Raw genomic sequence first — 288,358 nt, forward strand, 5'->3', positions numbered from 1 at the left:
TCCAGGACAACGCTGGGTTTTGGTCTGCAAAGGCTCATGGAAACACCTGCTCTCTCTCTGCTCTCTCTCCCAGTTTAATCCCTTTATAAAATTTAATCTGCCTTTAAATTCTACTGCTGCCCTTTTGGAAGGATGAACCCATTTTCCAAGTGGTAGTTGCATTGCCTGTCTGCCAAGGGCAGGCATTTGTCACTGCATAAGAGTGACATCAAGATATTAAAAAATTGTTTGGAGGGCTATCACATATCTTTTTTTTTTTTTTTTAGTGGACACAGTTGTTGTGGTAGTGATGGGCTAGAGCTGTTCTGGAGCAGCTGTACCCTGGAGGGGGAGCAGATCTGTGGTGGATCCTGGGTGACTCCTAAAGGCTTGATTTTGCTGTTGGATCTGAGAAGTTTATGAGCTCGAGCCCCAGCCAAGAAGCTGCTGCTGCAATCAGGATAGTTCTAGTGGGCACTGTTAGCCCTTGCAGCCCTTTTGGGTGCCCAGGTGGGTTGCCCAGCAGCTCCCCAACAACTACTGTATGTGGATTGGGATTTTTCTGTGCCACTGCCTTCACTAGGACACGCTGTGGGTTGCAGCAGAGAAGCAGGAAGCCTCCAGTCCTGCTAAGAAGCATGGCTACAAGGAAGAGCATTTTCTTTTTCAGCAATTGTTTTCCTGCTCTGATATCAGCCTCTTTACTTCCAAGTATCCAGGGTTTGCAAATAAATCAGTCCTTGGACTTGGAACTCTGCGGTGTCTCAGGCCACAGGGACTTGTTTTGCAGGGGAGCTCCATGTCAGGAGATGTGTTACTGGCATCACTCTTTGTGGTCAGCCAAGTGGCCCAGCCCACTGGTGAGCACAGGTATTGCCCTGCTCCTCACCCAGGCAGGGTTTGATTGGGGTATAGAAATCTGCCCACACAGAGAGGTGCACAGAGGTCAGTGAAATCTTGCATTTCACCTTTCACTAGTCAATAACTAATATATGTAGCTCTCCCCAGCACAGGCTCTCCTGCCAGGCCCTTGGCTGCCGTCACCTGCTATTGTTGCCTCTTGTTCCTGATCCTGAGGTGGAAATCAAGGAACCATGATTTGCAGCAGAGCCACATGTCCTTCTGTAGGGCAGGTAGATGTTTGCAGGCAAGGGTTGTGTCTCCTTAGGGATGGTGTCAGAGTCTGACTCTCACTTGGCCAGACCCAGAGTGGGGAGGTGCATCCAGCCCTGTTACAAAGCCGTCATTATGAAGACCTTTCACTTCCCCAGTTAGTCCTCAAATTAAATGAAATCAGAATAACTTAGAGAACAGCTCTTGTTTTGGGTGCCTGCTCCAGCTCTCAAACACATGAGGTATATCCTCAGGCTCTTGAGCAGACCTGATGGCTCTTTGCTGGGGCTCAGGGAAGTGCTCTGATTTCAGTGGGTGTCTCCGGCTGCCCACGGGTACATCACCCCTGAGATCTGTCATTTGATGCTCTTCTTTGGTGTGTGCTAGAAATAACGAAACCACAAAGAGTGTTGATGTTCCCTCTTGCCTGCTCCTGCCCTGCCCAGCCATAATGCTTATCTCAGATCCATTTATGCTGCTGTTACTTACAGTTTCATTCTGCCTCTAAAGATTCTACTACATTTCGTTCAAATTCCTCCTTACAAGCTCCCTCTGTGGTGCCCTCTGATCTCCTCTGGCATTCAATAGGCAAAGCTGAGCTATGACCTCTGCATTTACAATAACTATTTTTCTATTTCCCCCTCCAGCTTTCTGACTGCCCTCCCCACTTTCCATCTTTGCAACTGCAGGTTTTCTGTCTTGCAGATGGAAGCTTGCACAAGCTCTTCTCAGCTCCTACTAGTTCTTCACTGTTCATGCTTGGCCTTTTGCAGTAGTTGCCATGCAGTACTGATATAAAAATAATAAAGAATTTTTCTTGCCCATCCTTAAGGGAAAGCAGACATATGGTCTGAAATTGCCTTGTGCCAGCACAAAAAAGCACATCTTTGAGTGGGTGAATTCACTGCTGAAAATTCCTGGTGGGTCTGCGTGGCTCCGTAAGGGGTGGATGGGACCTGACGAGGTGAGTGGGAGGATGTAGGTGGTGAAAGCCTCAAGAGCACATCCCTGGTGGAAAGGGCCAGGTGAAGGATATGTTCTCCATCTGTTCAACTGAAAACTTTACACCACTCCTAGGAATACACCAATTGATCCTTGAGACTGGGCTGGGCTGGCAGATCAAGAGAAGGTCATTTGACATTGCTCCAGGCAGGAGATCTTGTAATATTCTCAGTGTGCAATTTTGCATGCTCTGGCTTTGGGTTTTTGTGTTAAACTCGGTGTCTGTGACATCCAACACATCGCTGGGATTTGTGCTTTCCAGGCCAGGGCCAAGGGGCCATGAGGACAAGCCCAGCAGGATGCACTGGGGGAAGAGCAGGGAAAGAGAATCCCACAGCTCCCAATGGATGGTAGTTTGAGCCTCTTCTCACTTTTGAATACCTCTATCCAGCTGGCCTTTTAACTGATTTCACAGCAAACCATCTCCCAGTCCCCCCCCATTAGTTCAGGATGGCCTTCCTGAGGTGCTGATGGCTATGAAACCAGGCATCTCTGGGGCCACTCATAAATTGAACCTGTTCAGGTGCCTCATTTTTCCCTTTCACCCCCCTGGGCCTCATGTCTTGGCAAGCCAGCTGCAGAAAATAAAGCCTAGAGGAAAAGAAAGGCAGTGGCTTTATGAGGGCAGGTGTCCTGGGAGGATTCCAGCCACTCTCCTACAAGATGATGGAACACACAGAAATGATGCCCAGGGGTTTGGAGGGATGGGGGCTCAGTTTTGGCCTCCCCAGACTGTCCCTTCAGCAATACCTTATTTCTGCTTTGCCAAAGCTTTTGGAGCTTGGACTCATCCACACAGTCTCTACAGGGGAGATCTGAGTGTTTGCAGAATCAAATTAGTTTCTTTGGATTTCATGGCTAACTTGGGCCAGCTGGTGTTCAGGTGAGGAAATCCATCAGGCACAGCTGATACTTGACTCTAGCAATTGCAGCAACAAAATTATAGTGAAGAACTACATTCTTCCCTTCAAAGGGGCTTGCTGGTTACTCTGAATAAAAGGCTGGATAAAGGTTCAGTTTTGAAAATTTGTTAAATTTTGAAAAAAATATCATGTGCTAAAGGGATCATGACCAGACCTGGAGTTACTGCTCACCTGCAGTCAGTAGAAGGGGTCAGTGCCCAGGGAGAGGCTGCAGGAGAGCAATGGGCACAGGCTGCTGGGGTGGATTTGGAGGCCAGTGGGGCACAAGGACTCTGCCCTTGGCCCTAATGCCATGCCACAGTGGGTAGGGGAAAGCAGAAAGCAGCCCCCAGCTGTGGTGCCAGCAGTGATGGGCACCAGCTGGCCAAGGGAGTGCATGGCTTGAAGGGGACAGTGCTTCCCAGGAGTAGCTCTGCTTCAGGAGGAACCTTGGGAGCGGCCAGTGCCACGAGCCACCAGCTCTGCTGGTTCAGTGTGGTTGCAACGAATTGAGAGATAACTCACAAGTCTTGCAGCATAATTACAGTTGCCTAATGATTTCCTTCATTTCATTTCTCACAAGCATCTCCCTCTAACACCTCTGTGTCCTGCAGCACAGCTTGCTTTGCCTCTGTGGGCCACTGGCAGGCAGGTTTTGGCTGCAGAAGCTGATGCAGGAGGGTTTCCTGGTACATCCCAAGAACAGACAAAGCACAGCAGTGTTTAGTTGCAGTTTTGCTCGTCTTTACTTGCTTGACATCCTAATATCCAAGTATGAAGATCACTGCCACTGCTACTCCAAGCACGTGGTGTCGTAAGGGGAGGGTGAAACCAGAGGGGATCTGCTGGGTCATTTAGTCCAACTATTCTGAGCAGCCACGTCATATAATCCCCTCCACAAATTTCCCAGTCTCCCAGCAGCCCCCACCAGTTAATACCCATTTGTTTGTGTGCCAACATTATCTGTGGTTTAAAAGCTGTTTTCTCTCCCCAGTATTTCCCAACAGTTTCCTCCTCATCTTCCTCTGTCCCCTCTGTTCTAACTAAGGAGAAGGATCGTGCACCCTCCCAGGCTGATCCTGTCTGGCATCCTCCGCCTTCATCCCAGCCATGGACGGTTACTGCACCAGCACCATGGCCAAGTCTTGGCATCCATCCTGCCCCTGGTTTGCTGCCCACAGCCATGCCACGTGGATGGCTTCTCATTCCTTCCCAGTCGACTGGGATCCTCATGTCTTAAGCCAACCACAGGCCAATGTATGTCACAGCAAAACCCACTGCTGCTGGTTCTGACTCTCCTCTTGTGCAGGTCCCAGCTCTGCTGAGTGGGGGTTACACCCCCAACCCTTCTGGTCCCCTTGGCCAGCACATTACCCAGTTTGCAGCTCATTTATTAATCCTCACCTGATCTGGTTCCACTGATGATGACTCTCACGGTGTGGTCAGATACCTGTCTGAAAAAGATATTTGATCTGTTGCATTGCCTGGCCTAGAAAAGTCTCTGGCTGTATAAAGAGAAATTTGCATTTTTAACCCTGTGTCTTTCCTCTCCAGGACTGTGACTGTTGTTTCCTCCAGGACCCCAGATGCTGCAGGATACCCCAAACAACAAACAGCTTGCAGAGTAAAGCCAAATAAAATGCCCCCAAACCAACGTGCAGAGAGGGAGAAAGTGACTGTGGGTTCCTGATAGGGCCAACCTGGCAGAACCCTTGCTTAAATCAGCAGCTGATTGTGGGCAATGGCTTTGGCAGGAACGTGTTTGCTCCATGTTACTGATGTGCTGCCCTGCCACTGGTATTCCCCTTCCTGGGAACCCCTCGGGCACTCTTTGTTCAGGGCTCATAAAACCCTCTATGGTCCTGTGAGTGTTGACTCTCAGAAAGCTGGTGCCAGAGAGGAGCACAAATTATCTGCTCTGCATTTCAGACAGCTGAACTCAGTGGCAGATTGTCCACACAGTCAGTTTAAATCCTTGGCTGCGATGAGACTCCAATGCTGATTTTTGAATCGCCTGCTCCAGCTGCTTCGCCATGAGCATCACTTTAGTGATGCTTAAAGAGGCTGTTTGCAAAGGTACCCCTCTAAATCTACCAAAAAATGCTCTCAGTACCTGCAGGAAGCTGATCCTAGTTCAAACCTACTCCCTTTTTTTTTGTATAACAGTGAGAAAACACTCCAGCCTGCAGTGATAGCCCCATCCCTTAGAGTGCTCACAACATCTAGGGGGGAAAATGATGTATTGGGGTACCCAGGATTAGCAACAGGATTCATGGTCTTCAAAACACTTGGGATGATTCAGCATTGGAGGCTGAGGGATGGAGATGTGAAAGTGCTGTGGATCATGGCAGGTGAAGCAGGATGACAGCAAATCTCACCTGGGGACAGTGCAGGAGGCTGCTGGTGGGGTGGCACTGACAGAAGCTCAGTGCCAGGAGCTCAGGCACAAAGGCACTGAAGAAGATGCCATAGAAAATTAGGGTTGATTTGGTGGACATCCGAGCTGAAGCACTAAGTCCTACAGGGGACATACAGGATGCAGCCACCTGGCACCACTGCCAAAGAGAACATCTGGAAAGCAGCCAGAGAAAGGCTGTGCAGAACAAGAGCAAAGAGTCCTGTGGCTGCTGGTGAGCTGACCCAGCACCACACAGGATGGGCATCGCCAGCCACTTGGACTCAAATCAAACCAGTGAAAACTCATTGGATCCAGGCGTCATCCCTGCCTGGTCCCTGCCAAATCCTGCCCTGCACAGGTTTCACCCAGCCGGGCAGCCAGAGACGGCGGAGGGTAGAGCAAAGACATAAATAAAAAGGTTAATGTTTTCCACCCGTCTCTCCCAGCTGCCATGCAGATTGCAGCTGTTTCTCCCCAGTCACGCTGGCCGCAATACTCGTTGGGTTGGTATTTAATTGCCTCTCCCTAACGACGCATTAGGCAGGGTGTAATTTGCCAGCGCTGGTCAAACAATACAGATAAACCCGGTTTGCACACAAAGGCAGCGGAGCGGGGAAACTCCGCTGTCTGACTCTGCTCCCCTTTGGAACTGGTGGCTCCAGACATGGGCGGGATGCGAAAGCAACAGACGTCTTGGCCTTCGGGAGGAGGAAGGAAAATGTCAAATAACAGGAGACACCCGCTTGCGCTGTGGTGAGCTGGGGTGAGGCTGTGAGTGCCCACAACGTCACCAGGGTTGGGCTGCCATGCGCCAGCGCAGGGGCTGCCCACATGTTGTTGCAGCTCAACACATCCCTTTTCCTGGGTTTCCTTTTCTTTTTCCTGAATTTCAGGTGTCAGGATATTTTAAGACTTCTCTCTCTGCTATTTTTTAACTTCAGTAGTGTGGGCACATATATGGAAGATGACAACTCCACTCCTGCTCAGGAATCACCCAGCTGGATATAAAAAACACAAGAGGTTTTTAACTTAGGAGGTAGAAGAGCTGCCATAACACCTCTGGTGGCTCTCAGTGTTTCTCAGGACTTCGGTTTCGGCAGAAGTAGGTAAAAAAGGAACAAAAAAGGGAAAGCTTCACCCCCACCCACATCTTACCCTGGCTCTGCAGCACCACAATGCTCAGAGCATTCCTGCCTTCCCCATCTCCACTCACACCCCAGGCTCTGACCAGTAGAGATTTCACCCAGATGCTATGAAAAAATGAGAAGGAGAGAGTTAAAAATTAGCCTGTCCTTGCAATGCAAGTGCTGAAAAAGCAAAACACGCCCTTCCTTGTGCTGGCCCAGGGCACAGACCAGTGTTTATGAGCACATCTAATACAGTCATATATAAAACAAAAAGATAAATGAGCAATCCCCAATACTGATACAGACAGAAGGGCAGTTATATAGATCATGGGTGGATATTAGTGTTCCTTAAATATTTACCCAAAATACACTCTTAGTCACAGTTGCTGTTAGATGACTGCAAATTGCCAGCGAGCAGTGAGCTTTAAAATCCTCAGAAATGAAGTATTCCCACTAAAATTAATTGGGGAATCACCTTTTCTTGGGCACTCCAGTATTTTTAGGACAGTGAAGGTGTGATCCTGCCTGGGCAGCAGGTACTTCTGTGGATCACCCTCTTCGTGCTTGGATTTGCAGGAGCCCAACCGCCCTGCCTCACCCTGCAGAGGGAAGTCTTGTTCGGGATGGCACCAGGCTCCCTCATCCCATCCCCGGACCGCTCAGCATCCACATGCCACACACACAGTAAAACCAGCTGCTTCGTCACCGAGTTGCACATTAACGCCCACACCTACAACGTGGGATGATTTACGAGGAGCTGCCAGATAACCCCGTCCCGGTGCCCGACGTCCTGGCACCTGGTACCTGACGTGCGCCCGGGCACAGGCGCCACCGCCGCCTGCTCGGACACAGGCTGGGAGGAAGCGAACAAACAACAAAAAAAAGGGGCTGTTTGTTTGAAGGTCTCTGGAACAGGAGGAAATCAAGGGCGCGTCAAAATGGAAAAGCACAAAGACAGCAGGGAAATGGGGTTTATTTATAAACTTCGAGAAGACGGCTGTGAACAATGGGGTGGGGTGGTTTCTATCCCATCCAGAGATGGAAGAGGAGTCTGGGTCTCTCAGCCACCAGCACAGGATGGGCTTGCTGGAGAGACCTGGCTGAGCACTCAGCCTGTAGGGTTGGGGGTTCTCCAGAATGTGGCTCCACGGCCCGTGCAGAGCCGTATCCCTGGCAGGCAGGCAGGCATGGCATGCTTCCTGGCTTCCTCCAAAGCTCCACTGCACCCAAATATCTGTGTTGGCAATGGCAAAGGACTGCACAGCACCCATGGTGCATGTATTCCTGTGGGGTAGTTGGGAGCCCCCATCAGCGGGCAGGTTTGGGGTAGGTCCTGTTCCTGCGCAGCAGCAGCTCTGAGCATGTTTCGGAGCAGGTGATGCAACAGCAAATCTCACTCCTGCTCATTGGCTGTCCCGTTTGTCCAGGCTGTCCAGGAGCAGTTTGTCACTTTTACTGCACAGCCTCATTTTAATGATTTTTCTCTTGTCTACAGGGAGAGCCCAGGTGAGCCGTGGCCAGGGGCAAGTCACACTCTGGTGTTGTTTCCCAAGCTGGAGAGGGGAGTGGGCAGAGGTTTGGCAGGGCCGCTGGAGCAGCTCTTGTTCACTACACTCCCAGCCAAGGGGCTCTTCACCTCTCTGCAAATCCTGTGTGATACTTTAAAACAATCCCAGGAGAGGCAGCCAGCCTGGGTTGCAGCATGCTCTCCTGTGCAGAGTTTAAGCTGTGGTGGGTGGTAAATTGGAGAGCCCCAGCGAATGAATTTGATGATCGTCTCAGACCTGCCTTATCCCTTCCTTCCTGGTGAGATACATCAGTATCTTTTTCAGTCAAAACATTTTTTGAGAGGCACCCTCCTGGACTGTTTAAGCTGGGATTGTCCCTCCCTGTTTTCCTCACTGCTGCTTAGCCCTTGGCCCAGAGCCAAAGCAGGCGCCGAAACTGAGCCTTCTGCCCTGGGCTCCTGGGGACACAGTCCTGGCAGTGCCAGGTCTGTATCTGGTCAAGAGTTCAAGAGCTCTACTGCCTTTGCTTTAGGGGCAGGAAGGTACAGCAAGAACCCAGTAAACCCATTACCCAGGTGTTTAGGGTCGCATGGGTGAAGTCGAGTGCACGGATAAGAGCCCTGCAGAACGAGGCCCATGCAAAGAAAGTTTCTCACTACAGTTCCCTGTTGTCCAGGGCACTTTCATACACATATAAAGTTAAATCTGTGTAACAGAAAAATTATCCTGTGGACTCTTCTTGCTTTTAAAATTATTTCAGGGTTTTTTGTTTGTTTTTTTTGTTTGTTTGTTTGTTTTTTAAGTGATGATTGCACAAGCTTCATTTCCTCAGCAGAGGTGGCTGAGGAAGGTAGAAGTTCTGGGAAAGATGACATGAAAATGGAAATGACAAAGATGTTTTCACTGAGAACTTCAGAAGTTTTAATGCATACACACAGGGATCTGCATATCTATGTGTACACCCACCTGCCCCCATAACCACATGCTTCTGTTTACCCTTGTGATGTTAAATGCTCCTTCTGAAAACTGCACTGGATGGAGTGGTACACGGCATTAATGAGACTGGCAAGGTAACTCACAGAGACAGGAACCAGACATTGCACCAACAGCAGAGTAATAGGATGAAGGGGAACCATCAGTAACTTGACATTATCCCTGCTGCCCAGCAAGTGCAGCACTGAGCATCACTGGTTCTCCAACAGCCGCCAGAGGAAGCTGAAGCATGGGAATAGCCATACTAGCCCTAGCCACAGCACTTCAGCTAACACAGGAGCTAAGAGGTGCTGTCATTCCTTTAGGACTGGGGGAATTGTATTGTATAATCTTAAAATCAATCCATAACTGCATCTATCAAGTTAGAGGCAGCTGCCAAAAATGGCACACACACACAAGCACTCATGTTCCTCAAAAAGACTGTCTGGCTTTGTGCAGGAAAAGCTATTTAATCCATATGCTTGGGCACAGGCTGACACACCAAACCTTCTCTTCTTACAGGAGTATGCCCCTTTCAATCTGAATTTTCCAGACATTAAGACATTTGTAGGCTACAGAGACATGGGCATTAAGGCAGGCAGAGCTGCATTAGTGGTTTGTCTGGCAGGGGAAAATCTCATTGCTGACCCACAGACCTGAAGAGTTTGCCCTTTTATAGCCTGGCTAAAACCAGGTTGGTTCTGGCTGCCTCCACCTGCCTGTGCCTCAAAGCAGCTGAGACAGGAGGACAGTGTGCCCAGCGCTCCTCCTGCAGCAGCTCAGCTTCAGCTCCAGAGTCCCTATCAGCCAAGAGGTGATGGTGGTGGGAGCTGGGCACAGCAGCTCCTGCTCTGATGCTTCTCAGCCACCGCGCTGCAGCCGGGGGTGCCCAGGGCTGCAGCACACATGCTGTCAGGTTAGAGGGTTTGGTGCCCAGGTGGGAATTGCAGCTGCCATTCCTGACAGCTCTATCGCAGATCTCAGACTTCTGTTCAAAGATATTTATTTATGGTAAGAACCGATTCTCCTCTCTCAAAAACTGCCAGAGCCCGGATTATCCTGCAGGAGTAATCAGTAGCTTCTCCTTCAAGCCCCTACACAGGCACAGAGAGGCTGCGGGTGAGAAGCATCAGTATCCTGCCCAACCAAGCAGGATAAGGGCTTAAACTTGCCTCTCACAGCATCCCCTCATATCATCAGGAACAAGTCAAAGCACTGCAGATGCTCAAGATCACAAGTTCACGTTAAAACACCATGGCATTTCACGATCTTGCTGCTGCGTTGGCCCACGGAGATGAGAATGGTGCCCTTGGCATTGCATACGGATCCTGCACCACTTTAACACCCTCTGCAGGTGTCCAGGGCTCTGGTGAGGCAGGTGCTGCGCTGTGTGTGGTGCAGATGGCAGGTGTGGGGATGCCGAGGGAGCACAGCACCGTGTTCCCGATCACCCAGACACCACTCCGGTTCTTTCTCGTCAGATCGATCTCTCAAAGTAAACGCGTTTTTTTCCAACTGTCCAGTAATTCAGTGGTATTGACAGCCTTGATTAGATATAAATGACAGCAGGACTAAATGGGGGCAGCAGCGTTCCTCTGCTTCAGGGGCAGCACCTGGGGTGCACCGGGATTAAAGGCCGAATCCTGATCTCGAAGGGGGCAAATGAAAGGTGTGTGGCTTTGGCAAAACTCACCCTGAAATGGCACTGGCAGCACATGATGAGCCTCCATGAGCTGTGTCGTGCTGATGTCCAGGGTTCAGGGAGGCTGGAAGCGCTGCCTGGAAGCCCCATCCCTCCAGGAGAACCTTTGAGCGGCTCACACGAACCTTCCACGGGTTGAAAATAACCTCTCAGATGAGATTATTTTCACACAGACAGAGGTGTTGGCCCCCTGTGTAAAACATAGTGATCTCTCCAGCCAAACTGCTGCCTGTGCAGCACTGTCACTGTGTTCACACCAGCACTCACGTGGGTTAAATTGAAGGCAGAGGCTGACAGCAAAGTGTACATTGCTTTCAAACTTAAAATGCCCAATGTAAGAAAATCATCAAGAATGGAAAAATATACAGAGTTGGAAGGGACCCACAAGGATTATTGGGCCCAGCTCCCTTGTCACCCCTTGTTTGCACAAAGCTCATTTTCAATGAAGGACACTGTTATTCCTTGAAATATTCGTGAGAGGCTCAGTAGCCCCAGTGAGTGGCTGGTACCACAGGTATCCTGGTGCTGGCAGGATAGAACAGGTAACACTGACAAAGCACCTTCACCCTCATCCTGAGAAGGCATTTGGGGCATCTCTAGTACCATAAAGCAACTGGAAAGGCAGAATTCAAGCCACATGGAGTAAGTCATTAGCCCCAAACATAAGAAAATCACTCCAATACTCAAATATTCTCCTTAAATTAAACAGACAGTGGCAAAGCAAATTCTGCCCAACATTCCTCCTTCAGGTCATTTGTGAATTTGGCCCCATTAAATAAATCCAGGAAGAACCAGCTGCTCCAGCTGAAGGTGAATGATCACATGTAGGTGACATGCCAGCCAGGAGATCAGCGCTTAAATGGATGTGGTTACTTATTAGATGTAAACACTGTTGAATAAATCTAAATAAACTCTAATTATTTATACAGCATATTCCTAATGTTGGTTGAATGCTGCCAACTTTAAAATAAAACTGCGTAAATGTTTTAATGCCTCTGTAGATATAATTAGCATGTGTAATATGTATATACAAATATACATAATATATGTAATTATAGGTATTGGTGTTTGAGAGAGCTGTCTAGCCAGATGGAAAGAGTAAGTACTGCAAACACTGTGCCACTGCCTGCTAGAGAGGGGAGAATGCTTAAACTCCCTGGAATATGAAACTGATAGTTGGTATGTGGGGAAGGGAGTTATTGTTGCCCCATGTTCCCTGTCTGCTGAGTGAATTTAACAGCCAACTTCTCCTTCTTGTCCATCCATCTGAAAAAGAATTGGGGCTGGAAGTGTCTGACATCCAAGGGTAAAGCACTGTATATAAACCACAGCTCCTACAGTGTGTTCAGGGTTTCCTGTAGGTCCTTTTTGGCACCCAGCAAAGGTGCAACTCAGGAGATGAGGCAGGTTTGGTCCTCCTTCAGGTAAGCTGGGCTGAGAAACTCCCCTGCTGCTACTGCTTTTCTTTCTCCACCCCAAACACCTGGCAGGTGGTGGACAAGAAGCAGCAAGGCAGACATCCTCCACTTCATGACCCATCTGGGCTTCAGGCTATAGCGTGGCCATGGCAAGAGCTGGTCCTCGTGGCTGGTCTTGCTGACAGGGAGGTACCACACATTTACTTGTGCAGCACTGGCTGGGATTTCTCTTCATTTGAGTTTGCTATCTGGGCTTTGGAGTCCAGGGAGCAGGGTTCCATGACAAAGGAGCCTTCAGGCAGACAGAGGGGCATGGTGACAGCCTCCAACACACAGAGCATGGTGCAACAAGTCCATCCCACCACCCCAGCTTAGAGCGAGATTTCTTTACAAGTATTTCACAAGCAAGGTACCTTCTCAGGCAGGCACAGCTTGGGACTGAGTGTACACAAGTTCAGTGAAGTTTTGAAAGTTTGCAGAGCCTCTGTTATTGCTGTTGGAACAGAGGAAAAAGGAATGAGCCACCAGATGCTTTACTACACCATGTGGCCGTCACTGCAGGGACTCGAAGTGTCCCCAAGCCTCAGTGCCATTGTTCCAAGTGCCAGCTTGTGAGACATGCTGAGGCAGGTCCCTGCACTGCCATTAACACTCAGGGACCCTTAACATGCCATGTTTATTACGGGTCAATTAGCTGCTCTCAACATCTTGGATACAGAAAATCAGCCATCTGCAGCAACCTTCCCTTTCCCGTCCCTGTGAGGGCATGGAGGAGAGGGAAAGAGCTGGGCTGCTGGGATGTTCACTGGGAAAATCAGTCCCTGCAAGGCATTCAAGCACAACAGCCACTCAACACGCTGATGTTGGGGGCTGCTTTTCCCCCTGCAGCTCAGGGGTTATTTGTCTCTCAATGCATCAAGCCGAAAGAACAACAAGCAACTTGCTCTTCTACAGTTCTCCCTGGCATCTCAAACATGCTCAGCTCCTTGAGAAAAGCCAGGCCATTAAATCAAGCACCTCATTTTAGGCAATGTTTGAACTTTCTGTACCTTTGGGAGGAGAGGGATGAGTGCTGTGTCTGGTAAGGAGGTCAGAGAGCAGCCAGCAGCTGACATGCCAAAGGTCAAATCCAGCACCAACTGGCAATGTCTGCCAGGGCTGGGAGCTCTCAGAGCTGTGCCCAGGACCACGTCATCACCCCAGAGAATTTCAGTCATTCCTTACAGAGTTTAACTGCTCACTGCCCTCATCACCCAGGGCACACGTTTTGTTTTTATAACATTTGCAAATTAAAAATTTGCAAAAGCTACAGTAGCGTCCAGAGACAGGTGGCTGTACCGAGCTACCACTGCAAATGCAAAAGGAAACACACCTGGAAATTTAAGACACTGAAGTAGGTGGGACAGAAAGGTGCAGGGGTACCAGTGGATATTGTATATCTCCTCCTGGAGAGACAGGGAGCCCTGGGAAGGGCCTTCAGCAGACCCTCCTCTCCTGTCTGGGGGAAGTGAAGGGCTGGGCAGCTCTGGCACAGGGGGAATGAAACCTCTCAAATGAAATGATCCCCACATCCCTCCAGTATTCTGCCTGGGATTGGCACGAAGCACTCCAACTAAATGTGGGAAGACAAGGACACAAAGGCAGTGGGAGATGTGCCCTTCCTTGTGTGTCCCTGTCCCACACAGTGATGGCAGCCACGTGCCAGGTACAGCAAATATTTCCAGGTGAGGTGCTCACGCCTGGCACAGGCAGCCAAAGCCAACATGTCCCCTTTCTCCGGTCCCAAAGCCCTCCACAACAAAAGCTCCCACAGGAGCTTGGCGAGATATTGCTCAGCACAGAACACATGCATTTCTGGGGTGAAATTTAAGTGCAAGAGTAGGTTGGAGTTCCTGAAAAATGAGGCTGAAGAAGAGCTTTGCCACCACTGAAGCCAGAGCTCAGCCCAGCTCTCAGCTCTGTGGTGCAAACACCCCGGCTCCAGGGGGTTGGTGGAAGATGTCCAGGATCTGGCCTTGAGTGCCAGCCCTTGGCTGCAACACCTTGAACCACACACACCTCCTCAAATCCCCACTCCCCCACAGAAATTCCAGCAGCACCTTCAGGATAAAAAAAAATGGAGTCAGTCTGAAAAGACACTTGCTAGAGATGCCGTGGTCCAGGAAGCCCTTGTGCACACACCAGCAGCCAGTTTGCCCCTATTTTATTTTTTTCTCCCTTTTTCACTGTTGATACACAGCCATTCTCACACAGGGGTGAAGGACAATGTGTTTTTCACTTAACTTCTTTGGCTGGAGAATGTAGGAGAGACTAAAAAGCAGAAACTGAACAGCAGAGAGCAGCCCCGGCAGCATCAGCATTGGAAGGGCAGGTGGATGCAGCAGGATTTGTCCCACATTTCCATTGCTCTGGACTGCAGGGATGCTGTCTGAGCTCACACATGTCTCCTGGAGTCCAGGCAGCCTGGCATGGCTGGCAGAGCAGGGTGGGCAGCAGGCAGGAGGTGGGCAGTGAACCCCAGCCCCGTGTTTGCTGGCTGCCAGACTGTTCTTTCCCTCTTTCCCTCTCCATTAAAATAAACCTTAAAATAAAACAAGTCAGGAGCTGCTGGCAGCAAAGGGACAGGCATGGTGAGGAGTGGAGCTGGCTCAGCCAGCACCGAGCAGCAGCTACTGAGGCTCCTTTGGGCACATGCAGGACTCAGCTGCCCTCCAGAGTGGCCAAACAAATGCAGTGCCAAGAGGGACACAGTCTGTGCTCACCCAGGCTGCACCCCCAGTGATGGTCCCTCCCCTGGCCAGAGCTTCAGCAGGAGAGGGAGGAGGAGCCGCACACAGGGGCAAATGGCACCTTCACCTCCTCGGTGCCTGTGCCCTCTGGCACTGGGGAGTGTCACCACATTTGGGTCATGCCTCTTCACAGGATGTGACAGTGACCCCCTGTGCTTACCCCACTGTGTGGCCAGACCCAGTATCAAACGCAACCTGTGACTCTGCCAGGATGAAGTCTCTGCCGTGGCACAGCTAGATTTAAAGGTACAGCTGAGGAACTGCATTGATGTCACACCTCAGTATAAGATTCTAGAGGGAAAAACATCTGAATCTGTTGCATGTGAGCTCAAGCCTTTGGTTTTCTCTCCCTACATTTGATCCAGTGCAAACATCAGGGTTAGGAAGGAGAAACTAGAGAAGTCAGGCAAGACAGGCCAAAAAGCAAGTTCTGCTAAATACATGCTCCAGGTACTTCCAGACACCTTTATGGGCTTCATTAACAGGCAGGTCCCCAGTAAGAAACACTGACAACACCTCCCACTCTTTTGAAAGCAAAACAATTGGAGACAATTCAGAGCATCTGTCCCTTTGACAACAAACAGGAGAGATACAATAAGATTTAATAATATGCTATATTTATAGTATATATTATAAATAATATATACAATATATTATGGAAAATATAGCATACATCATCTCTGTCCTCCCCCTTTCTCTGATTTTCCATGCACAACAGTTAACAGCACCAACAGCTCAGACTTTTCCTTTTCTTTGACCGATACAGAAAAACAACTGTAACAACTCAGAACAAAGGTCCAACTTGCCCAGCAGCCTGTTTCCCACAAAGATGAAGGGAAGACAGTCGGAGAAAGGTGTCAAACACAGTGATTGCTTTCCAAGACCTTGCCCTCAGCCCCCAGCTACGTGCAGTTCAGGGACTGAGGCTGAGACCAGGATGCCAAGTGTGGTCTGGCAGAATTTATCTGCTGCAGAGCAAGAAGACACAGGCAGGCCAGCAGTAGCAAAGCACACCATTCCCTTTTAAAGAGACATGAAAATTTACTACAAACTGCCAAAACTGGTGTGATTGAACTTGCAAAGCAGCAGGTTTTTCTAGTAGTTCCTTCACTGCAGATCCTCCTAGAGACACAGCTGCTGTGACTTCTGGTTCTCTGCTCACATACCCACACTTCACCCAAGGGAGAAGAGCAGCAAGGCTCTGCCTCAACCCCAAGACACCTGAAGCTCTGCTTCTTCTCAGTCAGGCCTGTCCCCCTGCACAGCTTCCACTGGGGACTCCTGTCACTTCTGCCCCCACCACCCAGAAACGCTCAGAGCTATGAGCCTGTGGGTAAGGTTGCTAGAGAGAAAATAGTGAATATAAGGATATTCTTCTGCTCAGTGGAGTCAGTTTGCAAGTGCAAAAACTTAACCAACATTCTTAGCCAGTTGCAAAAATGCCACTAGGATGGAGGGGAGCAGAGGAGTCTTGCTTCCCAGACAAATCCTGCTCCATTGCTGGATTTTGAAATGAATCAATATAGAAAATAAGTCCAACAGCCAGATGTCTGCTTTCATCTTGCTGTGCTGGAACTGGAATAAAGCCCACAAAATCTCCAAAATACCTTCTTTGAAAGCGCTTTGTTAGTGGCTTTGCAACTGCGAGGAACGATGGCAGCAAACATGAAGGTCTGATGCCACCTAAAGGCCGCTTGAATTTTCACCTCTCAGAGGCTCTGTTGGTGACTCAACCACAATTTCAGAGTGCTCAACAGTCTACAGTCACTCAAACGGCAGGGCAGGAAAATATTGGTCAAAACGGCCTGTTACAGCCCCAACCATGACATTATTCTGTCTTCTTGTGAAACCTAAAGCCTGATACCTCATAGTGCAAATTTTGCAAAATCTGGTTTGCTGTGTAACGTCTCCAGAACAGGTGAGAGTCTGTAAAAGATGATGGCAGGTGATCACCTGGATCACAACACAGATTTTAGTATGGCTGTACATAGGTGAAAGTGGGGTAGAAAGATGTACAGCTTTACAAATCCTTTTCCTTTTTAATGTTCTCAGGTAGTAGTTTGAATGGAATTCTTCATAGCAATCACTGCTTCTCTGTATTGCTCCCTCTTGGGCTAAGTAGCCTGATGACAATAATTATTTCCTATCAGGTCAATGATCCATTTTGAAGCTCGTCTTTCCAAGGGCTCCTACTTTTAAAGACTTAAGCCTTAATCTGTTATGCCTGCTACGAACATCTACTTTATTTCCATGCTTTGGCTTGTGACACTATGAAAGAGTAAGATTTAAGTGAAAATGAAGGGTCTGATGTGGTTTGTAGACTCTTGGGAATAAAGAGAGTTCAAAGAAGAAAACCATAGACACACTTGGCCTTACAGTGTTGATACAGTGTCTACTTTGACATTAGTGCAGCACTGAGCAGACTGCAGATGCTCCTGGAGACAAAGATAGTTAGAAAATTACTTAAATCTTGGATAAGATTTATTTAAAATGCTAGACCAAAATTGTCCTCCCACATGGGGACCGAGTTCATGAAACTGTCACCAGACTCGGAGGGCTGAATTTTGACTTGCTTGTAAACAGAAACAAAAGGCTGATTTGTGGAAGGATAGGGAAAATAAACATTTGTGAAGTCCTTAAAGACATTTCACAGAGTTAGATACAGCTACAAAAACATTACACCGCAACTTCTGTGGCCTCAGAGGCTCTGACATATACCATATGCTGGCAGGGCATAACAGATATCTTCAAATAACTGTGTATAAAACCCTTCCCTACAGGAAAACTTTGTTTTCATTATTGGAAAGAAAGAAAGAAAGAAAAAAGGTATATTCTGCAAGCTATTTCCCTGTTCTGTACTTACACAGCACTCAAACCACCCCAGTCACACGTCCTGGGCCATCACACGTCAGCCCACGATGCTGCAGAGCAGAAGAGGCAGCCCAAGTCACCTGGGGCTCAAAACAACTGCCTGCCAGTGCCGTGTTTTTTACCCCAGGCCTGTCCTCTTTCACCTCCAGGATCTGTGACAGAGAGAACAACTGTTTAACAACAAGATCAGGTTATTTTCTTGCACAGCTTTCAGGGTAAGCACAAGCAAGGAGCCATCTTCAGAATAAATTCTTGAGAAGCAACGTGCATAACCAGAGCATCTTCTCTACAAGAGAGAGATGTAAGAGGACTGTATAAAAAAAAAGGCTGCTATATGAAATCCATCTATTTAAAATACTGTTTATTTGTGATTTAACATTAATTAGCATTACATCTATGAGCAATTTCAGATAACATTTATATATTTTCCACAGGACACAAGAGTTGGCTGGCTCATTCTTTATGCCAAAGCAAGTAAATAGAGGCATTAGCAAAAGGTGCAAATAGTTCACGGTTGCATTTTAAAAAATATTTATGCACATTGCATTCATTTAGATATATCTTTAAAAAAGTTATGAAAAGCGTAGTTCACAGGTTACTGTTTCTACATATGTTGTAATACAACACAAATAATGTAGAACATAAAAAACAAAGTAAGCAACTGAAAGTTTCCACTATGATTAAAAACACTGATTCCAGTATTTAGTGATAGCTAGAAAATTGTTTCCAGGATCCATTCCAACATCGCATTATCACACTTACACGGTCAAAGCTAACCAGCCCCGAACATGCTATAATCAACATTTTTGCATGCCAAACCACTCTCCAGCCATATTTAACAACTATATATGGTATAATATTTCAACTGGCAATTTGGGAATCACATGGATGTTAAAAATGTACGTCCTATTGCGATGACTGATTTACAGACATTTGACACAGCGAAGAAACCCCTATGTTAATTTCTATGTTTAGTTTGTATTTACAATACAGTAAAAGTACTAAAATGACAATACAAGTAAAAATGAGTAAGTGGCAGTACCACCCTTACCCATGGCACTAGGCTCTGATTTGCTCTGGGTTCATCCAAAGGACAACACAGATTCACAAGACCCTTTTACAATTTGAATGAAACAGAATTAAAAACCCACAGTGTTGCACTCTGTATGAATCCATACAAATTATTTAAAACATCTAATATGGAAATGTCACTCTGCTGATTTAATAAAAATATCCCGCAATCCATATCATATATTTAAAAAAAATAATCACCGAACTTTTACTTTCTTTGTCTCCTCCTATTTTCCTACTATTTCACTTTCCCTTTTAACAGTTTTGTTTCCTTCATTTGGTTATGTTAAGAGATTATTTTTCTTCATTCATTAGCTATACCATGAGAGAAAAAAAGAACAACCCATGACTAATTTTTAAACATGAATCCAGTTCAATTTTATATGCTTTTATCTTTTGATTTCTAAGTCCCTGGATTCCTGAATTATATTTAAGTATATTCTAAACCAAGCATTCTTAAATACACTCTAACTATTAAATGCTTGGTTCACATGCTTATAATACCTTTATACTGAATGGTATACAAACATTTGAACATATAAAATCTTCTTTTTGTTTTGCCAGTTAAACTAAATTATCAATGTTAAGTGTATAAAATCCCCCTTCTTGAAAAATAAGGGTTTCCCCCGCCCCAACTGATAGAATAAAAAAGAAGTCTTCAAAAATTATATTTCACTAAAATGAAATATTTGGCAAAAAAGTTATTGAATAATGGAATTCTTTAGACATTTTGTATAATTCCAAATAAACTTTCTCTTACACAGTTTTTCCCCTAATATTATGTGCCAGTGTATAATATTTCTATGTGAGCTAATCTTAAAAAAGATTTAAAGGTGTGCTGTTAATATGTACCCACTCAAACAGGGGTACAGAAACATAAAATATATGGTCAAAAATCACAATACAAAAATGTATGATCTGGTTTCCAAATGAGACAGCAGTTCTAAAAAGTCATATGATCACTCAACAGTAACTTTAATAAAGACTCTTAAACTGTACTGAAAATTTTAAGGTCTGCAAAATACTCCAAGCAGAACTTGCTGCTGCATACTGTGATGGTATTTGACCTTGCTATGATGGTAATTGAGCACCTGCCAGTGTAGTTCTACATGAAACTAAGCAATGTTTCCAGCCCTCATAGCAATTTTGGACACAGTTAAGTGAGAGATGAATTAACTTTCAATTAACATGAAAAGTTTTTTTTTGTTTCTTTGTTTTTTGTTTTTTTCTTAAAGCAAAACCTCTTCCAGTTTCTTTTTGTTTAGGTTAAAAGTCCAGTTACTGCACACCCCTAACACTACGCTGTTAATGGAAAACTTAAACGTTTAAAATGTGCAATGTCTCCCCACAACAGAACTGCACTTATGCTTCTACCTTCTCCTTCTTTTTACTCTTTTTCAGGAAGGATGGGGTGCGGAATTTCTTCTTCTTCTTTGATGGGGATTTGGAAGGTGACCCTTCAGGGGACAGGGCCTCTTCTATCTTTTCAGAGCTTTTGATGGTAATCTCTACGCTCTCCACAGTACTTGTGGTTAACTGACTGACCCTCTTGGTGAGATCCTCTTCCACGTCATGTGCATCTTCCTTCCCGTTCACCACCACGACCGGCATCTCCACAGATAATAGGTTTGCATTCTGGGTATAGAAATCCTCATGGTTTTCTGAAAGAGCAAATGATTTTCCAATTATTTTATGTACACCACTTTGCAAAAAAACCCGCAGTATAGAAACAAATTCCGCGAGTCTGGACTCTGATCCAAAGAACGAAACCCAGAGTGCTCAGATGGGGGTTTTTCCCCTTTATCCACACTCTTCGTTGTTGTAAGCAGAGAATACTGTGAAAATGTCATCAAAGGAAAATGGGCTGAAAAGTCTAACCTTATCTCTGCCAGGTGCATATGCAGATCAAACTGTAGAGAGTATGTACAAATACAGTCTACATAGCATGCATGTCTCAAGCACACTTAAAATTACACGTTACTGCAAGAGACTAATTCCATACAGAAGTCTTTGGAGAACTTCCCTTTCAAAATGCCTACTTAGACTTTGCTGGGAAAGTCTTAGGCAAAAAACCTAATCTTAACATTTTCAATAAAATAAAAGAATAATATCTATTTCCTTCACCTGATTAATATATAAGTTTCTGCATGCCCTGTGTTGTTTTCTGTTTATGAGAATTATGTATTAGAAAAGACTGGGAAAAATAGATGTCTGGATAAAGTCCCTCCCAGACTTTGTAAAAGTGGGCTCTTTCTGGCTCAGTTGACTTCATGCAAGTGTAAGAATGCAGCAGAAGAGTGGATGACTTGGATTATTGGAGCCACTGGCATTGTACAGAAATTGCATGGAATACCTTCTAATTTTTCTGGGACATTTTGCGGGGATTGAGTTTGTGACTGAATTTGTGACACAGATGAACCGTCATCTGAGAATAATTCCTGTTCAGCATCTGCAGGACAAGACTGGAGTTAGTAGCCATGCAAAAGTGAAAGTCAAGCAAGAGTGTCAGTGCTACAAGATTTACAGCTCTGCTATAGCATTGCCTTGCTCAGGCTGACAACTTCACCAAGTTACAATACACAGTTAAAACACTACAGAATTGTGGATTTACATGTTTTATCTGCTAAAAATCATTATATGTTAGTTTTTTAATAGAAAGCATAAAAAAGGGTGGCAGGGTTGCATTTCAAGTGCCATGCCCCATGGTCACTGTCTGCTGTTACAATAAGCTATTGTACTATGTCCTTAATGTGACATGTAACAACATTGGTTTATTACACAGAATTAGTGAAGAAGAAATCACAGTGTTATTGTAAAAAAAAACATATAAAAGATCAACACTGAATTAGTAATTCTCTATGAAACAGTAGTATTGGTAGTATTGGAAAAAGATGTAAAAAGTGAAAGTAGATGAGTCTTGCACACTGGGAGAAAAGACGAAAAATGAAAGAAGCCAAGACCAAACATCTCAGTAAACTTTAGCTCAGTTGGGCACATCTAACTTTAATATCAACTCTGAGGGAGAGGTTGGACTAAGATGACCTTCACAGACTCTCCAACCTGAAGTCATTCTATGATTCTGACAAGAAAATTCATCATGTTAAAGTGTATTTCTGTCAACCCCGTTTCTGTGCAAACCTTTCATTGCTTCATTTTACCACTAACTAAAGCAAAAGAACAAACAACATTTAAAAAAAGAACTCTACCACCTCAAGGAACGGTTAGTTCTCAAGTAGCTGTATGTGCTAATAATTAACATGTATTCCATTTTTACAGCAGGTATTTTCCCACTCATTATTAAAATGTAAACCCCAACCATTTAAACCACAGCACTGACCTTCCAGCCCTTGCTGCTTGCGCTCAATTGTTTTCTTGTACTCTTCCAGCTCCTTCTCAGTGAGATGGCTGAACGGGTTGGGTGGTGCCGGTGGCGCGTGCTCATCATCAAATTGCATTGGCTGGAAAAGAGAACACCACAGAATTTAACAGTTAAAAAAATAAGCAAGAAGCAAGATGTACAGGGATAACGTCTCTTTTTTCGCCCAAAGTTTGTGACTCCAGACTCACAGGGAATACAGAATTAAAACACAGATGCATCCAGACAAAAGGCATTCTCATAATAATGAATACTGACTGCTGAGCTGTAAAAAAATTACCCTTTTGCAGCAGTTGGGTAACTAGTTGGGGATTTTTTTTCGTTTGGGTGCTTTGTTCTCTTTTTTAAGCATGGGGGCACAGCTTCAGAGTAGAGATCTGCCTCAAGAGCTTACACTTCAGGGCCTCTACACAGAAGTGAAACTCCTTTCACACAGCTGATCCTAACAGGGATTCAAAAATGAGGTTTCCCTATTTTCTACAGATGCCCAAGTGCTATGATTTTTTTTTTTTTGCAGGAAAGTAACTGCGCTCATGCTCCTGTTTAGGAATCTAAGTGGAAGATCTCCAAGATGAATCTTACAAAGACAAATTTTAAATTTATTCTTGTGTTGAAAGAAAACTCATTTGCAAAATATTCTTTTTGTCTGAAATAAATAAGAAAACTCAGTATTATCTCAAAACAATAGTTGAAACCAAAATGAGAAAATAGGATGTACTAACTCATGGATAGTTGAAAACTCCTAGATTTATAGGTTTCCAATTACAATTCACCACAGTTTGTTGGATAACCTTATTAGGGATATCTGTATTGCTTGGAAGTAAGTATATTCTATTCAAGAAAAGATTAGTGTGGACAGGCAAGAACCTGGAAAACCTCCCTCCCAGTAAGAAGCCTGTTTCTAATGAAAGCTGTGTCTTCTACATGGCCACATCCCACCTTTTAAACTCAGGTATTTCTGGGCCTCAATCACTACCTGTAACAGCAGTTCCACAGACTAATGAAGATTATTTTTGGCCCCATGCATTGCAAAGTTCATCCTCTCTCACTTAGACAGGGTCCTCCTTCATTAATATTAATAATGGCAAACTTAACGTGCATGTCTCAGTTTGAAACTACCATTTCTAACCTCTAAAATGAAACACAAATAAAATGTATCACACCTCTGAAATCTGGTACGAAAACAATCAGTTCTAACAAATTGTTTAAAAAGAAAATGGCCCAAACTGACATTTGAAAGACAGGCAGCCAAACAGCCCGAACAGCTGTAAATTAGTGAATTATGTTGTACTCACTGAACTTGGCTTTTTATCCACAACAATCCCCGCGAGCAGCTGAGATTGTGGTCCTGCTGTCTTCAGGTCATATCGGTTTTGCTCCCTTATCTATATAGAGAAAGTAAACCTGGTTAGAAACAGGTATTTCTCTTTAACAAATCCTATGCCTTGCAAAGCCACTAACACAGTGAACGGCTGGAGGATCAAGCTGTATGCTGCTGCTGCACCTAAAAACTAAGAACTCTTCTTCCATCTCTAAATACACAGCATATGTTATTTAGTTTTTGCAGTACTCCCAAATATCCACCATAGTCCCAGCTCCTGCACTGCATCATGTATGCCAATATTTAGAAATAAGCTCCATGGAATAGTCTCTGAACCTGTCCTCCCCACCTCATAAATGACACGTGTTCAGCTACTGGAGAGAACTCTGTGGTCATAAAGACTGGTAAAGTTTTTCCTTCTGTGAATAGCTTATTTTGTTCCCTAAACTGATAGCCCTAGCTTCAAATTGTCACTGCTTAAGAGACTGACAGATTGGATATGACTACCAATACAGATGATATAAAAAAATTCTACAGCAGAAAATTAGGAATAAACTATCTATGAGTTTATGATAGAATAAACTATCACTATGAGACAGTAACATGCATGAATTTAAAAATCACTGCCTGGGACACATATTATTAATCTCTAGATGATTAGAGGGTGCCTTTCCAGTTCTGAGGAAAGGATTTATTCCTTCTAACTCCAGTCCCCAAGGATACTGATGTAGTGCTTTCCAAAAAAGAAAAAAATATGTAATCAAATGAAAAATGTCCCGAATATCTGGTAATATAATTATGCTGAGGGTGGAGTATTTGGTCAGTCTGATAGTCAGTGTCTTACATGCTGGAAGGGAAAAGCAGTGAGATATTTCTGTTTACAGAGAGGTCCAAAAATAATCCCTCATTTTCTTTTTTCTACTGCCATTAGAAAGAGAACTGGATCACAAAACTCCAGCCTAATAAGCACGAGGCAAATTAAAACAGAGCAGAGCAAGATTAGAGTCCAAGATTGAATCACGCTGTAGATGACGTACAGCAACTCGGTTCATGTTGACACCTAATTATCCACTAAATATAACACTAAATAGCAGGGACTACCCTTTCCAATCTATCATTTCCAGAGTTAATACTCATCATAAATCATCCTTCAGACTATTGCACTCAAAATTTAAATACACACATATTACGTATGTATCCACAGACTTCACGTATGTCACACATTTAAATACATGCTTTTTAGTGCCAAAAATCACATACAGTGTAAGAAACTTCTTAATAAAATCAAAACATCTGAAAATGTTATTTTATTGCTCTGCTGAATCATTACTTGAACATATAATTTTACTTGGAAATGTTACAGTTTTCAGTATATTACACTTCTTTTACCTTATTTCTCTTTTCCAACACTTCACTTGGGTTTGTGTTTAGAGGGACAAATTGGTTTGGATCTTCAATTTTGATTGGCGTTCCTCCACTAGTCTTGGAGGAGTCGTCAGCTTTCATCCACTTAAAGGGGGAGAAAAAAAAAAAAAGAAAGAAGCTAAAACCCCCAGCATGATGGAGAGGAACAATTCTCAGTGTTGCCTTACTGCTAAAGAAGAGATATAAAGCAAGGACTTTCTGCCTTTATTCTCAGTTCCACATGACACCCACAAAGTAATCCTAACTCCTTACAGGTTTATGTGTTTGCCTAAGAGGATTTAAGTTGCCTTGAACATTTACAATTAAGACTACTTTTTTGTAAACACTGAAATACATTTCTGAAAAAAAGTTACTGTGTGCTAATGACACTGTATTTAGGAAGGATCACATCTCCTAGTAACTGGCACAGAGATCCAGAGCCCTTGTTCATGCAATCAACTTCCACCTCTGCACATTCTGACTGCATTTTTTTCCCCCTTCATGAGCCGAGTTTCCTTCTAAACTTAAGTTTAGAAACCTGCCAGCAGGAGGAGCTGATGCTTTTGCAGTTGTACTGTGCAACTCGGAGCAGCCAATAGCAAATAACACACTTTGTAGTCCCAGGAAAGCCACCTCTCTGCAGGCTGAAAACTTAAGTGGAAGCATCTTGGTGAGCTGCAGGAGGCGGGGAAAAAATCTTGATCATCATTCAAAGCTGTAGCATGAACAGACTCCTTCAAAGCTGTTTTCAGTAGGCTCACAAACAGCAAAGGGGCAGCTAGAGATGGATTAGAGCTTGTGTCTCCCTTGTGTAAAACGAGAACCACCCTTGGGTGGTTTAAAACCTTACTATGTTTGTTGGTTAACTAACGGCACAAAAAGATCCAGCAGAAAACCCGTTTTCTACTTCAGGAATCAGAACAGTTAGTAACAACAGAGAAATAACTGTTAAATTTTATCATAAACTGTTACTCTTCCAAACAATTAACCTCCCCCTCTCACCAAACAGAGGGCACCCTTAGTACTAATGTCATTAAGTCTTTGAAAAGCCTATTTTAATTTGCTCAATAAACTTGTTTGCTAATCCTGTTAAAGATTTTCTCATTAAAACTCTGCATAATTTACTTTCAAATAGGGCAAAAATGAAGTGGCTGCCCAAAATCTCTACCTACCGTGATCTTAGTCCTGGGACTGGTTTCCCCGTTCCAGGACTCCTCAGGCACATTAACTTTCAAGTATGTGTTTGGAGAGTTCAACCATCTTGTCTTTTCTCTCTGTTGCTTCTGTGCAAGGAATTTCAGGGGGGAAAGTGGGACTGTATCATCTTCAAAGGAAAAGGCAGTCACAGTGGCTGGGATCTCAACATCACTCTTATGTCTGGGTTTTTCCCTGACTAGTGGTTGCCTATAGGCATAGCCAGTTCTGTATCCCTACAGAGAAGTAAAAGAGAAAGATCACTTAAAAAAATAAATAAAAGGAATTATTTATTAAAAATCAGAAAAAAGGTATCCAAAGTAGTAATGGATTTTTTGTGCTGCCCTATATGCATTAAACAGGTCCACGGAGTTATCTTCAGAGACCCGGTTAGTGGTGTTGTCCAGTATTAATTCATACTATTTACGTTCAAGAGACCCATTTACAGAAGCCACAATTTCCCTGGGCAACCTGTTCCAGTGCCTCACCACTTTCACAGTAAGGAATTTCTTTCCAACATCTAATCTAAAGCAGCCAGTTTAAAACCACTGCCCCTTGTCCTGTCACTATCTGCAAATATAAGAAGTCCCTCTCCCTCCTTTTTATAAGCCCCTTTAAGGTACTGAAAGGCCTCAGTGAGTTTTTCCTGGAGCCTTCTCTTCTCCTAATACTGAAGTTAATAACAAAATATACAGAGGGAATCTGCCATGTCTATTTACTAGGTGGTAATTACAATATATTTTTACTATTAAGCTACTACAGTGTAAAGAGCAAATCATGTTTTCAAGATGGCTGGACAAAATAAAAGTTCAAAGCATTATAAATTCCTATCAAGAAAAAATACCACTGTCAGAAATGGTGACATATGACAAACTAAACCAATTAGAAGAGATTTTACATACACAAAGTTACTCTGTCTTCTTTTTAAAAATCACAAAGAAACCAGAAAAAAACTGTTTGCTTTCCAGAAGCTAATCCTGCACTCGAAAGCTTACAGGGACCATAGGGACAGTGCCATCCATGTGCTCTCACCAGGTTGTCCAGCATCCGCATGAGGGCTTCAAATTCTTGCTCCCCAACTTTCCATTTATGTTGGGAAGCCATATTAACTCCACCTCCTCCCATCGCTGCCACGGCGTGCGTGGAAGGCTTGAACTTCTGCAGATCCAGCAGTAGGAGATTGTCTATCCCACCTGCTCCAGCTAATGCATGAACCTGGGGACATCAACGATTATTTCATTTGTGATAAAGCCTTTGTATTCTCTGCTTTTCTGAATTCGCAGCACAAGCATGCTGAAATACAAGCTGCAGTTACTTCTCAGGCTAGTTTTCTACTGTGCAAAAAATGTGTTAAAATATATAGCAAGTGACTGTTATGGCAAGGATTAGATAGATCATCTGCTAATAATTGCACTTTTAAAGGAGTAGATTCAAACACTTCCTTTCAGAGTACCTTGAAAGGGTCCTTCTGCATCACAAGATTAAAAATTTTTCATTTTTGTATCTGTTTCAAAATGCACCAGTGACTGAACTCAAAATGAATGGCAAGGCAAGGGAGGAAAAGAAAGAAGTGTGAGACTGCCATTTGCACCTACAAATGCCCCCTTGGGAGGACAGGATCAGTGCTGAACAAGTGAAAGCAAAGCAATGAAGTTTCTGGGGATGGGCTTAAAAGTTATGGAAGGTGAGAACACTTTCAGCTGTCTCTCTCCACAGGTCACAGATAACATCTCGATACCTAACCAGGTAGTTAGACAAAATGGAAACAAATGATTTTGGGGCTTAAGTTATTTTTAACTTAAATGCCACCCCCTACCGTTGCTCTGAAGACTCTTTAATTTGGTTTTACAAATCTCTGATCATAGAGAGAAGCTTCTTGTCACAACATACAGCTTCAACAGACGAGCCAGTTCCGAGAGACCCTCAGTCACACTTCCACGTGCAGCCAGTGCCACCAAATCTATCATCCCCCAGATTCTCTGCACGAAGCTCACTCTGCACAGCATGGAACAAAACCTGTACCCTTCAGAGTGTAACACCACTGTGTGTGAGTGACTGTGTCACTCCTCCCAGAATGAGCATTTGTGCCGTTCCCTCTGTGTTTTCCCGATTATTCCAATTTCTCTGACTTTGGACTGGCATACATGATTACTGGATTTCACAACCCCAAATACTGTGTAGAAGAAATCTTGTCATCTGGGATGTAACCTGCAACTCTGAAGCATAAGTGTTTGAAATTAAATACAGATAAATTCTCTCTCACCTGTGTTTCACAGGCCAGCTGCACATTGAAAATATAGTGGAATGCTTCTTCCAGTGTCTCTCCCAGTGCTACCACACCATGGTTTCTCAACACTAATACCTAGTAAATGAAGACACTAATGTTAAATGGTAGAAACTGGCACAGGACATGAAAATCGTTTATGAAGAGCATGAAGGAGGTTGAATACCTTGCAACTGGGTCCAAGAACTTTTTGAAGCTGAATTCTCTCTTCCTGTTCATCAAGAGATCCCTGGTAGTTGTAATAAGCAACATCTCCCAGAATCAGAGCCTCTTGTGATATGGGAAGGATGCCACATTTCATAGAGGAAACCTGTTTCATGGAAATGAAGTGCTGATAATTAGGAATAAAAGAAACTTAAAACTCACATCTCAACCACCCAAGCCTTAGTAGGATGTACTGTTGTATCTTTGCTACAAGAGAGACAAACTCTCCACGGTGAAAGCTTAGAATCAATCCCTCCCCATCAGACTAGTTTCCAATAGGGTGACAGAGGTGTTCCCACCCCGCCTAGGAACAGATTCATTAGAAGAAAATACAAATTAACCCAACTGAGTTAGTTTTTGTGAATTTTTATCTATGTTTAATTCTCAGCATAAGCTTACTCGATGTTTTTTTTTTCCTTCTTTCCCATATTTATAATTTCAAAAAGGTAGTATAAAAGAAATCATTCATCCCTTTTTTTTTTGTCTGTGGTCAAGGAATGCATATATTTTTATAGATAAATAAATTCATATTATTGTATTTCAAACCAATTCTTTCAAGCTTCCTTACATTTTTATCACTATTATGCAGACCACTTTAAATTTATGTTAATTACGACACTTTAATAGTGACGTAAATCCAAACTGAACATACCTACTAATTAAACCACTTAAAAAATGGAGCTTCATAATGCAAATGATGATGTATGCAGCATAATATATTGTCTGGGATGCTGTAAATGAAGCACATGTAAACTATATACTTTACAACCCCCACAACCTGGCCATAATAATATCTAAGCATCACTTCATTCCTATCCCATCTCACTGCGGTGGCCCAGCCCTCTTTATTTGATAACCTCAGACCCTTCTTCACCAGTGTAGAGTCGGTATTAAAAACAAAAGTAAAACTGCCACGAGAGGTGATTCAGATTCAGAAATACACTTCCAAGTTCATGAGGTAAAGCTGTTTTCTTTTACTCTTTATCCAGGGGGAAGACTTACAGCCGCCGTCGCAGGGGTGTGTATGTGTATCACACATCTGACGTCGGGGCGTGTGGAGTAGATGGCCACGTGTGGACTGAATCCCACGCTGTCAATACTGAGGGCTGTACTTCCCTGGTCCACTACATCTCCCAGGATGTTTACCTTAACCTGAAAAAGCCAAACAAACAAATAATATTCAGACAGTTTGCGACAACTACCCTCCCTTTCTTATTTAGTAGCACGTTCCCCTCTACGTATTTGGGGCTCAGAGCACAAAAAAAAGTAGGAGAACAGCCATGAATCTGTGTGTCAATAAACCATCCTGCTGTACAAGCCCTTGATAGTTGTTGGAAGTCCAGCCATAGAAGAAGTAAAGGCAAGACTCTGATACAACATATATTCCACTTCCGTCTAGCTGACCCTTCCTGGTTTCTGACTATTCAAAAATTAATTTGGTTAACATTTCCTACATTTTAAATATGAAGAAAATTGAGCCTCTTGAGAAATGTCCAGTAAGAACATTAAATGCATAAGGAATTTTCAGTTTCATGGGAACATTAATCAACAGGGTCATATCTCAAGATATTTTGTTTTGTTATGTAATGCTATCAATTTCTATCTGGTACCCTTTTCACCTGGAGGTAGTTTATTTACAGATATCTACTGTCATGAAGACCGTGTGGCAGGTTCTGCACCAAAAGATGTGTGATTTAGCAGCTACCATTGCCCAAATAACAGCCTGTAACTTCACCCAGCTCATTTGTTGGGCCCGGGGAAGATATTTGACTTTATTTCCCCACTTAAAACGATAAGAGCTAATTCTACTAACACTTCTTCAGTGGAGTAATTCCATATGTATTATCACACTGTCAGGTTACAAAAGGTTACTGCTACACTGAGGCTATTTGCTGAGCTTCATCAGACAGGAGAAACAAAACTTCACTGCTCTACATTGAAGTTGAAGACAAAGCAACAGAAAGTAAAGCTAAACCCAAGAAGGAACGCTGAGAACAAAGGATGCTAGTATCTAAACAGTTAATCAGCTTTTCATCTAGTGGGTAAATATTAAAAAAAACAAATAACAGGATGATTATAGATTAGAAGTCCATTTTAGCAGCCACAAAAGTATTTTAGGAAACAGGTGGAGCTTCACTGGTTATTAGAGCAGGTGAATCACGTACCAAATTAGAAGCTGAAGCTTCAGAAAAGGACAGACCTCTTGGAATGATTAGAATATGGTCATGTTCTTTGCTTACTCTTACCTGCAAAGGAGGAAGAAAACAGATTACTGATCTAATTAAAACTATTCAGGGGAAAAATAATTTGAGTAAGTAAGATTCTAAATAAAAAATTTTATTCTCTAAAATACTTACTGTGATATACGTATTTGGCAAATGTGCCCACCCAAACAAGTCAGCCAATCTATATAAACTGGCTAACTTGCAACGAGTAAGTTTTTCTCCCTTAACAAACGAGGAGGTATCTATCCCAGGTAGGTCATTGATGGGTGTAATCATTCCATGGCCTGAAAAACAGACAAAAAAAGATGATGGCCACTTGGACAATTAAATGACTTCTATCTGTGCCATTGATCTTCCAGCTGCAGTGCATTTAAGTTGTTAGCCTAGCAGTACCAGCGATTACCAGACTGGAACTTCACTGCTGGGATTTCTAGGGTTGTAATTGAAACACCTGTTATTTTAAGACAGTAGAAGCCATACCTGAATTTAAGTGTTCCTCTCTTTTCAAACATAAGAGAGGTGAAATAAAGGTTTTCCTGAGCTCTCTCCTGAATCAATATCCTATATAGGACTGGAAATGTGCTTTAAGACATTAATCACTAATGAAGTATTTTTACACATTACTTTGGTTTTTTTTTTGTTACAGGACAACACATTCCTTAGGGACTTCTGATACCAATATAACTACTCTGAAGATATATCTCAGTACCTTAATTCAGTCCTAACAAAGAAATTAGGATTAGTGAAAGAGTTCTCAAACCCTTTAAAGGAAGGGATCACCTCTTAACAGAGAAATCACAAAGATCAATTCATCTCTTTGACTTGTGACTACACAGACATACCCTCTTCCCCTCCGTGAATGGATGATATCCTTTGGACAGCTTAAAACCTTTGTTTACAGGGAGAGTTATGACCAGAAGAAGTAAAAGCCATTTTGGTTTTCAACAAAAAGAGTATGCACTCTGAGATCAGTCACCACTGTCTCTGGGTAAATGCAGCAGAGACAAGAGCTGGACACACCATCTCAGTAACCAACCAGAGATGAGAAGATGAGACTGTTTGGGCTCTCTGCTGTTCTCTTCCACTTGTTTTGTTAAATGAACTCTGAAGGACCATTTTAGGACCAATTCTCAAAAAATTATGAATGCTAACAGCTGCCACTGTACTTCAGGCTTCTAAGCTCCTGTACGATGTCCACCCACAGAACCTAAATTGACTTGAGTGTTTCAGTGCTTCATGACTTGGAAAGAAGAACTTGGGTGTTAAATGAAAGATCCCAGTGACATCTCTATAACTAGAGTGCAGACTACAAGCTGTTTTTAACTGTGGGAGTTTGTGTAATGACTCAGTTTGCCAGGGTATTCTTCCCCTCCCTTGTTTTTTTTTTTTTTTTTTTTAGTAACAATTAGCATGCAAGAGTAGAAAAATAAACAATCTGAATGGCAATGTACTTCACATCTCAGTTTATGCCTATGGTAAAACTGCTAATAATAACAGGGCACAACATTTTGTTCCCTAACCCAGTTCAACTTTTATTAGCAAATTATAGAATTGAGTGTGAGGATCCCAACCATTTTGTACATCATTATACAGATTAAAGAACCTGGGAGAAAGAAGCCCAGAAAGGTAAGTTAAGGCCACCATCTGTACTACTTCACAGCTGAGGCAAGCTCTGAGAGAATTTGTATTCAAAGAAAGTGGAGATCCCAACATTGCCAGTGACAATGAAAAAAAAAAAAAAGGGAAAAGTGCAATTATATGTATGATTCACTTACTGAGTGAAGCTGAGGAAAAACCTGTAAAAGTGCTCGCTGTAATGTATTCAGCAATCTGCTGTAAAGCAAGCAGTCCAGTGGGGTTATTGCCCTTCTTCATCTGTTCTTGAATAAGGCATTCCAGATCTTCTCTAAAAGCCTGTAGAAACATTTGAGAATCATCAAGGAAACCTGGCTTTGATAACCATATTTCTATTATAGGTGGGGCTGGTAGTTTTGTCTCTTATTATTGTTACATGAAACTTCCCCTTAGACTTTGTTTTTAGCTGCTTATAACTTTGCCAGACTTTACCCACCCGACCTAAACTTTGTATGCTGGGTATTGGCAATTTGGGGGGCAGAAAGGAGAATTTTGGTCACAGAGGATTAACAACTATTTCCCAGTACAAGACAAGATAAAATGTATTTTTGTAAATGACAAAAAACATTTTTATCAATAATTAAAGTGTTGTCCATATTTTGGAAGAGGTACTTGAAATTTGACCAGGACATGCGGCTTTCAGTACTGTTTTTTAATAATGTAATTCCTGTGTAAATCCATCCAAATTTGATAAAGTTATAAACAACTGGAAAACTGGAGCTCATCCATGCTCAAGGAGTATCACAGACATGCAGAAACTAAAAGGAATGCTGGGATGCTATCTCCTCTCTCTTTCCTTCTCCCAAGGGGAAAAACCCTCCCTTCTTTTCCTGAATAAAATGTCTGCAAGCCCAAGAGATATACCCTTGCGGAACATATCTTGAAAAAGGTTTTCATAGTATCAAATTAAAATACTATGCACTGTGGACAAAGCCTGTTCCTTTGAGATGATAGGCAGTTTATCCCCTATCTGCAGCAAATGCCTGTCCTAGGGCTACTGCAATCCTGACATTTCTAGACTAAGTAAATTCTGTTCCTTCAAACTTCCATTATAGGTTACATTTTCTACCCCTCTCATTATTTCTTGGCAGCATCTTCCAGCTTTTGTCCAAACTAGCAGTACCCAAAGCTGCACACAACACGAGCTGAGGTGTACTGTGAACACTCCTGGCAGTTCATTCCAAAAAGGCATTTGGTGTCTTTACCAGCAGCTGGCTCCCATTATAACTCCAGGCTATTCCCTGTATGTAATTGCTCCTTGCAGTCTGCCTTGCTTAGCAGAGTACTTGCTCTCAATTAAAAAAAGAAAATAGTTCTGTATGACAAATGTGATTTCCTCACTGAATTTTAATTTAGGCCTTCAAAACGCCCACTTTGTTGGGCAAAATCCACCAATCTCATGACAGGCTGTTCATCAACAGGTTTTGACTCTGCAAGAGAGAGTGCTACTGGACTCATAAAAAGCATCCTCAAGACTCTACTTGATATGGCCTCTCAGTTGGACAGTTGAGCTTCCATAACTGCACTTGAATTATCAAGTTTTCAGACACCTGTGCTCTCTTTAGAATAATTTTGCCAGGATTGTGTGCACCTGAGACTTGCCAGACACGTAAAGCCTCTGAAGATTTCCACTGACTGACTGTGCAGTGACCTGTTCCATGGATCTCTCAACACAGACCAGACTATGCTCATGGTGTTTCCTAAACAGCTGAACAACCTCTTGCCAGCCTGAAGGTGCACAGGCAAAGTCAGATTTTTCTCTTCAGTGGCTCATGGAGGTAAGATCTATGCAGCAGGAGAAAGGAGCAGATGAGAGAAAGGAAAGGAGAAACAGGAAATCAAGTGAGGAAAGGAACCTAACTGAGAGAAAAGTGGAAGTATGGGAGGTGCATCAGCAGGGAGAGCCTGTAAGGACCTGACGGGAGGCAGTTATGGGGAGGCAGCTGCCAGAAAAGCAAAGAAGTACTTGTATAAAACAGCAAGTGGTTGGAGAAAACATCCTGACTTCCATCCTTCATCTATGAGCAGATGACGTGAAACCCACTCCCTTCAATCTGATTCAGCTCTGAGGACGGCCATCATCCTCGTGTTCCAATGGCAATGCAGATGCCTGGACCACTGGAAGTTAAGACAAGCAGGGGACTTGTCTTGGCCCCTGCTGCACCTAGAAAATACTCTTTAGGCACAGATATCTTGCCCTCATGCCTCATTTGGCACACAGTGGCTTATTCTCACCAGAAAAAGCAAGTTAGTATTTTTTTTCTCTTCTCGTGGCTCAGCATGTGGCCCTGTCCCTTTTGTGAAGGCTGCAAATACTCTGCTGAGCTGACAATTATTATTTATCTGACAACATTTTCTGTGGGCAGATAATTACTGTAAATCCAAGCGCTTCACAAACATTACCTAATTTCCAGAATGTGCCTTTAAGATGCAGCAAGGCCCCATTATTTCCACAGAATGCCAGTGAGGAGGTCAAGGTAATGATGTTCATCCCTCAAGTTCATTCTGAGAGGCCCAGAGCCCCATTTGCAGAGCACTGGGCAGTAAGTAGCTTCTCACATACATCAAGCTCAACTCTCACTGAAAATTCAAGTGCAGCACTGAGTGGCTAATGCACTGCTGTTCCTCAGGGTATCAAGTGGGATACAAGGAAAATCACAGTCTGAAAAATGGGAAACAGATGATTTGGCATCACTCATGCCTGAGGTCGGCTAGTACCTGAATATGAGCATCTCTCACCAAAGTGGTTCTGAATGAAAAACCACCAAAATGGTTTTGAATGAAAATCAGATGTGCATGATTTATACAGTCCCCTGTAGAAGACAAGGATTTTTCACATAAATAGAAGGTGCATTTTGTTGGTCAAACAGCTCAGAGGGCATAGAAAAAGGAGCTAAGGTTCAACCTCTGTTTTATCAGAAGCGAAAAAAATGTAGAACAACAGAGGTACTTCCTTGGCTCTTGGCACATCACATCCCTCATGTTACAGAACACTTAAAACAGACATTCAGGCACCAGCCATAGTGCCACCTCCCTCCTCTACTGATGGTTCACCATGAGATGATGGCTTTATGTGACTTTCTACTTCTGTTCCTGTGGTCTATTAAGATTGCAGAGATGACTGGACAATATATTTCATCAAGAAACTACACTTATTTTCATATTCTGCCATTCCAAGATATTCGGTTACTTCTCAATTATTACTGAAAGAGGCCCCCTGCAAGAAACTCTGCCATTTCACACTCTGCAAGGCTGAAATGTTCTTTCAGCCTTGTTTACAATATGTATATAAGGGAACTGCACATTTGTAGTCTCCTGGGGGCCGTGTGGAAGACAGAATTCGAGAAATTCATGGAAGCATTTGCTTGGGAGGAGATGGAGATAAACAGTTATCTCTATTATATTAAATCACTCCCACTTCAATTCAACAAGGACTATAAAAAAGACCTGCAAAAACATTCACAGTAAATTCTTACCAGTTATATTTAGACTTCTTTTATAACCTGTACAAGTAATATTGCAGAAAGAAAGGTAGTATAACTGGTAGTATTTTGGGCAATTTTTGACAGAAAGATAGTTTATTTCTCATAGTATTTTTAATTCTTCTGCTTTTTGCTCATGTTGTTTTCAGTCCTCTGAGCTTAGTTTTGCTCTTGGATGCCAACAGTAGTATGTTACACACTTGCTGAGACTACTGCAAATGAGGATTTAGTGTTGTATCAACAATTTTGTTAAACCAAACAAGCAGCATCCCTTAAAGATAATTTTAGAAATAATAGAAGATAAGTAAGAGACAGGAAAGTAGGAAATATGGAGGTTTGGGATGAGCTGTAAAACAGAGGTGAGAATATGGACAAAGTGCATAGAATCAAGTATGTAATTAATCCACATGCCACTGAGTAGTGATGTTTTCTAGCAGCCTTCAGCATGTCACACACGACTCATGCACACTCCTCCATGGACATTTATGAATATTTCTGTACCTTTCATTTGCTGCTGCAAACCTTTAAAACCTACAGAGGTCTGTATGTCCTTAAGTAACTTTCCCAAGAGTGCTCACACAACCTTCCTCCATTTCTGCTAATGGGCACGGAGCCTGGAGACCAAGTGGTTTGGCTTTGCTTTAATTTTTAAGACCGTGATAGGTACATATGTGACATTACGCTGCAACTCCCCACAAGTGATCAAGTAAAAGTCATACTTGAGAGAGATGTTTTCAAAAAGATGGCAAACATGCTGCTCTGGCATAAAGCAGATATTTTTCAAGCAGAAAGGTCACTGGTAATTTCAGATGTAGTATTTGACAAGAAAATGCTGACGAAGTAAAACTGTACTGTCAGATGAATGAAAAACTCTGTTATTCAGCTGTAAGCTCAGCATTGCTCAGTCAAGAGAAAGTTTCAGCTCTGGGATTTAAACAGCTCTTTGGGGTTTTTGCTTGTTTGTTTTAAACCACTACAACTTTAGATACAAGTTAGTACAGTAAGAGCAGTGACTTCTCACAGCAGGGCACCCGAAGTGAAGCAGCCCAGCACTTCATGGCTGTCCACGATCCCATCATCAACAGAGCTGCAACACTTCTGGACTTGGACAACCTTTGTGCCCACACCAGTGCCACAGCTGGATAACCCGTCCTGCCATAGCTGAGAATCTCTTCCTGTTTGCACAAGCATCCTTCTGCCTTCAGTGAGTTCATCTGCCCAGCCAAGCACCTGTGTCCCCCCTCGTTTGTGCTGAAACAGCTCCCCAAGCACCCCACTGAAAGTCTGCATAGGGAGCAGTCTGTGGTATGACAACTGGGCCCAGAACAGCTACCAGAAAAGAGGTAAAGCAACTTTTCAGACAAGGTACACAACTGGGAGGATGCTGAGTAGAGCTTTTATTCACCTGGCAGCAGCAGACACCCAAGCGAGCAGCCTGGCCTGGGTATGCTGCAGGATGCTGCTCTGCTCCCATCTCACCTTCTCAATGTCACTCCACCACCTTGATTGGAGACATGAATTTACCCACAACTCAACAGTAAAAATAAACAGGGCAGCTCAGCCTGCTCCTAAAACTGTTTCTAGAACTCCACTCTTTCCGAAACTGCGGTCAGCTCTTTTAAACCACCTTAGGCAGCCTTACACAGTACTGCAGCTGGCAGAACAGCCACAGCTTTTCTTGATGGAGTCATTAGTAGCACGATTAGGTCAAGGACTTTCTAATACCATAAAATTACTTCTCCAGAAATATTTCCAATCATCTTCCAAATACACATCATAAACTCAGGCAGTTTAGATGCAAGAATCTTACAATTTAGATCTGTAACAGCTCTCTGAATCTCAAGTTAGAAGCCTTGGTTCTCACTCAATTACTGCCATTTTCTTTCAGAAGAAAAGTCAAAGTGTGAGCTGACAGTGTAAATTTGGGCTTTTAAGAATCAAAGCAACATTTGCATGTACCAGTTGACAACCAGTATTTTTCAGTCAACACATGCAGAAAAACTGGAATAACCAACCTGTTAGAATAGCCTATTTTACATGGATACACACGTAAATATAGCACAGAATAATGATGCTGCTAAAGAATTTGGTATAAATCTCTTCATCTTGGTAGGCAGCTCTCTGAGGATATTAAGAAGTACACAGGCTCATAAATATTTTTACCATCTATTTTGTTTCTTGTTTGTTGGCCACTGATTTCTCCATGTATCCACTCAAAAGAAGTAGAAAAAAAAATAGTAAGAAAAACCCCAGTGGTATACAGGTCATCTACAAATAGTCCACATCATTGCAAACCTTTAAGGAGAGAAAGCACGTGCTCACATCACGACTAATTACAGTAATGTCCAAACAGTCTCATGTCATTCTACAGGAAAGTAGCTTAAAAAAGATCCGTGAGGCCCCTACATTTCATAGAAGAGCTTAAAAGCTGCAGAACGATATAAGAAACCCCTTCACCCATTTTCACTTTTGCCCATTTTAGTCAGAGTTTATATATCTTAGAGCCATTTTTAAAAAAGTGAACAGCTCCACTTATCTATGCTACATACAAATGCGCCCACACAGAGTCTCTAAGCTAAATCTCAACCATTGAAGAAAAGTTTCAAAACTTAACTGGTATTTTGTTCTCGAGAGCGAAGAGACGTTAATTTTAACTCCTGTGCTGTAAACACAGCTGCCTGTGGAGAGGAAGACCTTCACCCAAACAGCCGATACAGCTCATAACAGGCTGCTTCAAGACTGGAGTTTAGATACAAACAGCCAGTGCCCTAAGTGGAAAAGGGTGGAGTTGGCCACAAAAAAACCGCCAGTGAGTTAAGGCTGGCGGGGAGAAGATAAGAGTCACAAAAAGCGTTTGTTAATGCCACGGAAAAGAAAAAGGGGGAGGGGGCTTCTCTGTTAAGACAGGAAGAAATAGCCTCAGTAATAACTACTGGGAATTAGCTAAAGTTGTAATAATCTGTTCACCTGCAGTGAAGCACGAGGGTACCTGGGCTGGATTTAGTGACTCAACCAACAGCAAGGCTGTCCCCAAACAGAGCTCAGCCTGTGCCAGTTTTTCCGGCTCTTCTAACCTGGTACACACTGACTTTCCTCTGTGAGCTGAAGCAGCGTGTTTACTCCTGAGATAAGCAGCCTAGAGATACCCTATGATTACAGCAAAACCCAAAGCACTGAGCTCCTTTGCAAAGCCCACCTCCAGCACACCCAGCTGCCGACGTCCCAGCTCGAGCCGTCCCCGCGCTCACACAGCTGCTGCTGTGAGTGGGGGTCTGGGTCCCTCCCTCGTGTCTTCTCATGGACTAAAGCCACACCACTCATCTTGCTGGATGGAATATAACCACTGAAATTTAAAATGCTGGAAGACATGAAATTTCAGCTCCTCAGGGGTCTCATGTTTCTGAGCATAATTAAGTGGTGTTTTCAGTAAGTGCAGGAGTAGGGAGCACATGTGGTGTCAATGCACCAGGAGGAATGGCAGGCAGAGCTCTTGCAGGGCACTTTGGATGACGTCCTCCTGCAGCCAGGGAGGAAACTCATCAATCAGAACCTTCCAGGATTTCCTAGGCACTGTTCAAAGTGTGTACTAAACCAAAGGATTATTTAACAGCCCAAAATAATAATAAAAGGACTTAAAAATTAATTGAGCTTAGAAAATACGTTAATTGATATTCTTTACTTGTACTGCAGTGGAAATCCCTCTTCCTGCCCTCATCAGACCAAGCTGATGCCTTAATTGGACAGAATCTACAAGACTAGCAAATGAAAGAAAAAGAATGGATTTTGTTACAGTGGCTTTTATATATCCTTATTACTTACCTAGGAAAATAATTCAGATCACAGTGCTATTTACAAATAATAACTTCAACTACACAGAGGATCATAGAAGAGTCAGCACCCAAAGGAAGATAGATCTGATATTTTTTAATGATTTCAATAATCTAAAGAATGTGGCACCAGAAGTACAATGACTCTGTAGACATCCCCCAAGATGACAAGAACCCAAACCCAAGCAATTAACAACCAGCAGGAACAGAGAGGCATGGATGTAAGGGAAAAAAGTATCATTTTGGATACTGTTGGCATTTGTATCAAATGGAAACCACAGTTCAAACTAAATGGAAAGCAGCAACATGGAAATAAGAGAGGAGTGAAAGGTACCCCATTTTTAAGGTAAGGAAGCAGGGAAATACAATAGCACTTGTGCAGGACATGAGTGTGATTTTTGACCATGAACCATCGCAGCTACAGAAATGGAAGTTAGGCAGTGGAATTTCTTGGGTCCTCACAGACATCTAGTGGATGGCCCTGGTTTAAGACAACATCACCCTGAGCACAAATTCCCTCTCACTTAAATTGCTGTCACAGCTCAGAGAGGATCTTTAAGGGACATTTTTTAGTATGCCTTAAATGCTGAGCTGAGCTCCTGTCTCCCAGTGAACAAAACACTGCACAGGTTGTATGACAAAAGCATGCAATTAAATAAGCTATTGAAACGAGAGGAGAGTCGTGACTCCCCAGCAGGAAATCGGGAAGATGTCAGAGAAGACAAAAGCCAGAGGAAGGAGCTGCAAGGCAAGAGGGCTGCCCAGTGAGGAGGCCCCCAGGTGAAGTACAAGCTTGTAAGCCCTTTGTGGCCAAAGAGTGGGGCTTCTGAAGGATCTGAAGGGCTTTTGAACTTGTGAGAAAAGAGCAGTAGAAGCCAAAACATATGAGGAACTGAAAGGACTTTGATATTTTTAAGAAAATAAACTGTCCCAAAAGGGAGTGGTATTACAAAAATACTGGATGTTCACTTGATACAAATAAAGTAAGCTAAACAACTGCAAAAGCTGGGGAAAAAATAAATCAAACCATCCTTCATCTCTGTCCTGATAGTTTGAAAATAACATAGCCAGAAAAAAAAAATTCAAGTGTGGGTGGGATTGCTTGTTTTTGAGGAGAAAAATCTGCCTGCATGCTGCATGCTAAGGCAGACCTCTGAATAGATGAGTTGCTAAGCTGGATAGTTATCTCCCCACTTTTTTGGGCAAGACCGGCTAGTGTGGGAGGCAGGGGGGTGTCTGTGCATGTGCAAGGCAGGAAGGAAGAGAGGCACAGGAGAGAAGGACATTTTTAACCTCAGCATAAACCCCCCCCCTTATTTTGCAATCCTGGTGGATAGACCTGATCCAGGCCCTTCATGTGATGGCAGCATCAAGCCAGAATCACTCTGAACAGCCTGCAGAGCCGTGGTGGGTTGGTAGACACTCACTGTATCCCACATGGAATTAAAGCAGAGCGTGATGAGATCCTGCCAACACACTGCTCAACTTCAGAAAAAAACCCACCATCCAAGCTCCAAATAGCTGTGCAAAAATAGCAAGTGCACATTCAGTGGGTCTCAACAAGCCACTCAACATTTTCATTTTGGTGAATTCAAAACAAACTGGGCATTTAAATTCCAATCACCAGGCATTTTTATGTTTACATAAAACAGCTGTTCAACTCACAACTTCATACACAAATTTTACTACTCCAACTTCTTATGTCAGTAAAATAACGAAGTATATCTCATAAAACAGTTTATGTATAAGAATGCATCCTCTCTCACTTCCACCCTGACCTGTAGCTTTCTTTCAAATACAGCAATATAAAGGGGATGTATGGTACTCCTCAGTGCAGTTTAAGCCATGATCCTAATTTCCTGTCAGGTTACACACACTGTCCTGTTAGCTAAAGCCTGTAGTTGGGTTTCCTGCTGGTGAGATAGCTGTTTCACAGGGTCTCACTGCACTGGAAGCAGCGTGGCACTGCCGCCTGCCTGCAGAAACACACACCACCTTCCCTGGCTCTGGGAGGGCTGTGGAGATTTTCTCCCTTCTCTATGTTCATTCAGCTCCTCAACGCTGAACAGACTGTTCAGTCTTCACACACACCATGACTGCACAACCACTGCCTTTCCTTTTTTTTTTTTCTAAAGTCTTTGTCTTTTAAGAGTTTCTGGTTGCTATGGTGAGGGCACCAGAGAAATGCTAGAAGGAAATGAAGGCCAGAAGGACTTGCATACCATAACTGAAATAAGGGTTCTGATGGTGCAGCAAATACATGTTGACTCTTTGAAAGACATAGTTAATCTGTATAACAAGCAACATATGACTGTTTAGCATACAGACAAAACTGTTTTTAATTGTGGAGTTAAGCTGGAAAATATTTTAAAAATACCCAAAACAACCAACCCATCTTTTCAAATTTTGGATATATTATAGAGCAAGTACTTTGGACCCAATAAGCAATAAAATTAGTCCACTGCAGAAATGCAGCACCTTTCCTTTAGAAATAACAACACGCTACCTAAACCTCCTCAAACTGAAGACATCACCAAAATAAACCTAAATGGCTTTATCCCAAAGACTGGCCAGCAGTATCTCTGGATGCTTTCAGGCTGCTCAGACCCAGCTGACATTAATTTCTTTCCACCTTTCTAACAGACACAGAACAGCAAACATGTGGTGCTATCAGATTCTCTGGGCTGTCAGATGTCCATGGGCTACACGCAGCATTAGGCAAAACACGTCTGAGAACTCACTGATAATGTCAGGACATTCTCTGTGGGCAACGGTCATAAAACTCCTATGATTTGTTTAAGGCTTATTATGAACAGACTCTAAGACATTAGCAAACATCAGAGGTAATGGAAATAGCTTTTCAGTAGCTTTTAAATTATTTAATTTAGGAAAGGGAAACTGTACATCAGAGAGGAGTAGTCAGCTTGCACACTAGTATGTGACCAAACGGCACATCAGAGAGATGCAGCAGTTTGATGTCTGAAGATGTCTGGTTAGGGCTGTAGCCCTTACAATAACATGCACTGAACAAAATATACCGTGGTTCCTGAAATATATTCTCTAATTTATTTTCTTGCTACAGGATTTAGATTTTCCTACTTGAAAGGAAGAAAAAAGCTTGTTAGTAAAACCAGATTAAATCAGTACCTAAACTTCCTGCTATATGACAGTGATTAACCCTTTATGTTTGCACCTTTGCTCAGAGAAAGTGCATGTTCAAAGCTCACCTCAAGTCCATACATGCTTGTGTATTTTTAAGACAGTTAACCATCTTTGCTACATACACCTCATATTTACTAATACTTGCCAGAAGATGAGTCAGTGACTATTTCTCTGATCTGAATCCATATGTCAAGACTTGGTGAAGATAAGAACACATATATCTAAGACTGGGTGAAGATTCACCAGCAAGCAAGCTCTTCTTTAAAATGTGCCTGACAAACTCTCTTCCTCTTCAAATGATACCCTCCTTGTCAACTGGAATAATCCAGAAAAGCAACAAAGTTCTACGAAAATGTCTAATGCGATGTAATTCTGCAGCTATAGAACAAAAACACTATTCAGAACACTCATCAATCAATCCTGAACCTGTGTTACACAGACTGATAACGGGAAAAATACTTTCTGGACATTTTGTGATGAATTTTAAATTCAGGAGATCAAGGTCATTGTTTTCAGTCCTGAGTCTCAAGAACAGGACGGCCCACGGCAGCGGGAACCTGGAAGAAACACTGCCCCTTCCATCCCTAAATCAGAAAATCAGTTGTGAAATGTGCTTGATGGACATTTGGTCACAGATACTGTAGAAAAATGCCTTTATTTCCTCACACATGAAATCACAGCAGGGTTCATCTAAATTTTCTATATCAAGGGAGAAAGATACTTGAAGGAAGATACTTGAGGGGAAATTGCAGCTCAGACAACTCCTCTTCATGCCTGATCACACACTCAGCTCCCACGTTCCTGTTTTTCCCTGAGCCAAGCAGGCAGCAGGCCCCTGGCTTATTTGGACAACTGCTCCCTTACACAACAAAAACTTGCAACTTATTGGCAGCTCCAAGCAGACACTTTCCAAAAAGTGCTGGGCTCAGCTTCTTTTGCAGCAGGACACCACCAGCAGCACAGCAGCTCTTTGTCCCTTGACCTTCTATTAAAACAGTTACCTAAACTCAGGGGTTGCCCCCCTTGATACCCCTTCCTAAAATCTGCACACTGACACTGCATCTATTGAAAAAAAACACCACAGAGGCTGCAGCAAAGGAACATTAATTACATCTGGCAGACTTGGCAAAAGGTACCCCAAAATGTTAATGAAATGGTTACGCTCATCAGATTCAATACTGCCATCAAAAGGACCAAAAAACAACACACATACAAACCCAAACAAGATCTCTCTAACTTATTTTTACCTCTTAGGCTAAAGATTTAGTCTTTGCTGTGGGTCCCGGCTATTCATGATGTGAATATTTTAATAGGAAGGGGGAGACTCTGATCACATTTTACAACTGAGTGTTTAACATAAAATTATCATGATTTAAGCATTATGCAATACCTCCTTAGAATATTTTCTTTATAAAAGAGCCTTGCACCAATTGACTTGAAAAATAATAAATTCCTTAGTCAACAGGTTCACATTATACTCAAAGCAACACACAGATCCAAGAGACACTCCAGGACAACACTTTAGCAAACAATCCTGTTATTCATGGATGACTATAACAGAGTGATTACTAACAGCTGCTTGCAATCTTATTACATATGGAAAAGCTTCAAAAAAAGTTACAGAAGCAGCACCCCACCTTACAGAGGAACTGAAGGGAGAAGGATCTGTAAAGCTACTTAACCCCTTCTCAGTCCCTATTATTCTCATTACTCAACACCCCCACAGGCTCACCCTCACACAGGCCTTGCTCGCCACCTATGGCTTCAAAATACTTGAGGCAACAGTATTACTTTCCAGTGTGTTCATCAAGTTAAGCCCAAAGAATACAGGCATTAAAATATAAATTAAAACTACTACGAGTGTGGCTCAATAGATGTAATAGAATTGTATGTAGCCTACACTAGTACTGAACTCACACAACCAGTAGATGAGCGCTAATATGGCCGAGTACAGGTAGGATTACCCCCAAGGACATAAAAAGAACATATAGTCTAGCTTTTAAATAAACTTAACCCAATTACAGATGTTAATTAAAGCATTCTTGATGCAAAGGTTAGGTTAATATTCAAACCCAGAATGCAGAACACCAAGTAATGACCTAATTTGTTTCTATTTGACCGGTGACTCCTTCACTCTCTTCCCTGCCCCTAAGTTCTAATTAAGTACCCTGCAACCAGCCACATCTTTTTGTAATACTGTAATGAAGCATAAGAATATAAAAGCACCCGGAGAAAAAACAACACAATAAAGGCTGCTTGTTCACAGACAAAACACTATGCAAACAAAATGCTGGATAATCTCTTTAGTGACTCTTCTTAGGCGATGGTCCAGAGATATTCTATCTAGCCGTGACACAGATTTCTTTTTCTAAGTCTCCAAAAATAACACCCTTTCCTTTTTTATTCCCCCTTAATGGCACTCACAGGGCTCTGCAGTATCTGAGTGACCCTCTTCCTTTGCTCCATCATGTTGAAGTCCTGTCTCAGGTCAGGGGACATGTTTCTCTCCCGGAGATACTCTGGGTCATTCTCGTTGATGCGATCAAAGTACCGCTCTTTGTGAGGCATCGTGGCCGAGGGAGGAGTAGTGACCACCACCTGACTGGCATCAGTACTCATGCTTCAGCAGTGCAGAGGGCAGGCTTCACCTGAAACACATGAAAAAGAGGCAAGAACAGTTAACAATTCAAAGGAGAAAACTGCATGCAACTTCCAAGTCTGGACACAACTAATGCTCTTTTTCGCGTCCGCAGAACACCATCTGAAATGAAAGGAGAACAAGCGAACAGCAGTCAGAATAATCAGAAAGCTAAAGAAAAATTCTAGAAAAGTGTTTAAAAGTCATTAATAAGTTCTCTGATAATGCATAACCATCTCTATTCAAGTTAAAATGAAACCCCAACAGCACACAATTAAGAATGAAATTTGAAATGACCATTATATATTTTATGACAAACTTTCCTGTATCATTTTAGACTGCACTTATCACCCCACAAGGTTTTTATATAGCTCTCCTTCCTGAGCTGTTCAAGCAAACACACCCAGAAGACAAGGCCTCTGTTTAATATCTGCTCAGAGCTCATCTCCCAACTTGAAGACATTCCTCAATTACAGCATTTCCAAAGCATCTCATAATCGCAGCTTCAATACAAGGCATCAGGCTGCTCAAAGACCACCAGGAAATTTCTGCAAGAGCTCCAGCTGGTGTCTGTACTTTCAGGAGACACTCGGAGACAACTGCAGAGAAGGTCGTACCTTGGGTTACACAGCACTGAGGCTACAACCACAGCAAATAGCTGAGTTTTAGCTTTTCTCCTTTTGTGAGCAACTGTATGCCAAGATTCTCACTGAAGCTCATTACCTTAAGAAAAAAAAAAACCCACCCCAAAAACTTTCATGTCTTGGTAGAAGGCTCAAAATCTTATTAAAAACCTGATAAGCATTTTTAAACACAAACAGAACTGGATCAAAAGCAAAGGAGAAGACACCTGTATTTTCATACAAAGATTAAGACTCAGAAGCACACTCAGGAACACCATTCCTCAAAGGGCTACTGAAGAAGGATGCTTTCTCAGGTCTAAGGAACAAAGAGAAGCAAGATTTGAAGGACGAGATAGTGCATTATGAAAACGCACATTTTAACATGCAAATATCTACATTCAATAATATATGTAACACAAAAATATCTGCAGGCAAATATATTTGGTATGCAGATAATTCACATCTTCAGAGGAAAAAAGCCAAAGTGTCACACAGTGTGGTTTGACATCATGGTGTCAGTGGTTTAAAGTGTCCTTGCTCTGTGCCACAGTTCCTCCACCCATCCCTCGTTCAGGTCACTGCAAACACTGTTTGGGGTGTTCTGCGAACAGTGGAGCATCTGAACTGCATCAACTATAACCTCATGTATTTTCCAGATGAAACACTGGGAAGCCCTGTCAAAACCAGCTGCAGCAGCCCAAGCCCTCCTCCTGCCTGCAGCAAGTCCTGTCGGTCCCTGTGCTGCACCCTCTGCCGCGCAGCCACACCGGGAACGAGGCTGGCAGGAGGATGCAAATTGGTTTTCAGCCAGTTTCCCACACTGATTCCCAAACAGCTTCGCTGACACAATGCAAGGGAGAGTGCAAGGATGAAATCCTGGGGCACTGCAGCCCTGTGACCAAGTATGAAACCCCAGACAGAAAGCAAGACAGATACCACCTACGGAGCTGGGAAAGCATCAGCAGCTAAGAGCCAAGAAAACCACATCTACAATTTTCTTGTAAATTTGGAACTGAGATGAAATACAACAGTTTCTACAGGTTGTAATTGGTTTTGTTCTTTCTACCCTCTTTTTTTGTTTTGTTTTTGAGAGAGAGAGACACACACACACACATGATCTGGGATGCAATGTTATCCAGCTGCACACACATAGCTCCCTAGAGGTAACTGGCATGCTGGATGAACATACCATGTTCTGGGATGTATAATTCACATTCTGGAGGCAAGCTCCATGAACTCTGATGGCTTCATTCCAGGGACTGTGGAAACACATCGGTGAGTTTTTCATTTGCTGCTCGGGTGCAACGCGAGTTCACTCAGCATTTGCTGACTGACTGCTGGGAAGCCTGGTATGTGTGATCAGTTTGGGGATGCTGGGGAGAAAACAAGGGGCTTGCTTCAAGGAAGTGAGGCTTTGGGAAAAATCTAGTAGAAGTATAAAAGGAGCTTAAGTTTTTCTAAAGAATTAACTATTGTCTTCCCCAAGTGGGAGCACTGAAGCAGAAGGATAAGCCTCCTGGGTTAGTGCCTGGGAATATGATCACTGCTCAGCTTAAAGAGGATACCTTATAAATTTAACCATGTATTAGGTCTCCACTGCTCTAATCTGATTGTACCTCCCCCTTTCTTTCCCCACCCAAATTGATGAGGTTTAAGATGAGAAAGAAAAAAAAGCATCAGGAGAAAACACATGACCTTGAGCTCTCTCGCCAAATGCCACAAGGTATGAAGAATTGGAGACCAGACCTGTCAGTCTACCCTGTTCTCCATTTGTGTTGGGCTATGAACCTCCACCTGAGCCAGAACAGACACTTTCCAGCGCCTGCAGATAACTGAAAGCAGTCTAGAAAAGCAGATAGCAAGAATCTCGCTTGAACCGGTGACTAGCTGTGACTCTTGCTCTTTTCTTCCTTCTCAGGAGTTGTCTTACATGATTGGTTTTTTTCCCTAAAATGCTCCTGAGTCCCCTCACCCCCAAGTAGCAGACTTGCTCAGCTGCTGATACACTCAGTTGACTGGATCAACTACACGCATGTCTGAACTTCAAAACAAGTTTATTGTAATTATTATAGGTTTACAGGACATAATTAGTTCAAGTCCGTTACTTTACAATTCATTCTTACAATGACAGAAAAGCCCATTCATCTGTAAAAATGGCACAAATGTGGCTAGCAAAACCTAAAATCCACAAAAGAGATTTTTCTAATTGCTTTGGACTTTATTTTTTTCCTCTTTCCTTTCAGCCTGGTTTGTTACCTCTAGCCATTAAGACTATAACATTAAAGCCCTTGTACCACAAAACCCCCTCCATTACTGAACATAATATGGGTATTGGGTCCAGTTGTTCTTATTGGGTCTGGTTCAATGCCTGCTCTGTTGGACCCAGGCTGACTCTCATATAACCCCTACTGTATCCAGGAAAATTTTCAAACAAATCAGCCATTCTTTTATTATTTATTTGCATCATCCATTGATTTCTTTTTAAGAAAGAGGACATTTGTTAAAAATGTGATTGGCTTTTGGGGATCAAAAAATCAGTACCTCCCCTTCTCAGCACAGAACTGGCAATGACATAAAAGTAAGTATTTACAGAAAACCCAGATTCCAAAATCTATGAATGGTGATAGAGCATCCTCTCCCCCTCCTCCTTTTTTTTTTTTTTCTTTTTTTTTTTTTTTTCCAAGATACTTTTGCCTAGAGGAAAAAATCAGCTTTGCTGCAAGGCTACTTTTGGCTTCCACCCCTTCCAATGATGTGTTTATGAATTACAGAAAGTGAGGTCCCACCTTCCTGAGCAGTACTAGCTAATGTTTCTTCTGCATGCTCCAGAGTGGTTCCAGAGACTGGGACACAAGTAGGAATGAGAGACCCTATAGCAACATGACACTTGATCTTTACTGGTCAGAAAGGACAAACATACACAGAGAAATCAAACAAACTAGGATCTGACTCTATCCTGGTGAGAGACATCACTCTCGCTCAGCTGAAACACACATTTTAGCCCACATTTTGGCCTAACATGCACATGCTGACATGCTAAAAAGAGATTCAAAGCATCTGGAAGAGCAATTTCCCCACCCATGGTTCAACTGCTCCAACAGGGGCAAGAGAAACCAAGAAGGGTAAGTCAGCAGGGATAAAGTTTTGTTACACAGAATCCTCATCTCTGCTGAAAATACTTTTAGGGATCTGTGAAAGGAAGAGACTCACAAGCTCTTGCTACAAAGTAACTTGTTAATCTAACCCTGCTTTCCCCTTCTAGTTCTGCCCTCCCAGTTCAGGCTGAACTCAATTCTGATACAAAAGAAAACAGGTCGTGTCCTCCCGTGCTTTGATGCCTTTTATAGCTCATGGGTTTGGCCTCCATATCCTGTTCTGTATTTTATACTCGTAACTGGGCTAGAGAGAAAGTAGAACATTCACTCCCCCACCCCATCAGGAAGCTGTGTATCTCTCTACTTAGGAGTAAACTCTATTTAACAAAAAGCTTCCAATTTATTCCAGGAACTTGGAACTGTTGATTTCAAGTTGCAACATTACATCCTGAGCATCCCTATCTGACTATTTGTAAAGTCTAAGTAACGTTCTGTGCTGCTTTTGTTGCAAATAACTATTTTGAATGTCAAGTCACAAAAAAAAAAAAGCTCAAAGATAATAATGAGGTCAGAGAAACAAGGAGCACTAAAGAAAAAAAGTGCAAGAGACGAAATTCAAGGAAAATTTATCTTGCCAAAGAACTCCCCAGAAAGCACTGACTTGATATATTTATATCTTTCATAATGTACTGAATGTATATAAAAATAAATACCACCACAAGACAGAGTAACAGAAAAGGGACCAAATCATTACATCACCTAGCAACGGAACATTAACCTACCTTTTATGCTGATTTTTTATGGCTGGTTTCAGACATCTCCATTTTCTCTATGCAGTACAATCCATCTTATTGAGAGTTCCCAGCCCTGCAAACCTGCAGTGTGTGTGCTGCATCGTTAACCGGAGCAGCTGATCTCAGGTCTGAGCACTCGAGTGAGACTACGCTGCATGTGAGCAGCTCCTTCTTAAGGAGCACGTTGTGCCATCCTGCTCTCGCTATTTCTCCTCTGCTTGTTTTTAAGGAACAGTCTGCTCTTTCTTCCCCCCACCCTCCAGTATCTTGTCTGCCAGGAGACTTGTTGGAAGCCAACGGGGTGTCTCTTGATCTCAGCTCCAGCCTCCCTATGAAACAGGCAGGTTCCAGTCTGAATCAAAGACTTGGCTTTACAGAACACCTCCAGCTGCGTAAGGAAGCTGGCAGAAACACACACACTTAAGGAATATGAAGGAATGCTTATCGGGGACAGGGAAATATGCAGGAGAATGGACTGAGAAAAACATCACCACTGCTATTTTCTTGCATTAGAAAGTCAACTGTTCATCCTCCCTCCCATAAATTTTAGTAATGGCATAGAATTGAACATCTTTCAGGGCAAAAAACATAATTAATTTTTTAAGTCACCTGATCAGTACATCAAATACCATAAATATCTGACATGGAGCTGACAGATTTTTTTTTTTTTTAATTCTTTTTCTTTTATTTATGTTATAATGGGTTTGGGTTTCATTTATATATCTGTGGTAGTTTTAATCTAGGCCTTCCTCTGTGACCAGTTTGTAACCAAGGAAGTGGCCATGTTCCCTGTATTCCATATGATTTTTACATAAACCAGGGTATAAATAAGAAGGGAGGAGAGGCACTCGCTCTCTAGATTAAAACTACCACAAGGTCTTACTTTACACACTGTTCAGACATTAGCATTTTCTAAATGCAATTTGTGGAATTGAAAATAAATAGATAGGTAGCATTTGTTCAAAATTATATTAACTGATCTTACTATTACACAGTGAATCTGTATGCTGGCACTAAAGCCAAACTACACCCTTGAATTGATGCGATATAGTATTTGCATTAAAAACATAAAGTAGTAACACCTTCTTCCAACCTTCCCAGCCATTCAATCTTTCTCCCTTTATGACATCATCATATTCATGCCAGCAAGTTCTTCCAAGGTCAGATGGTGGAATGGGTAGGAAAAACTACTCTATGGCTGAGTTTCAGAGGGTTTTTGCCTTTGTTGTTGTTTGTTTGTTTTTCTTGTTTGTTTGGTTTGGTCTGGTTTTTTTAAAAATTTTTTTAAAGTGGATTTATTTTTCAGCTGTATCAGCTCCCCTGCCAGTTAACTGCATATCTACACAAATGTTTGTTCTGAAACAAAGATAATGATGATACAGAGGTGTCTAATACCACTTCTTCCAGTAGCAATGCAGCCATAAACAATTTGTCATACTACAGCCCAAGCTGGTTACTAATCAAATATTCCAATCCAGTGCTGCATATTTAATTTGAGCCCTTATGCTTTTAAACAGAGCAGGATAATAATTTTATTCATCTCTTTTCAGACACCACATTAGAGAGACTATATGGTGGCAAGATACATTTTTCCTAAGAAATAAGAACTTGAGCATATTTGAACACAGTTTTTGTGTTGCTGTGTTAAGTCTAAGGCATTATTTTTGCCCAATTCTGTAGTGCCATGTTAAAGTCAACGTGAATATTCAAGCTGTGTGACCCATGCTTTACTCGGTATAAACTGGAACCGAGCCAGATACTCTCTATTGTCAAGAAGTGAGAACTAAGTGAGTTGCTGAAAACCATCCAGAATATGAGGGCTACACCTCTACCTTTAACTGAAGATGTGACATTTCTTCCCCATTACAGTCTCCTCATAATGCACCCAGACTGTAGCAGGTGCAGTCTGCACCTCTACATTTGCAGGCCAGCCTGCCAACATTTTTCAGCACAAGCAGTGGGGGAATAAACCTCCCAAGCCTAGAATGATGGTTTGATGTATCCAATATGCTCTACCACATGGCCTTAAATGCTATTTGCATGTGTTGAGTCTCATAAATGAACTTGCCTGCTTAACCCTGTAGCCCCAAACCACTTCATTCATTCACATTTTAGTATTCCTTCATTGCTGCGTGAGCTTTTCACGATGGAGAGAAGCCTTGATGAGTGAGTTACACAGTTACCCTTTTCTAAGAGACAGTGTGATAAAAGACAAAACTGTTCTCAAAAGCACAGCCTCTAGAATCCAGATCCAAGGTCCACCCTGCCTACTATGGAACATCTTGTGCCAAGGGAAGGCTGTTTCCATCGCTGTGTGACACTTGAGCAGTCAGCAGCGTAAGGGCTTCCTTGCTGCACTCCATAAAATGCTTCCTTCTTGTTAAGGTTGTGCGGGCAGCAAGAACATTTTGAGATTATGCTGTTCTGTACACAGAACATTAAAGTCAGAACAAACCCCATCACACAAGCAAACTGGTTACTGAGAAGTATCAGAGGAGGAATCTGGACTTTGTTGGTGAAATGATTCACACAGGTGACTCCTGTATCACAGCAGGAAGGGGTGGATGAACTATGAGAAAGCACTGAAATGTCAGTGGTAAAGGGGGATTCGTGTCACGTGCTGATTATTCACTATAAATCCTCTGTACTTCTGGACACAGTTTGCCACACCAGTCCTCTATAACTGTATGATAGAAGCAAGTGAACTAATAATCTGCAACTTTGAAGAGACACAATAGATTGTGTCACTAAAACCTTGCTTTAAGAGAAGGATGTTAGTCACCCAGAAATATCACATTGGTTTGTTTTGTCCCTTTGCCTAAACTTGTTCCTTGAAAAGAAATTTTTTCTCTTTGATGGTTTTATTTCCTCCTTTTAATTTTTTATTTGTTATTTTTAATAACTACCTGGTTCACTGAAATCTACCAGAAACAGTTTGAAAGCTGATTTATATTTTGCTCACATGCAAATTTTGTTTACTCATGTAAGTGTTTGCCTTTATTTTGAAACAACATTAAGCTGCACTTTGGAGTGCTGATATTTATTTGTCACCTCTGCTTGGGTATACAGGGTGACTGGTCCTATGAAACAGTGTGGATTATTTCTAAGGCAATAAAAAAAAAATCATCTCCTTCAATTGAATAAAACCAACAGAACAGTTAATACATTAAATTATTAAACTGTAAAATAGTTTCTATACTAGACTTGAAAAGCATGTCAGTCCTACCTCACACCCACTTTTCCTCTGTTTTTCTCTCATCTTCGATGTTATACTGAAGTTCATGAAAAAGCACAGTAAAAATTAGTTCTATGATGAGAATGTAAATTTCTCCTGGTTTAAGCTATTTTCATACAGGGCATTAAATTCAAATTTCATGCACAGGATATGAGATCACTCAAAAATATCTGAACACTGAGCTTAAATAATCTCCTTCTATCCAAAGGCAAGACTGCTGTTTGGGAATCATGTCCTCACTGTAACAGAAAGCTAAGGACATGTACTAGAGCTGCCAGGGAAAAGAAAACCTCCCCTATGACATATGCAAAAAGCTGCTCTCACACACTGAATGACAACAATGGAAATTAAGTTACTTCCCCTCCTCTTAACATTTTTCATTTCACTACGATTTTGCTCCAGGGTAAAAATTCATCTGCCATTCACAGAAAACCCTCTCCCCTCTCCAGTGCTCCAGAGGATTTGGTAAGGACCAGAGCAGCACGAACTGCTGCAGATTTTCAAGCTGCAGGTGTTCTGAAGCTGTTCTGAATGCAGAAGACCTGTGGCAGAGGACCACAGGAAGGCCCAGGCCCTCCCAAGCTGCTCCCATCAGCACAGCCCATTTCAGCCCTGACCCATAGGGCAGCACTGGTGGACTCTCCCAGACTGGCAGTGCATTTTGGCTCTTGCTGACCCTGCTTTGTACCCTTCTTTTACAGAGAACACCATCTACCCACTCACGTCAAACCCATTTGAATGCCTGGATACAAAAATAACAAATATTATTAGCAAATATTGACACACTTCAAAGAACTGGGAATTAATGTCCTGTATTTACCCGTTCCCGACAGCAACTAGGGCAGAGCTAGTATCAATAAGGGATACAAGCAAACTGTACTTACAGAACAGAAATAAGATTGTTTATTTGTGTTTGACCTTTTCTTAAGTCATGGAACCCCTCAAAATAAAGTCAGGGAGCTTTAACCCCTAATGTGTATTTCAATTTTAATAAAAACCAGAAATTAGGACATAAGACACATATATCAGTTTTCATGAGGAATAACTGCTTCTTCCTTTTGGTTTTAAGAATTCTGATGAAATGCAAATGTTGCAGCACCAAAATAAGCTTTGACTTTTGGTTCTCACGACCCTGTGCCTATTCATGCCCCAAGAGGACCCAGAAGATTACAAATGAGAGGGGAATAAAAAGGGAGGACAGTATTTTGAATTCATCTATATTCAGAGATACCTGGAACCCTGACAATGAAAAAGCATGGCAGTGTTTTCCAAAATATTGCAACTTTAAGACAATAAAAAGAGCTTTTTTATTTTTAAAGACTCATCTCTGCTTATCCACGTAATCACTCATGCTTAAGTCACCTAAAAATATTTCACGAGTCAGTAGACAACAGAGAGCTGAATTAAAAGATTACGTTCTGGTGGCACTTATCCGTATTAAGCTGTGAAAGTACGTAAACACAAAACCCGCACACAGACAATGGCTGAAAAATCTCCCTGAACCTTTCAAAAAGATGAAACCTGGGTCCCTCCGTAGTATCAACTAAGAACTTCTCTGTGAGAAAAAACACGCAGCTGGAAAAGCTGACTGCAGTCAAAACCTTTCGTGTTTTGCAACACTGTTTCTTTTGCAAAGCCTCCAGCTTCCTCTGGTGACTCTTTTCTTGGGGTGTCCCTGAACTGCACAGATGAGGGGGAGACAATTACACTTTTCATGCAGATCTACACAGTCATGGGGTAGAAGAAGCAAGCTTTTTATGTAAATATTTTTTTTAAACCCCACTGACTCATACCAACCTGGAGAGCACTATCTGGAGTAATAGGGGTTACTCTCGGCAATCTTCAAGAGCCCTCCTCGGTCACTGGTACAAGGTGTGACCTTAGAGAGCCGGGAAAACTTATCGATGCCAAGGCACATGAAAAGCCTTCGTGATTTATGGCAGTTTGATTATCCTGAGAAATGTCATGGCCAAAGCAGCTGCCTCCTGGGTTTTGCTGGAGGGTCAGAGGCTGCGACGGTGGGCAAACCAGATGATCGACACGGGGCAACTGCTGGACTGTACAGACATTTACACGAACAACCCATCTCGTGAATGGCAGCACGCAGCCAAACCTTTTTATAGCCCAAACCCTTGCAGGTCCTCTCTCTTCACACCAAATCCTGACCTTTACCAGCACCGACAGCTCCGTGTAGACCCCATTTAAGACCACCACCATGCACTGACCATACAGACTTGCAGCTCAACGCCCTCTGTAACTCATAAGTGAGGAATGGGAAACCTGGCCAACAGCTAATCTCAGTAGGATATTTGTAACTGGGAGCTTGGGGAAAAGATGAAATTGTGCCAGGTCTTCGATCATAAAGTCTTCAGGACAAATTGTATCTTTATTTATATTATCACCACACCCTGCACAATTCCCCCTAGTTCATCTTGGGACCTCTGAATCATGCTGACATAAATTTTAAATAAAGAGCAATAACACAAGTCACATTAATACACCAATATCAGCTTGACCACATCAAAATAAATTGGCTAGCTTCTCAAAAAGGGAATTTTAACATTTTACTGACTTATATGTCATTCTCACATTAAACAGAAAACAACAGCATTTAAAAAAAGCTGATTTATGATAGTTATAGTCAAAAACTCTGAATATTTTAGATAACACAATCACATATATTGATTTCAAATATGAACAAGAGGCTTAGTGGAAATGTTATAGCTGTCCTAAGGTTTTTAACTGGAATTTAAAAATAGTAATTTTAGGGATTGATGCCAGCCAAGTCCAGGCCTGACTGTGCAGGAGGCACATTGCCACTGATTTGCCATGAGAAGTATGGGAAAAACCCTAGGCAACTCGAAAAAAAAGCTACACCTTTACTTTAGTTAATGCTCCAAAAAGCAAGCTCAGATTGAGGTGCAGATGGAAAGCTCTGTTGATAGGATTTTAACAGCTTCCATCAGCCATGGGATGGTATAAGGGACAAAAAACTGTAAACCACTATTCCCAAATTATTTTGAGAAGTGTCTTCTGTCACCCCATTCAAGACTCCAAAGGATCTTGCTTTTTTTCCCCCATTATCAGACTTAATTTTGCCTCAATATATGGAAAAATTTTCCTCCTCCTTGGTCCATTTACAAACAGGAATGTTCATGAATGCTAAAACATAACACAAAAAAAGTCAACAAGCATGCAGAATTTGATTTAGGTTATGGGGGCATCCCTAATACCTACAAAATTATTGTCTCCAGAGGACTTAAGTTAAACACACCTTATGCTTCAGTTTTTCGTGTTTTCCTGGCTGACTCAAGGCGATCCTGCCCCTCCCAACTCATGTTTCAGCTCCCCACCTCTCAAAACACTGTTCCCCCCTAGCTGTGCTAGCACACCTCTCCAGGAAGCTTGAGTCTACACTGGTTACACAAAGGGATCAGGGTTAAAAATAAGCTGGGCAAGAAGGGCAGGGGAAAGTGTGGAGCAGAGAAGAGCCACAAGGGCCTGGCTGCCCTCACCGAAAGTTCAAAAGGCAGCTACTTTATCAGCTGTGTTCAAAGCATGTTGCTTTAATTACCCTTCCCAGGGAAATCCCTGGGATTTATGGTGGTGCAGAAATACTTTTTCTGTGTATAGTCACATGGCTAATATTGTCATCATCTTGCTGGAAAATAATAATAAAAAAACCCCAAACAACTAATTACCTAACTAGTAAATACAAAAAACTTCATTTGCTTTCAATGCTTAACCTATATAATTATGTACATCAATCTCAGCTGACTTGGCCTGAATTTGACCTGCTTCTTGTCTCTGCCACCTTTTGCTCGTGGTACTAGAAAAATAAATTGAATTTCAAGAGCCAAAGGTCTTCTACACCTTCAGGAATGGAAAGCTACTCCACTGAATTTCAAGCAAGCCTGTCTGAAGGCAGAGGGTTATTTTGGACTTAACCACAGCACTGAACAGAGAAGCAGAGAGCAGTGCCCAGAGCAGTAGCCAGCACATCCCTGAACGAGTGCTGAAGATTTACTAACAAAAGCTTTGGTAAGACGCACATCGTGGGGTATGGTGAGTCAGCATCAGGCACAGTAGTAAGAGTAGTATTTTAAAAGTGAAAAGCAGAATATAGAAATATTTCATAATTAGGGTACTATTATTTTCCAGTGCAAGCAAGCAATTATCTACTGTTATCCCATAATTCTCCTTCTCCGTCGTTACTCATAAGCACTGGAAACTTGGATAAAATAAAAGACACTCCGCAGCAAACAACTCTGGTATCACCAGACCATGGATGAATCCCGGCATGCTTTGCAAAATCATGGGGACTTGCAAACATCTGTGATGGTTGTTTCTAGAGTGTAAAACCAGCTGAGATTGAACACCTGTCCTAGGGATTCACCCTCTCTTTTGTCCTAAGCAGTTCATGAAGTGTATTTTCACATCTAAGAAGAACAGAACTTCCTGGCAGCCAAGGCAGCACAGACACCATCCACCAGAGACTGTTTCAGAAGACACTTTATACGACTGCACTGGCACACAAATGAAGAAAAGCTTGTTCATGGTTTCCCCTCAAACCATGGACTTGAACAAGCTGCAGCACCAGTGGCTCAGAATCCCAGTTGTAAAGACCTCAGTTATAATTTTGAAGGCACATACAGCCTTTGATCAGGCACACATGCAGCAGGAAGGATTCCTCCTTAAGTCCTTTCCCAAACAATTCTTCCAGTTTTGACTTCTACTGTTTTTCGTTTGTAATTCCAAGAACATTCTGAAGCCAACAGATATATTACATGGATCTGTCTCCTAGATAAAACTAAAAACATGCGAGTTGTTTTATTTGAATCTCCAAAGCTCATTTGTAAACCTGGTCTGAAAATGCTATTTGTTTGTTTGCATTTCAACTTATTTATATTTATATCGAATGCAAATATCAGACATGTTACCCATGGCCTGGAGTTCAGAGCCTGAGCCCAGAGAGATGTGGGGGCAAATTTTTCTCTCAACTATAACATTATGATTTAAAGGCAACAAATTTAAAAATCCATTAACAACTGTAAAAATTACATTGCTTTCTGAGCTATGGTGATGTGTATTTTCAAATATTTGAATACCTCACAGAAACCATCCTGGGTAAGCAGAATTTCAGTTCATATCATAATTACTGATGATACAAAAAATGTTTGAGACCAGGCAGATCACATCTGTTTGAGGAGTGAAGGTAAGTAACATCTTTTCTAGGTCTTTCAGTTATTTTTTTCACTTATGTATTGGGTATTTTGTGGGTTTTTTTAAACATCTGTAAAAACCTAACATTGTTCAAAGCATTAAAGATCTCCACATTAATGCAAGAACATGCCAAAAAATAGCACTAAACTTGATTAATAAAGTGCTGAATAATAGGTGATTAGATGCTTGCCAAAGGCTCATTCATGACAGCTCTCACAGTTGTGCTGGAATGTTGTGGAGGACAACACCAACCCAGGGCAGCCGGAGCTCTGGATTAACCACAGTGGGGATGCGGAGGAACCACATCCTTTTTTTTGGAACTCACTTCTTAATCCAGAGAGGAAAAAAAGGAATCTGCAGGACTAATGTGGTCTCAGGAGTCTGATCTCAAAGGTTTCTGGAAGTGTTGGAGTGGGTGCTGCTTTTAGAGTTGGGTAGTACTTAGAATTTTTTTTTTTTTCCCCTTCAAGATGCATTGTTCTAACTTGCTAATTTATGGCATTATTTTGGGCAGGGAGATAGCTGGATTTCAATTTTTTTCAATCTCAGTTATTGAGTGATGCTTCCAGAGTGCACTGAAACAAGCATGTCAGATGCCATTTGTGGGTTGCTATGGGTTTTTCATTTTGTTCTTTTTAATTGCCTGGCAAATTGCTAAGGAATTTTGATTTCAGCCTGCCTCATCAGCATTGTGTTCTCTCTCTGTGACAAATTTTCAAAACTGATCAGAGTTTCGACTGCAAAGCAGTCAGGATGAAGTGATGAAAAGCATACAAAGTTTTGTGCTATATGAACAGACTTGAGACTTCTGGCTTCAAATTCAGAAAACTGGAATTAGTAATGAAAAACACTCCTACCTGGCAAACAACCCCCATTCCTCACAGAGTGCGATTATACAATTACGCTCTATGAAACTTGAAGAAAGGTTTTCATTACATCTATCCTGTGCTCATTTTCATGCCATATCCAATGTGTTGTTTGCAATCATGTGATATTGGGCTAGAAGACTCGTGTTTTCTACAAGACTAACACGGAGGGTTTATTTTTTTTTAAGTTATTTTTAACTGTCACATTCCTGAGGCACTGGATAGAAAGCTTTTAGTAATTACACATCTGATATCTAAATAACAAAACATGAGAAATAAGTAAACAAACAAATCCATCCCTTCCTGGTCCCTCCTGGCGTGGTGCAGCAGGTCACGGTCATGCCTAGCTGTCCAAAAGTAAGTCAGCAGCTATGCTGAGCTAACAGCACATTCCACCTTTTCATTCTGTATTAGAAACTATTGCCCACAACAGTAAGTGCTCCAAGTTGGCTGTTTCATCCTTGTGTGGGATATCCACAATAAGTAATTACTAAGTGCTGCTTTGTAGAGTCGTGACAGCACTTTCACAAGTTCGGAAACACAATTAATGCTGAGATTACTTGTCTATATTAGATGGGAATATCTTACACACCTAAGAGGTTTTTGCACTTTTTGCAGCAAAGCATGTTTTATTCTTTAAAACTGAGAATTTAAATTGTCTTAAATCTGCAAACTTGATCACAAGTGCAATTGACTTTGTACACTTAGCCTGGACCTGTTCTTTTGTCACTGCCCTATGATCAGATACAATGAGCAACTTGTACCTCTGCTGAACCTCAGCATCGAAATCCTACACCTTTGTCTTCTAACCAGACATCAACTTTTGTAAAGCACAAATGAATTATGTTTTTACCTTTGTACCAAGTTTGGCTCAAAGTTACCAACAGGTTCAAAAGTTAAGTGGCAGAAATGAACATATGCATAGTGTGATCAGGTAAGATCTCATTTTCATAGAGCAGCAGGTGAACAACAAGCAGGTACCTGGACCTCTCTCTGACCTGCAGCATGAGCCCAGACATGAGTTCAGCCATTTGAAATAACCTCCCATGATAATTAAGCTGAACTTGTGAACATGCTCAGTTCTGCAAACGTGGACACTAAAATGGAAGCTCAGATAATGCTACAGAAGAGTCAATACTTCTCTTTCTTCTTAATAAGTAGCATTTGTGCCCATGGTGGGAGTACTTCCTGAAACATGAACAAAGCAACAGGTATGTCTGGAAATTGAAATTTAAAAACAGCATGAACTCTCAAAGCATTCTAAAGGCTTTAAAAGCAGTGTGAAAAGTAGTGTCTACAAACAGTATAGGTTCATATTTCTGAGAGGAGACAAGCATTCAAAATTTCCTAAGTGCCAGAGAGCAATGCCTTGAGTTAGTTCTACCTGACAATAAAAGCACTCGACAGAACTGAGAATTGTACTAGTAGGGGCAGAATAGGTTGATTTTGTGCCCTGTTCTTCCATTTCCACTTGCGTCATAATCACTAACAGAAAGATAAATCAATTCAAATAATGATATTCAAGTGATCCTATGTAAAAAAAATTAAAATTAAAAACTCATTTTCACTGTTATTCTTGCAGCTCATCTGGTCTCCTCAGTACAGCCATGACAAAAGCTTAGACAAGGGAGGGTGGGGGGGGAAAGGAGGAGGAAAAAGAAAACCAAACCAAAAATCTGAACAAATTGTTTCATAGGCTCAAAGTATCAGTTAAGAAATATAGCTGCTCTGAAACACTTAAAGAGAACACAAAAGGGCCTCTACAATAGTATAACCTTTGGCTCTGTCTGCTAGCATCACAGTTTACACGGTTTCCATGGAAACCCTCTGCAAACATATGAATGTGCTTGTTGCATTAGATGTCGAACAGAAAATCCTTTGTGGCAACTCTGGAGGGCCATGGCCAGTGCCAACCTCCCAGTGGAATAATGCCCTTCACTATGCCTTGCCCAGCAGGCTCATGACACACTCGCTCACATGGCACAGCTGCTGCCATCGCTTGTTTTTCCTCAACTGATATAGAAAAAAAAATAAATAAAAAAAAAAAGGTGCACATCATAACTTTGAAATATTTCTTCCCTCATGGGTAGCCCATTTTATTTCTTCCCTCATGGATAGCCCTTTCTGCCCCCATCAGACTGCTGGCAAAGTCTCTGGTTCTGGACTGTCAGATGCAACCCAGGAACTGCACAGTGAGGACTGACTGGGAGGCTTCCAGCAGGCTTCCAGTCAGGACATTGGGGAATACATTTGCATATTGAGTAGATAACTACCCAGGAAGGGGATGCCACAATTCTTATTATGTGTTTAGAGAAAAACAGATTTAAAAAATGTACATACATTTGCATACTCAGCATACGACAGGTACACCAGTCCAGAAGATAAGGGAAGTTTCATCACCTTATTAATTCTCATCATAGAAAGACCAGCAATAACTCACTCGATGGGCTACTCCTTCAGCAAGGGAGGCAGGAAAATTCTACCCAAGACAGATTGATATATCATCAGGAAGGTTGGTTTCTTTTTTTGTTGTTAAGGGTATGTGTGCAAGTTGAGGGACTAAGCAAATGGTTTCTGCTTTACAAAACAGGAGCTACTGGCAAACATCTGAGTGTTGTGTCCCTTCTGAACTTCCCCAAAATGCATGTCCACTCTGAAGCTCTACATGTTTTACCAGCACTGAAACATGAGTGCTTCTAATTAAAACGTATCTTTAAGACTAATGGCCCACAGCTGGAACATACCTTGTTCATAGATTAAAACATTTCCCTGCACCCTTATTCCTCTGAAAAAACAAATTCTTAGTACAGCACGTTAGATATTAGAAAAAGGTTCTTCACCCAGATGGTGGTTGGACACCAGAACAGCTTCCCCAGGGAAGTGGTCACAGGACCAAGCCTGAATGAGTTCAAGAAGTGTTTGGAAAACACAACATGGTGAGATTCTTGCGGTGTCCTTCAGAGGGCTAAGAGTTGGACTCAATGATACTTGTGGGTCCCTTCCAAGTCAGAACATTCTGTGATTCTGTCACTCTAATTTCTGAGGTATCAATGGCACAATTTATCTAATTACTTACAGATGCACACGGTCTCAGGAAAGATGACATCTCCAAAGGCTACAATCAAGACCAAATCAGGTCTGTGGACTGTGCATGGATGTGACAGCATGCTTGTGCCATTCTACGTAGAACTGGGGAGGCCAGCACCTTTGTGCTTGTGACTGGACACTTGACCTGCAATTCAGCCATTTCCAGCCCCTTGGAGTCACAGCGACAAAAACCAGCAATGTAACAGTTTTGCCATAAAAGCTGAAGAATGAAGGACAACAGAATTTGTACCAGAAATAAAAACCAAACCAAAGGCTTTCAGCTCTGCCAGCTCTCTGTTTCTATGTTTACTTCTCTCCCTTTCCCAGGGGCAGCCCTGAGGGGAAGCCCTGTGCTCTCTCTCATGGCCACCCTCACCTCACACCCACCCATCAGCCTGGGCCCCCACACACTGGCTGCCAAATTAACTCTGAGGGCAGCCAATCTCTCCTCGTTTAGCCTCGCCTGCCCAACACAGTAACACGGGGGTCACTCAAAGCCTGCGTTGTTCCAGCGCTCTAATAACCCATTGTTCTGCCGTTGCCTCGGCGAGATAAAACGAGAGGCAGCGTTTTCGAGGACAAGCAAATTCCCACCGTCAGCCAAGGGCTCGGCCTCACGTCAGGGCCAGCCCATCCTGCGACTCGGTGGAGAGACAGTGGGTTTGTTTTTGTTAGCAGGCGGTTTTTGCAGGAGCATCTGCTCAGGGAAGCAGTGGTGTGGCTCTCGCTATCATTGCCCACAGGCCCTTCCCGCGGATCTGTGCAAACCCACGTTTGCTCCCTCTGCACGTGGCTATCACTACAGAGATACTACACTGACACTCTCAAGCCTAAAATCTGGCTGCTACCTGATGGACTTGATGATCTGCTCCCTGCCTTAAACTGTAGAAGGACTGAAAACCTAATGGTTGCTACTGAGCTGAAGTAAATGTCCAAGGAGAAGGGAGCCACAGCGTAGGCTCAGGGCAGAGAGACCACACCATGACAGTGGGGCTGAAGCACCTCCAGCATCACACCCACCAGGTTACAGATACTAATGTTTAAGTACTGGGATGGGAAAAAGGGCACAACAGGCAGAAGTTAATCCAACAACACAGGAAATTATAAGATTGAGAAGTCACTTATTTTATATTTTCACCACATCTTCTTGTCCAGTAATGAAGTTCACTGAACATCATTAACGTCCCGCTAATGAGACATCCAACTGCCCAGAACACAGCAATAACGAACGTGAGCTCTGTTTCCACCAAATCTACCAGAAAGATTTGTAAGGCTCTGCTTTCCCACTGACATGAACACATGACTCCCATTAGCCTTAATAAAAGAAGAGAGAATTCAGTGGGAGAGAAATTTCCCAAGGTTGCATAACTGAACTGTGGCATGCTGAAGATATGGTATAGACTGCTAAGAGAAGTCAGCAGTCTCCAAACTACAGTGACAGGACAAATTATTTCATTATTTTTCCATTAAGCTGTTCAACTTGTGCCATAGTTTGGAATTCCTTGTTTTATGTCAGTGAAAGTACTCAGAACTTTTTTATACGAAAAAAATGGAAAACCAAATTTTTTTTTATGGAACAGCAAATCAGGTAGTGGGAAGTTTAGATCCTATTTTTAGGCTGAAAAAAACCCTATAACTTCAGATATGCACTTTCTTTATCTTAATGCATTGTCCCTACATACTATTCTTGACTCCATGGCATATAAATTCTTACTTCTGTAACAATGCAAATTTGTTGACAGGATGATAGGTTAAAGTTTATCTTTCAGGCTGCTTCCCTTGCCCCAGTCACAAAATTCTAGTTATGTCAATTTATGTCCCTTTCAGTGCTCAGCGAGGCGAGGAAATGGAGTGGCAGAATGTGGAAACAATGCAAAAAACTAATGCCAGAACTGAGTACCTGCCTCCTAGGCTAAGCTCTACACGCCTTCACAAAGCTTTGGGATTAATACTGCATATCTCAAAACTGTGTTTAAGAAAAACCTTAATTCCAGATGTTGAAAGTATGATTAATCTACTGAAAGTTAGAAGCCTTTTCTTCATCTTTTCTCCCCAGTTCAAGTTTATAAGTTTATGTATTTTAAAAGTACTTGAGTGCTTTGCCTTGGTTTTGGTTTTTTGTTGGTTTTTGGTTGATTGTTTGGTTTGGTTGGTTGGTTTTTGAGGGGAGGGGGAGGTGGGAGTGGGGTGGTTTTGGACATTAGAAAATTAAATTTTATGGACAAGTTAAAAATTGTTGGTCATGTTTATCATAAGAATCTCTCTCACATAATCCAAGACATTCAATGCTATTACAGTATACATTAATGAAGGCTGCCTTATGCACTCTGTTATGGCTTTAAATGAGAACAGACTTCTCCATTATTTATCACACTGCAACGATTTATACAGGAGAATATCTAGTCTGCTACTAATCACACATATTCACAGAAGTTGAACTACTTTGACACAATAAGCAGAGATGAAAAACTACAGTGAAAGAACTGTTGTAACTGTGTGACCAGTATGTGCTGTGTTTTAGAACCACGTGTTAAAACGAATCTTACAAACTAAACCAAGATATCTATTTGTACTCAGCTTTAAAAAAAAAAACAAAAACAACAAAAACCCAAACCAACAACAACAAAACTCCAAAGCCAAACTCAACCACAAAATAAAACCAAACGTATTTGATTTATTTTATTTCACAGACTTAAAATTAAAACCTCAAAGGTCAGTACAGCAAACCACGGTACTGCACCACAGCAGAATCAGCCCTGTGCCCCATGTGGTTGTGCACAATTTAGCTGCCAACATGTACTCAAAACTCCAAGCCCAGTCCTAATGAGGCTGGTGTTCTGGACTCAAGCAGAAGCAAAATCAGATTACATTTCCTTAAAAAAAAAAAAAAAAAAAAAAAAAAAAAAAAAAAAAAGAAAGAAAAGAAAAAAAATCCAAACCACCCCATAATATGCAGAACAACCAATGTTAAAGAAGTAACTGATTTATGGATACATAGACTCTAAGCACAGGGGAAAACTTCATTCAAACACAGAAATTGTAACTCACCAGCTATGTCATGACCCTGAAGACAGAAATCACGCAGGTCTCAAACAGAAGACACTCAAAATACAAGACAATTTTCTGCAGCATCCATCCCCAACCCTTCTGTCAAATACACAACTGCAATAGCACAAAGCATCTTTATGACAGGAATAAAAGGCTCTTTAAACGCTCCTTTTATTTTTTATTGAATGAACCCACTCTTACACAAAGTTCGCTCTACGATGTCTCGAGCTTTAGTACTGCCAGATCCTGTGTTTCATTGGTCAACTACGACTTGTAAGTCACATACAGAACAATCTGAAATATTTATTAACTGCATAAAGTTTCTTCATGTAGCAAGTCAGGTGGTTGATTAGGACACTGAACTTATTACTATATTGATATATGTAGTTGTCAAGAAGATTAAAATCTTGTCTGCTCCAAGTCACTAGCAAAACCCAAAGGGAGTTTAGAACCAAAGCCACAGACTCCTCCCAGCTTACAATGCTAGTTTCAGCATTTTGTGGGGTTGACTCTTCTCACAGAATCAGTAATCTTTACTAACAGATTAGTAATCTTTCCTCCCTCCAAGGAAGCACATTGCACCACACCTCCCAATTGTTTTAGAAGTACACATATACAAAGACCACAGTTGAAAAAGATATCATCAGATGTGGTGAGTCCAGAGAAATCTTGTCCTAAATATTTTTCAAGTTTATTCATGAGAAAAGGGTGGAGGGAGAAACCACAGCTGAAAGATTCACAAACATGAACTCATTTACAGGTTTGCAAAGCAAATCATGCCACCAACCTGTCACGTAACCGAGAAAATGCAGTGCAGACTCTGGATCAAGATATTCACTGCTGGATGAAATTAAATTGCCTTGCTACTACATGAGATCCTTAAAACTGGCTGGTTTTTTTGTCTCTCTTAATCCCTCAGTCAGACAGGCACTGGATTAAAGTGAAGGTAGAGCAGAGAACAATGACTTTCTAAATTTTAACAACTTCTTGCAATGCAGGGCAGTTAAGAGCACTGTTCTCACACACTGTTTAGTGCTTTGAAATGAACACAGTTGGTTACTGGCCATAAAAGCAACCACAGTTCTATAATTTCTTAAATATTTACTAATAAGATACACCAGAGTACAAACCCCAGAACTGCATTCCTGATACTCAGACCTTTCTGTCAAAGCACAAATAGGCAAGAAGATCTTCTGGTAAAACCACTCCAGAATGCTTTTACGTTTTGGTTTTGAAGCACATATCTGCCTTTTTTCCCCTCCCTACAACACCACCCACTCTTCCAAACAAATAAGTAATCCAGTGCTGCACAGGAATTTTAATTGTTTCCATAACTTCTGTTTGTTACCTGCCAAAAAAGTACTTAGTATGACAGATATGGGACAGAGTGCCTATGATACATGCATATTTATCAATACATATAATACATACGTGTTTTATCAAAACATACAAATACAGACGTATATGCATATGTATAACACACAACTTACGTAACAGTTAACTTTTATATAGCTATAAAAACTAGAAGGCTTTCAAAGGGGAAGCCTTCACTCTTTGAAGTAACAGCCACGATTCCAATACACTGACTCTGGCCCAGATTTACAATTGAATTACTACAGCTGAACTTCCTGCATACTTGGTTTGGTGTCCCCTTGTGTGCTGTTAGCTGTGACAGACGCAAGGTCGCAGCGGAAATCCCTGGCATGGGAGGACTGAAAAACTAGGATGCACTCACTACTTTGTACTGGCTGCAAGTACAGTCCAACAGATCTCTGCAGCAGTCTCTGCAAGAGTTTGGCTGATGTGGGTGCTGTGACTCAAAGTCTGGCTCCTTTCAAGGGTTGTGTAATTTTTATTTATTTATTAAGATTTTGGTCTGTCAACCCTTCCTCACCCTGCACAGTATTTACCACAAATAATGGCCCCGGTTTCAGTGGGACCTTTGAAATACTCGTCTTGTGGTAACAAGGGGTTGCACAACACAAGCTGGTAGGAACATTTTCAGCATATTTGTACAACTTCATTTATTTAGTTCCTGGGACCAGGTCTTAAAACAACAAAACCTTTTTCTAGCATTTGTTTAAAGAATCCATCCGACATATAAGACTATTTATAAATACACATCATGCAAATACTGTGTACTAGTGAAATACCTGGGAGAGTTGTAATTATTTTGAAAAAAGAACCAATAGATCTTCCCCTGAGTAAACTGTGTGGCAGCATAAGCCTGCTGGAAGGGGAGGCCAAACAATTCTGTAAAACATTTAAAACAGTTTAATAAACAAGGGAAAAAAATATCTGTGGGACTTACAGGGTGGCAGCTCACAAAATATTTTCTTCAACAACAGGTACCACACATTTTTCCACTGATTTTACAACTAAACCCAACAAGCTGCAGCATCTGACGGCATGAGTGCTCAGAACCTACTTTTGACAGCATTTTTTGATTTGTGATGGGCGGTTTGTTTTTGCATTGTTATGGGCTGGGTGAAGCCTCGAGGCAGACAGGCAGCCCTGTTGATAACATATGTATTTTCCAACCCCGTGATAAATTTCCCATAACTGCTGGCCTGGAACATGACTTTCAGCAACTTGACTGTCCCACATTTGGCTAAAGCAGCCTCAGTCCATTTTGTGTAATAGCTCCAAGACTGTAGATGGAAGACAACTATTTTCTTAACAGCTTGTTTTCAACACTCAGCTTCAGGTTCCTATTTTCAGAAAACAATGACTATTGCATTCAGAAATAAAAACCTCCCCAAACAGATTTTTTTTTTTTTTCAAGCTAGAAATCCAAAGTTAAGAAATTACTTTGGGAAGGTGCACTTGGAATTTGAATATCAAGGTCAACACTGCTGGTTGTTACAGATTAGGATAGGTTTTATTTCATATGCAAATCCTAATCTGCATATATATTTCAGTGCTTTTACATCACTACCACTGAGAAGGTCTGTGCTGTTTTCAAAGCCTAAAAAACTTGCCTTTCACAGCTGCAAAGGAAATGACAAGAGAAGAAAAACACAACCAGTGTATATCAGCAATTAATTCCATCCACAACTGCCCAGCTGTTTGCTCATGGAGGAACCGGCCTGTTTCCTCTCCGAGCTTTTGCCACTGAAAGCTGATCCGGCACTCTCAGAGCCGTGGGCTGTTGGTAACGCGTCAGGAATGCGCGCGAGATCACACGGAGCTGAAGGAGAAGAAATGAAATCCAGACCGGAGCGCTGAGTATCTGTGATATGAGGATAAAGTTATCTGGGGGAGAGGGCGGCAGAGGGGGAGGACGGGGAGCTGCCAGCAAAGCCAGGCTCAGCTTGCAGGACAGACACGACTGTCGTACCGGCAGAGACAAGGTGGGATGGCCTCACAAGCCCCCATGTCCATATCAGCTCTGCCAGGGTGGTTTTTACACGGGCTGATGTCAGACAGGTAGATCTGGGAGCACTTTACAAAAGCTGTCACTCACACTTGGGATCACGCTTTCCCAACAAAGTTGCTGTAGAGACACGGCTTCATCTATACCAGAGTAAGACTTTTTGGTAAGTAATTACTACTTACTGGTAATTATTGCATCCCTCCAGAACTCAAGGCAGATTTCAGCCCTTTCTTTCCTGTGAATGAAATTGCCTTATGCCACCCTTGGGATTTCAGGAAAAGCATGGAATATATAAAAGGAGGATGCTATCAGTAACATCAACAACCCCCACCCTGCTGAGCACCTGGAAATTTCATCCCACTTAAATAAACTCACCAGGTTACATGAACAGTTTTTTTTTCCTATAATATTTTTAAAAACCAAAAAATAACATTTTTTTTTCCTCCCTTTACCCAAGCCTACCCCCATTTAAAATTTCCAAACTATCCCTAGGGTTCATTTTTGCTGGGTAAAGCAAGACTCTTCTAATATATATTACTAGTGTTTTTTTCTTCAGCCACCAGTTAAAAAGAGCTCCTTTGACTTCCTTTGATCTTTAGTAGCAGCAGGTCACCTTTTCATTGGCTGGACCACTCAACCATCTCATACTGCACAGGTATTGGGAAGAATGACACCATTAGAAAATATTTTCACTTGGCCACTTTCAATTCCAGTACCTGAGATAAGAAGTAACTATCACAGAGCTAATCCCTTTACAAAGAGACACACTGAAGTACCAGCTTGTGTATTTTGCTGAATAAACTGAGTATGCTCAAACTACAAGTTCGTGGAAGGAAAAACATTCTACAGAATAAGACTGTGATATTTTGTCCACATAGTAACGAAAAAAATGCAAGAGCAACGTCCTTCTATCAAACAAGATTGATGAAGTATTTAAACATTACCTTTTTAAAAAAGAATCTCTAAAATGTAAAGCTGTGCCTCTGGAAGATTGGTATCATCTCCACAATAGCTATACAAGCAGGTAGTGTTATCACTCAGAAAATACAAAAGCAGAAGACTTTCAGCAATTTACAGTTTCCCAAGGAAAGTAAATCCAAATCCTGTGGTTGACTGGAAAGTATGAATTTGTACAAATGGCTTAAAATACCATGTCTTTTTTTCTCCCTTGGAACCAATGACTCAATAATGGGTAAACAGAAGCAGCACAATTTTGTTAAATGAGAAGCACAGCACAATTTTGACTGCAAGCAATCTCACTGTATTGTTGCATGAACAGTTCCACTGCTCCTTGAAAGCAAGAACAGCACTCATCATTCTTCCCACAATTTCGCTTTTATCTGCTTAACACTGAGCAAATCCATTGGGAGATGATTTTTTACATTGTTTATTGTCTGCCACAGGAAAACCTGACTTTCTCACATACTAGAAAGATGCACAGAAAGTTTCTTTAGTTGATCAACTCATCACATCACATCACACTGAGCAACACCAACACCTTCGAGGTGCACAGGTCACCTCTCCAAGACTGTTAGTTCTTTTCATATGAAGTGCTGCAATACAAACTATTATACTACTTTTCCTAAATACTGGACAACACAAGGCAAAAATTTTCTTAAACAGCAGAACAGAGAGGGGTTCTTAACCTAAAAGAAGGATTAAAAGCTTTATTAGGCCTACCTCAAAATGGAAGATATTTCAGTAAAGTAGAGAATGGTGGCAGTGCTGTCGATGCCTTAAAAAAAACTGCATAGTTTAGAAATTACTCTCACCCCACCCATACTTAGTAGAATGTGTATTAGTTATTAATTTCAAAATTTTTTCCTCAGGCTCAGTTTTCAGCAATATTTTGATAGAAGGCTGAGAAAATATTGATAGATGTTAAAAGTGGTAACAGAGTAAATTTCACTGCATCAGTAAAACTCAGTTGAGCACTACAAACAGAAATCATGCAAGTGTACACATGACAACTGTTAGCTAAACTCAACTCTTCATTGACTAGTCTCTTCTCTGTTTGTTACTTCTCCAGAGTAAAATTCTTTCTTGTGCAGCAAACCTATCAATGATCTATGTAGTGCTTAAAAACATGGAAGATGTGTCCCAGAAATAAATACCCTAATTATTTTGCTCTTAAGGATTTACCATTTAAATTTAGGCATGACGCTTCAAGTTGGAGATAAATTTCAGTGACTAAGGCTAAAATTCAGATGCAGAGAGGGCTCCAAGCCTTTATACCACTATATTCCAAAATAACGCCTCACTACTACTTCCATGTGAGTCTAAGTGGTGCACACATCTCAGATTTGCTACACAGCAAAGAATTTCACATAAAAAAATGCAAAAGGGACTTAGAAAGTCCCTATTTTCACATCCAGCCACAACACAAGGAAGTTGCTTAACTTATGCTGAACATGGACACATATCACATATGACAGAATAATCCCTGAAATGCCTAGAAATGCTTATATTACATAATGGTTAAGGACAAACAGCACCATCTGAACTTGCAAGAGGAGTTCATACTTTATGGTTAAATAATTTGTGAGTCACTTGGGATGACTTATGTTTTTCTCTCTCCAAAACCTGAATCAGGAACAAAGTTGCTCAATGTCTGAAAGTTCCCAGTCTGAAAGGAAAATTCCTAACTCCTAAAGTAACAGTTTTCATTTATCATCCATATTATGTACGAACTACTGAAACTTAACACCTTCCTGTTCAACATTTGTATTTATGAATTCATTAGGTCCTGAAGTACGATTTTTTTTATTTTGCCTAACTTTAGATAATTAGATAATTTAGGTAATTTAGATAACATTTGAATTCACTGTCTAATTAAGCTCTCTCTCTAGGATGAAGTGAGTAATATTCTAGACTTCACTGCCTGCACCACAGGCTTACAGTGCACATAATCCACAAGTAGACATCCATGATGCAGACACCTCAAGTAATGCAAGACGTGTGCTGCTCTAAAACAATAACAAGGTACAGGCAAGACAGCGAAAACGTGTACGAAGAGACCACCTAATTACATTAATAACTAAGGGGCAAAAAAATGGTAAATGGCAGATTTAAAAAGAAAGGTTACTCTTTAAATTCTTGAAATCCACATGCACAATGGGTAGTACACTTTTCTATGCATCCTGTTAACCAGAGGCAAAGGAGTATTTTATGTTGCCCAAGTCAACAACACATACTACAGACTGATTCATGGCACTGAGATACAACACAGTATAAAATGAGAACCTCATGGTGCCAAGTAAATACCAAGATTTGGCAATGGTGTGAGTGTAGACTAAAATATGCTGTGAGAAATTGTCACCAGGCACAAACAAGCTTTTGGAATACCACATGCAGGAGCTGCTAACATAACAATCGTTAAGTGAAAATATATGACCAATTCCTTAAAAAATATGAAGAAATAAAATGTCAACATCTAGGGGATAATGAAGGAGAAAAAGTGAAGGAATGAGGAATGGGGGAAATATAGCAGACAAATTTTATTGGGTTTGTGATCAAAATACAAATGTACTTGATTAGGAAAATGTTCATCCATGGGGTGAATAAAGCAACCAAATTTAATAGAAAATAGTGTTTAACAAGTTCCATAAAAGATTTTTAATACAATAATAATGCTTTCTCTCCAACTCTCACTAAGTGCTTGAAGCTAATGTACATCTCAAAGATTGTATTTTATTATTGCTGTCAAGAAAGACAAATGAGCCAAAAGGTTAGAAAATGTCTTACACAACTCACATTTCTGGACATCAGCATCGTACTAGAGTCTTTACATTTCATGTTAGCATGACATATAAATAAACAAAGTACTCCTTCATACTAGAAATCACAGTGGAAGTTAGGTCAAAGCAACAACAAACCCCCTTGCATTCATCAGCCCACTCTAAGCACCTTGCTATACTCACAGCAATAAAGGGTTTATTGCAGTGAAATGCACTGAATGTATTGCACTAAAATATGTTTGGTAAAAGCTAATTTTAGCTCCCGTCCTTATATGACAGGTAGATGATCTGGAGCTTAATTAGCATGATTCATGACAAACATGCAGCACCAAGTTACAGCGATGAAAAGATTTTTGAATACTTCTCTAAACCATACAAACTTATCGGTAGCCACCCACAAACATATGCTTTCTTCCATATGACACAACATGTGCAAACTAACAATGGTGCAAACTTGGTGATTTATGCCTTAAAGAGAATAGCATAAGTTTATCTGTATATTCCTGAAGCCTGAAGAACAGATTTTGTCAAAGAAAATATTTCCATGGAAGCAATTGGACCTTTCTAGTAATCTTCACTCATTTTGTAATTCTTTGGTACAAAACTGGCACATAGCTGATGTACCAGCTGATGTGTAGATGCAGGTGAAGGCCTTTTGGCTGGTCTAGTAAATCTCTTTCACTTTAAAGCTATTTCACCATCCTAAGATATTAAATGTTTTACACAAATCAGTATTAAGGTGGGGTTTTCCCCCCCCAGTTACTTATCTTTTCAAACACCCACAGGCCATCAGTAACTTTCTACACAGTTGGTGAAACGCAAGTTCTTTCTGCTTAGGATGACAAGTAGGAAGAAAAAAAAAGTATTCAGTCTACATGCAAAGTTAGACACCTTACAGAGGCTGTACCCATAGAACAGCTTGAAGGCACTATTAGTCCAAAGAATCTTTTTTTCCTTAAGCCCAGGATCTAATGCCAAGATGACACCTTACCTTATTTATTTTGTACCTTCTTACCAAGAAGATATTAGCAATGTAAAAAAAGAGTCATGCACATCCAGTCTCACATGTGCTGACCACGTATGAAGACAGGAGAAAATTCAGATTTGGCAGATTTCATAGGAATCTAGTTAATGTCCACGCCACACTCACCACAAAGTAAGCTTCACTCAAATCTTGTGGCCAGAACTTGACCAAAACTGAACAAACATTCACATCTAAATTAATGTGCGTCAGCAGTCATACATTTTGACTACATGCAGGTCATTTAGTGTGCTTGATGCCAGACAGTTAATTTCAGTCCACTATTATTTATTATTTATATTTAATAATAATTATTATTATTATTTCTTACCCAGTTATTTATTGACATACATCTAATTTAACACAAAGTTACACTGTGGTATAGTATACTGTTTCTGGTTGTTAAGTAAGTATCTTTTCCACAAAGTTATATGATTACAGAACAAATTTGTGTTGTTGTTTTTTTTTTGCTTTTGACACCAACTACAAGTTCAATTCTGCAAGCTGAAGAAGAGGGGAAAGAAGAGACCTAAATAACTGCATGTCCCACCTTAAGGCTAAAGGTCATCTATTTGAAATGCACAAATACTTTCCTCAAATAATGAGATAAATTGTATTTGCCCACGTGTTTATCACTTCTGTGGTCTTTGTTCCTACTGAAACACACCAACTTGCCTGTACAGACCTGCTGGTCTGTGGTACCCTGACTATTTCTGGAATGCTTTTAATATATTGAAATTGTGTTCACTTATTTTCCTGCCTCTGATCTCGCAGCTGTCTTAAGTAACAGATCACAGTTGTCAGATCAGTGTTGTCACAGGCAGTTACTATAAGATCTCTTGTATGAATGTTATCTATGCCTGGCAATTTGCTACCTTTTTTTTTTTTTTTTTTTAAATGTTCTAGAAGTCTTTTCCACCAACATTTCAATTTGAGACCAATTCTCAAAATATTACCTATGAAATGAAGTTCCTGCATTAAAATCTCTCAGGAAAGTCAATTATTTAGCTTTTGTTCTGTGGTTTATCTTTGTTGTGTATTTCTTTTACACTTCAGGCATCTATCAGCTCTCCAGTCTGTCTGGCAGGATGTCCATTTCTGATGTACTTGAAATGATTCAATTTAAATGATTTATTGTAGGCTCTGGTATCTTTAGCAAATTGTTTCTCAGAATATCTTTTGGCCAGACTTATTATACTTTAAAATTTAATTTGTGAGAGGGGTTTTTTTCCCCTCTTTCTATTTTCTTCAGAGGAAACTTCAAATTTTGAAAGATGGTTCCTTGTTGCTAAGAGATTCCTAAAATCTGCTTTGAAACCCTCCTTACCTCCTAAAAATAAAAAGTAGCAACCACAAAAAGTTTGAAGTCTTTGATAGATGGGTATATCTTTTACCCGACTTCTAATTCAGTCTTTAAAGAGACAATTTACTACCTGCAGGCTTCAACTTCCTTATAACAAGCATTCTCATTTTTATGACTAGCAAAGGCAGGGTCCAGTTCACCAGTTCAGATGTGACCAGCGAACTTTAACCATACAAATATATTACTGGGAGCCAGGTAAGGACAGCTTTGCTATTCCAGACCCTGGAATAGCATCTAAATGCATCTAAAGCAATACTGATGCTTTCTGAAGTCACTGACTTCTACAAGCTTGAGAGTGGTATCAGCAGGCTTTGGAAAAACAAAATTACCTCCTTCATGGTAGCAGGTTGCTCCTCCAAACATCAGGGTGACTTGTTCAATGTACTATAACCAGGACTGGGATTCTTGTGAGTTACAATATGTCATAATACCATGTGTCTCTTAACTTTTTTTTTTTTTTAAGGTACATCCATTCAAAGACTGCAAATGGAATGCAAATGGGCTTGTTTTGTTGCCGTTAAATTGTAATATTTGGGGGGTTGCTTTAGCTTATTAGAAGAATTAACTCAATCTAAAGTTACAATGTATGTCCAGCATAAATGGTGAATAAACACATCTAATTCAGCGGTTCACTCACTGATTTGTGTAGTTGCATTACTGTTTATCCAAAAATGTGAATAAATTGAATTTAAAATTAAGAGAATTACAGGTTACTCCGATTACTTGTATAGACAAGCTTCAGACTGAACCACTTGACATGAAACCCTCTGTATCTCTATATTAAGGGGTAGACATTGGGCAGTAATAGCAAGTGTTGACATTCCTGAATGCAGAGTATAAAGAAATCAGACTTTCATGCTTTGTTAGTCATTGTTTTACCCCATCCCCCTTTCAACCAAGTCTCTCCTCAGCCTAAAGATGACACAACACAAATCACACTTCCTGGCACTCCACACTGATAACCGGCAGAGACTGGAGTGCTGGCAAGTCTCAGTTAACAGGATAAGCCCTTCAGAAGAAGCAGAATTAAGAGGAGCATCAGCTGCAAAGAACTAGGCCGACACTGTTTTAACCTGACCCAGCAAGGTACACAACAAAGCTGAGTCTTGAAACTACTTCCACATTTAACAGAGTCTTTTCTATGAAGAGTCACAGGCCCTTAGCAGACAGAGAAAATCTTCATGGTATGGTACTACAACTGAACTGTTAAGTAAATCCAACTTCAGCAGAGGGGAAACAAAAAGCTGTAATAAACTGACTTTATAAATATCAATATTTGCTAAGGACCTTGTAATTTCTGAATATAGCTCAATGAGTGAAGGGGGAAAAAATCCTAAAGACACAGGCTGTTGTTGCAATTATTAAATAGTTATTGAGTGGGAGAGTTTTAAGGCTTATAACCACTTCAGAAAAAAATCCAATTTTTAAACACATATTCCTCATTCACTCTACTCAGTCACACCAGATAAAATCCAACAATCTCCATGGTAAAGACACGATGAGCTAATACACATCTATCCACTTTTTTCTTTTCATGCTCAGAAAGTTTCAGCATTTTTAAGCCATCAGGGACAGACTTATTCCTAAGCTAAGGAGCAATTAAAAAAATAAGTACAATGAGATAGAGATAGGGTGACACATTTAAACCCACTTCATTAATAGCTATAATGTTAGCAAAATAGAATGAGTTTACCTTTTGGAAAAAATATTTAATTTTAAGCTAGATCTGTTCTTCTATAGTTAGAAGCTGAATCATTTTAAATATATCAGTCTGCAATTTTGAATATTATTTTCAGCTTGAATTCCAGCATCACATAAGAAGATCTAAAAATCTGATTACCACGTCACAAGCAACTGAATAATTACATCGACCCCTCTTTGTAGAGCTGTTCTTCATTAATTCATAATTAACAGGATTTGGTAACACAATTTGTACTACTAACTTTTAACACCCTGCTTGCATCAACTGGAAAGAGACAATTGTTTGTTTGGTGAACCCCAGAGCTCCAGTGCTTCTCTCCCATGCTTGGCTCCCACTCCCTACAATTCCTCCTCCTGGAGGTGCCCACCAAGCTCCTCTGCCCCTGCTGCAATCAGAGACTTGACATGAATGCTGTCCTCCTCCTCTTCCTGCCTCTCATGAAACTCCTTTATCACACGGACTGAGGAATTTGACAGGGAATGAGATATAGAAACTTTGCTGCCAGCAAACTGTTTCCGTGAGAGAGGCATCGGAAAGGGAAAACGGCAAGGACCAATCCAACACTCTTCAATCCATTCAAGAACTCATGGGAAATAAAACAAACAAACACCCACCCCCCTTCCAAAAAACAAAAAAAACCAACAGCGGCAAAAGAATTTTAAAAAAGCAGCAATAACAATATTTTACCATGATTAAAATAACACCTTCAAAAACTATGCTGTCTGGGAAAGCCTGAATGTCTCTTTCCTAAATCCACACCAGAAGTCACAGCTACAGAAATTCTGTACAAACTCAAGGATTAGCAGCATGCCCAAGGAAGCAGGATCTTCGCTTCAAGCACCCTCTTCATGTTTTAAAAGGCTGCAGGAATTAGAATAAGCTTTCCTTACTGCCATGGATCATAGCGGGAGCAGCAATACTGAAAGTATTGCTAGGGTAGTGCTTTTCTGTTTTAATTATAAAATTTCCTCATCCTCAACTACTAAGCTACTCCAGCTTTCCATCACAGTGAGACAAGCAATGCAAGCGCTCAGGCTTAGTCTGATTATACCAGAGAAACTTCGGGTTTGGCTCTTTTGAGACAAGACAATCATCAGCTTGATGCTGAGGTTACAGAGAACCAGGTTCTATTTTGTAACAGCAATCTATACTGAAAATTATGGTGTTTTTAAAATAATAATTAAAAATGCAATCAATGACCCCCCCCAGCTCTTTCACACATGTATCAAAGAACAGGAATTACACACAAAGCAAGTGTTTTTTTCCCCAGGAGAAAGGCAACAACTGCAGAAATGTTGAATAGGATCTTTTTTTGTTGTTTTGGTTTTTTGCTGTTTTTTGTTTGTTTGGTTTTGGGTTTTTTTGTAATTCCTTTTGATTACTTTAGATTGCACAATATATATCCCACAACGTATTTTATTTGTTTATGAGTATCTGGGCAGAGCTCCAGTGCTTTGTTGCAAGTGCTCACAGTGAACAGCTCAGTTCAGCACGAGCACTACCACCAGCAGGGAAACCTGGAGAAGTGGAGGAGAAACAGCCTCCATACTGCCAGGAGACACAGCCATTGTCCATACCGGACAAGGCTGAGACCAGCCAAGCAAGCAGGAACTGAGTACCAGAAAGTTTCTTCACCTCAGCAGGAAAGGAAAAGTCCAACAAATGCAGGACCCCAGAAAAATACAACTGTCCTCATGATGAATATGGTTACCTTTTTCCACACTCTATGAGAAAAATGTAGAGTGCAGGTACAGTATGAACAAATATTACTGTGTGCTACTGCAAATATTTAGTGAGAAGATTAAGTCAAAGACTCAGACTTTTATGCATTGAAGCTTCCCATGCTAGGAATAAAAAAAGCTTCAGACTGATTCACTGTGGGGAGTGAGGTATCAGATTACACGATTTCATGAAATGTGCATGAGCCCAACTCTGCATTTAATTTTGGTTTTGTTATCAGACTGCAAGACCAACTTCTTTTTATGAATATTTACTGGAAACAGGCATTTAAGGCAGAAATACCCTTGTATCACATATTCTGCTTCATCATTCATGCAGACAGGATTATCTACACTGACATTTGAAGAGCCCCACCTGGGAGACTTAATCAGCCCCAATTAAAAAACTGACCAAAAAAAGAAGCTGACTCTAGTAATGGCTCTCAGAGAGGACAATGAAGCCACATTAAGCTGGGGGATCCCAGGCCTCTAGGATGCTCAAGTGTGGTTCCATAGGGCTAGTAGCTGACAGAGGACAGAGAAGACAATTCCTCTATGTTTGTGTGAAACTCCTGTACATTAGCCATGGCCTAGTAACCATGGTGGTAGTGGATCAAGGGTTGGACTTGATGATCTCTGAGGTCCTTTCCAACCCAGCTGATTCTATGATTCTATGATCCAGAAGTAAACACTTATTAAACAGTTTCCCTTGCTCAAACTTAGGAAGTAGTGTGCCTAAAGGGATTTTGAGCCAATGTGCATCCCAATTCCTCCTTGCTGGACTGGGAGGGTGAGGGCTGGTAGGAAAATGGAGATGGACGTGTTGAAAGACGCACTGGGCAGGGTGGGGGAAAAGCACTCAAGGGCATGCTTAAAATAGTTCCACAAACAACATTTAGCCCCTCACAAGGATTAGAAAGACCCAGCAGCTCAAAAGCACCAAAAGTGCAGCAGACTAATTAGGAACATGACCTTCTCCAGAGCTGCTACATCCAGTGTGCAGAACAGGTATGCTCCTACATCATGCATGTGTGCAGGGGTGGGGAGGAATGGGACAGTACAGGTTGATACTTTTAGTAGGGCACAGACAAAAGTTCTGGTCAACTCTACATTGCTAACATGCAAAAATACTTTGGTAACTGTCCTGCTTTGACCTACTTTGACCTCTTCCTCAGTATTATGAGTAAGTAATCTTGCATCTTACTGTATTTTTGAACAATTTACTTCAGACTGTTCCTTAGACAAAGCAGGAAAGAAAAAGGCAATTGCTTTACCACATTCTCCCATCATTATAATGGGATGCACCAGATTGTTGTTATTGAATAGATCAGTCCCCCAGGTTACATTCCTCTTCATCTTCAGCCTTGCCTTTCAAGTGAGCTCTATCCTTATTAAAAGGACTAGAAGCTGTCCTCAGGCATACCCTGTCTTTGAAGATGAAGCCCCAACCACATTTTATGGAAAAGACTTCTCAGTTTGTACCTTTGCCAAACTGCGTAGCAGGTTTAAACAATTATGCAAGACAGTAGATTTCAATTCCAGGCTCGTCTTACCCAGTCTCAAGTTTTAAAAATAATATTTTTCTTTCTGCTAGGGCACTTCCAAACAATGATGATCCAAAGGCATTAAAGAAAAAAAAGTTACAGCTTAAACAATGTGACACAGATTATGAATAAAGAAACCCTTCCCATATGGAAAAGTTTTAAAAATTTGACATTTCTTTTCAGTATGTGTTAATCAGAAAGGCAGTAGTGAATTCTGACTGCTTCAGACAGAAAAGAACCAAAACTCTTGGGATGCATTACACAAAAGAGCAATTGCAAAGAAGGAAGAGTAATCCTATAGTTTCTTTTAAAACCGGATTCCTAACAGTGTTTTCTTAAATGGCTGGGAAAGTTCAGCAGTTTGGAGCCAGCCACATGTTACTTATCAATGCTTCAGATGCAGGGTTAGTAAGAAAGGCCATGTCTGGTTCCTTTTGCAATTGGGAAAAATCTCTTTTGAACTCTTTCTGAGGGACTGATGGGGGAGAAAGTGTCAGGAAAAGGATCTGACAGGTTCTGCACAGTGAGGGGCAAGGAACGTCTAGAGTAAAACCTCTTGTCTAAAATGAGCAAAGAGACAGAAACCTCTCCTTCAGCGCTGGAGACACCAGATAAAATGTCTGACTCCATTGTATCTTTTTTCCAGCCACACATTAATTCCTTTTTATGCTTTTTGCCAACTTCTCATCTTACCAGGAGCCTACAGGGGAGGCCAGTCCAGCACTGCAGGGAATGCAGCCACACTGGGACTCCATGTATAGCATTCTCCCAAGATCCCAGGAAAACATCTTATATTTTAAATACCCCAAGCATCACAGAAGACCTCAGTTTAAAGGTGGAACCAATCACCTGAGTGATCTTAAAGGAAAAGTCAAAGCACCAGGAAATTACCCTGTTTCTTGAAATGAAAGGAATTATGGATGAACACTGCCAATATCGCCAGTTTTGCCCTTGGACAGGATTTCTCCCCTGTATTTTCAATTCTGTCCAAATTACAGACCTGAGTAGTTCTTTGTCACCTGCAATGTTAGCGTAACTACCCACCAACAGGTCAAGAACTGAACATATTTCATTTTTGCCAGCACTGTAAGTTTCTCTGCCCTTTCTTTTTGACTCCCACGCTCTTCAAGACACCAAACAAAAACACACGTTCCTTTTTCCCTCAATCACAAAGACAAATGCTTGATACAACCAGTCTCTAAATCTGCACTAATAGTAGAAATTTGAGAAATTGATTCCATATAAACGGTACTCTCACCTGCAACAAACTGCTCTTGCAGATGTGGCACAAGCAACCTACACAGCTACAAATATGGAAACTTAGCATTAATAGGACAGGAAGGACCAGAGTTTATAAGTAATAATTTGATGCACTCTTAGTGGAAGAAGGCAGCTCAGCACCTCCCATTTTAAGTGCACCGAAGTATAAAGTCAGCTTTTACTAATCAAAGCCATTGTCTTTACATTTTCCTGAAATGGTAATATTTTTACTCCTTCCTTGCTTCTGCCTCACAGTGTTCCATTTGCAAGGTAATATTTCACAGCAGATAAAGGAGAGAAAAACTTTCTCCAACTAAAAAAAAAATCCCTCAAAAGAATCCTATCCAAGTGCTAGCAACAGGATTATTTTAATATAGTCTTTTTAGTTACATAACAGGCATGAAAACACAAGTTATAACACTGTCTTCTTTTAATCTAGGCCTGAGGAGCTATAGACAAGAGTGATAGACAAAAAATACTTCAGATAAGAGATTAGGCACCCAAATCCCTAAAAGTCTGCACTGTAAGAATGCTTGCTGCCTATTATTATAAAAATGAACACAATATACGCTATCTATACCACAGGAACTCTTTTAAGACATAATAGCAGTGTCTGAAAATGGTATTAAAAAATCCTCGGTTCCTCACTTGTAAAATACAGGCTGCTGCTCAGGTTCTGCCACCTTCATACTCCTCCTTTTGCATCTTTAGGAACTGTACTTACAAAAATTAACTGATGTGCAAAGTTTGCTAACTATTGTGAAGAATGTCAAAGCTGCAAGCACCACATTCACTCATCTTTGGTGATACTCACCAGCTGGTCCATGTATCCCACTGTACCAGCAGGAAATATCCACCTCATTGTGGCTGGAACTTGCAGGACACCTTGTTATCCTTACACATATGCAGCTCCATTACATATTTAGAGCAAATATCATGCAGTACTGTTCAGACTCTTGCACACACAAAGCTGAGGTACAATTTCATGCCACAAAAGTATTCTGTGCAACATTAATGAGATTATCGTGACAGGTTTTTTTGTCTGTGCTTTTTAATAAGACCACTTTCAAAGTGCCAATTTCCTGGTTCGGTTCCCTCTACCCCCTTAAAATCATTAAACTAAATGATCAGCAAGAACACAGCCAAGAATTCAGACAGTAAAATGTTTTAGGTACCTTGATTTTTTTCCACAGCTCTCCTTCTTTCTAGTAATGTAGTTGACCTGTAAAACAGAAGAAAGGGATGACTGACTTCTGGTAGCATTTTGAATATTACTGGAATATAATGTACACTAAAAGCATTGACGAAATATTCAGTTTCTTGAACTCTTTTTCAGATTTTTTCATTGAATTACATTTTCTTACCATATAATGCATTTTTCACACACAGAAATCTCAAAGCGAAGTCTCATTTAAGAGCACCTCTTTGGGAATCTCGCCATTTACCAGGTTACAAGCCAAGAAGTAAAATCCAGACTACCAGCCTCATTTTTAAAACAGAGTATAACAGCCACAATCCACAATTCCTCTTCCAGCCCAGCAGAAGCTGAACTCCAGAGCAGTCACTGTGCTGTGGGGCGGGCGGGGAGCTGGGACAGGGACACAATATCCCCCTTTGAGGGCTGGTGTGCAAATTCGTACGGAAACAACCACCCTGCTCCGACCCTTTCCCACCACTGAGCAGCAATGAGTCTTCCTCTTGCCTTTGTCTTCTAACATGAAAGTAAATTAATAAATAAAATAGCAATTGTTTACTTCTTTCATCTTTCGTCCTCTCAGTCTCCAAGTACAAGTTATCTTCAGTCAAACATGAGAAATTATTTGCATCAACTCCCCTTTTCCCTCAACTGCTCCACCAAGGAAAAACAGTTGAATTTCCTGGGGTACAGGGGCCAGACTCCTTGATTTCATGCATATATACAAAACATATGCTACATTTTCTTTTTTAAGATCTATACATGGCAAATTAGACATTTTATGCATCGTGAAAACATGGAGTTCAGCCAACCATCAGGCATGGTTGGTACTTGTCACCAGCTTGTTAACCCATTTTTATTCATTGGGTTGTTACAGCCTCTTTCAATTGTCCCCAGCTTTTCCTTTTTCTCTTTCACAACTTCAGTGTAGTATCCTCAAACATCACTCTTTAGGTCTTCTACTATCATACTTCAAATACTTCACCAGTTTCAACATTCCAGCAGGTTGGTTATCCTGTTCCCCATCATCATTCAACGTTCTCTATGAGTTTCAGGAGTAAAGAACTAACTTTTTAAAAAAATAGGGTACACAAAAATAGTGGAGGAAAATCATTCAAAATTACTGTAAGAGATTATTGTCATAAGATCCTCCAAAGCAAAAGACAAGTTTCCAAGAGAAGTTAAAATGTTAGTGCACATGTGCTCAAACTGTCTATTTTCCCAGAATTATTTAGTTATAGAAAGTCAATTCCTTGTTCATTTGAAAAGTAAATGTTGCTGTAATATGGCATTATTTTCAGAAAGTTTGCATTTAGGAACAAACAATGTACATACACAGAGTATTAATACAGGTAAACCGCCACAAAAGTATTTCACCTACTTTTAGACTTGAGAGGAATATAGATTAAGGGGACAAAATTGTCTCTATCCAGGTGTCCTAAATGGGGCTTGGGCATATTTGCTTATTTTGCTGTCCTGCCAATGCTCCCTGGTAGAGCACACAAAGTGATGGCAGTGACTGGGGAAAGAAGAGGAAGTGTGTTGGCATCAAAATGCCACATTAGAGCAGGAGTACTCCATAGCATCAGGAATTTAAACACTTTAACGTGACTGTTTATTCTTGGCCTGAGTACAGTTTATTTTTCATCCACTTCACACTGCTAGAGATAAGGGAATGCTATTTTTATGCAAGTCCCTGATACGTTATTTTAAGCGCAGCTGTCACCAGCAAGAAGAGACCCTGACTTGCAGGCTAGCAGCTACTGTTCCCAGAGGGCATCAGTAGACCACTCTCAGACATGAAAATTTAAGAGTCTCTCCAATTTTGCCATCTTCAGGTCTAATAGCACTGGTTGGCAGAGCACAGAGGTGCCCATATCTGATGGTGTTTGACACTGCTTTAGCCTCCCTAGAGTTGCCAGCGGAGCAAGGGCCAGCAGAGCATGGGCACTTTGCTCAGCTGTGTTCCCAACCCTGGGCACGGGGGAAGTCAGAGATCCCACAGCTCTCAGTAAAAGGAGGCAGTGTGGGAAACTGCTGAATCCAGAAACTGTGACACTCCAAACATACATGCTCTTGAGCAAATTTTTTTCCTGCCCTTTGTCACAACCTCTTTCCTACAATCCCTTTCTTCTTCTCCCTCTTTGCGACCCTTCTCCCTATTACCACTCAGCGCACTTTCACAAGCTCTTCCTCCCATCCCAATTCAAAATTCTCATTATTAAAACAACAGATCATATCAAGAACTGGAAAAAGAAAATCAGGAAAGGAATAACAGTCACACGCTAAAGAACAAACTCAAAGTCAGCTCTCAGATCAGGGAAAATAATAACTGAAATACATTCTTGGATGAATAAATTAGGAAAAGAGATGGATGTTAACTCAAGATATGACAGCAGCAAGACAAATATTGAATATGAGCAGCATCAAAAAAATTTGCAATACATCTGAATAACTGTGTATGTCAGAAATCAGACATACTACACAAATCTGAACAGGATATTGAAAATGCAAGTACAAATTAAATGTTACATGAGGGTTTCAGCCTACAGGACAAAACGATTTGTGTGTCAGAGATACCATTTATCTCCTTCAGAATTAAAGTGCAAAAGCCACTTGGTTACTTGAGAGCTACCACTCCCTTGGTCAGAGAAGCAACATTTTAGAGCTGCATCCAGAAAGTATGAGTAATCACAATGACAGATAATGCAGGAACTGATGGGATATCCCAAAGAAACGTGTCCTAGAATGAAATTATAATCTCCCTCAGCTATTCATATTATAATGGCTGATCAGTGCGCATTAGGAAAATACGCTTCTGGTTTGAATCCAAACCTTGAGTATAAAAGCAAAGCTCTGGTAAATATTTAAGAGAATTCTGAGTTCCAAACTGAAGAGCTAGCAACTAAGTTCTTTTCTTTTCTTTTTAACAAGCAAAACCATCAAAAGATTGTGCAACTCTAAGAGCCCTTAAGGAAACAATTGGAAATTTTTCATAACAGGGTATTTCCTTATACCACTGGCCACAGGAATGCAAACAGTTCCACCAAACAGAGATTTGTTCATTGGAAACAACTGACAAGCTAACCATGTTTCCATCTTTTCCACTCTCAGCACTCAGCACACAAAACAGATGATATAATAGAATACAGAACTATCATACCAGGGCCACAAGACATCTTTAACTCAGCACCTGAGACTTAACAAGAATATATTCCTCACAGAGGTTTAGAGAGAGAACTTCTAATTATTTAGCATCTTTATCTAAACAAAATTTATTTTTCTACTGCAATTTCTACTTATTTGTTGGATTTCCCCTAAATAATGTTACATCTCTTTTAACCATAAACAGATCCCTAGCTCCATCCACAAATCAGCACATCAGTAACACGACTCACTCCCGTAGTGTTCCCTGACATAAATCAGGCAGGTGAGGCTAGGGAGAAGCACTGGTACAATAACGTGGGTTGATACTCAAATTGGTTAGTGAAAGAAAAAACAATGAGTACTACCACACTACTGGTAGTACACCCTTTGTACCTTACACAATATCCTCTGTGTAATTCCAATGATTAGATTTCCTCACCACCTTCTCCATTTGGGATTGTTATTTGAGTGATGCCAACTGACACTGCCAACTGTGAATCCCTCCAAAGGAAGCTGGAAACGTTTGTGTATCTGTACAGGCAATGGCACTCTTAGTGCTCACAATCTACCAGTCTTCAGACCTTACAGGAGGAGATGAAGTATCAGACACACATCAAGGGAAAGGCAAGACAAGACTGACAAAGGGATTTAATTTTCTTGACAGCTAATTAACAAGTCACTATTGCAGAGAAAGCAATTTACACTCTGTTCTGAGCTTCATGCTGTGAAGAGGGAAAAAGAGAATAAATGAACATAAGCAACTGTAAAAACAGAGAGTACTGTCAGAATTCAGGAGGGCAGCAGGAATGCCAAAAGGTGCTACATCAGCACCCTGACCAATATCTGTCATTGCAAATTTGCAACTCAATTAAGGCAACCTTTTAATGAGAGCTACAACTGGACTTAATTCCCTCCATTCAAGCTGAAGGAAAGCAAGGGGAAGAAGTCATAAAAACAGAGCAAAACTGAAATGTGCTACAAAGAGACCAAATTGTTTTCAAACGAAAAAACCCAAAACAAACAAAGCCCCTGAAAGACACAGCTTTATGGAATTAGTTTGCCAAACAAGTCAAGAATGTTGAATAGTAGAAAAGACAGACAAATGTCTTAATTTCAGATAGAGATGTAAAAAGACTTTACTTGTGTTTACAATTCATGGCAGAGAGATTATTTTTCTTGTAGTCAAGGAAACCACTCTTACAATTACAAGATTTCAAATTTCGGATTTCCCCTTTTAGGAGGGAATGTGGAAAAATCCTCGATGCTATTCAAAAAGGAAAATGGGATATGGCTCTGGTGTCCCATGTACAGACAAAAGGGCCACACAAGGATCTGACAACAAACTCATCCCAATGGCACCATGGAGGAAGAAACACGTCCATATTGTACTTCAATCTTCTGAGACAATCAATGATAAAATAGTCATTGCAAGTCTCCCATAATATTTTCACATACAAAACCATTTACCAGAAGTTACTAAACAGGAAGCTAAATATTTCAAGCCAGGCTTTATTTTAACTGTAGCATCTCTTAATCTTTTCATTCTACGGGAGATGCACGCTGAACTCTTGAACGCTGACCTTTCATCACAGCACATTCAAGGTTTCGGAGAATTCAACTTTTTTGAAGTCAAAACACATGAACCCTCCCCTCCTTGTTAGATGATTTTGAAGATCTAAACATAAGTCATACAAAGAAGCAGCTTGGTTTAATTATAATAGTAGAGCAGAAATTATTTTCCCAGTTATCTTGACTAGATAACCAAAGTGTGTTACACAGCCTTGACTAGTGCCAAAGAGTGCTGAGATTTAGAACACTACTCAAAAGCTATCTTTTATTTTTATTACTGTCAGCATCCTAGAAAAAAAACCATGCACCAAAAGCTTTTCAATTTAATCTCACTCGTGATGATATAAAGAACTACTCAAATTCCGCAGACCGTAAGGTAAAGGCAGTAGAACACACCACAGATTTCCATAATCAGAACATAGTAATATCAAGTTATGTAAGAAATTATTTGCTGGTTTTAATTAAAATGCCCAGTTCATTTTTATTTTTTCCTACAGTCACTGCAGCAAGATGCATGTTCAGAATGACAAGAAACTACCGGGCAAAAATTAAAAACGTTCATACTCAGGTTAAATTAGCACCACCATCAGTGAAAGCTTTGGTGTTGATAAGGAAGCAGAGACTGATTTTAGAAAGGTGTTAAAAATCCAAGCTATTGAAGAATATCTGAAAAGCTTTAATTGTGTCTTCTGGCTGAAATAAATACATGTGAAAATGAAGGTGTTAATTCACATTCACATTATGGGTTCTAATTTATAATAATACTTATTTCATTTTACCTCTGTCATCTGATAAATCCCACTAATAAAGGCCCAATGTTCAACAATTCAGTGTTGTAAAGAATAGAGCTGCTATCTGGTAGCTACCTTAATGACTTCCTCAGGAATACTGTAAAATTAGTTTCAGGTGAGTGAGTACATTTTCAGTACTGCATTGTTAAATTTCACATAAATACAGTCTAAGAAATAAGAAATGGCACTGTCAGAAATCATCTGAGTGGTCTTAAGATCCGGATGTCTGGTATGATTCTGCAACAGGCCTCCTAACTGGCCTCAGAAAAATCATTTCTACATTATATATTTTTGCTTCTCTTGGTCCCTTAAAATGAGGTGAAGTGCCTACTGAGATTGGCATGAGCAAAGGTGTGTGTTAACAGACTGCATCTCTTTCACTAACAGGTACTTCAAACCAGACAAAACACAAGTGCCAAGTGCAGGTTCAAAAAGGGCTGTCAAGGGGAGGTGGACCGTGCTGCTTTAGCCTTCCTTATGAAAAATGAACAAGTATAGGTTAAAGTGACACAAAGGGTTCAAGCATCAAAGCCTCAAGAAAGGAATGGGCACTTCAAGGAGCAAGACCTCTGCTTCCTTGGAATCCATCTCTCACAGAAGGAAACAAGATCAACTTCTAAACTCATCCAGGTACCTGCACTTGAGACACCATTCTCCTAGACTTGCATATAAAATATGTACTTACACACCTGCAGTTACAGTACTGGTATGACAGTAGTGGTCTGCCCAAGGATACAAAGCAAGGTAAGACTCACAGGGAGTCTTTCCATGTCTTCATATTAAATAAGAGTAAGACCTGGCGGATTCTCATGCTACATTTCATTTCACAGCAATTTTTTTTGCAAACTGTCTTTGCCACTTCAGCTCCAAAAAACCGTCGATTCGGGGTGTTTTTACTAAGAAGTGATTTTTGCTAACTTGATGCTTCAACCACCTGAGAAGCCACTGATTCTTTTCTCATCTCACCTTTCCCTTGAATACTGTTTTGGTTTTATTTCAAAGCCATCGAATCCACAGCACCTCTACACCTCCACTCACACACAGTTTTTTTGTCTTTCAGCTCTGAACCTCTGATTCTACCACAGCAATATTACTTCTGAGCATTTCCAGCAAGGTTTACTGGCATTCTGAGGCTCATTCTGAGACTGCTGAAACTTGCCTCAAACTGTGCCTGCAAACAAGAAGAGAACAGTGGAAATCAAAGTGAAGACCTGCAGCTGAAGTTTCAAGGGGCTGGAGAGGATTTTCCCTGTGCTCCCAGTAGTGATGGGGACACTCAGCCCAGTCGCATCAAGGCATGGCACAACCTCACAAGAGGAATCTCTGTCTGACAACAGAGGACCAGAAGATGTTTCACAACACAAACTACAAAAGTATGGAATTATTTTCTTCCAGTATTAGTTTATGGATAAAGCCACAGTTGGATTAATGACACCACTATTGCTGCAAAACTAATAATGTTCAGTGTACATACAGATATTAAAATATTTTTCATCAGCTACAAAGTACCAAACCCTTTATTTATTGGAACAAGATGTATTTGGAAGTTAAGATTACGATTTGTTTACAAACTGACCAACTTCACTGGTGAAGCAAAAACACACTTTCATCAGTATTCTTCCTAATTTATTCTGACATTATGAACAGAAATGTTGCCTATTTATATTCTTCTATTTAATCATGCTCCTGAAATGGTCAATCCAGGCCCCAAAGCTTAGAAAGGACAGAAACCAGCTACACTTTTTTTTTTAAACTCTGTATCTCACTTGTTCACTTTTGACTTCCACACAGCTTAATTCAGCCAACCTCCACCCTAACCCCTGGGAGCATCTTGTACTTTCCAGCCATCTGGACTGTATTTACATTACTAAGAAGAAAGTCAAACTTGTTCATGAACAAAGAAAAACCTCCTTAGTATCTTTCTGTCTTGTCTGTGCAGTTATTATCTAAGTTCTTATTTTCTCAAAAAAAATATTGTTCTCTCTGAAGAGCTCACACAATCTTCTTCGTGAGCTCTACTGATGTCATATTTCTTCACTTACCATTTTCTATTGCTGTCTTAATAAAAAAAAAAGAAATTACTATTTTTCCCCTCAGTTTTCACCTTCTCTTCACAAAAGTCCTTACAAAGAGCACGAAAGTTCAGGTATGATAGTTTAGGATAGAAGAAATTGTACCAAAGTGTTTATTTAGAGAGTAAGAGTTTTGCAAATAAAATGAATTATTGCCAAACTAAGTTCAGAGACAAATTTTAAAAGGAACACAGACAAACATTTACTTTTGAACTTGTACCCATTTTGATGGTATCCCTCCCCCTGGCAGCAACTGCTGCATCTGAGCTCCTCCAGAAAAGATGAACATGTCATTTTTTACAATGATATTTTTATCAAAATATCTGTGCTGTGACCCCTCTCCCAAAACAGTGGATCACATATGCTGAGGAACACTCACAGAAAAAGCATAAACTGCAGAAGACAAGTAACTGCCTCAAACTGGTTTTACTTCCAACCACACGTTCTTAAACCCCACCCACTTTTATCTGTTTTTATGTGAGCTGCTGTATAAGTCTGCCTTTTAGTGCGTTTTATAACCCTATTTTTCAAGACACACTATCTCTTTCGATCAAAGGTAGTCAACTAGAGCTTATCATTAAAAGCTATTTTGCAGATTACTCTGCTCCACTTGATATGCACCAGAAATCTGCATCAAGTTTAAATGAAAGCCAGATTGGTGCCTTTGTTACAGGGAAAATTAATGAAGGCAATGAGCAATACTTGACATTCAGCTAACTTTTTAACCAGGAATTGAAGGTTCCCAATGCTTCGCAATGCTTGATCCAAACATCTGATTAATTTCAAATATTAATGCAGTCTAATACGCTAATTTAATACCTGCATAGGGAAAAAATGCCAGTGTAGAACTATAGTGTAACATAAATTTGAAAACACATACTAGGAAGAAAACTTTCTAGAGGGGTGATTTGCTTAGCTGTTGTTTATTTTCAAGTTGAACCTCTGAATTTAATTCAACAAAGTGAGCTTTCAGAAGCATAATGACTTGTAATGATTATGTCAAATATCTTCTCATCCCTTCAGCAACTCTTCTGGAATACCAAGGAGTACAAGTTCAATTGCAGATGTGTGGGAGGCTGCATACCACCATCACAGTAAATTCATTGGAGCAGGAAATACACAGTAGAGAGGTAACAATGAATTAAAAATGTAATGAATAGGTCCACGTGAAAAAATAACTACTGAAATAACTCAGCCAAACACTACCACATATAAAATAATGCAAAAGCTCTGGACACAAATGTTTGAACCAGTATAATAAAGGGTACAAAGCTGGGGCAGAAACACTTCCCCTGCCAACATTTGCCTCTTCCACATCTTTGAAAAGAGGACTTAATGCAGCATTAACAGAACCAAACGTGTTTCCTTGCATTCATAGACGCCAGTTTCTAGACTGATTCAACATTGTCCTTTCCCAGTTTTTTTCTCCTCATCTCCAAAATCTAAAAAAGGTCTGACCATCAGTATGAAAAAATACAGTTTGTCATTAAAAGTAGCTGAAGTGTAGTGAAGATGCAACATTATTTCTGCTTCAGGGAAGCACTGCCAAATTACTTACCAGAAAAAAAAAACAACAGGAGATCTGTTATCAGTTGAGCAATATCTCTACTAAGAAGATTTCAAGCTGTTCAAAATTTGTAATACTTTGTAATACTTTTTCTTTGTGGAGTGAAGGCATGTACAATAACCAATCAGGCAACTGAACTCCCTCTTCTTGAAACACAAGCTGAACATTTCATGCAAGCTACTAAAAATTTAAGTTTTACTTCCAGCAATAACCACTCCTTGCAGCTTAATCAAAGGAATAGCAATCACAGCCTAATGGGCTTTATTTTCTAGAGCATCCGAGCTGGAAAGTTATCAGTAAGAGAAGATTCACTGCAGAGAAGAGAAGAAACTGCAAAGAAGTGAGGACTAATATATTTGCACTTAGTCTGCATCGATTTGATTTTATTTGTTTCTAACACAGAGAATGTGAAGTGACTTGATGCTCAGTCCACAGATACGTTATGAAATTAGTTTCTAAGGAAACGGAGCAGAACCTGAGGGAACAAAATTTCTGTATTTGTGCTGCTTCTGTAGCAATCACAGAATCGGCTGCAGAAAGCACAAGAAGCAAAATTCCTCCAAACCAATTAAGGAACCTTGAGTATCCTAAACTAGCAATTTAACTGGCAGCCTCACTGGTGAGGCACATGCATCTATTTGAGGAGGGAGAGCACAGGGTGTAAGCAGGATGCACACCAGCTCACTGCCAGTACCAGCCTACTCCTCTCGACTGCAGTGCAGGAAGAGACACTAAAAATAATACAGCTGGCACTTAATATAGTCTGCTCGTTCATGCATGCAGAGGCTCCTCTGTGACTTCTAAAAAATCTGACTGCCCACGTCTCGTGGTTCCTCTTTCAGAGAAAAAACAAATTTATAACTAGTGAGGCAGCAAACTTTTCTGTACAGGAACTCAAAGGGGGTCAAGTGAAAGGTGGGGATTTTTAAGAGGAGTTTCCACACCATGAATGCCAAGCAGGTTTTCCTGCTGCCAGGAGTACAAGCATCCCTCCAAGCCTGATGGCATGGGGCTGTTTCAGATGCTCTCCCCAGCTGGTGGTGTGCCTGGCATGCAGGGATTGCACTTAGGATGCAGACAGACCCAAAGGGCAGCTACGCCAGGGGACTCCACATGATGAGATCCTCCAGGACAAAATAATCAGAATTCTTTGGAGAATTTAAAACTTTGGAGGTAACATAGTGCACTTCCTAAACTTTGAAATGAAACATTCCTTCTACCAACCAGCCACATAACCCACTGCTTAGCAACAGAGGTTGCACACGTGTATGCGTCTACAGGAAGCAAAACAAGCTCTGTAATCCATCATTCTCACGACACAGCAAGACAATTTCTCTCTGGGTATACACAGGGTTTTTAAAAAAAATTTTAAAAATCTTATTCACATTTCAAAAGAAATCCATGTCCCCTTTATGTTCAATAAAAACTAGATGGTGAATTGCAAATAAAATCTTTCTAAAGCAGCTCCAATACATGTGTTTGAGTGAGGCTCATTTCAACTCCAGAGAGAACTCTCCTTGGTTTGCCTACATGCTGTGTTGTTTTGGGCAGTGAGGATTCTTTTTGCACAGCTATCTACTTTGCAATAGCAAAACACTAATGCAACTGGAAATACCAGCGTTAAGAGTCTACTGCTAAAAGTGTCTGCATGAAGGCCAGCAGCCCAGAGGTGACAGCCCAGGCCTGAAATCCCAAATACATCACCACAGGCTGGGAGATATTAATTCCACTGTGCTATCCCACTGCAGAATGCACATCAATACTCATCTCTATCTATAAATCAGTGGAACCTATTTTAGGCACAAAAGCTTCAAAATAAATCCTTCTGACCAACCTCTCAAATTAATTACGCAAATGCTGCATGAAAGTGCACAGATCATTTTTACTTCAAAATTTTAAAACCCTGCACAGACATTCTGAGAGGAAAGGAAAGCAAATGCCTAATTATACACGTTGAATAATCCAGATAATGGTCTGTCACATGCCTTGTTCTGAATGCAAATCAGAACAATGGCTTTAGCTGTAAACATAACGTGGAAATGTCAAATAACTTTGATCTTGTGTCTGGCAAGAACATGCTTCTTTAAGACAGCATTCTGTATTAAATGGGATATATATATGTATATATATATATAAAATGTTTTCCTGTTGAGTCTCAAAGCCTTTCCTTACAAAATATACCTTATGAGATATTCCAATAGAGATGAATAATCATATTTCCCCAAACAGAAGGATGCTGCCGCTCACTGCCCTGCTAGAAACACTAGAGGCAACAATACTTTGTTTACTGAATTACCTTTGTTCAAGCAAAGTGTGATTGTTTCTGTATCCAAAACGCCCATAAAGGAAGGGTGTACTCAAAAGTTCCTGTGCTGAGGGGCACTCACTGCTTCAGAGAGAGGAAGCAAGGCATACCCATAGCAAGCAACTAAGCTCCTTACACCTGTTGTGGAAATGAGTCCTAACATGCACTCCAGGCACGTTTAGTAGGTAGGATTTTCTTCATTTCAGTCTATGTCTTTCTTACATAGCAAGAAAACCAAGCAGAAATCCAGAGGCATATGAAAGGAAGGGCTAAAACTGAACAGATGAGAATGCCCAGGTTACACGTGCCAGGGAGGCAGCAGGAACCGCTGGTGTTCTCTTCAAGCCTGGTACTAGGGAAATTCCTTATACCACTACATGACCAATTCAGCATGTGCTGAAATTCATTTCAAGACAACATTATTAATGGGAGAGTAGGCTCTTAAGGAGACAGTTCCACAACTCAAGAAATTTAGGCTCTCAGTTGGAAAAGAACAAGTAAAGAATTTCAGTGGCGACATGATGACAGTGGCTATTTCAGGTCTAAGTGAAACAAGAATGTCTATCTGCTGCATGGTGAAACAGGCTTTGCTTCCCAACACGTTTTTCTACTTACAGGTAAAACACAAGATACTAAATTTCATATTGAGATTACACTAGTCTTAAGGTATGAAGAAATTCTATGAAAACAACAATGCAGGAAAATAAATGTACAACTTCTTAAGTGACAGATAACTGGAACAGATTTAGGGGTCAGTCCAATGAAAACACTATTGCTGCACAGTTGTGCCTGGTTGGACCACCTCACAGAGACAAAAGACGGATCCTGTCAGATACTGCTGCAGTAGATACTATAACAAAGTTTACTGATGCAATCCTTGCTTGTCATTTGCCACATAGATTTCAGTTTTCCAAAGGAGAAAAGAAAAAAAACAGGACCATTAAAACTATGCATAACTGTTACAGTCAGTTGACTAAAGATGTAGACAAGAACAATACCCAAACTTATTTAAATTCAGAAAAAAAAATCTCTCCTTTGAGAATACCTGGACTGTGCAAAGCTTCAGAAGATTGCTCAATTAGTCTAACTTGTTTTGCCACCACAAGCAAAAGGAAATTCTCATGTCTTTACTCTGAAAGAGACTTCATTCCACAATACACAGTTCAAGCTTTCTCGAAAATAGAAGTTACCAGGATATAAGAACAGGACCAGTTAACCTTTCTTTCCCCTTCAGAAATCCAGGGGACTTTTTTTCTTTTTCCCCTCAGTTGAGACAAAACATTATTTGCAACTTAGTCAAAGTGACTCACTTCCACAAGCTCCTCCAACACACTTCTAGCAAAGCCCTTTTGGGAGGGAATAGATTTTCCTCCTTCACAACCTTAAGTTGAAATGATACTCAAGTGTATAGTTAAAAAGAGTACAAATATAAATTACTGCTATGTAAAGAGGATGCTAAGCATTTTTATATGTTCCTCCCTCAAGAAAGGAAGGATGAGAACTCATTTGGTTTCAGTCAAACCACGCCATCCCCCTCCTCACCTCTCAGTAGCCGTATTTCTAATAAGATCCTCAGTTTAGGCTAAAGGCATTTATTGTACACACCTTGATCCCTTCAACAAAAATTATTTAATAGAAGGGAAGAGAAGATGTGCTGATCAAACAGAATGCTACATAAAGACTGCATGAGATATACGTTGGAAGGCCAGCAAAATTAATCCAAGTTCAGGTCTAAAATGAAACAGAACTACAGAAGTGTAAGATTCCCTGAGTACATGCACCTCACTCAATTTACCCAAGCCCTTACACATCTCTGCAACTTGCTTCCACTCCTAAAACTGCTAAACTCGAGAAAAAAATGGCCATTTTCATGTCCTGCTTCTACAACACTGTCACATTGAGAACTGGTACATCAAATCCCATTAGGAAAGGGAACAAAACTGGGATAGACATCTTCAACCTGAATTTGTGGAATGATTCAAGTCTAATCTTGAGGTTTCAGCTAAGCTTTTCTTTTTACTCTTTGTAAGTAATATTTGCCCATTCAGATGAAGTTTGGAAATGTAACCAGAGACTTGTTACCTAGTTAAATAGAAATCCTATCCAGTTTAACATTTTATTAAGTCAAGACACTACTTAAGACACCATCTGTATTCTCCCCTCACTGTCTTCCTGGCCAGCAGCTCACTCCTCATTTGCTATTCCATTCACCACCTCTTGCTACTTGTTCCATTTCTGTTCAGCAAAACGCATAAGTTTGTATATTTCTATGAAAACAACCATAACTACTTGACAAACACCATAGGAATTGCAAGTTGCAATATCATAACATCTTATGAGCCTTCTCCTAAGTTTGCATCAGCCCATAGGTTTACTAGCAAAGTGCCGTCATGCAAGTTTCCTGTTTTAATATTCCCCCTCCTCTTCTTTTAAGCAAGCTTATTCTCATCCTTAGAAACAGAGGAAGTCATTAAGTCAAAAATGTTTATGCTAAATGAAAACACACATATTGCCATGACTTCTATTCAGTGACTATTGGGTGGTCTCAATCTGACTCCACTTTCTCATCAGCAAGTGCTTCCCTTGGAGAAATTATCAAAGCACAGCCCCAGACACCAAGGATTGTAAAGGTATAAACAATCAGCTATTATAATTACACTTCAGGATTTTTTTTTTTTAGAAGACTTTAATATATCCAAAGAGAACTCCCAAACATCTGTTTTCAGTAAGTATTTAAATAATGTTTTCCCAAACTGTATCAGAAATTGGCTAGTGCTGTGTGTTTCTTGGGATGAGGTCAGCAATGTGCACTAGTGCAGTGCCTTTGTTGCAGTAATTACCATGTTTATTTGTGACAGCTTGTGGTTGAAGGGGGAAATCCACAGCCCACTGGCACGATCAACTCGTAACCTTCAGAGTACTGTCTGCAACTGCCTGTGATCAGTGTCTCCAACATGCCAACCTCTGGTCATACTGTTCTTTATTCATAAACTCGTGTTTCCTCTTAAATTTGAAAAACGTTAAAAATACCAACTTCGGTTTAGTACTTTGATAATAATACATTAATAGGTGGCCCACAAAGACTCCCCATACACAGAACATCTGATTGTAACTCTCTCGACACTAAGAAAAATCTGTCACTTGTGATTTGAGTTTATTGCCAATCTAATCCCAATATACTACGGTTTGCCTTTTGTGGACGTAAATTATATCCCAGGAAAAATCAAACTGCAGTCCATCAGCACAATTTTTTCACTTGCTTTTTCAACACTACCTGTCCTTATTACAGGAAAATGTACTTCCTCCCAACCTCAATATTTTAATTATTAAATAATATTTGGAAGAAATGAAAAATGCTTCTCAGAAGAGAGCTGCAAAGCAGTTCCTCAGTAATCATGAGCACTTTCGGGAAACTCAAATACTCCTGCAGCACACCCACTTGCTTCCTGTGAACAGTGTTCAGAATTATCTGGAGAGGTCTTCCAAAGCGCTGAGAACATGATTTCTGAGCATTCTGATGCTCTATGAATCACCAAGAACAGAACATGAAGCCAAGGAACAGTAAAACATGCAAATGCATATGTACAAACAACAAATAAGAGCTGCTAAGACTAAAAATACCAAACTATATCCTGAACAGAGCAGGAAAAGACCAACAGGAACTTACACACTATACCACTTCCACCTGAGACTCTTTACTTTTGTTTGGACCCAGAGATCAATCTGAATGTCAGGAATTAATAAAGCTAAGCAGTACAGATCAGCTCTCCAGAGACCAGGCACATCTGCTCAGCAATGCCAAGCTGCCAGCTGGATGGAGTCCCAAAAGCCTTTAAAGGGTCATCATGCACAGCGAAAGCTTGTACTTGAGTAAAAACCCTTTAGCCTAGCAACTAAAAAGGTAATAGATATTCTGTTAATTACATTAAGTAATTAAGTCATGTTTAGCTCTGTTAATTAAGATGCCTAATTTTAAAAGGTCTAATAGCCACAATATTTAAATTTCTGGTTTGTTCTGGGAACACAATAAAAGTCTATTCTAAACCCCTGCCATTTTTTTTGACTGACTCAAAAAAAGAAGTTATGCTGTGAACAGATAAGCTAATCAGTTGAAATGGAAAGAAATGAAACAAATTACTACTTGTTGAATACTGCATATTCTAAGCAACTTTAAAGTATAAATAATCAATTAAAAAATTCAAAACTAAAGGCAACCTGGATCTCAGCTGAGATCATCAACCACCCAAGGATACTTCATCTGGGTACAAATCGTCAAAATGACCTTTCCTCGTTCAGGTTTGATCAGAGCCTGTTCACGGAAGAAATAAACCCTGCAGCAGATGGATGACACTTGCCTCCCTCCCCAGTATGCTCCTCACTGGCACACAAGGTCTGGCAGGGCATAAAAGTGTTCAATCAAGTTTTTGATACATGAAGCTCTTTCTGAAATAACTGCTGGCCTACAAGGAAATCGCTCCTTCCAAATATCTCCAATCAGGAGTACAGTGCTGTACACCCTCGGTCAAACACAGCTCCACCTACTGCTTTTTCTACAGCTCCAAGTGGCTCAACTTTCACGCTGTAAAGACACGGCTGACACCCTTTAACACCTCGGTAGGCATGTGCTAAAGAGATCTGTTGTTCAGGATCACAGCAGTCAAAACCCCACTGCTTAGCTCCCCCTGCTCTGAGGGTATCACAGCTCAATACTCTTTTATTACAGGATGTTACGCCTCTGCTGTTTGCAAGGTATTTCCAATTCTTCTCTTTTGGCTCATTCCCCAGGGGAATCCAAAAGGTGAATTCAGGCTGGGCCACTTCACAAGCCCCACAGAGAGCTTGTTTTGTAAGGAAAGGAGCCACTTTCAAGACCATAGTTAAGATCAATTAGCTGAAATCACTCTGAACACTTTATGTGAGCAACTGCTACACTATTTTTTAAAAGTAAATCACTGCTCCCTAATTCTACTCATAGCAGTGAGCAGTACCAGTCCTAAAAGACACTGTGTCTGTGAAGGTTTATCACTGCACAGTATTCCTCTTTCTGACCCCATGCAAAGCTTCAGAAGCGCTACCAGCATCACAGGGCCCCTACAGGATGTGGGACACTATCCACGAAGGCACCTAGAATTATTAGCTCCCATTCAATTAGCAAATTCAGCTACTAATTTTATATCCCCTTAAGCAGGGCTTATAAACCACACAACACAGTGCCCCTGAGCAGCCATCTGGAAATGCAGATGTCATCTGCTCACCTTTGTAATCTGCTGTAAGGTCTTTCAGATGACGACATATTTCACTGTGGTGCTATATAAATAAACAAAGTATTATAAACAATCATTTTATCTGACTGGGCTTATGTCATATGGTTTGCTTTCTCTGTGAAAGAAAACATGTACATAAAGTGCAACCAGATGTTGTTGGCAGAGAATCGATTTAATATGGACTCATTTCTAAAAACATGATTACAGATGTGGCCTATATCCTGAACCCAATGTTTAGGGTAAAATTCTCTCTATGTATAAGAATTTCACTAATTTTCTACGTTTTCTCCAAGTCTCTTAACTCACCAAAAAAACGTTTCCAAGAACTAAAAAAGTTACACACCCTCCCCTTTCACACACACCCTCCTCTTTCACACATCCACCACAAAAAATAATTCAAGCATATTCTTACCAAAGGAAAGCTCAGCATGTTACTGAGGAAACCCTGCTTTGCAGCAGATTATTGCTATAGCAGCTATGAGAAGGAAACGATGCAGGATAGAACTAAGTCTAGACTGAGCTTCTTTGCAGCAAACAATACTTAGCTATGTCTGCACCTGACTTATAATTTGATTTTCAAAGTACAAAAATAGTTACTATAATTCTGCTTGCAGGACTGGGGAAACTTCAGATGCTTTAAGCAATTATTTTCAGTGCTTTAATTAAAAAAAAAAAATCAACTGATACTTACCAAAGGTTTGGATCACTAATATCATCCTTAAAATCTCTGACCAAATTCATAGAGCTCTTGGTAAATAATTCAAACATATGATCAAGATTTAATTGGTGTACTCTAGGATTGCTTAGGATAAAAGGTAGTTGAATTTTGATATAATCATGAGCAATCAACACAAAGAATGGAAATAACACACAAGTTTCATACTGAAAATCAATAAAGTCTGAACGAGAACTTGGTGCTTTCACGCTGGCTGATTTATAAAATCCTATCAACTTACCTCAAGAAAACTGGAATTAAACTCAAACTCATTTCAAAACAGGATAGAAACAGCCCAAAAAGACTGACTGCATCACTCCACATCTAAACCCAAAAGATTTTCACCCTATTTGATATCCAGGTATTCAAGTATTTAAAAACAGTCCTCTTAACAATCACTCTCCTGAACTAGATAAGACAAGTTCATTTTCATATGAATAGAGAATCCAATGCTTAAGAAAAATTCTCAATATATATACTCATTATTCTCACTCCACATTCATGTTCATATAGAATTAAACTCGTAAACCCCCAAATAGTCAATGGTTACTGAGACGATTGCCTTGGCAATGTATTTATTGAAGGAATTAAAGCACTTGAAGCTAGGTTAGCTAACTACCAGGAACACCACTTAAAATCAACAGTTGAAAAGTAAACAACCCTTTTTCCCAAATTATCTTTCGACTGGACCTTTAGAAACAAAGACAAGTAACTCTTTCAGAGGATACTGCCACTTATGAGGTCCTACATTTATTGGTAAAGCTCAGATATTTGATTAATCTAGATTATCTTTTCCAAGCAAGGTATTATAAAGGTCACATGAAATGATAAAAAAGTCAGAGAACATAAACCAAAGCAGGGAAAAGTCCCACTTTCACCTAAGAAATTCTGTGTCAGATGATGTGAATGCAGCTGCAATTTTAAAATCCTCTCACAACCAGCCAATTTCTAATCAACAGGTACATAGCTACTTGCTTCTGGAAGCAGGAAGATGAGACAACTGGAATTTTACACAACTATTTAAAGTGTCCCAAGTAACCTTTAACAAGAGCTTTAAACATCTGTTTTGAACATCATTTCCAACAGGATTAAAAATATATATATATGGTTGTACAATCTCTAGTGGAGGAATCAGATTGATTTAAAGCACGGTTAGACCTAATGGCTTGTTCAGAGAGGAAACTTTGGCAAGGATGGATCAACAAGCACTCTGAGCCCAGAGGTGAGCAAGGCACTTGTTTCTGCTCCACGAGGAAAACATTATTTTGGTGAGAGGGGCTGCTCGAGGGTCTGAGCTCTGAGGCTCAGCTGTGTTCTCACCCAAGTGTTTCCAGCTACGTTGGTTTGTGGGGGTGATGCGGGTGAGCAGCTCTGCCCACGTGCCATCTATCTATGTGGTACCTAAAAATTACTTCCAAACTTCAACTGCTACAGTCTCACTTAAAGAGAAGAGCCCTGCTGTGTAGGTGCACTCACCTACTATTTATAACAGAAGCCTTGCTAGCAAAGCATTTTCCTTAAACATAAAAGAAGCCCCAATTTGAAAGGCCTGCCTATGGCTGGGAGAAACAAATGAGGATATGTGCATTTGTTCATTTTTCTTAAGAAGGAAGACAAATAAATTGAGAAGGCAAAACATACAGGTGGTTTCTGGACACATTAATAAATCAGTGGCAAAGCTTCCATTCATCTAGAAGTTGCCAGCTATTTCACAGGAAGGGTTTCACTGTCCCAAAAAAGGGATGAACGACAGTAGCTGTTGCATTCTGCAGGATAAAATATCTTAAAAGGAGAAGGATACCATACTGCAGCATTGACACAGTTTATGTTTAAAAGTAAAAACAAACAAACACAAAACCCCTCACAGTCCAAGTCCTTTCAGAAATTAAGCCAATATGCAGACAAAAATACCTGAATATAATAGTGATCTGAATAATGAGCTGAGAGCTAAGCAGAGAATCGTTATCTGGGTGTTATCTGCACAGCACTGAGAGGACCCACAGATCCAGGCCCCACTGTACAAAGAATTTGTATGCAGGCATAATAACCTAAGTGTACTATTCACTACTCTGCTGGGGCACCTTAATTAGCCAGCCAAGCCCGAGCTGGGTTTGCCTTGTTTTAAGGCTTCCGGCATCCTTAGAGAGTTCTCCAAAAAGCAATTCAAAGCAGGAATGTGATTAAGGGGAAAGCCTCAGCCGGCTGTGCTGACTGGTGTGAATACCTCCAGCCTTTCTGCTCCCTCACGGGCTGAGCCAAAGAAAGAGGCCATGTGGTTCAAGAGAAAGTTTCAGTAGCTGCGGATCCGAGACCCGTGCAAACTCCTCCCCATAAGATGCTACAAGGAAATCACTGCATCTCACTACCAAGACAGTTCTATTTGCTGCCTTTATAACCACCACCCCTCGACGCTGATCTATCAAATACACTAAAGAGAGTATGCTAATTAGAAAGCTGCACAACTGCACACTTTTTGTTATTTGTGCTAGTTCAGGCTACCACAAACAACTAGAAGATCAGATCCTCTTACACTAAATACTCTCACTCACACCTCTCAGGAAACTTAATTTCATAAAACTGCAAGGTAAATAAATAATTTGAAAATATCAGCTGCAACCTTTTATGTTTTTCACACCGAGTTACACAACCTTGTAACCCTCAAAATCCACAGGCTCCTGTAGATGACTAGGATTTTACAAAGCACCCATACTCATCTTGCCTCTGGTCAAAAGTTGACATTGCAATAAATTTCTGGACAGACAAATCCTGCTTTTACAAATGCTTTAATAACTTAGGCACTTCAGGGCAAACCTTTTTTCTTTCTTATGTAATGCCCATTGCTGTAATTTACACAATATTTCCAAAACTTTATCCTTGGGGCAATATGTAGTTTTACCCCTTCCGTCTTCTTTCCTTTTTTTCATCAAGCAGAATCCTGCTGTATGACAGGCATATTATGGTATTAAAAGAAAAAAGTCTAAAAATGCTGTGTCCATTAAATTTGACCATAATGCACAGTGCTGATGCACTGCAAATGTTCACCTCAAATCACATACAGCTTTTTGCTCCACAAAGAATCCAGTTTTCATCTTCCAAAGTGCTACATGATTAGTCACTGTAAGGACTTTCATTTTTACCAGAGAGTGCCTTCTAAGCCACTAAGGGTAGGAAAGATGTAAGAACAGAAGGTAAAGTTATGCCATTTCTCTCAATAAGAGAAAGAGCATTAGGAAAGCTTCTCCTAGATTTCTATGAATACAGAAATGGATAAGTTATATTGAAGAGCACATGCTGAAATAGATGGGGAGAGGAAACAGTTTTGTGCACTGGGTATGACTCAACCATTACACCCAATTTCACCGATGCCCAAAGGCGGAGAAGTTATTGGGAATAAGAGGGGAGAGGAATACTCCAAAACGTTCAAAAATAATTAAAAGGTTTTTATATAATATATAAATATATAGAATATATAAAGGCTTTTAAATAAGTAAAAGCCATTAAAAACAATGTCTACAGTTTTGACTTCAGCAGCTTTACTGTGGTATCTATCAGTCTGTAAATGTCATAACTAATATTATGTGTTTTCCTCCTCTCTCCTTTAGAAGCACCTGCAGAAAACTGCAGTACTGCACACTCTCTACCCTGAAAGACCAGTGCTCTGGCATAGCAGAGGCAGTGAAACACAGATTCAGCATCATTCCCCTTCTGGCACTCAACATGAGAGAGAGAGAAAGCTACTGGCATACCCTGCGTTCTTGCTTCACACTGTATTTCTGGCTGAGAGGCACAGTCATTTATTTATAGAATCTCTCAACCAAATTTGCTTGCATACTGAGGAGCATTTTGATTATTCTATCCCTATGTTAGCATATTACAGTTAATAATATTTTATAACTGTAGTAAAAGGCAAAATATACAATTAACATTAAGAGAGTTGCAGCAAATCACATGCAACAGAAATGAAGGTCAGGTACTCACTCTGACAGAAAATAGTACTGCTTCTCACTAAGCATGAACTCAGCGCTTGGAATCAATGTTTCAGAAACCTCAGGCACAGCCAGGTCTGTTACACTGGCTTTAGTGATAGTCCTTTTGGTGAATCTGGATGTCTCCTGTTGAATTTACTGCTCTAATGGCATTTGAATCAAAGCAACTTCCTGAGTAAGCCAGAATTCAGAATAAATGCATAAGGATAGGATGCAGTGATTAAAAGTACTGCCCAAATTGCCTGCTATTGGTCGTTCAGTTCCTTCAGGCACTCAAACTGCCTCAGTTTTAAACTCTGCTTAAAGTAAAACGAATTAATGCCAATAAAAGTTTCATGGAAAATCCAACATCAGCCAAATCTGGGATTGTTTGTTTCAGTTATATAGAATCATTGTGTCCGGTCCTCGGATCTTCTTTATTATACCCTCATTTCCCCTGACTAAAGAAACCTCTGTAACAGAAAACCCTCAGGAGCCGTAATTTAACAAAGACAGCATCCAAACTTGATACAACTGTATGAATGAAGCCAGTAATCTGGGTATGGTTAGAGTTCAGGAAAAAAAATAATTTCCAATGGACAAAATGAAAAACTACATTTGATAATAAATTTTCTTTTTATGAGTAGGCCTAATACCCTTCCTCTTGGTACAAGAATGTAATACTGTCTTCCTTCCCAAGAAGCAAAAAAAGGACAGAAAACCCACACAGAATAAGAACCATAAAAAACGGAATAAACATCAGATACACAAAGTATTTTCAAAAAAATTGTACCTTTCTTTTGAGTATGGCCGGTATTTCATTAACCAGACTTTTTAAGAATGTCAGTGCTTTAAATAACTCTTCAGAAAGGTAACAGAAGTCAGAGGCAAACCAGGGCTGGGGTGAGATGAGACAATTACATGGGAATTACTAGCAAGCTCCTCCTCATGCTTTACTATTACAAGAAAGCAACAGCCTACATGTGTGCAAGCACGGCAGTCACAGACTGACAGACCTTGGGCTGGAAGGAACACACACCACCTTTCTCCTACAGACATCAAACAGCTGAGAACCCAAAACCACTGAGCTTAGACGAGGGCAGTGTTTGCACCCAAACCCAGACACCACTGTTTTGACAATGTGAACAAGACCAAAAATGCTGCTACTCCTGTTTGTGCATTTAAAAGATGCCCACTATAACAAGCTCTCTCTGAAGCCATTTGGCTACTCACATTTAAAACTCAGGGCTCTGTTTTGGCTTATTTTACACTGAACTGCTACTAACAGAAATCAAGTTCACACCAGGGGCAATACGTGCAACAGGTAAAGTGATTTTCAGAAGCTCTTTCTGTTGCAGTCAATATCAGGTCGCCCAACACGCTGACACAGCCAGAGCTGTTATTTTTAAACACAGCCAGCCACAGTCTATTTAACTAAAGCATCTTTACTCTGACTGAGCCAGTATTATTTTGATAAGACTCCTTAAGTATTTACACTGAAGCCTGCATATCATATCACACATGCAAAATACAAACTTTTGAAAACGATCCTTCATTGCAGCTAGGAAAAGAGAAAAGAGGAGAAAGAGAGGTCCAGGAAAAACTTAGGAGGACCCAGCACTGAAGACCAAGAAGTGCTATCTGCAGGACTGCTATTCACACTGTGAACTTGTATCATGCACCACCTGCACAGAGACTCACTGGAACGATTTCAGTCAACTTAAACAGCAAACAGCTTTTTGCTGTTAAAAAGTCAGCATTACACTTCTAAAGCAATTCTTCTGCCAAATTTGTTGCTCGTAACACTGGGTTTTCTTACACATCATTTAACCTATAAAAGCCTGGATGGAATGAGAAGAGAGGCAATGCCATGGTCAAAGGCACATAAGTTAGAGTTACACATTTTAGGAGGAAGGCTGAATTACACTAAGCAACTTACCTGTATACGTTTTCCTCAATGTAATTCTTAATCTTTATATATAAAGTTGTCTTGTTAACATAAATATATGCCATAAATATTTAAATATATATAATAAATATATAAAGTTGTCTTGTGAACACACAAGTTCATTGCTAGAACCAAGCACAACCCTATCTTACCCTCTTCTATACAGACAGACACTGTGATCTACCCAATTAAGTAAGTAATTAAGTTCTCCGTGTCAGTATTTAGCCTCCATTTCTGACACATAACTGTGAAATAGAACCAAAAAAGCAAGAGCAGCAATGGTACACACTGCTCAACATTGATAACCATGTAATTTTACAATAGAAAATGCAGATGTGCATCTTGTGCTGTGCGTGTTTACTGCAGGCTCTGAAGGCAAGGGAAGGCAGACACAGAAAGCAACCCTCAGCACCACCACACTCCACAGGACTGTCACGTACTGGCAGCCTCACAGAGCTGCAATATGGGAGCTGGGATATGGGTATGTGGCATGGGAGTCAAAGAGCCGCTCAGCCTAGCATGTTGAGATTATTTTCATTAAAATAATTTTGAAGTCTATGAAGTTTCTCCCAAACGTGGCATTTATCCCAGAATCTCCTTTTAAACACGACTGTTCCCTTTCAGATTTTGACAGCTCTAGAAGGGTAAGGGGAACCTCCTAACCTAGGGGCTGTCACATTGTGTCTCAAAGCCTAGAGAAGTGGCTTTCTCATTCCTGCTTTCCTACCAGAGTCCCCCTGCAGAAGGCTCAGCTTACCAACACCTTCCACGTACATTTTTGTGTTGCCTCCCAGTACTGCAGGCAGTGCCCAGCCTGCAGAGCAGTCGCCACTGAAGGATTAAGGGGTTGGAGTCAACCTGAAGCCCGGCACTGTCAGTGCCCCATCCCCCTGTTCCCCCCTTTCCCCCAGATTCTCATCGCTGCCTTCCACACCTCATACCCACCCTAGTGCTCACTCAACCCTCTCTTGTTTTAATTCAACTTATTAAAGAGAGTTAATTCAGTCGAGCTGGGGAGGGGAGAGGAGCTTTTCTGCTGCAATTCACGGTGAATTGCACAAGTGCAGCAAGCAGCAGGGCTTACACAAGAGAGGATGGGGCAGGACCACATGACCCAGGAGGGAAGAGCAGGATATTCCCTCTAACTTGGTTGTAATGTACAACCCAAACATTTAAACTGAATGGAAATCAAGAGTCCTAGAGAGAAGCGATTGTATTAAAGAGGTGATTATATTTATTGGAACGGTGACATGCAGACTTCTTATTTGACAGGGTTCTTAAATAGGATTACAGGGCTTTAATTTGGTTCTTTAAATTGGTTTTGGAGAGAGAGAGAGAAACACAGAAAAAGTTCAGAGAGAGGGTGGAATAACCTTGGAAAAAGTACACTACATTATGCCATGTCAACTATAATAGCTTCCCCAGCACAAATATATGCTAGTACACATTCTTCAAGTTAACTAATAAACAGAAGAGCTATAAAAAATAATTACTTACACCATGTATTTGCACATTGCAACCAGTAATTCTGTAGCTTTAGTTTCATCCTCAAACTATCACTTATATTGACAAGCAACAGTGGCAGCACTGTATAACACAAAAGGGGTAAACAAATGACCTTTATCTAACTTTATTAAAGTAATAAAGGACACTTTTTTCTTTTTTTTTTCCCTTTTTTTTTTTTTTTTTTTACTTACTTCAAAGAGAGTTTTATAGCTAACTACCAGCAGGGTGTGGACTGAAGCTAAAAACTTTGAAATAGGTCCCTGTGAAATCTGAAACCAAAATACAGCAGAGGTCACCTCTCTGTGAAGAACCGCCTTGTCTGTATGTATACTATAAGCAAGGCTCTGTTAGCTCAGCCTCGGCAATAATGTAATTCAACTTAGCCCCTGGGAATAGCAACAACATCAGGTTTCTACTACAAAGATAAATTTACTGCACACAATACCTGTTACTATATATTTGCAGCATGTTTGATAGTAGCCAGACACTAGTGTTACATGGTATACCTCAAGCTATTTTTTCCTTGTTAAAGGCTAACCCAGGCTATAAATATGACATTGTTATTCTTACTCCCACCATTAGCCAATTCTTTTTAGTCAACATTGCACATACATTAATCTTATGCAACATACTAGCCAATGGTAATAGGAAAGGAAGTAATACAATTGGGGATTTTTTCTTTTTTTAAAAAAATTTTTACTGCTTTTCCCCTAGAGGGGAAAATTTCAACCCTTTTCAACAAAGAAACTGATAATTTTTCCAGTGGAGACACAGAACCTCCCAGCACAAGTATTGGGACAGTAACTTTGTTCTGTCTCATGGGCTCCTGTGAAACAGTTCACAGACCCAAATTTAGAGACAAGTGCCATACAGCGCTCAAGGTTCTTGAGAAGGGTTGCCCATACACACACCACTCTGCTGATACATATGGGCTAGGCAGTCTATTCTTCCAGCTACAGGAAGAGACCAGGCAGACAAAGCTGCTGGCACTGGAACCTGTGGGTGAATCTGGGCTCCTGCTTGCCTTGCCAACTGAGGACGGGTATGGCAATCTTCACATCTAAGCAAAGACTTCCCAAAGCACAGGAATGAAATGCTGACCACCCTTGCTGGACTACACTTCTCTTCTACAGAAGAAATCCCACCACGCTTCACAATCTCCACTGGCCACTTTGGGTCCATCGTTAGAGAGAGGTGTTTTGATCCAGGTGACTGGAGACTTTCATATTTAAGATAATTTGAAGGACACAAGATCTCACCTGGCAATACATTGTCACTTGATTTGATTAGAAACACTGACACACAATAAAACATTAGGAATGGTAAGAAAACAAGAACATTTTCTGCTGACCAGAGAGCAAAAATTTCCACTTCAAAAGGCATGGTGCTTGAGAAGAACTACGTTTCTGAATCTAGCCCTTAACCAGGAGCTGTCTTAGGGCTTGTAAAATTAGGGGCACTGCTCTTTAAAAGTTTAAGTTTAAGCAAACAAACACAAAGAGCATAATGTACACACAAAAACCATTTAAAGAGGAAGTAGTATTTTAGTTTTACCCCAAGTGCTTGGCCCACAGGAAAACATCTGATGCAAAGAGGGAACCACCCCACTCTGCCCCTCTACCACCTAAGGGCAAATTATCCAGGCATCTATAAAACAAAAAAAAACCCAACAACTAACCAACCTAAAAACCCCCAAACAACCAAAAAAATCACCTCCCAATGTTTTACAGCCTAAATGTTTTATATAGTTTAAGTGAGTTGTCTTGAGTTAATATGCTTTATGTAATTTGATATGTTTTAACTAGGAAGCTACCTGGATTCATTTCAAGATTTTCTTTTTTTTTTTTTTTTGAACTAACCTGTTTTTGAGAACAGACTCACTCATGCTAGCACTACACAGATGTATTCAATCTCTTTGCATGCTGCAAAAGTATTTAAAACAAGTTTGAAACAGATTAAAAAAACAGGGGGGGGAAGCCCTGATTGCCAGATCACTGGGTTTGGTTTCTGCTTTTGGGTTGGGCCTTTTTTAATTATTTCAAAACACCACGCATTTCAAAGGATGTGCAAGCTCTTCTGCACATTTCTCATTTTTTTTCTGCTCAATACCAGCCCCATGATTTTGATCAGGTTGATAAGGAACAGGACAAACATCTAAAGAGGGCTTTGCTGGTTACAGACATACTTGGCTTTGCAAAGCATGGTAGAAGCCACCATTAAACCATGTATCACAAGTTCTTTCTTCTTCTTCAGCTGCTCAGGATTAAATCTCTGCAATGAAAATATTTATGAAAATCTGACTGAGAGATCTACTTTGGACACTTTGTCTCAGAAGATGGAGTTTTTTGTTCCAGATCATGCACACGCAGAGGTATCCGCCAAGCTCCCCAACTGTGTCACTCCAGTCCTTAAGCCATTTAACACCGAACATGCACGTGTCCTTCGAATGCCAAGTCAGCTACGAGTAAAAGACAAACAGCTCTGCACAGCCAACCCATAACAATCAGCATGTCAGTAAGAAATCTAATTTGTATTCAATATTATATCCATCGATGGGAATTGGGGGGAAACAAAAAACAAAACAAAAACAAAACAAAACAAACAAACCAAAACAAAACCCAAACAAAACCCAAAACAAAACCCAAAACAAAAACCAAAACCAAAACCAAACAAAAACCAAACCAAACGAAAAAAAAAAGGAAAGAACCTGACACATGCTCACAAACTCTTTTACTAACTCAATAACTTTAGGAATGACAAGTTTACAAAGCCTTTGTCTGAAAATAGTTTGCCCTAAGGGGGAACAGTAGATGAGCAGAAGTGAATTAAAGACTATGAACATCTTTGCTTTCTGCTCTGACCACCGGGTCAAAAAAAAAAAAATTTGAGTACCAGAAGAGCCCTTGCATATATTTTTAGGCATATTTAGGTATTTAAAGACAGCTGCAATTGAAAGCCAGAAATAATAAGATTAACTGTGAACTCTACAATTACCCCTTAACTGGGTATTTAATATAATGCTTCATACATGACCAAAAGCTGAAACAGGATGATGAGCTTGTTGTGAGCACTATCACACTTTAACCATGATAACAGAAATATCTATTAAACTAGTTATTCATTTATTATGGCAGTAATGCTACATCAGAAGAGCTAATGTTGTATTCAGTTAACACAGGAATGCCTCCTGCACCTTAAATGTCAGCACCTCCACAGACATTGCAGATAATACAGCTGAAAACATCCATAATAGAATACTTCATCTGACCCTCCATGGGCTACTTATATCATGCAATCTCCAAATACAGTTTGTACGTTCCAAGAATGAAGTTGTTAGGTTTGCCTTTGGTGGTTTAGGGTACACAGGAAACACGATGCATTGTCTGGTGTACAGCAATAATTGGTATATTAAAAGACAGCTGGCTTAAATTGTGTTTTACTCTTGTTTTAGCACTGACCAGGAGACTGGAGAAATTGTTATACAATTCATGAGCTCTCCTAAAAACAGCAGTGTTTCTGAATCAGGAAAACACAAAGGTACTTGTGAGGTCAGTACTTTCGAGTCATTGTATTCAGTTCTAGACAGAGCTGGATGCACTGCCTAGCATTGTCTGCTGTTTCCGTCCCAAAACCCTATTTTCAATTTCACCTAATTTTTCATATGTTAGGCTGAAGGTTGCCTCTGCTAAGTGTCTGCTAGACCTGAAGCATCTGAGCCAAAACACTTCTAGTCTTCCTGACATCAGGGCTCCTAAGTGTACTTTCCAATGCTATAGTTTAATTTTCATTTTTAAACTAAGGATATTTTCTTTGGAAAGCACTACCCAGCTTTCAAACACTTGACTTTGTGGCCTTACTGACGTTCTTTATAAATACCGAGGGTTTTTTGTATATCCATCCATAAAGAATAAAATGTCGTAGGGGTTGCTAAGGAAGTGCTGGGATACTGGATTTTATGAAATGACTTACACTAATATCTGCAGTGTCTCTGAACCCAGCCAATTTATAACCTACATTGCTCTAGAAATTATTTATTTGAATCACATAGACAACTTCAGCACCAAATTGCTCCCACAACATTCTGTAAAGACTTCTAGAGCTGTCAAAAAAAAAGCCAGTCTACATTCAGAGGGGGGAATAATACATATTTCAAATTATATTTTTCTTTCCTTGTTTTGACTGTATTGCAACAATTAAGCAACCTTTATCCATTAAGTAAGCTTTTCTATTTTGCACTCTATTTACCATCAGGACATGCACAGTTTGGGTGGTAAACCACCCTGCTTCCAGGACTGGCATTTACTGTACATCTGCAAACAGAAGATGCAGATCCACATGGCCTCCAAACTATGTTGTATTTAGTGTAATAACTATGGATAATATGCAGATAAATGCTTGTTTTCTACAAGAAAAAAAGTTATCATATAACATTTAAATATACGCATCAATAAAAAAGCTTGAGACCAGTTATTACAGATACAGATGAAGACAACAAGCAGAGATTTTCAAAGCAATTCCAAGAATTCTTTAAGTTTGGCCAACACAGCAGACAGCAGTTCAGCTCTTGGTTGAAGTGCCAGCTACCAGTAACACCAGCACTGTGCAAGGTGCTCGTTCAGGGCAGTGCAGCAACAACAGCAACAGCAGCAAACTGCTGTCAACTCTACGGTATTCAGAACTGCCACGTCCTTCAGCTGGAGAAGTAACTTCAGTTAGGTCGCTACTGCACAAGGGAAAAGGGATTTTCCAGCTGTTAGCTGCTGTGGGTGAAGAGAACACAATGTGAAATGCTACAAAGCAAGCTGGAGTTCTCACACCAGCCTGTGATTTACTGATCTTCACCTCAACCTGCTGACTCATGTGAAAACTGCCTCCTGCTTTGATGTCATTTGGATTTTAACACGTTAAACAATACAAGGCAAGTATAGAGTTTATTTCTAGCCAAGATGAGAACAGTGTAAGAGACTGGGACAATGAATGAGGCTATTATAATATTTCCCTAATTAGCACTTTAACAGCTGATTGCATCCTTGTCAAGCAGAATTGACATTACTACCATAAGACACAAACTAAATTTAGTGTGCTTCCAGAGCCGTAAATGACCAGATACCTACATTACATTCACCAAACTGTAATGATCCAGTGGGGAATAAAGCAGCCAGAAGCTGTCACCCTCACACTGAGTTCTGAACCTCTCAAGCCTCTTTTCATTATCCAAATGTTCAATCAATCTCCAGAAAATCTCACCTTTTAGCAATCAACATTTTTCAGTTTACTCTAAAATTTTGAAGTGAAGCCTCCCCCTTCCCCCAGCCCAGATTAAAAGCATGCCATAACTAAAGATACTTTCTTACCTAACCAATTAATATTTGTTTGTCCTAATAGTCTGGACTGCAAATTATCCACAAAACAGCCATGTACTTGCTAGGATATCTTTAAAAGAAATCCCTCAAAATCTCATTTGTGATGATGTACAATGACGTGTGTTATCTTGAATACAGAAAGAAACAACAGCGTTTCCCCATTTGCCAAGTGACTAAAAGTTAATATAGAAGCCGAGTAGACTCTGTGGGCAAACAGAGCTAATATTAACACACAATGAGTAAGTTGCTGCTTGTTCCCTAAGGGTCAAGTAGTTTTATTCATCCTCATCTGCCAAAAAGTGCTACACCAAAGACAACTACCTCCCAAGAATCCTGCCAGAAGCCACACCACCATCTACCACCATCTCTCATGGTGAATGAAAACCAGCAACAGGCATTTCAAAACACAGCTTGAAGAAAAGCCTGTGATGTAATGGGAAGCAATGCTATAAAAAAAATATAGATTGCATTATTTTAAGTCAATACCAAAACAATGACCGACTCAGTTTTTGAAACAGCAGCACTATGAAAATGCAGAATTGATTTACAAGGAAAATCATAGCCAGAGGTTACTATGGCTGCTAAAGCTACAGGACATTTTTTAAAGAAACCAACATTTGAATCGAGTTTAAAAAAAGCTAGCAAAGGCAATTTTATGCACCATCTCAAAGTCATAAAAGTTATTCTCCTAAATTAAATTGGTCTTTTAAAAGCATTATCATTCCAACACCATCCACAGCAAGGTAAGGACATTTGCTGCAGTTTTAACTAGCAACAATGATTTTAACAAGGGAAAATCTTGTAGCCTTTTGCCTTCTTTCATTTAAGTTTTTGATCTGTAAAACATTCCCCTTACAAAAGGAAAAAAACTAAGGTTGGCCTGTCTTAAAATAGTTTTCATTTTTCATCTCTTACACGTTTATTTCTCACGATTTTCACATAAAAATAGAGTCTTATGCCAAGTCATTTGGCCCGTAACAAGTGGAGCTGAACAAAAGCAGGCGGCCCCGCATGCAGTGTCACCTCTAACATCACATGCAACAGGGACCGTTCCAGCACAGTTTCACCGAGTCTGGCTCAGCTCAGCCAGCCCTGTCGAACAGCCCACACTCATTTCATTACCAGCACAGGGTCGCCAGAAGAGCTGCAGTACCTCCAGCTGACCGTCACGGTAAGACAGCCCCATTCACCCACATCGCTCCAGCCCAACCACTCCACAAACAGTGCAAAGCCTCTGGCGTGAGAGGCACCACCTGGACCTCCTCTTTAGGTTAGATGATCATGGTGTCAGACAGCCTGACTGCAACACCCTAAAAATCACCATTTCCTTGAATAAAAATGTCAGCTACCTCAATCCTCAGGCAAGACTCAAGGATAATGACTGATTTAACCAAGAGACCATTAAATCCCCAGATATCCTAAAGCATAGCAGCACTCCATCTATTGGTCAGGAATTAAGGACATGCTTAATCATCATCATCATCATCATGCACTAACCTCTGTTATTAAACACTCAACCTCTGAACAGCCCACCCGTTCCTGCTTAGAGCTTCAGGCTTTCCCAGAGAAAATTAAGCTCAAATAACATCTTCTGAAAAATAATGTATCACTAAAGTGTTAACGTGACAGCACCTAAGGTTAAAACTGGTACGTTCCATTAATCACAAAATTATCATTTTGTTTCACTGAGAAACACATGCACTCGTTACTCAAAGTAGCATTGAGGAACTTGTCCGATAATGGCCAAAGAGCTCACGCTGTTCCCAGAGTTGACACTTTCTTTCCTTGTAAGTACGGGATGCCATCAGGGAGGTTTGTACAATCTGTTCATACAAAGTTTCCATCCAGCAAGGCCACTTCAGTGGCTGCATGTGCAGCCCTGAGAACTCCCTGATACAAGGCAAACCCTGGCAGGGAGGCAAAAGGGAGGTTTTCACAGCAGATCTGCTGTCAAAGGAGGCAGGTGGAGAACTGCCCCATCTTGCACTGCTCCCCTCAAAGCCATCACCATCCCTTCGCAGCAGATCACACACAGACATACATCTGCCACACCTGCACTTTATTTCAGTCACCAGTAACTGGACCAGAAGGCAGGTGAGACAGCCTGAAGCTGCCCCAGGCACACCAAAGTGCTCTTTCAAAAGCTGAAGTCACATTTATCAGGCTTCATTCCTCCGGAACCAAAGCTCATTTAAGCAGCAACTTCTCCCACACAATTCAGCAATTCCATACATTTATGCTTTTATAACCCTTGGCCAACTATTTTTTCCCCAGATATTCATTGCCACTGATTTTATCTATTTGTTTTAAAACTTAACTCCTCCACATAGTGGCATCATGCAGATGAGGCACAAGCCTACAGATTTTTCTTTTGCTTGGCATCACATCACTACCCTCCAGACATGAGTCCAGGACCTGTGAATGAAAACCAGCAGATTCAGGCTCAACCTGCCTGTAACTTAACGATGCTGAGAAAACAGAAACAGAGGCAACCCAGCTGCATGACAAGCTTATTGTTTTTGAGGCATATTCTACCCTCCCTACAGAGCCAGTCCAAGGCTCCCCTGCTAAAATCACATCATTTGGCCGTGCAGACCCTGCCTATCCTGAAGGCTGAGGTGAACACTGACGGATAACTCCTCTCTGAAATCCTAAATAAGCTTTATAATGAGAGATGAAAACTGACTAAAAACCGCGGAACAAACTCCCAACAGGCCCATAGTAAATCATCATTTCTGGAGCCTAAAGTTCAAGGCAGCAATCCTGAATTTCCTCTTCGCTAATACAAACACAGAGCGGCAATAATTCCAAACTGCGAGCAGAACAGGGGGGCGTGTGGCCACGGCGAGCCTCCGGCAGCGAGCGCCGCGGGGCTGATGCTGGTCACGCCGGTGGGTCCGCGCTGCCGTGACCGGAATGCGTGTGCCTGCACCGGGAAAGCGCATTCCCGGGCTCTCCGCACCGCGACCCACACCTAAGGTGGAGCCGCGCGCGGCGAACCGCACAAAAAAGCCCAAATAACATGAATTTTAAGAAGTTTCCCGAGACGCATATGGGAGCCCGGAGCCTTGCGGCGGAGCGAGGGCAGTGCGTCGTTACAGCAACCGCTCGCCAGGTTTTTATTTGATTAGCGGAGTTTCGGAGCAGAGGCGCATTATTTAAAGCCCCGTCCTCCTGCCCAGCCCGGCGCCGAGGCAGAGCGGCAGCGCTGCAGCATCTCCCCGGGCCGGAGCGCTGGCGTAGCCCCCGCGGGCGAGTCTCCCCCGGCCGCCGCGCTGCCGCCCCATCCCGCCGCCCGCCGCGGCCCCGCGCTCCCCCCGCAGCCCCGGGGCGGCCGCGGGATCGTGGGGGAGCGCTCGGGGCCTCCGACCGCCGCCACCGCCCCCTTCCCCTTCCCCGGCCGCGGGGCGGCCACGGCCCCGCGCTCGGCGGCAAAGGAGGCTCCCCCCGCTCGCCCTCCCGCCCGCGCCCCGCGGGAGCGGTACCTCAGCGGGCCCGCGCCTTTGTGCTGCAGTCCATCCCCGCGCCGGCGGCGGGAGCGCCAGCACCACCGCGGGAGCGGGCGGGGAAAGGGGCGGCGCACTATGTGGCAGGAAGGGACACCTGGGCTCCTCCCCCCGCGCCCGCCCGCCCGACGCGGATCACTATCTGGCAGCCGGCGGGGACGCGCCCGCCGCCCTTCTCCAGCCGCCCCTCGGCCGAGTTGGGAGAGCTGCCGCCCTCCTCTCGCCCTCCCGCGGCTTCCAACTCGGCCGAGGGACGGCGGCGCCGCCAGTGTCCTCCGCCCCGCCTGCCCTCCATTGTTGTCCCACGCCCCGCGGTACCTGCAGTGCGGGGCTGGAGCATCGGTCCCCGAGGGGCCGTGACGCGGGGAGATGGGGTCCTCGGTGCCCAGCGCGCTGCTGAGGTGGCAGTGGGGGGATACGGGGAGTTGTACGTGGGGACAAATGAATAAAGAAACCTCCCCCAAACAAAATACAACAACAGAAAAACCCCTTGTTTTGAAGTGAAATTTTGAGAGATTTAAACAGTTGTTGGGGCTGAAAGGCAGCAGAAGGCTCCTCCAGATGGCTCATGCTGCTCAGGAAAGGGCTCTTGTGCTGAGAGCAGCCCTGGCTAAAGAAAGCTGCACAAAATGCTAAAGTCATCTTGGCAGACACTGTTCTTTGTCTTTTCTTTCTTTCTCTTTCTCTTTCTGTCTCTTTCTGTCTCTTTCTGTCTCCTTCTGTTTCTCTTTCTGTAATTATTCTGCTTCGTAGCTAAATCATACCTGTCTTGTTTCTCCACTCAAAGTTACTTATTTCTCAGTTTCAGGGCCGGTTTGGTTACACGTAAGCAGTTCTGACCAGACGTTTGAAGTCACAGAAGCAATGGGTGATAATTCTTCATTATATGCAGAAAAAAGTCTGTATTTTAATTACATTTGATTATTTCTAAAACTCAAAACTCCTGAAGTCCAACAAGTCTTCATGATTCAGGCTATGAATGGATTATAAGCAGGATCAAGGAGAAATTTTCTAAAATATGCTTGAAAGGCTTAAAAGGTCCCTTTGAAATCAGCAATACTGCTTACAGGTGTAAAATTACACACGTTAACTAACTTCATGTATGTTCAGGAACAAAACCTTTTCATTCTGCATACAGATCACTTTTACAGAGCCCCTCAGGGACTGTGGTCATGGGGAAATGAGCAGGGCTGGAGTAAAGACAGGATGAAGACATTGCACGCCAGGACCCTCTTCTGATGGAGTTACCAAAGAGGCTCCAGCCTGGCTGGCTGCTGCCACCACATCAGGATAGGAGCTACAAGTCCATCACAGAAGGGTGAGCAAGGGCCCTTAGGAGCTAGAGAGGTCCTTGGAGAGGAAAGTGCTTGAGGCATCAAACTATGCAGCCATGGGGTATTTGATTTGAATAGGGAGAGGGTGCAGAACATGTTTTAACTTTGCAAATGTGTACATGGCACTGAGATGGCTCCACCTGACTGGACCAGCGCCCCAGAAACCTGTAGGCACCAGCCACTAATAATGGGCTGAGGTGGTAGAGCATCTGTTATTTAATACAAGACCTCTAACTATCTGGTGGATGTTGAAAACTAAAACTTACCTTAGGCACTGAAAGAATATATAACTACATGTGGATTGTGCTATGAAGGTTGAAGCAATTGGCTCTCTCCAGTTTGCATACTTATTCAATTTAACACTCATGGAATTGGTGGGGCTGTTCCATCCATGTTCATACACTGTTTTTTATTTCCTTTCAGAAAAAAATTATGGCTGTATCATGCCTTAGTAACCTTTCAACCTCAAAAAGCTGCAAAATTACAAACTTCAGGTATGATTTTGAAAGTGAGGATGGAATGGAATTGGTGGATCAGAACTTGCCTCAAACTCTGAGCTCTGGCCCAAACAACTGCTTGGCTAGAGATGATGCTTGGCATACAAGCAACTGGATATGAACTGGCCACACACGAATTTCATCTGGAAATTAGAAGAGGGTTGCTAATCATTAGAGCAATTAAATTCTGCATTTTCCAGGGAGGGTATTGGAAATGGAAAATCCTACTGCTTTGAGATGAAGTTTATTAAATTCATTACACAATGCATTGTCTGCAACAGCAGGGGACAGACTTGATGTCTCAGGAGGTTGATTTGAGTGCGAAGGTGCTGCGTGACATTGATCACACACCCTGATATTTGAATTTCAGAGGCAGCAGCTGCTTATCCCAGCAGATGCCTTTCCTGTTTATTGTAGGGCAAGTTTTCTTCTCCTGGACATGTGGATGAGTTTTACTTTAGTCCTGGAAAGATTATGGAGCTGACAAGTAATCATCATGATCCAGGTTATAAATCGATTACAAGCAGGATAAAGAAGAAACTTTCCTGCATGGAAAAGACTTCTCCTATTAGTTCTAGAGGTTTTGTTCCCTCTTTCAAAACAACTGCCAGGTGTTCCTGGAGAGTCACTGGCCTGGGCCAGTTCTAGTTATAGACAGATCTCTGCACTGCAGCTCCTGCAGATGATGCAGCAAATGGAGGTCTCTGCCCATGCTGCCTGTGAGTTCCTGCAGTGCCTGGGGGCTGCTGTGCATCCTTCTGTCGATTAGGACAAGTAACATCTAGAGCAGGGAGAACACAGGAAGTGAAACCAAACCCATAGTAAGCTAAAACAGCATTGTATTTTTGGAGAGTGGGTCCTCAGACATACATCCGGCTCTATTACTCTCGCTGGAGCTCAGTGTTGCTCCCTGTCTACCAAGTCAAGGAAATCCTCTCTGTGTACATCTCTCACTAAATACATCACAAAAAAAATTCACAAAAGAGATAAAGCATTTCCTCTTCAGGGTCCCAATCTGGAAGAAATGCTTTGCCACTTTACATGGTACTGCAGCCTGTACACCCTCTGTAAAGCCATGTGTCTAATCACTGAACCTAACTGAGCTACTCATTAGAAACTTGGCCAAACCACAAACATTTGTTTCCTTGCTTTATGCCAAACTCTGAGAAAGTGGGAGGGAGTGGCATGGAGCTCATGTTAATGAGTTCTTCAATCCCCACAGAGAGATAATCAGAGCATTGCTCAGAGATTCATCAACTTTTTTTATTAGCACTTTAATGACCTACATGTTGGTTGTTTTTTTTTAAGGAGTTACTTCAGTTAAGAGCTAGATAATTCCTCATGCAGCTGTGGTTTAGGAAGCAGCTCAGGGGACACACATGCCAAATTACTTTAGCTGTAGTTAAAAAAAACCAAACCAAACAAAAACCAAAAAAGAACCCCAACAAAACATATACTACAAGGTTTCCTGGGTGCCTCCCTTTTCAATCAAGGGCATTATGTCCTCAATCTGTCTCTTCTGGGTTACGTGGGGGGGGGCGTGTTGGTTTCTTTTGCAATCTTTGCAGCTTCATGAGCCATACAGCTAAGTGCCAAACACTGATGGTACTGTATGTTCCCCACGGACAAAGGACTGCAACAGTTCTCTGACCCTGGTCACTGTGGGAGGCAGGTTCCCTCGGGAGGGATGAAAGGCATTTCCAGGGACCGGCATAGATCCTTCAGAGCGCTCCTGCTTCAGATGGCTCTATGAGGATCAAAGTTGCTAAATGCTGAGGGCTGGCACCTTTTCCAAATTGGTGCAGGGTGAACCTCTAACAAGGGATTCCCCGGTGCCTGCTGAGGAGCCTGTGACCCTGCACACGTGGTAGGAACTCACTACAACCGTCTACACATAACAGCAAGAGCCGATGGCAACAAAGAGTTCTCACAGGCTTGGTGGAGGCTGCTCAGAAATTACTCAAAGTTTGGTATTTGCAGCTTTCCTCCCATAAGGAACTGCTCATGGTGGCAGTCCATAATGGCAGCTGCTCAGGAGTCCGTTTGGTTTAAAAGGGGGAGAGCTGAGATGGCCTTTTGCTGTCACTCAGTAGGGCTGTGGGATGGAAAATGCTGTACAGTCTCTTCCCATGCCTCCCCCGCTCCCCAGTGGCCAGATTTCCTTCTGGTGTTCTGAAGAGAGCTGTGAGAATATATACATTAAAGACAGGGATGTAGTCAAATATTGCAGGATAACCAGGGTTATGAGAGTATTATGGAGGAATACTATTTACTTTTTCCTGAATCAAACCCCAAGTGTTTCCTGTCAGACCTCAGTACAATGGGATACAAATGTACAGTCCATTACGTTCACATTTCCTCCAAACTGCTGTCTCTTTCCTTCGAACAGAGTACAGGAAAGGATGCTTTCTGCCCCCACTTGCGACTCTCAACTGACTTTATTTCTTTCAAAATGGGATTTGAGACATTCAGCATGCACTGTCTTCAGTAGGTTGCCTCCCTTCTAATGCCTATTGCCTTAGGATGGGAGAGGTTGTAAACATGGAGGAATTCCTTTGATATCAAAGAGAGCTTCACTGGAGTAACATCAGCATGAATGAATGCAAAATGAGGTCCATGGAGAATAAAATGCTAAGCCTGGAGAAAAAAAATAAATCAAGATTCACAGCACTAGTTCTGAAGAATAGTAGCTCATACCATATAAGAACCCCATAGTTCTCATTTCCTCTTTATCCCTTCAGGACAGGAAAGAACATCCTGCTCTTCTAATATGAACAAAATAAAAGTTATTTTTGGAAGCAAAAACTCATGTTCAGAGCAGATTTTTAAAAAGACACCAGTAATCTGTGATTCTGATGATGCATTTGGAGCACAGTACATCCTCTTGCATCAAGAAACCCATGTTTGTTGGCTCAGCACCATCTACACTTGGGCAAAAGGTTTATGTTGGTTGAACAACAAGGTAGGGGTTCTCTGTCAGCACATTAACTGTGACTTGAACCTAAATTGCCATCTCTGACAGGAGTGTGCAGTCAGCAGACCCACACCAGATGGGAAGCCCTGTACAACTGCCTGAGGGAGAAGAGCATGGAAGTACGGGAGTGTAAGGTCATGGACTGGTAGATGTGTGTGTTGATTCAGTAAGTCTGAAAAAGGCTTTCTGTACCTAACCTGGACTCCAGGGTAAGCTTCCATTCTCTTCTGTGTTACACCAAGACAAACTGGACGTAGGACAAAGCTAGAGTTACACCCCACCCTCAGTGGTGAGGTATCTTTGCGTGCTGTGCTTGTTGTTCTCACTCTGGACCCACAGAGGAGCATGTGGTGTAATTTTCTGGACAGATGTTTTGAAGTTTAGAGCATCAAATCAAATTCAGGGCCTTCTGGGCAAACTGCTGCTTTTCATACTTGATGGATTGCTTTAAAGGACAGCACAGAGACAAAATCAGCCCCAAACTTTTTAATATGCATAAACAATATTAATTCATGAGTAATGTTTTATTTTGGATTGTGCATTGGTAACTGTCACTCCCAAAGCCTCTTAAGAAGTAACTAAGATCAAAGAATATATATTAGCTCCATCTCTAACAATAAGGATAAACAAATTGTAGAGGAGTTAGTAATTTACCAATTCAAGATTAGCAAACAGCTAATGTACTATAAAAAGAGCTCCACTTTCCCTTTAAAAACCATTCATAGAGCATAAGATTTTAACTACTCTCAGTGTCAAGGGCCCCAAATACCTAAGCAGACTCTTGGGAATGACCTCATCTGTAGTTTCTGAGTATATTCCCAGGGATGTGTAATGGTAGGAAGGGCTGGATGGAAAGCTGGGGGGGGCAGGAGCTCACTGCCCCAGCACAGCAGGGCTCCCTACATTGCAGCACGGGCCAGCAGTGCCTGCGGGGAGCTCCTGGCACTCGCCTCCAGCATGCAAGTGTGTGCTCAGGGCAGTGTCCTTCTGTCGCTGCAGCCATCGAGACCACGCTTGAAAAACCCACCCAGAGATATTCCTATGAAGTCAGTGGATTGCTCACATACTTGAAGCACTGATTTCCCTGGCGGGACAAATTGTGTTCAGTGGTTTTCATATGAAAGGACGTGTGATTGCTGTTGCTGACTGTCTCCGTTTGTTCTCAGACAGGAAGCGGAGAAGGGCAGTGGGACCGATGATCAGGTCTGTGCAAACAGACACTGGAAACTCAAAACAAATCAGCCAGAGAGGTATGTGGATAGAGAGAAGAGAAAAACATTTGCTTCTCTTTGCCCAGCAAATCCTGATAATTTGTCAGAATGTGTACTAACCAGCTCCAAGTCTGTCTCTTACCCTGCTGATGACTTACCCTAAATTGCAAAGCCCATGGTTTTAACTGGGATATCTGAACTCTCTGGAACTCTACAGAGGAAAGATAAATGAATCCACACAGCAGACTTCTATATCTCAGCCATTTTGCTATGGAAGATAAGGAAATTGTGGAGGAATAAAAGCATAAATTCCCTTTAAGAACAGTACTGTGTAATTTTACATACCATCACATATGTACTAGAAAATAATATTCAGATCCATTATCTAATTAGAATTCTCAATGTGTGTGTTATATGGCAGAAGAAGCAGCTCAAACTACTGTGGAGAAAACAGACCTTGGATTGTCTAAAGATAGATGGTGAAAAGCTATCAGACATCCACAGAGTTCCGTAGACCTCACCAGAGTGAGAGATACATCAGTACAAATTGAGTCTCTGGCCTCCTGCAGCTCTGCAAATCATCAAAAAGGACATTAATGTCATTTGCAAAACCAACAAACGTGCCTATACTTATTACTTGTTTGTAATAAGATTTAGCTAGTGTATAATTAGCAGGCTACAGAAGTCTTTTACGACCTCTGAGAACAGTCTCTGCCATGCTGAGGTTCACCAGAAAATTCCTGTTCTTTCCATGTAGTTACAAATTTCCCATCAGTTTCTACCCCATCAGATGGACTGACAAAACATATGCAGTGTTATATAAATGCATGTGAACTATATATATATGTATACACACCTACACACTCATTAGTTTTGTTTGATTATTTACTCTACAAAGATAATTTTTGATCAGGAGTTTCTCAAGAGTCAATAACACTTCTGCCAAGCAGCACAGTGAGTTATCTTATTTTTGTGGTACATAGGCAGAGGATTACCCATTAGATGGCTTGAACACATCTCATTGTGAGTGGCTGATAAAGCTCATTCTCTGTCCTTCTGCTGGGGTACTTTTTTCTCTAGGCTTGAACATGGCTGTACTGAGTTATTTAAACATGTGTCTAACTAAGAACATACACTGCCCAAATGATACTGGAATGGGACAAATCTCTGAGTAGCTGCTGAACCAGGATCCTGATTTGAATCCCAGTGTCAAAAATATTAACTGCGTGACAGCAAATGGCACTGAACAAGACTGCAATTCATGCCACCACCTGTAGAAAGCTGGGGGAACTTTGGTCTTTGATTTAGGCTCCTGTGTTGCTGGATGAGAAAGTGGCACACAAATGTTCAGCTGACACTAAAGCAGATGAGAACAGCGGTGTTGGAGTTGGCCCTCTGTCAAGCCAAACTGCAGCTACAGATCCGGCATCCTGCCTGGCTTTCAGATAGGAAACCAACTCCAGACCTTGCAGCTCTGCTCCGTTTTTCTACAACTGGGGGGCTTTGCAGAGCTGTTGAATGTATACATGAGAACCGGCTGTTTCACTTCCTTTTCCAACACCAGAGGTGTAAAGAGGCCAGCACGCAGCCAAGAAATGGGGCTGAGAGTCAACTGGGAGTTTCTGAGCATCTGACTGATAGATGCCCTTACTCGCATCGAGCGCTCCAGGTGTTGGGGCCAGCTCCTGCTGCTGGGGGCCAGCTCTCAGGTTCCTTTAGAGTGTTCCCTGTGCAATGCTCTGAGGCTCAGCTCAGTGCTAGGAGTGCTTTGGGAAGCTGGCGTGGAGGGGCCTGTTCTGTGATACACGCTCCGTCATTTGCACCACTGCTGTGTCAGCCACGCTTTGGGAAAGCTGCTCCTGGCTTGCAAATCGTGTGTGTTGCCTCTTGGCCTTAGCAAGTGTGTGCTCGGGACAGCAATGTTCTGGCACTGTGGGAGGGGTTCCTCCCATCTAATGGATGAACAGTGCGGTCCCTTCACTTGTGATACTGTTATCAATGATTCAAAATGAGATAGCAAAAATACTTTCCATACTGTGTAACCAGCTTCCCAGCAGACATCCAGCTGCAAATATGATACTCACACTCTGGTGCTTTTAAGGGTTATCAGTGTGATTGTGGATGCTAATGGAAAGATAGCACTGAGTGATAACCCCCCCCCAAAACAACAGATGTAATAAAATGGGACTGCAGTTCTGTTGCCGCTATGACCTTGGTGTATGAACATGGGCAGGTCTTCAGGAGAAAACATCAAATTTGCATCCTCACAGTCCAAGTTTTTGGTTGTCGTGACAGATGGTCTTACAAATTCCCTTTCAGCAGGTGTGGCCATAATTCATAACATGTCTTCCACCTGGGTGTTCATTTTCCTAACCATTGACTGAAATGTCCTGAGCCCCTGATTCCTCTAATTTGATCCAACACTTGGTGCTTCTGTTTCAGAGCCTGTTATCAGTCAGGCAACATCAGCCAGCTTTATTCACAGAGTCCTTCTGATTTGTGGGGAACTTTCATTTCTCTCAAAGTCAGACTGATGATTCAAGACTAATGAACTGCTCTGAATACTCTGCTTTATCAGAGGAAATAGTTGGAGGCTGAAGTCTTGGTCCCTAACAAGTCTTTGCGAAGATATTAACATGTCTTGCCAAGACATAGTAATTTGCTCGCAGCCAATGCAACATTCCTCAGAGGCCATAAGGCAAGACTCGAAAAAGGATCATGTGGCTGGGCCCAAGCTGAATTAGCTACTCCAGAGAAACACCCTGAGCATGTGACTTCTAAGGTAACAAATCCCTCCAGATTTTGGTGAATCCATTAATCTATTCTCAAAACTGTCCATACAATGCAGTATTCACAGGAAGAGAAGTCACCTTAATGACTGGGGTTAAAAAAAAGAATTGTGGAAGAGGACATTGCACAGCTATGCCTACATTTTGTTTGCTTGCTCTCCTGTGAGAAAAGTGTCAGGAGAAATAAGACAGAAAAATGCTACACATATTCCCTGTAACTGATTATGCAAAATACTGTCCTTCTGGGAACTGCCTGCAGTAGGTTAAACCTGACTTTCAGAAGATGAACAGCAGGTTTTCAATTATAGCATTTGAGATCTGTGGGGTGGGGATTATGAGAAGATAGTGTAAGTCAGATGGCTCTTTGGAGACATGCTTTTTATTCAGTGGCAGGACAAGCCCTCACACTGGTACTCTCACAGGCACTCAAGGTATGTACAGCAAAGGGCAACACACAGATCCCCAAACAGGCTCCAGCAACAGTGGAGCATGGTTTGGGCTGGGGGAGGATCAGTGCCTTGGATCCTGGGTGTTACCATCCCTGTGCCTCTGCTCAAATGCCATGCAGCTAATTAGTTGTGGGAATAGCCTTGGTGCCTGATAGTTGGGTTACCTCTGTGCCACATGCTATTGCTGGGCTATTTCTCCAGCCTGAAGGGCAGCGGGAATTTTATCAGCAGCTTCAGTGAAAACAGGCCAGCAGGCAGGGCTTTGCATCTCCTATGCTAAAAATCGTTACTTGGTTCACCACTCATTGTTCTGACAGTTGCCTCATTTATTCACTTTTTATATCAAAATCCAGTCCTCTAAAGCTTATATTCAGCCCTAAGCTTCAGCATGTGTTAATAGTATTAATCATTCTGGAAATAGCTCTGTCTGCTCTGCTATCGGTAGCTATATTGAAGACACACTGTCCTGGTTCCACATTGCTTCCTGATCCCTGGGGGTAGCTCTCGAACAAATAAATAGGTGCACAGAAGGGGAAAGGGGTAGGAGGCAGAAGGAAGCAGAGGAGGATGCCCTTGGGCTGTGCATCCATATTTTAGAGGCTCTGCCAAGGTGCACTTAGCTGCATTGTGATTCAGCCATGGTTCTTTCTGGGGGAGGTCTGACCTTCCCCTATGCATCCCATCTGTCCTGGAGGAGGCATAACACAACATGTTCGGGGTGGTAAACATTGTCTAGAAACCCAGAAACCTTCCAAGAAGGATCCTACTGTCACAGGCATCAGGGGCAGATGGGATCTGCAGACAGGAGAGCCAGGTCTTGGAAATGCTCTGGGATCCTGCAGTTCAAGTAAGTGTTGATGTTGCTGAGTGACCTGCCCATATGGTTTTGCCTTTTTACTTGCCTGACTTTTGTGTATGCATCTCTTCAGAAAAAGGAAGGATATTCCGGAGGGCTTTGAAACCTTCTCCTGGATATATTAAGAAATAACACCAGTTATGGTGTGGAATCACCAGCAGAGAAATTCAGCTAAGACTAAAAATACAGTTTGTTTTTGCTTCCTTATTCAAAAAAATGCTAATGCCCAGTTCTAGGATCCTCACATTTCTTTATCTAATGGACAGTCTCCAAATAAAAGCATCCTCTGGGGCAATGTCATGTTCCCTTCACAATTGTCTGAACTGTTTTTTCTCTTCTTTCTGATCATATAACATCTCACAGCTGATTATTGTGGAAAAATGCCAGTAACAGTAGTAGGGGTACAAGTAACACATTGCTACCTTCTTTGAATATAATTTAGCTGCTGAAAAACAAATGATGGTTACAAGCATATGACCACTCACCTGCTTTCTTCCTGGCCCATGGCTTAAAAACTTCAAAATAGTAAAAAAATATTTCACAGTTAATTAAAAACCTTACTTTTATCAAGGTCAATAGAGGTGGCTCTGCCCATGACTGCATACAAAAAAATTCCAGCACAACTGACAAATCCCTTCCCATGTCTTAGTTTCCCACATTTGAATAGTACAAAGTACTCACAGACCTGACTTTTCCATGATCCACAACAGGTGCCAGAAGAACAAATTTCCACATAGGGCATTTGGTCAGGTATAGTACTGTTGTACTGCAAGTTGCACACGATGAAAGAGTTATTGAATGGAAAAACATGAGGTCATCTTTCGCTATTGATAATCCATGAAAATGTAAAATACATGGGACCTAGAGCAGGAGTGGATCAGAACACTGCTATGGTAATTGTTTAAGAAACATTATGCTTTTACTCAAAAATCAATAGAGAAGTCAACAAGTTCATCTGAGATCACTGTGTATCTATTTGAGGCACTTCTGGAGTACTTGCATTTTAGAACACTAGTATCCCATAGCACATGTCAAAATATTGTATTGGTAGTTGAAATTACTTAATTACCTGACTTCTTTGGCACTGATCATTTATTTTGACTCTGTGGTCCTTGGAGTAATATTCTTCCTTCAATTCAGAGTATATTGTCAGCATTAACAGTGAATCACAGACAGGAGAGAATAATCAGCTTGCAGCCTCATCACTTTTCTAGCTAACATTTTGCCATGAAGCACACTTAAAAAGGCTGGAAATGAACATAAAATCGAAAGTTAACTGAGCTACTTCATGGTTTTCACTACAGCAGCAACAATATCCGTGCCACTGAACACATTTACTGAGGAAATGATTTTTGCTGTCAACACCATTGGGAAAAAGCCAAAGTTCCCGTTCAATTGACAGCAGTGCTGTCCAAGTTAAACAAATATAAAAATGAGAATTTTGTGATTCTTTTTTTACTCTCTCCAAAATCGTGGTGCATTTCTTGCATCACAGGCTGAGACTTCCTGTTCAGCTATACTGCTTTTTAACCAAACGCTTTTCTTTACCTGTTACTTGACATTAACCCACCACTCCTCCTCTGGATCCTCTCCTCCATCTCTGTGCTCCCCTTTTCCTTCTGCTCTCTAAGTTAACATCACTTTCAAAAGTTCCCTTTTAATCAGCCCAAGCCTGCTGGCACAGGCTGTCAGCAGTATTCATTTCTCTAGGCTCTAGCCTTGTGTTGCATTGCCTTGGCAACAAGATTTAGCAGCAAGGCAACAGCCTTGAACTTGTCAGAGTCTGTTGCAACGCGCCGAGCATGTATTACTCTCCGGCACCTCGGGTTGCTATAACAACTACTAACAATAAAACTCATCTCCTGGCTTTAAATACAGGAACTTCTACAGTCTGTTTCCTGGCAGGACTGCAGCAATATTATGTGACTCCTGGCTGTGCTTGTTTTGCCGCCTTCTTCCTTTTTGCACATGATAGCAGCCTCCAGGAGCGAGGCGCCGAGGCAGGGGAAGGAGATTGGCAGTGGGCAGCACAGCCCCTGACAGTGAGCATGGGCACTGCTGGTGCAGGGTAGGGCTGGGGGAACAAAATGCCAAGTGACCCCAGGGACAAGGCAAGGCACAGAGCCCCAGCAGCAAACTCCAAATGCTCCAGACCAGAGTCTGCGCCCAGTGACACTCAGCACCTGGTTGTACCACGCTGTTGGCTGTAGCATTTTGATTTTTTCCCCCATTCCTTCAAAACACACCCTGAGTGGCTGGTAACAGCATCCTGGCGAGGAGACTTCAGCTGTCACAGAGGCATTTTTGGTATCTATCAGCACAAAGTGTTTCCTCCTACCCTTGCAAATATTCAGCTGGCAATACTGATGAGAATAAAGGAGCAGTGCTAGTGTGGAAAGACAGGCAAAGGACCAGTGACTGTCATAGAACTGTGTACCTCAAGCTGGAAGGGACCCATAAGGATGACTGAGTCTAATTCCCTGCTCCTAACAGATTTACCTACAACTAAACCATATGACTGAGAGCCTCCTCCAGATGCTCCTTGAACTCTGGTAGGCTTGGTGCCATGAGCAGTTCCCCGGGGGAGCCTGTTCTAGAGATCAACCACCTTCTCAGTGAAGAACCTTTTCCTAATGCCCAGTCTGAACTTCCCCTGATACAGCTTCATTCCATATTCTTGTGTCCTATTGCTGGCCACCAGAGAGACCAGCACCTGCCTCTCTCCTGCCTGCTGTGAAGAAGCTGTAGACTGCAAGCTACCATGACACAAATGTCATAAATTAGGTCTGAATCACTAGTGTTAGGTATTCAAAAAACCCTCTTAGCAGAGACAAGACCTTTAGTCCCAGAGGCGCCCTTTATGATCTACATTTTCAGTTAATGAAAATGCAGAGTGAGGATGCAAATTGAGCCAGAGCTCAAAATCGGGAACCATGGAAATTTCTCAGCAGCTCACCCAGTGCCCTGTCACACCTCCTTCCTGTGCCTTCATTCATGAGGACAGTGCAAAGCATTCATCCTTTTCCTGTATGTCACATCCATGAGTATCTTGTGCAGACGTAACATCATTCTCACTTTTCCATACCACGTGTCATATTTCTTCAAAGCGACAGAATTCATAACCCGCGACTCAAACAATGGGAAAGCTTGTACAAGAATAGCTCAGGATACAGATCATGTCAAGTGTGCTGAGGGATGCAAACAGGAACAGCAAAGAACCAGCAGATCTTTCCTCCTGTATGAGCGAAGCCCAGATCCTGCAGGCAGGAAGCACTGCCTGTGATACAGCGATTGGTGGGATATGGGAGGAGGCTGAGCTGTGTCTGAGCAAAGGTCTGTTTGTTCAAACAGATTTTACGATGTAGAAATGGTGCTTTTCATTTTCTACTGTTCTTGCCAGCCAAAGGACAGTGGTTGCAGGTGGCAGGAGAGGCTGTAAGTCTGGTCACACTGTTTTCTATTGCTGCTGATAAAAGAATCAGTGCAGGGCACAAAAGTTGCAGGCAAGGAGCATCCCTGGATATGCACAATCTTTCTACAGAAATCCCTTTCTTTACCTCACTTGTTTTTTTGGGCTCATGCTTTCTCCTGTGTAGAGTTTTGAGCAAACATTCCCTGCACTGAGTTACTAAGGGTCAAGCAGCCAGCCTGATAGAGACACCCCAGCCCCCAAACTCCTCTAGAGCTTCTCATATTTCATGTTTCATTTGGGGGGAGTTTTTCTCACACCTTATCTAGAGTTTTGGCTTAACAGGTAAAAACAACTAATCAAACATAATTAGCCTTTGTTTTAATGAAAGCATGTCATTTGAAAAGACCAGGGCTCAGTTCTGCAGTTCGATCTAAAGACACTAGTGTACAAAGACCTGAAATATCATAGAGGGGGTCTCAGATAGTCCCAAACCTCTCTTAGATATGGGCTATGGATCACCATCCCTTGGGCATAGGAGTCAAAAATGGGGCCAGGCACCAAACTAAAGCACCCAAGCCTCACAGTTTGGTGTAACATCCAGGACATGTGCCAGTGCCCAGGTTTGTTCCCAAGTGCTGATGGCAGCCTGAGAATGCAGCACAGCAACTGCAGGTTTGCTCCCATAAGGCCAGTTACAAGGACCTGGGCTACATTTTTAAGGTTTAAAGTTTCTACACTGGACATGTGTAGAATGTTTAATCCCGACTTTTCTGCTTTGTCCCATTATCTGAGACAGACAGTAACCCAATACTTTGTGTCTGTACTCCTGCACCCCCTGTAATAAACATCTGTTTCTTATACTGTGATTCATTTAATATATATTACACAGCTTGAGACACAAAATTATTTCAACACATTCAGGCTCAAGGGATTTTTCATCAGGTGAGTGGGCCTCGCTCACAAAGGCAGTGACTTCGGGTGGGAGCTGGGGCTTGTAAAATGTGGCCATATATAAATACACATACAAATAAATGTCTACTACACTGAAAATATTAATTACAAACAAAATCCATGTCTGGTCCCTCACTGGCAATGCCAGAGACTTGGGTGAGCACTGAGAGTAGAAGTACCACTAACCCAAGCTGTGTCAGGAACTTGCAGGAGGGCTCCCATTTGCCTCCCAGGCAGACAGAGTAAGAGGAGTGGAACCTATCAGACACCTGGCTCCATTAGTTTTATTGCTGGAGCAGATAAGGAAACATTGAGTAACAGAAATACTTCCCAGGTGTCAGGCCAAAACCTAGACAGATCATTGCACCTGTTGCAGTGTTTGTGCTAGTGAAGACTTTGAGGAAGAATGGCATGGTAGGATCTGATTAAAAGTCTCTTTTGTGCAATAAGCATGACTTTAATATTTAAATATGGACTATACCCATAAATGTATGCAATTCATCAGCATATACTTCCTTAGCAGCATGGAGTTTTATGCAGGCTGAAGAAACGATCTCCTAAAGCACTTAACACCTGTGCTCCACCAGTGACCACTGTTGTCTTTTTTTGCATACGTTAGATCTAGCATTTTCCATCTCTTTTCATCTAGATCAGGCAAAGGAAAACTAGAGTCCTGGAAATGGCCACAAGGCTCACATTTTGCTTGCAAACAGGCGAGTACAGGTGAGTGGGGATGTGTGAGCATTGTTTGGTGTTGAAATGGAGCAAGGCAGAAAACGCAGCAAACATTTCATTTTCATCCCTGTCATTAAAGGCTTACAGGCGAAGTCCAAACATCTGGTATTTAACTGAAAAGAGCAGACGTGGAAGTACTCAGATATCTACCTGGCCTGCTGCTGCCTCCCTTTCCTTTCCAAATGCTGCAGGGAACCACCCAACCATGATCAAACTTCCAGTGCTGGCTGCATAAATTGTCCTCCCAAGAAAAACGAAGATAAGATCTCTAGATAGGCTCGTTTCTTCTCTGCCTGCTATCTTTTCCCCCAAACACACCATTTGTTGTTGCAGTTTCCAGTTTCACTGTTTCCAAACATACAAAATTTATTTTAAATGTGATCCAAGAGGACTCTGCCACATGTTTGAAACTTTCGTTTCACTCAGAGCTGAGAGCTGAAAACACAAACAATATTTTGCTGTTCTCAGGCCCTTCCTTGTCTTGGTACATTACAGCGCTGCTGATATATACTACCAAAACACCGGTATTAATTGTTGTTCGGTAATTTTCTAGGGTGGAATAGGAAGAAAACTGGACTTACAATACTTGCTCTCCCCCGCATGGACACAGGTGTGTCTCTGGGCTGGGAGGATGTGACCCTGCCCAGGCAGCTCAGAGACATGAAAGCAGCCAAATTCACTGTGGGCCTTTGCGAGTAAAACAACCTGCACGTGACTGTTTGCAGGACAGCCCCTGGAAACACAAACACAAGTGGGTGGGTTATTGTTCTGGCAATCCCAGTGCTGTCACACGGATGGGAGAGGCTGTTTGGCCATGTGTGCAACCCTGTGAAAGTGTGTTGGCAGAGAGGAAGTGACCCCGGTCTTCACCTCCGAGCCCTTATGTGTCTCCTAATATGTTTCCCAGCTTGGAAGCACTGCTGAGGCTGCGGGACTTTGGGATCATGGCAAGGAAGAGCCCAGTAGTGCTGCTGGCACTGATCTCTGTGTCAGGAGAACATTCTTTCACCTGTCTGGTGTCCAGGAGATGTCCCAAGCCACTGGCAGATGCCACTGGCAGATGCCACTAGCATCCCCTGTCCTCTCCGACAGCCATGTAGATGCTCAGCCCCTGCTACAAATCCCCATTTCCTACTGCTGTCTCCCACAGCCTGCACCACTTTGAGGGAAAAAAAGATGGGTTCTGGTCGCAGACTGGCACCACGGTCTCACCAAGGTGCCAAACAGCTTCTGCCAGGAAAAGGCTGTGGGCTTGCTTAAGGTGGGCAGGGATCATTTTGGGAGATTACATTGCAAAGCAGGAGTCTAAATTTCACAGGTGCCCAACAGGAGAAGGTAAAGGAAATGAAAGTTACAACCACAATAAAGGTATCATGGGTATAGGAGGGTTGATAAGATAAAGTGAGTTCTTTTATGGCTTATTTCCTGGCCTTAATCACTTGATACAGATCAAGATTACAACAGAGTAAATAGCTCTCTCGTTTGGTGAGGTTGGTCTCAGGGAATTTTGGTTACTTCTCAGGTCTTTCTCCCTCACCTCTTTTGTATGCAAATACAGCGTTATAAAAACATAAAAGATAGTCCAGTTAGGACAGTTTAATTCAAAGCAACACGGATTGAACTGCTTCCATAAAAGATCTTTGCAGAACTTGCACCATTTTAATTGAGATCAAACAACCACTTAGAAAGGACAGTTCCATCTCTTTAAACATTTCAGAATATATTTCATAGACAGCATTGCCTGATAAATTAATTATTAAAGATTTTACATTATCTACATTGGTAAGTTCATTAGGACCACTTCAAAGCTTCCCAGAGACCCAAAATGCCCAGGAAACAAGCATCAAACATTTTGGCTTAACCGGAAAGCTCACTCTGCTTTCCCTTATTTAACTTACTAGTCATGTATTATTCAAATGAAATAAATAGTGCTGCCTCCCGTGCTTATCTGGGCAAAGCCTTTAGCAGCAATTCACTGGCTCATTCAGACTGGGTATCCATCAGCCATGGGCCATCTCTCAGCACCAGCCCCCCATGCAATCCAGACTCCCTCAGGACTCATCCATGGGCTTAACACTGGTCCAGCTCAGGTCAGCAGTAGTACTGGGATGCTTGCAGTGTTTAGACCCAGGTCTCTGCAGACAGGCAGGACATCAGCCCCCACGGCACAGTCACATTTCCACCTGTAAAATGGCTTTTTACTGCAGAGGACTTGTCACGAGCACACTCAGAAGGTGTCTGCAAAATGCTTTTTGGTCTGAATACATCTTTTCTTACAAGATCATTGCTCTCCTGGAATGAGGTTCCTATGCAGAATACCCGTCAGTTTGTCATTATTAATTTTACCAGGAAGGAAAGCAAATTACTCTAAATTTTAGAGCTCAATGAGTCAGAACCAGTTAGAAGTCACCTCTGGGTACAGAAGCCTTCACAATGTGGCTCTGCAATACCAGTAGCAACTAAGAAGCTCTTGCCGACATCAATATTTTCCCCTCTGTTTTCTGCTTCCTTTAGCACATTTTCAGGAGACAGGAATGCAGACTTTTTTTACCTTTATTAAATAAAGATCTTGATCAGGAAGACAGAATGGGGACACATTTTGGTCACCAAACAGTGCACTAAGGTGTTTTTGAGTGGTGGCTTAATTCATTTTAAATTACAAAGAGACATCAATATCACATTGATAGTCTGTCCACAGTGATGCTTGTTATTTCTGCCCTGAGCTGGGTCCAAAGTAGCGAAAGTTAATCAAATTCAATGCCCCTGTTTTGCTCTCCTCTCATGCTGGGGTTGTAGACTAACTAAAAGAGGCAGGACAGAGTTGCTCTCATGTTCTAGTTCTCCTTGGACTGGCTGCAGACAGGCAGAATGATATCTCGAGACCTGGAGGAACTGAGGCAAGTTCTGAGAAGATGCTGAGCTTTCCCCTGCCCTGTCCTCCCTCTAGTACACTGGGCTCTGCCAGCAGCTTGATTATTTCATGCTGTGCACACTCCCCAAGTCACACTCCCACATAGGAGAAGTATTTTCTTTCCTCCCCGTATTTGATTGCCACTGCTCCCACGGTCCGTTAGCTAGCTCAAACTGATATAATAATGATTCACTGGCAGAAAATAATCAAACAATTTCACTGGCACAGGCATTAAGGCTACCTTGTGTTTAGCCACTGTCCTAAATTCAACCAAACTGAAAGTGCTGCAGATCAGGAAGGGAAGGGGTAAGACACCCTTAGCTCTGCCCCTGGGAATCAAGCATGGAGAACAACGCCAAGGTGACAATGCCAAGGGGAGATCAGAGTCTTCTGTTCCCTTGGGTACAACATGGACAAGCCAAAAAGAACAGGACAGGAAAAGGCATCCCCACTTGGGGAGCTGGAAAGGCATGTGACAAACATTTAAAATGTTTCAGATTGATCCACCCCCCTTCCCTGGGCTGGTTCAGCTCTAGCAGGTGCAAGTCTCCACAACCCTCTATTAAGAGCCACAGCCAAATGCAAAATCTAACCCCAAATTATTATTATTATTATTATTGTGAGTCAGAGGAGGCTGAAGGGACTATTTCACTACCCTGATTGGATTCAGCTGCAGAGTTCACCATTGGCAAATTATCTCTGTGATCGTCGTGCCAATGTTGCAGTGCTTTTAAAATGTCCTGACACGTGCTTTAGTATGAGCATCGCTGGATTCTGGCTGGTTTCCAAGAAATGAATCTCCTCAGCAAATATTCTGCAGGGTGAGCATAATGTGGTCTGTAACACAAATGAAAAACACGGCTGTAGTTTACCCTGAGGGGGACACTGATGTGATGATCTAAATGGGCCTTTCCGGGCCAGACTGCCAGGATTGTAGGAATCCCTTGTGGGCAAGGCTGGAATATAGGGTGAGAATAATCGAGAAACAGCAATTAGCTTCACCCAAGGAGGTTAACGAGGAAAGAAAATTTTCTGCTATATCAGCTGTGGTCACCAGCCTCCCTCTCCCCTCTCTCCTGTCCCTCCTCAGGGACGGTCTGCAATCCCAGCCCCATCCAATGACCCTTCCCAATCCTGAGATGCTAGTTGCAGGACAGACCTTTCATTCTCTTCTTTTGGATTACAAGTTTTGCTGTGCAGTGTTATGCTCTAAATTTTATTGCAGAGATCTATGAGACGGAGATCTGCAAAGTGGGGAGAGCCACAGTTGCTGGCCGGGGTTGGCTTCAGGGGAGCTGGAATTGCTGAGCCTGGAGAATGGTCAGAGAGAAAAAGGAGACAGACCCTTTCCAGATGTGCACAGCAAAAGGTCAAGGGGCAAGCTGCAATGAGGAAAATCTGTTTGGGTATCAGGAATAAACCTTTTTGCTCTATGGTGGTCAGTGCTAGCATGAGGTGGTGAGGGAGGCTGTGCTTATCCTTTCTTGGACACACTGAAAACCCAGCAGGACCTGCTCTAGTTTTGAAGATGGCCTTGCTTTTAGCAGGAGGGTTGGACTAGATCTCCAAAAGCCTCTTTCCCCTGAATTTTTCTACATTTATCTCATCCTGGTTTTGCTTCATGCTTTCCCTGGAACTACATGAATAGCTGGGGAGTGCCAGGTGGTTTAGTAAAAGCCTGGCTCACGTTTGCTCACTAGATGCAGCAGCAAATGTTTGGCAGTCTGTGGGTAAAGCTCTGCAGGCTACAGCATTGGTGTGGACTGAAGGAGAGGAGGAGGAAGAGCAGAGTAGCTGCTGGCTGCACTTTTTCTCCTAGAAAAATGCAAACAGACTGAGGCCCAGGAACTGTTTTCATGAGTTGGCCATGTACCCACACAGTTCTCCCCTACCAGTGGAATGTTGGGTGTAGCCCCCAGCCTGTGCATCTTCAAGGGCCCAGTACTGGGGCACCGTGCGGCCAACTGAGCACCTCCTCCTCTACTGAGATCCCAGGATGTGCAAGAGGCCCTGAACTAGGATGGGTCCCACTGAGAACATTTTCCTCCTCTCTTCATCCTTTGCAGAGTCACAGTTAACTGGGGTGCAGGGCTGAACCCCATGAGAGACGGGTGGCTGCAACACTGTCACGGTGCTGGGGCCAGAGGGTCCCCTGAGTACGCACTGCTCCAAACAAACCCCTCCTGCCTGGACACAGCTACAAAGCATGTTTTTTAATTTTGTTGTAGCCTTTCTTGGTGCTGATCTTCTCATGTCTCCATTTCTGTAACAGCCATGTGTTTCTGTCCATAGGGTTTACTTACAGCCCACCTGTAAAAAACTGCAGGGGTAGAGCAGGCTGGTGGAAGGTATTTTCGTTAGGGAGCACACATGGCAAATGGCCAGATTTTCATAGAATTATAGAATGGTTTGGGTTGGAAGGGACCTTAAAGATCACCTACTCTCAACCATGGGCAGGGACACCTTCCACTTGACCAGGTTGCTCGAAGACCCATCCCAGCCTGGCTTTCAACACTTCCAGGGACATGGCATCCACAGCTGCTCTGGGCAACCTGCTCCAGTGCCTCACCACCCCCACAGCACTGAATTTCTTCCTAATATCTAATCTCAACCTGTCCATCAGTTTGGTGCTGGGGAAGGGCAAGTGTGAGCCCCCAGCCCCTTCTTCTCCACCCGCCTCGGGCAGCTCCCAAACCCCAGCGGCCCGAGGCCTGCAGGGCGTGCGCTCGCTGGGCGGCCACACACATCCGCACCCCTAAAGATGTATTTTTGGGAGGCGGAGGAGGTGTGAGACAGGGGCTCCGCTCCGGTCCCTCCCCCGGGGAGGCGCTCGGCGGGGCTGCAGCGCACTGGGGCTGCCCCGGTGCCCGCGGGCTCAGTCGGGCGGCCACGCCGGGCAGCGCGGCTGCGGCGGCACCAGAGCGCTACATCGATCCCGATCCGGTTCCCGTGCCCGTCCCTATCCCGGTGCCCGTCCCGGTCCCGCCCCGTGACGCCAGCCGTGATGCCGCAGGGGGCGGCCCGGGCGGCCCACGTGGCGCTGACGCGGCGGAGGCGGGCGGGCCGGCGGCAGGTGAGGAGCGGCGGGCGGGGGCGGCCCCGGCGGGAGCCCCGGGCTGGTGGCTCGGAGCGGCTCGTGTGGCCCCGGGGGCTCAGCACGGCGTGCCCCTCCGGCCGGTCCCTGGCCGGGTGTCCAGGCCCAGGCCCTGCCAGGGCATCCAGCGCTGACAGCCGGGCCCGGGCGCGGTGTCCAGGCCCAGCGGCCCTGTCACCCCTGAGTGGGGCTGGGGAGGCTTTTGGCTCGGGGGGGCAGGAGCATCTCTCCTATGAGGAGAGACCGCAGGAGCTGGGCCTGTTCAGTCTAGAGAAGACTGAGAGGTAATCTCATGAATGCATGTAAATACCTCAAAGGTGGGTACCAAAAGAATGGTGCCAGACTTTTCAGTGGTGCCCAGCAACAAGGCGAGAAGTAATTGGCATGAACTAAACCACAAGAAGTTCCACCTCAACACGGGGAAGAACTTCTTGATGTTGAGGGTTGCAGAGCACTGGGACAGGCTGCCCAGGGAGGGTGTGGAGTTTCTTCTTTGGAGTCATTCCTGAACTCTGGACATGTTCCTGTGTCACCTGCTCTAGGTGACCCTGCCTCGGCAGGGAATTTGAACCAGATGATCTCTAGAGGTCCCTTCCAACCCTAACAATTCTGACATTCTGTTTGGCGAGTTTGCAGGCAGGCGTGACGAAGGGTCAAGCAATAGGGCTTGTGCCTCAGTATATATCTGTGAGTGCTTGGGCTGCCCTGCATGCAGCCAGCCCAGGCCAGAGAGGCCTGACTCTGGGGTGGTACTGCTGAATCCTGACTATGCAAGCTTATGTGCTTATTTTGAACAAGGCTATACGTAAAAGAGAAAGCGAAGAGGAAATGGTCACAAAGATGAGCATATATGAAGAAAATGGGACATAAACGCTCAAGGTTGTCTAACACAGGTGCAAGCAGACCCAGCTGTAGCCAGACCTCCTGTCCTTGCCTCCTGTCCCTTCCATGGCACTGATGCACACCCTGACACATTGGTCCTGGTGTCTCCAGCCCTCGCTGACAGCCCATCGCTGTCCATGCATGTGGGAGGCAGGAGCGGGTGTCTGGTTCCTCTGGCAGCATTTCTGTGATTGCTCTTTGTCCTGTGTGTCTGATGGAGATGCTGTCCAGGCAGGATCTGGTCTGAGCTCTTGCAGAACTGCCTCCTGCAGTCTGAGTGAGGTGTAGATAATATATGTCTAGACAGTGACAGATTTTGGGATCTAGCTCTGACTGTTATCATGCAGTGGTACTTTGCATGTTACTCCTGCTCTGCCTTGGTTTCCCCATGGGAAATGGGAAGTGGCCTGTGATAGAATGATTGAGAAACAAACTGGCAAAAAACAGCACATACTTGCAAGATCTAATCGTGAGTCTTGACAAGCAAATGCCTGGCCCTTGATGTTCCCTGTTCCCTCACAGTTCACCGTCAGTGCATCTCTAATCATGCCAGTAGAACGTAGTGTTAATGCATTTTCAGCTCATTGCTGGGGGATGAGAATGTTTTATTGGGGGGCAAAGTTTGTTAGCCATTTGAGTTTTGCCCTTTGCTTTCTCAGGCACAGTGGAGCTTATGAAGGCTGAGCAAAGAGCTGGATGGTATTTTGTGTGAGCAGAGGTTAGCAGCATCCAGACGTGGGGAACTACAGAGACAGGTAACAAGGGAGCCTGATGCCTTTGAAAAAGTTAGGGTGCGGAAGGGGACTGGTCCTTGCACTGCTAAATCCTCTACCTTAATTCCAGCTGTGTTTGGTTTTGATCACCGGCGTGATTAAATAATGATTGAGAAGCTATTTTAACTTTATAGAGGTTTATAATCATGGCCAAGGGAGGAAAAGTCACCTGTTAGAAGTTTTATGGGGACCAGAATAAAGGGCTACCAAAGATCTGTGAGAAAATATCTTCTCTTTCTCTGGAAACTGGTGACAATTTTTATTGTAAAGTTTATGGAGGATTTTTTGAAAGGGATTTCTTATACTGTGGGGGTTATCTAAAATAAATGTCCTTCTCAATAGGAGTTTCATTGCTAATCTAGCTTAGTTTTGTTTTTAATATTGTAAGCAAATCTTTCAACGGGGAGAGTACTTTTTAAATGATTTTTTTTGTCCTTGAGAGACTCTCTTGCTTGCTAAGAAAACCATGACTTGTCAGCAAGGAGCTTTATTAAAAGGCAAAGCCTTGTCATGCCTTGCCTGTTTATATGAGACTTTTAGACTCCTAGAGACAAAGCACAGGCCAAGAATGGAAGCTGTGTCCTTATGAGTTTGTAGAAAGAGATTCTTTTTTGCTGGCTAGTCGTTATGTTGTTGCTCTCTCTCCTTTGTGTTTTACTCTATCAGAACATAAATCAGTAGCAATGTTATAGAATGTTCCAGCAGCTCGTTGCAGAGGACAGACAGAAACAATCACAGTATTATAAAGTTCAGCGTAGCTTGCAAACACTGTATAAAATTATGAAAATTGTCCTGGAAATAAATCTGAGGTGTAATCTAATCCCAGCAAAGGGACAAGATAATACCAATTTGAGGATCAGGGCCTTCTGACCTTAAATTGCTTCATGTGGTTTGGGTTTTGAAACACAGTGTACCTGTGTGAGCAAAATCAGTCACACACAAGTCTTGCGTGCTCTAAACTTCCTGTGATAAAACATGTGAATGGTGGGCTTGGGTTGAGACCTGAATGCATCAGATCTTGGTTCAGTTCCTGACTTGGTCACAGCTCTGGTGTGTGACCTTGGTCAAATCATGTTTTCTTATGGTTTGTGAAGGGGAAGCAGCTTTTCTACCTTCTCGGTTAGGTGGCAAACATACAGGGCAGGGACTGTGCCTTACTGTGTTTTGGCATAAGACCATAATGTCACTTGGGACTCCTGGTAGTTAGGGAGGTGTAAATAGAGTAAGTGCCTGGATAAGCAAAAAATGTTTGAGACTTGCATGCTGTTTGCTTCTCCCATCTATGATCTGTTTGTAGACATGGCTGTGAAATGAGCTGTGAAATTAACTGGTCAGAATAAAATACTGCATAACGTGGCGTTCAAGCAGCACACAGCCTGCCCACCTTGCCCTGGAACGTGACAGTATTAAAGTTTTAAAATCCCAGCACATTCTTAAAAATGTGAAAGAAGTGGGTAGGGAACTGGGAAGAGACTCTCTTTGGGCACCCTTTGGAGATATGAGTGAAGAAAAGATGGAAAGAATCTCTGAGGAGGTTCAGGTTACTTGATTTCCATAGACTTTCTGGCCAGGCATTCCCCACGGCTTGGACATCCTGCAATCACTGTGTGCTTTGCCCTGCAGCTTTCTCCTGTGCCAGCACAGCAGCACGGCCTGATGCGTCACTGTGCATGGTGCTCCCAGCGGGCCCTGGCTGGGGACACTTTTTGGGTAGCAAATTGAGAGGCTGGTGTCCCCTGCAATGCTGAATATACATCCATTGCAAAACCACAGCCAGGGAGTGGGATTGGCCTGTGCCCTTGTTTTCCCCTGTGATCTTCCATCCAGGCTGTGCCTCACCCCTGCCTGACACCAGCTGAGATCTGCAGAGCATTTGCCAAAGGTCTTTAGAGGAGGTTCCCATAAGCCTCCCTAGCTGTCCTCTGGCAGTCCCTTGTGAGAGCTCAGCAGGCTGTTCCTCCTGTTATAGTTGTGTTCTTCTAGATGAACTAGCGCACAGCCCAGAGGTGAATGTGGCCAGTGAATGCATCCCTCTGTGTCCTTGGGAGCAGATATCTTTTGTCTGAGTTAATCCACTCACCAGTCCACTATGAAACTCTGGGCTATAGTGAAACTTCTAAAAATTGCATTTGTAGTTGGTCCATTCCAGAGTTCCTGAAGTCATGTCTTGTTCTCCCAGCAGCCTGAGCATATAAACCACAGCATCTCTGGCCCCAGGGTGAAAAGACTGGAAGTTTCTCTTGGTGCATGCCACGGGTGTGGCTGCTTCTGATCTGTAGGTGCTTGGAACCATCCACATCGCATGCCAAGCCCTTTCCTGGCTGTCATAGGGAATGTATGAGGTGCTGTGGCTCCTGGTCCAGTCCACGTGCAAGGAGGGTTGGCCAGTGTGTTAAGGTGATGTGTATCACCACAGGGCATACCATCCTTCACCAGGTGGGGAAGATCCTTTACAGGGCAGACCAGCTGTGATTCTCTGGCCTTAACCTGATCCCTCATTGTTAAGGAAATTGAGTGAAGTGACAAGACAGGCAAAATTCTGGTCTGAGAGATATGATACTGGCAGAGTTGTCCTCAAGGGGAGTTTCCAGTGGTGATGGCTCCTTGCCTGTGCATGTGGGTGACCTGGGATGGTTGGAGAAACAGAGGTTTTGTGCTTTGTTTTAGTTGTAGGTGGGAAGATGAGTCCGAAAATTACAACAGAGCTGCTGAAGCAACTGCGGCAGGTGATGAAGAATCCCAAGTATGTCCAGGAGCCTGTCCAAGCCTACATAGTGCCCTCTGGAGATGCCCACCAGGTATGATGGATGCATTGTGGGAATGATCGTGCTTCTCTGTGAAAAATAAAAGCCAAGGATAACTGAAATCACCCTTTGTTCACTTGCTTTAATAGTTATAGCATAAAAATCTGTGTAACCTGAGAAATACCATGCTGGAAAATGTTTCTGGGGTCTATTCAAGAGACTGAGGTTTTTATGTTCTTGTAAGAAATCAGAGTGGACAGTCTACCAACAGCTTCTCATCAGATTGTCTCCAGGGAGCTCACACTGCAGAAAAGGGAGCTTGCCAGAGTGCTCACTGTGCCAGTCCTGGCTGTTGGGAAGAATGGATTTACTGGGTGAGGAACAGACATTATCTAGGCTTTAGTTTCCCTATTAGCATCTCCTGATCAACACATACTCTTAAGTGAGGTGATAAAGGATTAGTTGCAGAGCTTTCCCTTTACTAGATCAAGTTCTTACTGGAATTTGCTGCCTTGTGCTAAAGCCCTTCAGCTCCCACAGGGAGGAGCCTTTGGAGAGGCAGGGAAGGAACAGGCCACAGTGATGCTTCCCTTTCCATGCTGCTGTGCATCATGTTCTATGCTCTTAAGACAGGATGGAAGTCTGGGCCCGGGGTGGTAACCCATGGCAGTAACTGTGGTGTGTGCTGCTTCCACTGTTAAGATTTTTGTAGTCTGTGACATAAATTTGAAATTGCTGAACTGCCTTTTAGCTCCCCTGCTGGCTCGTATGCTGGTTTTACTCTTCTGTTCACTCTGTTAGGAGACCCAAGAACTGCCAAGGGTTTTTCCCACCTCAGCCATTTTCAGGAAACAAAAGACCTGAAGCTTTCCTGGCTCACACCCAAAGCTCCCTTTTACCCCAGGGCACACGAGAGCAAAATGCAACTGAATCGGAACCTTTGCCCTTGACTTGGCACTGGGGTGAGCCGGGTCCAGACTTGCCTGTGCCCTGGGACCATATGTGCAGCATCATATTTCCTCTTAGGGAGATCCAAACTTGGGCAGGTAGGGGGAAGGCGTTTTCTGCAGCTGCTATTGTCTGCTGCATTCCTGCCTCAAGCTGCCTCTGTCCATATGTAACTCCGGTTTCATTTCACTAGACATTGAATGCTGTCATGTGAGTTGAAGAATGTGACCCTCAGGACTTCTGGGTTTTTCTGTTGCTTTCTTTTCCTTGACAGAGTGCAGTTAAGCAGAGAACCCCATGTTGCTATTTCCTGCCAGGCGAGTTGGTCAGGTTTCTCTGCAGAGCAAATCTATCTGAATGGAAACGATTACTGAACACTGCTGATCCTGGTGCCTCCTGACTAAGTGGTGCAGGATTTTTCTTCTGTGAGGTTTGGGAATTGGTGCAGTTTTTGTCATTGACAGGAACCTGTTGATCTCAGAACAGCTTTACTGATTCCAGGTAAACTGTGATAACCTGAGATTTGTAGCTTCCCTATGTTCCAAGCAAGGGTTTGTTTCCTGTGTGCAAACAAGAACTTTACAGCCCCACAGTCAGATTTTGCTTTTGGGCAGCTCCTCCATGACTCAGAACGTTGTTCTTGAGTATTTAATGATACCCAAGTGTTTGGTGGCCTAAACCATTTCCTCCCCACAGCCTAAGCAAGCTGTGTATTGCTGTCCTTGCCTCAGCTATTCCTAAGGCTGTCTCCGGATCCACATCACAAAACTTGTCAACAAAGAGGGCTTTCCCTCCTGTGGTGTTGCTGCAGGGTTAGACTGGGGGGAGATCTATTCCCTTCTGGGTAACAAAGGAACTCCAGGGTTGGACTGATGCTGATACACCCTGATACTGCAACTTGCTGACTAATTTCTCCTTGTAACACTGGGATTGTTTGAGCTCTGAGTTCTGTGATGCTTTTAATATTGGTTTTCCTGCAAGGCTAGGAGGTTTAGATTATAATACTGCCAGGAGTCCTGCCACCAGTTGTATCCTTTGCTTTCTGTGTTTTGTTGTGTAAGGAACTGAAAGACTTACAGAGCTTCTCAAATAGAGCTGGCTCTGACTCTGGCTTAACCAAGGCTGCTAATACCTTGCATTTGTGGCTCTTGCAGTCAGCCCTGGATGTTGTCTGGCTGCTTTAATTTTTGAAAATTTTGATGCTGGTGATAGGAAGTCTGAAGGAACAGACTGCTTCCTTGGAGACCTGGGTGGTCCAGAGGCTGATGAGAAAGGGGAGCAGTCCCAGTCAAAAGTGGGATGAAGTCCATGCAAAGAGCCTCACTTCCTTTCAGGAATGCTAGGTGGATCTTGTGGCTGCAGGCATCCAAGGATCATGAAGGGGTGAAAAGCCATGCTTTTGGGAAAGAAGCATGTGAGTCCTCTGTGGTTTGGTTAAAAATGTCTGTCAGAGCTTTTGGAGTATTGCAGTGGTAAATGCAGGATCCATTTTTTATGTTGAGTCATGCAGTTTACATTGAATCTGGAGTTTGCCCATATGGAAATATTCAGAGATTGGAGGAGCTTCTTAATGGGAGGGAATGATGTTTGGATTAGAGCTTGGGTTTGGAGCGAGTCACAGCTTAACTAGGGCTGGCTTCTACCTCCAGGCCTTGACTCAAAACAAATTTAGTTAGATCTGACTGGTCTTCCACATCAAGGAAGCACCTGCCCAGCTAAGGGCCCTGTGTTTGGGTTGGCAGAGGTGCTGTCTTCTGCTCAGGGCTGGCTCCTCTCACACACACTTGTGCTGAGCTGAGGAATCAGCAGGGTTATAAAGCAAGAGACAGCTTGTGCACAGGTTGTACTGACCTGTTCCAGTTCTTACCAATGCAGTTTAGTTCTTGGCAGGGAATACTGACCTCCCTCCAGGTACACAGCAGTGTTTGTTCTTTAATGACACCAATGTCATTAAAGCTAAGGGTAGTGAGCTGCACTTTTCATTGCTGATCTTGGTTGACATTAGGCTAGATTAAGCTTTAACATGTTAATGGCTTAACCTTGCAGGCTCTGGGGGTAAGCACCACTGATATTTGGGGTTCTTTCTGGCTTAGATGATTATTTCTGTGATCTAGCCCCAAGTTTTGTCTGCTGAACTGACAGGTATGGTGAAAAGCAGACATGAAAGGCCTGAGGAGGGCCAGGTTGAAGGCCATCAGAGCTGCAAGACAAACCCCAGGGAAATACCTTGTTCTGACTGTGCTGTGGTCTCTACTTTGTGTGGCGTACACAGGTGTTCCCCTGGTAATTTTAGCTCGTGCAAAACATGGGCTCATCTTTGCACAGTGGGGGTTGCTGCCTGAAACAGAACAGGTGGGTGTGCAAGAGTTCAGACTGACAGATGAATGAACCATCTTTCCCTCCAGATCTCTCATACTCCCTTTTGAAGGCCATTTGCCTCATGCCCTGGATTTGTCTGTGAATGGGACAGCATGAGGTATTTTCACACAGTCAAGGTCTTTGCTAATTTAGGTCAGCTTTTACCAGATCTAAAACTGATACATTTTTTTTAAATATTTTTAAAAAATATAAAAATTTATATTTTAATATATTTATATTTTTATTTATATTTTATCTATTTATATTTATCTTTTATCTGTATTTATATTTTTTTAACTGCTTTCATCCATTTCACTGTTTTGTGGTGCTAACCCATCCTATGAATGTGAGATTGACATCTGCACAAGCAAACTAGTCTGTAGTCTCTGCTGTGTTGGTCAAGAGAAATGGAAGAGAAATCACTGCTCTGTTTTGGGTTGTACTTAGTGATATGTCAGGTTGAATAGTCGTTAGGAAATGTTGAAATGGGGAATCCTCATTGCTCTGCCTTTGTCTTCTGTTCTGCTGCTGTGAAATGGGCAGTGGGGAAACAAGCACTTGATTCTGTTCCCTGAATGACTTTGTTGTTTCTGTATGCTGATGTGTATGTTATTATTTTAAAGGGGGTTAGTGGTGAGAGTGTGCTGCGTGGGGCTGAGGCAGATCCACCCCATCAGCTAGAGTTGTGCCAAGGGCAGTCATTCCTTCCCAAGGTGGGTATGCTGACCCCTCTCCTCTCCACAGCTGCTGAGCATGTGTCACAGCCCAGTGGGGCTGGACAAGCAAAGGCATGGGAAACTAACTGGGTCAGAGATGAGGGCAGGCATGGTCTCCATATCCCCTCCTTTCTGCCAGCTTTCACTAGTGTTTGGATGAAATGGAGGATTTCTTTGGAGCATATCCCAGGAATCTTCCCTGGCAATTGGGAGCAAAAGCTGCTCAGCCAGATCCTCTTTTGGGCCCTGAGATTTGCTGTTGCAAGGCTCCATTTCAAAATGATAGTGGTGAATGGTTGGTAACTGCTGCCTGGGGCTTCTCCCAGAAGGGGAGAGACCTGGCTGTTCTGGAGGGGATTTGATCATGACATGATTTGGAGCAGAAATAAAAGAACTGGTCTCAGGTGCTGTGATTTATGCTTCCTCACTGCTGTGCTTTGAACCCTCTGCCTTCTTCAGAAGAGTGAAGAGTAACAGATTTGAAGGGAGTATTTTCTAACAATCAGGTGATTCTATCACAGTAGGAACTCAAGCTGCCTGAGAATTGGGCTGTATTCTTATCTCAGTCCCTAAGATGCTTCTTTTGCCCCAGCACAGCTGGGTGCAGAGAAACTTCATGGGCTGAGGAACAGATTTGGGTTTCAGACCATTTGTGAGGTACAAATCCAGGGGTTTTGCAGCTCAAACATCGGTGCTGTCAGCCTGGATTAAGCTGATTTGCTGAGTTGCAGTAGTTAATTAACAGGCCTACTCAGCAGTTCTGACCTCCAAACTTGCCAGACTGGGATCCCATAAAAAAGGCTTGTGGGCCACATAAAGGTACAGTTGTTGTTTTAATTTTGGCAGCTCCTGTGGGTATCAGATGTCTATGCCTTCTCAGGGTCTTCTACAATACTGCCGAGGGATGTGCCAGCAATCACAGCTTGTGATAGGCTTGGGATGAGGGTGGACTTTGATTCGCTTTCATCCATCAGACCATGGTCTGGCTGTTTTTGCTGTAGTCTGATTTTGAGTAGGCAAGGGAGGAGTGAGAGGATCAATATCTATTTATCAAGGTCCTAAGGGTTAAATTTTTTACAGTTTTACCACCTTGATGATTTTTTTTCAATGTCATTGTTACAGAAAAGAAAGGAATTCCTGTAAATGCCAGTGAGGGGACTTTGCTGGAGATAGTCAATTTTACAGATTTTATGCACTGATTAGTCTGGTCTCCAAGATCAAGGAGTGCCTCTGGTTTCTCTTCCTTTTACATTGCAGCTTCAAAGGCATCATTTGTTTGTTGCCCAAAGGGGAGGCTGAGTGTGAAATAAAGGTCTGCAAACTCTGAAGCACTTCAGTGTTTACAGATGTTTGTGGGAGAAAAGTGCTGCAGCTTAAAAAAACCCACCAGTTGAACATAAATACAGTATAATCACAGATGATTAAATGTTCCAGTGGAGTAGAGCCCAGGATTTTTAACTCATTTTGTTCTCCCTGCCGTGTCCTTTAGGAGAAAAAGCTTATCAAAGTATTTGTCATCAGCTGATTGGTTTTTTTTCCTCTGCTGCTATAAATAATTGCTGCCTCTTTTGTTTTCTAGAGCGAGTACATTGCACCCTGTGATTGCAGAAGGGCGTTCATCTCTGGATTTGATGGCTCTGCAGGTACCTTTCCAGAACTTGGGTTCTTGCATAATTCTCCTATAAAGAAATAGTTCCATTCATGGCATAGAGGCAGGATGGAAAAGGAAACGGATCCAGCTTGTTTGGACTGTTTATTCCCATTTCAGCATCTGTAGAATTATGTCTTGGCTACCCGCTGGAATTATGTAATATCAGCAGAATAACAAGTTTTCTGAAAATATTTGACCCCTAAATGAACCTTTCTTAAAGTAAAATCCTGTTAACTCTTTAATGTGGTGCTTATAACCTGCGGTCATTTCTTTTGATGTGCAGCCAGTATGAACAGATTTTTATGTTGCCCGTTTGGGCTGGGTGAATAGGAGATGGACTTTAGTTGGCCTTTCTGTTTAAATAGAGCCAGGGCCAGAAACACTGCATTTGGAAACTGAACACTGTGGAAAAGTTTGCTTATCTTGCCGAGACAGGATGTTTTCTTGGCTGTAGGATAGGTCTGTGTTTCAAGAGACCTAGTTTTTACCCTGGCTGTACCCTAAGCTCTGCAAATGACTCTGCTTTGTGGTTGTTGGAAAGTCACGTTAGTCCACTGAAGTCTTTTTTCCCCTCTAATTGTAAATCAGTTTATTAAATACCAGTACCTATGTGTTTGGAGGGTCTGTTCATCAGTTCCTATGAGCTCTGGGATCTCATGTGTAAGGTGATAAATCCAGGGCTGTGGACTGCTGTTAATGGCTAACATGAATCCTGTATTAATTTCGTGCCTTCTGCTTGACCTCTTCATAACCTTCCTCTCTAATTTGTGCCCTTGTTATGTACTTGGAAGATCCACGTTCCCAGCCTAATGCTCAGCAAATCAGTGAGGTTTCACACAAGGGTCACCTTGTGTTTCTTGCTTCATCTTTTTGGGCTGAAGCAGCTTAAAATGTGGTTTGTGCTGGGGGAGTTTGGTAGAAGACAATGAATTCATACTTGGAAACTGCTCTGGTAATCTGGGCTTCAGTTTCTGGTGACAGAGAGTATGATCAAGATGCAGACTCAGAAGACTTGGATTCAGTTTCTGTTTGTGCCATGATTTGTTTTGTTTAGTATTGCCAAGGGCAAGGCAGCTCGAGTGCCTTGCTGAGATGTCACTGCCCCTCAGCTGTCTGCTTGCACCCCTCCATCTGGAGTCACTGGAATGGGACAGACTCTGGAACCAACAGAAGTTTATGTTCATGTTTCCTGTTCAGCCATTTCTGCTAGAGCTGTAACATTTGGGAAAGAGGTGCAGCTGACAGCTGGGAATGATACTCATGTCTGCAGGCCTGGTATCAGCTGTTTCTTGTGGATAGCCAGTGCCCAGGCTTCCTCCCCAAAAGAAGATGGGATGGAGTTTAGGGATGCACAATCTGTGTTACTGTGACAACAGCCAAGTGGAGACCACGGTCTGTTATAGAAGGTTTAGAAAGCCCCGTTTAGTCAGTTCCACTGACTGGCTGAGGTTTGCTTAAGTCAAATTCATCTGAGGCAATTCATTAGGGTGCATCCTTGTGCATACTCTCTCAGATAGGATTTGGAAAGTCATAGCTCAGAGGAAACAATGAGTACTGAAACAGGACTAACTTTTGAACAGTGAGCAGAGATGCCTTTTGGAGAATCAGAGTGAATTTCAGACACTGTCCCTGCTGTCTGTATCTCTGCATGGTGTCTGCACACCTCTGAATCACTCCACTTTTCTGCCTTCCTGCCCAGGTACTGCCATAGTCACTGAGCAGCACGCAGCCATGTGGACTGATGGACGCTACTTCCTGCAAGCGGCACATCAGATGGATAACAACTGGACACTCATGAAAATGGGTACGCAGAGGCTGGGATTACTGCTCCATTGGTAAACAGAGAACAGTCAAGGCTGATTGGTCACTTCACACATGTGGGCTCTAAGGACATCCCATCGTGCAGGGACTTAGGGACATCTTGGATACACTGCTCCTGCTTTAGTGTCCTGTAATGACTGTTGCCAATGGGTCTAGACATTCATTAGAAAATGCATTAGCTTGGACTTTTTGCACAGTGTGGGAACGTTTTAGTGTGACTGCTTCTTTGAACTTTTTTTTTTTTTTTTAAATCCTCTTAGGTGTGAAAGATACACCAACTCAGGAGGATTGGCTAGTGAGTGTCCTCCCAGAAGGCTCCAAGGTGGGAGTGGACCCTTTCATTATTCCAGCTGGTTGGTTTTACTTTATTTTATAATTCTGGGTTGGGCAACTATGTTCTGGCTCCTCACTTCTCTGTCTAGCTGTTGTATGATGGTGTGCAGCTAAATGTGTTCCAGCCCAGATGGAATGGTGGGTTAAACTGTTTTGCAAAACAGGTTGGATTTTGGTTTAGGCACGTATCACGAGAGCTCCACAGCAGTGGATTGAGTCCAAAACACAAGGGATGAGAACTGCTTTCTAGGCTTGCAGTGACCTTACCTGAAAAGCAGAATCCCAATCTACCTCCTTTTTTCTGTGCTTTGGCTTGTCATAGGCACTACAGTACAAAGCTGCTGAATGCCTTGGCCAGCATGTGAGCAAGAGCACCCTTGCAGAATCCACGCTGCTACTCCTGCTCGGTGGTCTCGGCATCTCTGCAGCTTTCCCTGTAGGAAGCACAGTGAGAGGTACCATTTATGTCAGAGTACATATCTATTTGTGCTTCAACACGTGGGGCCAAATGCAAAGGTCACTGGAGGCAAGGGGAGATACTTGCTTGATTCAGGTGGGCTAAGGATCCATCTTCTGGCTTAATGGAGGCAACTCTCTCATCTAGCTTAGATCTAGCATGGCTCTGCACTGGGGTAGGGTAACACCCTTACGACAGCTTCTGGGCTTCTTCCAGGGACTTTTGTCCAGGACTGTGACTACCTACCAGCACTGGCTGTAGTGATATGTTTGTGGAACTGTAACTGCATTAGATTTTGCCCTTTTTTTTTTTTTTTTTAAGGGAATGGGAAGAAGAGTCTGGAGAGAAAGGAGGAGACAGATTCTTGAGTCTGCCCTCTGTGAACAGGGCTATTGTTGAATCCATGTGCGTTCTTTAAAGCCATCACTCTTGACTTTTTCCCCTTTGTCAGACCAGTGGAAGAGGATGTCCAAAGCCTTGAGAAGTGCTGGCCATGACCTTGTGCCTGTCAAAGAAAACCTGATCGATACAATCTGGACAGATTGTCCTCAACGCCCCTGCAAGCCTCTCATCATGCTTGATCTGAGTTACACAGGTGAAAAGCTTAACTCCCAATAGACAGGGGTTGTTTCTACTGCCCTATCCCCCTTCTGCTTTTCTCTTATAAAGTAGTGAGAAAAATAGTACTGCAGCACAATATGATCCACTATGAATAGGTCAAGAAGATGATAAATCTCAGCTAATGACCCCTTTGTCCTCAAAACTCCAAATAACCATTTGCTAGAAGTTGGGTGATTTCAAAACCAACCATGGGTGCCTGGAGGGCAGCTCATTTGAGATTGTTCATATCACTTATTAGAAAGGAGTGAGGAGCAGAAGCACAGTGTGTTTTGGGTCCCTTCACAATCCAGCGTGTTGGTCTTTGTTTAAGTGATCTTCCTCAGTAAAGTTTGTGACTGTAGCTTTTCATATTGTGTTTTGCAGGGGTCAGCTGGAGAGACAAAATTACAGCTCTCCGTTCAAAAATGGCTGAGAGAAAAGTCGTGTGGTTTGTGGTGACGGCATTGGATGAAGTAGCATGTAAGTCTTTGCATGTCCTTTCTCGGTTCTTCCTACAAAAGAAATGTTCTTCCTGCCTTGGAAAGGAAGAACCATGCCAGGGCGAGAGGCATTTTTGACAGGCAACATGTCTGTGAGACATTAGTTAACTTGTGTATCAAGTGCAGTGGTGATAACAGGTCACAAATAGTGTGCCTGTATTTCTGCACAGTGCCTTATTACATCAGTGCAGCTCCTGAGTACCTTTTTAGCCAAGGAAATGCAGCAAATCACCTTTGAAAAGCATCCTGGGCAAAGGGAGAGGAAGGTTATGTATAAAACCTGAGGCAGTTTGATGAAAAAAAAAGAACCGTTGAGGTTTTCTGGCTGTGAAATATCCTGATGCTGCCTCACGCAGTGGAAAGATGGAGACTGTTTTCTGCTGTGAAGTCTGGGCTATAAACAAAGCAGTGCAGCATGTGGCTTTGTATACATAAGGCAAGGGTGGGGTATGCAGCATTCACAGTCATCTTCCTAATTGTTACAACTTCTTAAGCCAGTCTTTCTCTCTCCTGTGTTCAGCAAATGCTTTGGTTAAAACAAGTAAGTCTGGGCTCAACTTGTATTTCTAGATCATTTCCACCTAGGGTCTCTCACTGGAGTCCCCTCTGTGTTTGGGGCCCCAGGATGACTAGGTCTCCATACCCTGGCTCTCAGCCCAGTGTGTAGGAGGGGAGAATGGCCACAAAACAGAGTGGTTTCCCCGAGACTGCTGTTTCTAGTGCTGTGTGTCCTTTGTGCAGAAATCACCAGTGCACAGACTGGTGCAGTAGGAACACAGCACTGTTGGAGTGTCAGCGCTGCCAATGCCTGTGCGTCATGTCTGGTCTGAAAAGGCAGAAATGAAAGTGGTGTGTTCCCAGCACCACCAGTGCTGCATCTCTGGCGCTGGGTGAAGCTCTCCTGGATCTGGGACACTGAGCAAAGAGGTGTCGTGAAAGGAGTGCTTTGGAGAGTGGTGAATATGACTCCTCCCTGGGGAGGCCTGCATGAGCAGAGATTGTGTGTCTCACCTTTTCAGGCGCATCTCCAATTAAATTAATGATAAATTGGTGCCCTGAGGTGGTTTCAGATTAAATGTCTCCAGGAAAGCCAAGCTTGGTTATGAATCAAGAGTTTTAAGATGGACCAGAGAAGGTCATGAGAGAAGCTCATTTTCAGGTGCCTGGTTGGTTTCTTATCCTAAAGGGGGAAGGGGAGAAGTTATCTTTAATTTTATCTAATTCAATTCACTCCAGACAAGTTCTGGGGACAGAAAGAGAGCCACAAAGGATACTATTGCCTCCTTACTGCATTGGGAGTTGTCTGAGCAAGGAAGTTTGTACCCTTGCTGTAAAGAGTTCTTTGTGGCTCTTTCCTGCATTCAAGTGACCTACTCCTTCCCTGGGGAGAGTTAAACTTTATTTTTACTTTCATGGCAGAATTTGCACAGTTCAATGAATACAGTGCTGGGTTGTGATTTAGGACATGTTGGTTCTTTTTCCAGCTGTCCTGCTGGCTGGCCTTATTGGCTTGAGTAACTCATTTCAGCTAATTGGATACCCTGGAGTTTTTATTTGACCCTACCCTAAAATCAGGAGTTTGGAGATGCTGAACATCTACTTCCCCTCTTGACTTTATCTGGAGTTGTGGGGGATAAAAATCTTTGTGAAAAATTGCTAAGACTATACAGCCTGAATCTGAGATATTGGAGGCGCCCAAATGAGAGGCCTTTTCAGGGTATTTTGTTCTTGCCTATTGTGTCTTGCTCTTCCCTCAAGTATCAAAAGGAGGTCTGGAATGAAATGATAACTTGTAATTTTGAAGTTTTCTGGCTGTTAAGAAGTGAGCTTTTATTGCATTGCACAGACCAGAAAGGGCAGATGCTACTTTTTGTACACGTATCCCTGTCTTTCTTTGACTGTATCTGCTTTCTTCCAAGCCAGCCCTCCTTTACAAGTTAAAGACCAGTCTTCTTTCCCTATGGGAGTGTTTAAACTGCAGTTCTGGTGCCATCTCCTGGCAAAAACTTAGGATTGCCAGAAAAGCAGCAGGACGTGGGACAACTGGGTGGGAGCTGGACCCACGGCCTGCACCTGTGACATCTCACTGCTTGACTGTGTTTTGCTGAGATTATTTTTGGCTTTCTCTGATGTTGCGAAAGATAAACCAGGACTGTGATTCTTGGCATTCTTATTTTTCAGGGCTTTTCAACCTCCGAGGCTCTGATGTTGAGTACAATCCTGTGTTTTTTGCATACGCCGTCATAGGAATGAACACAATCAGGTGCTTGTATTTCCTTCTTCAGTTCCCCAAGATTCATTCCTCTGTGAGAGAACTGTTCTGGCAAAGCATTTATCTTTTGAAACGCCTGCGCTGGGGTGTCTTAGTGTCCTTTCTGAGCAGTTTTGTCTTCAATGTTAATTACTCTCCTGCCCTGATCAGAGCTAGAGAGGCAGTCAAGAGCTCTGCTGTGCTTCTCAGCACCTTGGCTGATGTGCTGGGTGACCTTGGGCATGATGGCTGACCCCTCTGTCTGTCATCCTGAGATAATGTAGAGGGCCTTGGAGCTCTGGGTGAAATGCGGGTAAGAGCCAGCACTGGTCTGGACACTGGAAAACTTTGCACTGCTGTCTAATTGCTGAGTCACTTCACAACTGCAGGGACTGTGTAGGAAAGTTTCATGGCTGGCTTATGACAGGCGGCTTCTTTCCTGTGACTGCCCCATATACTGAGCCTTAGCAAGCAAAAGTCTTTCAGAGGCATCTACAAGCTGCCACGTAGATCCATCTCAGATGAAACCTGGCTGGATAACTACAGGTTGTTGTGGGAAAGTTGAGTTGAACTTTTCAATTCAGGGAAAAGTGAGAACAAAGTGATACTTAGAACAACAGTAGCTTTTTTATTTCTGGATGTTACCCTTAAAAATTAGACTGGCTGTTGTTTGCCTCTGTTACTCTCCTGTTTCAAGCACAGTGGTAGGATGTAGCCATTTTGGATGTATCATACAAACAAAAATGCTGTCAGCTCCTTTCCTCTCAGCGGGGTGGCACATCTTAATTTCAAAGCAGGATTTAAGATGGGTGAAGGCCAGCGGTTAAAACAACGTAGGACACAGTATAGCGTATAATTCACAAACTCCTTTCTCCCTGAAATGTTGCCAGAAGGGTTTCTCATTCCTTCCTTAACTCCAGCCACTGTCAGATACGGTCCTACCCATTTGTTCTATCCGATTTGTTTCTCAGGCTCTTCATTGATGGTGACCGGATGATGGACCCAGCTGTGAGGGAGCACTTACAGCTTGACTCCACCCTGGAGCCTGAGTTTAAAATCCAGGTGATGCCCTATGGATCTATCCTGTCAGAGCTGCAGGCTGTTGGTGCAGGCCTCTCACCCAAGGAGAAAGTGTGGCTCAGCGACAAAGCCAGCTATGCTCTGACTGAGGCCATTCCCAAGGTCAGTGGCTCTTGCAAGGGAAAACGCTTTTCTCTTCTCTGCTCATCCTGGTCAGGAATGGTGTGAATGAGGGCAACTGACCACAGTTTCCCCTCTGCAAAGCACAGTGCAGGCTGGAGCTTGTGCTGAAGGGATCCAGCCCTGCTGAGGTATTGAGGAGTGGTTAATCCTGGGGTTGCTCTCGCTGGAGCTGCCCTTCCAACTCGCTAAGCCGATTAGCCAAAGAATTGTCAGCTTAAGATAAAACAAGTACAGGGAGAGAGGGGAGGGAGAGAGCGAGCAGGGTGAACTTGGGTCATTCTGACCACGGGTGGAGCATCAGCCTTGTATGGACCAGCAGTAAGAACTGGAAACTTGCAGAAATTGAAAGCTGAGCAGGACCTCTGGGAGGGTGCATTTGGCTTGATCTGAGTGTCTGAGGGTGGTTGCCCTTATTTAGTTCAGTAGCTTGAGGATATTGGGCAATATGTGTTGTCTTGTACCAAAGGCAGGAGGGACAAGGTGACAGAGTTGTTGCAGCAGGGAACTTTGTGAGGACACAGATATAACCTGCAGGCATTGGTTGTCCATGCAGTGAGTGCATCTGCTGAGGGACAGTTGTAGCATCAGAATAATTTCTGTACAGCCACACATGCTATATCTTGCTACCCTTGTACTTGAATTTGTCTGTCTGGGACTCCCACAGTCCACCTAATATTCCAGTAGCCATGAAAGAAGATACCTGGGGAAGAATACAGCAGCAACTCTGGACAAATAAGCTGGTTTCCATGCATCTTGTGTACATCTCTTGTTTGCTAGAGATCACACTCTCTGGAATGCCAGCCAGTTTACAGAGATATCCAGTAACTAACAGATACTGTGAATAAATATTTTTTTTGTGAGTCTATGGAGGATTCACGATAAATTGTTGTTCTTTTAATTTCAGAGTAGAAAGCCCCTTGCTGAAGTTGTAGTTCATGGTCTATTCCCAGCTTGGGTTAGTTGCTGTAGATGATTTATGTAGAGCATCCCGTCTGACCTAGATTAAGGAATGTAATGAGTTGGAGTGACATTATTTACCCCCTGAGCTCTGGAAGTTTTGGCTGATACTGAGTCATTACAGTGCTACATGCCCTCTGTATGCAATGGGGAGAGTCCCTGCCTCAGGGAGCTCTGTGCAATAGAAAACAGAAGAGGAGGACTGAAATGTCTTGATTAAAAACCACTTAGAGAGTCACTGAAAGAGCCAAAGTTTTCCTGGTTCCTTTCTGGCTCTCCACCACCTCTCACCAGCTGAGAACTGGCCTGCAGTGCTTTGAAGAACATCAGTGCTGGAAGTCCATCTACTGTCTGTCTCCCTCAGAGCCAAATATTGACACTGGCAAAAATCCAGTCCATTATTAAACACAGATCTGCAAACCCTTTATAGATTTGCTTACAGCTGCATGTAAATATGCTTTTCACAGAAGATTAATAGAACTACCACTATCTGTAAAAGGCAAGTCAATCCAAGAATCTGACCATTTATCCCGTTTTTGAAAAAAAGGCTTTCCTGACTTTTTTGTCAGGAAAGTGACTTCTTTTTTACTTTGCATTATGACAATTATGTAATTATGTTGCTGTTCTTAAGACTTTGAAAATTGAAAGCATGTAGGATTTATGTGAAATTGGTCTTTGCTGAGGCTCTACTGGGCCTTTCCATGAATTTGAGTGACATTTATTTGTATGTTGATATGTTGAAAATATGACAAAAATGTGTTGCTTGGGCTATGCTTCTGTAGTGCTCATTCCACCTCCTGATATATAATGGGTAGAGCAGAGAACTGTGGGGCAAAAGTCTTGGTTCTTCTTCCTTCTTCTGATGCCAAGTGTGACGAGGCTTGGGCAAATCACCTCAGCTGGTGCGTTTTTGAAGATGTGCTCAGAACCAGCCGAGCATTCCTGCTAATCTGAGGATGGCTGATGTTTGGGGAAGTGTGCAGTGGTAAGGATCAGTTACTAGTTCTTAATGCAGGGTCACCCCATCCAGGCACGGGAAAGCTTTGTCTCAAACCATTGATGTAAGCTCCTTTCAGAATGGGTAGCACATATAGCTCAGCTTTCCAAAGGCTCTCCATTTTTCTTGAGGCCTTGATGTGTTTCTCAGAGCTGCTGATCATCAAAAGTGTTGATGCTCAGTGCTGGAGGAGGCAGAGCGTGGTGGGGCTGGATTCAACTCCAGTTCTTGGTACCTGGGCTGGGGACCCTTCGCTCCCTGCTACTCGAGGTTGACAGTCAAGTAACAAGTCAAGGTGACTTTTAGGGTTGTTTCCACTGCCCAGGTTCTACCGTAGTGTCTGGGATCTCTCACTGGCTGTCTCTGGACCTTCAGTGTACATCAGCAACAGGAAACTTACGGCTCAGACATTTTTACATACATGTATATGGTATTGAGGATATCCAGATCTTCCTCCTGCTTCATGACAAGCTTTTGACTCTTTAGTTCTTTGGATTTCCCTGTGGCTGTTCTTCCTTCAGTCAGGGGTTGTTTTCTCCTCGTTACTCCCCAGTGCACTTAGCTGAATACCAGCAACCTGTATCTCACTGTGCTGAAGGGTGACAGAGGCTGCCAAAGTACAAATTGTGGCCAGGCTGAGTTATTAAATCTGTAGGATTATGTAGTCTGACTAATCCACAAGTAATCCCTGTCCTTCTGCTGCAGGCTTACCGATACCTCACCCCATATACCCCCATCTGCATTGCAAAAGCTGTGAAGAACGCGTCGGAAACAGAAGGCATGAGAAGAGCACACGTAAGTGAAGCCTTGAGAGTCTCCTTGCACATGGCAACAGGTTTGCTTTATGTTTAGGGAAAGAAATTACATTTTCCTTTCAGTTTTAATGTTATGGATAAAAAAGCAAATAAGAATTTGGATGAGAGGATAAAAAAGGCTTTCTGTCAGACATCCACTGCTGTTGAAGCAGGTTTTTTGCTTGTTTTGCATTCCCTTGAAGAACAACATTTGCAATAGTGTGAGGAAACAGCCTTTCTCTGTTGGAAGACCATGCAGACTTGAGAAGTGTTATTTGGAGTGTGGGCCCTTAAAGGGATGTTCTTTCCCATTTGCTAGTTCTGTTTTCTTTGTCAGTGGAGTCTTAAAATTGTTATCACTTGAATAAACAGAGCCTAAAGAACACAGAGAAATTCTTCAACACATGGTGAAAAACACAGGCCAAGATGTTCAGAAGCAGCCACTGGCCTCGAAGCACTCTGTTTTTGTCCCATCATCATGACACACTGGAAACAAGGCTGATTTCCCAGGAAGCTTCATATTTTCAAGCAAAGAAGCTGCCTGTGAAATAGGTTTATGGTGGGGCTGGTCTTTTGTTTATTTCCTGTTAGTTTTTAAGCAGCAGTTTTCACAACAAGAGAAATGTGCCAGTTGAAGCAGAGCTGGGAATTTTGAGCTTGTCCCATATTTTCTTTTAGCTTCTCGGGAACTGTTACTTTCTATTTCATTGCTTTTTTCTCCCTGTTAGTTAAGGGGAAGTAAAAATAGTTGTACTGAGCAGAGGCACTTTGTCACCTGCCACCTGAGGACAAAATTGTGCCTTGCTCTTGTACATGTGCCTCCTGCTTCTTGCCTCTGCATGCTGCAAGCATGTAGTAAAAAAGGAACAAAAATGGGGGCCATCATGCAACAGAACCAGAAGCTGTGTGACAGAGGCTGTGGTGTCCATGTGCCCAAAGGACACGTTCCACTGTCATATCACCAGATGTTTTGTGTGGTTACCTTCTGCTATCTGAAATGCCAAAACTCGTGTGTTGAAGCAAAAGAGTCTTGAAAGTCTTGTGTGGGGTAAAACCAGTATTTGCTCAGTGCTTGGTAATTCTTCACAGTAAGATATGTCCCAGCAGCAAACCTTTATTAATGTTTATTTAGCTGTCCAGATACATTTCCAGTGCTTATATTAATGACAGGATGCAAAACCCTGAAAATACCTCTTAGATCATCTCTTAGTTTGTGTTTTGGAAACTTGCAGGTTTGTTTTGCATCAAAACCTGGTTATACTGAGGCTCGATAAATCTCTGTTTCCACTCAATTCCCTTTTCTTGTGCTTATGTAGATTAAAGATGCTGTTGCCCTGTGTGAGCTCTTTAACTGGCTGGAAAAGGAGGTATTGTATTATTTTTTTTTAACTTGAAGGTTTTATTGCTGTGTACAATTATTCATTGGCATAAACTTTTTGCTAGTCTTTATAGTTCCTTTGCTAAAAGTGGGGAAACAGCTGGGGGTTCATCTGGTGGAGTTTTTTTGGGGTAATTTTTTTTTTTTGATGTGGATTTAAATCATTCTTTTATCAAAGGCTGAATGAATTTTTTGGAAACATGCTCCCATTCATTTTACACAGAACAAAGCTAGAATAGGCTTAGTGTAGTGTTAATACTGTCTTGTACTGGTTTGGTGGTGTAAATGATGAAATAATATCCTGCTTGATAGAATACTTTGGAATTATTGTCATGATAATCAGGGTTGTCTGGTAGTATGAACAGATTTGGCACTTATGAATGGAGAGGTGTAGTGGAGATAGAATAAAAACAAATTACTTGTGTATTCACTGGTTTAGAAGTACATAGTGAAGGAGCAGAGTGCCCAGTGTTACACACCAGCTTACTAAGCTGTGTTCCTTCTATGCTACTGCATGTCTGAGTCCATTAGCTTTATTTATGGAAACGGCTTGATGACTTCCAGAAGGTGCCTTTTTACATGTCTGAGTACCTCAAGAAGTCTGCCTCAGGGGTTTGAAATCTAGCACCTGCCCCCTTTGCTTGTTATCTATTCCTGGGGAAGTTGCGTCACAGGTTTTAATTTATCAAATGCCTAAAGTGAAATTTAACATACTTTCTTTTTCCTGCAACTGCTTCCATTCCTGATTTAAAAGCATAACATTTCTAATACCATGGGGTATTTGGAGAGAACTGTTCAAGCTTAATGTAACCCATCTGTGAGGAGATGTTGCCTTGTGAGATGTTATTTCTGTACATATCTCTTAGTATTGCACTAACTACTCCCTAGTCAGGATTCAGCAATCCTGCTGTGACCATCTCTGCTTCCTGCTTTTCACATGCCCTGCACAACATTGCTAGGTTTGTGTTTGTCATTACTGAGGAATGAGGACAGAAAACTTGGAAAGAGGACCCATCCAGACTGGATTTCATAACGCACAGGCAAGGCCCAGTGCTTAAGCATATAGCATTTTCTTTGCTTGTTGGTGCACTAATTGAACCCATCTCTTTGCCCACTAGGTTCCAAAGGGAACAGTAACAGAAATAATAGCTGCAGACAAAGCAGAGGAATTCCGCAGGTAAAAAGTAAATCCACTCTGAGGAAGTTTCCTGGGTGGTGTTTTTATCCTTTGTTTTTTATTCTTTAGAAATCCATCTCACTTGCAGATATATTTTACCTGAGGACAAACCATTACTACAGGATTTCTTTGAAAACTTGAATGAGTTGTGAAGAATTGGGTCTCTTGGGAGATACAAGTCCCAGCCCACTGGATCCTATCTGCTTTTGTTTTGAGATAGCAATGAGGAGTGCCGCAGGTTAGCCCTCTTAAATACAAGAGAGTTGCTTTCTTACCACAGAGGAATTGATGTAAAAGTTAGATTTCCTCTTCTGATGGAGAAGGAACACCTTGAGAGTTACTCCCACGTGTAGGTCAGCAGGTCCTCTAAAATGCCTCTGAGTAAATAAGTAGCAAAGCAGAAAATGTTCAGCACATCTCTTCACTAGGTGGTTTGGGTGGTGAATTTTCTGTTTTTCAAAGGAAAGAGTAGAGATGGAAAGCAGGTTTCCACTTGGTTGGGAGAAGAGGGCTTCAAATTGTCCAATTCTTCTACCCAAATGTGCTTGCCCAGATGGCTTTCATGGCCAAGGGCAGGGCTGAGGTGACGTGAAGATGAGGATGGGGCACTCCAGGTGCCCCAGGTGCCTGGTGTGCTCCTCTCACTTTTGCTGTAGTGATCACAATCTTTTCTTTCAGTCAACAGAAAGACTTTGTTGAATTGAGTTTTGCTACCATATCAAGCACAGGTCCAAATGGAGCCATCATTCACTACAAGTAAGAGAAACACAGCGTCTCCTTTCATCCTTCAGCAAACATAGCTGGAATGAGTGTCTTGCTTCTTCATGGAGTCACAACAGAGTACTCCAGGGAGATGCTGCTTGCTATCTTTCTTTATTCTGCACTTACTAAATAAGGACCTTTCCCTGCTGGCAACATGCATGTATTATGATGCTGATCTGCTCGGGGCCATAGAAAAGGGCTATTTTGGGGCTAGAAGTCTGGGAAGGACAAGTATAAAGTGCAAACTGTTCTGAAATACGTCCAGGAACAGATGTTGAGGGTTTTGCTGGAAGCAACAAAGCTATTCTCTGTACTGTAGTGCTATTTGTAGTATACAAATACTCTCCTCAGTATGATCCCTGGCTCAGCATGTGTGGGATTGCCATCACTGCCACAAGAAATCAGAGCTGACACATCCAACCTTGCACTTAATATAGTTTCTGAACTGCAGATGTGGGCTGGACACCTTAAAACTGTGGAACAAAAAACTTTGTGTTTAACTGAACAGGCCAGTTCCTGAGACCAACAGAACGCTGTCTGTGAACGAGATCTACCTCCTGGACTCAGGAGCACAATACAAGTAAGTGGGATGAATGGGGTTTCTGCTCCCAGTGACCCCTGCAGGGTCAGCTCAGTTGCCCTGACGATCAAGGCATTGTGTAGTTTTGAGGAGGACAGCAGATTAGGGCTGACAAGTCATGCTGGGGTAAAGGACAAGATGTCAAGGTGCAGTTCCAGTCTGAGTCCCATTCCCAGCGGGATGGGAGCTGTGCTTTAGCTGGTGGTGTGTTTTTGTGTCTGTTGCAGCTCTGCACACCTGGCACACTGGTGTTAGAATTGCTGGAATGGGGAGCAGGCCTGATTACCCTGGCTTAGCCTTACTTGGACTGCCTATACAGCAGCCTGCACAGCTGGGTGAGGCACTTACCCTGCCAGGATCTGCCCTGGGGGCAGATTTGTCTGATGTTAAAGTTAGAACAAGGTGAGAGAAAAAGAGCAGGACAGCACTGCCCTATCTCTGCCTTTCCAGAGAGACTTCGAGAGTCAGATTTCCTCGTCCCAGTGGCCACTTGGATTTTAAGTTTGTTTTTGGGAGGGCATCATGGTTGAAGATTCACTCAGTACTGTTTTGACAGTGCCATTCAGTGGCCTCAGTTCCTTTACTGTGGAACTCCATAGAAAACTAACTCCATGGAAAATGAGAGAAGCGATGTTTTTAACCAATGTAAATAGATGAGAAGTGGCTTGTTCAGGAAGATACAGGACAAGCCTGGCTGCTCATTTGAGATGAGCTTTGTCTTTAGAGCTATGCCTTTTTGTTATGTCAGTCAGGAAGAGCTTTGAAAAAGAACCATACAGACATCCTTTGATAAGATTTTTACAAGGAGATCTTTTTTCCTCCCCTCCGATGGCCTAATTAACGATTTCCTTAGTGCCACTATGAAAAGCAGCCCTTTGAATACAATATAATCTGGACATCAATGGCACTTACCACAGCATTGTGACAGGGATGCTTTGCTTGTCCCTGCTGAGAAGTTAAACCGTGGGCTCTTTGTGACCAGGGCCTGTGTGTGCTGGGGAAGAGCCCAGGGACAGGAGCGAGCATCTCAAAGGGAACTTGTTATTTCAAGAGCCATTGTGTTTTTGACAGCAGGCTCGAAATGCTGCTTGTAGAAGGAACTTTGAGCCAGTTTCTGACATCTCAGACTAACCCCTATCCCAATGCAGGATAGTTTGTAGAAATCTTAGCCCAAGACATTCTGAGGATGAAAGGGGTATTATACCCTCTTACACTTCCCTTTCCTGAGATGGTAGCCGTCATTTGTGCGTAAGTATATATTTTTAAGCAGTTGATGAATCATGTTCCATACAAATAGGCTAAATTTGGCCTGTTCTCAATGGACAGGTACCAGTTGCTGAACCTCAAATTAGCATCGTTTTTATGAGCAGTTGAGATCCTAATTTGCGAGGAGCTTTGGGATGCTTATGGTTGAAAGATAACAGCTTGAATTGTAATTCATTATTGCAGCATCTGGGGCATTGTGTTCAGGAATTTTTGAGATTAAGAACTGTTACATCATCAGGCTTGTGTAGCACAGAGCAGATGACTTTAGGAGCTTGGTTGGTTTGCCGCAGTGTGACTGGCTTTTCTGTGTATTCTCACTTTGATCTTCCTTATTCCCCCATCCCTTTGCTTCCTGCATCTTTGTTTGCCTCTGAAGAGATGGTACAACAGATGTGACTAGGACAATGCATTTTGGCACACCATCAGCCTATGAAAAGGTGAGTTGGCATCTCAGTGTGGTTTCTGATCTTGCCCTCATTGTTAGAGATACTCAAATTAGTAATATGCCCTCTTGCTATGTAGTCAAAGTGCTTTATCAAGTACCATTTATTTACTAATATGTGACAGCATTTGGATAAAGACTGAAAAGGAGACTGGCAGACTTTGGACTTTCAAAATACAAACTAAGTGATTGAGAGAATCAATACTTTTCTATCTTAAAATGCACAGCTCTCATCTGCAAAACGACATGGCTCCTCTAAGAAATAATAAAATCAGCAGGCTGAGGATAAACATCACTGGCTTGTCCAACATGGGAGTTAGGGGGATGTAATTTAGTGCAAAGCTTAGTATCTTATGCAAGGCTCCAGTCGGTGTGTACCATATAAAAAATCAGTCTCAGACTTCACTTAGAAGGTCTGTGTTGGAAATTCAGCAATGTAATTTTGTTTATTTTAAATTGCTTCTTTAATTAAAACTAATTTCATCATTATAGTTCACTTAGTGACAAAAATATGCTGTAGGGTATGCTCAGGAAGTAAAAGTATACTCATAGAGAAAATCAAGCATGTAGGTCAGGTGAATCCTGCTGCTAAACCTGCTGCCTGGGTTTGTGACGCACTTCCATAATTATCGGAGAAGAATCTTCAGAGTAATTTAAACTTTCTGCTCATGGTTTGCTTTGCCATTAGCAGCCACAGGAGAGCATGAGCAGGTTTTTCCAGATCCTCCACAATTTGCTACAAGATTCAGTCTTTCTTTCCATTCCTGAGGAATACAAAGTTTTGGCTTTCCCTGTTTGCTTATGGCACGCATTTCTTTGACAGGAATGCTTCACCTATGTCCTGAAGGGACATATAGCTGTGAGTGCAGCCATCTTCCCGAATGGAACCAAAGGTGGGTTGGTGAGTTGGAGTGTTTTGACCACAGCAGTGACCTCTGAAGAACCATTAAGTTGTCTGAGAACAACATTATGGTTGACAGGTCTAGATGTTTTAGGCAAATGTTGATGTAACTCTCTATTTCCATCACAACAGTTTGGATTCTGGATTACTGATGCTTTCTCTCTCATTGTCAATCAGTGCTGGAAAGTCTGAGGGGGAAAGTCTGAAGGGTGTTTGAAGTGCTCTGATTCTGAGGTGATAGTGACTTTGATCAGTCAGTGGCACTCTAGCACATCTGTGGCCTTTCTGTGCTTGGATGTTGTCTTTATTCTTTACTAATGGCCCTGTCAAAGCAAGAGGTCACTTTCCAGCTTCAAAAGGACTGGCTAATTCTCTTCCAGTTATTGTGAAATCTCTTGTATCAGTGGGAAAATGACACACAAAGGAGCTGTTTTGATTTTGTGCAGGAAAAGCTGTGACATACATTCACCTCTGGTGAATTTGTTGCAGAACTATTTTCTCCCTGGTCACACCTTGTATGAAACCACCTCGTTTTAGAGTTTTCTTCAGTTTGCATTCTTGGATGGGCAAGTTATAAAAGCAGCTGCATAGGTGTACGAGAAACCCAAACTGAAACTGAAGGATGTCTTAACTTGGTATATGGGCTTGGTGTTCACATGCAGGTAACATAAATTCTGTGCCCTCTGGCCGAAGCAGTCTGAACTGATTGGCCATCCAGGCAAGAAGTATGGCTGATTAGTTCACCAAATACAAGTGGCAGATCTCCTACTTTGAGTTTAATGAGTTTAATGAGCTATCTCCCTTTAAGAAAGGTACTGAATTCCCTGTGGGAGAGGTTAACCACTAGATTCTTTCCTGAAAACACCAGTGGAGCAAGCAGCAGTGCAATGTTTCTGTTGCAGACCATTTTCTGAAGACCTCTGTAACAGGAGACAGCAAGGCTCTGTAGCTGATAAAGGGCTTGAATGTCAGACCCGCCAAATTGGCCCTATAACTTCTTACCAATCAATGACTTATCTTTGGTTGATTGCAGGGCTCTTTGAGGAGGTGATTGTATTTTTTTTTGTTGGGGTTTTTTTGCATGTTTTCCAGGTTTGAACGTTCAGTGTGATTACCAGCTTCTTTGAGAGAGCCTTACTTGATTAAATTCTCTCTCTCTCTGTCTACAGGTCACCTTCTAGATTCCTTTGCCCGCTCTGCCCTGTGGGATTGTGGTTTGGATTACCTGCATGGGACAGGACATGGAGTTGGCTCTTTCCTAAATGTACATGAGGGTCCTTGTGGCATCAGCTACAAAACCTTTGCAGATGAGCCCTTGGAGGCCGGCATGATTGTATCTGATGGTATTCAGCCCTGGTGATTCTCTCTGGTTACTGGGGAGGGGTGACCGAGCTCTTTAAGATGCAGAGGGAATAAATTTGATAGTGGTGTAAGCAAAGGTCAGATCAAAAGTTTTGGTCTGTCCTTCTTGTTATTTTAATTGTCATTTAAGCTCTCTAGGTAAAAACCTTCATTTTAGCTCTTTCACCTTCCATGAAGCACCTTTGCAGTCAGGTGCTGCAGGTCTGCTTGCTGCTCTGTGCAGTGCAAACCTCAGGAGAGCTGTGCTCCTGACCAGCCCGGCTCTGGCATGCTATGGAAGAAGAACTGGCTGTGGTACAGGGTGGACACTAAGCTTTCAGGAGCTAGTCTTGTCTTTGCTATGGGCTGTTTGAGGCAGCTATTAAATCTTTACATGCCTTATTCTTCCAGTAGTAAATTAACAGCCTGCTCAGAGACTGACTTACCTTCCTTCAGGGCTGCAAAGGCCTCTCAGGGAGTCAGGGGAACACTCTCTATAAGAAGTGTTTTACAGAAGGAGTTACCCACCTGCCTCTCATAAAGATATCAGCATTTTCAGAGTTTCTGGTATTTGGAACACATGTATTCTGTGCTTTCTCTTGACTTGCAAGGAGACTCTCTGCAGCTCGAGGGCTGTCTGTCTTGTTTCTTTTCTTTTTGAGAACTTCTGCTGTCACCTTGCTCGGGGCTTCCGTGCAGACTAAATAGAGTCAGAAATTTGTTTGCCTCTGTGGTTTCCTGATGTCAGGATTGCTTAGTGACTTCAGTGGACTAAAGCCATAGAGGGGAAGTTTGGCCATAGGGAATAAGAACTTGTACAATGCAGCCATGTGGCTCAGTTAATTACTGTCTGTTTCTGCAGAGCCTGGGTATTATGAAGATGGTTCCTTTGGGATCCGAATAGAAAATGTCGTCCTTGTGATCCCTGCTGAAACCAAGGTAAATGACCTACTCAAGATGCACCTTTCTCCACAACTTGCTGGTTGTAAAACTGGAACTTGAGGTGGGACCATGCTGCAGACAGTTGAATCCTACCCAAGATTCCTGGTCTCCAAAACTCCACACTGCTGAATGCTGACTTTAAGTTTCCCTTGCTAATGGGGACACAGAAGACAGTTATACTTCTGCAGAGTTTCTATAGGTTGAAATGTGTGTGTGTGAGTTGTTTTAAAATGTTTTATGTCTGGATAGAAAGATTGGAGTCATTGCTGTAGGGTTGGTTGATGTTCTCAAGGTGGGATTTTCCTCTCTGGTAGAGTCTTCAGTGGTATTAGAAACAAAAGTACAGACAGATTTTGATACTATAGTTGCCAGCTTGGCTGGGCTATGCTTTTAGAAATGCCAAGCTGAAAATGATTATATAATCATCAAGCTAAAGTTCTGTACAGCTGTGACCTGGGACATGGCTCTTAGGAAGGGACCACTGAAAGAAATAACTAAGGTTTATACTGGGATTCTTTGCTTGAGCTGGAAGAAAAGTGCTGCTGTAAGTTGCTACCCTCTCATCATAATGTTTCTTGGGTGGTTCTGTGGTGATGACACAAACCAAGGAGCAAGTGTGATCTGGCTGGAGCTGTTTCTAAAACTATATAATCCCTTTCTCTTTCTGCTGCAGTACAATTTCAAAAACAGAGGGAGCCTGACTTTTGAACCCTTAACCCTGGTTCCAATCCAGACGAAAATGATTGGTGTTAATTTGCTGACACAAAAAGAGGTAAGTAAAACAGGTTTGCATTGCTGCCTTTGCAGAACCACCTTGTTCTGCAAGGGCCAATGGCCTCTGCTCCATTTCACAGATCTGGAGAGCAGTCCTCAGCACTGTGACTTATTTTAAAACTTCATGTATCTTTGAGTGGGAGGGTGGACTAAACAAGCTTTTCAGAGGTCTTTCCAATCTAAATTATTCTATGATGAAGGCAGCAAGGATCCTGATTATTAGGTAGTTTTGGTAGTTCCTTTGATATGATATTTGCCACTGTCATCTCTTTTCCTGCTCCTGCCTTAATTTGCTTCTCTTGGACTATCATGCTGTGTCCCCAGGGACGATAGTGATGATTGTCCCATCATGTTGTTGGTATCTGCTTGTGACCACAGTCCCATTCAACCACACCCAGTTCAGTACCTGTGAACTCTGAGCAGAGTTCTGTGATACCTGCTCAGCAGCATTTATTTCCTGAATAACTTCATACTCTAAACTTTCTGTTTAGGTCTGTCACTACCTTCTTGTTTCATCCTGGTTTTCTACCATACTCTTTATTTTTCCTCAACACATCCTCCTTTTCATAATTATAGCCCTGTTTGCATTTCCATTTGCTTAAGGGGCTGTGAAGGGTACCAAGATCTGCCCTAGGATTACCTGTTCAGATCAATAGGGCAGTTTGTCCCTCAGGAGTGCATTGTCCATTTACAACTTTGCAAAGCTTATTAAACTGTGCCGAGGTAGCTGTTTGGACTTGCTGGAGGCAGTGATTTGCAGAGACTTTATTTGTCAGCTGAACTGAACCTTGGCTCCTCTGAAAACCGATGACAAATTGCTTCAGTTCCTACCCTCATCAAATTTGCAAGTCACTTCCATATAATAGAGGTCTGTGTCTTTGGGACAGGATTCCATCCCAGCCTAACACCTCAGACCCCAAGAGCACAAGGGCCTACAAATGTCTTTGGCTGCGCATAACTTGTAAGGACATGAAATCTTCTGTGTTTATGCTGAGTGTTACACCCCTCCCTTTCTCTAGTGTAACTGGGTGAACGACTACCATCAGAAATGCAGGGAAGTAGTTGGAGCAGAACTGGAGAGGCAAGGCCGGCACGAAGCTCTTCAGTGGCTCATCCGGGAGACGGAGCCTCTCGTCAGAGTCCAGTAGCACCACAGTTGTCTGTGGTGTGTAGAACACCAGGACTGCTTGATGTCCCAATAATCTACGTCTTCTTGGACCTTGGCACCACTGGGAGGATGTTCTTCAATTAACCTCTGGAAATCAGGAAGGGATTTCATGTAGTGTTTCTCACCCCGCAACACATGTAGGTAGTGTGGGGGTAAGGAGGGTTACTGTCTGAAAAACTGTTCGAGGGGGGAGGGTTTGAGCATGGAAAGCAAACAGAATAAACGAGCACATTGCCTTTGAAATAGGGGTCTTATTTCAATAATGGTTCTAAGAGGCAATACTGGAATATTTTATACTGTCTGATTTTTCACTGTGTAAACTCAGTATTTTTGCATACTTGGGTTCCAGTTGCTAAGATGTTACACACACAGCAGGACTGATTACTGAATAAAAGATTCCAACCCGCTGTTTGCTCCGTCTGTCTTAATCTTGCACCCGGTCACGTGTTGGGTTTGACAGCCTGAGGAAGGGCAAGAACCTGATCGTTCCACCCTTATCTGTGCATCCAGCTCAGGCAGGGAAGAAATATATATAGGACTTCCCTGTACCAGGCTCTGGGCAGATGTTATGGAGAGGTCTAGCAGGAGCAGTGAGTTCTGCTCCGTGACAGGTCCTGGAAGGATGTGGAGACACTCGGCAGAGGTTTGTGTGTGCAGAGCACCCTGACCAGTGCTTCTGTCTATTGTTACGGCTTGCTGAGTACTCACATAGCCCGTGGCAGGGCAGGATGTGTGGGCAGTATCGTGGAATTGCAGTTCTTCCTGGACACAAAGAAATTATTAGTTAAAATAAATAAATATGCATACAATGGACAAAGGAAGAACTGCGACTTGGGCTCAGCTGGCGCTGTGTGGTGCGCAGGGACACCTGGTGGTTCAGCGAGGTGATGCAAGCTGAACGCTTTCTGAAGTCATTCTTAACGTTTACACCTCAAAACTCAAGTTCAGTATTAGATGTAAAAAAACCAATCAGGTATCAGCAACTCAAATTCCTGATATTTCAAAGAAATTTTCTCTGCAAATGGAAATGTTTGTGTACATCATTTTCTTCCCGTCGCCCCCCAAGAATTTCTGAGGAAAATACTAATCTCTGTTAAATGGCATGAAATTAGTATTTCCACTGAGTTCTGTAAAGTGGAAGCAAGGTCATCTACCCAGCCAGAAAAGTATTGGGAAAGCAAGGTTTCCTAGCTGTGTTATCCAAGGAGGTGATAAAAGTGCAATAAGTGCTTTAAAAGTTCATTTTGACATCCCAGCCTCTGCAGCTGGGTACAAGGCTTTTGAGGTAAATAGACCATTTCTCCTTGAGCAGAGGGATTCACATTCATTTATCACCAGCAACAAGTGCTCCTTCCCTCCATAAGCCAGGTGACTGCTAGGCTTCTCCACAGTCACCCCTCCTTCCTCAGTCTCTGGGTATTACCTTAAGCGTGCCTGGTAGCAGTAAAATTCAGTTGTTTTTTAACTTAGATGGCTCATAACTCACCTATAATGAAACCCCCACCATTGTTTCAGTGATTATTAAACTGTCCCTTTCCATGACAGCTCTCAGAGCAAGTTTTGATTTACCCCAGGCCGCTCTTAAGAAGAAAACTTCTGAGAACACCATCACTGAGGGCCTCCTCAGCAAACCCATCAAACCAGCCCAATGTTCAGGCTGCACACAGTGCATCAGCTGCCCAGCAATGATGAAGGGCTGGGGTGTGCCATGGGGCACTGGTGCTTAATCCTGTGTTTCTTTCAGCAGATAGTGACGGTGAGAGCCAGATGGTTGGAGCAGTCAAATATTAAAGCTCTCCTGGGGATCAAGAGATACCATCCTTGTTCCTTTGCCACTTCCCTTCCTGAGGGGTCTCCTCTGGGTGGTGTGAGCATTTTGGAAGATGCTCATGGTATGCTGAATGAGGCTCCTTAGTCATTCAGGCAACTGTCAAAAACACCTGCTTGTGGTCTGGATGCCTGGAGGGGACCTGTCTTTTCGCAGCACCATCTCCTTGCACTCAGTGGGGGTGATTTGGCTGCTGGTGCTAAGGATTACTGAAATTTATTTTTGTTGAACTTGTAGCAATTCACACCTTGTTCCTGGAATCCACTGGTTTCTTTTTGGAGAGGAAACTACAGGCCTGAACATCTGGCAGTGGTATCTGGAGATCGGGAGTTAAATAACTTGCATGGTGTCACTGCCCTTAGCTTGTTTTACATGATTAGGACAAAACTCCCCATGGCTTTGGATGTAATAAAAAAAAATGAAGCAAGAGCCTCTGGAGGGTAGAAATATGAACTGTGTTAGTGCTTAATTAAGTTGCCTATTAACAGTTGTGTAGTGGCCTGGAAGAATTTTAATGTACCAATTAAAGCACGGAGCTATCTCCTCAGCTTTCCACCACCTCTGGGGACGCTGTCAAGAACAGGGAGCTTGCAGATCAAGTGCTGTTTATTTTGCTGCTTCCAGCTTGTTAAAAATTGTTCTAAATTTGGGATGTGGCAGATGCCCACAGACGTGTTTGCTTCCGCGAGGCAGTGGAGAGATGTCTGTCTGATGAAGATTAACATGGGAAAGAAACAGGGCTGTAATGCTGCCTGACCCCATAAAACCCCTCCTGTTTCTTACAGTTCCTCTGTGTTGCTGCAGGAGGAGGAGGGGGATGGAGGCCTTGGGGCAGCTCCACGCTGACAGTGGGGTGTGTTGGTTTGGCACATACAGCCTGGACAGCTGGTACGAGCTCACAGCAGTTGTTTGGAAGGGATGTGCCAAGTTATCCTGCCTGTTCTCTGGCTGTCCCATCACCGTGCCACACCACCTTTCAGCAGTTTCCCCCTGCTCTGTCATAAGCTGTAGGGATGGGAGGTTCCCCTCCAAACGGGCCTTGTGCAAGGTGGTTGGAGAACATGGCTACTCTGATGCCCAAGATCCTTCTGCTTTAGGAAGGAAAAAGAAGGTAAAAGAAACCACTTTTTTTTTTCAATTATTGCTTTTAAATTGCTTATCTTTTACTGGCCTGAGGGCTGGTGAAGGTTGCAGTGAAGTTGGTTCGTCAGGGCTGCCCACTGCCATGCTCCTGGAAGCATGGGCTACTGGAACACAGTGTTGCCCTGATCCTATGATGCACTGTCTGCAGATCAATCTCCATGCTCAGATGGCATTTGAATTAAAAAAAAATCCCATTCCATCCATTATTCACGTACCTGCTGATTGCTCGCTCTGGCTTCTGGTGTCAGGGCAGCATTTTGTGGGTGACCTCCTGTGTGTGTGCTTGGCTACGAGCCCTTTCTTGCAGCAGCCAGAGCCTGTGACTTCCATGCTCAAAGCTGCATAGGACTCATCCTGCTTAAAAACCAGTCTGGGGCCAGCATGTTGGAAACATCTCCCAAAACAGAACGTTAACCAACTGGCAGGAGGTTCTACTTTGATATCACTTCATCACCCCAGAATCATGTCAAGCATCCCTGGCTGGGTATCTCCAGAGCTGGAACAAATTCCCGCTCCCCCTGTGTGTCCTCTCTCCTGCACAAATGCTGCTGTCCCCTCTGCCTTGACTGGGAACTCAGAGTGTCCTTTACTTCCATTTGCATTTGCAGCACATCTTCCAATAAACACCACCACATTCCTCTTGAGGTTTTAATACAAAATAAGCTGGGGGATTTCAGACAAAGGTAGCCTTAGTTTGGAGCACCACAGTCTTCTAGGAAGGGATTTAAGGAGCTTGGAGTGGTTGTGAGAATATCTCTGCTTCAAATCCAAGCAGGCAGCTTGATAAGTGCAAAGTTAAGGAAAATGTCCTCTTCTCCTTGTATTCTATTAATATTTAGGGCTGGGCTTCAATTATTCATTCCTTCAGGGTGTGCTTTTATCATCTCAGTGCTGCAGAATTAGCTTGTGCACTGTCTCTGGGCACTCAGAAAAGACCTTTTTGCAATATTTGTGAAATTTCATATCTAAGAGGCCTTTTGCAAGAAAAATATATGCCATTATTCAGAAAGAGCAAATCTTCCCCATCCCCATCCAGAGCTTCTTCAAGACCACACAGAGCTGAGGCTCAGCAGGCATACAGGATCTGCCCTTGGCTGGAGATGGGCTAATCCAGCACTGCTTGGTTAGAGATTGGGTCCATTATTGCCTTTTTTATACAAGAACGAGGAGATGTTTGATGATATTAGATAGACCCAGATCAGTTCCATACACATCCACCACCCTTGGCACAGGCAGCTCGTTTGTCTGAGCGGTGGACAAATTGAAGTACGCTGTGATTAAATGCTCCAAATCATTGACATCTGCTCTGTAAATACCTGACTTGTTAACTGCCCATCTTCTTGCTGGGCCACAAAGCCTGACAGTCAGTTTGCTCAAATGAGGATAATCAGATCATATGGTTTTGAGTGGGCAGGGCAGGGTCTGGGAAGAATTCTGCTTTATTTGTCCAAACATTCTTTTTCTTTAATTAAGTAAAGCCAACCATGAAATTAGCATTCCCTTTCTCCCTTCAGGAACCTGAATGCCACTGGGAACTAAACACCTCAGCAGTCACTGCAATTTCAGAGTTGGTAAAAACAAGAGACAAACATAACATTTTCTTTTTTTCCCCTGCCTTTTCAAAATATTTTGTGTGGTTATTCTGTTCTAGGATGAGACCATAAGACTGTGAAAAGTTTCACTTACCAAAAACATGGAAAAATTATTGAGCTAAAAGAGTCGCATCCATCAAACATTTTAATTTTTATTGTTATAGAAGATGTTTTGTGAATACTGACTATTTTAATTAAATGTAAAAGACTGGATTAATTTTTAAAGTGAAGTAAAAAAAATGAGCTAGAAGTTTTCTATTTAGAACTTTTTGGAACAAGGCACTCTGGCATTTTTGAAACTGTTTGAAATATTTTTGACATAAACCTGATGAAACCTGGACTTAATCTCCTGTGCGGGCTGAATTTTGAAGAACTTGAACTTTTCAGATAAGAAACTCAAAAGCATAAAAAACCCCTTGAAGTCAAACATTTTGCTGAAAAAATGCTGCAGTGATTGCACTATTTCTGAGAAACAGGAGTAGCAGCTGAGATGCATCCAAGTGTGTGTTCATACTATCAAACAGGGCTAACACCTTGAGTTTGCTTTCTGCAGTCAGTGGAGACATAGATAATGCCAGGAGTGATGTAGCAAACTCTTGAGTTGAAGTGTCCTTTTTGACTTCTTGACTTCTCTGTTGGCTTGACAAGCAGACCAGGTTTCTTTCTCAGCCACTCCAGGCACATGTTTATAGGAATAAATAAACGTTGTCTTCAAGAGACAAGACTCTGGAGTGAAGTGCAAACCTCTCCTTGGCCTCAGGCAATGCTTCCCACTGTGGACCCTCACTGACCCCCTCTGGGCACAATGCTGAGGTGGCTGCCCACTTCTGAAAGGCTCACACCATTTACAAAGTTCTAAATTATTCAGATTTAAAAAGTGTTTTGATTTCAGACCAGTGGCACTGGGCAGCTCTGAACCGATCAGGTTTTGAACGCAGCTGGGTGAGAAATGCTGATCCAGGTGAGCAGCTTGATGGGCCATGCTTGCAGCCAGCAGCTGTTTGGGCATCACTGCTGATGCTCAGACCTGCTGTGGCACCTGCGGGCAGGGAGCACCATGTGCCAGCACAGACCAGTGAGCAAACTGCATCCCACCCCAGCTGCCCACAGCTGAGCTACGGGAACAGGTGTTTTGTCTAACCTCTTCTCCAGATTATGGCAAGGCAGTTTAAAAGAGTTCAGCACCCAAGGCAGAGACATCAGGTGCTGTTACTGTCTTTGGGTTTCCCACAGGGGAATAAGGCCAAATGTTTCTGCTTGGCAAAGCAAATAACCCTGGGCACTGATGTTTCTGCATTTCCTTTGCTGAACACTGTGGGTACCAATACCTGCAGTGCAGGGCATGGGATAGAGATGTCTTGTGCAGTTTTCTGTTCCAGGGTGGAGGTGACAGGAGGCAGGTGTCTGGGCTGTGGCTTTAAAAGTAGCTCCTCTTTACAAGTGCACTGTTTAAAGATACTTTTTGTTATTACCACAGGAGCAAAGTTGGGTGTTTCCATAACAGCATAAGGTGAATATCATATGTTTGCCCCACAATGGGCAGCAACACAAACGTCTTCCTGTACAGGAGGCAACAGGTAAGATGCTGGCTATTTTGGGGTAATCAGCCCCTTATGAAGCCAGGCTGCAATGTAACATCTCCTGCAAAAAGCTCCCCTGAAAGCATTGTGAAAATGTGAGCAGCCTGATGGAGAGATACACAGCTCCCTCACCCTTCCTCACAGGGTCTTCCACCAAAAGCTGCAAACCTATTTTATATCAAAGGCTCAGCATAGCTACAAGGAGGCTCAGTGGGACTCAATTTTTCATTGTGAAATATCGATAGAGACAGCTTTTTTGCATGCTGCCTCTTGCTCCTGCAGCACAGGCTGTAATTTCTTGTCAGCTCTAGATTCTGCAAGAAACCCCAGCTGAGCACCAGGGAGGTGCCAACATTAAAGAGGGGGCACCGTGGGCCCCGAGAAAGGGGTGGAGAGCAGGAATGGTAAGTGGCAGTAAAAGCTTACAACCATAAATTAATGTTGCTTTTACCTATCAGCTCTCGGTAAAAATAAACCTTGAATCCTACCAGGCGTAGCTGTAAAAGTGCACGGATCTTGCTTTAATTATCAGCTGAGCACACTGCGCTCTCTGCTGCTGTCCATTCAGCTCATTAAACAAAAGGTGGAGATAATGTGAATCCAACACTCTAGCAAGGGGTGTTGGCACTGTCAAAGTGTGGGTGGTCCCCAGGGAACAGCCTCATCCAGGAGCACCCCCAGTTTTATCAAAGTAGCCTGCTATGTCCTGCCACTCCTACTCTGGGGTGGAAAACAGGCTCCAGGGCAGGGATCACCCATCCTCCTCTGCCTGTATTCTTCCTCCTGAGCCATGCCAGACATCTTAAGAACAGCTGGGACACCCAGCTTTTTCTTGAACCTGAAGATATGAAGTTAATCTTGCAACATGTGTGAACACAGGCTGTTGTGCAAGACCTGGATAAATGGGAAAACTCTTGAAGAAGTAGGAGGGTTTTCTGCAAGAGAAGTACTAATAATAGTACAGCCTGTCTAGAAGGTGTTCTAGCTCCATTCATACAGTTTTCTGTGTACAGAGAGAGGGACATCACTCAATCACAGCTCAGCTAGTCTTTGTAGGCTGAAGTATCAGGGACACAGCAGGAGAAAAGTGTTCCCAACATAGGGTGGGAGGACTGTAAAAATCCAGAAAAGTTCCAGCTGTTGAATTAAGGGGAGACATGCAATGGCACCAGATAAGCACCAGAGTCACAACCAATCTGGTAATGACCCTGCAGTAGAGCAGGTTCCCATTAACTTTAAAGAACAAACCAAGTGAGCTTTATCCTGCTACGCCCAAGCATTTGAAAGTGCATTTCATAAACATAGAATTTCTAATACAAGCCATCCCACCATTAATAACAGCCTACCAGCATTACAAATTGTGCTGCAGATGCATGGTTTTGCCAGATTTGAAACATCAGCAAATTTAGTTTTAATCTGCTGTAGAGCTAGAAATAGGATGACACTGTTTTGCATTCAGTGCATTTATTGAGATGAGAAAACCAGCAGGCATTAATTTAAAGTGATTAATTCAGGAACATGCAAATGTGAAGGCTGCATGGAAGCAACAGACCATGTGTTGCAGAACCATAGTTTGGTTCCCTGGTTCCCCTGGGTTCACCACCTCAGAGCAAACTCTCTGTACACAGAGGAAAGGAGAATACTGAAGCAAAAGGACTGATTCCAGTGGGGGATCCAGGATGGGGTTTAGTTTGGCTCTCAGCTACCTGGGTGACAGAAACCCAGCAAGGAGGGGGATTTACAGGTGGTGGTGGGCAGTGAGTTGGACACAAGCCTGGCCAGGTGGGACACTTGGCCCAGAGACTTCTCGCACAAGATGTCTGAAACAAATCCTGCCCAAAGGGGAGCTCCTTGTATGAGGCAGGCAGTGTGACCTACCCCTGCTGCGTACATTGCATATTGAAAATGACTCTCAGCTATCTGTGACATTTTCACAGCACTTGACAGTGTGAAAGTGCTTTTAAAAGAGAAGAAACAGCCCAAGGAGAGGAGCCTTTCCACAGCCCTCCTCATTTGCTGGAGAACAGTCAGGGGACTTATGTGAGCTCTGCCCTTATGAATGGGGCAGAAGCAGATTCAAACCCAGCACAAATTGCTCTCAATTACCACCTGCTCCCCAGGCTCAAGATGACTTTTGGGAAGATGACAACCATAAGTCTCCTCCATCCCACTGGGTAGCCCCCACCAAGCTGAAATAAAGAAGTCACTGTATTGATTTGCCTTCCCCTTCTGAGGACCAAACATTGGCTTGTTCTGTCACACACACACAGACCAGCTGGCAAAGACAAACTGGATCATTAAGGCAATAAAAACAGTGAACATACAGAGAAACATGAAAAAAAGACCCTAGGATGTGTTCACATTTTATGCATTTACTGGGATAAAACCTCGAGTCTATAATATTAAATGAGAACTTCAAAGAGATGGTTTATGCTAATTTAATTAAAGGCAGCATCCTGTTTGAATTAAGGAGCTGAATTAATATTGTGCACACCCACTAATTTTACCTGCCATGGGTGTGCTTACTGTGTGTTGTCCTGATGTGCTCACAGTTTGTTTTTTTCTGGACAGAATGAGTATAACCCACCACCTACCTTCCCACCCCCAGTTAGGTAGGGTCAAATTTTACACTTCTAAGTCCCAATAGCTCACAAATTGTGTGTAAATACCATCTCTGGGCACCTGGGCACCAATTTATCCCCCTATGCTAGAGAGGTGGGAGTCCTTGCCTTCCTTTGCTTCCCATGTGGAAAAAAAGAGAGAGGTTTCTCAAAGAAGCCTGAAGTGAACAATTCCCCCCCTACCCTTTCCCGAAGTATGAAACAGGATTGAACTCTTCTGGGAAACAAATCAACTTGTTAATGGAGTTTGAGACATCATAAAGGTACCATAAGCATTTAGCTTCACACTTCATATGTTTATATCCTAATTTTGCTTTGGGCATATTCTCTTCCTTCATGTGTGTGGGAAAATCATCGTTCTAGAGTCATAGTAGGGTGTAATGTTGGAAAGTTTGACCCTTACATAGGTGCCAAAATGGAGCTTCACTAGCTGGCTGGCAGTGCCAGGGGATGGGGAAATCCATCTGCTGTTTGTGTGGAAAGATGCATCCAGCCACTGCTCTCCTCCCTTCCTACTATGTCTTCCCACTCTTGGCAATTAGAAATGGCAGGGGTGGATATTCTGGTTATTTATACAACAGGAACATCTTAAATCCTCAAAGCAGAAACAAACACCTCATATCCTTATGTGCTGGAGCTTGGATAAAAGCTAGATGACTCTAGGAAGTTTGGGCACAACTCAAACCTCAGCCAAGCTAACGGGAGAGTTTTGGTGAATCTCAAAGGGATATGGATCAAATGTTCTGAGTGTCCCACATTTGGATGCAGAAAAGAGCTTATGGCTTCTTTGTGCAATACATTGCAATGTGCTGAACTTTGAGAACGTGTTGAAGTCCCTCAAAGTTTCTTGGTAGCACCAAAGCTGCCAGAAAGCTTCTGAGATGTCGTGTCCTCACTGCTTCTATTTTGGCATGGCAGTGTTTGCGAAACAAGCTTGCTTTTCCTTCCCAGCCTGCATTATGAAAAGGGCCAACAGGCAATTAAAACATCGTTGGGTAAAACCTGGCGCTAGTTCATAATACTGATTTTGTGCTTAGATCTTCAAATCTTCTTACAAGGAGCTCTTCAAATGCTTTTGCCCTCTGAAAATTAGGCATAGAGCTTGAGTACATTGAAGATGGAGCTACTTGGGGCTGAACCTGCAGCCTTATTTGAACCCATCAGAATCAGAGGCAATTTGTTTGTCTGTTTGCTTCAATGGGGCACTGTCACTCTGCTTCAAAGTGCTTGGGCGTTAAGGGTGCCAAGAAAGTGGAGTTTCATTACTAACTGTGGGAATCGTGGAGGGAAGTGCATCTCTGAGGGCATGAGAATTGCCTTCCTGGGGAATAAGACTGTCATTATAAGCCAGACTAGGTGCAGTTTGGATGAGAAGAAAGTAAAATAGGAAAAAATTGCAGTATAAAGTTTCCTCTTAGTGCTCTTTTTTCCAGGCAGAGGAAGCACTAAGTGTAAGTGCACTAAATGGGCAACTGAATTCTAAGACTGCAGTAATACCTTCTGCTGATAAGTAATAAGAAGAGAAAAGCATTTGCTGGATGGCTCCTGTTACTCCTCACTATTGGGCTAAAACCGGCTTATGGAGCATGTAAGTGCCTTTGCGAAAAAACCTGCTTGTGTGCAGAGATGTCTCTGTTCTGCAGCACGCTGAGACACTTGGTCACGAGGCCAGTTCTGCCCATTAGCTGTGAACATACTGAAAATACTTACCGTGGAGAAAAGTATCCAGTCCCACATGAGGCGGCAAGACTGAGCTCTCAGAGAATCCAGGTGTCAGTGAGAACAAGGGATCATTGCCACCATCCAGGATATTAACATGGAACTTTTCTAAGAGTGTGTCACTGCTGGAACGTAGCAGCTCCATTCGTATGGTCCACAGAAGAGATGCTTCAGTGTTCTCTGAGCCACCACCCTCAGTGTTTAGAGAACACTCTGTGCTGCCTTATAGCACTGGCAGAAAGCTGGCACACTGCCCTTAGAGAAGGGCTATTTACAAACATCTGTATTCTGCAAACATGAGGACTAAGGAGCAGACATTTCTTCTTCTATTAAGGCTGAGATCCTCTGATGATAACTCCTATTTATGAAAGCTGGAAAAAACTAATATTCCAAACTGGGCATGAAATCTAGGCAGTACCTGGGACTTGGATTTACACTTAGTTCTGCTCCCCACCAAAGGTGTGAATGAAGCAAGTTAATAAGTTAATAACTTACTTGCCTGAGGAGTATGTAATGTCAGACCCCCAGAGGAGTTGGAAGGACTGCTCTCACCCCTCAAAATTTCCCGCTGGCTACCAGTTATTCTTTTATCATCACACTTTAAAGTGAAAACACTCTACATTATTCTCTATGACTGTATTGCAGAACATGACTTGGGAATGACCTGAATAGGAAGGTCTGACAGATTGCTTTTTCTAAAGACTCTTTAGGGAAAAAAGCAGACATGACCCTCTGCTAAATTACACCTGTGTTAAAGTAGTGCACTGCCACAGCCATTGACAGCATTGCACCTGGCTAAATGAGTGTGAAAGAAGGACTGGGACCAGCATCACATTATTTTCCACTTAGCAGAATTGCTACTTTCTCCCCTAAGTCCAGAGGGGGCTAGAAAAACTTCTTTGGTTCTGACCTTCTTCCCCCAGGTTTGACAGGTCATTAGAAATGTTGAATTGGCCATACCTTCAATCCAGTGCTTTGGGGCACTTGGAATGTAAATAGTATTCTAAAGATGATTTCGTTATTTTGGACTACGTCAGTGGGAATGTACTAGAAATGATTTGTGAGAAAAATATTTGAAGTCAATTTGTTGGGTATGAGATGCTGAGCTCATGAAAATCACTTTTGGATCATCCTCTGCCCCCTGCACTAAGTTCATCCATCCTTTCTCTGTTTTGCCTTTTCTTACCAAAATACTGTTGGTGTGGGAATTTGTAATTTGTGGCTGGGTCCCTGTTGAGGGGAGGTACTACAGATTCATTTCCTTAAGGCTGGGGTGGAATAGGATTTTCTGTTCATGAAAGTTCAGATTACTTGGTAGCCTGAAGACCTGCGTGCAGGCAGTGCCTTGTTTTGTGTTTGGGATGTGAAACCTGCTGATCCCCTCCCTGCTCCAAAGTGGAGGAGAAGGAAGGATGCTGTGGGGCCACACTACCACCGGCACTGCTGTAGTAGCAAGTAATCCTATGGCCCTGGACAGTGGGGTTATCAGCACTGTCCTGCTGCTCTGCTGCCTGACCCAGTGGGCTGTGCACCACCATGGGATCAGATTCCGTGTGGCCACCAATGAAAAACCCATCTTAAAACATAGAATCATGGAATTGTCTAGGCTGGAGAAGACCTCTAAGGTCTTTGAGTCCAACTGCCAAGGCCACCACTATGACCCTAATCACCACATCTACACTTTGAAATACCTTCAGGGATGGAGACTCCACCGCTTCCCTGGGCAACCTATTCCAATGCCTCACCAACCTTTTGGGAGGAAATTTTTCCTAATACCAATCTAAAACATTCCGGTGCAATTTGAAGCCTTTTCCTCTCTTCCTGTGACTTGTTACCCTACCTGGCTACAGCCTTCTTTTCAAGTGGAGAGGTCTCCCCTGAGCCTCCTTTCCTCCGGGCTGAACGCCCGTAGCTCCCTCAGCTGCTCCTCTCGACGTGCTGGTCCGGCGGTGTAAGGGCACCCCGGGCAGGGTGTGGGGTACCCCGAGCAGGGTGCCGGGCGCCAGGCAAGGCTCTCCGGGAGCCGCACCGGGCAGCTCTCGCTTTGGAGAAAGGAAAGAGCAGGAGCAGCCTCAGCTCTGCTCCAGCCGCCGCCGCCGCCGCTTCCCATCAGCAGAGGGACCCCTCTGACCGGGCATGGTGCTCGCCGGGGTGGCGAGCAGGGAGAGCCCTGCGAGGGTGCGGGGATGGACTGTGCTGCCGGCAGCACCCGCTTCGGCTGGCCCGAGAGAATGGCAAAATGAATCCGAGGAATCCGGTAAAATAACTGCCCGGAAGCTTTTGGTCTTTTGAGCAGCAAAGGTATTTATTTGTCGACGTGGGGAACAATGGGGGTTATCGCCACAAAGCACTTGTTCAAAGGTATTGGTACAAAACAGGGTAACTTATTCAGTCTAACTTGTATGATTATAACATCTTACATACATATTCATATGATTGCAACATCTAATCATACATATTGATAATAGATGGAGTATAGGCGGAGCTCGGGCGGAGCTTTTCTTGGCCCTCAATTCTGGGGGTACATCCGCCTTTCTTCATCATTGAGGCTGGGGTCTCTGTAGTCTTCCTCAGTATGGCCTCTCTAACTTGCCATTGTCTTTGCCCCAGTCACTGAAGCTTGGAGAGAGCCTTGGCTTCAGGCCTATTTCACCTATTCAAATGTCTACCTTAGCTTTCTTTGCCTTAATTTATGGTCTATAGACCCGTTGTATAATGTTTCTAGCCTTCTTCTTAAGATTAGGTCCAAGGAATGGAACAGAACAAATTTTTCTTTAGCAATTTAGGCAGAGCAGGTGTGGAGGGGCTTCTCTCAGCTGAGCAAGATATTTCAGTTAATTCTTTAGGCCTTGCTCTCGTTTCAAAACAGCAGGCTCAGCATGGAGATGCCAGACAGGCTGGATTCACCCCCGCTCCTCCAGACCCACACCTGTGTGTGTGCCTGTCAGGAATATCTGCGGAAGGTTTGGCAGAGATGCGATGTGTCCCAGACTCCACACACATCACCTGCTCTCTGCTGGGGTGAGCCAATATGGGAAAGAGCTGTGGACGAAGGGAAAACAGACGGGGGAGAAAGGAAAAAGTGAATAATCAAAAGTGAATAGTCAAGTCTTTCCAGTCACCTGCAGTTTAACACCTTTTACTGCTGAGAAGTGTTTGAAATTATGGAGGTAAAGGAGTCTTGATAAAACTGAGGCCTGTTACTACCAAACTTGTTCTGCAGTAGTGTTATTCACGATTTTGTGAACACCAAGGCACAAATATGGACTGATTACATGCAGGTTTAGGTGAATGCAGGAGTCTGGTCTCTGCTTGGAGAACACCTTATGTCTCTACTATGCTTACTATGCTGGTGCCTCAGTGAATGTCATCCCTGTCTCCATCCTCCCCTTCCAAAAAAAGAAAATAATGCCCCATCAATGTTCTGGAAGTAATAAATAGAATCATAGAATCATTAAGACTGTAAAAGATCTTTAAGATCATTGAGTCCAGCCATTATCCTAAATTAGCAATAGGAAAAAAAAGCAGAGCAATCAGAGGGCATCTACTGCATCCTAAAAAACTGCAGGGCTTCACTGTGCTAAAAACTGCAATTATTAATGTGACAGATAATGGGGTTGACTTGAAACCTTTGGTGAGGTCTGTAATATTTTTTTTTTCACCCCATCAGGGTTAAAATTTGGATTATGGCCTTGCAGAGAGCAGTTTTCCTCAGAGTGAGTGCAGCTCCTGGATTTGAAGAACAGGAACTCCCCAGCTTCAGCCAGCTCTGCGAATGGCCCTTTGGAGAGGAGTTTGCTGGGAATCTGCTCTTGCCTGACGGCCGCGTGCTCCGGCTGCGCCAACAGCTCCCTGGGCACCCCTATGAATTCTGCGCTGAAAATGCTTCACAAAGTTCTTGCCTTTCTGCTGTCCTTCAGAAACTGACAATTGGAGCAGGAAGAGTTTTTAGTGCATTGAACAAGATCTGTTCAGGAAGTCAAACAGTTTTTTCAGTTCGTCACTCCTCTCTCTTTGCAAAGGGTTTCCTTTCTTTCATAATTACCACGTGCAGTGTTGTAGGAGTGTCTAGGAGATGCTGAATACAGGTAGACAGACCACAAGCCAGAAGCCTTATATCCAGCTGAAGTGGAAGGATGGGTCCCTGCCCTGACTGCTTGAGTCATCTGTATTCATCTGTGCTGCAATAATCCTTCCTGCAAAGCCCAGCCATATGCCTTTGGTACAGCTGCGTGACTAATCCTTAAGTAATCGTTTATTTGGGGAATGTCACCTCTGGGTGTGCAATTTATTGGTCCATAACAGTACATTTTGAAGAGAGCAGGTTGAAATAATCCAATCAGCATTTCATGAAGGGGGATACGACCCCTTCCCCTTTTCTCCTTGTCCCCAGCAGACTACCAGGAGTGCACGTTGTGCATGTGAAGAGATGGGAATCTCAGTTTCAAGGAGATGAGGGGTATCTGAAGGCTGATTGCAGTGTGAAGGGCAGACCTGGGAGGAAACACAGGGAAACACAATGTGGGAAAAGCTGCTTTGCCTGGCTGTTGGAGCTGCCTGCTGTAGGGTGCTTTATGAAGTAATGGTGGGAGGCATATAACTGTGCCTTGAGTGGAATGCTCTGTGGCTTGAGAACATTTGGGCTTCTGTGTATGAGGCTGTGTCATGGCCACACTGTGCTGTATGAGTTACATGCAGCATAAGCATTTCTAGTACTCCTGAAATGTCCAGGTCATGATTCTCCAGGTATAGAGTTTTCTAGTGCTGGTTCCTCATGAGCTTTGGTGGCCTGGAGGAGCGTGGCTGGGCCTAGATGTGTCCATTCTGCTACAAGCTGGTATTTGTGAAGGTCAAAGCACAGCCTGCTAGTCTTTAAGGGTGCTCTCAAGACTGACAGCTAGGAAGTATGTCATATCTGGAACCAATCCCATTCCACCAACCCTTACGCAGTGAAGAACTTGCTTTCCCAATATTAGGCTCCTGAACATAATGCTCCAACTTTCACGTACTGCTTAACTCCAGTGGAAAGAACATTTTCAGTCTGAATTTCCCCTGGGTTTTTTTCACTTCATGTCTTTTTTTCTCCTCTTATAAGACGAGTTAAGAACTCAGTAGCCTGAAGAGGAGGGTGCTGACAGTCCCTGGGGCTGGTTCCTTGCCCTGACCTGCATTCCAAAACATGATTTGAGTTGTTGATATAACTCAGGGAAAATTCAGCCCATTGCAGGACTGGTTGCTATCACATTTTGTAGATCACTATATCAGGAGCTATTGGTGCAAGAGTAACCTACATTCTGCTTTGTGTCTGATTAAAGCCTTTTTGACAGGAGCTCCATGTGTTTGACATGCATATGGATGATTTGGGCTTCACAAATCAGAAAAATCTCTGTTTACCCAGTGGTGGTAAAGTGTAACTCCTGTGGGACAGCTCTGGGGTTATTATGCCTTTTAAGGAATAAGTTAAAAATAAAGTTATTTTTTATTCATCTGTTGCTTCCTTTGGCAATAATATTCATTACTTACATTTTGGCATAGTGATGAAGAATTTCTAGGTGACGATTTGATTTGAAAACTCAGAGGGAATGCATCTAAAAAAACTGATTCTCATAAAATGAAGGGAGGAGTGGGCTGGCATTTTCCTCTAGTGTATGACAAAGAGGTCCAAACTGGGCATTTCCAGACAAGGCTGAAGGTATGTTTCTGTCTTGCTCACTGAAAACTGGAGATGGTCAATGGGTCATTGAGTAGTTGTCCCAGGGGCATTATATGTAAGACAACTTTGCTGACTTTCAGTTAACTTTCTTAACACTTCTGTAGTGAAGGAAAAAATAGCTGGTTCAAATGAGGACCAGAATCTGGATGTCTGGTTCCAGGAGGATTTTTAAGGCAATGCAAATGTTTCTTTAGGCTATTATTTTGCATTCTAGTTCAAACTGCTGTCTAATCCTGTCTAGCATCTGGTGCTTCAGAGAAAGGAAGGGAAGAACGAAATGAAACCTCCCTGTAGACCCAGAGCATTCCAGTAAACTGCAATTTTTTCTTGTCTCAAACAAGACTAGCAATCGTTAAAAAGACAACTCACAGAAGAACGGTGCATTCTGTGGTCATTTCCACGAAGTTATCAATACGTCCCTAGGCATGAAATCTTCATTTACAATGCCTTCCATCAAAAACCAGCTCAGTGGGGTCATCATGAGGTCACTGACATTGGTCACTTTTCCCAGCTGATGCTACCACCTGTTTTGACTTTGCCCTTTGGCTTGCCTTTGGCACTTGGACTGTATTAACCACTGGCAATATGAATCAGTGCACAGGACTGACAGTCTCACAGCCACTCAGGCGAGCTGGAGATGTGCCGAATAAATAATCAAAGCTACTAATGAGGCTGCATAATGCTGGGGGCTTGCAGGGAACTTTCTTGCAATGTGATTGTGTCACAGTTGCTTGAGAAGAAGAAGAAAAACATAATGTTTGTTACAGGAGAGAAAAAACCCAACTAGAATATCTTAAGTCAAGTGAGTAGCAGCTACGGTGCTTAGCTTTTCTTACCACAAGGTTTATGATGTTCATTATTTATGATATTATTGTTGGAGCTGCTGTGGCATAAACAGAAGGACAAAATGATTTTTATGAGGAGAAGTAACGTCTTTTAGCTGTAATAAGAGGTATCACCACTATCTAAAAACCCTTTTTTTGTTGTTGTTTTCACATAGGTGTGCACATCTGGGAAGTGATTGTGCAAACTGCAAGCAAACCATCTGCTTTTTTGACCAGAGGAGTTCTTCACTATAGAATCTGAAAGCTATAGGCTTATCTTCTCCAGGAATTTACATGACTTAAAGCATCAATAATCAGCTGTGACTTGTGGCTACCTATTGACTTCCAGGTCCACTAAGGAAAACACTGTTTCTGCACTTCAGATTTACGAGGAGATGGGAAAGGAAGAAGGTGCAGAGTGCACATGCAGCGCTGGGAACGAATTGTCACAATCCTCAGCAACCTTTGCCACTGGAACCTGCTGTCCATCTTTCCAGATATAACAGCTCACTTAATGCAGAGCAAACATGCTCAGGTCTTGCTATGACAAACTACCCCATAGCACATCTTTCCTTATCTGGCCAAAGAGCTAATCCCTGCCTGTCCTCAGTTTTTTCTGTAGGTCATTGCCAGGGGAGGAGGACAGAGGAGGAAGTTTGTCCTTTTCTGCCCTGTGCTGTAGTATATATTTTCAGCCTCTTGGTCTCTCTCCCCACCCAGAACTAAAGGTAAGGTGGAAAATCTGATTTGATAGAGGTAACTGGGGCAGTTTGTCAGGTAAAAGCCTACGGGCCAGCAGCACACTTCACTGGTTCTCTGCAGGAATTTCTTATCACATTTTGAGTATTTCTGAAAATCTTTTCCCCGTTTCTAATATTTCTAAATGCTGAATTTGGAAAATTTAGTCCCCTTCAAAAAAAAAAAATCCAGCAAAAAATAAACAGATGTGCTGTATTCTCTCTTCTCTCAGACTCTTTCATTTTGCAAAATTTTTCATCAGTCACAATGTTGTGGTTTTGCCACATTACTCCTCACCCACCCTGCTGGGAGCCTGCTGCAGTGCTGTGACTGCTAAATCCACCTTAGTGTCTCCATGTATTGAGAAGGATGGAGGGCATAGAAAATGGGCCATCCTTGGCTCCTTGCAGCCCTGGTCTCAGAGGACCATTTTGCCTGGCTGATCCAGGGCATGGTGCTTTTGGGAACAGTTTGCATAGCCCAGACAAGTGAGACACAGCTACCGATCCCTTTAAAATCCTCTGGCACCTTGTGCAGAAGTCAATTCATTATGCCCCAGCCTCAAAATCATTAGTCAGCAGTGGCCATTTTTTTCAATTATGGGGTTTAAGGGATTATTGTGAGTCATTACTCTGAGGTATTAATAGTTGCATTGCTTCTGAAACAGTTCAGGTAAGGAGGTGGTGCAGCAGCTGCACCCAGGGCAGCCGGGAGCTGGGAGCGCGACCCTTTCTTTTAGTCTCTAGAGCAGAACTGAAAGGAAAACATGCCCTTGTGTTAAATATTCAACTCATTCCACAAGCTTTTCACTTTGTCTCTCGAGGGGTCAATTAAAGCTTCACGGTCTTTCCTGCCACACCGGCAAAAAAAGATCTTCATCTGCCCTTCCTTTGATTAACTATGTTGTTATAAACAGACGATGCAGCACAAGCAGGGGAAACTAATATGCCTTCCCCCCAGCTGAGGTCCTCGTAAATGAATCCATTAATTTGAACCAGAGCACCCCTGTGCTTGAAAAGGTGCAAAGCTGGCACACAGCTAAAATCCTACTGAAGTCTAGGTGTTTTGGGGACAAGTAGCCTCAGATACAGGAAGCCACCCCTGCACATATGGACTTCACAAATGCGCCTGGGCATCGGCTTGCTGAGATGTTTTTCTGCTGCAGATCCTTCCCCCAGTTTGGCCTCTTAGTTCCACGAAAAAGAGGCTTGTAGCAGGCATTTAAATTTTTATGAAGTACTTGCTTTATTATCTTAATAAATCCTTGTTTGGTTTGCAGAATGCATCCCCATTGAAGTTAAGAGTTTATATGAAAATTAAAACGGCACTATATCTTCTTAATTAGACAAATGTATAGATAAAAAGAAACAAATGTCAGCTGGCAGTGGAATTTAGCTTTGCTGGGAGGGTTCTTTTTTATTTCTCTCCCAAGATGCTTGCAGAGGTTAATGCTGGTGCTGCAGGCATTCAAAGGGACAGCAAAACTGTCCCTTATCAGTAGGCAAAACACGGGCACAGCCTGTTCTTCTATGTTGTGCATCTCATCTGTGCTGAATTATTTACTTCCAAAAATAAGTTACATAATTGTTATCACATAAAAATTAAGCAGATTTTATTTTTCACAGGTAAACAGCCAAGGCTGGAGCCCATGAAGCCTTTGCTCTGGCACATTTTTTAAGGTACACTAATTTACAGGCTTAATTGGCAAAAAATGGTGGGAGAATATCGATCAATGAATTTTTTATTCAGATTGGTTTTGGCTTTCAGAAGCGAGACATTTAAGAAGCAGGTCATTATTATTTCTTACATCTCCTAAAGACTCTAGCTGTAAATCAAGGGGAGTTATCCAATGTTCTCTAAAGGCACTTTTTTTCTTCCCTGGAAAGATACAGGAAGCAAATTTTACCTATATTGTGGGAATAGTTTTCTTCTAGCTCAGAGGTGGCTCCATGGTGAATCTCAGGCTGCATTTGTTCTCTTAGCTACACACAGCGGAAGAATTTCTGGTTCTCAGAATGAAATAGAGTGGGAGAAACTGCTGGATTATAAACTCTTGCAGTTACTGGCTCTGATGTCCTGGGCTTTAATAATGAGTTTTATCCCTTTTAATGGGTGGATAACAGCTACTCCACAGTGGGTCTAGTGCAGCAGAGATGGTCCTGGCTGTTGGGCTCCTCATCTTCTTTCTTGTGATGAGGCAGGAGGCATCAGCCTGGAGATGTCCTACCAAAGTGTTTCAAGACACTTGGCTGTGCAAGGAGAGCACTGGCTTCATGACCCTACCCTGAAGTGTGATGAGACCTGGCAAAGCTGTCACTGAAGTGGCTGAGATAGGGGTAGAAAGCAGATAAGCAAAAATGCAATGCAGAGATATTTAAAGATATCTTCTTAGAGCAGATCAGATACTTTCTGTTTACTGTACAGCTTAAAATACTATTGCCAATGAACTCTACTTGAAAGGTTTCTCATCTTCTCATGCTTCGTTTAAATACTTTTTAAGTTAGGGAATTTGTTCTGCTCCTAAAGGGAACATAACAGACCTGAGGAAACTTTCACACTTACAGAACAAACCCAAGACCATTAAAACAAAATCCTTGCTCGGGGCAGCCTTTTTGCCTATGGTACATCGCAGGCGGGAAGTTTAAAGCAGTCCTGATACTGGCAGGGGGGAGGAGACTTGCAAACTTCACTGTGCCATGAGGCGCATTGGTAAATCATCAGCCTCTTGGGAACCGGGACCAATTCCACAAGCACTGCGAATCTGAGGGCAGATCTCGTTAATCTGCCGATGTGTGGGTGCTCCTTGCTTTGCTGATGAGTTCAGCTGCTGCCGAGCGGTGAGCAGGGGCTGATGACTGCTGTGCCCCGGCACAGCGCTGCTGTTGGATGTGCGGCTGGGCTCGGATGTGCTCTCGGGGAGATCGTGCTCCAGAAAGGTTTTTGCAGGGGAACAGCCCAGCTCAAATTTTTGAAGCATTGAGCTGTGACCGCTTGAGCTGGGGCTGGGCAGGAACAGAATGTATTTGCTGCCTGAGTTAGCTGACCTTCATCTCCCCTGGGAAAGGCGGGATGGGACAAGCAGGCTTCCTAGGGAGAACAGCCTTTCGCAGGGGGGAGATTTCCTCTCCTAGGCACACAGCAGCAGCCATCATTAGTTATGTTGCAAGTGTATCTTGCAAATGCAGAGATCAATTCTGAATATTTTATGGCTTTAATTACACCACCCTGCATGTGATGCAGAGAATAGGTTATTAGGCTGCTGGATGCTAATTTCCTTCTCGGATGAGGGTTTGTTTTTTCACCATGCTTTTCCTGCTTTCGATAGCAAAATATTGCATGCAAGAAGGGAAAAGTTCACAGCTGCATTTAACTAGTAGTTAGGCTCAAAGCAAGAACTGGCAGAGCAAAAGGTCTCCACTCTTTTCCAGTATGACTCAGTAACTGGACTATCAGCAGTATATGGATTTCAAAGGGCAGGGAAGGAACATTTATCAGAAAGTCATTCATATTTGCTGTCAGAGAGATTATTCTGCAGTTTGATCAAAAAGTGCTTGGAGTCCCTGGATTTTGGTCAGATACACAGGTGGTGTTCAAGAGGGGGTAATTCAGGACAGGGGTGTTGCCTGGCCCTTCTATGTCTTCTTCAAAGAAAGGCACCAAACTTACTGCTGTGATGTGCTGCTAGACTCACTCCTAGTAAGAACAGTCAAAGCCTGGGTATTATAGTTTCATAAGGAGCTTAGTTTCTACCTCTGAAACAACTGCAATGACATTGCAACTCTCACAGACATGGTCTGGACTATTCTCTTCATGCTTTCTAAGCTCACCTGCAGGCAGGTCTGTCTGTCTATGCAGGCAGGTCTGCAAATCTGAAAAGTCAGGTCTAAGGAAACAGCCAAGGCATTATGATTGCAAATCAGAGGTTTGATGAAGAGTTTGTCTTTTCCCATCTGAAGCATCTGCTTGCCTCTCTCCTGGTATCTTTTACAAGCTCTTTCAAAGTCATTTATTTTGACAGTCTGCACAATGACATGATATGGCAGTGACTGTCTGCTCCAGCAAGTAATGAGTTCAGATATTTTGCTTTGTATATGGGTGCAAAATGCCACTGCCCTTAGTTGGTCTCTCATCACATTCTCATCTCATAAATGAAATAGGATTGAATCATAGAATCATACAATTGTTTAGGCTGGAGAAGATCTCTAAGATCATCCTGTCCAACCATTAACCCAGTGCTGCCAAGGCCACTGAATCATGTCCCTAAGTGATACATCTACACGTCATTGAAATGCCTCCCAGGCATGGTGACACCACCACTTCCATGGACAGTTTTTCTTATGCCTGACAACCCTTTTGGTGAAGAATTTTTTCCTAATATCCAATCTAAACCTACCCTGGTGCAATTTGAGGCCATTACTCTTGTCCTATTACTTGTTACCTGGGAGAAGAGGCTGACACCCACCTTGCTACAACCTCCTATCAGGTAGGTGTAGAGAGTGATAATTCCAGGTCCTGGGCAGCCTGAGAGAGGCTACACAGACACAGACACATTTGTTCTGTAACTTCCAGATGTTAAAACATGCACATACATCTTGGGGCAACCATGGGCTAGGGGATCAGCCAGATCCCCTAGAGCATGGTATGTGCTCTTTGCCCATGAGTGAGTGCTTGAGCTGCTTTCTTCTCTAAAGCAGGTTCTGCTGCTGTACTGTGCTGTTTGAAAGGTCCATGTGCTGCCCTGGCAGAGGTTGTGCATCAGAAGACATTGCTTTCAGCCATGAGTTGCACTTATCTGAATTCAAAGGAACCAGTTATGGCTGGAAAATAGCTCTTCTCAGTTCAATCATTTATCAACGATGCACATTGCACTTATCTTCTTTGGGACTGGATTTGTAGTCTGATAAAGTCAATGGCAGTCTCTTCATTGACTTAAGAGGATTTTTGGGTTAGTTTCACAATTACCACTTGGTACAGTAAAGGTATACTGCCCTTGAAATCTAGGAAAAATAACGCATGTTAAACTGAATTTTACTCTCCTAAATGGTCTGCATTCCTTTTATGGCACTATTTCCCATAACTGTGCTGTTTTAGGGAGTCTCTTTTGTAATTGTACAGAGTAGATAGTTCTTTTCTTCTCCAAATAACTTCAAAATACACTTTTTAGTCGTGCTTTTTGCTCTTCATCCAGTGCAGCTGAAGGCTTAATGCATGTCAACCTTTAGCAAATCTGCCTTTTTAAGACCTGTCTGGCTTCCTTTGTGAGTATTCTTTGTGGGGCAAGGAAATGACACTTTTCTTATATCACCTTCCATAGCAGGAATTTCTCTAAATCATGGGTTTCCTTTGCCTTTCCATTTAAAGCTGTGTGTCTTCATAGACCCCTGTGAACACTGAGAAGTTTTGTGTGCAAATCAGGCATTTCTTATTCACCTCTTTGAAATCCTCAGTCTTTTCTCTTTTCCAAATGGTATTTTTTCAGGAGGTACAGACCGGTACGGACCAGTATGGACCAGTACAGACCGGTACAGACTAGTATAGACCTGTACAGACCAGTACAAACTGGTATAGACTGGTACAGACCAGTACAGACCGGTACAGACTGGTACAAAACCAGTACCTGTCTGTGCCGGTCCGTATCGGTCTGTACTGATCTGTGCATTTGGAAGGTGAGATGAAAAGCTTTTAGGGCATAAATCTCTAACAGTTCCCCATCTGAGGTTCTAATCATGGTTACAGTACCGAGGGAGGAGGGATTTCAAGGAGTGTTAGCAGAAACCTGGGAAGTTTTCTGAGTCTGAACCAGTCTCTTCCTCCCATCCTTCATCTTACCTCTATAGGGCTTGCTCCTTTGGTGTTCATGGGAAAGCCCTGATTATTATTTCTTACAAACAGGGAATCAAGGTAAGAACAGCCTTTGTCAGCCTTCCTCATTCCCAAAATCATGTAGTTTCTCTCGTGTGTTAAAAAAAAGATTGTCTCTCCCAATAACTTTTCCCCTCTATTCATCGATCTCCTGCGGTGGTACAGCCAGGGGAGAGGAACAGCTGCATTTGCATTACTACAGATCATCTTCTCACATCTTGAAGATTTTCCCTTCCCAGCAGAAGAGATGATCTCCATCTATGCTTATCTTTAATCTCATTCCATTGCCTATGATTCCTTCTGTAATTTCATTAAGTGTCCCTTATGCTTATCTTGGAGAAATTTAGAAAAGCATGGAAAGATCTGTGTGATGAGAAGGTGATGAGAAAGTGTGCTCTCAGAGGTACATATCAGGTAGGGAAGAAATAATGATTGCAAGATATGTGAATACTATTGCTGTGGGGGTCAGAGTTAAGGTTAATTAAATGTCTTCATTGTGCATTGTCTTCCCCTTAAGGTGTTTGAGAGTCTTCTAAGAGAACCATTAACTCTGAGCAGCCATGGTTTTTAATGAATATTTTTATTGATTTTACCTGTAACAGGTTTGCTCTTAACTCACCTCTACGTATTCTTCATGTATTTTGCCTTGAAACTATATTTAAATTTTCCCAATTCAATATTACTAACTGGTACATTTTAAATCAGATACGGCATGTAAATATGCCTACTTTTTAAAGAGAAAGCCATCAAAGTGCATATAATACTTTTTTTCCCAGTCTTTCTACAAACATGATATGAATAAAATATTCTGAAAATTACATGCAGCCAACTAATGTGGCTCCTACTGAACTAGGCAATTAAACCATCTCCATATGAATTGCTTGATGATATGCAAAAGTATATGTTTTAGCATTTCCTACATTATACAAGATTTAATATAAAAAAGAACATTTTTGCATCTAGATAAAGGTCTGAAAATTGTTGGGTCTCTTGTTTATAACCTCCATGTTACTGTGAGATATTTAAGAGGATATTAAGTATGAGCATTTGTGATTCATTCTCTCTATATGCATGGGCATTTCCTTTCAAAATACCTACTACTCAGCTTGCATGAAAGCTACTGTGTCGCTGCCATGGAGATGAGAAAGTGTGAGAATTAATGGGATGATGAATCTCCATTGCTTGAAGACTTTCAAGCAAGGCTGGCTGTCTTGGAAAGTTATTGTTCTTTTCGTAGAAGGAACTAGAGGAGGTAGTGGCCTATGTCTTTCTTTAAGGCCCATTTTTGGCCTTAGCGTGATGACTCTGATGCAAATTTCTTTTTTTATACTCTGTCTAGCCAGGCCCTCTGGAGGTCTCTGCTCCTGCTGACGGTGCTGTATGTGTCTTTCAGAATGCTCTTGACCTGACACTGGTTTGTTTCGAGTTCACTTGGGACAAAACTGTGGATCTCCATGATATTTTGGTTTCTCACTTTACGGAAATCTTCAAGTAACTGCATTTTGTGTTTGGACTGTGGGGCAGCTGATCTACACAGAGGTCTCCAAAATCCTCAGTACTAATTTTCCAACCCAGGAGAGCATCCATGCTGCCCTGTGTGACTGTTCAAAAGTCAGGTGAGCTGTGGGGCAGGGTTTGTGGTGTGTGCCGACACTGAGTTGGGTCATAGTCTGGGACAGCAGCCTGAGTGCTCCAGGTTAGTCACCAGACTTAAATAGACCAGAATCATCTTCTCCATGCAGTGGTAGCACTTATATCTTATGGTGAGAGTTATTTTTGACTGCTCGCATTTTACCACTGCTTGTATGGAAAAAGATTTGAAGTTTCTAGAGGTCATAACTCATTTCGCCTATGTCAGTGATATCAAAATTCCAGCTCTAATATGTATAGTCGTGATGATGTTTTGCAGCAGGTGGGAAATGTCAATTGACTTGAATGTATAGCTCAACAGCTTCGTGGGAGTCAGTCCAGGTACTTAGAATAATGGCACACCCTTCACATGTAGCATACCTGAAGCAGTGGATTGTCCCCCTCATATTAATAAGCAGCTGAAGATGAAGTGGGCAAACCAGAAGGGTTCAGCAGGCCCCATAATTTAAAAGTTAGGCTGGGTGTCCAGGCTATTCTTACATTTTTCCTGCATCCATTCACAGATGCCTAGCTTACAACAGCTTTAAACTCACTAGAGGTCTTGTGTGTCTTACCCCTGTTACTCATCTAACAAAACTCCCAGGTCTCTTCTTTCTTACAAAGGGATATGTTCAGTTCTGCTGCTGTTCAAACAATCTATCAGCTCTGTGTTATAAAATACAACAGTACAGATCTGAGGCCATTAGTTAAAGACATAAAGAATCACACCCAAAGTTGTAAACGTAAATTTTTGTGAATTATTTTTTTATTGAAGTATGTTCAGGAAATTTACATATAGATTAAACCCTAAATATACCAAATGTCAGTCTGTTTACATCCTGATGCTTTCACATTGCTGCTGTGTATGGATTGAGTTCAGAGCTGGAGCACTCTCCTCGTTGCCTCTAACTAAAATAGCACAGCAGCGAGGGTTAAAAGAGATCCTTACAGGTCACAGACATGCTTGGGAGATCTTTGACGTGTCTGGACTTTGCTATGAACTTGTCAGAATTTTAATGTATGTTGCCTGAAAAGCTAATGAGGCTCCATCTGGAGACATATAACTGATTACAGGCTCAATTATTTCTCCTACCTGAACAGCTCAGTCCTTTGTTCATACTCACTTTTAAAAAACAACAGCAGCAGCAACTTGTCATCAGAAGGAGGTATTCTTTGCTGAAGGCTGTTATTTCATGGACTTGTACCCCATGCAAGCAAATACCTCTGCTTTTTTTTTTTTTTCAGCTTTGTCTTTTTCCTCTCTAAGTTTCGTTTCTTGGGCATTTGAAACGCCTCCTCCCTCAAGGTGATCTTGTAGTGGTTAGCGGTTCATCAGGATGGATGTACAGATGATATCGATATCCTTGCCTTCACAGATGGGGCGGTATAATCTAATAGCTGAGGCACCTGAGGGGTCAGAACAGTGGGATAATGTAGAGTGATCACTTCTAACTAAAATGTGATAGCACTGAAGGAGAAAATAAAAGCTTAAGGAGCAAAAGAAGGTAGAAGGGTCATTTGAGTTGTTTGTACAGATATAACAGCAGGAATATGCCCACAAACCTTGATGATAGAGCCTGGCTTTCAAGGCAAAGGATTTGAAATCTGCCCTGTAGACTCACTATTTCCTGCTGCAATCCCCTTCTTTCATCTTTCTGTCTTCATCTAGAAAAGAAGAGGTTGTGTTACAATCAGTCTAAACAAAGATTGTGCACAGCACCTGGTCTGCATGAGTTCAGTCCTGGTTGGATCCCAAGGACACAGGAGCAAGGTTGAGCAGAGGTGATCTTGGCACCCTGACTATCCAGAGCACTTCACTGCAGGATTTGTAAACCAGAGGGAATAGGGGAAGTTCCTAAACATTTAATAGCTCATTTGAGAATTTCAGTTGATATGCTTAGTCCCCCATCAGTTTGAGGACTTGGTTTTTATAGGCACTTTTATTATTTATTATTTTACAGAGTACCTACCGTAACATTTTTCTTCCTGTCCTTGTTGCTTTATTCCCATGAGCTATAGCCAGCCTTTTGGTGGTGACCAGAGTCCTCTCCAGTTCAGTGGGGGTAGAATATAATAATTTCTGTAATGAATTGGGCTGAGATTATGTCAGCCTTTCTGCTGGACGATACCAAGATCACTGAATCAATGATAGGCTGATAAGGTGACAGGCTGCAGTTAGCATCTTCTTTTCAGTCATGCAGTAAAAATTAGAAGATCTGTGTCAGTCAGGGAGCAGGATCTAAATCCTGATGAGACAACAGATACAGGCAGATGATGATGATGATGATGATAAGGGTATTAAGATCTCTGTCCTGCTTCACAGGAATGTAAAAGTGGTTTTTGGCTTGCTGGGAACTGTAGGAAACTATTCTGTGCAAGCAATAACTGCTTTGAAAGAGATGAAAAAACTTTTCCATGTTTGGCCAAAACATCCATCTGAGGCAGTAACTACCTGGCTCTTGCAGACAGCCAGAGAAATGTCCCCAGGATTTCAAGGCAGCTGTGAAATGAAAACTTTCTCCCAACAGATGATACATTCCTCTTATTAGTTACAGCCTGGTAGCCACTGTCAAACACATATTAATTATTTCTCTATTTTTTTCCTTTTTAGCACCTGCAAGAAGATTTTCTCTTCCATAAGCAGCTCTTTATTGACTAGCAGTTTGTTATTGATTTCTCTATTCAATAAAAAGTGTGGTTAATGGGGACATTAAATTACTTTAGAGCTCTCACTTTTAAAAATGCAAGAGAAAATAGGACACTATGATGTGTTATGTTAACACACGCAAGGTAGAGGGATAACTTTTGCTGCAGTGGACTGTCTGAAATTTGTCTGGTTTCATTACTAATAGACAAAATTTGATCTGTTGCATGTGCAAGTACATGTGCATAAATGTGCACAGACACATACGGGAGGTTTTTTCCTGCTGAGAGAGGTATAAGTTGTCTCTCCTTTGAAGCCTGAGCCCAATCATTCTCATTTGGATGGAAAATAATTGCGAAGCCATATTATGACATTCACTAGGCAGAACTTTGAGAACAGTCCCTCAGGCTGCTGTCAGACCAGTCATGAAGCAAGATGTGGGGCAGGACTGGAGAGTAAATTTAGTTTAGGTTCATGGAGGTTGGTAGGGCTTGCACGAATCAGTGGGAATGTTGGTCTCCCTGCCAGGGACCCACTCAAAATGAATACATGGGCACCTAGCTGTGAGCTGATGGCCTGCAGACTGGATCTTGAGCCACAGGAAAGGTTGTTAAATGTGTGAAGTGGTGGAATATCCAGGTTTCCAATACTGAAGGCAGGGATTTTAGCTTTTGAGCAGTTCCTCATTTTGGCAGATGACTTGGGTGTTCTTGCAGACAAACATCTGGAGGTTGAGCATCCATCCCTGCTAGAAGTAAGTGTGTAATCTATATGATAATTTGCTCACACAGAGCTTGCCTTGGGCTGCAACAGGCATGATGTTGCAGTAGCTTTAGAACAGGCCTATATGGTTACATCCAAGTTAGTGAGGGTGAAATCTGGTGTGAGGAGTAAGGCAGGAGGGAGGTTAGGTCACTGTGAAAGTAAATGTGATACTAGTCCCTTTTGTACCCTGGGTAAAACGAGGTCTCTCTTTTCCTCAGGTTTCCTTTCAACATGATTCACTATTCAAAGCCACTCTAAGTGCATCTGGTCTGTGCTTGATTTCCTGTATGATTTTGCTTTTTCTTCAAACAGGAAGACAGAAAGTGGGTCAGGTAGTGTAAATGCAACTGAGCAATCTGCTCAGTGGGCAAAGTCAACTGCAGGACTGGGATATCTCTAGAGGCTTCCTTGAATGCATGTCCCTATAAGTTTAAGGCTGGAGAAAAACCTCAGACCTATTGCTTTACCCTCTTCATGATTTCTTCCCTTCTAGTGCTAAAATAAATAGATATGTGACTCCCCATTCTCCTTCCATGCTTGTGGCCGTCAGGACAAACTAATTTTGAGCTCTGTGGAATTACATGGGGGTGGAGAGGTGGAAATGAGATGATTCTTTTTCTGTCTCCTGTGGTCTTCTGTAATTCTTCCCAGTGGCTGGATTCTTGGATATAGGTTAGGGAACCAGCTGTAGTGTCCTGGCTTTGCTGCTACTGCTCTCTTGTCTGCAAAGAGAACTATCATGGCTGTTCTGTGAGTACAGTATGAGCTTCATATAGCAACTGATTTATCCTATTGTGGGTAACATATATTTCTAAACAGAACTAAATGGTGGCCATAGTCATAACACAGTCAGAGGGTCTGAAAAGTGCCAAGCACAGTGACACTGGAGTAATGGCATCAGTCCAGTGCCTCTGAACAGTGACAGTACTGAGCCTGTGGATGTATGAGCATTTCTCTCACAGTGCTTATTTAACTAGGTATCCCCACTCAATACTTCATAGTTATCTTTTGTCTCTAGGCAGCTACAGTTCCACAAACCCCAGAGGTTTCTCTATGAGGTGGTTGTGTTCCTCAAGGGAGAAGAAGTGGGAAAGGACTGGGTCAAACTGGGCTCGAGTTGGACCCTCTCTCTATGGGCAGTGGGGATGCAGCTTGCTGAATTCCTGCCTTCCCCAGGCACAAGTGACAGAGGCTCAAGAAACAAAACTAAAACTGATCTGAAGCTGTAAAAAATGAAGTGGGAAGAACTGAAAGGGAATAAACCCAAGACAAAAGCCTGCTCCACTATTCCTGATCTACATGGTCCTGTATGTTGTGGTGGTCTACTGAGGGACTACTGGGGCTGAACTTTTCTCTCAGCAGGCATTGTGTTTCCAGGGCTTGTCTTTGTAGTATCTGGGGCTTGGGGAAGAAATGAGGGCAGAGGACTACACTCCAGCAACTCCTTCCATCACCAGGAGGGACTCCAAAACCACGGGAAGGGACAGAGCTGGGTCTCCCACAGCAGCACTACTGCTGTGGTGTTGGTATTGTTGATCTGAGGGAAATGTCTATCTCCCACTAATGCATCTTCTTCTCTGAAGGCAGATGTGAAGGGAGAGGAACATACCACAGCACTTTGTTTCAAGAAATGCCTGTGCTTAGCCCAACACCTGCACAGAAGTGAGAAGGAGGAGTGGGATTTGTGCCCCAGTAGCTCCACAAGCTTTGCAGCCCCAACAAACAACCCCCCTCCTGGAGTTTGCACTGCTTCTCTGTCTTTCCTAAATGAACAGGAACCTTGAGTCTTTTGGGCCATTTGTCATTTTTTATGAACACACCAATTCACTCGAAATTCTCCCGCACTATCTTCCTCCCGGCTCTCACTCGGTCCATTTAGTTGATTGCTGTGTACTCCTGTTAGTGCTGTGTTGAGCTGCTGATGTATGTTTAGTAACTCTCCACAGTAGACTAGCTCTAAAAAATACAGCATTAAGAATTTTTGACACAGTGATCTGAAAAGTCAGGGATATGTATTTCAGAGTGAAACCCTGCTCTTGGCCTTTCACCCTCTCATTGACATTGCACAGTGGGATTGGCAATAGAAACTTTTGTTCTGTGTCCCTGGATTAAGGTGACTTAAACAGGGTTGAATGTTTTGTGGGGTTTTTTTTGGGATTTTGGGGTTTTTTTTCCAGTTAATTATAGTTTGGCAATCGTGCTTTGTGATGATTAGAGCAGCTCTGCATATAATAGATGTACTCAGGTAATTACCTCGTCTGTTTAAAAAGGCCTCATGGACCAATAAATTTCCTTTTCTCATTTTTTCCCCCCCCCCTTTCTGAGAGGAAGGGAGGAGAGGAGTGCTGAACAAACAGTGCTTGTCTTATGACAGAGCCCTGACCTATGTTACATGCAGACAGACACACAGGCATGCAGAGAAGCAGGTCTGGCTCTCTCCTGTGCTACAATGCCATGGTCAGTCCCAGGATTCCCACCCTGCGGTGTCTTCACACCACAACTGCACTCAGTAATAGCAAAATCTTTTAACGGATTACACTTGGTGCTTTCATGATATGAACCCGTCAGGCTCCATTTCCTTCCCACACATATCATGCTGTTTTACAGCTTTCTCATGCTCTGGGTGAGAGAAAACTTCCCCTTGCTTTCAGCTTGGGCTGGAGAACTATTTTATCTCTGGCTTCCAGCTGTCACTGGCAGAGAGGCTTGGCCGGCAGCTGCCTGCTGGCACTGGGGTAGCCCCCCAGTGTGGGGGGACGAGAACGGCTGCAGCAAGGTGTGCTCTCGGCTGCTGCTTGACCCAGCATCGGCAGGGACACCAGCACACGGGTCTGGGTCTGCAGACACTAAGTGAGGTCAAACTGCACACTGCTCCTGCTGAAATGATTGCTCTGCTGGTGGTGCAGGGAAATTGCTCCAGGTAGGGTTTAAAAGCGAGTGAGTTCCTTACTGCCGTGGGAAGGAATGAGTGCCTTGCTGTCCGAGGTTACCTTTGAAAGGACTGACCTCTGCTGGCAGGGGCTCGGATCCAGTCACATTCCCATCGTGTGGGTAAGTGGCACTGCTGAAAGGCAGCGATAGTTATTCACAGAATATGCTTTAATACACACCTCGTGTCTTACACCTGTGGCACCATACATGTGGATTGCCAAGAGAATAAATCAGCCAAAAAGCTTCCAATAATTAATGTCATATGTCATTTTCTACATACAGTATAACCATACATACAAATTGTACATCTGGGAAGGAATTGTTTGCTGGACTTTCTTTCCTTATGATTAAATTTCCAGTCTTAAAGTCTCCTTGGGAAAAGGAATAATTATGAGAGGTCATTTGTCAAAAAGGATTCATGCATATAATTAATTTATTGCACTTCAGCAATTTACCATGTATCAGCTGGAAGATGGAGACTATTTGTGTGTCCCTTGCCCTAAGCACATACATGCGGCTAGGCTAATAAGAATTTACATAACAATATAGTTCTATAGCATGAATTTTCAAAACAGGAGTGAAAAGCCAGAGATTTTCCTTGAATTGCTTGTAATTTTTTGCCAGGCCTGTAGTATTCCTGTACTGTTACTCTATTACAAAGCTCAAACTGTAATCTGGCAATATTTATTAATGATGGTAGTGCTGTTGTTTAAGTTAACTTTCCCTGGAAGATGCTTTTCAAGCCATATCTTATTAGCAGATAAGGTTTTGCCCCCAGCTGTCAAATATTTCATCCCTGGTTTCATGAAGTCTATGTCCAGAGAAATTGTCAGTCATGTATAGAGTAAAATATTTACTCCAATAATTTTGATCTCTGAATTACTATGAATAATGCTCTCCTCAGTGTTTAATACTGAAGAGTTATTTCTCATTTCACTAACTTTATTTTGATGATGCTACTTTCTTATATATCATATGTACTAAACGCCTTGTGCCTTCTTGTGCAGGGTCATTCTAGAAGAATGTAGTAAATAAGTGAAGGCATCATCATTACAAACCTGCTGAGTTCACAGAGGTTTTGGATCTGCTCCTAACATTCCTCTTCCTTTAGAGTTCATTCATATTTTCACAAGACTTTATTTTTTATTTGTTTTTTTGCGGAAGGGGAAATGCTGGTGTGTATGAACACACACACACATGTATATATGCACACATGAATCACACAAGTTTTCTACATATATAGTGTTTCAGACTGACTGGAAAAATAGACAGGTTAAGATGTAAGTGCCAGTTCGGGTTAAGATGTAAGTGCCAGTTCCTCAGGTATCTGGCACTGACACTTGATTGATACCTGGTCTTGTACCAGGTCCTTTTAAAACTTATGTTCTTTATAGACATAATGAATACTCCATTTAGCTGTGCATGCGCAGACTGTCCACCAGACCTTGCAACCTGTGAGAACATTGCTGGAGCCTGATAAACCGGCACTGTTGTCCTCTTGTCACAGCAGGCTCACTTGAATCCTCAGGTCAGGGCAGCCATCGGATCTGCCAGGAAGGCCAGGAGCCACCCAATTCATTCTCAGTGGACTTAGAGCCATGAGGATAATGAGAGACATTATGCATTTCTAGCATGTACTTTTTTTTGTCTTTCAGAGTGTTATTTCACTGCTCTTATGTATTTCTATTGCAGCAATAACTAAATACCCCTTAGTACTGGGAGATGACCCAAAAAATTTACATTCTAATAAGTAAAACAGAGAAAAGGAAATATGGTTATGCATCTTTTACAGATGGTGAATTTACTCACAGAGAGTTTAAGTGGCCTTTCCAGTATCATGTAGAAAGTGAATAATGAGCAAGGGGTAAACTGATATATCCAGAATCTCAGGCTGGAATTTTAATCACAGGATCATCTTTGCTGGCTGGGTTTGTCTCCAGAAGTAAGAAACTTTTGCTACTACATTTAGACAGCTCAGGGCAAATTTATCCTTGCTGCCATTTCTTAAAGGGAAATACTTAATCTCAAGGGCTTCCCTTGTGTAAGGAGGAGTTGGCTTAAATGGGAAGAGGTGTCTCAGCCTAGGATTTTTTATATCATCTTCCCTGAATTTCCCATACAGGAAACTGAAAGAAATTGCTCAACTGTGCAGGGTTTGCTCCTCCACTGTGAGGTTTAAAAAAGCAGCAGTGTTGAGTCCTCGCAAAATTATGAGGCTTCATCTGCTGGACCTGTCTGCAGCCCTGCAGGGTGGGAAGCCTGGCCTGAGCACAACCACTGCCACCTGGGCTCGTGAGGTCCAGTGTGTCTTGCTGCAGGTCTTCAAGCTATTGTTGCTCTGGTCACCTTCCCTGTGCAAAAGTACTTCTCAGTAAAAAACTACTTACCCCTGCTTTAGGCCCAGATGCTGTGCTTGTACTGAAATGTCATCAGTGAAACATGGGACACAAGACACCTCTTAAACAGGTTTAGGCATGATGAGCTTAAGGGACTTGTTAAATTACATGAATTCTAGGGTTGCACAGGCACTCTCTCTCTCTCTGGAACAAAGATGACTGTGAAGATACCAAGAAGACAATGTTATTAAAGTCCATTTGTTGCTAAGTCTAGGCTGTATCAATCAGACTACTTCTTGGCGTAAGAAAGAGCCAGAAATGTCAGGACCTTTTGGTTTGTATTTCTCACACTTCAGAGGCTCAATATGGAAACCTTACCTTTTGAAGCAAAGTATATGAACAAAAAGAGACAAAAATCCGCAGTCAGGATTTTCAAGAAGTCTTTTGAGGACATTGTGGAGCTAATGACAAGCTCAGTGGTTTTCAATTTCCAGTACAATTTTGCAGATTGAGGAAATATGAATAGTTCAGAGATGACTGAAGTCCCTTCATTATTGCATTATTATTTCACCTAATGCAAATCAAAGATCCCTGTAATCCTCTTCTATCCCTTTCCTCAACAAATAGGAAAAGCAGACAGGGATGAGTGAGATCTGCAGTTATGAGCATATACAGAGCAGCAGGGCTGGAAATTCAGTGTCTCTGTTAGCTGTTAGCATAAGGGTGTATGCAGTGCAATAAGCCCATTCTTTGACCCTTTTTCCTGGAAAGGAATCTCCTTATCTGACTGTGAGTGAGTGGATCAGTGCATCATAGTCCAGGACACTTCACAGGTGAAATGCTCTGCCTGCTGCTGTTCCTGGGAATGAGTCAAACACCTTGGCTTTGTCTGGGTGGACTAGTCCCAGGATGGAGCTGTAAAAGAAGCAGCTTGTTTTCAGGCCAGCAGATGCAGCTAATGAGGCATTCACTGGGTTAATGATAAAGCTGGAAAGGACCATTACAGACAGATCACTGGGAACGTCTCCAGGTTCAGCTGGTCCCTTAACATGAGAATTCTGACAGTGTTGATTTGCACCTAGCTTCTGGGACTATCAAACCCAACCCAACCCAACCCAACAAGGAAAAGAATGCAAAAGTTCCTAAGGCAAGAAAAGGAGACAACAGAACTAGTTTTCTAAAACGCAGTGAAACAGCTTCAAAACAGAATGGGAGACCAAGTAGGTGTGTGAATATATTCCAGGATGTTCTTTTGTGTGCTCATTTGTCTCTTATTCTCACCTCTGCTATTTAGATGATGACACATGATCTTATCAGGTGGAGGATCACACAGCTGTTGGAAGTCACCACCAGAATCTCTTCACTGCAATGGATTATGGTTCTGAAGGCAAAGATATACTATAACAGCTGTGTACTTTCATTTTTATCTTCAAAATAAATAAAACATTTATGGAGCAATATTTATAGGCTTGCAATTTTATATTATTTCAGTTACCTGAGGTACAGAAAAAGCTCTCTGCCCTCTGTGTTATGCACAAGGAGTGCTCACAATCAGAAGGGACATTTGTATTTTTTATTTCCCAATAAGCTCATAAAATAGCAAATATTTTCATCTGCCTGCTATGTCTCTAAGTAAAGACATGTGTGCATATTTGTTTTTAGAGATGACTGAGTAATTGGAAACAAATCATTTATTTAACATATTTTCCTTCAGCTGAATCTACAAAGAAATGCAGCATAATTGGGAAAGCAGCTATGTGCCTCCCAATGCAGGGAACCTTTGAGTAGGGTTGATGGAAAAACTGTCAGCAAGTCATTTCTGAAGAAAATGTCCATATCAAAAATCAGGGGAAAGAAACATGTTTTCTAGTTTTCTTCCTTTCAAAAAAACAGTTTTGAAAATTATTATTTCATTTATTTATTGACAAAAGCATCCAGGACAGAGGAGCTGGAATCAAAACCAAACAATTCATTGTCATAGGCTAGAGCAAGAAGCTCTAGCACCAAGAAGGGACCCAATTCTACAGTGCAACTCCAGAGAACCTGGAATTTCTGGGGTTTCAGGACAGGATTTGGATCTCTACTACACATTTAACAACCTGCCAGCCACAGATCAAAGATCCTCATGCATGTATGATGGGGATGTGACATTTGGCTTAGAATACTGCTTCTTTCTGGTAAAACACAACTCAGAGAAACACCTCCCAAAATACTAAATTAATTATAGAACTGAGGAGGAATATATTTGAGAAGTCACTTTATATCATTGGTGCCTAATGATAGAAGAAATCCAGCTATTGGTTTGCAGCACTTCTCAGCTCCAGTGGATCATTTTTTACTGGAAATTAAAACTCTCCATCTCACACCAACAAATATCTGCTGTTCTTTGATAACGGGGTCACTCTTCTGTTTCACTGACAAAAACTGCTGCAGCAACCACGGACTGTGTGCTTTTATCAAGATATTAAATGTGGATCTCCATAGAGAGTGCACAGGCTAAACTATATGTTTAACTCAGTATCTCTCCTGGTTTTGAGCTTCCTCCATGTTGCCTTTATCTGATCTTGGTGCTTCTCATCTAAACAGTATCAATTCATTACAACAGGATAAAAATACATATTCATATGTTTAGGAAATAGCATTGAGTGTGTTTTCTGCATCTCACTGAAAGTTATTGGCCATACACTCCATTGTCTGAAAAATTTATTTGGAGAGATGCTTATGATAATGTCTCTTGGGGTGCATTTATCATTCATGCTTCTGAAGTGAGTCCTGTGGAAAACAGAGGTTGACATATCTCTTTCCCTGTTCAATTAGCAGCATTAGCTGCTCTTAAAATATTAATCTTCCAAGCTAAATTGCAAAAGAATTTGTGGAAAGCAGACAGCCCCGGGTTACAGGGATGGAAGAATGTAAGATCTTTTTGCAATGGTGCTATAATTCAGAATGAAAACATTTTTAACAATAATTATGCTGCAGTTATTTCATACCTTTTGTCTTGGGATTACAGAGCATCTATCACAAGCCTCAAACCAGTGCTCATGTTCTCCTTAACGTTACAAGGTCACATAGAGACAAATTACTGATTCCAGATGGTTGGAAGGATCAGAGGAGATAGAGAAAGTAGAGTCTGCTCTCCTTTTTCATCAAATGCACTTTTCTTTCATTCCCTGCTCTATTTATTACTTGATAATGTGCTCCCTCAATTCACCCTAACCTGTTCTTCATCCCTTCCACTTGTGGAGCTTTCTGGACAGCTATTCCAGTTGACTTCCCAGAGGGTATGCAGGGACATGGTCCCCTGTGTGGCTGCCCACATCTGGGACATCAAATATAAAGTTTGGTACTCAGGATGTTGGGATTTCAGGATGTGGCACTTTGTAAATCAGATTGTTTATTTATAAGACCAAAAGTAGAAACACGTTGCTTATATTAACATTACTGTAAATGAGTTTCATCATCTTAGGCATGGCTTGAATGTATCCTGCAAGCCCCAGATATGCAGAAGCTACAGTTTGCTACCAACCACTAGTTGAGGGTGTGTGTTCAAGTAACGTCACACGATCTGTGTCTTCTGAATTCCCATGCTTGTGTCTACTGTAAAAGAGTCACTGGCAGTGGCACCCTCAGCCCTTGCAGACACAGACAATACCAAAATCAAAATGCAAGTACTGAATTTTGGGTACCTTTCTGGGCTGCAGTTGGTGGAAGCATGGCAGTGCTTAGGCTCCAGATGTGTTGAAAGCAATATCTCAGTGCCGATCCAGATGGTCACTTTGTCTCTTTATATTCCTTCATCTTTTATTTGTTGTCTTATCAAGGGAAGCTCTGAGGGCAAGGAACATATTTGTAATCTGCATTTGCAAATGATCCAATAAGGGCATGGCTTATGAATGAGCCCTCAAGGCACTGCAGCAATAACATAAGTGGTAAATAACAATAATTATGATAATAACGGAGATGACATCTATTAGCAGAGACACTAATAGAGTTCTAATAAGAATCACAACTGGGTGATGCTTTTTAATCAGAATTAATGGCATGTGTTGATCTATGTTGTAGCAGGATGCCATTGATTCAGCAGCTGAGTATCTGACAGAATCTCAGACCTTTCTCTAAGTGCATTCAGGCCAAAGGTAATTAATTGGAATATAGTTAAGGAAATTATTGAAAGCTACACTTTCCTTTGGGAGAAAAATTTATCCATGTATCTATGTATCTATCTATGTATCTATCTATCTATGTATTATTTAGTGTTAAAATGGATATGTGAATGCTTTGTTTGCCATTGGGACCATCAGAAAATGCTAATATATGCGTTGCTTTTCCAGTTACATGCACATATATCAAGGTATTTTAGTTAGGTATTTTACCACAGTGTTATCATCCCCTTAAAACACTGAAACACAGGCTGCCTTGAAAGTGCTGCTAACAGAAGCCATGTATTAAGCAGATAACTGTCAGGATCTTATATGTCAAAGTAGTCAACTCTGATCAGTAAAAAATTGCCGTAATAAATACAAACCCCCCTTTTACTGCAAGCTGACCTACAGCTCATCACTTAGTACAAAACTAAGGAGATAAAAGAAGTTTTGTCTTGTTCTACGATCTCCAGCATTCTGTGAAAATGTACATTCAAACTTTGTGTAAGAAGAGCAACCTACCAGCTCCTCCCTCTTCATATAAAAGGGAGAACAGCTCCAGAAACACTGATCCTGTGTGGTGCCTCCCAGAGCTGGTGAACGTTGGGTACATTATTGAAGTCAGAAGAACTCCTGGCTCTCACTCCCTTTGGATATCCAGTTGCACATGGGTGCCCACAGGCTGGTACCCGATCACTAAGAATTCTATCACTAAGGGAGTGCAGGGCTCTCTCTAGGAGATGTTCTCTTCTCTGCTTTCATGGTGCATGTGCCTAGTTCCTGCGATGGTGTCTGCAGTCACCCCTTGGCTTAGGGACTTGCTGTCTCCCTGCATTGGGAGCTCCTCCCAGTGCCAGAGATTAGGAGCTGGTGTATCTGGGTTGTGCAGGGAACAATGCCTGCTGGGATCTGCAGTGTTGGAATGGATGAAGAGAGGTTCATGGTTCAAGAGAAGCCATTGCTAAAATGATTGGCTTCAGCAGTCATCACGAGTGCCCTGGAAGTGGAGGATTTCATGGGATCAAGGATATCCCCCCAAAAAATGAAGAGGTGTCTTTCCCTCATGGACAGATCTTCACAATTCCTCTGGAAAGGTCTAAGAGCAAGGGACATGCATTGGGAAAAGAGAGAACTACCTCCCAGCAGCATGGGAGTCAAGATTTCATAAATTTTCTACTGAATGTCACTGCTCACTCACTCCTGTAGCCTGTCAGCTCCGCACAGCACTGTTGTGCAATTAAACAGCAGCAGCAGCACCAGTGGAAGGTGACAGACAAGCAACTGCCCGTGACTGATTCACCCTTCCTTTCTCGGGGGTCTGTCCCCTGGTCTTGAATGGAGAACACAAGGACAAAGCAACAATTGCTATTCCTCTCCATTGTCACTGGGCTGCCCATACTCTGGTAGCACTTCCCTCTCAGCACACACCCCGTGCCATCGAGGATCACAATGCCTCTCTGCTGTGTCTCTGCTAATGAGCAATCACGAGCTTCTTGATGTAAATCTCCTCGCATCCCTCCTTAATGATACAGAGTTTGTTATGATCATTGTTCTTCTGACATCCCATCTATTATGGCACTATTGACTTAGCGAGGGCTTAAAAAAATAAAAAAACAGAAGAAAATAATTATTCCATTCTGTTTCTGTTCCAGATGGCTTCTATAATCAGTTTAATACTTTTGCAGATGTTGTATGAAAACTTCAGGATGTGAGCCAACAGTGGGGAGATGAAGCTAATGAAAGTGAGTTTTCAGCTGATTATTCACAATGTGGAAATAAATATATTCTGCGTGTCAAATAAGTGCAAGGCAGAATGCAAAGCACGTATCTGGAGCATTTGATTCCATCACATGGTATGTGTTGTATCAAAGTCTCTGGCTTCATGTCATGTTCTTGTCCCCTGCTTCTATGGGCAGGAGGCAGGGAAAGGCCAGTGTCTTTTCCGCTTAAAATACCAACGTGCCGTGATCAAGAACAAGAGGGCAGAGTCTCATTTCCAACCCTAACTGCTAATCATTTTTTTAGCCTTACCTGGTTCCTTTCTCTCTCTGCTCTAGTCCCCAAAAAGGAGGATGCCTCTGGTTTTCATGTCTGCTTTCTTATACTTCACTGTTTTTTACAGCAGCTGCACTGCAAAAACAAACATCCTGCCCTCCGTTCATATGGTAATGAGGTGATCACATATTTACTAATTTTTTAGGATGGCAGTTATTTCATTAAGGGCAATTATAAAGGCAATCCAAGCCTTTTGGATTTAGATTGCAATTAAAATTAAAAAAAAAAAAGAAAGAAGAAGAAGAAGAAAAAAGAGAGAGATTTGAGAGAACATCTCTTGCATTGGAAAACAGTGTTTCCCTCCAAAGAATGCCAGTACCCATTTATAAGCCGTCCTGGATAGGTTTCAATGTTAATATCCTTGGCTGAAAATGCTTAGTGATTAATAGCATTGACTGGCTAGTTAAATACACGATCAACCTGGGAACAGTCATGCCTCTCAAGTAACAACAGTAATTGACAGAATGTTCAGCAAATAAAACTAGTTTAATGCTGTACTAATATATAATTAAAATACCTGTAACTCTTTCCCCCAGTGGGGATACAATGCCGCCACAGAAATGCCAAGTGTTTCAGTTTAAAAAAAGGAATCAGGTTTAAAAGGCCTGATTTTTCTTTTGGAAACCTCCCTCCCCCTCTGCCCCATAAATAGGCAGAGTGGTAATTTTGTATTCAGAGGTGCCAGCAAACACAAGACCATTTCAATTTACAGTTGCTCCCACACATTGTGCCTGCAAACAGGAGGCGATGTATATTTAAAGAGCTGCTTATTGGTGTCCTCCCTTTCTGCCTGAAAAGTATCCCACCTACAGCTCAGGAACATGAATTATTTACTGCCAAACAAAAAGCTAAGGCGTTTGGCCATGACACCCTGATGGTTTGAGTAAGAAAATTCAGCCTCTCCTGTACATCTTCTCCCCCTCCTGCTGGGCTCGTCTGTGCTGGGCTGAGCGCTCTGGAGGGTTCTGTGCAGCCTGTCCGTGTCCTGCAGGGCAGGGATCCTCCTGCTTGTGTGTGAGACATCAGCCTGATATTCTTGAAACTTATTGTCCTGCCTTTAATCTGTCCTCATCCCCTCTTCAGGCACAGCCTAGAAGGGATTTACTGGCAGCGCACATTCAAATGTAGCACACGTCTTGAGCTTCAAGAGCTCTGCAGCTTTCTGGTCCAGATCTTTTCACCGTCCCTGAAAACAGGAGCAGAGGGGAGACATTAACCTGTATCTGTGCATTACACTGAGCTGCCAGACACAGCAGTGTGATAATCTCCTTTCTCTTTCCATTGGCAGCACATCCCCAGCTATAACAGAATTACGACGTGTAGTTCCCCCAGCACTGCTGGCACTGCAGCAGATATTAATCAAGGTGTGCTATCCATCCAACTATTTGTTTTTCCCAGATATGTTATTAACCTTCTTTCCATCAATCCTGCAAGGGCCAGAACTGTTTGGAAGTGTATGTGTGTTCACTGCTTTCACAAAGGGTATAGTAAAAAAATTAAAACTCTGTAAAACATCAGGTCAGACTCACACCAGTATAATTCTTCTGCAGCTGGTGAAAAGACCAAAGGAGTGCTGGAGTCCAGCCATTCCTATAGAAAAGCACTACATACATGCTCAATTTTGGAGCTCTATGAGAACAAGAAAAAAAAAGAATAAAAGTAATTACCTTTATTAATTAAAGTAGTTTATAGAAAAACCCCACAACCAGAAATAAAGCAATGGTAGCACAGGGCTAATAATAGGAATATTTCGTAGTATGGAAGTAGACAGAGGATCAAGAAATAGGAGTATCTGAATATAAATGCTTTGCAAAAGTATAATTAAGCATCAATCCTCTCCTAAAGACTTCCTAGTCTTTGGACAAAAAAAAGAGAGATTTTTCTCATATTTTTTTGAATTAGGAAACATGATTATGATGAATTGGCTTATTAGGAGTTAGGCAGAGGGTCTGTAGGATGCCTGTGACTTACCTCCAAGTGTTGGGAATTGTCTGCTTTTTGAGAAGATTGGCCACCTCTTTCACTGGAGAGAAAACAAGCTCTGACAGAAAAAGCTATCAGTTCCTTAACTGGAGAGTGCTGAGAAGACATGGAGAGATACAATGAAGATAAATTGCTGGAATAGTGAAAAGTGAGAAATTTGATTGATTTTATTCAGTGGTCAACTCACTAAGGCTCTGGGTTACTGTTAAATCTTTATATTGCACAGAAAGAGAAAAAGACTCTATTAATATGTATGTCCACAGAAATATTAAATTAAATAAAAAGTACAAAATATTCTCCATTTTATAGCAATTTCTATCTCAAAACAACTCCTTTGCTCTCTTTTTATTATCATCATTCTCTGACTGCCGCTTGGATGCTTTGTGCAGCACCGTTACAGAGCTGACACCTGTTGTGATGCAGCTATTCTTACAAACAGGTCTATCTCTAGTACCAGGCAGTGCCTTTTTTCTCATGTGGTTGTTCGTGTTGTTGTTTTCCACTGGTTTTACTTTTTAAGTTAGCAAAGGGCAAAACCAAAAAAAAAGTCATTGAGGAACTTTGCAGTCATTTTGCAAAGAGTTACATGATTATGAGTGTGCTGGTTCTGGTGGGGAAAGGGGCAAAGCATCTGTTGCTACAGACTCAGGTGTGAGAAAGATGTTGAAACACTTCTCAGACAATTTTTCTTTGTGATTCAAACTAAAATTAGTAGGACAGAAAAGCTTCAGGGGAACATCATACCCAGACACTGTTGTAACAATACCTGTCATGAGTTCAGAGTGTGGTTTAGCAAGCTGTTTAGTCTTTCAGCTGTAGATCTAATGCTTGTACCCCAGTCCAGATCCTTTGCCTTTAAATTGTCCTCTGGAACAGTTTTATTGACAATTTTCCTAGGCTGACAGATCACGTGTGCTCTTGAACACAGTGAGCTGTTCATTCGTATCTACCTTCAGAGAACCTTAGAATGGTTCTGGTTGGAAGGAATCTTAGAGATCATCTTGTTCCAACCCCCCCTGCCATGGGCTGGTACACCTTCCACTAGACCAGGTTGCTCTCGTTAAGATCTGAGTGAAAACTGATTCTTTATCATTTTCATAAGCTGGCAGTTGGGACCCTTAAATTGCCATCATTATCCAGATGAGGAGACATCCCAGAGTGATTTGCTGCAGGTATCTGTGAAATGGCTGCAAGCTTGAGAATGAAATAAAAACATGATGGCAGGTGAAAATAACAGGGGTTATCACCGTCACTCACCTTCAGGTCTGACTAGCTGTACAAGTTTTATTTGAAAATCCACTTGTTGGCTTGGTATCGCCTCCCTGATAAAATCTGGTGTATGATACTGAAGGGTTGGTGCAAAGTGCAATATCATTTTAGGCTCAGTGTAGAGCCCAGCAAATCTTGTGATTTGTTAGCAGTAAATGCACGGTGCACTACCTCTTTCAGGCAGACATTTTGGGCACTGAAACCCTTAGTGCTCCTTACCTGCACAGAGGGTTCCTCAAGCACCAGACAAGAGATGATTGTAAGGCAGATCCACGGCATGCTATTAGTGATTTCAGTCCTGAACGATATGAGTGGTTGAATCACTCTTAATGGTAGAAAGGGACTTGGCTAACAGGTTAGGTCAAGGCTGATCCTAGACCTTGAGGAAAGCTGTACTTGTGTCTGAATTTGATGGCTTCAATATTGACTTTATGGGCCATATGATGGTTCCTGTGATGCATCATTCTCTCTTTTGCATCGGACTTGTTCTACAGTTAATGGCTTGTTGCTTTGGAGTCGGCACTTTTAGTGTAGGGGACTGTATTTCTCTTCACATGGCTCATGAGCAGATAATCAGAGTGCTGAATAATACAGCTCATATTCTATAGGCATTGTCTCTCTAAGGGAAAAAGGCTGTGGCACGTTAAACAGCTGTTAGGGATAGCATCTTTTAATATGATACAAAGTCTTTCTAAGAGTGATCTACACCTCCAGAGAACTGTGGGTTTTTTGGTTGTATAGTTAACCTGGTTAAAAAGTCTGCAGAAGTGAGCAACAAGTATATACGGATCTATGTGTGACAAATGGCCTCTAGTACCAAACAAAAATCTAAGGTTCAGTACAGTCTGGATAAAAAATGGATGTCCTGCTATTGCCTTGGCTCAAACTACATCAACTCCCTGCCTCATCTGTGATAAAAATATAAGAATTAGGCCATGATTTGACATTTGTAACTGCTATTAAGGATTGGTGCATTGTGGTGCTTTTAGTGTCATGAGAATGGGAGCCCTGTAAGATCTGCTGCTCAGATGGCAGAGCTGAACTTTTCTACCAGGAGTAAATTGGCAAACCAAAACGATACAACCCTGAAGAAAGACTAAGGACAGTAAACCCAACATGGTTTTCTACCGACCTGAATTCACCATAGATGAATGAGCAAATGGAGGAACCTTAAGAAAAGAAGCAAGGTTCTGGTATTTGGGAAATTCACATTTTGGAAAGGTTGTTCCAGAGCCTAGGAGAGAGATTTGATCATGGACCAATTAAATGCTGAAGCTTGAAAATTGTTTAGTGTTATGTATAATTACTTTTCCAACTATAACAGGAAATTATTTAAATGCAAATTAAACTATGCTGCCAGAAGGTAGATGTATGGTGCTGAATAGAGCTGTTTTAGGAAACAATGTAATTTTAGGAAAATTACCTCCCTTGTCCTGAGGTAAAAAACAACGGCTGTGGAATTAGCCCTACAAATAATGTTGTACCACTAAGATCAGTTAAACATTGTTATTCTCCAGGATTTGAGCTGCTATAAAACTCCTAAAATGAGTAACAATTGTTGCCTAAGTGTGTAAGGAGACTTTAGAAGCGAAACAGTGTCCCTGGATTTCTTGTGTAACAAAGCATATACCATCTAACTCCAGCTGGTTGGGAGGGTGGGTGGAAATCTGGGAAGGTTTTAAAGCTTAAACCTCTACACTTTTGGTTCCCAAAATTAGAACCTTTGTATGCACCAGTCAGATTTGTCTAACTTTGTTACAGTACTGTGGAGCTGCTTGCCATTTTAACTGGGGGATTCCTAGAAACCACCCAGGTCCCATAGTGTGACTTCTGATTCACTTTGTGAAAGCCACAGGAGGTCCTTCTAGGACCTTCAAAGGGAGCAAAAGAAAAAAACGCAGCTGAAAAAAAGAAATTAGCTCAGATTAATGTAGAAAAAATACCACAGCACACTGAAAGCAAGGAAATGTTTTGTTTGGCTTTCATGAGAGGACTTTATTGACTCTCACTTTCAATCCATCAGGCTTTACTGCAGGACCATTGCAGGTCATACCACTGGTCCAGCAAGAGCCAGGCTTCTGTGAGGAGCCCTGGAATATCGCAGTTCTTGTGACACAGTCAGATCTTCCTTTGCTTTCCCCTGGGGTGATAAGAAAAAATGAAGAAAAGCGAATGTTTTACTGTAAAGTGACACATTTAGGGGATCGAGCATTCAAACAGGCTTGTGGAAGAAAGAGCCTAAAGATTAAGCATAAATAGTGAAAGCATATGTGGAGATGGAATGGTGTTAGCTCTTGTCCTGCTGGTCTTTCTGTCAACCCTGCTGGGGCAGGTTTGGTAACAGCTCAGAACAGTGTTTTCATCTATCATCAAGGGCAAAGTCTGAAAAAAGATTTTAAACCCCTAGTGGACATGGGTCCACCTCAATTAAAACAAAACAAAACAAAACAAAACAAAACAAAAAAGTCTAATGGGAAGAAAAACTTGGTTTTTTATCCACAAACATTTTTTTCAGTGAATAGTGGAAGCTTTTCTCCCCATAGCCCTTTTGATGATGCTCTGAAAAGGAGGACACAGTGACAAAAACAAATGAGGTTCTTCCCTGAAGACTGTCCCCCAGACTCCAGAGCAGAGTGAGTTTCCATAACAGCAAGTGATTTAACACTGCATCTAGTACATTTGCACTCAATGTCTAGGAGTCAGTCACAGGTACACACCGTGGGCAGGGAGCCCAGTCCCTGTCTGCTCAGAAATTCAAGAAGAGCTGAGATAAAGCCCCTAGGAAAGGGAGATTCAGCTGGCTGTAGGAAGAACCTAAGGCAGGAGGGAGCAAGAAGCAAATCATGGGAAAATCAGACAGATAAATATCTTGCAGATGATTGGCATTTCCACCATTGTAAAGGAGCTTTCAGGTGCATCAGAGACAGGTCAGAGAGGGAGAGTAGTTTTCTTATGTTGATAGCACCCATCATGGACCCTTTTGCACATGGGATATGTGCCCTTGTGCAAACACACATGGCCAAATGTTTCTCTGGGGTGCGTCATAAAGCACATAATTGCAAGGCATTTCCTGCACATCCTAAGGAGCCTACTGTGACAGCTGCTGAAAGACAAATGCCAGTAGCAATCAGCACCTGGCTAGCAATGATTTAAGCAACTGTGTACCCAAGAAAAAGGTTCCCTTGCTGACTGAGGTGCCACTGACTTACAAAAGTGTGTGTCTGAGGTCAGATCTGCACCTTGAAACCTGAGGAGTCCACGTGCCTTGCATCAGTGTAGGTGGGTAGGGGACTTATCTCCCATCTCTTCCTTTCTTATTTCCCCATTTCCAGCAGCCTGCATCTCTGTCTTCCCAGCATAGGAACACTCAGAAGGTATAGGACAGTGGCTATCTTTATATATGTTTGGAAAACTTCCTGTCCCTTATTTCCAAGGCATTTGAGAGCCTCTTGCAGGCACACTGCATTAACAGTGTCTTTACTGAGGGGACTAAAACCCATTGTAAAGACACAAAGCATTAAATGTTGATCAGTTAGAGTGGCCAGGTGTGCATCACACGCAATGAGCCTTGCAGGACACAGAAATTTAAATTACTATGTTGCATATACAGCAGCCTTGGGGTATGCTGAGGCTTCTTTATGTCACCCCAGCAGCAAAAAGAAGTTTTAAACCATTATTTTGCCTGAAAAGCCTCCTTGAATAGGCCACAAGTACTTATTGATGAATGCTTATTCACGGTTGAAATTAAATTGCCTATAAGTAAGGGTTTTGCTTTCAAGAGCCTGTGGAAAGTAGAGGGTGAGACAGAGTTTCTCCATGGGATTGTGAATGTGCTGCAAGGGGGCTGGGGAGGCTCCTGCTGCACTGTGGGGCAGATTGTGGGGCCATGTTTTCACATAAGAATTGTTCTTTCCTCTTTTTCCCAAAGGACTGTGCTAAAAGTGGGACTTTCGTAGCCTCTGAGAAGAGTCACGTAGGAAATAAAAGGCTGCAATATAAAGGCATGGGATCATTCCACAAAAATCCATCAGCAATTTGAACAGGGGTGCCTTGAAGCAGGAAACAAGCGCCCTGTGAAATGAGGACCTCTGTTGACAATTCAGCTCCTTGTTGAAGGTTTTTGACAGCTTGGCCCTGCATGCCTGTTCTCACAAGATTTTTCTTGTTTTGGCTTCTGTCTCTGGCCTGAAAGAATTGGCAGAGGAAGGTCGTGTTTACCTAGCAATATAAAATTTATATAACTTGAATTTGAGGGGGACTCTTGATATGAAATATGGATTGTACTGCAAAGTCTGACAAGCTGTCATACTCGAGGAAGGGACCCTGTCCTTTGTTTAGCTCTGCAAAAAAATACAGCAGGATGGTGATAAACACGAGATGCGTGCTGCCTCAGGCAGAGGCTGGATGGAGCATTTCAAAGGTGTGCCCAAGGGTATTACAGCTGAGCTGAAATCTTTCTGCCAGCACAACTAGGACATCTTAGTACCTTCAAGGTCCTCTTCAACCCCCATCTGTGAGCTCCTGGCTTTCATTTTACACTGGTCATGTATCTGGTTTTAGGCTGCTCGTTTAGGATAGAATAGAAAAGCTGCCAAAGCAGCCTAACCAGGGAGGAATATGTGTCTTGGGAGAAGCTATAATTCAGCTTTCCTGGCATCTTCTTTCTTTGCAAGTAACAAGAAATAAAGGACTTAGAAGTTCAGGTAGCCCTTTGCACTGAGCCAGGCACAATAAATGAGTGGTGTTCATCTACTGATCACTGATAGTGTGTGAAGTTCAGATCTGGGGTAGTATCCACACTGTACAAGACATTTGGTAAAATTATTGTTACTATTGGTTAATAAGTAAAAATATTCTTTAATGACCTTCATACCTGAGAGGAGAAAAAAAGAATCAGAGCAATGAAAGAAGTCCTCTTAAAAGCTTAACTAAAATATGAAACCTTTGATTTCAGGCAGTTAAACGAGACATTTTATGCCTTTAAATTAAGTATTCTGATACTCTCTAAATAGAATATGCTTATGGCTGAAACTATATTCAAGATTATAATGGTCTGGATTAGTAGTGCTTCAGATGTGCACCTCAAAGCAAAACTGACTGCAGAACTGAAGCAGAGATTGCTTCCCAAAGACTAATGAGAGTTGAAGGTGCTCTGATGGTGGCTGTCAGAATTGGCAGCTGCTTTATGAAGCTGAAGGACATAGGTGAAAAACCTACGGAAAATTTGGAGAACAAAATGTAAATGATGGTGCTTCTCTGGAGTCAGATGTCCAAGCACAGGTGCCCATAAACATCCCACTGTACATTGAGGAGCCACCTGAAATGGCCACTATCTGTTTATTTGGGAGCAATCTGAAAAAAGATGCCTTTTTTCCAGCTGAGCCATTCATCTGTTCAGCCTAAGGCATCCCTCAACATTTGGGTGAGGGCAGAGAGACAAGATGAGGTTGGTTGTCAGCCAAATCTCAGCTTTGGAAAGTAGCTTTTACCTGCCTAAATTTAATCTAATTGCACATAGTTGTAGCTTTTGCTTTTACACCCTGCCCTAAAATATTGAACAGCAGCATACTAGGCAATTAAATAGCTGTCATGCCTTCTCCCAGATCTAGCAACACTCTGGGGATGTATATGACTCCTGATTTGTACAGTCAGTTAGTAAAAACTTTGTAGAGCACTTTTGGATTCATCTGAATGAAAGGTACCACCATAAATGTAAGATCATTCTCATTACCATTAATATTCTTTTATAACGGACCTTATCAAAAGCATTTTGAGAAGCCAAGTAAATTATATCTACCAGGTCACCTTTATGTACTATTTTATTAGCTTTTCAGATGAGGTATTGCTTTGAAGTAACAATATTTCCTTACGGTGACTGAAGTGGGTTTTCTTCTTATCGTTGTTTATTTGCCTTCATTATGGTGACATTACAGGCTACAGCTGAGGTCGAGGGCCTGTTGTGCTTAAAGATGCATCAATATGAAAGGAGAGAATGGTGGCATTTTGGGAAACTTAAAAAAAAAAAAAAAAAAGGTAAACAAACTTTTTGGGTTTGTCCATGCTGAGATCCTTGTGCTCATGTCCTGTGCGGTGCCAGCTGGATGGTGATTGTTTCAAGGGATGGAGGATCATCTCCCAGCCAGGGCGTCTCTACCACTTTTGGGGAGTGAACAGGCCCCAGAGATACCGTGCCCTTCCCTGCAGTTCTGGTGCTGCTGCAGTGGGAGCACTGCCTGGATGAGCAGCATTTCCACAGGCACTGTGGGGTACCATTCCTGCAGTAGCTCCCAGTGAGTTGTCCCCTGCAGTTGCTGCACAACAGGAGCCAGCATCGAATCCTTTCCTTTGTTTTCAGGAGGGAATTTCACCCTATAAGATGAGTGGGGCACCTTATTTGACAGGTTCACTATTGTGGGTTTGTTTCCTCTACAGCCTGGGCAGGCACTGCCCGGTGATTTACTGCCCTGGTAAACTGACAGCCATATGACTCCTTCCTCAGGTCCTGTTCACCTTCCACGGTGTTAAAGTAAATAATTGCTGAATTCACTATTTTCCCAGAGAAAGCAGCAGAGACAAGGAATCTCTTTAGTTACATCCATACAAATAACTCATGCCGAGGTTTTATTCCTGCTTCAGCATTCTCTGAAATTTCAGTCTCCCTTCTCCCCACAAAGATAGAGGGCTGTGGAGAAGAAATGCCTGCTTTAGTACATCTGACAGCAAGTAACCATGGAAAGTGGTGTCTTCCAGCTGATACATATATTTGAGTTAATTAGGTACAATAAAGCTGTCACATAACAACAGCGCTTTCTAAGTTTCACTCATTATATGCCTGGTTGGGGGTTTAATTTTTTTCTCTTCTACTATATCAGAAATACCTTGGTTTTTTTTTTTTTTTTATTGGCCTATACATCTATGTCCTTTTCCTTTCTATCTTGTCTGCATTTACTCTACCCTCTGTTCTGCTCTTTAGTCAGATATCCTTTTTAATTTTTAAAAGAATGTTTATTTTCAGTAAACTCTGCTCAACTGTGCAAATTTCATTCTTTCTGTTCTTATTTTCAGCTCAAAAGGTCCAACCACCATCTGCCCCTCTAGAACAGATTCTTAAATAGCCTCCAGATTGATTACATTAGCCAAACTCACCCGTGGTACAACTCCTGAGGCTGCCAGAGCAGTTACTCCAGGAACAAATTTGCTCTAAGTTGTTAAAGAGTTTCACTATGCCCTTGAGCCTTCTGTTAATCATTTTTTCTCGTAGTTTTAAAATCTGGCCTTTTAAAGTTCACCCTCACTGCATTACCCCTAGGAGAGTAACCTTCTATTATGATATCAAACCTAATTGCACAGTGATTATGATTACCCAGTGGATTTCTGACTCTCACCTCCTTTAACTCTTGTGCATAATTTAGCACAGAGTTGAGATTCAGTCCCTCCAACAAAGGACTCCTCTGAAAAGCAGTCTTTAAATAATATCAATTAATTGGCTTTTCATACCATGGGCTTTTCAACTGATAGGCAGCAGAGGCATGGAAGTCATAACTCTTCCACTACTGACTCAATGCCCTCCACAGGGTCAACCTGCATTGTTCCAGTGGTGGTCCTCAGAGCCATAGAATCATAGAATCATAGAATCATAGAATCACAGAATCATAGAATCATAGAATCACAGAATGGCCTGGCCTTGTGCAGTACCCAGTGGTCCCTGCAGCTTACCCAGGTGGCCTTGGCACTGGCAGAATGGTGATAGGGAGAGAGAGGAGCCCCCCTAAAAGCCAGAAAAGTGAAAAAGCATAAGGTTTGGAAATGAAAAGCCTCTCTATGTGATAACGGGCAGAGGATAATAGAAGGGAGGGAGGTGATGGGGTTCAGTGCACTTCTGTAATGGCTGTTTGGTGACTGCCATTCTTGCAGCATGTGGGTGACACGTATTAATAGAGCTGCACGCCCCACCAAAGCCTCTTGGACCCTGTGCTCACTCTCCTGCTCTTCCCATGACCCTTTGTAATGAGCTTGATGGCAGACAAGGTCGATTTGTTTGGTGGTTTCCATGAACTGAGAACAAATGGAACAGTCTGGAGAAAGCATGTTGCTAATTTCAGAATGTAATAGCTTCTGGTGACTTCACTGGTCATTACGAAAATGTTTCCCCTTCAAGGGCTCCTGAAAATTCTGTGGAAATGTTTAGGGCTGAGTACATGACAGAGGTAAATATTCTGGTCTTTTTAGGTTTCTGGATGGGAGTACTTCAGCTGAGGACCAGTCACCCCTTTTATAAATAGTGGTTAGCAGAAAATGCAATTCACACGGCAAAAAAATAAACACTCATTTTGTCTTTTAAAAAGCCAAGCTGCAAAGAAATGAAGGAAATAAGAACTAGCTCATAAAGATTAATTCATCACAGGAGAAATTCCCTCTCTGAAAGGTAAAGTGTGGTAGGGTTCTAACTGCCTGCAATAAACACAAATGAATATTTTCTGTTTGCCCTAGTGACTGCTAATATACATATTTATCTTAATGCATTTGGAAAAAAAAATTAAGTAATATAAAAATAAAGCTCAATGGCTTGTTCTAAATGGATTCCCAACACTGGCAGAAAAAGACACACAAGGCACTTTACTAAATGCTGTATGAGTGTGTAGCAGCGCTGCTGAAAACAACATAATGGGCTATTGCCTTTCAGCTTTGCAATTGTGGCTACACGATGCTGTTGGGCAATCTTCTGCTTATGTGTGGGACGTGCTGAGCAGAGGCTGGTGCTGGTACTGGGCCAAGCAGTAGCTGTGCTTGGATTGATACCAATCCCATCTTTTCCTGCTTTTCACCTGTCCCTGACGTGAAACCCTCCCTGCTGATGGTTCATAATTTCCTTAGAGATGTGAGGTGGCATGACAAGCGAAAGCACTCAGGGAAACATTTGGAAGCTGCAGGCTTTTATTTTTACATGGATCTGACATGTCACTTGAGCGTCCTCTCTGTTATCCCTGGCTGACAGTTCAATATCGTCCTGGTCATTTTCTTTGGCTGTTGTTTGCAGCATTTTGCTTTTAGGAGGTGGTCGTGCAAGCATTCTCAAGCTTTCTCTGTACTCCTTTTCCTTTTGAATCATCTCTTCACCAAGCTGCACCCTGTACATTTACACTGGAACCTTAGGCACAAATTAGCTGGGATTTCATCTCTGATACATCAAGAAAACACATTCTCATCCGTAAGGACACGTGTTGTTGAATGCTATGCAATAAACATAGGAATAAAAATCACAGAGTCATTTAAGTCTAGAGTAAAAAAAAAAAATTGCACTGGTTTACTGCACCTAAAGGTTTCCTCTCTCTGCACTGTTTTTGTTTTTTTATTTTTTTTTTTTTAATTGGTACTGGATGAAAAGAGAAATTGCAAAGACAAATCCAGCCTATCACCATGAAATGAAGTCTTCATCTCACCATGCTCACCAGCATCTACAAGTGCAGGATGATATGAAAAAAAAATGAACAATAGACAGGTATCCACAATAGGCCACATCCCACCGTGCCCATGCTGCCAGGCTGTTCCTGGGAGATGGGTACCACTGTAGAGTAAGGGATTACATGGGCCTGTGACCAGATGGTACTGAGGGGTGAGCTCTGTTCCCATTAGGTAGCTAATGCATTCCTTGCAAATCTTCCTCTCCTGAAGTAAGTCTAGCTAAACCAAATCAATTGAAGAGCTTTCAAGGACTTAAAACTGTACCCAGTCTATGCAGTGGGAGATAATTTGCACAATCAGTGGAACAGAGGGCAGAACTGTGTCTGAACCAGGAAGCCAAAGGCAATAACTAACGTGTATCCATAAAAAATTCATGGGAAATTTCATCTTGGGTAAAAGAGAATGAGTAACTATGTTGATTAAGTATTAAAAGTTCATTTTATTTTTAGAAGTACTCAGAAAATTGAAAACATCTGGGAACATTATGCAATTTTTTTACGTAATATCTTCCATTTACATTTCATCAATGCCATCAATTTAACCCTGACCTGTACGGAGGCAACCCACAAGACCCTGTCCTCTTTCTTTCTGGGCTGCAAGAAGTGGTTGAGTTCAGGCACTTTTCTCTCTATCAGAGCATAATGCCCAAGCCCTTCTACATATTTGACTTTCATCGTCCTACTAGCGAAGTGTACCAAGTTTGAGAGGTGAGTGGCAGAAAGGTGTCTTAGTCTGATCAGTCTGTTAAAATGTTGAATCCCTGGGAATTTGCCCTGGGACATCTCATTGGACTAGCTGTGGATCCTGTTAAACAAGAAGGAAGAAGCTTCCAGAGAAAGCTTAGATCTGCAAAGATCTTTTGACAGGTCATACCAGAGGTTGGCATCTAGAGGGTAGAAACAGAAGTGCCTTTATAGGCATTAGGAGTACTAACTGTGTCAGATTGGGCAGGTTGGGTTGTGTTTTCCATGGGGGAGTGATTCCTCCAGGGATCAGCTGAGAGCAGACACAGGGTGTAATGTTTAGCTCCAACCTCTCCAAAGGTCTCTGGCAGAGGGTGGAACAAAAGGACAGCAACTTTTGGGATCACCTTCCACCTCCAGCAAGCATTCTTGCTTTGGCCCAGATCTCTGCAATTTCCATCAGGTACAAATACACCAAAACAAATTTATTTTGTCCATCATTAAAAGGCTCATTCACAGTCATTGTATCCACTCTCAACATGGGGGTGAGTCCTTGTCCTGTAGGGAGCTCTATTCCATATCCTATAGCGGAATCACCTCTCAAGGACAAGGTTTGTCATTTCCTCCCATGCAGAGAAGCTGCCAGCAGGAGGGACCTGGTTTCATTTGTGTGTGTTTTTGAGACTGTGGCAGGAGATTAACTCATGTAGGATTTACCAGATGTCTCTCTGTGGAGTGGGCTGCTTTGAAGAGCAAACGAGTTCTTCAGTCTATGCCTAACCAAAGGAATGAATCATACACCTGCACACTCTCCTTTCTTTCAAGGACACAGTGTCTTGTGGAGGTGGGGGTGTTCTTTTCTTGCCTGGAGAATCTCACATCATCACAGGCAGAATATTAGAGGAATAGGGAAGAGACAATGCATCGACTTTGCTTTATAGTCTGCCTCCTTCTTAGTCTCTCTGGCAGGTCAGATAAGCCCTGCCTAATCTTGCATTGAGTTTTACCAGTGTCTGCTTGCTTTTTTTTTTTTCTTCTTCTTCCCTGTTTTAGCTTCCCCTAACACTTACTCAGTTGACATAAGGTCTTGCACCCTCTAAGTGCCTGCAGAAATGTTCTTTCTCCGGCTGATTTCAGGCAAAGGGAAGTAGGGATGCACCCTGAGCTATCTGAATCTGAACAGAAGCTTCCTAGAAAGTCTAATTGCAGTGGAGGCAGTTCAGCTGGTCTCACTATTAACAAGCACTATCTCTCAGCTCTTCATCAACATCGGTGTGATGACTCTGCAGAGCTGGCTGGGATGTCCCCAGTGAGCTGTGCAGACTATCTGATGCAGAAGATCGTGCAGGGACAGTGGCCTTTGCAGGTTGTCTTGAGAGCTGAGGGCAGCAGCGAGGTGTGGAGTCCACCCCACCCAGCCAGTGCTGAGCAGTGTCTGGAACTCACACTGACAGATGGGCTGGATGGGTAATAGGGTCTCTTCTTTCTCACTGCCATCAGGGACTCTGATTGATTTGTCCAGCTTGCCATGATGAAGTCATTAATCTTGATGACACTTGCTGCAGCTCAGCCTCTGGCACGCCAGAGTAATTCTTTTTGCAGCCTGCCAACATACAGGTCAGATAGCAGGATAGGCACTGTCTGAAAGTTGTAGATCTGATTTCTAAGAAAGGTCTGATAGGTAGCCACTAAAGGGAACAGGTCAGGAGATGACTTGCCTTTGGTACAGATTGGAGGCAAGACCCTGTTTCCTGTAGTGAAAGCAAAGCTAAAGATGGACCACGTTTTCAAGAGTTCATATAATTCCCATGGCAAATCTAGGACAAACATCACTATCCCTGCTATCCATTATGCAACGGTGTAGTGAATCCCACAGGAAGGTACTTGGCAGGACAACAATCTGGCCAACAAGAAACACCACTGTGTGTCCTGCTATTCAGTACAGTCAGCAACCTTCCTACCAGTAAGGAGGCACTATTCCAGGTCAGAGGTGCCTTATCTCAATGCAGCTCTTATCTTGTAATAATAGCTTGATATTAAATTGCAATCGTATAAGACACTTACCAGTGGCCTGCCATTGCCCTTCTTGAACATGGCATTAGATACTTTGGCCTTCTCAGTGTTCAGACAATGCCTAAGCACGGATGGAAGGAACTTTAAGGAGAAATTACTTTTTCAACAGAAAGTAGGAGTTGTTTCCTAGGAATTGTTTGTACCAACAGCTCCTTGTTTCTTTGTCATTTCTTACCACACCCGTTGAGTCAACACTAAAGAAAATGACACATGAGTCAATAATTTTTAAAACTTGAGCAACAAATGCTATCAGGCTGGAAAGGTTAAATGCTTAATTTCTGTCCACTGAAAATCTACCTAATTTTTTATCATGGTTATAACTCTAGAGGAATGGAAGTTCAAACGATTAACCATGAATCATAGCACAGTCTACTGCTAGCAAGGTTAGCACTAATGGATTATCAAACATTAAGTGGTAAACTGATTTTTCCCCATCAGCTCTCTTACTGGGTGCTTGTTTTTTGGGGGGCCAAAGATGTAACAGAGCTTTTCACTGAATTATCTTAGAGAGTTAAATAGTGTGTACAGCTGGTAGGTTCAGCCCAGGATACTACCAGAGCCCTCAGGATGTTCAGACATGTTTCAAAGCAATTTTTTTCTTTATCATTGAGATGGGTAAATCCTTTGTTTAGAGCTGGGAAAGGTTTGCAAACACTGAGATAAGAGGACTGTATCTCCCTGTACCATCACCCACTGACACCTGTTTGCGCTTGAATAATTTTCCAATTATACAGAATCTTTTCAGTACTGTGACAGGGCATCCCTGGAAGAGAGGTTGCCAGTAGTCTTGCTGCACCTGAGAAGATATCTGAGTATGTGATAGAAAGCAGCTTTGGAGGCACAAACTTATGGAAATTTTGTGCTTATAATGAGGATGTTAATAGTGCTGGAAAAATTATTTGCTCTGTGCACTTCTAAGAACCGAGTGACTGAAGAGATCTACATCTTTATAAGCACCTCTTGGACGTTAAAAATGTCCTTGACTTACTCTTCTCTGCTTGTATGGCACAATATCATGTACAGCTTCCAGCTTCTTGGATTAGAAACCTTAGGCTTTCTAGAGACTCCCAGGCTCAGAAGGTGGAGTGAGGGTGACCTGGTTCCACACAGTGTAGCTGTGCTGTGACAAAGCATCTGGCTCTTTTTTGGGATCTCAGGACTTTGGTGGACACTTGAAACACGCTGGTCCTGTTACACTGATTTGGTCTGGGTACCAAAAATGGAGTTGGTGTCCAGCTTTGATCATCCACTGAAAGGGATTTCAAAGCTTGTAAGTCTGGTGTAGAATAAAATAATTAATTCCTTATCCTGAGGAGTCAATATTTTATCTCGATTTGCAAAATCTTACTTTGTGCTGACCGGATGCACTGTCACTGTGTATACACACAGAACACTCAGGAATCCTTTACTTTCAAGAGCTTGTTATGCCATCCATAGCAGTGGATGGATGAGAGATATATTAATGGGAAGAATCCATGGAAACTAATATAGGAAATCAGCAATGACCCTTGTTCAGGCAAAGATCAGAAAGAAATGTTTTTTTCACCCTTGGAGAATTTCTGAGATTAGAAGAATTTTTTTCCTTCTTCTAAGATGGAATGAAAAAATCAAATTATTGATGTGGGTGTTTTCCATTGAACAAATAAGCTGTAAATAAATACATAAAATGATAATTTCAAACACTTCATTTTGAGCTCTTGACATTTTCCAGTCTTTAATTTCTCTAAACCACAATTTTCAATGTAATAAAACATCCCTCCTCTCTTTACCTCAAGTCTTCAAATTACATCTTACTGGGCACGTCTTGCCTGGCTCTGTTAATAAGAAAATGCTAATTAGCAACCTTAAATTTAACCAGCCAACAGAGAGCAGCTATAGTGGTTTGCCTGGGGTTTAGTTTCTTTCTTTTGTCTGTAAATACCAGGATCCCATGGCCAGGCCATCCTGCCCAATGTGAAATGCTGATGCAAACCTGTGTCTGATCACTCTGGTGGAGACAATGGCATGAAAAGCTTCTCTGGCTGAGACTGCTTGTTTGTCATCACAGTTCTCCATCCAGAGAGATTTTCCTGGGAGATGGCAGCAACCTCTGGTTTATGTCCCTTTGCCACAAGGGCAGGGACTGACCCCTCTCCTGACCATCTCTCTGGAGAAGGCAAATGATCTGAATAGAAGAGAGGTACCTGTTGGAGGTGGACCAGCAAAGCAGATTGAGAACTCTGCTCCCGAGGCTCCTCCTTCCCCCTCTAGCTCTGGGTATCACCACAGTTTGTACTGCAGATAAAAGCGGTACCAAGAAAGAAATATTCCAGAACCAGCTGGATACAATCTTGTGCCACATGCTCTGGGATGACCCTGCTTGAGCAGGGAGCTTGGACCAGATGACCCACTGTGGTCCCTTCCATCCTGACCCCCTCTGTGATTTCTCAAAGGATCAGCCATCTTTTGGGAGCATGCAATTTTACTGATGAAAACATTACTTGCACACACATACTTACACATGGACATATAAATACACAAATGTATGCAAATACACATGAGTGTACTTACAATTTATGCTTATGCTTATATTTGTGATCACACACGCAGAAAAGAGAAAGGTTAATGTGTGTTTTGCAAAGACAGAGGACACTTGTTTGCTCACTGGGAAAGAAGAAGCAATCAATATGTTTGGGTAAGGGAAAATGGATTATCCTTAAACATTCTGCACAAGACAGAAAAGTTTCTGTTTGATGTTGATGTTGATGTGAGTCTGCACTAAAGGTCAGCCCAATCACACTATTTTGGCTGTAGCCAGCACAATAAAACACTGCGTTCAATCTTTCAGAAATTTGCATGTATTTTTCTGCGTGTTACTGTCTTAAAAGTAAGTTTACTATATGGAAGTGGAAGTGGATAGGTTCATTTGGTGTTTCTCAATAAAGATGAATATTTTTTGTTTCAGCTTCCACTTATCTTTCCTTTAAAGAGGTTTCCCCCCCCCCCGGTTATTCCATTTCCTATATTGCAGCTTCTGAGACAATAAAAATCCACTCAACCCTCATGCAGGAGCAATCTAAGATTTTTTGATCTAATATTTTTCATATTTTTAAACACCACTGTATACATTTAGCATGTAAAAAAAAGGGGATGTGTGTGCACGTGTGTGTTCTCTAGACAGACGGTCCATATTTAAGACCCATCCTCTGCTAATACAGATATTTATTCAAATAAACAGTGTCTGCATGGTGTAACTCCATTAACAGACAGCAAGTGTTGGCTCAGATCTTGCTGCAAGTAACATTGAAGGGGAGCAAAAGATATGCATGAGATTGCAGATAACCTGGCTTTCTCATCCCAGGCCAATTTTTGAAATAATTTACCAGAGTAATTTCAGATAAAGACATAAAGACTTCAGCATTTTAGTGACCTGAAAAAAAATCAATTATTGCTCAAGGAAATTGGAAAGTTTCATTTTTCAACATTTTTTTCTTTTAGATTTCTGCCCCCACCAAGTAATAACATTTATAAAGAAACAGTTGTTTTACACCTCTCAAGTGAAAAAAACCCCACAGAACATCACTTCACAGCAAAATTTGGGTTGTGAAACTACCAAAAGTATCATTGAAACAGAAATGGGCTGCAAATGGCCTTTTCCTGGCATCCTTTGCAATTTTGACAAATTCACCAGGTGTACTGAGCTGCATGACCATGGATGAGCATACTTTTAGAAGTGACAGTGTTGTACATGAAATCAGCACTGTGTAAAAATCCTTCTGTTCCTTATTTCTACTTTTGAAATGCAGGCAAAAGTGTTGTGGACTTTTAAGGCCCATCACTGTGCAACACTGTGAAGTGGTCACAGACTCCCAAGCGTTTGTTTCCATAAAATGTATCCAGACGTTTGCCTTGTGTCAAGGATGGGACCAAGCTGAAGTGTCAGTGAAATAAATTTTGTAACTAATAAAAAGCCTAACACCTTGTTCTTTTCTTCACTCCCTGTAGTTTCAGTGTCTGCTTTACTTGATTTGAGGCTGCAAGAAGGAAACACTAAAGGAGATTTTTTCCATGGAGTGTCCAAAATTAATACCACTGCCCTGACACAGCAGCAGCAGCGACATAAAAAACAAGTACTGCTTAGCTACGGAGTTTTGTTTTCAGACAGATAATCAAAAGGGAACTTGGAGAGATAATCAATTGCAAGGAGAGTTGGTGGTTTGAACAGAGTCAAAGCACAGTGTGCCTCTGCTGTGTTTGAAGGGACACGAGACTGGAAAGAGCCAGCGGGGAGAAGGGAGAGTTCTTGGGGGATGCCAGCATCTGTCAGCATCCCTGCTTCTGTCCAGCCACAGGCCACAGCACCTGGTGGCAGAGCTTGCTGGAGCGAGGGGTAGGGGAAGGGATGTGCAGGGGATCCACAAGCACTGGGTGGTCCTTCTCCAAGCTCCTCTGCTCGTGCTGTGGGACCCTGGTTCTGCCGTGGGGACTAAGGCAGCATTTTCTGAATGTGCCACAGAAACTCTCAAGCTGCTTGAAGTGACAGACATGTCTCCAACTGTGCCACACGTGGGTATCAGGTGAAAGTACCTAGGTGTATAATTAGATGCCAGTGGTGTCAGGGTGCTGCACAGCAGCTGATGCAGACATCTCACCTGGAAATCTATTACTACTGAGGCCCAGTGTGTTATCACATCTTTACAGAGAGGTGGCATTTACTTGAGGGAAATGAAAAGATGACAGCAGCAGGAATCTTGTGTTTTTTCCTCTGCTGATGTTCACACACCTGAAGTAAGGAAGCTGTGGCAGTTGCAACTTGATTTCCTCCTTGGCTTGGAAAGAGTAGTTGAGGTAATAGCCCAAAGAAATGGCTCTCCTAGAGTCTCTGATAGACTCCTGTGTGCTCCCTGCAAACAGTGGGGAACACGGTGTTTCCCAGGAGAAACTCAGGAAGAAACACTCTCAGGGAAGTCCTCACCTGCTGGCTTCAGCTGCCTGATGGAAGGTGTAGAGAAGGCAGAGCCAGACTCCTCTCAGCAGTGAGAGACTGTGGATACAATTTGCAGAAAGCGAGATGCTCAAATTTCCCTTTTCCTTCCAGCCCCTGCCCTCCCCCCAACTCATGACAGTAGTCAAACATGGGAACAAGGATCTGAGAAAGCTGTGAAATCTCCATGCTTAGAGATACTCAAACCTTGGCTAGACACATCCCCGAACAACCAGCACTGAGCTGGCCCCGTCCCCTGCAGTGGTTTGGACTGGAGACCTCACAGCTGTACTGCCATTGTGGAGAACAAAATTAGGCTCCTAAATGTCACAGTTCAGGTAAAGCTTTGCAGCAAGCAAAAATGGCAACAAGATCCTTTTCCCTCCTCCAAATTACTTTTGTGAAGAAATGCCATAAACTTTTTCTGAAAAGACCAGGCCAGCCTTTTGATCTTCATTCTGCAGAAGTCATAATCCTCCTTCACTGCCTGTAAGCCACTGGTTTAATCCGTAGTTCCTTGGTGACCATTCCAGGTATCACCAGCTCAGTCCTTACTGAGTTAACCAAGACAGTATCTAGGACAAAAACACCACTTGAGTCTCCCTCTTCCAGGAGTTTTTCTGGTTGTTAGCATGGGTCTAATATTCACCCATAGTCTGCAGTTATTTAGTTACATTAAAGTAATCTTCTTAGAAAGGACTTACTGATGACTTATACTCAAATGTGCAAATAATATGCTTGTAGAACATTAAAATGGCTCTAATAGGGTGGTAATAAATTTCTTTTCTCAATATAGATGATTAGAAACTTCAGTAGTTAGAAGCTATTAATGTACTCACCATAAAGCATGAAAGTCCATCCTCATGAAACCCTAAATGACAGTACTGCCTATAAATTTTACTGGAGGTGGAAAGAGCAGTAATTATATGGCTGGCATTAGATGTAGCTCTTTTCGCAGAGGTGCTAGTGGCAAACCTTTTCCTCCTGTTGTTAAGCACTATTTTTGGCCATAGCCAGTAGCCAGAGTGTACTGTAAATAATATTGTTTTCTGTGATGGATTTCTGCACAAACAGGACGAAAGAGATTTTTTATTAAAAGAAAAATTGGCAAACAGTCAAGTGTAGATGGCTTTGAGAGTGGCAATGCAATAAAGAGCATTGAGCATCTGGTTCAATGTTGTCTGACTGACCTATGTGGATGGAGATGACTGAAAAACCCATTAGCTGCTGGCACAGAAGCGTGTCTGATATTATCGTCCAGGCACTAACATGGAAAATCACCAAATCATGTTGCAAAATCACCAACTCCACTGGCATTCTCGTTGGCAGGAATAGTGGAGCAGCCAGGGAGTGGGTAGTCTCATATGGAGACTAATTTGTGCCCAAATAATTGTCTCAAACACCAGATCTATGAAAAACTCCTTATGAATTTTTTTTTCTGCTTTTTTCTGCTTCTCCAAATGAGATGCAGGTACAGTCAGGGTTGCTTCCTGCCTTCCATACAGCAAGTATTTTGAGGTAGCAAACCTATAGCCCTCCTTTGAACCTCTCATCCAAACTAAGCCAGACTCGTATTCAGTAAAACACTTCACAGAAGTATTTCAGTTCTTCTGCAGTTTTATTACTGCAGTGTACTTCTTTCTGACAAAACACCTATTTTTACTTTCAGTTCTTGAAAAAAGTTCACTGGGGCAGGACAAACTATTGTACTTCCTGGTAGGATTCTTTGAGTAGCAGGACCCAATTCTCAGGCTGGCAAATCCAAGTGTTTGTGACACAGATCATAATGGGGAACAGCTGGCTGGCAATACCTTCTGATTTCTCATTAAATAAATGAAAAATATTCAACATGATGTATGTATCTGCTAGAGTTAAAAAAACCTATGTGGATACACCTCTTCTACCATCCAAGCTATTTGCCTTATAGTCTTTGATCATGCACATGGAGCAAAACAAACAGAACATAGTCATTATCAGAAACACAAATAGTTGACTAATATGATATAACAAATAATTTGGTTTTGCATATCAATCTCATAAACTGTTAAAGTACGGATCAGTCAACTGGAAAATAGGTTTTTGGATAAATGTAAAGTGTGAAGATCATGACAGGTTGGATAGAACTGTCTCTACATATGATATTTCTTATTCTGTATGTTTGGTGGGGGTTTTTTTTGTGGGTTTTTTTTTTTTTTTTTTTTTTTTGAATGCTGATTCCTACTTCAGCATAGAAGTCAGGAGAGCTGGTTTTGGGCACAGAAATTCTTGAAGGAAAATAGAACATCATCTTATAATGTTCAGAACCTCTTGAAATCTTGCACTCCAAAACTTTTCCTGTGACAGCATACCATCAAACCCCAGTGATGAAACATTTGGAAGGATTAAGGTCTTCTGATAAACAGAATGACACAAAGGAAACCTCAGTAATTTCCAACTGAAAGGTTTTTCTGCAGAAAGCATAGTTGTGGGCATGGTTCATTAACCCAGTATATCTTTTTCTCTGTCTTCTGCATCACTTCTTCCATGGTCAAGTTATATGGTGCAGACCTCAGCAATGAATGTTTTGCTCAGAATTATTCAAGCACATAACAGAGAGAACGTGCAAAAACTCAGCTGGGAGAAATTTGATTTAAGGTCTTGATTTCCTTATTCTAGAAGAAAAGTCTCTTGTGAGTGGTAAGAACTGGCAGATTTAAAGACAGGTGAGTAGACAGAGGTTTGGGGGATCAGACTCAAAGACTTTTAAGACTTGATCAGAATTTGGAAACATGTGAGAGCCTTCCCAGTGTGAAGGAGACAATATTGATTCCTAAGGGACCACAGGGTAGATCCCTGTTTGGGATTTATGATTTATATCTGCTTGGAAAACTGGCTTGTGTGTTGCCCTAACCCTCAGCAGCAAAAAGGCTCCCTGTGAGGCTTCACACTACTGTAAGCTGATGTGACGTATGGTGGCACTTCATAACCCTTTTCTTCTGATAATCACTTTCCTCTGATGACAAAAGACCCTTCTCATGGGCTGCTTCTGATGTGAAAAACACCATTCACATAGATTTCCAAGCAGAAAATATCTCTCTTCTCCTCTTCTGGACCAATTTTTCCCTGCGTGTCAAACATAGCCAAGACCATGCTGGATGCCTTTAAGAACATCACAGGATGTGTGGTGGATAAACGGGCAGCTGCTCCTGGTGACACGAGGCTACACCATCTCCATGACCTCAGAGCCCTTGTCTCACCAGATGTCCCTGTGTGCAACATTATTAAATACACACAGCAGGCAACACACTACGGTCTTAATTAAGGTAAAAAGAAAGCACCCACCCTTTTCAGAAAATCGGTGCCTTAGAGTATGTTCCTTAGGGTCATGTTCAAAAGATCTGATGCTTCATCAGTCTTTGCAAGTACATTGATTTCATGCTGGCCAGAATTTAATAACATCAAAAATGTCCTCTTACCACTGCACTGGGGATATCACAAGCTGTAATTAGTTAATGATCCTCATGTTTCGGGTCTCTTTGGATGAATAATTTTCTTGTTGAAAACCGAAACTTCCTGTAAACCAAATTATTCATATTTGATTGAGGATTGTTTTGGGGGAAAAAAAGAGCAGAAATGTTTGTTTTATTATGCACAGAAGGCATCAGATTTTCAATTTGATCAGAACAACCCTGGCTGTGCTTAACTTAAAAACAAATAAAAGTAAATCAAATAACAGGAAACAAATTATCCGTTAGCTAGGTAAACAAAATATTGTACTTCACCAGACAGCTTGTGAAGAAAAACAACGTCTGGGATCAACCAAAGGAATATTCTGATTTTATTTTTCATTTATAATGAAAAAAAATTTGCTCACAAAGCCATGCATGCTGGCTTTTTAGAAGTGGTTTTAGATGGTGGCTTTTCCTTGTCTCCTTAGCTGGAGTGTTGGTGCAGGCTCCCTGATTTGGGCTCACTATGGATGTTGAATGCTAAAGTGCTGCCTCATAATGAAGCTGAACATTTGCAGCTTTTCAGGTCTTTAACAAACACAGCGACCAGTGATGGGATTGATGCCAATTTAGTTTTCTAGCTCTGGCTACTAATAAAGATTTCCTGTACAGTCAATGGAGAGAGGGAGAAACATTTCCAGTGAAGATTTACCTCATCCCAAGACAGACACTTAAGAGAGATTGGATCCCTCATGGAGATCCCTTTCTGTACCTACTATGTAAGGTGATGGAATACATCTTTTGGATGGGTGGAAATGTCTGAGATGAATCTCATCGTTATGTGCGATGCCTTATGCCAGGGAAACTCTGTGCCAGATATTCCTCCTCATTATTTCTAAGTAAAAATGAACACCATTAGCAACCTGACATTTTCACTGAGAGGATCTGGTTCTCTTTTTTAACTTATACAGATATAAAAAAAGTGTATCTTCATTAAAGCCAACAGATTTTATCTAGTGTAAAGCTGGTGGAAGATAGTGAAGGCCTTTTATGTTCAATGTATATATAGTATGAAGAATAGCTGAGCAGGCCTGGAAGGTGTTAAACATAAAAGGCAATTCATTCAGATACCTTTGCAGGCTACAGCAAATAATTATTCCAGTTTCCAGTCAGTGCTTCAATTAATTTTTTATATGGAAAGATTTGGAGTTAGTTGTGGGTTTTGTTTCCATCTCTTACCACACACTGCATGGTATATGCAGAGCAACAATATTTTCTGCACCATATGAACTAGGACTTTTTTCCCAACAAGAAACTGAGGTTCTTGCTTTAAGACATGGTTGAGAAGAAAACAAGATGACCTTACACACTCCCTAAATTCTTCAATGTGTTAACATGAGATGGAGAGAAATTATGAGATGTCTTCTACAGCACCTCATCCTTAACAAGTGAGGATGGTGAATATGTGGCCACAAAAGTTGTGGCACTTCAAGCACTCTGTTCTCTAGCCAGTGCAGAGAAATGAATGAGTGAATCAGTTCTGTCTTTGTGAGGGAGTAGTCTGTCTGCACAGCCAAGGAAACACCAACGCTGAGGTGAAGGCCCGTGATTCACCAAGTTAGGTTGGGTAAGTCATACATTCTATTCTTATTTTTCTCTCCCCTCTCACCCTTTTACCTTGTTTGCTCTTTGGGGACAGGAGCTAGCTGTTCCTGGCTGTGTGTCCACATGGGGCAGTAACAGGCTCATCTCCAACGAGTTTTTTATTGCAACAAATGAACCCCAATGAACAATAATAATAATGCAGGGCAGAAATGGAAAATGGTAGCAATTTAGTACTGTATCACTGAAGGATCACTTTTTGAGGACCAGCCTTGCAGTCAGGTCCTTCAGGTGGTTAGACTCAGCTGTGTGTCACAGGGTCTTTGTGCAATGATAAAAAGCTGAGGTATACACCAAGCTAATTATACTGTTGGTTGTGGTCCAGTGATGGCTTAAATTTGCAACTTATTAGGGAGTTTATTGGATTGCCAACCCAAGCATTTCTTACAATAAACAGTTTTCCCTTAATTTTGCTGAAACTTCACATGCTTATAATATGATGGTTAAAAGCAATAAAATTCAGCATGTTAAATAGCATAAGTTTTGGATGTTCAGTAAAGCAGAACTAATCTAGTTTTAAAGTGGAAGGCTTTTCTCTAACACATGGAGTTTGCTGAGGAAACCAGCCCTTAGTCCAGATGGAGGCAGAAAGAGCATATGGGTTTGGTTGTAGTGCAACACCCAGATGATGCTGGGGACCTTGGCACCTGGACTGTGCCTGTAGACAACCTTCCTGCAGCAGCTCCTCCGCAGTGACATGTGGGTTTGCAAGAGGAAAAAAGCCAAGAAGTTTGGAAGCTTTTGTTCCTCCTGCATCTGAGACCCAGTTTTAACCTGGACGCAGTTCAAGCTTTGTTGGAAAGGACAAATCTGGGAGGGGTTGGAAATCTGTGAAGTCTTCTGGGCATGTAATCAGATTTCTAGCTGAACAACAGGAAGTAAATTCTGACCCCATCTACATATCTACAGCTTTCTGTGGTTCAGGGAGAAAAGTTTGGTCTTATTGTCAAACAAGATTGGAAAATGGAGTTTCCCTTGAGGAATTCTGATATTTAGACACTTATTTTCATTACAAATTGGGATGAAAAATTAGAAAATCAAAAATTTTTGGAAAACAAACCCCTCAAACATCTATTGATCTATAAATGTCAAGTTGCATTGTTTCAACACATTTTATTCTAAGATGTTTTTACTGTTGCTGACTGACAGAATTTGTTTGTGTGTATTGACACTTTGGGGATTTGCTTATTGGTAATCTCTGTTCCTGTCTTGCCACCATAACATTTTGTGTTGAAAGTCCATATTCAAGTTATGCAAAGCTGCATCTCATGCCTCATAGGGCTTGTAGTCCAGTGAGGGCAAATAACCTATGATGAATGATGAAAAAGTGATTTGGCTCACTCTGGTCACTGAGACAAATGTAGAGTTTTAGGGTGACTTGGTCCAGTCAAACACTTTCCTTTTCTTTATATACAATTATTTTAAAATTATTTTTGTCCCCAAAATTTAGACTAAGATGGGACTGAGTTTTCTGAGGCAAAAAGTTCAACAGGCTCTGTGTTTGATGTTGAAGATTCTTATAGCTTTTCTCTGCAGTAACTCAGTCTTCAATGCAGTTTCACCTATCTATTTATTTTGTGTTTGTACAAGAAATGAAATAACATAGTCACTGTGCTGCTGAGAGTTTATTTCTAGTTGGGATGCATTGAACTCATCTTTCACACTTTGAGACAGACGTGGGTATAATTTTTTCTTTAAGCCCACCTCAGTCTTGTGTCTTCCTTCCATTTTAATCTATTTGTCTGGTTTACAGTGTATATCCATATCAGCATTTGTAACAGACTTTTAGAGCTGCTGTAGTCATGACAAGGATTGCAAGGGCAGGCCTTAACATTTGGTAAGCTTGCTCATATGATTCAAGGAGCAGAGAAGCTTTTGACTTCGTTTCCCACAAGGCATGTGTGGTGCTTTTCAGCCTAATCAGTGGGTCTAATAAAAAGATAATTTCTCTCACTATTCTCCTTATACAAGAAATTAGTACAAGGAAAGCAAGGCTTGTTTTTTAGCCCATTCAGTATAATGGCAGACGCCATTCTGACCCATTGCAGGCTGTGTGGCAAACATCATAATGAAAGTGGAAGATTTAGGCTATCCCCTTCTGTTGTCCCAGAATATAAATGTCATCAACAAAATAAAATCCTTTTCTAAATAAGACTCTCTTCTGGCTTGTTTATCTGTAGTTCCTACATCACTTTTTTCTTGTTCCAAAAAATGATCCTTCCTGATTGCTTTAGTTTGTGTCAGCCAGAGGTTGATGAGGATATCAAGCTTTCACATTTTCCAGGGAGCCAGGTAGCTGAGCACAGGGTCTGCAGAGCTCACCCATTTTAAAGGCTGGAGGATCTATGCAGGAGAAAGGCAACACAAGCATTGCAAGACCCCTGTCCCCTGGCAGGCATCTTGTGTCCTCCCTGGGGCCAGCTGGAAGCAGGGGAGGTCTCACCCGTGGGGATGCTTCCTTTGACCGCTGCCACAGCTCGCACGAACTGGCCTCTGGTGCTCGGAGTGCCTCTGGGATCAGCTGGGCTGAGATATGTAAATATTAGACATATAACATGCAGAGAGAGGAATCCTGTCCTTGTCAACAAAAATCAAGTCAGGCCTGAGCTTTCTCTCTGAAGAAGGAAACATTGCTCCCCTGTGTCTTTCATGGAACAGGGGATTTGCCCTGACCCTGGTGGTACTCATGACCCCTCTCCAGGGCATCTGAATCTCGGCACTGTGCTGTGGCCAAGGCTGAATCATCACTCCTGGCTCTGTTCCTGCATCTTGATGCTCTGCACTTACTGTCACAGCCTACGGTACATTTCTTATTCAGAGTTAAAACTCTTGAGTATAAGTGAGCAGTTCTTATTGATTTGAAAAGGCTGAACTTTAAATAGCTGTTGTTTAATGTCCTGGAACATTAATATTAGATTAGAAAGATGTCCCTGACTCAGTGCCCTGAACAGCAGAAAATATATGCATCAAACAATTCTGCTCTTCCAGGACCATTTGTGACAGTATTGACCTGTAATAATGAGTTAACTTTTGTTAGGTTAGGGTGGTTAGGGTTCCTTTTGCTGGGCTAGACAGAACTGGAGAGAACAGTCTGATCATTCATTCCAGTTCCACTTAATCTCAGGAAATTGTGTAGCAAAGACTGAATCAGAAGCACCCACAAGAGCAAATACTCTGAGTCTCCAGCCAAACATCCTCCAGAAAATGTTTGTCAGTATCCCATGACAAGCCTAAGACATTTTGAAATATTAGACCAAAATCCTCAGAAACATCTTTGCATTAGAGAAGAGAGTAGTAAATTTCATAAACTGTTGGTACAGTTTGTTATTTTCCTTGTCTTGGTAGTTTTCTTAAATAAATCTGAACTACATGTTTATTATTATCACCTTTCTTCTGGTCCAATAAGTGCCTATGTATATGCAGTATATCTATAATCTGTGCATGCATACTACCTCGGAGTGAGTATGTATATGTGATTTACATGAATGCATACGCCTACAACTTTTAGCTACTCTCACTTTTCTGTTAAGACAATTATTTTTTAGTCAGTAAACTTTCACACAGTAGGAGTGTGGCTTTTAGGTTTTTTCACAAAATGTTCTCAAATGGTTCCAAATCTACATTTTCCACTGCCCCCCCAGTTCAGATACTCCCTTCTGGCTTGTTTGGCACATAACCATTTTCAGAGTAATGTATTATACTATCTTTTAAAGCAGCAGGTTAGTGGAGTCCTGGTTTGGGTTGTGTATTTTCTCTGCATATGGCAAATGTGAGCAAATTAGAGTTACTGCATTATGTCACTAGCTAAATTTCAGGTGCTTGAGGGTTTTAGCTGTTGCAAATAAAGGTTATATTCATGTCTCATAGATGTGTCTGTGGCTTATTATTCCACTCAATAGATAGTTACTCTTACTGTAGTCACCATATCTTACACAAAGTCTTTCTTTCTAAATGTCATTGGTGACTGTAATGATCAAGTGAAAGTAAATTGTGCTACAGAAGGACTTAGTAATTAAAAAAACACAACAACAAACACCTCCCAGCCAAGCAGAACAGCAAACAACTCATTATAATTATTCCAGCCTGTTAGAACCTGCCTTCCGCTCATGCACTCAGGCAGAGCCGCAAGGCACTTCTTCTCCATCAGGTCTGAATCAGTCTTTTGCTGACTTCTTATAATGCAGTGTAGATAAGAGCTCTTCAGGGGTAATTTGCTTGAGTTCTTAATAAGAAGAGATTTTAGAAAGCAGAGACTAGTGTATGCAATAAGCTAAATGTATCTGTATCTGTAAGTAAGCAGATCAGGGTGCTGTTTCTTTCTTCCTTTTTCTTCTTTGTGCTTTAGAAATCGAAGCAATTAAAGGGCTTGGGAGCCTTTTCTTCCCCCTCTTGGCTATTTAACCTACATGTTCCTACAGTTTGCAAGATGCTGTTTTCACAGCTGTTCTCCTTGGATTTGTGTCTGTGAACCAGGTGGTATTATAGCAAGACCCCGAGGCTGCATGGCGTGTGACACTGTGAGCTGTGCTTTTCTGATGGGCCTCAGTGGCTGACCAAGGCCAGGGCTTGGGCACTGCCCAGAGTACATCAAGTGCTTTGTAGCTATCACAGGATGTTTGATATGCAAGCTTTTCTACTGGAGTGCTAGTCTGAACCTGAGCATAGGCTTTCCAGAGAGACCAACAGGAGCTGCTCCGGTGGGGAGCTCAAAGATGAGTTTAAGGCTGGATAAGAAAGAGAAAGGGGTGCTTTGAGGTCAGAGGTGATGAGTAAAGTGATACCATAGTCAGCACCACCTCTCCTGGGAGAAGAGGCAGTTTAGGTATCATGGAACTCACAAAAAGTGAAAGGGGTAGTTTGAGGGAGACATCTTGGCTTCATTGTTCTTGTCACAAAATATTGGAAATCTGCAGTGTTACGTCATGATAACAAAATAGGAAGGTGAATCCAGTGTTGCCGAGGTGTATTGGGGATGTGTCATAGTCTGATTTGTGAACAGCACAAAAAAGCAGTTTGACAATGACATTTATGACAAGTCATAGCCAGGAATAAGAATATTTGGGGCAGATCCTCTTAACTGGAGGTTACCAAATTGTGGCAGTTAGGACACACCGAGGAGAAGCTGAAATGCCCATTTTAAAAGGGACAGTGGGAAAGGAAGGTTTAGGTTGTGCACTTTCAGGGTTGGGCTGAGATGAACCAAGGAAGAAGATGGCTTAGTTTTGCAATGACCTGTGCAGTGGGAAATGTGCATCCATTTGTTTGGAGAATGCAGATGAAATTAATCAAAAGGCCAGATTGGATCTATGAACCAACGGTATCCCACTCAAATCTTCGTGCAGAGGAATGAATTTCACCTTGTCTGACCCATGAAGGAATGTGAATACTTATCTCCCTTTCTTTAGGAATTTATTTTTATAGTTTCAAATAGCTAGATTTTTCTTCTTCAATAGTAACTTTCCTTGATGTACATCTATCTCTGCTTTAATATGTTCAAGTAACTTGACAAGGGTGGCAGAGATGTCTTTTGTCTGCAGTTTAATATGGGGGCAAATGAATCATTTACATTTATAAAGCAAAATCCATTTCTTCTCAAGTCTTCTGCTACTGAGGTTATGTTTGCAAAATGCTTTGCTGATGAAAAGCACTACAGTATATAAACATTAAGTATTATTTTTATATCTTCATCATCTATGCTTTTAAAATTAATACAAAAAAATCCTATTAATACCCAAATGCCCAGTAAAGTAAGTGTATATCCTTCTTCCAATCTTAAAGCTTTATTTTCATCTATGAATCCTCTTAATCTTTGAAATTAATTACCATGATTAAAAATGGGAGATGTGTTTTCCCAGAACAATCAAATTGTTCTATAGTGAATATTCATATTAATTTTGGGCCATTATTTTAATTTCTTTTGATATTAAAGCACACACACACACACTCACATTCCTGGATACAGCATCTTCTCTCTCTTTTTACAGAAAGAAGTCCTATTTTGCTGCTTACCAAGAGTGACCCAGTGAAGCAGTAACCTGAGAAGGAGAAGGGGGACAGCCTTGTCTGCCTCAGGGTCTCCTGTACAGGCAAAGGCCATTGTTGGTTTGTCAGCCAGAGGTCAGGAGAGGGTGTTCATCCACCTATCCAAAAGAATCAACTTAGAGAAATGAGACCTTCAAACAGACAGGACATATTCACTCTGATGACATGAATATTCCACTGCCAGTGGAAGGGAATCATTACATTTACAGCAAGAGTTTTGAAAATGGCAATTTGAGTTTAGTCCAAAGTGCTGTTTCTTTTAGTCTTTGTGATCCGTCTGATTTCTAGATCAGTAACAGGGAAGCAAATGTGAGAGTAATTTAGTTGTGTTGGGGAAGCAAAATGGAACAAAGATGGATACTTCAGTGCCTGACAGGTGAAGAGGGCCAACATGTGTTTCCTGGCAATCAAAGCAGGAGAAAATTCTCACTGCAGTTGGGTTTTTTTCCTGTCTTCTCCAGATACTGGTGATATTTGGATCCAAGCTTGTGTTTCGTTTTTGTTCAGTGCCTACTGCAGGTTTGCACGCCTGAGCCCTGTTCCCTATTAACTATTCCCAAAATGAAGAGGGAAAGTATCTAAGTCTTTATGCTGTCCAGATTCTGTTGCCAGAACCAGTGTGAGAGAAAGGGAGAAGGAACTCTTTTAAAATATTAGTGTCAGTACATTTTGGAGAGCCTCTACATGCAGCATTCGCAACCTGAGGCTTTAAGTAAGTCAATTGAATGGTTCCCTGGGAAGATCTTGCTTTGATATCACACAGAGAGTTCCTTTTGTTGCAAAAATGGCAAAAAGAAAGGGGACAAAATGTGATAGCTGAAAAGGAAGAGAAACTGAAATAGAGTCAAATCACAGGCACTGAAAATGGATCTTTTTTTGTAGATTGCAACAATACTGAGTTTCTAATGCAGAAAGGATTTGGGAATAGAAAAGAAGGCATCCAGTGTGCAAGAAAGGCACAAGAAGCTATGTCTTTTATTGCCCTTTTATTTTTTTCTGCCCCTCTCATCAGAACAATGAGAAAGGTCAGGCATGAGATGTGGAGATTATTTTGGCAATACAGATACTCTTGTAGTGATATGAGACAGAGAAAGCAGGGAGATCATCTGTGTGGAGATGATTAACTAATTGTTGGTCTAGAAAATGCCCAGTTGGCTGTGAAAGAGGTGCATGTGTGTGAGGGAAAGAAAGTGAGAGAGCTTAGACAAAAATGGAAAGAGAAACAGTTGTGCAAAGAAACAAGAACTGAAATGGTTGAAGCCTGGAAAGTGGTTATGTTGAAGGGACACTGGGAGTGTGGAGCCATGAAGCTGAACAGGATGAGGACAGATGGGTTTCTGCAGGTTACACAGCAATGTCCTTACAAAGAATCAAATATCTGTATGTTTCTGGTCTGGGAGATCCAAGCCAGAGACTCAGGATGGCTGGGAAATGGTTTGTTCTTGAAGAGTCATTGAAAGTATGGAAATCATCTTCATCTACAACTCGTTATTTAAAAAAAAAACCCAAAAAACAACCAACCCACAAATGTATATTATCAAATTTGGATGCAGACTCTGAAAATACTATATTTTGAACTTCAAATGTACGTAATATTTGAGTTCCAGTTTGAGGAAATCCTGATTTTTTCCTCAATATAGTCACCAGCTGTGAATGATACAGAACAGAGGCTTTCCACAAATGCCCTGGTTTGGCTTGTGACAAGACAGCTCAGTATGAACACTGAATTTCTTTGATACGTGAAGTGAACATGGTGGTGAGAAATGCAGCCTGGTTTGAGTGCCCACCAGTAGTAAGGTGAATCTTTGGCTTGGGGGAAGGGAAGGGGGAACCCTGGAACGTGGGAATGTTGTTGAGTGTCCCCATCCATGGATGGAGATGTCCAACCCCAATGGTGCCGAGGGCAGCTGGGCAAAACCCGAAGGTCAGTGTGGCTGATATGTGGGCAGGGATATAGCCCTCTAAGTGGGCAGCAACTGTAATGACAAGGGTTATCAAGGGACAGTGAAGGAAGGGGGCCCACAGAGATATGGCCATTTTCTACTTAGTCATAGAGAGAGATGGAAAGAAAGAGTGGGAGGAATCTGATATTTCCACACTTTCCAAAGCAGGAAGTTCCAGGTTATTACTCAAAACAACACAGCAAGTGACTACAAAACCGCATCTTGACCTCCCTGCCTCCCCTGCTCTGGGTGCAGAGAGAGGATTAGGTGTAAGCTCCATTCCACTGTCAGTGCCTGTACTCACTGTATTGTTTCGTCTGTTTCTTTCTGTGCTTGTGGAAAGTACAGAAAAGCTTTTATGTAATGAAAGTTACCCCAGGAAAAGGATCTGCTCTGATGAGATTCCCCAGAAGACAATACTAGCTCTAATTCCTCCAGTTTAACTTTCTACTTCCGGAGGATTTGCCAAGGAAGGAATTTAATTTTTTCCCTAGACGAATGTATTAATATTTAATAAAAAGCAAAGCCAGATGACACTCCTAGAGAAAATAACAAATTTACATAAACCTTTTGCTGTATTTGAAAAGAACAAGATAAATTGAGGGGGCTTAACTCAGATATTTTTTTTTCCTAAAAAATGATAACTGTAAAATACCCAAAAGGTTTCAGCTTCAGAAAATGGGGTTTGTGTTACTCCATATCAAGTCATATTGGGTCTTTTAGAGAATGTATCACATCCTCTTCCCTACTAATTTGTCTCCTGATTCTGACTTGCCTTCCTAGCCTGTGCTTTCCCCCAGGATCAGGCACTGGGAGTTGGCTTACCAGGAAAGCACTGAGTCAGATGAGGTTTTTCTGCCTCAGACATACATTGACATACGTTGTCTCCTCATACTCTGTGTTACTAAGCCATTTCTCAGCATTTTCACTCATGAATATTTGTTGTCCACTCCCTCTTACAAGAGGCTCCATATGACCTGTGTAATTTTTTTGAGGTGGTTTGAAGTCTAAAAGTTTATATGGACTATTTTAAAGAAAACCAAGACTTAACTCTAAAGGAAATGAAAATGAACTGTGAAACTTTCTCTCAGTGGGTAGTTCTGCCTGATGCCAGGCTCACTTCCCTTCCCTTTAGGTTTCCTTCAAGAGTAGATCAAATATGATCTCCCTCTGGATGCAGAGGGACACAGATTTCACAACAACAATTGACAAGGATTATAAAAGTCATGGATGCCATAATGCACCATGTCCAGCTTGGCACACTGAAGAAAGATTTGATTTCAGAGTGCCTTCATGCTAACCTGTTTCACTGGTTTTCTCTTCCCTCTTCTTGTATGTGCCCCATACTGGTGAAAGCACAAGTAAAAGACTGTTCGGATAAGGATCATTTCCCTCATTTCTCCCCATTTTGCTTGAAAGACTGCACAGGGACGTTTACTAACTCTATTTCAGAAGGATATATCGAGTCTCCTACCAGTACCCTGCACAGACTTTTTCAGTATCACTTCACTCTCCATTGCCAAGCTTTTAAACAAAAATAAACCAAAATAGTACTAATAAATCATCTTCCCTCCTTTCCAGCACAGCACCAGTGGAAGACTGTGGTAAGTTATCATGTTTTTAACTATGAACCTGTCTGGCTCTTTGTCATTTATCTTGTGTCTCCCACTGTGGTCTGGCCCAAGGCTGAACATTAGCAAATGATGAATGCAGGGCTGTCTCTCCTGGTTTCTATTGGCATTATTAACCCATATTCTCCTGAATATTTAATGCCACAATACATTAATCATGAGTTGCTGGAGTCATGGCAATTGACTCTCAGGTTAGTTGCCCTGTGTGTGAGGGCAGGACAGAAATGTTTGCTATTGGATAATCTATATTTTGCATTCTGAAGGATTTTCCTTAGCCTTGTGATCCTGAGCATTGTAATGTAGATTGGCTAGTGTAAACTGGCTATTTCACATGCATTTGCATCAGTATCTGTCCTAATTATTTTTTTTCAGGTGGCTATAGTATCACATTTTGATTTATTGCAATTCTAAGAACCCCAAGAACCAATTGTGTAATGCAACAACTCTGTGGTTGTAACATATATTCAGCTTTCTGTTGATTCAATCATAATCTATCAGCTATTATACTCTTTCTCCTTTTTTCCTTATAGATCTATTTTCTTTCCTTTTTTTTTTTTTTGTTTTTGTTTTCTTTCCAGTTTGTGTTCTTTTTTTCCCTTTGCCTCAGAAAACAGATGCTATACACAGACAGCAAGCAACAGAATAAGACAGATTTTTGTGTTCCCCTCTGGACATGGCTAAGCTTGTATGAGACAAACCTCTGAAAGCCCAGAGTTCAGTACTTTGGTGGGCAGAGTTGGACTCTGAAGGTTTGATGGTTGCTTGCTGTGCATGCAGGAGGCAAGGTCTTCAAATTCAGTCTGGAAGAAAGTAAAGGACCATCTTTGTGTCATACTCTGTTTTACTGTTTGCTTAGGTGGGCAGGTCACAGAGTAATAGCTTTATGCCTGGTGTTTCTCCAGGAAACCCCACACTGAGAAGCAGTTCATGGTGAATGGCAACACTACCCATATGTAAACTGGGGTCTTCCCGAGAAACTGAGGCATCTCTCTGCTGACCTCCTGAAGGCAAAGCATTCTTCATTTTCAGACTGATATACATGTGATTCACATGACTAGTAACTGTGGAAGATCCCCAAGCAAGTGGCTGGCACAGATTTCAGGTTGTTTATTTCAAGGACTATAACCTGCATTGTTTTTCTTTAGAAAATAAAATGCTGAACGCTTTTGACCGACTTTAGACTAAGAAATCATCCAGAATTTGTTCTATTTCGTCCCCAAGCTCCTGTTCAATGGCCCACATCACCACTGTCCTCAAGCAGCAGAACTGCTCAGTTCTGTGCTCCTGAGAGATACTACTTAGGTGCTGTGTTAAAAACTGCTGTCTTTAGCACCAGTCTAAGTAGATGAGGTAAAAAAACCCATGAATTGGGAAACATGAGTTCTGAGAAACTAAAAGATGCTCTAGTGTCCTCAGTTCTGTGCTCCTTTCTTCTGCACTTCTGTCATCAAGGAAATACAACCCAAAAAAGGATTAGATTACGTTGCCTATGGCTGTTTGCGTATGTACAAAATTGTAACAAAGAGATAATCTCCAGGAGAGCTCAGGGTCCTGACTGGAGGAGCTGGATTTTTCTGCAGAACATCTGCAGATCCCCCTGCAGTGATGATTACCAAGCTGTGTGTCATGTAATGAGGGGCTAAATATGGCTGACACTAGAGGCCTGTAGGTAGATGGTTAATGAGGTGCTAATTGGGTAAGAAAAAAAGTGAAAGAGGAAATGAGTAGGGAGGATAGTGTATCTGATTGAGAAGAGCTCTGGAATGTGGAGTCATTCAGGGTATTTTTGGCTCCAGCTCATATTCTTTTATTCTCACTTGTGTAGGAGATGAATCTTTCCCCTGACTCGGGTGGAGATCTCATTGTTCAGCATGACCACTCTGCTGGTGCACAGGCATGGGGCTCATGTACCATTTCATCTTCTTGCAGCTCAGCTGCTGCCAGCTCTACCTGCATGGAGGGAGGGAGGGGTGGAGTGAGGAAGCAGGTGGTGGGGTGAAGGTCTGGCAGGAGCTTCCGAGAGCTCCTCATTGTTTCTGTGCTTGAAGTTAACTGATGTGACTGGCTTTCTTACAGATCTCTAGGGGTCTTGGGGTCTTCCTGACTTTGTGCTTTAGTCAAGTATGAAATCTTACATGAAGTAAGAGTAGGACAGCAGTGATCCAGGGGCCAAGGATGTCAGAGCAGAAGCACTTGGAGCTAAAATCCTGTGCATAAAAGGCATCAGAGGTGAACAAAAATACTTTGTTCTATCCTCCTTATTTCTCAGCAGCCATGAAAGCAAAATAAGCATTGACATTTGGTAATCACAGTTTTTGGGACTACTGGAGAGAGGTCTACGGGTTCCCAAAGTGAGGTGGTGTAGGTGGTTTGAGCCTACATGCAGCTCAGTCCACTGCCACTTTTTCCCAGCCCTCAAAGGCTCACTCTGGCAGCTGCTGCTGAGATAACATTCTTATTATCCTACGCCCAACATAGGAAAGACCACGGATACTATTTCTTGCTTCTGACCAACAGATCGTCTCTCAGGATCTAAATTGCCCAGTGACTCAGTTATTGTGGGTTCCCCTGACAATCCCCTTGCTTTGTGACAAGCATCTTCCCTCTTTCAGCTCTTGACGTGAAATGTTCTTTTTGCATCTCTGTTTTACCACTGCACTAGGGAATTATACATTTTTGGAAAAAACCAATCATTGTCTCCCTTCTTCTTTGCCATGTTGTCTTTTGATTATGATCTTTATGACAACATTTGACTTCAACATCATCATTTTTTATATTAAGACTTTATAAATTCTATACTAGCGGCCTCAGTTTCTAAATAGCATTTGATTTTCTTTGAAATGTTTGGTTTTTAAAAATATAGCTATGGACAAAACCTAACAATTTCAGTCACAGCATTGATTCAGACTTTTGATACCCCATAAAACAGTTCCTGTGGTTTAGCTCTCTTAAACAGAGAGTGTGTTATGCCCCTGGTTGTTGCAGGGTGGGCAATGAGATTATGGCAATCAGTGATCATCCTTTGATTGAAGGAGCAGGCCCATACACATGCAAAATGCTAGTGTTCCATATATTCCTGGTGCCTCTAATTTTCACCCACCTTTCAGGCTGAATGGCATTGAGTTGCTGTTCAAAACACATTTAAATCCTCTGGGTACAGCAGGATTTTCAAGGACTACAACCATGTGCAGTGAAAGATGTGATAAATGCTGAAGTTGTTTCTTAAGTGAAATGAAGAAAACGAAAATGATACAGGTGCTGATGAAGGTGAGCAGCAAACCTGAGATTTAAAGAGGGAAAGTGACAGATTATCAGTCAGGTATCATAGCAACCAAGCAGCCTAGAATTTGGTGTCAACTTTCCATTTGTATTGTCTTTTACCTGGCATAACAAGGTACCTTTTCCTCCAGAGAATTGAATCATTTCTCCACTGGAGGTCATTCAACTGTTTAAGCACCTGACCTTGCTCAGGAACTCGAGGAATTCAAATTGCTTCTGGATACCTGCATCCATATATTTGTAGAAGAAAAACAAAACCCAAACCAAAACAAAGCAAAACCCCCAAAAAAACATCCCATGAGACGAGTCTGTCTTACTTTTGGGAGTATGGTGTGACTCTGGGGATGGTCCTGTGCAGGGCTAATGGTCGGACTTGATGATCCTTATGGGTCCCTTCCAACTCAGCATACTCTGTGAAAGCCAGGCAGAAAAATCACCATTGTTTAAGACATCCTGTTTGTTATTGTAACATCTTGGTAGATACAAATTTTATCCTCAGTGTTAACCAGTGGCTGGATTAGAAGTACCATAAATCCAGGTCTTTTCTAGAGACAACACAGGTCACTTTTTGCACAGTGAACTGAACCAAGGATGATAACAAGGCCAGAGGTCTGCCATGAAAAGTCATCTTTGAATGATGCACTGGTGTTATTGTAGATGTGCATATGCCCACGTCTGCATTACAGTCTGGGATGAGGGATCTGCAAAAGGCTTTAGAAGGATGAATTTAGTCAGGGACAACTTTTCTTTGAGTCAGAGAAATGAGATTATGATGTTAAATAAATTAGTGGCAGAATTAGAATGTAGAAAGTCTGAGATCTGGAATACTTAATCCTTGACCTGTTGCTCAGATGATGCCAGGAGCAAACGGGTTACACAGGAATCCTCTTACTGAGTATGTGCTGAACATGTAATGTGTTCCTACATCATGAATGGCAGGGGATTTATTCAGAGTTTTTTTTTGTTGTTGTTGTTGACTGAGATAGGGACTAAGAACAACACCTGCAAGATATAAACACAGGACAATGGTTGATGCAGATGGGGGTGCAACATCTTCATAGCACAAATTTTTTCCTTCAAATCATGTGTATACAAGGCATGCAGTTTCTTTTATCATATAGGCATCAATAACAGACCAAGCTATGACAAAGTTCTGATTTCCTGATTGGGGGAAAGCAGCTATCTAGTGCTATATAACACAACAATGTATAGTACTGTGCTACTACTTTTATGCAAAGCTTTTAAGCTTAACTATATGGCCTACACACAACCTTCACTTTTTCATTTCTGTATTGCATTTAAATCACAGATTTGAAAGCCTTTGCATTTTAGTCAGTTTCTTGCTTGCTTTTAAAACCAAGTAGAGGATGGATTAAACATTGTTTTAAAACAACAACAAAAAAACAATCCCCAACTTGTTTGATGTATTGTTGTTCAGAAAGTCACAGCAAGGTTTAAAACCATGTTTATACTGGACACATTACTAGTCTAGTAGGTATCAACCAAATTTCTCACTCTTATGTTAGAATTCACTGAATATGAGTCACCAAACATCATTCAACCAGTACCAAGCTGGGCTAATCTTTTTTCCAGCAAGAGAGAGGACTGGGACAGGACTTTAGAGCTAATTACATGATGCCATGAGCAGTGTCCTAGAGAAGCTCTCCAAAAGCCAAGCTCTGATGAATAAAATGGTAGGACACTTGGAGCAGTGGCTCTGTTAAAAGGATAGCAGCAGTGTGGTTATCAATGCCTGGGACTTGGGAATGCTCATCACAGCATCATCTTCTCTTTCTAAATCCCTCCAGGTTTATAGGTATGTGACATGGGATTCAATTCAAGCAAAGGGGTTTTGCTTTTGCCTAATTTCAGTGTCAGGGACCTGCATGTGTAACCTGTGCTCAGCTGATCCTTGGTTTGGAAGTTACCCAGCATCACACCACAGTGTTTCAGGTGCCTCTGAGTCTGTTTATCTAGAAACAAACGTACTTTAATGTGGAAAACTATGTTTTGTATTTAAATCTCCTAAATATGTATCTGCATGGTATGATCTGAGACCTTGGAGATGATCTGTGGTCCAAGGACAGAAGACAAAAGCTGGAGAAGCTTGTTTATGCTGGGTATGTGACATAAAGGGCTGTGCTGGGAAGGATGCTGTTTGGAAAGGAGAGAGGCATTGATGACATGAGGGAACGCAGACATAATAGTCCCTCAGGGGGACTATTTTAATTAATGCACAGTGTCTCAGAGCCTTGCATCTGTTGAAGTGCCCACATCCTTCTCCACAGCTGCAATTCTGGAGAGGGGTGTTTGTAGGGAAGAGGAAACTGGGAGGTTTGCTGACTGTGCTCCATGTGAGGGAATTACATACCTGCTATTCAACAGCGTTTAGAAGTTCTCTTAGGGCTGCTACAGTGATACGAACAGGATTTATGGAGACGAGAAGACTTTGGTTCTTTTGGTCCCACAGAGTGTGTGAATCTGGCCCTTGGGTGTTATATCATTCAATGAGGAAGATGTCTCTTAGTCTGCTCCTTGTTTAACTCCTTGTACTCATCTGTATTCCAGATTCTTGTGTTATACAATGAGTTTATTGCTAGAAGTTATATGAAGGACTGTAAACACCCTTAAACATAATTACCTCAAAGTCAAAAGTAAAAAAAACCACAATACCACCTATGGATGTGTTACAGGTCATGTAAATTGTGTTAAAAGTTGGAATCAAATAGGGAGTCTTGCAGAACAAAGTGCTATGTAAATTTGCTGGTTCACATGCACATATTCTCTCCAAAACCAGAAGACAAAGTCTCTCTTCTCCTGTGATCTCCTCAGTTCAAAGCCCTCCCCAGATTCCAGTCTCTTGAATGCCAGAACACTTACTAGAGACATTTGTTGGGTCCAACAAAATAAACTGAGGGCAGAGGAGACTTCTTGCAGGTGTGAGAAATATTGGGCTGAAATAATGTAACAGCAGACGTTATGGATGTAATTCCTCATCTCCCATTTCTTGGTTGGTAGAAAACTGGCAGCTGCCAGAAATAGAAAATGGTGTTCTAATGTAATTACTCTGAGCCATCCTGCAGTTAAGAGAGTTTCTTTATTTCTTTATTTCTTTTCAAACAGGGACACTTTGCTACTTTGGAAGATAAGAAGTATAGGAAAGTCTTTGCCCTGAGTTTGTCTGGAGTGATTGCCTTCTCTTGTGACTCATTTTAACTGTGTTAGTGAGGGATCATGCTTGTGCAGTTTAAGAAATTTGGCTGAATTGCTTGGTGAGGGAGATGGAGGATGGATACTCCTTAGATACTTGACTGTGCTATACCTTTCCCAGACTTGTAAGAGGGGAGTGAAGGAGAGTAACAGAAAGCTTCTGCATTTCTTGCACAGCAGGTAGAAGATATTTTAGTAGAAATTTATACCATCAGCTGGATTTTTCCTCTGAACTCTTCAGAAACTCATACCAGAATTGTTATACTGTACTGTTACTGCTCCTGCTGGCATGTGGTAATTTCTAGTATATCTCCTCCTGGATGACAACTTTAACATGCCAGGTGCTGTACAAACATTAGCCTTCAGTGGACAAGGTTATAATTAAACATATTCCCACAGATCACAAAATATAACCTGAGGGGTTTTCGAATGAGCCCTTCCACCCTGAAACACAAGTCTGACCCAATGCAAGAACTAACCAGTCTCAGAGAAGCTGAAAGCAGGAGATGCAGAGGGAGTTGTGCAGCTGAAGGAATGGCTGTTTAGCTGCAGGTGCATCCATCCCCCACAGAGATGTGTCAAACTCCACCACACTGGTGGAAATCGAATCATGTCAGCTCGAAGATAAGGAGGTTGGTGTGACTATTGCTGTCTCTATCCAGCTTCAGTTTTCATTTTGACTTCAGTGCCTTGCTGTCTACATTAAGTAGAAGGCTGTAATTTATCTCCCTTCTGCCTAGAAATTCACCTGCAGAGTTGTTCTCACACTTGTACTCCATCTCCTTTTCATTTTCCTTCTATTACTGCAGTCTTCCTTCCTTCACCCCACCCTGAAGCATCCCATGATTGCTGTGGAAGGAAGACAAATTGATGTGAGAGTGCATAGGTGGGCTCTGAGATTTTCTGCCAGCACTTACCCAAGTGTGTCTTTCCCCTGCTTGGGAAGAGTCCTCTCAACCTTTCCTCCTCCTGCACTGGGGAGAGGCCAGGGAGGTTTCAGGGGACAGAAGGGTGGTGTTTTGATCCACAGTGTTTTTATACCTGGCATGTCCAGCCAACAGAGACTGCTGGTGTGTGGTATAGGCCATGGGATCTAGCAGGGGAATCCTACTGAAATCCTGGAGATTTCTGTCCTAGAGATCACCTTAAGAAATTGTATCCCAGCTCCTGGAGCTGGGCAGGAGCCTCTCTCCTCATCCAACAGCATAGTGTGTTCACTGTGCTGGGATCCTTGTAGGGAAGCTGGGGGATTTTGCTGCTATCATTGTAATCAGGGCTTGATGGGCACTGACTCTCACTAATACTAGTGCTATAAAGGCTGGTGTTTTAGCTCTAGGTCTGTCTATACTCAGGTTGAGGCAGTTTTTGTTGGTTCTGCAGTCTGACATCCTCTTTCAGGATGGGATGAGGATGAGTCAGCCTCTTTCTCTGCTGAATTTCTGAGAAGTCTGTAAACTAGCCTGAAAAGGGTTTCCAAATTCAGGGAGTTCATATTCGCTGAGCAGCATCCCCCCTTTGGGAAGAACCTCACTAATTTATGGGCTGCTAATTTCCATGGAAATATCTTTTGTGAACAAAATCTCCCCCAAGGTCCCTGCTTCTTTGTCAGCAAGCATCAGAAGCTTGTAGTGAAGCCTTGTATTACTAAGATTTCATTACTTATACTAAATACACTCCAGAGCATTTATTAATGTACTGTAAAGCAAAAGGAATAATTAAAAATAAACTATGCTTGTCAAAGAAATAAAGTGCATCTTATGATGCATGATCCTAGGATTTTTTTGATAATTGCCCTTGTTCATTTTGCCATTAATACAGGGTATGAAAGAATTGCAGTACAGTCTGCAAGATGTTAGAACAGGTTAATGATGCTTTTCTTTAAAGAACAGCACCTTTGTTTTCCATAAACGGAGAACCAATGACAGAAGCCTTCAAGTCTTTTACATCAGAATTTCAGTAGCATAAGTGATTTCAAGAAAAGATTGTAAAAGCTCTGCCCACCATACACAGTTCATCTATTTGAATTTGCAGCAGCCCCCAAAATGTTTAGAGACTTCTCTCCAGGTTGAACAGATGTTTTCTCCGATAGGTTAACCTTTATTCTTCTAAAATGGAAGCTTTCAAAGGTGTAATTTGTAGCTCAGTTTTCAGGTTCCTTCTTGGTAAAACATCTCTTCTGCCATTCTGACACAACAGTGACCAGAAGAAAATAGGGATAAGGTTCAAACCCAACAGCTGGAGACCATATTAAGAGATGGTTTGCTGCTCCCATGTCCCTAACACGACATCTTTAGAGCTGAACCTGTACAGAAACAAAAAAAGCATTTTAAATTTAATCAAGATATTATTGTCTCAAACTGTGGAACAGAACTGTACTTGTTTATCCTTCCCTCAGTATCTCTATCTGATATGAATGTAGGAAGAATTGCCTCCAATCTCATTAATGCACTCAGACCCATTCAGTTGTATTGTTTTCCCAAAGGAAAATTAGGGAAATTAAAAAAGAAAAAAGTGCTTATGAAAATGCTGCCAATACATGCAGATAGAATTCAAGGAAAAGCATCATTCCTACATAGTAGCTGCTGTTTTTTTTTTTTTTGCTTTTGTTCAAAACCGACTTGCTTCTCATATCTGTACTCCAGGGAAAGAGACATTCGCAGCTAACAATGTTTGCAACTAGAAGAATAATTAGGAAGAACAACAGCATATATCTCAGAACCAGCAGTACATTTTAAGCTTGTTCACTATAGGGATTTTTTTTTGTCCTCACCTAATGGGATGTGTTTCTCAGATGCAAATGATATGAAATAGGGGTTGTTTATGGAGCATTTGTGTTCCAGAAGATGTTTGCATACTAAGATGCTGCTCCACTGGTTGAGTTTAAATCATTAAGGAAAAGACTAACTCATCCTATTCATAAAGGTAGGCCTGAATGAAAATCTGTGATTCAAATACAGTGTCAACTCTACTTTTTCCTGCCTTGTGTTTTGAAGTAAAAATGCTACTTCATCTCTATTTTACCAGGGTATCACTAAATAAACTTGGGGAAATCCTCCTCCCTAATTTCTTCACCTGCACAAGATCACCTTCCATTTATGAACCCTTTTTTAGTAGATTAAAAGCATGTTTTCAAGAATAATGCGACCTGTATCTTACAGAACAATTTTCATCAGCAGTCACTGAGGTACTTAAATAACAGGGGAAACTTATGTAAGAAAACTGGTGTGGAGAAGGTATCCCCAGAGGATTCCAAGGCCAGAGGCAGAAAAGGAGCACATTGTCACTAACTGGAGACAGCCTTGGTCCAGTAAACTGCCCTGTTGAGGTACAGTGTGACATCGTTCTCATCCAGGGAAAAAAACCCCTCCAGCCTCCCCACAAGGGGTTGGACTGTTATTCCCAGTGGTCTGATAGCTGTTAGTTGACAAACAAAACAATGGCCAAAAAGGTCTTATGGCCAAGCAGAATCTGGCACAGGACTTCTCCTTATCTTGTCTGACTGACGGGAAGAGTGCTCTCATGTTTTGGTCCTCAGAGAGTTCTTAGGGATCTTGGAATCAAGGTGCAGCATATTTGCTGAGGATTCCTTTTTGGACATCTAACCTCCCTTCCCCATGCCTCATTTTCCCTCTTATTGTCCTCCTTTGTCCCTTTGCCATTTGGAGTCTGCTTTAACATAAACTGTTCTAGCAGAAACCTACTCATGTTTTCACACAGTACCCCACATGGTGAGATCCTGAGGCAACCGTAGCTGATAAAAATAAGAAAAGCCTTTGAGAAAGGGTAGCAAATTTGTTTCCATGCTACCAAGATGCTTCTTGTTAAACCTTGAAATCTTTTTACCTATGAGCATGAATGAGGTTTGCTATTTTTAGTCACAGTTCTCTTAGGATGAATATGTGCAATAGTTATTGTAAAATACTGGTGCCTTGACAACAGAATAAGTTCAGCCCCTTTCCAGCCTTTTGTATTTTTTAAAAAAACTAGGGTTCTGAAAGGTTAAGAGAGACTTTTATTTTCCTTCACAGAATTCCTTGTGCATTTATTCTCTGATTTGACACTCCAGCCAGGAACAGAGAGAATAGAAGTTTGGAGACTCATGCTTGTATATTTAAGATAAAGTAACAGAATTTTAAAATGTTTTCTTTTTCTGAGAAATCAAATATATTAATTTTATTTTGTTTTTCTAATTATGTCTGCTAGTTTAGCTGGAGGAAGAGGTCTTCACTGGGTTACAATAAAGACAAAATAAACAGCTTTTCTACAGTGTGTATTCAAATCTGAATTTCGTGCCCCAAAGAGAGAAAGGCCTCTAAACCAAGGGAGGAAATTTCATCTGGGGTCAGCACAGGGAACTGTTCAGGCTTTCAGCTGTGGCTCCTCCTATGGCTTCTGCAGTGGTGCAAACAGTCTTCTTTTTGAGGCTTCTTGGACCTGTCTCCTTGTACGGCTGTTGAAGAGCAGACTCTGAAATGTTTCAGTTATGTACATGTGGTAAGGAGGTGGAGCACGGCCCACTTCTCATTGTAAAGACAGTCAGACATTCTCCAGCAAGCACTGAAAGGAATTGCTTAAAGGAACTTTGAACATGGGTACCATTTCCAGTTCATTAAACCTCAGGACAGGAGTTCTGCTATAGCTGGGGAGTTTGCTTTCCACAAGGCCAGTGTCTCTTTCTTACCGGGAAGCCCCAGTCTCTGAGTATAATGATTTTAGCTGGGGTTGGTGGTGTTGGAGAAGGCTGAAGGGCAGGAAGGAAGCTCTGGCAACCCTATGGCCTGGCTGTGGTCCAAGCTTTGTGAGGAAGACAATCACCATCTCCTACATGAGGCTTGAATCAGAACAGCTCTGTAGCTGGCTGGCTGATGTGCCATAGCCCTTCTGCAGCAGTGAAAGCTGCATCCTATGGGGATCCCAAAGGGTCTTCATCTCCACTGAGGTGATGGCATTGCAAAACCCAGGAACAAGAGTGAAAAGGACAGATTCTGGCTGTAGGAAGTGACTTCCTACAGTGGGACTGCCACTTGCACTAGAGAAGGAAAGGCTTTGCATGTCAGATTTAATCCAATCTCATGTTATCACAGCCTGTATAAAATCTTGCTTCACATGACCCTCTCTGGAAGAGCTTTATGTTTTGCAAAGTTAATTTGTGGTTGGCAATTTAATAGTCTCACATAACTGTAAGCATATTCTTGATTTTCCTGCCTTAGAGTCAGCAGATGACTTTCACTATCTAAAGCACAGCCAAAATTACACGCTTTGTGCTTTTTTGGGGTTGGATGCTGTTGAGACACGTATTTCCAAACTGATCTAGATCACATTTTATCTTTTCAGACCAAACCTTTTCTGGCCACGTCCTTGCAAGCATCCAGGAATATAAGACCATCAACACAAAGAAAAGTCCATAACCAATGCCACCCGTTCACAGTGCCTGATAAATCAGGCAGGCTGAAGCCATTTGTCAAAAAGATATTTGCTTGAATCAAATTCACTTGGTTTGCAGGGGATGTTTGGGAGGTTAGTACTTGCTAAATGATTAATCAGCCCGTGATTTGTTAGAAATACAATGCAAAAACAACAAGCACAAAATGAGGCTTTCAGCTAATGTGGCTTGAGCATTTGAAGAACATTTAATTATACCATGCTTTGATCAACACATGCAGCCTTTAAATATAGACAGAGAAAAAGAGTTTCAATGAGGTGGTTAATAACCTTCTTGTCAACTGATACACATTATTAAATGAAAAAAACTCTACTATTTCCTGGCCTATACTTCTCATAATGGAAAGCACTATCATTTTTTTGTCTCCTAAAACCCTTTATGTTTTCAAGCAATATTTCTTGTGGACTTAGAGAGCTGTGAGAAAACCAAAAGTGAGTGTAGTTCTGATCTCTGACCTATGCTGCACAGAGCCACTAACCCCTACCATCGTGTTGAGTGGTAGAAGCAGTATCTAGCAGACCTGACAAAGTGCATTTTGCACAACCACGTCTTCCTTCTGAGAAGCCAGTGGTGTTTCATGGTCCCCTGGGTTGGCCATTTTGTTTAAAAGTACAGTTTCCATGGAGCAAACTGGGTAACTGGGAATCTCAGTGTTATTTCCAGTCTCAAAGTGTTGCTCCCAGGGCAATACGACTACACCCTCCTCTCAACAACAGCAGTTACTCCTTAAGGAAATAGCAGCTAACCCATCCTCTCTACAGCATCACAGCAGAACCCATCTGCACCTATCTTTCTGGATAGACAGCAACATCTCCTGGTGCAAACTAATACCATTTCAGACACAATCACAAATAAGGTGATACTTACATTTATACTTTTTATTAAATTTTAAGTAGATCCGTACATTCTCCCAGGCTGGTGGATCTAGGGGATGAGTCCCTGAAGGAGTGCCATTTATTACCCCCAAAAATGACTCAGTAGGTGAGGTGCTTGTTAAGCATATGGGCTTTGTCAGCATGCCAATAATTCTGCATCCTATTAGTCTTCTTACAGGATCTCTTTGCTTACCCCAATGTGTCACATTCAGTTCTCTGACAACATGAAGGAGTGACAACATGAAGACTGCAACATTTAAAATTCAGTCTATAAGTATTTGGAAACTGGAGGCTGACAATGTTACATGGAAGATTCATGGTTTTCTAGAAAGTGCTCACCTGAGAGATGAAAATGGTGGGATCTTACCTTGTCATCATTTGGGTGCCTCTTGCCGTTATGCTGAAGATGTCATGTCTAAGACTTACAACATGTGGTCTGATTGTGTTTTTACCTTTTTTTTTTTTTTTGGTAGTTTTATGAGACTTTTGGTCTGAACCAACCTTGTAGAGTTACAGGCTAAATTTAGATTATTACTCTTCATGGACAGTTCACAGCTGGTGTGGAATATAGCACAAGATCCTTCACTATTTAAAAACGCTGAACAGGGAGGTTCCCATGGGAACCTGGGTGGCATCTGAAGCAGCCTCGTATTTCAATATTTGTCATTTTTATGGTATTAAGTTTGCAGAGAACATTATAAACATTTGCTACAGGCAGAGCCAATCCAGGACTTAGATGAAAAAATTCCTATGTCCATTTTAGGAAGACAGAGTGAGTTTGAAAGAGGTTAAGTAGTCTGCCCAAAGCTTGAGAATAAATCAAGGGCTGAACCTGAGAAGGCCCCGGGGTGCTGACACCTATTCTCAAAAGACAAACTTGCATTAAAAAAAGAAGCAGTAAATCAGGCAGTGCTTCCTAGTTCTCTTGATTAAGGAAATGATTTGTGCAAGACATTTTCTAGGAATTTATTGCTGATTCCTGCTTCCCTTAATGTGTATGGAAAAGTGACTTCCACTCTTACTCAGCAGCAATTAAATGGCATGAAACATCAAAGCGTAAAAAGTCAGAGGGAATGCTTGATTTGATAAAAACCCCATGACTTGGTATAATTAAGAATGTCATGAGTATTCACTTGTGTATTGATTTTATTTTTTTAATTTTCAGAAGTATATTTTCATAAGCCCTTTGAGCTGCTTGGCATGCTGCAATTTTTGTTAATTTCCTCTTTACCAGGTTTATCAGCCTTAATTATAGCTGAAAGCGATCTTTGTCTCAAGAAGATGAAAACCCTTTGTGAAAATGCGTTGATGCAGTTTGTTTCCAAACCCAGATATATTTCCTAATTAGTTCCTTGTTGTAATAGGTTGCATAATTAATGAAAACACAGGGAAATATTCAAAGTAATAATTTTCTTTGAACAAATGTATATAAAAAGGAAAAAACTAAACTATTACTTTAATTAACCTGCTTTGTAAGGCACTGTCAACATCAAGCTGAGTGTTAGCCCTTTTGGGCTATGTGATATTTTATATCCTACCTGGCTGTTAATCTGTTTAGCCTAAAGACCTGACACCTCCTGCTTATTTCAGCAAGCTTGGCAGGGTCAGGCTTAATTAACATTGCACTTGGATGAGAAAACTTCATGGGAAATCCCATGTTTCTGTTTGTTCTGGTACTTCTGTGATGCCTATTTCATGACTGGCTACAGTGACAAGGGGTCAGTGCCAACAGGGATCAACAGACTCCAGTGACATCTTCCACTCTTCCCTTGTAGCTGTCCAAGTTGTCACCAGCTCAGCATCTTAATCTGACAGAAAACTGGCAGTGGAGAAACTAGGGAATAATTATATCACCTGGGTATGTCTGTACCCTCATGGAGCTGACTCTGCAGTGACAGGGCTGGTCCCCTGCCATGTTAACCATGGGTTCACCTCTGCTGATCCCTGGGCCACCCCCCAGGCAGGAGATGGCATCCATTCTTTACCCCCTGATGCTGCTGTTCTGTAGCACTGAGGGATGTGTGTTGATGTTGACTGGTAAGATAGCTGAGCTTTTCGTGCTCAACCTTCAGCTCAGTTCCAAAATCTTGCCTGGTTTGGAGAGTCTTTTCTCCATTGCACTCTTCCACTTCTCTCCATTTTTTCAGATCTGCTGAGACAATATTCCTGTACTTCAAGATTTGCTGCTGTCCATGGAACGTGTTTTGTCTCAGGAGACAGATTGATACCGTGTTTAAGGCAAGCTCAGGGCTTTCGACACTTCTGTCTGCCAGGGATTTGCTTGAACTGAAGATCCCCCACCCTGTTTTTAAGCTAGTTCCTTTTCCTGCATGTGGTCTAAAAATCTCAACTTGGTTCTCAGGGTTCCTTCAAGGCACAGCTATTTCTTGCTATTTCTTGCAACTTCAAAAAGTTGCAAGACTCTGATAAAAACATTGTCCAGCAAAAGTAGATGAGTGACTTTCAGAACTAAAACACATCAGCTGGAGACTCCTTCCTCCCTTTTGCAGCAAGGACAAACCTCTCTCTACTCAAGGGGGCAGCAAGGGGGTTCCCTAGGGAAAGGGGTGCTTTTGGCTTAGGTTGAGGGATATCCTGCAACTTCCTTGAGATCCACAGCAAGATTAAGCCCTCAGTGCCCCACAGTGTGCAAAAACACTTGAAGTATCATGAGCTTTTCTCGGACATGGTGTCGGGAATCTCCAGGGAGCTTCAAAAGGAACATCTGTGACACCCTGCTTTTGATCCTTTGACCTCTAAAGGTCAGAGTTGACGTTTGATTTAATGCCATGCCTTTGTACTGCCTCTATTACATTTATATCACTTAGACACTATTCCTGGGACAACAGTAATGTACATTAGCCAAGGTCTGCGAGTGACAGATAAGTCTGTTCTGCTTTTAAGATAATGTAGCACCCTCTTGGTTTTGCACAAATGAGAAAAGGGAAAGGCACAGCACTGCATATTTTGTCCTGGCCTGTTGTATAAAGCAGGCCTGCTTTCTGCCACACAAATATAAGAGACATTTAAAACAAAATGGTAGGGAAAATCTAGCCAGCATCCTCCTTCCTTCCTTCCTCCACAAGACTTTTCCCTCCCCCCAAAATGAGGACACAGTTCCTGGCTGATGACAAAATAAAGGAAGACTTGATAGGAGGTGACTTAAAGGTAGTCAACTTGGAAGCTTTTGTTATTGTAAGAATTTATGAACAGTGGAAGGGAAATGAATGCACGGTCGCATTTAGATTCTGAATTCCCCATTGCTACGCTGACATTAAATTTTCAGAATGTTTTTGCATATATAAAACACAACAGCTGTCCTATGGGAAGTATAATTACAACTAAAAAATAAAGGAAAAAAAAAAAGTTATGAGCATACAATCAACCCTTGAGGAAGGGAGCCAATATCTGAGAGGAATTACAGAATCAAAGCTGCCTGAAATATTTTAAAGCACAGCTTAGCAAGCAGTTAGTAAGGAAAGGCCAGAGCAGAAGATTTCAAAACTAAAGTGCTAGGAAGTATACTAAGAAAAGAAGTAGCAGAAGTGGGTATAAATATCCAGAAAGGGCAGAGAAGGATCTAGTGTTTACCATCCACTTTGAAATAAGAGCAAGGGGCCAGACTGAGAGCCCAAGCTCCCCTCAGCAGTGGGAACCAGATTTAAAATGAGCAGGAGGAGATGGTTCTTCATAGAATTTGTGGTAGAACTGTGTAATTTATTTCCTGGGAATATTCTGGACACAGACTTACATGGGTTCACAGGAAGGCTTGAGAAACCCTTGGAAAAGAGAGCTCTTTGGATTAAATGGATGTGCCACAGAAGACTGAGGGAACATGTCATATATAATTGTGCAGTTATACTTTTCTCTAAGGTCTTGTGTGCTCCAAGGTGTCAGACAATATGACCATTCCCTTAGTTTTTTTTTGCTAAAGTTGGTTGACCTTTAGCAGGATGAGAATCTGGAATTTGTGTTCACTGCCTTTGTAGAGAAAAGAGCAAAAGCCTGTTCAAATATCAGCCCTTCCCCTCTTCCCAAGTGTTAATAACATAGCACATACTATCTCCATTTGTGAAACTTTTAAAAATAATAGAATCAGATAAAAAAACATTTTTCCTTTCCTTTTTTTTTTTTTTCCTCCTTCAGCAAAATTGTTAACTCCTCTAAAAAGGTCACCATTTAGATGTGAATAGCACAGCACACAACAGATAATGTGCTTTTCCTAGGTAGTAGGACTGAAAAAAAGGAGGAGAAGGGCTGCAGGCAAGGCTGTAAGACAGGAGACAGGTGTCATGGCTCTCAGTTGTTCATCCCCAAATAGGATAAGGAACACAAACCTTGAATGAGAATCTGAAATCCCCAAATTAGGAGTCTGGCAGTGTTTACGTCTCATTTTTGAGTCCTTCACAATTTTAACCAGACTTACATGCAGTCATAGAAAAAAACCTCACTCAACTCACCTGGCACCATCACAAAATTCATGAGAAAGAGTAAGATAGCACATATCCAAGCCCCAGTAATGTGTTTTCTGAGCAGCACTCACTCACTTTTTTGGGAGAACCTTACCCATCTCCAAAGATTTTGTGGTCATTTGATATTTTCACTCATTGTAGCTGCCATTTAACCAGGTTTAAGCCTGTCTATTTCATCTGGACACAGACAATCTGTGCTTAAAGAGAATCCACGGAGCTCTAATCAAACACAGTTCAACAACCAACCTTTGAGATGTGTCTTATTTATGTCTCTCTCCCTGACCAGAGATCATCCTCTCTGTGCTGTGGTCCTTGTTCCCTAGCCAGCCCTACAGAGGCAGGACAAGCAGGATGGGCTACATCTCCCACCCCTGACATCCAAAGAAAAGGAGAGGAGTGGGGCCTCTGGCCAGCAGATTCCTGAGCAGCAGGGACTCCTGAGTGGCTCTGCAGAGAACAACCCATGTTCGTTCAACTTTGTTATTGTGTGGTTCCTTTCTCCCAAAGTCCAGGCGTAGCCTTGGGGCACAGGACAGCCACCCTGGGTCTATTGTATAGTCAAGAGTCTGGTGAATGGCTACATCTTCAGGGAAAGTACTTTTATGAAGCCAGGATCCATGCTTATCGTACTGACTGGCATCAAAGAGGATATCCACCGACCTGTCCCTCCTCTCTGGCCTGTTTCTCTCACCTTAAGCTGCAAACACTTCTCAGCAGAGACCACAGCTTGACTTTATGTTTGTAGATCACCTGACTCAACAGGGCCCTGTTCTTGATGTATTCTTTCAAAGCAAGAAATAATAATGGTGACTCTGTTCTGATATTTAATAAGATGGAGTCTTGCAATCGTTATTGCAACCACCAGCTGTGCAGAGTGTAGGGCCAGGAGAGATGATTAGATTATCTAGCTTAACCACCCATAAAACACAGGATGCAGAATTTCATTCTCCATCGCAGCACAAATAATAAATAGAATAGTCCAAGGCAAACTCTAATATCCAATTTTTATTATCAACTACAATATGCATGTAGAGGGAGACATTAAGCAAGCCCCTGTGTCTACCAATCTACAACCCCCCTGGCAGTACTTATGTATTTCCTATTGCTCACTAGCTTATTTACTGCAGAGGAACAAAGTTAATGCTGAGCTCTGAAGCATTTCTAATGTGAACCAATTTTACCCTGCAGTTTCATAATGAGCTCCACCCTTCGTCCACCTCTGCTCCCCCTTCTTTCTACTTTTCCTTATTTAATTTAAAAATAAAGTGAAAATATGCCCTTTCTACAAAGCAAAATTCAGATTAATTTCCTTTAGGTGCTATTTTGTGCCCAGGATAGTAGCTTGAAGCCAACCCTGTGAATCACAGGTTTGATTACTCTGATAGGAGAGGAAAGTGTCTTGCTTAAAAGGAAAGAATGAAAAGATATATTAGCAGGATTGGGTTATTTTTTTTCAGGAGGAAAGAGAAAGACAAAGCTTTATGGGGGAACTCTATTAAAGTCATCAACTTTCCTTTGCTTAAGGTCAAAAAATTGTACAGTACCACTGGAATAATATAATTTTAGAAAATTTCTGTGCAGCCTTTTTTTTTCCATTTTTTTTCCCTTCTCTTTTTTTTCTCTTGTCATGTTTATGCCTAGGGGATTTTTATTTGATCAGTGTTCTAATAATGCCTTGAATCAATGAATGAGCAACTACCTACAAAGTAAAACAACAAGTGAAAAGCTGGGGAGCAGGAGAAAATAGATGATGTGGACAAACCACATGCCTTGAGGAACCACACTGACTTACCTGTGAGCCCTGGAGCCAGTCTAACAAGGGAGATGAGGCAAAATTAAGTATACTGGGAAAAAAATAAGGCACAAAAGGGAGATGGCATGTGTGGATTTGTGTGGAAAAATCAAATCTTTCCGTCCCTTCTCCCAAAATATTGTATAGCTTCAATGCGTCATTTGCTGCCTGCAGATAATTTTATGCAAACTCTTTTACCCTAAGGCTGAGATTTGATGGCAAGTGTCACGTTTACCAATCAGGACTGAAGAAACCTGGGTGTGATCGAGGCCTGAAAGAAGCTCACCGTGGGCACAGTGAAGTATCTGAGCTCATTAGCTGTAGGACTAATGAGCCAGAGAGAAGGAATTCACATGCAAAAAAATTAAGTTAGTCATTACACTTACTACAGTGAGTTTAAAAATTTGTCCCTGGTCTGTCATTCACAGCAACTCCCTAATCCTTGCATTCACATTGCTTTTCAGTAATGTCTCCTTCTGTAGCTCAGGGAAACTCATTTCACATCCTTTTCTCAGCTTTCCAGCCTGTAAAATGTGAGGCAGTTCTTGTCTTATTACAGCTAAAATTTATAATTAGGATCTTAAAAGCCCTATGGAGGGTCTATGTATGATTTATTTTCGATAAATAGTAACACAAAATGAATTAGGGCACGGTCCTGCAGTAGTCTTCCATTTTAAGCAATTTCTTATGGCATTTGTAGCTTTTCACACCATTAGAACTGGACACTTCATATTCTACATGTGTGGATTTATGTTTGCTTAAAAAATGAAGGTTTTTTTTAAAAACGGTAAATCTTAGAGGATTAAGTAGGATTAGGCTTCGGTTTTGCTTGGTGTTACACAAACATACGACAACGACCTCTTTTTTGCTGGAGTTTACAATTTTGAACTTTGATCCCAGCAATTCTAGAAGTGCAGAGATAAGCATTAGTTTAAATACTTTCAGTGCCATCATATTCAGGGAAACAACTATGGATTTAGCTTCTCAGTAATTATATAATCACAGGCTAATTTTTGCTGCTACCAAAAAGTAAAATAATTCAGAGTCTCCTTCAGGGGATGGGGGTAGAAATATTTCAAAACCTTGCACATAATGTGTGCATTTAGAGAGAAATACAAACTTCCAGCTGACCTGTGCTGATAGAGCTGATGAGTGGTAACCTCTTGTCTTGTACTTCTGTATCTGGAAGGTCAAGTCCATACTTGCATGACCTGGGGCCATTTCCCATGTACAAAGTGCCTTAATCTGTTTCAGGTGCTTCACCTCTTGCTTCATTACAGAGACAGCTTAAAAGTCACAGCAAAATGCTGTCCTTGCTGTCAATAGTGAGGGCAACAGGACGAGAAGAATTTCCCCAAAGTGAGGGCTGGATTAGCTGGAAGTGAATTTAGTGTTCCGAGTAGCTTGGTGGAAGGTGGGAAGCAAGGGAGGAAAAGAAAGGGGAAAAAAAATGGTTCATATAATTTCTAAGCTCTTTGGATGTAAAACAAAGACCTGCAGAGCCTGAATAAGGAAAGAAAAAAACATGACTTGTTAATAGAGAAGGCTAAAACCAATTTTTTTTTTTTCAAATCATGTGCATGTGATGTAGTCCTTTGCACTATAGCTTCAGGATTAGCATCAATTACACGTGACCAAGGCATGACCATCAAGTCATTTAGGACTGTATTTTCAGGGGTACTCAGACCTGTGTGATTCAACTTCTGATCTTCCCCTTCCACCTCAGTATTTTCTTTGTTTTTAAGGGTGGGGTTTTTTTTGAGACTTAACAACACAAAATTGGGCCACGGAGGAACCTCTGGCTCTGCACCCGTGGAGCAGTGAGTGCTGCGAGCTGCCTTCACAGCTGCTCAGTGGTAATGCCTGGTGTCCAGGCTCCTGGATCCTGACACCAGCTCGCTTAACTGAAAATAGGAACTTGCTAGGCTAAGGTCCACTAAGTTCTGCTCTTCCATGAGTTAATGGGAAATAGGTCCAATCATGGAGAACAGATTATCCACTTGTTCTGGGAATAAAATGGATGCAAGAAGCTACCCTTGTGAGTGCAAAACTCTCATTTTTTCATAGGGAAAAAAAAAGACAAAAGCAATTTTATAAAAGGACAAAAATGATAGAATTTTAGTCTAGGGGAGAAGAGGGGGTGCAAGAGTCCCTTTTAGCTACAGGAGGTTGCATTTTATTGAGTTGGAGACTAGCCCCAGCAAATGTACAGAAGAGTTTCTGGGATTGGATATTAGTGGAAAGGGAAGATCTTAAATTCCTGACATGCTCCCTTCCTCTTGCCCCAACAGCACATGGAAAGATACTCTTCTCCCACCTCTAGCTTTATCTCACAGTGCTAGTCCCTGCCTCCCTTCAACACCCTTAACTTAATGCAATCTCAACCTTTGGAAACTGCATTCCTAGAAAGAACAGAAGGGAAACTCTGGGACGACAAATCTCCCAGAGTCCCCTGTCAAGGTCTGTGCAAAGTCCTTGTAGCTCCTTCTTTAAATAGATGCTGGCAAATTACAGCAGTGTCATTTGGTCTTCTGCTTAACAAGCTGCGTTCACCGTTTCTTACTGTCAGCTCTATTTTCCCGGGGTTTGTCAGTTGTCAGATATCTGCCAAAAGGAGCAGATGAAATCTCAGCCCTCAGGGGAGACGTTGCTCCCTCACTTCCCTTTAAATCCTCTCCCCCACTCAGTTCTCCTGTTTGGCCACTCTTTATTTATAAATCAAATTCAACTGAAATTGGGTTTGAGGAATTGGCCTTTTTCTGTGTGCTGGTTATGAATAAAGAATGGTGCAGGGCCTTTTGGTTTTAGATGCCTCTCATTTTTTTCTATCAATCAGATACAAAATGACCCAAAACTGGATTTAAGAGTAAAGGATCACTGATAAATCAATGCTGGATAAGCTGCAGTAGTTACGGCTCTATTGACAAAAGGTCATTCCACCCATGGGCTGGAATACACGTGGTTAAAACATATCAGCTCACTTGAGCAACACATTATTATTTCATAAGAGGCTCTGGTTATTGGGACTGAGGTAATTAATAGGCCAAGCAGAGTCTGCAGAGTCAAGCCTGATGGATGGCACATGTGGGATGCATCTGAAAGCTTCTTCAGCCCCTAAATCCCTCTCAGGATTAGGTCAGTTCCAAGGAGTAACTTTCTGATCTAGAATTTCTATAAATACTGGCTAATAAGATCTTCTATTCCCCTGGAGGAGAGATTTTATAAATTAAATGAAGGATATTTAATATCTCAAACTATTCTTAAGCATCAAAATTCATAAGTTCCAGGAAATTAAGTTTTATTAATTTAGATGAATTTGGACTGGTTTAGCTCATATTCACAGTTTGTTTAAAAACGGTAGAATTTACATTATTTTCTTTGGAAACTGACAATCTGTTTTCTCACATTGGTATTGTAAATAAAAAGATAGCAAGGAATGAGGACATAGGTTATGACACAATGGGGACAAAGTTAGAGGTAACTGGTTTATGGCCTGGAGTATTGTAGCTATTTTAACTTAATTCTTTGCAAGATTGAAAATATGGAGGCAAGGTTAACATTCCTGTAGGGAATGAGCATATAGGAAATGGAAATCATTAAATCTGAGGTGGTGGCAAGAATTCAGAAGAACTCAATATGACTGAGCTTTGGGACATCTGGCACTCCCTCTCTTGGAGAAAAGAGGTTTTGGCACAGGAAATGCACTTGTGGTCTTGTAAAGGAAGAGAGTGCTTCAGTGCCAAGCAGGCAGCTACTGACACACATGGTGTCCAAAAGAGGGTGGGCAAGGAGAGGAAAGGGAGCAGGCAGCAGGGTGTTACTCCAACCTTGAAGATATGGAAAGCATTAGGGTGAATCTGGAGGAAAGAATAAGTTAAAAGATGTGGAGGTAAATGGGAAATATTACAAAAAGATAACTGGGTTTACTGGAGGTGCTTGTTGCAGAGTAGTGGGATCTGTTTGTCCGGCCTGATTTGTTTCTAAACCAGGGAAATGCAGTGGAACTAATCTGCATGAATTGCAGAAAAGTGCTGAGTTTAAGGCTGTGTGGGCATGAGTAGGTATGACAGAGAGGATGAACAGGTGAATTACAGGTGGATAAAATAACTGATGAGACAAACTGCTGGAAGAGAAGCTAGTTGAGTTGGAGTAAAGTTTTTTAAAGGACCATTTTGGAGACTGATCACATTTGATGTTTTCCATAATGGCCTTGGCCTGAAGAGTGAATTTGTGCTGGTGAAACACAGATGAAAAGCTTTGCCTTTTGTGCAGGTGAAACGCAGATGAAAAGCTTTGCCTTTCTGCCATGTGGAGAAACCCTGAACTGGTATTTTGGAAGAACCAGACCACAATAATACAATGAGATGAAATGTAATTGCCCAGATTGTCAGGTCATGTGTTCAGGGACTAATGAAAGGTATTCCTTCTCTCAATGGACTCGTTGGGGAGGACACCAGCTGGAAATGAGAGAGAAAGATAAAGGCCTGGCTGTCTTAATTGCAGGATCTCTGTAAGCCAGAAGTTAGATGCGCCTATAAAAATGCAAATGCAATCCTATCAGGCAAGGCTTTCCCAAAACCTTTCCAAATATTTTTGGAGAGGATTAGCAGAGAACCCTATAAGGGCCGTTATCTGGAGCATCCCAGGTGCTAAGGAGGAGAGAACTCAAACAGATGAGGTCTGCACAGGTGACCACAAGAACACAGTCTATCTTACAAGGTGAAAAAGAAGATTTTGGTGGTTTTAGCTTCAGAAAGTGAAAGATGTGAGATGTGACTCACTGCAGTTGTGATTTAAAAATATCCCACTTTCATGGGCACTCCAAGTAATTTCCTATAAAATGAAATCACTGCAGTCAAGAGAATCATCATATAGACATATGTTGTCCAAATCAAGTAAACAATGAGTTGTGTGTTAGACTTAACATAGCCTTGCCTAGCTGTGAGAAAAGTGTTAATGAACACTGGAGAAACCTGCTGCCTCTCTTTCAGGTCACTCAGTCATAGGTGACAATAATAACCCATTGGTTGTTTTTGTTAAAAATGCAACAGAAGAAAGTAGCTGGTTTGAGATCTTGGAGGGAGATGCTTGCTGGGATTCTGGATCTCTCTCTTCTCCCAGGAGTCTGACTCCTGGAAAAATTTCAAAACAAGACAGTAAAAAGCTTACCAGAATCAATATGTTCTTGTCCTCAGAGGGCTGTGTTCAATCTCTGGTTAAATATTATAAACGAAGTACATCTGGTCCTATTTTAATGCACAAATCACAGCCTGACCACGATTCTGGAACTGCAGCTGACGCCACCACTTTGTGTCGGGGAAATCACATACAATTTCAAGTCAGATATGGCAAATCATAACTCAAAGCCAGATGTGATTCCTTGCTTTTTCCCAGGCCCGGCTGTGAGGCAGCCAGGTGTCCAGCTTCTCATCGGCCACTGCCAATGTGACAACAAATGCTGTCACTGGGAAGGTGAATTGGAGAGTGACAGATATAATCATCTCAAGAGCACCTCCACTGCTTTTTTGTAGGCTAACACACTTTTGCTCCATAGTAGTTCCCAAACAGTACAAAGCAATAAGAAAATATAGTTCCCTCAGCCAAAATAGATCACTTGGGCCCAAAGAGTACCATGAGCAGCTTCTTCCTGTACATATGCATATGAGAAGAGAGACTGTGACTGCACTGTTATTAATATGGGGTTTTTTAGTAGAGGTAAGAAGAGATAATTGAAATGAACATTCAGTTTAAACCAGAGGAAACTTCTTCAGACCATCCAGTTTCACACTCAAAACCATATTTCTTTTGAATGTGCAAACCAAGTAGATTTTTAGGATGTTCAGAATCATTTTCTATGAAAAGAAACAGCCAGTTCTCTACCCAAACACTGTAGAAATATTAATCTGTCTTTTTGTAACCCTAGGAACAAATCCTTATCCAGTTCCCCTAAGGACACTGTTATGGACTATCATAAATGTTTTTGTTAACCTTTCAAAGTGTATGAAGGAAAATTAATGGGAAAACATCTGAAGTTGTTTCCACTCAGAGAACATCTTTCATGTCCACCTCATTCTTACTCAGAAGCTTTTACACCTCCTGCAGAAATTGACTTCAGGTCTATCTTGTACCTTGTGGTACATCCTGTGGTCCTGATAAAGAGGAAAGTTGGAAACTGAGATCTACTTTACATGCAATTTAATCCCATCATTCTTATGGATGAGCACACTAAACTGGTTGTTTTTTGTTGTTGTTGTTGGTTTTTGGTTGGTGATAAATGATAAATTGTCCATTGGACATATAAACTGGATGTTTAGGTGAAGACCTACAGAATTAGAGGTCTGGCAAGTGTACCTAAGAGCAGAGGTCTGCTGCACACTGCCAGATTGCATCACACTCATCCATCATAATTTCATCTACTACCCACTGCTTCAGTTCCCTTTTTAATTGGTTTCTAATGTAGTCTTCCACTCTATTCTTGGGTGTGGTTGCTCAGGTATTTCCAGTTTTTTGACTGATGTCTGCATTTTGGGAGTAATTTTATTGGTGTGGGAGATTTCCCTGAACAATCTTGGGCAGAAAGACATAAAGAATATGGTGGAAATCAAAGAAGAAGCACAATCCACAGGCATGGTTGCTTCCACTACTTGCAGTGATGGAGGTTCATCCCCTACACAACCAGTATATCCTCATGTTACGTATTTGCTATGATTTTCTCTAATCTCACTCTAAGAAGTCCCAAGCAGTGTGACTGCCTCTAATTAAAATTCTACAGTAATTCCCTTTGCAAGATTGATGGACAGGGTGAAAAACGGATCAGTCCTCTTTTTAAGTCCCAGAACCAAGGAATAATGGTTCATTTGATTAAATTAATGACTTGCAGGTTTCAAAGAATTGAAAATTACTCAAGCTGTGAAATTCACTTCCCTAAGAGCGTCACTGAGTCAAATTGTTGGTAGATTTTAGAAGGGATAGCATTACTCACATTAGAGACACACAGGTAAGGTTTACTTGGAGAGGATGATCCATTTTGTTTTTCAAAGGTGAAATTCTCAACTGCTGAGAGCTTGGAAGGATTATTTTCCTCCTATTTCTCACTTTTTAAGTAATTTACTGTAGGATATGCTGGGCAAAATCTTACACTTTTGACAAAGTGGATTTTGCATGGTCCAAGGTCTCCCTAACCTGGCCTTCACTCATGCCCTGACTCAACCATCTCAAGGAGAGAGGTTATGTGGCCATGATGCCATGGCAGCAGTCCCCTGGATAGTTTAAACATCTGATAAATGCTGGGCTACTCTCTGAAACACAAAGTACATTAGTGTCCTGGAAGCACAGGCAATAATGGCAGCTCTTGTTCCCTTGTTTTGTGTTTACCCTCCAGATACTGAAAAGCTGTTTGAAACCTGGTGAGACAAGATGGACAGTCTACATGTTTTTCTGTCTAAAATTCTCCCTATGGGCAGGATATTCCTCTATTTTCTTCTTCCTATGACTTCTTAGGGACATTATGACATTCTCCCTTATTTCAGCCCCATCTGTCCACCCAAGAAGCAGAGCAAGAGCCATTCCTAGTCAGGAAGCTGTTTAGATACCTTGCATGTTATTACCTTTGTGCCAGCTCTCAACTCCTATGGACATTTTGAGTGGACTCAGTCCTATTGCAAAGGACATGTAGTTGGCAGCATCCCAGCCCCTCTGGAGCACACTTGCACCAGGTAGAAAAGCAATCACAACCCATAGAGCCGTGGCCATGTTTTGCCCTGACTACTCTAGCAAGCAAATAACCTCATATCCCCCAGAAATGTCTTGCAGCTTGGATGAAAAGCTATGTAATGATGTCACCTTAAACCATTTCAATACTAAATCTCTGCCATCCTCCTCTGTTTATCCTTCGAGATTTGACTTTTCTCTTATATAACAGATAGGATTTTTTGATATATGGCCTTCAGATTAACTCAAAAGCAAAATAAATAATCTTTAGGCCAGAGAGAAAATAAGCATCTGCTTCATTGCAGCAAATGCGTTCAGTGAGCTCAATAGAAATATCCCATGGAGATGTTTGAAATGACAGGGAAATCAGCTCTGCAAATCAATATGTTTTGTAAAAAACCAGGCTCAGTCACATCTTGTTGGGCATAATGGAAATTGATTGGCAGTTATCTATTAGTGATAATTTCTGTTTGATGACTTGCCATATGTTATCAAGCTCTAAATCAGAAGGGAGCAGATTAAATGAATAGATTCTGTCATGAAAAAAGTACAAGGTACCAGCAGCACAGCAGAGGATGCTATGCATAGCATGAGCAGACTTTATAAGAGAAATGAATTCTTTAAACCACCCTAATTTTGAATATGCAGGGTCTATGTAGCCTGGCAGATTTACAGATTTGAGCCTCCAAGGGACCCTTTCCCTCAAATCTTTTACTTACTGCTTTTCAGTGACAGGCAATCAGTGAAACGTCTATAGACCTTTCAAATGATCTTTCCTTTAAGATTCAATAGGACTTTACATCTACGGAGGCAAACCTATTAAAGGAGATTTTGTGATACAGTCCAGAGCTCTGCCTAAGTGCTGCAAACTACATTGAGCTCAGTTCTATTTGTGGGAATGTCACTTGGGGAGGAGGGTCATCTCTGAAGCAGTTCCCCCTGCCAATTATAATTACAGTGAATTGAAGAACAGACCTTGAAACTCAGTGTAAGAAGTTATGAACCTCCAGTCAAGTAAAATACTGACATTCTGTTGAAGCTCCATTAATCCAATGTAACAATCAGGGCATGGAGCATGAATTCAGTAGTGTGAAAGCTGCCTTATTTCATCTTCAGGAACTACCTCTGATGGTGTTAAAATTTTGCTTCTTTATTCAGGGAATACAGAAAAGATGATTACATAAAAGATGCTGTGCATTGGTTATGAGCAAACAAAGCTTAAGGGAGCTCATTTAGTGAGTGCTGACAGAAGTTTTAATGCTATTTGGGAAAATCCAGGTAGCTGAATCATGCAGCTACCTGAATTGCTCAGCCACTTGATGCCTTCTCGTGGTAGGAAGAACAGGAGATTGGAGAAGTTGAGATACATCTGTTAAATCACTCTCTCCCTCTGATCATCCTAACTGTGTCTTATAATAATGCTATGTATGACACCAGAGCTTTGTTGTGTTGAGGACCTTGTAAACATAAAGAATAAAACACCACTACCCTGCCATGTAGGATTATGTGAATGTCTCCTCATTTATCACAAAGTGCTGCATCTTCCCAGACTCTAAATTTTTCCTCTTTGGTTCTCTGTGAATTATTCTTTCAGAAATACTAATTTCCTGCAAATTATTGAAATCCACCCCTGAATGCTTTCAGATTCAAATTCAAACCCCAGAGGTGTGTGTCTTCAGAGAAAGCTCCTCCTGCCCCCTGAGACTCCAGTCCCTCTCTGGTGTGTCTGGGGAGCTCTCTCCTCCACTTCTCTGCTGACTCACCCATGCAGCTTGACAGAAGCAGAAGCTGTAATGTGAAGGCTTGTGTTCTACCTCCAAGAGGAAAAAAAGCACCCCTCCATTTTATTTTGGAAATCCAAGCCAAAAATAAAATTATTTCATAGCTTATTAAAAAAATAGCAGCTCCAATATTAGATTCCCAAATTTAATAAAATAAGTTGTTAACTAAAATTACAATGCCTGGAATGACTATTGATTTGAAAGCTATTTGTCCCTGATGGGAGTAGGAGAGGAAGGGCTTGACAATTTCCACTGAGCAGGGAGCTATGCAGGAAAAATTAAGATGAGCATGTGAGTGCTTTTTCCTCTTGCATTATTTGGGGCCTGATGCTGCAGTATGGCGTAGATATCCAAGGTGGTTCTGTCTCTTTGTGAGTGAAAGGCAGTGATTAGCACAGTGTAGGAGAAAAATAGCCTCACTTAATCAGAATTACACCTTTTTGGAGATAACAATTTGCTAATTAGTTCAAAAGAGTTGAATAATATCCTGGCAAGGGAAGAGGAGTTTTTTAATCACTTAACAACAAATAACTAATGACTAATAAATGGATGCCTAATGCTGCCTTCTGCCTTAAAGAATCTCTGCAAAACTTCTGCTTATTCACTGCCAAAGGAAAGGTGTTACTTTAGCTCAAGGAAAATGTCTCTTTTTCAGAATAAATGGTAATGAATAAATGTGGGGCCAGATTTAGAGCCAAGACAGTAACCATCAGAGCATCTTGCTGCTGGAAAAGCTTTCTGTGCCACACAAAGCATCCTGTCCCCAGTACCCTGTTCCCAGAACTCCCTTATGCACAAAATAAGAGAGCAGACACACCTGGGTGGAGGTAGGCAACAAACCAGCTGCAATTGTGTTTGTGAAACAGTCATCTTCATGCACAAAGTGCGGGGAACGCTTTGTGGCTCTGGCAGGAGTTTTTAGAGATAGCCACACCTGTGAGAGACTGAAGCTTTCAAGATTTAAACAGCTTTGGGTGAACAGCTTTCAACTGCTATTCACTTGCAGGCTGGAGTTGCCAACAGAAGGATTAGAAAACCCTGTATGAGATCACTCTCCTGAGACTGGCAATCCAATTTTGCATACTCCAGAAACCCAGATAAGACTCCAAGCTTATGGATGCTTTTACTGCATAAACACTTTGACATTGATCAAGCTTGCACCTTCACCAGGTACTAAACACGGCAAAGAAAACCGATAAATCTCTGTGGTGTTTGATGCTTTTCAGGTCTATTCCCAGTTGTTTAAAGACTTCAGAATTGAGGGGAGAGAAAATATGACAGTGAAACAAAGTAAGGAAAGCTTGTTTAAGGCATTTTAGTGGGTGATTCAGGCTAAACACATCGGTTGACCTGCAGAACAAAAGAGCTGTAATACTTTCGCTGTGGGTTAAGGACTGCATCTCATTACTGTTACTGGTGAGTGTGCTGCCAGCTTGGCTTTCCTGAAGGTAGGTGCAAGGGATGTAAACTTAGGATGGGAGTGAGCTCAGCACACTTCACTGCTGCAGGAGGTGAAGGGGATGCAGGAGGTGAGGAAACTGCAGGAGGTGAGGGAACTGCAGCCCTGTAAGCAGCTGAGATCTGAAAAAAACCAGTACCAACTGATTTATTGCCCCAGATTCAGAAGGGACTTTAAGAAAAACTAATGAAGTTTGCACTTTAAGGCAACTGTGTTAATAGGAGGAAAAATAGTCTGATGGCAGCTTTTTGTGCAACTGGATTAATCGCTCTTCCAGGCTCACATCTGCACCTGCAAACTGTCAGTAATCACACAGCCTTTGCTTTGCTTCTCTGCATGTCCCCAGATCCCGTCTAGGCCCCTTGAGAGTGAAGGATACCTTCTTCCTGAGCCCTTCCCTTTACACAGGAAGCTGGCTTAGGAAGTTGAGTGCTTCCTTTCCTTTATCTCCTAATGCTGTGTTTTGGAGTAAAAGATTTTGAATTACTCTGATACTTTCTTTGGGTTTGTCATGTTTACTTTCATGAAACAGAGGGGACTGTCTCTGGAACACACTGCTGTGTGCACAGCTTCAGCAGAGGCTCTGGCACTGAAAGGACAACTCTGTGGAAAACCCTTGGAATGCAAGGGCTGTCCAGCCTGCCCTGGTGAGAACAGCACACCTCCATGGCCCTGCTGGGGGTATTTGGGGATAATCTAGGTGTTACACATAATAATATTTTGTTGTGGTTTAAGCTTTGCTAATGCTCATTTAATACCTGAATCTTTTCCTAGCGATTAAACAGTGAACTCTGTGTTGAAAGAAAGCAATAGAACTCAGGTTGCACTGTATTTCTTGCTTTGAACAGTGGCCCTATTTATGTGGTCTTGAAAGAGTAAAACAACAAGCAGATCTCACATTAGAAACCAAATTGACTGCATCTGTGATAATAGACACTAAAGCTGGGCCTCTCAGCCACTCCTGTGCAAAACACAGTTCCTGGACATGAGCTCTCCCAAATTTTGTGAGAAAATGGAGCCAGTCAGGACCTAATGGAGTGAAGGAAGAGTGGAGCAGGGCATCAGAACCCAAACACCCTCCACTGCATCTGCCCACAGCATCCCTGACTCTCTTATGCCATCAACAGAGATGTGGTAGTCCTGCAGAAAAAATAGGACCAAATTCCACACGGGATAAAGTGTTTGACGGAATGATGTCTTAACAGACATCTTAACACTGTATTAAAGCAGGGTAATTCATCTCTCCCTTATGAAGACTTAAAGGGTTAGCATTCAGTCTTTTCCTTTAATCCTCTTGATATTTTCAATGTAAGGTGATGGATCTGGAGAGAATTTTTTTGGGGAATCAAAACAGTTAAGCAGAAGTTATGTCAGTAATGTTTTGTCAGTACCATAATCAGAGAAAATATTTTTCCACAGCATAAAAGAGCTAGGCACTGTGCCACTAGGAAGTTTAATTACTAGATGACTTTAAAACATGGTAATTTAGTCCCAATTAGTGTTATAATAATTTATTTATAAAATTCCAGTATGAGTAGTTAAGTTCCACAATCCATTTATTCTTGTAAGATGTGTGCCCCATCAGACAGTGAAGTAGAAGGTCATTAACCTGCATTTCTAGTTCAGATTATGTTATTAGATTGAATTTAGTCTCTTCATTGGTGGGTGTTGACATTTTAGAGTGCTTTCAGGATAATTTATCTAAAGTCATCCAGTTCTTTTCAGACATTCAGAAACATTGTGGATCTAAAATACTGCAGGCCTGATAAAGACAAATAGATTTCTTAGTTAAATTTCAGATGTGGCTTGTCTTTGTGCTTCTGATATTTTTCAGGTTTGTTCTATGAAGGTGAGTTTATGGCACCGCTGACACAAAATACTAAGAAAATTATGAGTCAGGTCCCACCAAAATCAGCAGCTGTAACTTAAACTGACGAGTTTTAAACATAATCAACTCTGGCTCTTTTTTCTGAAGTTTTCTGTGTTTTGAAAGGATTACATTCAAGGAAACTGTTTTTCCACAGCATTTTTTTGGTTGGTCACCCCTCCCCTTGCCTCACACCCACTCCCTGAATAAGCAGATGGAGAGGACTGTCCCATGGTCCCAAGAATAAAGCATGACCTAAACACAAGGTTTGGCAAGTGAGAGCTGGGAAGGGAAAACCTCCAGGTGTAAATAGTGCAGCTGTGGCCAGCCACCAGTGACACCAGCTGAGGTTGTGTCTCTCTTGCTGCTGGCAAACCAGAGGACCTTGCTCAGGGCAGGATCTGCCCAAGAGCCTCAGGACTGTAGAGAGGCACTGCTGGAAACTGGATGGTCCAAAAAAGCAGCCCCTTGTCTTCTCCTTCGTAATTGGGTTTGTTCACTTATGAATTCAAAACAGAAGGCAGCCTTCCAACCCACAGCAAACCTGCCATGTCTCCTCTGGCCTGCACAGTCACACAGGTCCATGCTTTTAATGGCCATGCTTCAAAGAAATGGTGACATGAAAAGAGGCAAGTCCACCTTGGTTAAAACAACAATGAAGAAATAGATAGTGGAGAGGAAGGTTTTAAATATGTGATGCTCCATCTGGGCTTATTGGGTAATCATGCTTTATTTAATTCTCAAACAAAACACAGGAAAAGTATCCAGACGAGGGAGAAGATAATATGGCTGAGATCTTGCAAAATCTCATTTCTTCCCACTGCTTTGCTCTGGTAAAACTTGCAGAGGCCTTTCTGCTCACAGTGAGAATTTTTTGCCCAGCTACAAATCCTATCTAAGCTTTCAAAGCTCTTCCTTTTCCAAGAAAACCTTTGGTCAGCCATTTCAATTTCTTTTTAATAAATGGTCTTTCCTCAAATTGTCTCTGCTACAAGAGCAATTCTGGGAAAACAGATGACTCTGCACACTCTTAAAAATCCCAGCCTCTCAAATGGCATGTGCAGATACCATACAATGATGCTAAAAGGGGTTTTGCAAATTGCTGAAAGGCAGAACCAACAGCCACCTGGTTGGGAAGGAAAGCCTTGTTTCTGAGAAGATTAAAAGAAGATATTCTTGTCTTGTTCTGCAAATTTTTTGTCTTGTTTTTCTTTTTATTTTTCCTTTTTATTTATTTATTTTTTTTTAGTTCCCCCCCCCCCAGCTTTCAGTCTTAGCCCCCAGAAAACCATGATGTGCTGTGGAAAAAAAAAAAAAAAAAAAAAGTCTTGCCACCCACACCTGCTTCTAATGATCCTCATGCCTCTTACTGAAAAGATGAAAATGTTTCTTGTTTTATTTTTATTGCAGCCCATAGATTTTCCCTCCTGAGCTTCAGAATGCAGTAGGGTGAAAACTGGGGAACTTTTTAAAGGGTATAAGAGCTTATCCCTTGCTCATACAGGTGCAGTGTGAGTACCAGTGTCCACAGGGATGGTGTGGTGTGGCACAGTACACCCCATCCCATTACACCCTCCTTTTTGGGCTGGGATGGACCCATTTGGTGTCCTGAACTGAGGGATATCATCTCTTTTAGACTTAAAGCTCCCTGAAACAGTGTTCTTCTGCTTGATTGATGTTGATTACTTCAAAATACCTTGTATTTGGAGCTCAGGCTACAAAAAAAGGTGTTTATCTCAGGAGAGGAATCTTACAATCTCTTAAGTTATTTCTGTGAAAGACACTGGAAAACTTGTTTATCATTTTATGTGCTTTTGCTGCCTGCAGCCCTACCCAAAAGCTAAGATGGGTGTCAAAGTGTTTCTGAGCCCCCGGACACCAATTTTCCTATTTGTGTACTTAAACTGTGAGGTCAGTTCAGCACTTCAGGACTTGGAAATGCAATGTCTCAACTCAGTTTTGCCAAGCAGATCTGATTCTAGGCAGGGATATTGCGGGACTTGGATGGATGTCATGGGGTCACAGCCTCCTTTGGGCATTCACCTGCTCCAGCATGGGATCCTTCACTGACTGCAGGTGGATCTCTGCTCCCCCATGGGCTGCAGGGGGACAGCCTGAGTCATCATGAGCTGCACCACGGGCTGCAGGAGAACCTCTGCTCTGGCACGTGGAGCACCTCCTCCCTCTCCTTCTTCACTGGTCTTGGTGTCTGCAGAGCTGTTCCTTTCACATATTCTTACTCCTCTCTCCATTTGAAGTTGCCAGGGTTTTTTTCCCCTTTCTTATGTTATTCCAGAGGCATTGATGGGCTTGGCTTCAGCCACCCTTGGAGCTCTCTGGTGTTGGCTCTGTCACAGGGGAATCTGCTGGCAGCTTCTCACAGAAGCCACCCCTGTAGCCCCACACCACCACCAAAACCTTACCATACAAAGCCAATACAGATATGCTGTCCATTTTCCTCACTTGCTGTGAAAAGCATGGCAATAGCATCCATTACTCATTGCATAACTCCTGAATAAATGTGTACTATGCAAGGTTCACCTTTGTGGAGAAAATAGTTCTTCCTTTCAGGAGCTGTTTGGATAAAAGTGAGTGTTGTCATGGTAAGAGAAGTTCTGGCACTCGTTTGGTAGATTTGACAATTCCAGCTTTGATTCTGAACTGAAAATAACAATAAAACATGGGGGAAGTGAAGTGAATAAATCTCAGCTAATCAACTGGACAGCACTTCATACAGCAGAGGGAAAGAGAGGACTACTGAACTGTCTTATAGCTGCTATATAATAAAAGCATAAATAAAATGTGAAATTTTACACTTTTCTGTTCATGTCTGTAAGAGATATAGGGAATAATACAATTTTCACTGTTCACTACAGTTTTCCTCTCTTTTTTGGGACAGTATCACTTATTTTTTAACTGATGACAGCAGAAGTACTAGCCAACTTGTCAAAATCTTGTTATGTGTTTCCTGCTCTGTGTTTGTTCAATAACTGGTTTGATGGAAGTGGATTACACAGGCACAGCCAAACTGTAGCTGTTACAGCCATCACTTGTTCCGCTGCCTTGCTGTTTGGACGCATTTATGTACTCAACAGGCTGGCTGTGGCTCATTTTCTCTCTTGATCCCTTACCACATTACACACAGCTTCTTCTCTGTGTTAGGATAATAATGAAGAATAACTGCTCAGGGGGTTTGTAAAGCAATGCCTGCGTCAGTTGGGCTGTGGAGACTGTGGATGCTTGTTAGCACTGCCTGGTGTGGTGTATGCACTCAGACATATGGAATCAGGCTTCCTTTTCTTCATGATGTAGCTGGTTAGATCCAACCTCGAATTGCACTCCTAAAATGCATGGGATAATCTAAATGCCACTAAATAACTCTGTGGGATTTAAATAGCCTGTCATTTTTTCGGACATGCTAATTTGATAGTGAATGAATAATGTGGGCTATCATTGAATGGAAAAGAGTGGAACAGCCTCAACCCATCAATTTGAGCCATGGGGGTACCTCTGAAAACTCATCTGGAAAAAGCTGTGACATTGTTCTGTGGTGAATGCCAGGTGAAGGCAGTGGTGAAATGATGGTGGAAAATCTGCTAAAAATGAAGCAAAAGTGTGAGGTTTGTTTTAGGAGTGGGAAAATCCACGGAAGGAATATTTCCAGAGTGTGATAAATACTGGAGTTTGGCTCATTATTAATTCACCACAGTCTTGAGGCAGATTCCTGCTCAGAAAATCTTGAAACTAAAGATTGCCAGAAGCTGAAAAAGTTCCTCAGGAAATGAAATGTTTTAACTTGTTTGACACATCAATTCCCTAAATGTCTGCTGCTAGCTAGAGTCCGAGCCAGGCTACTTGGCTTGAATTAAAATCCTGCTTCTCTGTTAGGGGCCCAGCCACCCCCAGTAAGCCCCAGTGCCCACTGGGCACACACCCTATAAATTAAAGCAGGGAATATAATGTAATTGGGTTCCCCAAATCCTGACACCGCAATTAACACTTCTGGCTCACTGAGGCAGGTGAAGACGAGATTCACACAGTCACCAACAGCTTCTCTGCCAAAAATCAGGCCAGCAGATCCAAGCTCTGGCTACTGCTGGAGCAATAGATGCCTTCACAGCAGGCAAAGCCCTCCGGCTGTCAGCACTCTCCAAGAGACACATACAGCTTCAATGTGTCCAGGTGTAAGTATAGAAATAAAATGATCAAATTGCTTTTCTTTCCTTTACACATTTCTGTTTCAACTCAGCATTGTCTCTGCTCAATAGCAAGACAGCGTTTTTGCCGGTTTTAAAACACTAATCATAGGCAATTATTTCTAAAAAGATTTGCTTGCAGCAGGAAGACTTTTCTCTTAACTTGAAAGCCTTGCTGTTCCATTCTTTCTTCTGTTAAAATTATAATAATTTTCTGCCTTGTGTTCTCTACCAGCTAAAATACCTCATCTTCTGACATAGTTTGAATCTAACTAATTTTCAACTGAAAGATTATTTTTTTCAGAAAAATAATCTATAGCAATAAAAGCAAACACATAGTAAAAACAAGCAGCTGAAGCGGTTTATGTATATATATTAAAATATAATTTTGGCCTTTACAAGTCAGCATTCTTTATTTTCAAAGGTGGTCCTATAAAATGAAATTTATTTTTCACTCTTAGAATTTCAGAAAAAAAACAGAGAATGCAGCTTTTATGGCACAAACACAGTGAACAAATTTAAATTACTTTCCCACAAGTGTTTATGATTAGAGAAAAACCCCAAGAATCCTGAAATCCATTTAAATCAGTTGTTTCTTTCCAACATTTTTACATTAAATATTCCAAGATTTTGGTACAGAACTTGTTTATTTTCATGTTTTCTTTTAAATTAATAGTGAAACTAATACTAAATTAATCAACACTGAAATTCAATATTTATTGGCTCAGTGTGAATGGTGTAATTAATCCTCAAATAATATTATTCCACAACTTTCAAAGTTGTTCATAGATATAAAAATTAATTCTTGGCACATTTCTAAACAGAATGTCAAAATCAGTTTCCCATCCTACCATTGTTTTTATATGATGCTGGGACCCTGGTTTCAATGTGTTTCACCTGCTTTCTGTTTATCACTCTCCTAGAAGATGTTATTTGTTTTTCTTTCTAGACCATGGGTATTTTTAATCTAGATCATAATGTTTTGGAGGCTGGTGCTGACTGTTGAGATGAGTGTGGATAACATTCCTTCTTAGACGATCACAGCATCCAGCCCAGGCAGTCCATAGCTGTGGCATGGTAACACCTATGCCAGAGGTACATCCTATGGCATACATGAAGTGACGTGGCCAGGATGCCCTTTCTCCTGCAGTTTGGTGTTGCCATGGGTGCAAACCAGGGCCTGAACACGTGCTTTGGATACAGACTCCGGAAATCTTTGCAACTCCTTAGATCTCACCTGCTTCTCAGCTAATAAATAATACCTAAACTCTAACCATTATTTTAGAAATGTGTGAATCTCCTACTGTATCACCTAAGTACCTTTTGTTTGGTGAGAGATCATTCCAATTTACAGTGTTGATTGTTACTATTTAATTTTTGCCTCTTTCCATCAGGTAGGCATATATTTAGGTGTGCAGTGCCATTTGAGATGCCCTAATAAGTCTGGGTATCCTGTAGACATGTGTAACTTCCTGGCCTTTCCACATATCTTGCATATCCTGGGGAGAGGATATCAGTGTTTTTGGGAGGGTAGCCCTGGAGTGTCAGGCCATGTTTGCAGATTTCTGACAAAGAAGCCAATGTTGCATCTTGCTTTCCTTCTCCTCTGCTGAAGCTGCAGGACTGATGGATTCTGTGCCACAGCCCCTGTCGTTGGCCCCAAGACTGTCCTGAAGTGCTCCAGATCCCCCAGGGGAAAGGCAATAATGATGTGCCACGCTCCAGGATCACACCCCAGTCTAAATGACACTATTAATACTACAAAAGCTTTCCTCAGAATTTCCAGATCTAAGTGCAGGATTGGGTTTGGGTTGAAATAGCTGTATCCTCCACACTTTGCTTCTTAGGCATCCCCTGACAAGCAGCTTTGCCAAAAAGGGGATATTGCTGCCTTTGTCCACCAGGCTGGTTCCTCATTGCTAACTTTTTCTCTGTCATTAAAGTACCAAGAAAATGCACCACTCTGAAGCACTTGTAGGTCAGAGCACTAAATGAAGGAGATGACTGTAGCTTCTCTTAACAGAGAACTTCAATAGAGATCAGACAATTCTACACTCTTGTAAAAAGGGTCTCTTTGTAACCCCTTTTAGCTCTGTTTTAAATATACTTTCATTAGCAGCACATTCCCTTTTCTGAGTATGGAAAAAAGTCCCATCTTCTGCATATATTAAATTGCAGCTTCTACTTTTATCATGATTGCTCTCAGTGTGGACCAGATTCATAATGAGGCTTGCCTTTTTTTCTTTTTCTTTTTTCCCCCCAATAAGCTTCCAGTGAAACAATTCCTGCTGTCACGAACTGAAAATTCATCTATAGGGTCTGCTTCTGGGGATACTTTTGTGAAACTCTTTCCCCCAAAGTTCTCAACTTTCCAGTGAAGACAAATAACTACATCTTGCAGCTACAGTTTTTGACTGAGTGACAGGTTAAAATAAGTTCCCTGACAGCTTTACCAACAGAAGAAGAAATTGTTCCAACAATTCTTAGCAAAATGAACAAGACCTTTTTCTACAAAACTATTTTGCTGTCCTACTGCTATATTGCAGCTCACACTGAGGCCCTGCAGGTTGGTTTCTCATCACGAAAGAAAAGGAGTGACCTAAAGCGTTTTGTAAGTTTTCCTTGTTTTATCTGGATGAATTTTTAAGTCACAAATGCAAGTTGAATCCAAAAAGCTGGCAGGTGTAATATCTAATTTTTTAGAGATCTTAGTTCCTCAGTTTCTTTATCTGAGGAACCACCTTTGTACCATGTGCAAAGCTGCAGTCAGAGAAAGGAAGTTAAAGAGCAAATGCTCTCAACAGCAACCATCCAAAATCTGTGCATCACAGAAAGCACCAACACTTTTCTGGAGACTGCTGAGAGGAAAACCAAAGGTGAACTGCTGAGTATATTCAGCTGTTTCTCTGGTGAGTTGTGTCTCAGCCGCTACCCAGGCAGGGCTCAAAATGCTTCACAGTTAGGTGGGAAGATCTGCCACCATTTCACATTCCAGGCAAGATGGAACTGGAGACCTTCTTATACACTTTTAGCAGTTGTCAGTGGAAGCTTCATGCAGGTTGGATCTTTGCACTCAAGGTGGTTATGACACAGCGTTCAGAAGGTAGAACAGCCAAAATGATGAGAACGGACTCCAGAGGATGCAAAAATACTGAGAGGGAGGGATTGACCCAAACCAACCTCACTTCACATTAGCATTTCTCAAGTTTGGGTGGTGGTGAATTGTACCCTCCCAATTGCCCTGAATTGCCCACAACTGCCCATGTCCTGTGACACTGCTGTGCTACTGAGCACTGCAGGGAATAGAGGAGCATAACATGGTGTTGTGGGACTGATTATAGAGCATAGTGCAGTTCTGCATGAATAAAGAAAAGTAGAACTGGGGCTTGAATGAGGAGTTTGGATTTTCTTTCTCTAAACAACTCTGCCTAATGCTGCTTCTGTAAGTATCACCAGCTTAGATCAAAAGGCAACTGCTCAACAAAATGTTAGTCCTGTAACTTTCACTATTCAGGCTTGATTTTCTTTCTTGAAGATATCAGATCACAGGGGAAGAAAAATGACAACAGGAAGTGTGCTTTGCATGTGATACAAGCAACAACAAAACATGCTGAGATACTTTCATTTTTGCTGGTCCTAATGGCATTTATAATGTTTCTATGGGGGCTGTTCATGCTCAAGAAAACTCAGGGTGGGGGCAGGATAAAAGATGACAGCGGTTGCAGAAGAAAGAGATTTTTTCTTCCTGTATGAACTCCAAAACCTATCTACAAAACCTACTCTCAAGTGTGGTTCAAGAGAAAGGCAGCTTGGCAATACAGCTGTAGCTAGAAGTTGGTCATGGAGATCCTTTCTTTGGGGATCCAGAAAGCTTGTAGGCACAGAATTGCCTCTGGACTACCACCTGTAAGAGAGCCTTGTGAGGAAAACTAAATTGGTGAGCAGGTGTACAGGTCAGAGAGCAAGATGAAGTGGTAGGATAGGCAGAGGCTGCTACAGCCTAGTTACAGAGAAAAGGGGCCTGGAAATTGGATTCCAGATCCTTGGAAAGGTGGTCAGAAAGTGGGAGATGGAGCAAATGTAGGTCTGAATGCTTCTATGGATCTATTTCCTAACTTTCCTGCTTTACTCCTAGGCAGAGATGTAATTGAAAATCAAAGGAGAAATCCCAGAGGAGCCAGTTGCAGAGCTAGACTTGACCACCAGCCTACCAGAGAGGAGACAGCAAGAGAAAGCATAAGTGGAGAGAACTGAGGCAGATTCACAGTGGAAGAAGATTGGCATTATTGCCTTTCTTTCGGAGCTGTGAGAGGCTCTCAGGCTAATTATTTGCTTATTGTGGTAATGTTCCATGGGTGTTCTCAGTTCCAGGAGGAGTTGATACCATCCTTCAGAGTGAAGATGCCAGTCAATGTTGAGAGATGTTAATTATAGTTATTACTAGCTTTGAGTTTCTCACTGAATGCTTGGAGACATACATTTAATGAAAAGTTAAAGCAGTGGAGTTTTTTTTCCCTTAAGCTCGTAGATTTTTTCTTCCTGAAATTTGTAAGTATTTAAGTGCATGGGAGACACTGCTTACAATGACACTCTTTTTGCCTCCATAGACACAGGCATGTCTATCCTTGCATCCATTTGTAGTCTCCAAAAAGTACTCAGAAGTGTATCCAAAACCACAGTTAAAAATAAAAAGGAGGAATGGAGAAACTAGAGAACCTAAACACCACCACTCTCACAGAATGATTGCATGGTGAATTTTCCAAATGAGTTACCTGCCCTCTCTCTCCCACCAAGCTCCAGGCATGGTGCTAAGAAAAAGCTGTATTTATTCCAGCAGGCATGAAGATAATACAGGTTGGGATTGGCAATGTAGCTCATTTTGGCAGTACTCAGAATTCTGTTGTCCACCCTAAAATGAGGCTGCTTAGATTTTATGAGACAAAAAGAAACTGAAAACAAGAGCCAAAAACTGAAGAGGCTTGGGTCCAACCTGACATCCTGTTCTCTCTTTCTTGTTTCTGCTCACAATCCTTTTACTATGCATATAGTCAGGGTAGGGAGGGCAGCAGTTTCATGCTGGTTCAGAACATCTTTACACTGAGAAGATATGTCATTATAGAGGCAATCTCCTTTTGCAGAGTCCATCAAAGTATGTTTCATGGGAGGGATTCTTAGTTGCCTTGGGTCTGGGGCTGACAAGATGTAGTAGTTCATCAGTGTTGTCATTGTGTCCATGCAACTCAGCTAGCAATTATTTCTTACTATGCACCAGTTGTTTGAATGGATGTCAGCTGGAGTAATTTACTGGTTCCAATTAACTGAAAGGTTTTCAAGCAAAAATTTTTGTAAGTAAGAATTTAGCCGAATAGTTCTGTGTTTCAGACACCTTTTTAATATCACATTATTGTGGTCAACCTGATGTTAGGCAACCAAAAACCTGTCAATTGTTCTGTATGTCCAGCCTCCTGGAGCTCATACAATAATTACCATAACTCCCATCATGAAATGTGTTTCAGATGCCTGAAATCCAGATAAGCCAAGCAGTCAACCTGCACCTGCACTGTAATACAAAGAAGGAGGCATTGGGAACCAGGAGTGGTAGAGAGGGACTGAAAACTTTCCCTATTGGGGATAACCCAGACCAAGACTTTGTTTCAGAGGAGATCCCCTTGCTCAGGGCATCCCCCAGATGGTGCCAGGGATTGGTTGCCTTCTAGGTTACTCAGAGGTCTGCATGCTTGGTATAGACCTGTCTTGTCTCCTCACAGTCACATGTGTTCCTCAAAATGCCTTATGAGGCACCTGCATGATTGATAGTTCATTTATTTCCGTTTTGTAGCTGATTTGAGCTTCAAGATCACTTTGCAACAGGCTTTTCCAGCATTTTTCCTTTGTGATGCTGGTGTTAAGTTTCTTTCATGCATGTTTGTCTCCGATCCAAGCAAGTTTTGTCAATGGCTGGAAAAGTGGATGTTGCCCAAACTTTGTGCTGGTAGCTGAATGTCCCTCTTGCCTGTCAGCAAGAGGAATTGTAGAAAGGCAATTTACAACGGAGAAAATAGGAGAGCTTACTGTGAAATAGACTGAGATATCCCTAATTCCACCTCTTAGAAGGGGTAGTCATTGATTTTGAGATCCATAGGTGGAGAATAGTTCACAGAATCACAGAATATGCTGAGCTGGAAGGGATCCACAAGGATCATCGAGTTCAACCCTTAGCCTTGCACAGGACCAACCCTAAGGGTAATGTTGTAACTGCAATGGCTCAAAACACAACTTACCAATCAACCAACCCCCAAATCTCCAAAGCCCTCAGATGCTCACCCAATTGCCTAACTTTTCTATAACAATGAAAATAATATAGAATATATCTTTATTCTTCTGGTGGTTCTTGGAGCAGTTCTAGGGTGGAGCAAACTGGTGTTTTGCATAATGCTTGCTTTTTCTGAAAGGTTATGTAAACAGATATTTTTTAAATCACCAAGTCACCTGGAAGTATTTAGGCTCCAGGCTTCCTTCTGAACACAACGTTATTGGTTTTTGCTGTAGTGTGAAACAGTAGAGCAAAATTCTCATGTTATCTGTCTCCAACAGATTTACAATATTGCAAGATTAATTATATTAGCTGCATTTCACGACTCAGTGCATTTGTATTACCATTTCAGAAGCACAATCATTTATCAACAACAAACTTCGGGGCATTTACTTTCCATGCCCTGGCATTGCAAACTTCAAAGTATGTGAGCTTACCTATAAACTGCACATGAGTGCGTGCTCCCTTTTCCAAAGCAGTTTCAATGGTTTCAACCTCCTTCTACCTCCTGAGTGGGACTATAACCTCCTTCAACCTCCTTCAACCTCCTTGGTGGGACAATATTTTCCTAATTAAGATATAATTACCAGAGTCAGATTCTGATGCCCTTTTTCCACTCAAATTTTGATGATGTAAATGCTCCATTTTAAGTAATTATAATAAATACATTGTCATAATTAAAAATAAAAAAGAAATAACAACTAGCTGGAGGTGATCTCCACCTCAGTGTGGAGGTTGTCCTGAGTCAACTCATCTACCTTTTTCCCATTACAACATTGATCTCTGTATTCCTTCTGTACATCTTAGCTCTAACCAGTTCCCAAACAACCCTTTCTGGAATGAACATCACCTAAACTTCAGCCTTCCTGAAATATATTATCTGCATTTCAATTTATTATATCTTCCTTTTTCAGGTTCAGACATCTTTTTCTTTCAGACCTGATCTTTTTCTGCACTCTGCTCTAGACATGCCAGAATTAGTTTTATAGGTGCTAGTAGCATCTACACAGATACTGATCAGATTTTACAATTAGCTGCTGCTGAGCTCTGTTCTGTCACTGTTACAGATCCCTAGTAATTTAAAGCCACCTCAGGTATGTCCATATTACAAGGATTCTTACTGTGGCTGCACCTAACCATGCCCCGAAATTTGTCCAATTGTCTCCTTACCTAATCCAACTTTAAATACTTTGAACACTTCCAGCCCTTTCTTTACATCAGCAGGTTGAGGGGTGTTCTGTGTGCAGTGCAGCAGTGGTAGGTGACCGCTGAGAATGTTAGCTGGTAGGAGGCTGACAAATTGCGCTTTATGTTTCTGTGTGGCTGGGTCTGGCAGAGTTTTTTATGTCAATGGCAGTGCAGTGTAAATAGCAACCTGACTTTTGAACACCTGTGTGGGAATAAGAAACCTCAAAGCGGAGATCTGCTGTGGGAAGTGCCAGAAACCCCATTTCACTTCTCCAGTTCCTCAGATCTCTTTGAGTCCTGTGGGAGTTAAAAGTTGCACCGTGGCTCTTTTTGGAAAGCCGTGATTTCCTTTATATTGTCACCTCCTTTTCTGGAGAAGGAATTATTCAAAGAGCGGACACACATACACTGCTTCCTTCAGGTACAAACACATGGATTGCCCATCTGCCCACCAGGCAGTCGCATATTCGGCAATTTAAATAAAAACCACCTGGTACTGGATAAAGTGACAATCCTACTGTATTGATAGTGGGCATAAAAAGTACCGCCTTCCCCTCTATTTTCTACTGCATTATGGTTTGCAAATTCCCATAATTTTGAACAATTCAACAACAACAAAAAGAAAGATCTGAAGCTGAAGTGGGCTGAATGCTTCAGAAACCACATAAATTAGTTCATGTTTGTTTTGACAAAGAAGGTGGTTTGGGACCTGCGGCGATGCATTTCTGTTGATGTAATTGGCTCACAAGCAACCTCAGGCGGGTCATTTTACCTTGTAGAGCCTCAGATTTCAATGTAAAGAATCACAATTTTGCAACATTTTACTCCTGAGGATAATGATACTAATTTAATGGTAAAGCATTTTGAAACGTAGGGAGGGACATGTTCTCTCTCTGGAGATGGAAGGAAGCAGAAAGCTCAGGCCTGATCTCCTTTAGCATGTCTGCACCACATTTCCATTTTTCCTTCAATTTGCATAGATGTTGGTTATGTTTTGTATACAGTTGTCCATATGTAATTTTCCCACACAAAGATTACGGGACACGTATTTTGCCTGTGAACGTCATCTTGATTTCCCTAGGATAAGAAACCCAACAGTTTCACAGCTGTGAGTAGTGCCACATAAGTCAAGATCAGACTCACCTCAGAATATAAATGTTTGCTTGTAGCAGATCATTGGGTTGTGGTGGTCAGGGAAGGTCCTGACCTGCACCTTGGTGCATTCTGTTTCTTATATACAAATTCAGTTCAGATTCTGAGAAAAGCAGCAAAGTGCTGGTAAATGTTATCATTATGCAGGGTCCAAGGAGCTAGAGATATCAGATTCCAGCTGTTCACCACCCTTGTTATTGCAGAAAAAGCAGTTTGTATGAC

The 288,358-nt window shown here is 42.2% G+C and overlaps 2 protein-coding genes across 6 annotated transcripts; one reads left to right on the forward strand and one right to left on the reverse strand.

The window, feature by feature from the left end:
• Positions 1–18,125: 18,125 nt before the first annotated feature.
• ADD3 (adducin 3) lies at positions 18,126–116,307 on the reverse strand. Of its 4 annotated transcripts, XM_050305476.1 has the most exons (16): positions 116,189–116,307; positions 82,472–82,518; positions 45,391–45,614; positions 32,636–32,774; positions 30,993–31,144; positions 30,801–30,881; positions 29,638–29,787; positions 28,598–28,741; positions 28,411–28,509; positions 27,180–27,362; positions 26,126–26,383; positions 24,939–25,058; positions 23,524–23,613; positions 22,190–22,310; positions 21,206–21,301; positions 18,126–20,513 (listed from the first exon to the last, which is right to left on the reverse strand). In XM_050305476.1, the coding sequence occupies exons 3-16, from the start codon at positions 45,583–45,585 to the stop codon at positions 20,215–20,217; spliced, it is 2,127 nt and encodes a 708-aa protein (XP_050161433.1). In that variant the 5' UTR covers positions 45,586–45,614; positions 82,472–82,518; positions 116,189–116,307; the 3' UTR covers positions 18,126–20,214. The 4 variants fall into 4 exon arrangements, with proteins under 4 accessions (XP_050161433.1, XP_050161436.1, XP_050161435.1 ...); XM_050305479.1 differs by lacking the exon at positions 21,206–21,301 and having other exon boundaries at positions 116,189–116,306; XM_050305478.1 differs by lacking the exon at positions 82,472–82,518 and having other exon boundaries at positions 116,189–116,212.
• Positions 116,308–137,329: 21,022 nt separating this feature from the next.
• XPNPEP1 (X-prolyl aminopeptidase 1) lies at positions 137,330–168,555 on the forward strand. 2 transcript variants are annotated; one of them, XM_050340286.1, is made up of 21 exons: positions 137,386–137,401; positions 138,964–139,059; positions 141,745–141,875; positions 147,423–147,486; positions 149,194–149,298; positions 149,576–149,668; positions 150,557–150,700; positions 151,090–151,185; positions 153,387–153,468; positions 154,428–154,638; positions 157,319–157,408; positions 158,724–158,774; positions 159,904–159,962; positions 160,641–160,718; positions 161,233–161,304; positions 162,947–163,007; positions 163,836–163,905; positions 165,083–165,256; positions 166,117–166,193; positions 166,870–166,968; positions 167,990–168,555. In XM_050340286.1, the coding sequence occupies exons 3-21, from the start codon at positions 141,759–141,761 to the stop codon at positions 168,116–168,118; spliced, it is 1,872 nt and encodes a 623-aa protein (XP_050196243.1). In that variant the 5' UTR covers positions 137,386–137,401; positions 138,964–139,059; positions 141,745–141,758; the 3' UTR covers positions 168,119–168,555. The 2 variants fall into 2 exon arrangements, with proteins under 2 accessions (XP_050196252.1, XP_050196243.1); XM_050340295.1 differs by lacking the exon at positions 138,964–139,059 and having other exon boundaries at positions 137,330–137,401.
• The last annotated feature ends 119,803 nt before the right edge of the window (positions 168,556–288,358 follow it).

The sequence above is a fragment of the Myiozetetes cayanensis genome, unplaced genomic scaffold (genome assembly GCF_022539395.1).
Source record: "Myiozetetes cayanensis isolate MyiCay16 unplaced genomic scaffold, myiCay2020 scf10, whole genome shotgun sequence".
Lineage (NCBI taxonomy): Eukaryota > Metazoa > Chordata > Aves > Passeriformes > Tyrannidae > Myiozetetes > Myiozetetes cayanensis.

Excerpts from the sequence above, each read along its gene's own strand:
- ADD3 (XM_050305476.1), bottom strand. The coding sequence starts at position 45,585 with ATGAGTACTGATGCCAGTCAGGTGGTGGTCACTACTCCTCCCTCGGCC. Across the intron at positions 28,742-29,637 it reads ACACCCCTGCGACGGCGGCT|GTTTCCTCTATGAAATGTGG; the intron begins GTAAGTCTTCCC and ends TCCATGAAACAG. Across the intron at positions 20,514-21,205 it reads TGTCCCAGAAAAATTAGAAG|AAAACCATGAGGATTTCTAT; the intron begins GTATTCCATGCA and ends TTGCTCTTTCAG.
- XPNPEP1 (XM_050340295.1), top strand. The coding sequence starts at position 141,759 with ATGAGTCCGAAAATTACAACAGAGCTGCTGAAGCAACTGCGGCAGGTG. Across the intron at positions 147,487-149,193 it reads TGGATTTGATGGCTCTGCAG|GTACTGCCATAGTCACTGAG; the intron begins GTACCTTTCCAG and ends CTTCCTGCCCAG. Across the intron at positions 151,186-153,386 it reads GGCATTGGATGAAGTAGCAT|GGCTTTTCAACCTCCGAGGC; the intron begins GTAAGTCTTTGC and ends CTTATTTTTCAG.